General features: G+C 43.4%; 2 protein-coding genes across 6 annotated transcripts; both read right to left on the bottom strand.

The window, feature by feature from the left end:
* Window positions 1-45,104: 45,104 nt before the first annotated feature.
* On the bottom strand, window positions 45,105-159,076 carry TRIM44 (tripartite motif containing 44). Of its 5 annotated transcripts, XM_070804042.1 has the most exons (7): window positions 158,146-159,074; window positions 139,559-139,636; window positions 114,184-114,423; window positions 102,930-102,949; window positions 92,456-92,540; window positions 77,591-77,657; window positions 45,105-50,054 (listed from the first exon to the last, which is right to left on the bottom strand). In XM_070804042.1, the coding sequence occupies exons 1-7, from the start codon at window positions 158,803-158,805 to the stop codon at window positions 49,741-49,743; spliced, it is 1,464 nt and encodes a 487-aa protein (XP_070660143.1). In that variant the 5' UTR covers window positions 158,806-159,074; the 3' UTR covers window positions 45,105-49,740. The 5 variants fall into 5 exon arrangements, with proteins under 5 accessions (XP_070660143.1, XP_070660144.1, XP_070660146.1 ...); XM_070804043.1 differs by lacking the exon at window positions 114,184-114,423 and having other exon boundaries at window positions 158,146-159,076; XM_070804044.1 differs by lacking the exon at window positions 92,456-92,540 and having other exon boundaries at window positions 49,931-50,054; window positions 158,146-159,069.
* Window positions 159,077-209,735: 50,659 nt separating this feature from the next.
* Window positions 209,736-216,897, bottom strand: FJX1 (four-jointed box kinase 1). The gene has a single exon (XM_070804041.1). It carries the CDS (start codon window positions 216,626-216,628, stop codon window positions 215,315-215,317), a length of 1,314 nt encoding a protein of 437 aa, XP_070660142.1. The 5' UTR covers window positions 216,629-216,897; the 3' UTR covers window positions 209,736-215,314.
* Window positions 216,898-265,039: the final 48,142 nt, after the last annotated feature.

The following is a 265,039-nucleotide window of genomic DNA, read 5'->3' as shown; positions in this document are numbered from 1 at the left end:
ATGTTATCTTTTAACAACCACTGGAAGTAGGGACTTTCCTGAGTCCCATTTTATAACTTAGAAATGGTGGCAAACACAGGGGTGAAGCGATTTCTCCAAAGCCCCAAGAAATGGAGTAATCAGGACAAGAGTAGTGGCGACAGAGACCATATGAGCCGCAAAGCCTTAAACATTTACCATCTGGTGCTTTAGAGACAAAGCGGGTGGACACTGCTACAGACCAGAGCTACTGACCCTCTGATCCTCTCTCTCCCCTCACCGTGTTCTATTTCTCGTCAAAGCGCTCATGCTTACCTCATGTTATCTATGTACTGTACACACATGTAGATGAGTATAGCATGCATGCATTTTATGTATGCACACAAAAACACATAAAGTATATACAGAAAGTCCCACACATATGAAGCTGCAAGTTACAGACTTTCAGAGATGTGAACGAGCCTGCCGGTGCCTGTGTGCTAGCTGTTGTACTGCACTACTGTGCTTTTCAAGGTACTGTACTGTTAGACTAAAAGTGTTTACTTTTTGTGCTTGTTTTTATGTATGTTTATTAGTGTGAAAGTATTATAAACCTATTACAGTACAGCACTATATAGCAGGGGCTTCCCTGGTGGCCCAGTGGAAAAGAATCCATCTGCCAAGCAGAAAACATGGGTTCAATCGCTGGGTCAGGAAGATCCCTTGGAGAAGGAAATGGCAACCCACTTCAGTATTATTGCCTGGAAAATCCCATGGACAGAGGAGTCTGGTGGGCTAGAGTCCATGGGGTCAATAAGAGTCAGACACAACTTAGTGACTAGATAACAATAGCACTTATATAGCTGATTGTGTTGGCTGGGTACCTAGGCTAACTTTGCTGGACTTAAACAAATTGGACTTAGGAACATGCTCTCAGAAGAGAACTTGCTCATATGTAGGGGACTTATATACAGCACATATGTGTGTGTGTGTGTATATACATGTACCTATTATGGTTTATTACTTGATGTCTACCCTGCCACCTCAATTGTCATTCCACCCCTTATACCCCAAAATATCAATCTGCTCACACCAAGCACTCAAAACGTACTGGTTGACTGAAATAATTTTAGTTGCTTTTAATCATTTCTTTTGCTTTCACCTGTTATGGACTGACTGTTGACCTCCTAATACCCAGTGTGATGGTCTTAGGCAGTGGGGTTTTTAGGGAGTCTTCATGAACGGGATAAGGGCCCCTTTTTCTAAAAGAGGCTCTAGAAAATTCTCTCACCCTCTCTGCCATGTGAAAACCCAGAAGAGGGCTCTCACCGGAGCCTGACCCTGCTGGCACACTGATCTCCATCTTGCATCCTCCAGAACTCTGATAAATAAACTTCCGCTGTTTATAGGCCACCCAGTCTCTGGCGTTCTGTTTTAGTAGCCCAAAGTAGGGCCCCTTCCTGCCAGCCAGTAAGCACTCAGATTGTACCAGGTTGCTCTGATGAACGTAGGAGTTTTGGATACACATTTGCAAGCATATCAAGGATTGAGAATCCACTGGCTCCAGGGGCCCCACGCTCACACCTAAATCCCCGATGCCCTTTGGCTCCACCCCTCACCCTGGGCCCTGGCTTCCTTCCCTTTCGGATGAGCTCACCCTCCTCATTTCCTTTCCCTGTGGCCTCAGGAGGCAGGTGAATGGGGGCAAACAGCTGCATGGCCGGCAGCACCAAAGGCAGGGAAATATGTGCCATTTCCTCAGGAACACACAGGAGAGTGCGGTTCATAAAGGGGAGGAGGGTGGGGCTGGGAGACTGGCTGGCCATGGGCTGGCTTCATTTCCCAGGGCCCCTGGGCCAGCAGGGCACAGTGAAGTCACGGTGAAGGGGCTTCCTCGCAGACCTCTGACTGGAAGCGTTTGGTGAAGGCTGAGGACTGTCTCGGGGGTGGGTAGCAAGCCAGCTCTGTACCTCTCAGGGAGGCTTACCCTGGCTGCTGTGGTCCCTGGGTTTTCCCAGGAGATGCACCCCTGTATCTGAGTTACCTGGGAGTCCATTTCAGCCTGTGAACCTCAGTCTCCTTTTTCTTGCTGGAGCTGACAGGCCTATTACAGTTGGAGCCAGTCCCCAAATTACCCACTCGTCTCTTGGGGCTGCAGAGAAAATGTAGTTTCTCTAGTTGTCCATATCTACTCGGATTTTTTCTTTTTTTATAGGCTCCTAGCTGCTGGATAAAATATTTTCTATCCAGTCCTATAAACTTAGTTTAACGCAAGTTTTTAGAAGTCATGGTTCGCCTCTTTAAGAAAAACAAACAAGTGAGCAAACAAAAACCCTCTCAGCCTCTCCGACTGTCCCACGCCTCTCTGAGACGGTGCTTGGGTGTGGAGAATGACTGTGGCCACACGCATGCAGCCGGGGGAGGTGGCGGCCTCTGCGTCCTTGCGCTGGGCCTACTGAGGGATGGCTGTCCATGCTGGGCCCCAGGCACTGGCCAGGGATGCCTGTGGCTGCTGGCCTGTCCCCAGCCCATTTCTTGGCTTGGTCAGGCCCTCGGCCTGCTCTCTGCCTGCACTGGCCCTATCTTGGTTCTCATCTTGAGTGCCTGCCAGGTTCTCCATCCAGCCTCTGCTCTACAGAGCCAAGAGCCAAGTCACATTGATCTTGCTTTCCAGTGACTTCCCTCGTGGTCCAGTGGCTAAGACTCCATGCTCCCAATGTAGGGGGCTGGGGTTTGATTCCTGGTTAGAGAATGAGATCCCCTATGCCACAACTAAAGATCCCTCATGCTACGATGGAGACCCAGTGCAGCTAAATAAATAATTTTTAAAATGTTTGCTTTTCATCTGTTGTTTTCACTCATTATGATTCTTCTATGGGGAATTTCAAACCTGTGTTATTTCAGTGAGTGTCCTCACCAGAAATGAATGTTATACTCAAAAAGCATTTAGTTGAAGAGATCTGGATGAAGGGGCTGAGGAAAGTGTGATCAGGTTCATGGAACCAGAGAGGGGAAGCGTGGCCCCCAGGGAGCAGGAATAGTGGGGACTGTTACCACCCCGTGGCTTGAAGGGCAGAGACCATTGAGAACTGAACATAGGAGAAGGGCGCTGACTGATGGGAGCTGCATCAGATGCAGGGTTCAGTGGACTACAGCCAAGGGCCAAATTTGACCTGCCACCTGTTTCTGTAAGTAAAGTTTTAGGGGAACACAGGCATGCTTATTCATTTACATAATATCCGTAGCTGCTTTAGATTGCAATGGCAGGGTTGTGGTGATCAAGACCATATTGCCCACAAAGACTAAAATACTTACTCTCTGGCTCAAATATATTGACCCCACCTCCCCAGAATTTCACACATTGAAGTCGTAAATCCCACTACCTCAGAATGTAACTGTATCCAGAGAGAGTGCTTTTAAAGAAATAAGTTAAAATGGTCATTCGGTTAGGTCATTAGATTAGGTCTAATCTAGTATCGGACAAAGGTCCATCTAATCAAAGCTATGGTTTTCCAGCATCATGTATGGATATGAAAGTTGGACTATAAAGAAGGCTGAGTGCCAAAGAATTGATGCTTTTGAACTGCGGTGTTGGAGAAGACTCTTGAGAGTCCCTTGGACTGCAAGGAGATCCAACCAGTCCATTCTGAAGGAGATCAACCCTGGGATTTCTTTGGAAGGAATGATGCTAAAGCTGAAACTCCAGTACTTTGGCCACCTCATGAGAAGAGTTGATTCATTGGAAAAGACTCTGATGCTGGGAGGGATTGGGGGCAGGAGGAGAAGGGGACGGCAGAGGATGAGATGGCTGGATGGCATCACTGACTCGATGGACGTGAGTCTGAGTGAACTCCGGGAGTTTGTGATGGACAGGGAGGCCTGGCGTGCTGTGATTCATGGGGTCTCAAAGAGTCGGACACGACTGAGTGACTGACCTGATCTGATCTGATACTACATATACTACATCGAACAAAAGAACACATTTCATAATACCACCAAAGCAGGTGTGACCCACTGGCCTCAAATCAAAGATGCAGTCTTCATGTCCCTCATCACCAAGGGATGACCAGCCTGATAAAAACAGTGGAATGGCTTAGAATGTCAGCTAAAATGCCAGATCAAGCTGGTTAGGACACTGGCATATGGACTGTAGTCTTTTTCCTTCCAAGTCCCTGACCAATAAGTTGGGCCATTCACTACTGATGAGGAGGAGTTAACGTCTGCACACACATTAAGTCAACTGCTGGTGGCTCTGGCCATCTGGAGGGTTTCTTTCACCATGATTTCTGGGGGCATCTTTAACTGGTGCTTTAATGTGGCAGCAGCCCCTTTTTGGCTGGAATTGACATTCTACTCATGCTTCTAGAGCCAAGTCAAGTCCTACTGTATGACTCAGAGGAATGAGAATTTCCTATGAGGTTTGAAGCCAAAAAGCCATAAAGGGCTCTCCTGCTTGTCCAGGCAGTAGCATAAACTTCCCTGACACTTAGGCTATATGACCCAGCAGTACTTAACCATGGCAGATAATGATGCCATGGAGTTTTAAATAGACTTCAGTAAGAGAGATGCAGTACAGACTCCCAGGGTTCTGCAACGAGGCCATATCTTGATTCTTGGCTCTACCCATGACTAATGCCTGACCATGGGACACCAAGTGACTAGGCAACCACAAATGTTCCCCATGATCTGAGTATTATTGGAGCCAATGAGTCATAAGGTTGGGCGGATACAGAAGTAATCCGCTGTATGGTAAAAATGATACATTCAGGATTCAGCCTGACCACATCCAGATGGCTCGAGTGAATGACATGAACAGGTGGTCTAGACTCCCACAGCATCTACCACTTTTGCTCTAATACATCTCTCAACAGAGGAACAATAGGGGAAGTTTATTGCTTTCCTAGCCATGTAAAAGAGAAATGATTTTCACCTTCCTATTATTAAGAATGAAGGGAAAAATAATTCACCCTATCAACAGCCACATATCAAATATCGGAGATATCACAACTGCCAAGGCAGCTGGGCTGCAGTTGCGGCCACCTGATTAAGCTCACGGTCATTTCCCACCATCATTCTCCAAGAAGAGTCTGGCTCCTGCAAAGCCTGGAAAAGTGAATTGAATAGCGGTGTGATGGGAGCTACTGCCCCTGCATCTTTTAAGTCTTTCGACAGTAGCACTCACTTCAGTAATTCCTCTCAAAATGTCCTTTTGCTTCTGATTCACTGTCTTGACCAGGACAAAAGATAATTTCCACATGGCCCTTCCTATGAAAATGACTTTTACCGCCCCACCCTCCCCATCAGCCAGGGAGCCAATGTGAAGGACCTCTTAAAGATATTCATCCCATCTATGCATTCTAACCAAAGCTATCATTGGGAACCAGAGAAATAAACAAGGGGTAGATCCAGAGACATTCAACCCAAGGTACTATATTACCCTGACAAAAAGCAATGGGTCTCTTTGGGGAAAGATTGGAAAACTACTTCCCATATATACTCAAATTGGTATTACAGGATCTTTCTTTAAGGGGACCCAGTGTCTCATCTATGGCCTAAGGGTTTGTGAGTCTGACTTATATCCACAAGGGGATGAAGGACAGGTATCAGCCTTTTGCTCTCCAGCTATGGGTACTTTTCATTATGAGCAACACTCTTGCCATCTTCCTAGCCACTATGAAGTATACTAGCCAATGCCACAGATCCCTGCAGGTCAAGGTGCCTTAAATGCCATTCTGGTCTTCTGCCAATTTTAATAATCAGGCCTCTTGCCCTGCTGTTAGGTGCTGCCACATGCGTTTGTTTTGCCATTCCAGAATCCCACCTTTCCTACTGATATTAGCAAGTCTAGTTCCATGGTGACATCCTTATTGTCAACCTGGCCTTCAAAGATACCAGTGCCCCTCTCACCAGTGAAATCTCTGTTGCCTTAGTGAATGAGCCATTGTCTGTGTCCTCCAGGAGCACATAGTCTGGCAATGAGTTTTCAGTCGTCCTACATCATAAGTCCATTCTACAACTCATGTTTTCCTGAATCTTTTGGCTTCTTCAATATTCTGCCAAGGCAGTTCTGACTTCTGACATTATTACCTCATTTATTGAATGCTATTGTCATGTCCAGATTTCAAGGAACCATTCTAGGTAACAAGACTGGTCTCAAATACTTTGGGTCCCACGTCACAGGTATGTGCTCTCATACATTAGCTCCATATTCTGTCCCTTTCCCTAGTCTAATATCCTAAAGATCCACTCCCATATATATTTTCTGAGTTCTGTTCGTACAACTGAGCCAGTTCCTAAGATTTCTTTTGGAAATCTCTTTAGGTGTAGGCAATTTCCTCCTGCAGTAGGGATTATAGTTCTCCACTCAGGCTATTCTGGGATCTGACCACTAGCACCACCAAGGAAGGCCAATACTCCACTGGATGCAGTTTAAGATTTCTTCACAGTTCTTTTTAGTCCTCAGGATCTACACATTTAAGGACATACTGTCAACATCCTGTTTTATAGACTCATTTGCAACAACTCTTCTTTGGGTGGCTAAACCACCTATCTAATATGCCATGGTTATTATGAATTTCCATTTTCCCAACTTTTATGAATCTCTTCTTCATCTATAATTTTATTTTTATTTACAGCATTTACATGGCTTCGAAGTTAAAACTATACAACAAATTACATGCAATTAAGTCTCCATTAGGCTCCATCTTTGCCCTTCTATCCTGTTCCTTCTCTCTCCTGAAAGGTCCCCCATTTTTACTGGCTTATTCTTCCATTATTACCTTTTGATAAGAATATATGTTTCTATATTCATATTCCCCCTTTCTTAAATAAAATATACTATAAACCCTATTCTCTAATTTTCTCATCTTAACACTACATCCTGGAGACTATTTCATGTAAGTATGTAGAGAGCCTTCTTACTTAGTTCTTTAGTTGTGTGATCCTCCATCATATGGTTGCACCACAATTTATTCAACCAGTGCCCTCGTGATGGACATCTGGATTGTTTCCATCCTCTTACTAATGTAATTACTGGCAGCGGATAACCTCTACTATGTCACTTTATATTTTTACCAGTTTACTTTTTGAGATAGATTCCTGGAAGTGGGATTGGTGTGTTAAAGGTTATGTGAATTTGTAATTTTGCTGGATGGTCCAAATTCCCCACCATGGAGTTGTACCCTTTGCACTTCCACCAGCAATTTATGAGAGGACCTGTTTCCTGAAAGTTGTGTTAACAGAATATGTTGTTGGAATATGGATTGTTGCCAACCTGATAGCTGAGAGATGATATCTCAGTAGAGTGTTACCTTGCATTTTTCATACTCAGAGGAAGTTGAGTTCTTATCATATATTTGCACTGGGGTCATTGCATTTCCCCTCTGTAAAACCATTCATAAACTCTGCCCATTTTTCTGTATGGTTTTTGGTGTTTTTCTCCTCAATTTTTAGAAGTTCTTTATGTGTTAGGAATATTCCCTTTAAGCTACTGCAATCAGTTTTTAAATTTTTCTTGTCACCTGAAGATGCTTTCCTACTCGAATACAACCATCTTTTTCTACACATCAGGCTATTATAAACATTTATTGAAATGTTTTTCTCTTCCACTTGGCAGGTCAAGAACACCGATTCTTTCACCCCAACCACTATCTGTCACCTCTCTCATTTCTCTCATAGTTTTTCATTTCCCTCCTCCATGGTAGGCTCCTTATCCAGTGATGCAGCTATAAAGATGTAGGATCTGATGCAGAGTCTAATATGCATCCCTCCAGGGCACAAGAGTTTCCAGAGGAGCAGAAAGAGGATAAGTAGCTCCATTTCTTTTTTCCTTCCTTTCTTTGGAATGAGCACTCTGAGACTGGGTGTAGCATGGTCGCTACAACTCTGTGTGCCCAGGAGATACCCAAGGAAACTGTGAACTGACTGGGGTGTGTCCAGAGGCTGGGCCCTGAGCTGGCCTCCTCTGCTGCCTTGAGGGCGTGTCTTCCTGGGCTCCCATCCCCTTGGCCATAGAAATGGTATGTCTTCTCTCCTGACCTCGGGGCAGCTCATGTATTTCAAGAGCTGGGTGCGTTGGCTCAGCTCACAGCTGTGCTTACCATTTCATATGGAGGATGCCAGATTTAGAACCAACACCCATAGACTCTATCCTGTCAAAATGAAAGTACCAGCACCAGCGGATTTAAATTATAGGATATTTACTGCTATATCATTTGTAGTGGCAAAAAAAAAAAAGGGGGGAGGGGGCAGAAACACCATCAATCCCTGTCAATAGAGCCAATGAATGATGGTACCTTCAAGCAATGGGGCATCGTTTTGCTCCTAAAAAATTAGTTAGAGCTGGCCCTGTTGACCTAGAGAGAGCAGTGATATCCTCTACTGGAAAAGCTCCCGCAGTGAAACGTGTCCTGTGTGTTCCAATTTTTTGGTTTATTTTAAATGACCGAGAAACCTCCTTTGTTTGTGTCTAGGTATTTGTTTATATGTTTGAATATTTTGTATATCTTGGACCTCAGTTGCTTCATGTGTAAACTGAGGATAACAGTAGTATTTCCTTTAAAAAAAAGTCTTTATTGAATTTGTTACAATATTGCTTCTGTTTTCTTTTAATATTTGTTTGTTTGTTTGTTGGCCCCAAGGCACATGGGATCTTGGCTCCCTGACCAGAGGTCAAACCTGCAACTTCTGCATGAAAGTTGGAGTTTTCTGGACTTTCTGGACTGACAGAGAGGACCCTAGTACTTCCTTTAAGGTTGTTGTGAGGATTAAACAAGCTAGTGTAGATCGTATGGTAAAAAACAAAAACAAAAAGCAATGCCTGCTTTGTAATAAGCATTGAGTAAGGATTTTGCTATTATTATTTGCTGTTATTTTAAATGAACATAGAGAGAGATGCAGACGGATGCCCCAGGCCGTTAACACAGGTCACAGTGTGGGGGGAGAGAAAGTTGGAAGAAAGAGAGATAAACTGTGATTTTCACAAAATGTAAATATTATTTATGGTAAAAATTAAAGTAAAAGTGAAGAAATTAATATCTATAATGTTATGAGGAATACGAAAGAACTATATATGCATGTGGAAAAAATAAAAATAGCAACTTAATTAGGTGACTGAAGCATAGGCAGTTTTTATCTTAGATCCTGTCGCTATGTCAACATTGTTTTTCCTATCAACTATTTAAAAAAAGAAAAAGGCCTCATATAGCTCCTGGTTTCCCTGGTGGCTCAAACAGTAAAGAATCTACCTGCAACGCAGGAGACCTGGGTTCAATCCCTGGGTTGGGAAGATCCCCTGGAGAAGAGAATGGCAACCCATTCCAGTATTCTTGCTTGGAGAATCCCATGGATGGGGGAGCCTGGTGGGCTATAGTCTATGGGGTTGCAAAGAGTTGGACACAACTGAGCGTCTAACACACACACATAGCTCCTGACATACAGATGCTCAATAGATGGTAGCTACTGCTAAAATAATTTCATTATAAGAACCACTTCTCTAGCAGCTTCCCTTCCAAAACCTTATGGAAGCCCTTAATGAACTCCCCTCTCCCTAATGGCATATCTGCTGATGATTTCTGTTTGCAGGGTTGTTTCAGTCCTGTGCCACTAAGCCAGCAGAGAACCATGATCAACATGGTTGCCAATGATGTAGCTGCAAAAGGCAGCAGGGCCTGACCCGGAGGCCCTCCACCTACTCCAGCCTCATCTACACAAGGGACATGAGAGGGAAAGCCTAAGTTACTGTGTGATATAAGACAGAGCCAATTTTCACATGGGAGCTCCACCCCTTGGGAAGTCACTTTGGAAAGAATAAAATCTCAGAGTCCAATCATCTTCTCCCAATTTACCAGAGAGGGCACAGCAAGTTCTAGTAATGCAGATCCACAGAAAAGCAGCCCAAGGAGGAACAGAGAGGCCTAGCATGGGTGGTAGAAGAGGGAGCGATGAATATTGGTCAAGGCCTTGGGACCAGCGGGGAATGCTGCTTGCTCTGTTCATCTTCTTGCCTTCAGTTCTACTGGAAATTTAGACTGGCTGTAACCACGAGGGCACTTTGTGACTGACTGGGGTTTTACTTCACTTCTCAGGGAGAAGCCAGGGCATCTTGTTCTCAAAAAATAACCTCATGCCTCATATTATGATCTGGAAGAGGATATAATGGGAGGGTCTGGTGGATCTGAGACATTCAGAGGTGAAATGTCTTAGATACATCTCAGGGACATCCTCAGATTCTCCTGACTTCACTGTCTTTCTTGGATTATTTTGGCTCTACCTGCAACTTGGCCCCTCAGCTGATCACACTGTCTCAGCCATCACTTCCCCGTAGGCCTGCTGAGGCTGACCAAACGTTCATGGAGTGTCAGGTTCCTCCCATCACTTCCAGACTCAGGCACAGCACCACACTGAAGGGCCTTCCAAAAATCTCTCAAAGGATCCCAAATGATGCAACCCAAATATGTGTAGGGATTCACTCCGTGTGGGGCAACTGTTGATCAATGAGAAATAAGAATTGGGAGGGGACCTGGCAGATAAATTCCCTTTCATTCCTTCCTTCAACTGACTGCTCCAGAGACAGTGTCTCCAAATAGCCTGCTTGGAGACTTCCACAGGGCTGGACCATTCACCTGCAGAGCAAGCTGCTGTGCCTTTTCTCAGCACATCCTGGTCTGCTCAATTATCATCATCTTACATTGCTTTGCATTCTTGTTGCTTGGTAACTCAGACTGTAAAGAACCTATCTGCAGTGCAGGAGACCCAGGTTTGATCTCCTGGTCAGGAAAATCTCTTGGAGTAGGGCACAGCAACCTACTCCAGGATACTTGCCTGGAGAATTCCATGGACAGAGGAGCCTGGTGGGGTACAGTCCGTGGAGTCACAAAGAGTAAGATATTAATGAGCAACTAATACTTTCACTTGCTTTACTTCCCTTTTCCCTCACTCCTACTGCCCTAGGCTTATACATAAGGATAAAATGAGCAGCATATAATCCTTACCTTATGCTCTATTTTCTAGGGTACATTGGTAGAGAGAATAGTGGCCCCTGAAAGATGCCTACATACTAATCCCAGGAACTTGTGACTATGTTACCTTAAAAAAGTAAAATAGACCTTGTGAATATGATTAAATGAAGCATCTTCAGGTGAGGAAATTATCCTGGATTATCCAGTGAGCCCAATGGAGCCACAAGGGTCCCTATCAGAGAGAGAGAGAGAGGAGAGTTAAATTAAGGAGGTGATGTGGTTATGGAAGCAGAGATCAGAGTGATGTAGCCATGAGCCAAGGCATGCAGGTGCTTGTAGAGGCTGGAAGAGCAAAGAAACTGCCTCCCTTGAAGTCTACAGAGGTAACCCTAGTAACACCTTGTGCCCAGAAGACTCCTTTCAGACTTCTGACTGCCAGAACTGTCAGAGAACTGATTTGTTTCATTTACCACTAAGCTTGTGGTAATCGTTATAGCAGCCATAGGAAAGTAATGTAGGAACCTTGGCTAAACCCTCTGGTTTTCTGCAAAATCCTATTTTGCATGACTAAGGCTTGGTGTCACATTGTACTTTGCCTTTGAATTCCTTCTGTGAACATATCCTAATCTCTTCTCAGGTAGATACTTGCCCTGGGTGAACTCGGCACAGATTTAATTCTCTGGAAAGCAACTGTTTACCTATATGTTTATATATCCATAAAGAACAAAAACAGGAAGACCGGAAGGAGATATTAAATAACAGCAGCAGGTGACTTATTTCCTGCTTTCAGCTGTTATGGATTTTCCAATTATCTTTAACAAACAGGCATTTCTTTTTACAACAAAAACCATCCTTTTAAGTGATCAGATATGAGAGTCTAAGTATTTACATCATTCTCTGGTACTTGAGCAGTTAACCCAAAGAATAGACCACCATGAGCTAGAAGGATCTGGGAGGGTTTTGTGGAGGAGGGAAGAATCTGAGCAAGGCCTGGAAGGATGGATATTTGAGAGGTAGAGCAGTAAGGGGAAGAGGCATGATGTGAGCCAAGAAAAGAGTGAATCTTCCTAGGTTAATAAATAAACCCATTTGACTTCAGAGGAACGTCTTCAGAGACTATAATAACAACACAAAGAAAAAAATGATTTATCCGGCATATACTTTTTGCCCGATACTGTACTAAGTGCTTTGGTAGATTATCTAATTTAATTCTCCCAACAGTCTCATGAGGAAGGTTCTATAAATATCCTAAATGTATAGACATGGAGTAGATGTCATTAACTCACCAGCAAGTGATAGAGTTCAGATTCGAATCCCACAGTCACACCAGAGCTTAAGTTTAAGAGGTAGATTGGAGATGTAGGATGACTAAGAACTCTTAAGGTCTTGAAATATCAAGTGTATTTACTTCCTGCTGCTGCATGCTAGGAACTGAGTATTTGCATCTTCCCCAAAATTCATAGACTGAAGCCCTAACCCTGAATGTAACGGTATTGGGAGGCGGGGACTTTGGGAGATAATTAGGTGATGAGAGGAGGAGCCCTGGTGAATGCCCTTACAAGATCAGAGGCCAGAGAGATGAACTCTGTCTCTATCACATAATTCACAGCAAGATGAGAGCCATGTGTAAACCAGGAAGATGATTCTCACCAGGACCTGACCACGCTGGCAACCTGATCTTAGACTTTCCACTTTCCAGAACTGTGAGAAATAATGTTCTGTGGTTTAAGCCACCTAGTATGGTATTTGGTTAAAGCAGCTTGAACGAACATATTGCATAACAAATTGCTGAAAACTTAGCAGATTGAAAGCGCACTGCTTATTATATCATAGTTGCGTAGGTCGGAGATCCTGGTAGGTTCACCTGGGGTTTCTGTTTAAAAGTCACAAGGCTGAACTCAGGGCCTTGGCCAGATTGGGCTGTTATCCAGATGGTCTGGGGAAAAACCAGCATCCGTGCTCCTTCAGCGGGTGGGATTCATTTCCTTGTGAATGAATCCCGCAACTTCAGTTGTGGGACTGAAGTTCTTACTTCCTTGCTGGTTATTGTTGAATCCTCCCCAGGCTTCCGATCTCTGAATTCTCTTCTGCTACTAGCTGAAAGAAAACTCTCTGCTTTTAACAGGCTTATATAATTAAATTGGGTCCATCTGGGTAATTTCCCTTTTGCTTTATGACATAATTATGGGAAGTGTTAGCTCATCCTATTAACAGGTTCCACCCACACTCAAAGGAGAATGAATTATACAAGGTGAGTGTCACTGGCTCATTTTTAGAACTCTGCCTACCACCACTAGGCTAAGAATTTGGGCTTTTGTTTTGGTCAGAAAGAATTTTTGTTGAGGGATGCACTTTGCTGAGCAGTGGGGTTTAGAAAGACCATGGGGCGTTAGTGTACAGGTGGGGCTGAGGTGAGGAAAGAGTAAAGACAGGGAGACCAAAAGAAGCAGAGATGGGATGATGATGGCCTATACTGGGGTAGGCTTGGGGGAAGCTGAGAGAAGCCAGATAGGAAAGAAATGGAGAAGAGAGGCCTGATGATTCATTCTCTAGGACTTTGACCTTTTGGAACACTTCTGCATCCATTACTTCATCTGCTCCTCAGAGGCAGAGGAGCAGCTGCCACCTGTGTGGCAGAGACACCTGTCAAAAATTCTCTCCTTTTGACAAATGAAGAAACTGGCAAATCCCCGAATACCCTTGTGCTTCAAAGGTCATCCTGTGGCTCTTTGGTCCTGGTCAGTTGTCTCAGCCCTCTTTCTCCTGGAGCTCAGGAGAAGGAAATTGCACAGGATGGATTTATGGCCTTATTGTCATGTGTCAACCCTGTTCCTGCCATCTACCCTGCTGGAGCCCATGGCAGTTCCTTCCTAAGTGAAACATCTGTGGGGATCTGATGGACAGGCATGTGGCTGAGGGTAGGAGTAATTCCTTTTACATCCTGGAACCCCCAGCAATCTCAGCAAGGCTGGGGGGAGGAAGGGAGGGGAGAGAAAGGAAAGGTGAGCATATCATCATTGTTCAGTTGCTCAGTCATGTCCACCTCTTTGTGACCCCAAGAATTGCAGCATGCCAGGCTTCCCTGTCCTTCACCATTTCCCGGAATTTGCTCAAACTCATGTCCATTGAGTCGGAGATGCCATCCAACCATCTTGTCTCTGTCACCCACTTATCCTCTTGCCTTCAATCTTGCCCAGAATCAGATAGCTAGGGTATTGGAGCTTCAGCATCAGTCCTTCCAATGAATATTAAGGGTTGATTTCCTTTAGGGTTGACTGGTTTGATCTCCTTGCAGTCCGAGGGACTCTCAAGAGTCTTCTCCAACACCACAGTTCAAAAGCATCAATTCTTAGGCATAGTGAGGATTTTCTCAGCCCTGTTAGGTACAGAGGAGATGGGGGAGAGAGAATGTTTTATTTTTTAAAGACATCACTTTGAAAAGGGAATGAAAGTGGGAATGAAAAGAGTAAAAGTGGGTGGAGAGTTGCCCGATGATATCTATGCTAGCCCATGACACCTATTGACTTTAGGGGATAAAAGACTATAGAAGAAACATGAGAAATTTTCTCAAATGGAACAAGAAGGGGAAAAAAAGTCACTCATAAGCGCACCAAGTAGAAATAACCCCTTTTAAGATTTTAGAGCCAAAGTTTTCAAGTTTGGTATGTGAATATGTGTGTCCTACATCAGGTACCTACTGTTCTAGAAATCTGCATCTGTGATTGATCAATACTTATGACAGCTGACAGGAACAGGTCCCTGGGGCCAGTGGGAGTCGATGCCTGTCCACGCAGGTTCATGCAGGGGCTGTTCCCCCTCCCTTACCACATCCCTCCTGACCAGCAGACAGGAAGCAAGTAAGCCCTGTCTTCCTCTCGCTCCAGGAAAGCAGTCCACTTAGCCGGCCCCAGACAGCCTATTCTTCAGAAACAAATCACTCCAACAACAACAAAAATCACTCCATTAAGAAATTCAGCTCAGTAATCTCAGCCCTTAAATGCTTGCTTTTTCTCCAGCCTGCCTGAATAGGAGAAAAGCAGAAAGGAGAATTTTAACTGGCACATATTGATTGGCTTGGCTCACTGAAAGAAGGCACTTTTATCAGCTTTTCAAATTACAATTTATTCAATACTGAGAAAGTAACTCAATCTGAGAAAGAGCTCTGACACCTTTAGGAGTTGCTTTCTCACCACCTGAATTTTGTCATTATCACTGTTCACTCATCATCCTCTGGGAGCCACTGGGCAAAGCACAGTTCTTGGCACCCAGGAAGCAATTGATAAAGGCCATTGAATTAATGAGACTATAACTGGCAGGGAAATTCAAATTCCAGGGACTTGGGAAATTTGATGTGGACTGAAATGAGATAAGCTTGTGAAGTTTATCCCCTTTGACAAGTACTGGGAGAATCTCAAAGTTTAGAATCAGCTACCTTAGGTTCAAGTCCTTCCCCCTTTACCTCTGTGAATGTCATATCTCTGAGTGTTGGCTTTCTTGGGACAGATATCTTTCCTGCATGCTTCTTGTGAGAATTCAGCCAGATACTCCTTATCAAATGCATCTATCAGATCAGATCAGATCAGATCAGTCGCTCAGTCGTGTCCGACTCTTTGAGATCCCATGAATCACAGCACGCCAGGCCTCCCTGTCCATCACCAACTCCCGGAGTTCACTCAGATTCACGTCCATCGAGTCAGTGATGCCATCCAGCCATCTCATCCTCTGTCATCCCCTTCTCCTCCTGCCCCCAATCCCTCCCAGCATCAGAGTCTTTTCCAATGAGTCAACTCTTCACATGAGGTGGCCAAAGTACTGAAGTTTCAGCTTTAGCATCATTCCTTCCAAAGAAATCCCAGGGCTGATCTCCTTCAGAATGGACTGGTTGGATCTCCTTGCAGTCCAAGGGACTCTTAAGAGTCTTCTCCAACACCACAGTTCAAAAACATCAATTCTTCGGCGCTCAGCCTTCTTCACAGTCCAACTCTCACATCCATACATGACCACTGGAAAAACCATAGCCTTGACTAGACAGATCTTTGTTGGCAAAGTAATGTCTCTGCTTTTGAATATGCTATCTAGATTGGTCATAACTTTCCTTCCAAGGAGTAAGCGTCTTTTAATTTCATGGCTGCAGTCACCATCTGCAGTGATTTTGGAGCCCAGAAAAATAAAGTCTGACACTGTTTCCACTGTTTCCCCATCTATTTCCCATGAAGTGATGGGACCGGATGCCATGATCTTCGTTTTCTGAATGTTGAGCTTTAAACCAAATTTTTCACTCTCCACTTTCACTTTCATCAAGAGGCTTTTTAGTTCCTCTTCACTTTCTGCCATAAGGGTGGTGTCATCTGCATATCTGAGGTTATTGATATTTCTCCCAGCAATCTTGATTCCAGCTTGTGTTTCTTCCAGTCCAGCGTTTCTCATGATGTACTCTGCATAGAAGTTAAATAAGCAGGGTGACAATATACAGCCTTGATGTACTCCTTTTCCTATTTGGAACCAGTCTGTTGCTCCATGTCCAGTTCTAACTGTTGCTTCCTGACCTGCATACAAATTTCTCAAGAGGCAGGTTAGGTGGTCTGGTATTCCCATCTCTTGAAGAATTTTCCACAGTATAGGACAGAACAAAGATGTCAAATGGTTCTGACATCTGCACCTTGCAGAGTGGTGCTTCTAGATCCTGTTTTAACTGGAGACTGGGGTTTGGTTTTCCATGGAGGAGGCAACTCTATCATGTGTGTGCTGTGAGCTAAGTCGTGTCTGACTCTGTGTGACACTATGGACTGTAGCCTGCCAGGTTCCTCTGTCCATGAAATTCTCCAGGTAAGAATGCTGGAGTGGGTTGCAATGTCCTCCTCCAGGGGATTTTCCCAACCCAGGGATCAAACCCATGTCTCTCTTACGTCTCCTCCGTTGGCAGGTGAGTTCTTTACCACTAGCACCACCAAGGGAAGCTGTCTCATGATCCCCTTAAAATAGTTGTTAAATTTTTAAAATAAGTGTTAATTCTCTTTGCGTCCCACTTCTTCCTTGCCTGCAATTCCATAAGCTGCCACTAGGGCTACAGCCAAGGGTCCACTCAAAGTTGCAGTGAAACACTGGATTGTTGACTTGCTGCTGCTGCTGCTAAGTCACTTCAGTCATGTCCGATTCTGTGTGATCCCATAGATGGCAGCCCACCAGGCTTCCCCATCCCTGGGATTCTCCAGGCAAGAACACTGGAGTGGGTTGCCATTTCTCCAATGCATGAAAGTGAAAAGTGAAAGGGAAGTCACTCAGTCATGTCCGACTCTTCGGGACCCCATGGACTGCAGCCTACCAGGCTCCTCCGTCCATGGGATTTGCCAGGCAAGAGTATTGGAGTGGGTGTTGACTTGAGGAATGCATAATTTTTGTATATATTCCCTCTCCCATTTTTCTGTCCTCAAATGATCTTATTTACCCAAAATAGAAGAATCTGTTTGTACATTAGTTTCTCAATTATTTCATTGTCAAAGTTATGGGGTGCATCTTTGCTTGGGACTGTCAGTTGTAGTTGAGCAAAAGGATAAAGGAGAAAATCTTTGCAAATTTCTGAATTCTTGCGTTGGGATCAGTTGATGACAGCTTAGGAGAGATTTACTACTAAGTGTTCTGGGATGATTAATGAGGTTCCAGAAGATAAGTGGTTAACTCAATTCAAATATTGAAATTAAGAACAAAGATCATAGTGGCATGAAAAAGAATTTTTTTTTTAAATTTCACGGGATTTTCTTTCATTTTAATTTTCATCCATTCAATTAATTTTGTTTCATTCTATTTCATTTCTTTCATTTATTCATTCTCTTCATTGCATTTTTTTCTTTCACACATTTATTGGGTATTACATTTTGTTCAGCACTATTCTATTTAGGCCCTGGACATATACCATATGCTGCTGCTGCTGCTGCTGCTAAGTCGCTTTAGTCGTGTCCGACCCTGTGCAACCCCATAGACAGCAGCCCATCAGGCTCCACCGTCCCTGGGATTCTCCAGGCAAGAACACTGGAGCGGGTTGCCATTTCCTTCTCCAATGCATGAAAGTGAAAAGTGAAAGTGAAGTTGCTCAGTCTTGTCCGACTCTTAGCGACCCCATGGGCTGCAGCCTACCAGGCTCCTCCGTCCATGGAATTTTCCAGGCAAGAGTACTGGAGTAGGGTGCCATTGCCTTCTCCGGATATACCATATACCTGGGAACAAAGCAAAGGAGTCTTTGTCTCATGGAGTTCCAGTGGAGGAGACAGACAATTGAACAACAAACAAATATAAAATAATGGCAGGTGGTAATAAATGTTTCAAAGAAAAATGAAGCAAAGTAAGAAGTTAGACCATCATGAAGGTAGTATTAGGACAAAACAACAGAGGACCAAGTCAGAACAAACCTTTGAAGAGATATGGGGGTGAAGGAATGTTATTGGAAATAGAAAGTGAAAGGCCCTACCGACAGGAGCACACTTTGTTGAGCACACTTTGATGCGAGGAGCTGGGAGGCCAGTGTGACCAGAGAACATGGAGCAAAGCAGGGGGTAAAGGGAGATATAGCTGGAGCTGTGGCAGGGCTCTGAGCATGCAGAACCTTAGAGGATGTGGAAGTGACTTGGGATTCTAGTTGAAGTTAGTTGGGAAATCATAAAAAGGTGTAAAAGGGCTGCATTGTATCCCCCACAAATTAATATGTTGAAGTCCTAACTCTCAGTACCTCAGAATGTGATTGGATTTGAAGACAGTGCCTTGATAGAGATGCCTAAGCTGAAGTGAGGGTATTAGGGTGGGCCCTAACCCAATATATCTGCTCCTTGTAAGAAAAGGAAATTTGGATACATAGAGGGATGTCATTTATGGACACACATTTATGGACAAAAGACCACATGAAGACACAATGAGAAGGCAGCCATCCACAAACCCAGGAGAGAGACCAAAGAACAAATTACACCTTCTAACATCTTGGTCTTAGACTTTCAGCCTCCAAAACAATGAGAATATGAACTTCTGTTGTTTAAACCACCCATTCTGTGGCATTTTATTATGGCAGCCCTTACAAACACAAAGGATATCAGCTTCCCTAGTGGCTCATTGGTAAAGAATTTGCCTGACAATGTAGAAGACATGGGTTCTATCCCTGATCTGGGAAGATCCCACATGTTGCAAAGTAACTAAGCCTGTGCACCACACAGCTCTCTGCTCTAGAGCCCGGGAGCCACAACAACTGAGCCCACATGCTGCAGCTGCTGAAGCCCACGTGCCCTCGGGCTTGTGCTTCACAATAGGAGAAACCACCGCAGTGAGAAGCCTGCCCCCACAACCAGAGCAGCCCCCACTTGCTGCAACCAGAGGGAAGACCACACAGCAGTGAAGACCAAGCACAACCCAAACTGAATATATAGAATTATGTAAAAAATACAAAGGACATCAAAGTGTAGATTGCTACAATCTGACTTTAATTTTCAAATGATGTCATTCCAGCTGATATGAGAAGAAGACCATAGTCGGGAAGTGTAGAGTCAAGGAGACTAGTCAAGAGGCTACTGCAGTGATGCGGGTAAAAGGAGTCGGCGGGTTGGACCATGTTCGTAGTAAAAGAAGTGAAGAGAAGTGACCAGAGTAAGGTAGACTTTTCAGGCAGAGGCAACAGGATTTGTGGGAAAGAGGAATTAGGACTGCTGGCAAGGTCAGGCTTGTTCAGAATGTCCACCCATGCACTGGCTAAAAGTATCCACAGCCTGGCCCCCTCCAGGGTCTGGGTACTGAGACAAGCTCTTTTAAAAAGAGTAAAACAAGGAAGGTCTTAAGACTTTGAAAAGAATAAAACGACCCCCTGAGACTTCAGAGCCAAACCAGTTTCAGAAGGACCAAAAGGCAGAGAGAGGCTACTGAAACAAAGGAAATCCTATAGGGCAAGTTATTTAAATTTTCTAAATCTCAGAAATTTTATCCGCAAAATGAGTATGGCAATATCTACTTCATGGGCCAGAGTGAGAATTAAATGAACTATTTATATAAACCTCTCAACATAGATTTGGCTTACAGTAAATGGTCCATGGTCTTCCCAGGTGGCGCTAATGTAAAGAACCCACATGCCAATGCAGGAGACATAAGAGATGCGAGTTCAATCCCTGGTCTTTGTGTCAGGAAGATCCCCTGGAGGAGGGCATGGCAACCCATTCCAATATTCTTGCCTGGAGAATCCCAAAGACAGAGGAGCTTGGCGGGCTGCAGTCCATGGGGTTGCAAAGAGTTGGACATGACTGAAGCAACTTAGCATGCTTATTTACGGTCCCTAAATATGATGTTAGACAAGACCACAGCCTTGTCTAACTCAAAGAAACTAAGCCATGCCGTGTGGGGCCACTCAAGATGGACACGTCATGGTGGAGAGGTCTCACAGAATGTGGCCCACTGGAGAAGGCACTGGCAAACCACTTCAGTATTCTTGCCTTGAGAACCCCATGAACAGTATGAAAAGGCAAAATGATAGGATGCTGAAAGAGGAACTCCCCAGGTCAGCAGGTGCCAAATATGCTACTGGAGATCAGTGGAGAAATAACTCCAGAAAGAATGAAGGGATGGAGCCAGAGCAAAAACAATACTCAGTTGTGGATGTGACTGGTGATAGAAGCAAGGTCCAATGCTGTAAAGAGCAATATTGCATAGGAACTTGGATGTCAGGTCCATGAATCAAGGCAAATTGGAAGTGGTCAAACAGGAGATGGCAAGAGTGAACATTGACATTCTAGGAATCAGTGAACTAAGATGGACTGGAATGGGTGAATTTAACGCAGATGACCATTATATCTACTACTGTGGATCATTATGGTCAACAAAAGAGTCCAAAATGCAGTACTTGGATGCAATCTCAAAAACGACAGAATGATCTCTGCTCATTTCCAAGGCAAACCATTCAGTATCATGGTAATCCAAGCCTATGCCCCAACCAGTAACGCTGAAGAAGCTGAAGTTGAACGGTTCTATGAAGACCTACAAGACCATTTAGAACTAACACCCAAAAAAGATGTCCTTTTCATTATAGGGGACTGGAATGCAAAAGTAGGAAGTCAAGAAACACCTGGAGTAACAGGCAAATTTGGCCTTGGAATACGGAATGAAGCTGGGCAAAGACTAATAGAGTTTTGCCAAGAAAATGCACTGGTCATAGCAAACACCCTCTTCCAACAACACAAGAGAAGACTCTACACAGGGACATCACCAGATGGTCAACACCGAAATCAGATTGATTATATTCTTTGCAGCCAAAGATGGAGAAGCTCTATACAGTCAACAAAAACAAGACCAGGAGCTGACTGTGGTTCAGATCATGAACTCCTTATTGCCAAATTCAGACTTAAATTGAAGAAAGTAGGGAAAACCACTAGACCATTCAGGTATGACCTAAATCAAATCCCTTATGATTATACAGTGGAAGTGAGAAATAGATTTAAGGGCCTAGATCTGATAGATAGAGTGCCTGATGAGCTATGGAATGAGGTTCGTGACATTGTACAGGAGACAGGGATCAAGACCATCCCCAAGAAAGAGAAATGCAAAAAATAAAATGGCTGTCTGAGGAGGCCTTACAAATAGCTGTGAAAAGAAGAGAAGTGAAAAGCAAAGGAGAAAAGGAAAGATATAAGCATCTGAATGCAGAGTTCCAAAGAATAGCAAGACGAGATAAGAAAGCCTTCCTCAGCTATCAGTGCAAAGACATAGAGGAGAACAACAGAATGGGAAAGACTAGAGATCTCTTCAAGAAAATTAGAGATACCAAGGGAATATTTCATGCAAAGACCGGCTCGATAAAGGACAGAAATGGTATAGACCTAATAGAAGCAGAAGATATTAAGAAGAGGTGGCAAGAATACACAGAAGAACTGTACAAAAAAGAGCTTCATGACCCAGATAATTACGATGGTGTGATCACTCACCTAGAGCCAGACATCCTGGAATGTGAAGTCAAGTGGGCCTTAGAAAGCATCACTACAAACAAAGCTAGTGGAAGTCATGGAATTCCAGTTGAGCTATTTCAAATCCTAGAAGATGATGCTGTGAAAGTGCTGCACTCAATATGCCAGCAAATTTGGAAAACTCAGCAGTGGCCACAGGACTGGAAAGGGTCAGTTTTCATTCTAATCCCAAAGAAAGGCAATGCCAAAGAATGTTTAAATTACCACACAATTGCACTCATCTCACATGCTAGTAAAGTAATGCTCAAAATTCTCCAAGCCAGGCTTCAGCAATATGTGAACCGTGAACATCCAGATGTTCAAGCTGGTTTTAGAAAAGGCAGAGGAACCAGAGATCAAATTGCCAACATCTGCTGGATCATGGAAAAAGCAAGAGAGTTCCAGAAAAACATCAATTTCTGTTTTATTGACTATGCCAAAGCCTTTGACTGTGTGGATCACAATAAACTGTTGAAAATTCTGGAAGAGATGGGAATACCAGACCACCTGACCTGCCTCTTGAGAAACCTATATGGAGGTCAGGAAGCAACAGTTAGAACTGGACATGGAACAACAGACTGGTTCCAAATAGGAAAAGGAGTTTGTCAAGGCTGTATATTGTCACCCTACTTATTTAACTTATATGCAGAGTACATCATGAGAAACTCTGGACTGGAAGAAGCACAAACTGGAATCAAGATTGCCAGGAGAAATATCAATCACCTCAGATATGCAGATGACACCACCTTTATGGCAGAAAGTGAAGAGGAACTAAAAAGCCTATTGATGAAAGTGAAAAAAGGAGAGGGAAAAAGTGGGCTTAAAGCTCAACATTCAGAAAACGAAGATCACGGCATCTGGTCCCATCATTTCATGGGAAATAGATGGGTAAACAGTGGAAACAGTGTCAGACTTTATTTTTCTGGGCTCCAAAATCACTTCAGATGGTGACTGCAGCCATAAAATTAAAAGATGCTTACTCCTTGGAAGGAAAGTTATGACCAATCTAGATAGCATATTCAAAAGCAGAGACATTGCTTTGCCAACAAAGGTCCATCTAGTCAAGGTTGTGGTTTTTCCAGTGGTCATGTATGGATGTGAGAGTTGGACTGTGAAGGAAGCTGAGCTCCAAAGAATTAATGCTTTTGAACTGTGGTGTTGGAGAAGACTCTTAAGAGTCCCTTGGACTGCAAGGAGATCCAACCGGTCCATTCTAAAGGAGATCAGTCCTGGGTGTTCATTGGAAGGAATGATGCTTAAGCTGAAACTCCAATACTTTGGCCACCTTTTGTGAAGAGCTGACTCATTTGAAAATACCCTGATGCTGGGAGGGATTGGGGACAGGAGGAGAAGGGGACGACAGAGGATGAGATGGCTGGATGGCATCACCAACTCGATGGACATGAGTTTGGGTAAACTGTGGGAGTTTGTGATGGACAGGGAAGCCTGGTGTGCTGCGATTCATGGTGTCACAAAGAGTCGGACATGACTGATGGACTGAACGGGACTGAAATATGATGTACTGGTTAGCTCTTGCTCTGTAACAACTCCCTCCCCCAAACTCAATGGCTTAAAGTATGAAGCGTGTATTGTTGCTCATGAATCTTTCAGGTTCTTGTTAAGGAGGCCAGGCAGGACTGAAAGAGATGAGCTCTGTTTTCAAGGAGCGTGTAAACTAGGGAAACAGTGGAGATACACCATAAGTTCACAAATCTTTGCACAGGTTGTAGGAGCTTGTGAGTGTTGACTAGGACGAGCTGGGGAACCTGACTGTTAGTCGGACTGTGTCATTTGGGGCATGTTTCACCTCTCACTGTGCCTCAGTTTCCTCATATATAAGGGGAGGAGTTGGATCAGACAATTCTTGAGGCTTCCTCCAGATATGAACTCTCTTGAATACATGTAATATGCCTACCTACCTGTGTCTTAAACAAACAGGGAGTTATCTGTCTTTTACAAATCCAGAGTTAAGCAGTCTGAACTGAGGTGGCAGCTGAATGACATCATACGATTAAGTTCTTTCAGTCTCTTTGCTCTGCTGCCCTTAGAGGGTAAGCTGGTTGTCTCATGGTGCCAAGGTGGTCACTGCACCTCCAAACATCACATCTTTGTTCTAAGCTGGCAAAGAGAAAACGCAAAAAGAGAAAAAATATTTATACCAGTGGAGTCTGTTCCTTTTTATAAGGGAAGTGAGTTCTTCCTCGGGAGCCTCTGGATGGTTTGTACTTATGTCCTATTAGCCAGAACTGAGCTGGATGGTGACTAAGATTCTGAATGGGAATTGGATCAGGCAACTCATGGTGTCGGCTGCCAATACTTACTACAAATTCATATAGTGCGGAGAGGGCATTATTGGGTCAGCCACAAGGAGCTCTGGCCAGTCAGCTGGTATCATGGTAGCCTGTCAGCTGGTATCATGGTAGCCTGCAGAAAGGTTGTTCTCCTGGTAACAGTTCTCACGTAATGGCATGGGACTAGAAATTCCAAAAGACAAGGACATTGTTTGCGTGATCTCACTTAGAGCTTCAGGACCTAATCCAAGGCCTGGTACTTGGTAGCTGCCTGACAAACATTTGTGAATGAATGAATTGTCCATCAGTGAGGATGGATTTCAGTGGGCTGGGGCACTCAGGGAATGAGGGATCAGGATAATTGGATTTTCTGGCAGCCTGAGGGTGAAGCAGAAAAGCTTATGATTTCAAATTAATTCCAGCAACACTAAGTGCATTCTACATCCAAGGCTCCAAGGTAAAAAAAAAAAAAAAAAAGAAGAAGAAGAATATCCCATGTGCTATGTATGTGTAACGGTCAGGATCTTGGCAGAAAAGATGGCATGAGCAGGGTAGTTCAGGAGAGCGTAATAAGAGGCCTCTTACAAAGGTGTGGGCCAGGGTATAGGAAGCCAGCTGTGGCTGGTCAACTCCACTGGGGCTGGTGATGCCAGAGAGCTGTTACCACCCTGCTGACAGAGGAAGGGGAGGAAGTGGAAGAAGTGGATTCCGAAAGAAGAGAGATATGGCTGTAGCTGGAGCAGTCAGCCTGGACTGTCTGGGAGGAGCTGCAGCCTACCATAGGGGAACAGCTCCACTGTCTACGGCTGTAGACTGGGGCCCTGGCTCAGGGAGCTGGGGACACACACACCCTGCCTCTCTCTCCTTCCATCTACTGCTCACCTGTTGGTGTATCCCATCCCTGAACCCTCCTGGGGACCAGACTGGGGAGGAGAAGGGTGGAGACAGGATAGGGGTGAGCTAGGTGGAGAAAATCCAGCACAATGTATTAATGTTACATTTGCATGATGACTCTTTGAGGTTCAATATTATTGTGTCCACTTCTAAATGGTAGAACAGAGGCTCAGAGTAGCTCAGTCTGTCTAAGTACACACAGCTTGTCGGTGGCCAAGCCAGGACTAGAGCTCAGGTCCTGTGACTCTCATTCTAGTGCGTATGACTGGTTCCATGCTGCCTCCCACTCCAGCCTGCTGGGGAGAAAGACTGCTCATTTTTGCCCTCTGGATTCTTCTTGGGAACAAAGGGAGCAGAGTGGGAAAGAACTGCCTTTCTGAACAGGAGAATAAATTCTGCCAAGTGTAGGATTGGAATTTGGATGCCAGGGAGGGGGTGTTCTAGTTAAGCCTCTCTAGAGCGGCAGGAGAACTGGGTCAGTGGCCAGCAGGGCTGAGATCTAGGAGGCCCCACTAATGACTGGAGGCACAAGCCACTGAGCCTGTGTTATGTGCCAGGCACACAAGTGCTTCACACACATCCTCGCAAACCCTCAAATAATAAAAATAAATTGTTATTCCCCCTTACTGGCCCCCAAACAAAACCACAGTGTGTTTAAATTACCTGTTAACTGTAGAATCAAGACTGGCTGCAAAGGCCATGCTCATCCCTTTACTCCAGTGGTTGACCTTTGGAGGACTACAACCTGATTTTTGACCCACTTGCATTCCAAGATTTTTGTAAAAAAATAAAACCAGTATCTAATATCTTAAAATTGTGTAATTTCACATAAAACCCTGACTTTTTGACTTCTACTGAAATATTGGAAGGTTGGACACCCTGGGTCCACATATAGCAACTTGACTGAAACTGAGGGACAGCTGACTCCTTCAAATGAAGAATTTGTTCTCATTGCTGCCACAGTCCCCACCACTCCCTATTGGCCCAACACTGAGGCTGAGAATCAGTTTCCATTTCTCAACTGTCTATACCATTGATTCTCTTACATTCAGTCCACTTTACTTACTTATGTTGCCTGCCTGGCTCTGATAGGCATCTGGGCTTATGTCTCCAAAGTGCCCACTTCAGCAATGGTACACATCACCTACTGGGGTGAGAGAAGCAAATATTGGACCTTCTGTTAATAAATATGATCTCATTCATTTTACCATTTATTTTCATATTTTATAATGTAATTAATAGAACAGTAGTCATGGCTATACTTTATAAATAAATTATGCGTATACATTGGGGGTATTTGCTCAGAACTAATTTTCTTGTTATGGCTCTGAGATACAAAAAGTTTGAACATCACTGCTTTTTTTTTAATAAAAAATTATTTATTTTTGGCTGCACTGAGCCTTCGTTGTATCACACGGGCTCACTGGTTATGGAGCATGGGCCTCATTGCCTCATGGCATGCGGAATCTTCTCTGACCAGGGATCAAACCCATGTCTGCAGCACTGGCAGGCAAATTCCCAACCACTGGACCACCAAGTAAGTCCCAAAGAAGACCACCGCTCTTCATCACTACCTTTGTACTAGCTGTGCAACACTGTTAAAAGTCCTTTGACTTCCTAGTCCTAGATTATATTTTTCCACTGGAAAATGGAGATGTTGATACTGTCTACCTTGAAGAGTTGTTTCAAAATTCTAAGCCCCGAGCAACCAATAAAGTGCTGAGCAATAGAAACAGAAAGCCGCCCTGGGAGCAGGCACTTGGCACAGCCAGCCTCGTGGTGGCTGCTCCTCCTATGTTAACGTCAACCTGGAAGAGGAACTGAGTTCCCTGTAGGGAGTCCAGTTGTAAAGCCTGGGCTGCAGGCTAACCCGGTCCAACCCCCTGCACAGCAACAAGGATTGATTTCCAAGTTTATTAGTGCTGTTGATGTGTTCCTGGGGCACACAGTGGCTCTGCTCTCATTAACGAGAAGCAGCTGCCCCATTTCTGTTCACCTTCCCCTCACCTCTAACCTACAGCTGGCATCCTGGGGAGAAATCCTCCCATTTCCTTCAACCCCACTGGCCTCCTTTGTCCTCGGGTTCATTTTGGCTTGGGGAGAGTCAAGATTTCAAAGGGGGACTCAGAAACACGGGGGAGGGTGTCACTGGAGCACTCAGCCTAATGTGGTCATGTCAAAGCTCCCTCACCCCAGAAGGAAAGAGGTGACCCTGAGATCATAGATTCTCAAGAGCCGCTCTGCCTTTGTGTGAGCTCAGGGTTAGAGGGACCCTGAGAGCTGATTGAGTTTCTGGGACATGATGCTCCAGGAACTCACTTTCTGCTGTCCAATCACCAAGGACGGTTGCAGAAAGGAGGTATGGAGAGGCACGGTTAGTCAGAACCAGTGCCCACTAAGGAGTCGAGTGAGGATGACCAAATGTCATGCTTCGCCTGGGCTTGAAAGGTTCCCTGGGATGTGGCACTTTCAGTGCTAAAACTGGGACAGTTTAGGGCAAGCTGGAAAGATTGGATATCGCAGATGGAGCCGGAACTCAAATCCTCACCATCTGTCTCCAAAGAACACATGCCTCTGCAGGGCCCCGAGTGAATGAGAGCCACTGGGGCGTGTGCAGTGTGGCTGGCAGTGAACACCTGGAGAAGGAAAAGAAATAGCCTCAAATGCATGGACCAGTTCTCTGTGTTGCTTTTTTGTTTTAGAGAGGGGCAGGAGAGAGGCGAGAGGGTGGCTCCATACCCAGTCTGTTGGCAACATGAGATTCCAGTAGGAAGATGGCCTGAGTCTGTGCAGATCCTAAGAGCTACTGTTTATGAAGCATCTTTCCATTTAAATTTCAGTCGGGCCCTTGGGAGGTAGGTTTTCACAGATGAGGAAGCTAGGGCTTCGAGAGGCTCAGGAGTCTGCTCACTGCCCACTGTAGGCCCCTGCAAGCTGCTATAGCGAAATACCATAGAGTGGGAAGCTTATAACCAGCAGATGTTGGTTACAATTCTGGAGGCTGGACATCAGAGGTCAGGGTGCCAGCAGGATGGGAGGAGGGCCCTCTTCTGGGTCACAGGCATCTCATGATATTCTCACATGATGGAAGGGGCAAGGGAGATATGTGGGACCTCTTTCATATGAGTACTAACCCAAATCACAAGGGCTCTAGTCCCATGATCAGATCACTTCCTAAAGCCCCTACCTGCCATTGCTATCACCTTCAGGGGTTAGGATTTTGCAGGGAGGACACAATCAGATCATAGCAGGACCGTCCCCCTTACCCCCGCCCCTGTTGAAAGTGCACTTGACCTCAAGTCTGCTTGCTCCCAGTGTCTGCACGTTTACCATCAGGCAACACGATTTCTCCAGGAGGACTTTCTTAAGACAGCAAATCATTTCTGAAGATTATTATGAGTCAGGAGCTGGCAGTGGTGGAAAGTAGGTGGTGAGGAGCTTTTGTTAAATCTTCCTGTGCCTTTTGAGTATTCTTGAGTTTCCATTATTGGTTGGCTGGAGTTAAGGCAGAAGAGAGTGAGCCAAACTTCAGTATCTTCTATTTCCTACTTATTAACACCTGGTCAGGAGAGAAGGTCAACACTGTTAAGTGCAACAAGGTCTTGGAGGTGTCTGTGGATTTCAATTAACCACCAGAAGCTCCCCCATTCCCAACAAACCCAGACAGTCTTCGGCTGAATTTTGCTCAGAAGGTGCAGGAGGTGGAGGCTGCCTGAGCCTTGTCTGAACATTTTGGAGATCAGCGAATGGTGTTAGCACACATGTGCATGCTCTGGGTTTAATTTTTTCAGTGTTACTGATTGTAAAAAAGAAAGCTAGACTTTACAGCATTGCCTATGGGCAAGCACCAAAATTAGTGTTATTTAAAATGCAGTAGAGAAACCAATAGTTATTTAAATAGCTTTAAAAAGAAGAAGACATTTTTCCTAGGTCCTGAAAATATATGTTTAGTTGCAGCCTTCTCGTATCTGAGTAAAAGCCATTCATTTAGTCATTTTACAAACATTTATTGAATGTTTCCTATGAACCAGGACTTGTGCTCGGTGCTGTGAGGATATAAAGAAAGATGAAATTGACTAGGATCTTTCCTTGAAATTGACTAGAATCTTTCCTTCATCAAATCCCCAGGTAATTAAAGGAGATAAGACACAAAAATTAATTTACTACTGAGTAGAAATGAAGAAAGGGAGAGCATTCCAAGTAGGGGGCAGTGTCCTGAGCAAAGATCCCAGAGGATGGAAAACAATATGGTAAAGAATTCACCTGCAATGCAGGAGACCCAGGTTCAATCCCTGGGTCAGAAAGATCCCCTGGAGAAGGGAATGGCAGCCCACTCTTGTATTCTTGCCTGGAAAATTGCATAGACAGAGGAGCCTGGTGGGCTACAGTCCATGGGGTTGCAAAGAGTGGGATATGACTGAGCGACTAACACTTTACTTCACTTTCACTTTCTTGGAAAGCCAGAAAACTGTTCTGGCTCACAGAGCACACGAGAAGAGATGAGAGAACACAGCAGGAAAGAAGTATCCCATGATGTCATCAAGAGTTAAATGTTGATAAATCAGAACCCAAAGAATGATACAAACTTGGGGAACTGCCAAACAGGGGTCCCAGAGGACAAGGTCAGAAGTTCAGCTGAGAGAGAGCTTGGTAGGGGCTGGAGGAGATGTAATCTCTTTTAAGGTCAGGACAGGAATTCAACCTAGAGGTGGGCTTTGAAGGATGGGAAGAATTTCTTTGGTGGGAGAGAAGGACTAAGGTCATTTTGAGCAGAGAAGTTGCCCTAAAAGGGTGGGGAGGAAGGAAGGAGGGAGGCCTGGACTGGGGGAGTCCCTGGTTTGGCAAGCGCAGAAAGGCGCTGATATAGCTTCCTCCCCTTCTGGATGAGCGGCAGACTGTGTGATGAAGGGCAGCCCAGGTTTTGGAGGCAGGGAGATCCAGGTTGGGTGCAACTCCAGCTCTGTCATTCACTCATTTTAGGGCACCTCTGTGTATCTCCCTGGCTTTGGTTTTCTTATTTTCAGAAAGGCCTTAACCAGGTTTCCCTAGTGGGGCTGCTGTGAGAGTTAGAACCTTAAGTCATTTAAAGCATCTTAGGCACAGGTCCTAACAAGTTTGTTCCAAGTTGCCTTGCCTTCTGCTTTGCCTTCCCAGGTTGGCTCCCTCCTCGGGAGCCCGGGTCACATCCAGGCACCTCTTTCCCTAAAACTATTAAAATAGCAAGTTATTTTACCATCAAAATTTTGCAAAGAATTGCAATTCAGGACATGCAATCTATGGTGAAACATAGGCGTTTCTGGAGAACAAAGGGAGGGAGCCTGCTCTTATAGGAAAAAGCAGGGGACTAGGAGGGGCTGATGCGAAGGGAAAGTTCATTGGAAAAAAGTAGAAGTTCAGGAAAAGTAGAAGTTCAATGTTGCATTTCTCATTGGCTGGGTTGTTGGCTGAGCAAAGTCCAGTAGTTGCACTTCCTGTTTGGGAGTGCAAGGTTATGCTTCTTCCTATGGGTCATGCAGTTGACCTTGAGTAGCAGAGCATGAGAGCACCCTCTCTGGGCTCCTGACTCAATTTTTAAAACTTTGGCTGTGCTGCTTTGCTGCACGTGGGATCTTAGTTCCCCAACCAGAGATCGAACCCACACCCTCTGCAGCGAAAAAGTGGAGTCTTAACCAGGGACTGCTAGAGATGTCCCCTGACTCCATTTTAAAGGAAGTTCCTGTTTATTAATTAATGTTAATTTAATGATATTAATTCATAATGACAATTACAAGTAAAAATATTAATAAGTCAATTCACACACCAAATGGGGAAAGAGGAGAGGTAATGCCTTGGAACCTTCTAATGGCCCTCTCCCAACTCTGAGGAAATCTCCCAGAAGCCCCAGCAGGTCACATCTCATTCTGAACCACTCACTGACAAAGGGACTTCCTTTAGACCAATCAGGCCCTATTCCTGGAGCTAGGAGGCGGGGCATATTCCCAACCCCGGGAAGGGGCAGGTGGCTGCTACGGCACTCTTTGTTAGATAGACTATCTGAAACACCCATTTCAGAGACACTGCAAAATCCTCCACACACTAGGTTCTCAGGTTGTGGAGGTCACAGATAACTGAGCTTCAGGAGTCTTTCCTGAACTGTGCGTGGGGTCATTAATCCTCTAATTAAAAGGGAGGGAGAAAGTGAAGTGAGATGCTAAGAGAACCTGAACAGCTCAGAATGTTTAGCATCAAAATCATGTAAACTTCCTTTAAATCTGTATTTCCTGATTTTAAAAAAAAAATCTGTTAACATATCTCTCATCCAAGGCATAGCCGTATACCCCTTTTCACTTTGCACTGAGAAGCTCCCGGTGTCTCATGGGACATTCTAGAGTCCTTCCTGTTACCCCCTTGTGCCACCTGGAGGTTTCTGCGTTGGGCCCACAGGGTCCAGCTCCCTGAGTACAAATCTTAGCTCCAGCACATAAAGGTCTCTCTCTGCCTTTTTCCTCATCTGGAAAAATAACAGTACCTAACTCTTCATATTGTTTTGAGGGTTAAAAACCGATTTGGTCTTCTCTCGCTGGCAGAGGCAGCCTGTTGAAGATAGAATTTGTGAATCCTGGGAGGCTGGATTCTTCCCACTTCCTGCCATCTCATCCAAGAACAGAACGTAGAATAGGGCCATGGGAAGGCAAGGAATGTGCAACTTAATGAAAAGCATGCATTCCATAATTTAAGGAAATTAGAGTATTATTACTCTCCAGCATAGCAACAAGATATAAATAGATACTAATAAGTAAAAATAGGTTAAGTGATGCAAAAAAGCATTGATATAGTTCATAATAGGGTTGCATTATAGAATTGTTTGCACCTGGTAAAGTCTGTTACTATACATGGACTTTCATTGCTGTATTGGCATGGAAAATTGTCCACTCTGACACTACGAGCTGTGTGATTTCAGGCAACTCTCTTTATCTTTCTGAGCCTCAATTTCATTGGCTATGAAATGAGACTAACAATTTCTTTCTTTCAATAAAGGACCAGATGAGATAATGTGTGAAAGGGCTTTGAAAACTGGAAGGCACAATACTTTCCTTAGGTAATTAATAATTATTGTACCTAATAATCATCCACAATAAAAATGCATTCAAAGCCAATATAGCCAATATTCTTTTTTTCTTTTTTTTTGCCAATATTTTATAATAACTGTAAATGGAGTATAACCTTAAAAATTGTGAATCACTCCTATATACCTGAAACTTATATAATATTGTAGATCGACTATACCTCAATTTAAAAAAACAGAATCACTTTCCTGGAGAATTTAGAAAAAAAAAAATGCATTCAAGGAAAATGTAAAGACCCACTGTTTGAAACTCCAATCTTAAAAAAGATCCGTAAGTGCTAAACTCATGCTCTTCTTTACCATAGCACCTATAAGACATTTATTTTGCTTTTTTAGACACCGACTTTTTTTTAAATTAACATTGCTTTTGGATCTCCTGGCATCTTCTTTAGGGACAGAAGGGTAATTGACAAACTGTTTCAGACAGAAATCTGGAAGATCCAAGCTCCTGGATTAAGGTAACTCCCTTACAGAATGTATTTTCTGCATAAACATGAAAACAGGATTAAGCCAAGGACTTCATTGTAGATAAGGAAAACCGATGCCATGTGGGCTGAAGTGTTTATAGTCTTACTCCAGAAATGGATTTATACCTATGAGTTCTGCTATCTCAAACCATGGCTCCTTAGCTCCTCACTTCACGTTCACATAGCCATAGTGATAGAGTCGGTCATTGTGGGTTAAAAGCAACCAATGTCAGACGACCCCTGCTGGCCTAGTCTGGCACTGCATGGGGAAACACAACCTCCAGTTCACATTAATGAGGAAATTGGCTACAGGGGGCAAGAGACTCGAGATGCCAAGGATTCAGTCTTGTCTCACTTCACATGTAGGTGTCGACATTCATCAAAAACTGTGTCAAAATGGGAGCTAGAGGAAAGGTCAGACTTGACTTACAATAGCTCTTAAGAGGCAGCCGGAGATAATCTGCATTCAGGGCAGTTTGAGGCTGGAATCTGCCTGTCCCTCCAGCTTGTGCGCATCTTTGCTAACGGCACTCAGTATCGCGGTTGTTTTTTCAATATGCTTTCAAGCTCATTGTTTGTTGCATGCTCTTAACTTCTAAAGGGGGCAGAGGTCTTCTCTCCAGCTTTTTCACTTTGCCTCTAAAAGGGAAGGAGGAAGAACTCTGAAGGGTCAAGGTCAAAATGGAGTGCTCAAGGATATATTTAATGGGGCCATGATAATAGGAGGTAGAGTTTACAGGTATAGATTGCCCCAAAGGGGCTTCTCTGCTCTCTCCTCTTCTTCATGAAATTGAGATTAAATGGAGCCTGCCTGCAAGGAAAATGGGGTCCGGGGAGAAGATGTACAGAGTAACCCAGGGATAGAGAAAAAATACAAACAAAAACCTCGGATGAAGAGTGATGGCTCTTGTTTTGAGGAAGAGGCTGCTGATTAGTGCTCCTGGCTGGTAGAAACGAGACACAGCAGGAATGAGGATTTACTTTGGAGGAGCAAAGGCTGGAAAGTGGCCAGGTGGCTGAATCGTGTCGGGCTCAAGTCACAGGCTAGTGTTTCTAAACCCCAGGGAGAAGACCAAGGGGTTGGGATTGCAGAGCCACAAGGGATGGGGAACGTCATTTCACTTCCTCTGTTTTAATGGCCAAAGAGATGAATTTTTCTTCCTCTCATGGTAGGGAGCTCTGAGGAGCATTTCCAGTGACCAGAAGTCAGGTCCTTAACTCATTTCCTTCGCCCTAGCGACCCCAGTGACTTGAAGGTCACAGGAAGAAGATGGGATTGCACTAGGAACCTGGGCATCCTTCAGCCAAGCCCATTAATCCCTTCCTCTTCAGGGTTTGTGCTTCTTCAGTTTGGCTTGAGTGATGCAAATCCATTCTTCCCAGTAAAACAAATTCATCTCATTAGCATCTCAGAGAATATCCTGTGATTGCAGGAAGGAAATCTATGATTGCCAGTCTAAATACAGAGGTCTCGGTGATTTTCAAAACAATTGTTGGCTGAGCTGAGCAGGCGGTGAGAAACCCACCTCGATTTTCTGTAGAGTAGTCCTCTACGTCAGTGGCCCCCACTAGGGACTGGTTTTGTGGAAGACAGTTTTTCCACAAACCAGGGGTGGGAGGATAGCTTGGGGACGATTCCAGTGCATTATATTTTTTTGGCACTCTACATCAGCTCCACCTCAGATCATCAGGCATTAGATCCTGGAGGTTGGGGACCCCTGTTCTACATGGAAGAATTCTAAGATAGTTAGCTAGTCTTCTGTTGATGGATACTTAGGTCATTGCCAGACATTTGCCATTAAATACAATGCTACTTGGACACTCTCATGCAAAAACAAAAAACAAAAAAACTTAACATGTGTCGTATTTCTTTCAGTTAGATTTCTAGACATAAGATTGAATATAGCCAAATTTCCTTTCCAAGCCCTTTTCCTCCCCAAGTCTTTGTTATCCTTCATCAATCAATTATAATAATGCTAATATTAATCACAACTACCTTATTTCTTGAGGAGTTACTATGTGCCAGGCACTATAGTAAGCACTTGCCATGCGTATTCTTATTGGTCATCTCGTCAACCCAGAAAGGTAGGTTCTATTATTACCCCCATTTTAGAGGTGAGGAAATAGAGGCACAAGGTCTGTAAGTTACTTGTTTAAAGTGACTTATAAATGTGAGACCCAGCCCAGGCATTCCGATCTATTAATTCACTCAAAAAAGAACCTGTCTTTATTTTAGAAAGAGAGAGTTTGGGTAAAAGGTAGAGTGAACTTGGCCACCACTGCAGGGAAAGGAATCCAACTGGAAGCATATTATTGGACGTGTCAGCATCTTGAGTCTTCATTAGCAAATCTTTGGATTTGGTGTTAGTACAAGGACACTAAGCTCAAGGTCACACGAGGATTTCATTCCAGCTGTGCCTACAAAACCTCTTTTTTAAAATGCATAATCCAGTTGACCTGAGTAGTTGTTTCATTAATCTCTGCAAAACAATTGAAGTGATTTTTCCCCCCTCAGTACCTGGCTGTCTTGTTGTTCTGTTCTATCAGGCTAACAGTCCCTGAAATGAGATGGTGGTAAATCTGGTTCAAGGCCATAGGTGATGTGCATTCCTAGGAACGAAATCCTTGAAAGACGTGCAACATCATAATTAGAATTGGGGACCACTCAGGCAATTGCGTTTTCCAGGCATGTTTGTGTCCATGAGCTCCTCTGGTGATGTACCTTTGTCCCCGGGAGAGAAAGGGTCAGAAACAGCTAAGGAAAGGGGTGAGAAGGAGGAGGCAGAGGAAAGACAGCTGCTCCAGCAAGTGGAGATATTTATTCCTTATTGTTGAGCAGTGCTCTCGTTACATTCCACTGGATCTAATAATCGCCTAAGAAAACACCACCCTGTGTCTCTTCCTTACTTGGAAGGGCATGAACCCTACTAGGAGACAGCCTGTGACCACATGGGGAGTATCCCGCATGCTTTCTATCTAAGGAACAGCGTCATCACTAAACCATCAGCCTGACGACACACACACGTGTACTCATGTCCAGTCGGTTAGGGGTGAGTGCTGGTGTCAAAGTGTCACTAAAATTGTAATGAGGTAGAGAACCATACTTTCAAGAAGTCCGTTCAGGGAGATACTTGTGTGGAACTGCAAGGGATGCTCTAACAGCCATTTGGAAGTGGGTGGGACGAGACCCCAAAAGAATAATTTGGAATAACAACAGATGGTCTTTTCTAAAAAGGGGAGTCAGGGCTTTTGTCTCTGTGAGTGTGTGGAATGCAAGTGGGAACTGCCTAGACTGCCTGTGCACCACACTCAGAGAAAGGTGCCTCGCACCCTTTCCTCAAGTAAATGTTGACCTCATCCTTGAAGAACGGCAGTTTGGACGGGTGCCAAGTGTGCGTTCTTCCCAGTGTGCCCACATTTTCCTCCAGTGTTTCATGCATGCACACGCATGCACACACACACACACACACACACAACACACACACACATTCACTGACATCTCCCATTCCTGTTCTGCTGCCTGCCACACTGATGCCCCCACAAGTGCATCTGAAGGTTCAAGGCTAAAGCACCAAGGACGGCGTTTGAGAATGGTCCATAGTCAACTCTGTTAGAGGCCAAACACAAATGCCTTTCTTTAGTGACCTTAATTTCCCAGTGCTGGAAATGGATGTAACTGTTAAGCTGGGAACAAAAGGGCTGACCTATCTACAAGGCTTACTGAGCACCTTCACCCCGATGCGTGCTGTGCTGTTACGGTAGGGGTCTCCATAGTGGCCAGTGCAGCTTTTACTTGTCCCAACAGTAACCCCAGAACGCAGCCTGGAAAAGAGAGCCCACATGTTGGGGGGAGAGAGAACCAGAGAGAGAGAGAACTATAAATATGTAGGGAGAGCGAGAGAGAACCATAGCTTGGTTCCAGCTGGTGCCACTCTGACAAGAAAGCTTGCAGAAGGCTCAATGCTAATGTCTGCTCTGGACCGAGAGTAAGAACCCCAGCCTATGCAGTGCTTCTCTTCGGTATCAAAGAAGGACTCTTGGGGTGTCCCCTACAATGTTCTAATGTGGACTCTTGGGCCAATAAACAGACTTTCTGTTCTGGGAGAGAGTAGCTAAAGCAAGGCAGAAGCTTAGGTTTCCCAACAGCCGTATGACCTTAGGCAATCATTTCATCTCTTTAGGCCTCAGTTTTTTCACCAGTTAAATGAGGTCAGCTGGGCTCAGCCCTAAATCCGTGCTTCCTAAAACTGTTAGAGGGAATGCCTTAAAAGAATGGCCTACTCTTTCTTGAGGTTCCACAGTGCAACTGAATGTATGAAAAGGTTTGGGAGGTCCCACAAGAAAGAAACCCGCTCAGCGTCGTCTAGCCCACTCTTCCGCTCGCCCGTCTACTCAACTACTGCAGTTTGCCACGGCTTATGCACTTCTGGTGTCGGTCTGCTCGGCCTGCAGTAACACCGCACCATGAACCGGATGGCTTTTCAAGAGGAATTCCTTCATTTCTCACAGCCCAGCAGGCTGAAGTCTGAGGTCCCAGCCAGGTCCTGGTGAGGGCCCTCTAGTGGGCTGCAGAATGCTGACTTCTTGAACACTCACGTGAGAGCTCACACTCATGACCTAATTACTCCATAAAGGAGTAACACCATTACACTGGGAGTTAAGATTTCAACATAGGAACCTGGGGGTAACTGGGATATTACGCCCAAAGTATATTTGGGCAAATGTCACTCTCATGAAGTCTACATGAGTCTAATTCTCCTGGGCAGCCCCAGTTCGGGTGCTCCTCCCCACCCCATGCTCACACATCTGCATGGACACGTCCACACACACACACAGGAAGAAGGGCTGGGATTCTCAGAGGAAGCATCTTTCCATTCCCGCTGTCACTTGCAGCTTTGTTAAGACCTTACAATGTTAGAGCCAGGGAGACAGAGAGATCCTCCAGTCCAGCTGACTCTAGCCCTCATTTTACGAGTATTGAGAGACGGAAGCTGACCTGCCACGTGCTGCACAGCTTGTTAGTGGCAGAGCAGGGATGACCCTTAGGTTTCATAACTCTCTTCCCTCTTCTGAAGGAAGGTACCTTTTGATGACACCATGCGCGTGGGCACTCATGCTGGGGTGCTGCTGCTGCTGCTGCTAAGTCGCTTCAGTCGTGTCCGACCCTGTGCGACCCCACAGATGGCAGCTCACGAGGTTCCCCCGTCCCTGGGATTCTCCAGGCAAGAACACTGGAGTGGGTTGCCATTTCCTTCTCCAATGCATGAAAGTGAAAAGTGAAAGTGAAGTCTTTCAGTCGTGTCCGACTCTTAGCGACCCCATGGACTGCAGCCCACCAGGCTCCTCGGTCCACGGGATTTTCCAGGCAAGAGTACTGGAGTGGGGTGCCATTGCCTTTTCCGCATGCTGGGGTAGATGTCGCTAAAGGTGTTGCCCAGTTTTCTGCGTCAAGATGTAATATCTGGAGTAACTATGGATACGAATGCTATCAAGATGTCAGTCCACAAATATTTCTGAACGTCTATTTTGTGTCAGGCAATCAGTAGTACAGTGGTGAACAAACAATACAAACTTTAAAGAAGTACAGATATGAAAGTGTAGTTGGGCAGGTGTGTAGAGAGGGCTGCGAAAGTAGCCCTCAGGGGAGCTAGAGGCTGAAGAGACAAGCCAGTGTGGGGCAAGATGAGGACAGGCTCCATCCACAGCCCCGGGCGGGCTCCATTTTGACGAGGGGTGGTCATCACTACACAGTGGTGAGCTGCCACTTATGAAGCCCCTCCCATGTGTCGGGGACTAAGCCCCACAGGTGGATCCAGCTGCTGATTTAATTCCTCAGACTTACTTAAGAACAGAGCCAGTACTAGAACCCAGTCTGTCCGCTTCTAAAAGTAAGTCTCAGGAGGAAGCTCATTCCATTTCCTGAGGACAGAGGACCACACACTGTTCTTTGTCCTGGAGCTGTAACACTGGGGTTAAGTGGCTCTTAATGTTATAGTTTCTCCCTAACAGTTTAGGCTACGTTTTACTTTTCACTTCATTCCGTCACTCTTAGGTCCACCCTCCACAGACCCTCCTCTTCCTCAACAGATGCCACACACAAAATCAATTACATCCTATTATCTAATGCCAGTGTTGTTTATACCCCAGGAGGGAGAAAAATATGCTTTTATGAGTGCAGACTTTATTTTTTCCATTCTGTCCCCTCCCAGGAGGGAATTTCAATATTTCTTCTGAAATCAGACATTGTATGGGGGTTTGGAGTGGCGAGGGGATGGATACGTACCCCACCTTATTCATTTTCTCTTCTGAGGAAGGGTCTCAGCTGTTTTTCCTCCCAAATTGAATTCTCTTACTCTTGAAGAATGACCCAAGCAAAGAAATTTCGCAAACATCTGAAATCTGAGAATTGGTGCCTGGAATCCATGAGGCTCATAGTTTCCAGATGGGGAGGCCGGAAGAGGAGGTGGAGGGGCAGAGGAAGGAGGGCGGGAGGATGAAAGGCAGGGGGAGCCTGAACTCTGGCTCACTCTGCCTGCCCCGTGAGCCAGGCCAGCCTCTCATATGTTCCGCAGGTCTGCCATCTGATGGCGTGCCAGGCCCGAAGAAACGCCACAGTCGTGCACGACCTCGTGAGACCATTCCAGTGATTACTGGGAAGTAAGTCATCATAAAATTGTCTCTTCTGAGGGCGGAGACTGGCTTCTGGAGCACAATATGAAAGAAAGCCCATTGCCTGGCTATCAAGAAGGGCATAAACACTCCAGATGGATTTTCTCACCATCTCAGAAACGGCAAAAGACCAGACGCTTCTAGAAATCTTGGCTTCTCTACACCACTTAACCAGATGCAAGAGTGGACCCCCAGGTGACCTAATTCTTCCTCCACATGTCTTGTCCTCATGCCAGAGGCGGGGAGAGAGGTTTAAAAGGCAACCTAGCTTTGAGTAAATCAACAGGCAAGTATAGTTTGGCCATAAGTGGGCTAGGTACGGCCTCAGAAGGAATACCCTTTTTTGATCAGATAGGCCAGTATCTCAGGCCACACAGGCCAGAGGGAAAAAAAGGAGTTTGGGGAAAATAGATCACACCCACCTGTTAGCAAATGGGAAAGTGGGTTAAGTGCTGAGGAAAAATACCCATTTTTATTGTTATCAGTGATTTCTTTACCATCATCTCCACCCACAGTCACCACGCTAACTCTCACCACCACCACCATCACCCCTGCCCCCCCCCCCCCCCCCCCCACCAAACCAAGGAGCAATCTTACTTGTCTGTCATGGTTCTTCCCACTTGGAACAGGCTCAGTGTGACACTGGGATAGTCATACAACTGGGTCAAAAGGTCCTAGAAGCCTGGACGTGTGGAGAGAAACCAAACACAGAAAAGTTCCTTCCAATTAACACCTGCAGTTTCCCGATGTCCTCATACAAATGGCGAGGCAGCAAACAGCCACCCTTAAGCCAGAGGACTACACCTGGACCCCGTGTTTTCAAGAGCCAAGCACTCAGGCTCCTCGTAACCTGAACTCCTGGCCTGGGACATGTACGTGTTGAACTACTCTCTGGCTTGGGGAGAGAGAGCAGGCAGGGGTGAACGTACCCTGTAATGGCATGACTTCAGCAGACCATTCATCTCACACTGAGGCATGCAGGGAAACTGCCTGCCTCCTCACACTGAGCAGTGCCCAGAATTTATGAACTTCTTCAGAGTATGATGTGAGTCTGGGTCTGAGCCAGGCATTATCATCAGGAAAAGGTGGACAATTTCCCTCTCCCTCCCCTCTCCTTTTCCTATTGCTGACTGTATTGTTCAGACACGAGCTGCGATTTAATCCCTTCTGCTGCTAAGGGTGTTGGAGAAGGCAATGGCACCCCACTCCAGTACTCTTGCCTGGAAAATCCCATGGACAGAGGAGCCTGGTAGCCTGTAGTCCATGGGGTTGCTAAGAGTCGGACACGACTGAGCGACTTCACTTTCACTTTTCACTTCCATGCATTGGAGAAGGAAATGGCAACCCACTCCAGTGTTCTTGCCTGGAGAATCCCAGGGACGGGGGAGCCTGGTTGGGCTGCCGTCTGTGGGGTCACACAGAGTCGGACACGACTGAAGCAACTTAGCAGCAGCAGCAGCTGCTGCTAAGGGTGTTACAGAATACTAGTTGTCATGTAGTCATAAAAAGTACTTAAGTAAAAGAAAGAATGCATGAAAGAAAAGAAAGTAGGAAAAAAAAACAGTAGCAAATGACAAAACTCATCATTATTACAAGCAAAAATTAGATAGGCAGGGGAAAATCCTTGCCTGTATAACCAGGTGGAATGCAGTTGGTTAACTTAGATCATTTCTATCTATAATCAACAGGGCATGTGCTTTTACAATCATGCAGTGTTCAAAGCAGTGCATCTTGGAAGAAGGGATAGTTCCAGTCCCATGCTTATAAATTTCTTTTATCTTAGGGTCATCAGATGAGGGCTGAGTTGCCACAAAGTGCTCAATGACCCATGGGAAATGAATCATGTTTCCATTCCAGGGCTTAATATATGCATTACATCACTATTAGAAGCAAGCGACTCTGTGGTGGGTGGCTCTGACGTGGATTAAGGTCAAAAGTGGCCCTGGAGACCAAATTCCCTGATGAGAGTTTGCCGCACAGCTCCATGTGTTCTTTGCTTCTGAATTCTTTCTTTTCCTAGCAACAACTACTAAATACCAGCTTCCCAGGCTGGTTTTATGAGGTTTATTCTTCTTGCAGCAAAGAACTGGAGAAATACAAGGGAGACTCTGTTACTACAGGTTAAATTGTGTTATACTCAACTTGTGGAGAGGGTCCAGTTTCCTTTTATTATACCCCAATTTTGCTGTAATGACTGTTGCTTGAAATAAATGAGCAATTGACGGGGGGTTAGAGATAACAGCGATGCTTAAGTGATTTTTATGGTAGTAGTATTTGTTGTAACAGAATTTGACCTGTATTCTGGTTATTAGTTTTACTCATCACATTGGAAACGTGGCACTTCCATTGTTCATGCCGTTATATGCAAAGCGCTGGAGCATGAAAGTCACTTACAAAGCTGTGAAAAGAAACTCTATTCACAAAAGGCTCCTGGAACAGTAAAACCTCGGGCAGGGGGATGTTCTGTTTTGTTAAGCTAAAGGTTCTGGATAGTCCCAGGTTTATTCCTTTAACCCCTAAAAAGGAAATTTGTTTCATTCTTTTGTACCATTTGTGATAGACATATTTCTAAAATTTGATATGGAAATTCTTGCTTTCTTCTGAGCATAATTAATTTCAGGTCATCATTTTGAGTATAATTATATGGTCCTATTAAATGGCAACCCACTCCAGTGTTCTTGCCTGGAGAATCCCAGGGACAGGGGAGCCTGGTGGGCTGCTGTCTATGGGGTCACACAGAGTCGGACACAACTGAGTAAATTCACTTTCATTTTTCACTTGCATGCATTGGAGAAGGAAATGGCAACCCACTCCAGTGTTCTTGCCTGGAGAATCCCAGGGACGGGAAGCCTGGTGGGCTGATGTCTATGGGTCGCACAGAGTCGGACACAACTGAAGCGACTTAGCAGCAGCATATGGTTCTATGATATGAGCGTTTAGAAATTGAGATGTAAAGAGCTATTTTGGGCACTAAATACCACCCTAAAACAGTGGTTTTTGAGCTCTTCAGTCTATTTAAACTTTTTTTTTTTTTGGTCTTCTGTGTTGCTGTCAGCTCTTTTTCCTTCTTGATTTAAGTTTCCTTCTTGATTTAAGTCTCCGCTAGATATCTGTTTCTCGCCCTTAATCTGTGGTAGTCTTGGAAACCAGACAGCAAACATTTACAATTATGTGTGAAACAGGAATAAATAGGTTCTGAGTAGGTGCTTTATGGGGAGACAGATGGCCCTTCTCTTACGTGTTTGCTTCATACTATTTATTTCAACTCATCAGAAGCCTTCTTTACTCGCTTCTTAGTTCTCAGTCATTTTTAAATGGGTCCAGCCAAGGTTTCAGATCTTTCCAGTTCTGCCTCAATTACTCATTGTCAAACCACTTGTGTTGTGTGGGTTTTGTTCAAGAAGTAGGGATAGGTGAAGCTAGCTGAGCCCTAGGAAAAGAGCTGTGACTGACTCCCGAAACTGGTGTGAAGCTTGTGGACCCTTTTGGTAAGGCAAATCGTATGCTATGGCCACGATGGCTCAACTCAGTAAATGAACTATAAAACAGACAAGCTCCCTTTACGGTCCCTTGCTAAGAATATGAAGCTGGCCTGATGTCAAGCTGTTGGAGACGCCTTCAAGATGTTTAATTAAATGACAGACTCGGTGTCAGAGATGGCTGACTTTGGGGATTCTAAGGCTAAAGCCCAAGAAGCCAAGGCTTTGCCTCCGCTGGTGATTTAATGATTTATGGCCTTGGAAGAAAGGAGATAAAGCAAGTTTAGTAATTCCTTCCTTCCTGAAGTGCAGTTTCAGGCCAGAGAGGATTTCACTCTTCTCCTTAGCCTTCCTTTTCTCACTGTACCTCTGTATTTCACAAACTGTATAAAACAAGGCCTAAAAGGACAAATCCCTTCGCCCCAAGGCCACACTGCATGTGTTTGTGGGGAGGATGTGCGTGGGTGATGTTGTTCACTAGCATAAGGTAGAATCAGTGCAGCTAGGAGAGGAGCTATTGGGAGCTGGGGTTTTATGTCAATTGCTGCTATGCTCTGCTTAGTGGCTCAGTCATGTCTGATTCTTTGCGACTCCACGGACTGTAGCCCACCAAGCTCCTCTGTCCATGGGATTCTCCAGGCAAAAATGCTGGAGTGGGTTGCCATGCCGTCCTCCAGGGGATCTTCCCAAGCCAGGGATTGAACCCGGGTCTCCCATACTGCAGGCAGATTCGTTACCATCTGAGCCACCAGGGAAGCCCAAGTCAGCTAGATCTGGGTTTAAATCCCACCTTTTCATTTATCGGGGTGTGACCTTGGACATAGCTTTTAACTCTCTGATGCCTGAGCAATAAAATAGAGAATAATATCAGTGCGATGAGAATTAAATAAGATAATGTAAAAAGCAATGAGGACAGTGCCTGGTCCGGAAAAAGAGCTCACTAAATGGTAGCTGTTATTTAACAAAATGAATGATTTAGCCTGAAGACTGTCACATTGAACAAGGAATTAGCACAGACACTCTGCTCAGCCAGTTATTGACCTTGTTTCCTTTTCTGTGACGTCTTCTTTTCTTGCTAATACCGGCAGCCTGACTTTCGGCCGGGTGTACCCACCTCTGGTGTCTTGTTAAGGCCAGGAGATAGTTCAAACCAGCTGCAATTTCACTCTTTTATGAGTGTGAAGGAAATGGGGCCACCTGTAAGTTGGACCAAGCAAAGATCAATGAGACAAAATAAAGAGTTGTAGCTTTCAGAGGGAAAGACGATAAAATGAGAAAAGGCTGGGGCAGTGGGATGTGGTATTGAGTTGCTGGCACCAGGAAGCAGGGAAGAAAACCTCCAAACACACTGTGGTTTGTTAAAACACCGAGACTCCCAAGTACCACAGTGCTTGGCAGCCCCATCTCACCGGGCAGAAGTGTCCTCAGCAGCTGGGGAGGTTATGAGACGGGAGGAAGTGGGCCTAATGGTTACTCCAGGAGACAGGGAGTCTGCTGGCCTGGCTCACTGGGTGACCTTGGGTGACTGACTTGCTCTAGAACCCTTACTGGAACAACTTCTCCAAAGTTCATACAGCCCCCAGCTAACTAAAGGGGTCTGATGGAGACAAATTTGTTAAAAAAATTGTTTTAGAGCAGGGCTCATAAACTGCAGCTCCTCCAGACACTCTTGCTGGTAGGTTTTTAAAAACTGAATTTTAATACCTTTAGGTAGGACTTGTACTTTCTAATTCATACAGTATCTACTATCTTGAGTTTTCACATTTCGCCTCTTGGTTTTAATGCATCCTTGGCTCCTAGTATTACAAACCGGATGCGAACTGCTTCATTTATAACTTAATTCTATCTCTTCATCAGTTGTATCAAATGTGTACTTCTAAGATTCGCCAAAGATGATTTTGCTGGCCTAACTGTAATTTGCTCTATGAAAACATTTTCTTTTTCCCTAGAAAATATGGTAAAGATTAAAGTTTGATCACCCCCTTGGGCTAATCCAAATTGTAAAGCTTTAACATTATTTGAAAACATCATTCAGGACCAAGCATTCTTTACTTTATAAACTACTTTGCTCAGAAAATTTAATGTAGGCATGGATCGTTTCACTTTGAGGAGAAAACGTCTCTTTAAATAACTATGAATTTTCAATCTGTCCTTCTGCAACTCCCAGAGACCTCCTAAGTCACTCCAGAGAAGTCAGGGCGAAGAAGCATCCCATCTCTCATAACCAAACCACCATCATGTGCGGCATAATCATGGTTAAGAGTGCAGATCCCCGTGAATATTTACACCTAGCATGGTCCTTTGTGCAAAACTCTGAGAGACAAATGGTATTTCCAGGAATAGTTTATTGATTTCCAAATGCACAGGGGCACCGAGTCCAAACATCCTGGGATAGTGGTAAATCTCTCTTACAAAATAATTTACAGCAAGAAAATGATATACTGCAACATTAACTCAAACGTGTAATTCCCTTGAAAGATTGAGTGTTCCCTTGTTTAATGTAAAGGGTGAAAGGGGAAGATGACGGAGGAGGGAATGTGACAGTGTGCAGGTAAACAGGCAGAGGACGATGGATTCGTTGGTTCTCCCCATCCATGTAGTCACTGTAGAAAGACTGGTTGCTAATACTCCCATGGAGTATAAATCCGCTGTCCCCTCAAGGTCATACCAAGCCCAGCATGGTATGACCTGGCCCTGTGGCATTTCTGTACCAGTATACCACAAGTGTTGTAATTAATTTATTTTTATTTTCCTGCTCCGGCACCTGTTCTGCTGTTTCTGGTGTGTTCTCGGGCCTTATAGCTCTTGGCATGAGATGGAGTGGGACTTGGAATGAGCTGGAGTGGGACTTCCAACACACTGTTGGGAAAGGCAGTATTAATGAGATCTAAAGTCTCCTCTGTAGGCCCTTTTTTGGTTTGTTTTTCTCAGGGCTAGGCTGAGTCCACTCATAATGAGATCGATTTGTTTTTTAAACAAGAGATTTTAGATGTGCTAGGCACATAGTAAACATGCAACTGATTTTCTTATGGAAAAGCATGTGTCGAACAGCTATTATGTGAGTGTGCCAATTTCAGGTATGGGCAAGAGAATATTGTCTAGGTGGAGGAAAGAGCTCCCTAAGCCCTACCACTCTCACCAGTTATGAATTCTTCAGCCATGCCCTCAGGCCTGACTGGAGTGTTCAGACTCTCAGGTCACCGAAATGGCTGGGTATCCAAATTTCCCATATCATTAGACATCCTGGAGTAGGGCTGGAGTGTAAATTCCTTCAGGGCTGTCACCTTGGCTCAGCTTTAGGAGCTGACAAGCTTTGCTGAGGCACTGCCCTTCCTATAAGCATCTCTTGAGCAAGCACCACAGCTCCATTACCTGGTGGCGCTTGTGATCAGAGCCGGCAGCAACCTCTGCGTGGTATGTAAGATAATGAGGGGACTGCTCTGCAGTTCCCTTGGTTGTTAAACTGAGAGTGCGTGTATGTGGACATATACACATCAGGTATTTGCAGGGACGTCTATATTCACTGGACTTTGAATTGCCACATCCTCACAGGGCACAGACTAGCTAGGCTTACTAGAATATGAAGATTTCCTTTGCAGCAGCAGGCATTTTCAAATAGAGAGCAGAACACTGCTCACTTTCACTATTTCTGAGAAGTTCCACATTCCTAATGGCCTAGAAACACTTTATTTATGGGCTGCGTGCATGCTCAGTAGTGTCTGACTCTTTGAGCCTGGTCTGTAGCCTGCCAGACTCTTCTGTCCATGGGATTCTCCAGGCAAGAATACTAGAGTGGGTTGCCATTTCCTTCTCCAGATCTTTTCCTCCCAGGGATCGAAGCTGCGTCTCTTGTATCTACTGCATTGGCAGGCAGGTGTTTTACCAGTTGAGCCATTGGGGAAGCCCAGTGACTGGCCTAGATGGCTTCAACTCCCCCTTATTTATGAGGGATGGCACCAAAAAGGAAAGGCCTCCTCCCATTCCTGGGGGCAGGCTCAAGTTAGCCACATGTACTTAATGTATCTGCTAAACTGGAAGAATAAGGCTACCCTGATGCCATTTCTGGGCCCAAACTACTGCCATGAAATGTCACTGTGAAAAAGAATCCTTAGAGTGGAATGGTCAGACTGTAGCAGGGGAACCCACAGCTTTTTCTGTGTTTTAGAGATACATATAAGTTAAGAAGGGAGAAGGAAATGGCAACCCACTCCAGTGTTCTTGCCTGGAGAATCCCAGGGACAGCGGAGCCTGGTGGGCTGCCGTCTATGGGGTCACCCAGAGTCGGACATGGCTGAAGCGACTTAGCAGCAGCAGCAGAGTTAGGAAGAGCCGGGTACAAAAATCTGGCTCCCGTACTTCCTAGTTGTGTAACTCAAGACAAATAACTCTTACCTACAAATCCGTATTATCATCTGAGAAAAGGGGCCTTGGTGCAGGGTCCTCAATATTTAAAATCATTTCCCTTTTTGGGGTGTCAGAGCAGAGACTCCAGGCACTTTTTGGAATTGCCCTGGATTTAATGACACCAAATCAAAGATCAGACCTCCTCTTAGCCTCGGATACCCAACCTTTTTGGAAGGCATCCAGGGATTGCTGTGAGGACCCAATTCATTCTGAAGACAGTCATTACCTGTCTCCCTTGCTGACTTCTCCGTAGGGATGTCTGCAAACCCTGCAGCCAGGCAGGACACAATTTGGAGCAACTCTACTGACCTGGTAGGAGGGAGGCCTCCTCGTGCTGGGGCTTAAGGCCAAGCAGCCTGCTCCAGCTTTGGGGAAGCTGGTACCACTGCAGGAAGCATCCTAGCTCTTGTGTTGATAGATGCTGCCAGCAGGAACTCAGGAGCCTGGGCAGAAGCTGCTGTGCCATGTTTAATGCGTCCCTGGTTAAAGTTTTATCAGGTACTGAAGACAGCGGGAGCCCATAAAGCAGATCTGAAATCCTTTCTAGGTAAAAGCCAAAGTGCTTTCCTCAAGGATTATAGAGATATAATAATTTATTGAGACAGGCTGGTATGTATTTTTATATTTCCATTCATATCCATTGCATAAATGCCTGGGTTTCCCAAATACTGATTTAAAGTAACAGCTTATGATCAGTTATGGAGGAGCCAATAAGCTGTCCATTGCTAAGATAAGGCTGCCTCTTGGAGATTAAACAATGATTACTGGTAAAGACAACACAAGCTTCCAAATCCTAGAGTCTTCTTAATCTTCTGATTTTTTAAACCCTTTTTGAGAATGGCCACTGGTCTTCCTTTAAAGGTAGTTGCATTGGATGTGGCTGGGGGATGTAATTAGTGGTATGCCAAAATCTCCAGTTTTTTGTGGGCAGAAAGGTAAAGCACCGAACATGTCTCAGCCATTTGTTGGCCACCAGTTTAAGAGAAAAAAAAAAACAAAAAAAAAAACCAGCCCAAACCACTCTCAGCCCCCAGTGTCCCTCATGATTTAGTGAGCTGGGGTACTCTTAACTGAGAAGCGTATACGCCTGGTAGCTTCCTGGAGTCAAAGAAACAGTCATTTCATAGCATGCACAGGATTGAACAGTGATATAAACAGGATTCCGACAGTAAGCGCTATTTCTACCTCATAACCACTCTGCACACACACATCAGTTGGCCCTAAAGCTTTGTTGACAGGTGTACAGGTCACAGGCAGGCAGGCAGGAAAAGAGGAAGATCCCCCGATGCAGGCTCCTTTGGTTCTGCCTCAGAAGCACTAGGAGTCTGGGTCCTGAGTCAGCAGAAGCCCCAAGGCTCTTGGATGTATGCAGTTCCAATTGTACTTCTCAGAAGTGAACACCCAAATACCACTAACGGCAGAGGAGGGGGAACACACAGCCCACTTGCAAATAAAAGTCCTCTGCGAAGTCTCCCGTTTTATCTTTAGAGTTTATGTATATGAACATTCTATTTCATAATGTAACTGTGTTTGTTTTATCCGAAAATAACATCATTCCCTGACTCCAAAACATTTGTTAAGTCAAAACTGCTGCTGCAGAAGATGCATGCTCTTCAGTTTACAGTTCTGTGTTCCCTAGTACATCACTGCTTACTTGGGAGTAAAAAGCTTGGCTGTAAGGAAATGTGATTCAGGAGTGGGGAGAGGCCAGAGTCCAACCACGGTGAGTCTCCGCTCACAGCGTGTAAGAGGGGAGAGGCAGGGGGTGGGAGATGATCTAGAGGTGGGGAGTGCCGGGCCGGAGGAGTCCTCCCCTGGAGTGAAAGGAAGGTCTGTCTGCCATTGGGTGGAGCTCAATTCACACACCACAGAGGGCCAAGTATCCTCCCCACTCTGCACTGAAGCCAAATCAGGCTCAGCTAGGGGGAGAGGAGCAAAACCTACAGAGCAAATTCCCATTTGTGACACACATTCCAGACTTTCATGATGTGGCGAGACCCCTAAAACCTCAGAATCCACTCAAATAATTCAGGTTCCATCAGATCCTTTACTGACTATTTTGGAAACCTAGGCAATTTGAGTTCAGAAATATTTATTTCGATTTCAACTTTTAATCAGACCTTTTTGGTCTCCCCTCTTTTTTTTTTTTTTTTTTTTAGAAAAAGTCATTTCCTTTCTACCTCTTCAATCTTTTTTTTTTTTCACTTCCACAGGATTGAATTATGAATCTGAAGTCCAGGATAACCTCACGTACTAAAAATATCTTTATATATTTCTAACTTTTAACTCTGTCGGTTTTCAAGCCATCCGTCTTATTTCATGAAACCACATTTTCACAGATGTATAATTGGACTTGTAGAGACTAATTACATGGGTTGATTCAGCCCTACTTTCCCCCTCATTTATTCCATGCTTCGATATGAATAAAGTGGGGGGGCGGCATTAGCACAGAGGGAAACAAATCCTGACTGCCCTTCAAGATGATTTCAGCTCCTTCTTAACGAAGTGATACTGTTTGGGTATACACCGTTACAGGGACTGGCTTTCCTGAGGAAGTTCAAAGCAGCTGTTGAGGGAATGACCTGAGGACCCTGTAATTGCTCCTGGTGGAGCACGGGGGCACTTTTCCTTTTCCTACCACGACAAGAGAATGGGAAGCACGGTCAGTAACAGTAAAGCTGGCCATTCCTTGGAGAGCTCTGTGCCTGCTGCAGGTCTGGGAACGCATCTGGCGGAAGCATGTTGCTTGCCGGGCAGCCTCCACCGGGGTCAGAAGCCGCTGCTCACACGCCGTCACATACACGCAAGGGGAAGGGGGGTGTTCCACCGGGGAGGGCGGGCCTTCATGTGCCCTAGTCTTCATCGGTGCCACTACAAAGGAAAGGAGAACCAGTGAGTTGAGACGTCACAAGACGGGAGGCCTGCCTGGCTACTGACAGCAGGCACAGGCTCTGCAGGCACAGGCTCTGCTGTCAGAGCCCCCTGGATGCCAGCGCTACCACTTCGGGCACTGTGGCCAGCGGCATGCTTTTGCACCTCTCCCTGTTCTGATTTCTTTATTTGACTGCAGAGATAATGATGATAATGAAATCTACTTTCTCAGGTTACTGGAGGAATAAATAAGATAATACAGGTAAAATCCCTGTGCCTAGTACACAATAGGTGAATAGCTATTTAAAGGAACAAGTGATTTGTCATAGTATTGTTTTTAGCTTGACAAAATAAATAGCTGGTAAAAATTGGGAGTCTGACTTCCCCTCAGCCTTAAAGCCAGGGCTTCCTAGGTGGCTCAGTGATAAAGAATCTGCCTGCCAATATAGGCAACCCAGGAGACGTGGGTTCAATCCCTTGGCTGGGAAGATCCCCTGGAGGAGGAAATGGGAACCCACTCCTGTGTTCTTGGTTGGATAATCCCATGGACAGAGGAGCCTGGCCGGCTACAGTCATAGGATCACAAAGAGTCGGACGCGACTGAGCACACACACAAACCTTAAAGCCACCTATTGTTAGAAGAGAAAAGCAAAGAGAAGCTATCACTCTGTACACCCAGTGGCACTTCTCACTTGGAATAAAACCAAGGTTTCAATTCATGCCACAGGCACAGTCACTGGATTCAGGTGTCACCACCTCAGAGAAGGTCCTCTATCTCAGTCAGCTCCTTGGTCACTGTCCATCTCCATCTTATTTCTTTCATAGCCCTTATCACGTCCTATAAATCATTTGTTTGCTATTTACGCTTCCCTCTACCCCCGCTAGAGCATAAAAAGAGGAGCAGTGCTGTCTATTTTATCGATGACTGTTTATCTGGCACTAGTACTGTGCTACGCATACAGAAGTGTTCAATAAATAGCTGTTTCTAAAAGGGAGTGAGAAATAAAAATGGGAAGGGAGGGAAGGAAGGTGCTGAAAGGAACAGTCATTCAAAGCTGCCTTGATCAGGGCATCTTGGGTGTTGGTGGTATGTCAGGGGCCAAAAAATGAGTTGTAAGTCTTAGAAGCACAGCTAGAAGCTTAGCTGCTCAGGGTTAGAGCCTTGCTGGCTTGGTCCTTGGAGAGAACACTGTTGATACAGATACTAGCACAAGAAAAAGGCAGGGTCAGTAAAAAGTAGCAAACTTGCCTGGTTTATCCTCCTCCACCACTTCTAGGGGTCACTATCCTGAAAATAAAGAAGGCTGAGCACCGACGAATTGATGTGTTTGAACTGGGGTGCTGGAGAAGACTCTTGAGAGTCCCTTGGACAGCAGGAGATCAAACTAGTCAATCCTAAAGGAAAGCAACCCTGAATACTGGGAGAAGTGGAAGAACTGATGCTGAAGCTGAAGCTTTAATACTGTGGCCACTGGATGTGAAGAGCTGACCCACTGGAAAAGATCCTGATGCTGGGAAAGATTGAGGGCAAGAGGAGAAGGGGGCGACACAGTATGAAAGGGTTGGATGGCATCGTCGTCTCAATGGACATGACTCTGAGCAAACTCCGGGAAATAGTGAAAGACAGGGAAGCCTGGTGTGCAGCAGTTCATGGGGTCACGAGAGTCAGACACGACTCAGTGACTGACAACAGCAACATCCTGAAAATAATAAGAGTCAGCTTGATCAAGTGTGCTGGGACACCAAGCTAAGCGCTCCTCGCCCATTCTTACTATTACTCCTCACAACAATCGTAGGATGCAGGGACTACTATTAATATCATTATGTTCCCCATTTGGCAAATGAGGAAAGCAAAGCTCTGAGAGATGTAAAATCCTCAGCCACAGATAAGATCTGTGTCCTTGAAACTTAGGGATTCATTTTGGCTGGAGAAAGTCTCACAGAGTCAGGCTAGGATACTTGGAAGGGAGGGAAAATCTCCTTCCTCTGGTCAAGACAGGAGTTAGGAAGAAGAAAGGCCTGGGGTGCCTTAGCTCCCAGCTATGACCTAGAAATTTGTTTTTTTAACCTCACGACGGATTATCTATGTCTATATAAAATTAGGGCTGTTTTGCATCCACTTGGGAAAGACTGTAAGGGAAAAATACTCTTGACAACAGACCTGTAGAACTGCTGCTAAGGGTGAAAGCATTTTAAGACACGGAACCTGAAATTAAGGCAAGTGTACTCTAGGAGCCGAAAGAGCCAACCCAGCAGCCTTCACTATCCAAACTCTGCCCTATTCCACTGGCCTATTGTATTCCCTCTTTCTGCCTGTTGTCCAGTCTTGGGAGGAAGGGTGCACGCTTGGAGGGGCTGGTCAGTGAACTGTCATTAAGGAGCAGTGTTTGGTGGCATCCGTCCCAAAGGGAACAAAAGGTCTTTCATGAGAGTGCCTTGGCAGAATCAAGGCACAGTTGGAACTGGCGCCATAGTCTCCCCTCTGGTATTATATCCAAAGCAAGCTCAATGTTCTTTTGTCCATTTTCCTTCAAATCTGAGAGGTCTAGCATCAGCATGTGCCCTTCTCTTAAACTGCGGCTCACTTTTTAGCATTCTTAACTTGAGATACATAGTTTAGAGGGTTCATGAACCTACTGAAATTGTATACAAGATTTTGTCTGTGTGTTCCTTGTCGGACAGAGGCCATAATTTTCATTATACTCAAAAAGGGGTCAACAACCTCCCAAAGCTAAAGTATAATGAAATTATAAATAAGTTTAAGTTCCTTTCACGTGGCCAGGTCCCTTACTATAAGACATGCGGAGTTGACTTGGGGAAAAGATCAGAAGCCCTGACAGATAAAATCTTTTCTCATTATCCTGAAAGAAATCTGTTATGGGGCCTGAATGGTCACACTCACATCACAGTTTAAAAGCATAAGACCTTGGGATTCTGGCACCAACTCTTTTGTGACCCCATGGACTGTAGCCTTTCAGCCTCCTCTTTCCATGGGATCTCCCAGGCAAGAATTCTGGAATGGGTTGCCATGCCCTTTTCCAGAGGATTTTCCTGATCCAGGGATTGAACCCACGTCTCCTGAATTGGCGGGCAGATTTTTTACCACTGAGCCACCAGGGAAGTCCACGTGACTGGTTAATTTCACTGTACACTCTGTATTAGTCATGGCACTAGGCACAAGAGTGAGTAAGATGAAATCACAGGATGGCCCTCATGGACTTTACAGTCCAGTAGGTGAGGGAGGATGGGGCGGGATGAGGGGAAAGAGAGAGAAAAAGAGAGAGAGAGATGGGGGGTAGAAGGAGAGAAATATTTTTGTCCAGAATAGCATCTTCACATAAAGCTTCACATAATTTTCACAATTAATATCCTGGCTTTTATACGACAACAAAGAAGAAAAAAATATAACTGAATCTATAGCACAGAGCTCTGTTCACCTTGTGTGTGATCTCTCCTGGAGGGTCACACAGTATAACTGGCATGAGATATCATTTGAATGCTCCTTCTTTACTCTGCATATGAGCTGATCTGTGTTCACAGGATTTTATCTTAGTCTGTAGGAGCCTTTACTTTCTCCAAGGGAAGAAACATTGTCTTCCATCTTAGCCACTTATCATCCTCTACCCCTCACACTGGATTTATAATTAGAGGGATACTCAGAAATCTTTAAAGTGTTTGTTTAGTTACTGCTGTTTTGAGAATAAACTAAGGGTATTAGATAGCCCGTTCTGTAGTAGATACTAACCACGAGAGAAGCAGTGCTATATAATGGCTTTGAAGTCATCAAACTAAACTAGATTCAAAATCCCACTCACTCTGGCACTAACGGGCTGTGGGACTTGGGGTGAGCCGATCAACCTCTCTGGGTCTCAGTTTCCTTGAGGTAATGCTGTGTATCTTTTGGGGTTAGTGTGAGAGTTCTGTATTTTATGCAGTATAAACACAATGCTGGCTTCCTTCTTCACCCTGCCTTTCTGCTCCGGAAGCAGCACCTGCCTAACTTTCCTTCCACACTGCTCTTCTAGCGTCTGAGATGCTACGCTGCAGAGCACGTGTGCTCCTGTCCCCACATGTCCTTAAAAAATCCTTAAAGTTCTGGAGTGCGACAGTCTAACCAGAGACAGACCTATGGATACTGAATAGAAAGAAGGACTGAGCTCCCTGCTTCTGACCCTTCCGCTTGACTCGGTCATGTCTGACTCTTTGTGACCCCATGGACTGTAGTCTGCCAGGCTCCTCTGTCCACGGGGATTCTCCAGGCAAGACAGGAGTGGGTTGCCAGGCCCTCCTCCAGGTTCTATTTGACAGATCTCTAGAAAAGTCAGTCCCTGAAAAACACTGGTGAGGACAGACACTGTGAATCCAGTTCACTGGCCTCAGTCTCAGACTGACCCAGTTAGAGTGTGCTGGTGTATCCAAAAGCGGAGGTTCTGAGACTAGGGCACACACGCCTCTGTGGTACCCAGTGATCTCCCAGGAGGTTATCTGCTCATGGCTAATTCAAAGGAAATCAATGTCCAGATCTGTACCTTCCATATACACTCTTTCTTAAAACCGACCTCTCCCAGAACATGCTTGTGATCTACAGGTTCTGTCTTCAGTCACTCTCACTTTTTACAATCACCTTACTTCCACCTCAGAAAAGAAATGCATATCCCTCATCCTACTGAATCTCACCATAGGACAATTTTAGAAAGCCTTGCTTCTATGAGAGCAGGGTAAGAAATAGTGAAGGATATAATCCCTTATTTTATCTGGGTAGTAAACTCCTGGCAAAGCTGTGTACCTTTATCTGTCTATCCACGGATCTAAGAATTCATATTCAGAAGTCAGACGCTTGTCATGAAATGTGTACTAATATGTTCATTTTAATTGAAAAAAAAAAAGAAACCAGACTTGGATCTGACAGAAAGCAAAACTGATTTGGCTGGATGGTTTGACCATATAAATCATCTTTGCCCATGAGATTATACAGTGGATCTTGCCTATAAATTTAAAAAGCTGTATCTGTAGTGTCAAAGTTTTGACAAAAATGTATATAAAGCAACACACTATGTCAGAAATCACATCCTTTTCAACCATCTAAACTTGATGTATAATTTTAGGAGTTAAATGAGCAAGAAGACACATGATTTTTTTCTAAATTATTTTTGGGGGTGTAAGAACAAAAAGAATAGCTAAAGGAACGGAGAATTTCTACATCGTGACTGGGTGAGTGATTTGACATTGAACACCTGCTGGGGGTAGGGGTCCAGGTGACAGAGGGCGACTAAGCAGCCCCGCCAGCAGACCGCTGTGTCTGCTCTGCCAGCGGGGTGCACCTCCCCGAGAACAGTCCCTTCGGTCTTGTGCCTGTGAAGCTGAAGGCATTGTTAGAAGCAGGCCACAAGCGCCTGTCCTACTGAGCCCCTCAACACCCGCTGATAAAGTGATTATGATGGAAGAGTGTTTCCCTGCCTGACAAGCTTTTAGATAGTCCATATAGAAAGGCAGCTCAGGTTTCCAGCTTCCGTCCCCATGGATGCTTATACGAGGAAGTTAATAAATGAGGTGGGTAAGTACTCTGATCTCGCAAGTTACTTTCTTTTCCTGAGAATATAATACAACTTAATTCGATTTGGCATCACTTACACTGCTGAGTCCTTGGCTATTTATTATTATTGCTGTGAAAGGATTTTTCACTCATGAAGATGGAGAAATTAAGAGGTTATCAACAAGAGAGGAAAGCTAGACTCAGCTGGGATTCCAAACGATAGATGTGGGGTTCTTCACAAATGAAGCCACACAGGTACTGTATGAGGAACTAATGGGAAGTCTCCATTCACCATCTAAGGCTGCAGTGGCTCACTTTCAGTGAGTGCCTGTTCAGCCCAGCTGGGGGATGGGCCAAACACCCAGATCAGAAACACTCCTCCACCAGCCAGAGGAGAGATGCCACGCCTGTCTCCCAACACACCAGTCCCAACAGCCTGGGATGCAGGTGAGGGGGTTACTGTGCTAGAAGGAATCAGAACTCATAATTAGCTGCAGCTGTGGTTTTTCCAGTAGTCATGTATGGATGTGAGAGTTGGACTATAAAGAAAGCTGAGTGCTGAAGAATTGATGCTTTTGAACTGTGGTGTTGGAGAAGACTCTTCAGAGTCCCTTGGACTGCAGGGAGATCCAACCAGTCCATCCTAAAGGAAATCAGTCCTGAATATTCACTGGAAGGACTGATGCTGAAGCTGAAACTCCAATACTTTGGCCACCTGATGCAAAGAGCTGACTCATTGGAAAAGACCCTGATGCTGGGAAAGATTGAAGGCAGGAGGAGAAGGGGACGACAGAGGATCAGATGGTTGGATGGCATCACCGATTCAATGGACATGAGTTTGAGTAAGCTCTGGGAGTTGGTGATGGACAGGGAGGCCTGGTGTGCTGCGGTCCATGGGGTTGCAAAGAGCTAGACATGACTGAGTGACTGAACTGACTGACTGACTGTAGGACTAATACAAATTAGTTTTAAGAGATATAAATATAAATTTAAAAGATATACAAATATAAAGCAAAATGTCCTCAGTTTATCCTGGGATGACTGAGAAATACATGAGAGGACCCCATAGTTCTAGTCCTGGCTTTGCTGTGTCACCTCATTTCCTCATCTGGTGAATTTCACCTTAATGAAATTTACAAAATTTCAAACCAGACAAAAGTGAAGCTCCTTCCTGGCTTACACACTCGCTGGGCTAATTAGCTCTCACTTGTACGTTTTTTCTCTTCCTTCCTGTGCACTACCCTCTTGCTCCATGCTTCTCCAACTCAAGCTGAAGGCTGACCTCAAGTGTTCAAGTTCTTTTACCTCTTTTTCTGGCTGGGCCCAAATGCCAGGTTGATGAACGGTAGCGCTTGCTCAAGACCTAGGGCAGACCCTAGTTCAGTAAGCTCTGGTAATCTAATTCATCGTGGTTCTTGAAGTCTAAAGTGGCACCAGCCTTGTTGCATCTTTCTTCGCAAATTACAGGAAACAGGGAGAAGGGCACTTTTCTCTCTAGATCCCTTTACACTTTATCCCATTAATCTTCTCTCCTTCAGTAATAACCACTGTTCGCAGATGGGTGACTTCATGTTCTAGGCACTGAGCTAAGCAATTTATATATACAATCTCACTAAACCCTGATAGTGACTTTTTCCATCCTACAGATGAAAACACTGAGGCTAAGAGCAGCTACGTGACTTGCTTGAAGTACACAGCTTGTAAATGGTAGATCTAGCCTATAAAGATTCTAGGACCCTCAGATATGAAACTGCACTAGTGTAAAAGGAGAGACATAAACCTGATCCTCTGACCCTTGGTAACCCAGATGGTAAGAGATAGCCATTTAAGAGCTCTAGGTTCCATTTTTAACTGAAAAATGAGATAGTAATTATCTACCTCTAAGGGTTGTTGTTGGAGAAGGCGATGGCACCCCACTCCAGTACTCTTGCCTGGAAAATCCCATGGATGGAGGAGCCCAGTAGGCTGCAGTCCATGGGGTTGCTCAGAGTCAGACAGGACTGAGCTACTTCACTTTCACTTTTCACCTTCATGCATTGGAGAAGGAAATGGCAACCCACTCCAGTATTCTTGCCTGGAGAATCCCAGGGACAGGGGAGCCTGGTGGGCTGCTGTCTATGGGGTCGCACAGAGTCGGACACGACTGAAGCGACTTAGCAGCAGCAGCAGCAAGGGTTGTTGTAATGAATTGGAAGGTACATGCAAGTTCTTTTTTAAGATGAAAAATTTCTAGTTAAGGGTAGGATGACTATGGAAGGAGAAGGAAATAGACACTGGGTTTGTCTCTCAGCCCTCCCAGCTGCCTCTGCCCCTATAGACTGGGGTAGGCACCTCTGAGAGAGGCTTGGAGTTCCAGTGGCCACAGATTCACACACTGACCACAGTGCTAAGTTTGATCTCTATGTACCGTGCAACCTGTTTATCGTTTGACAGGTGGCTGCCTTTCTCACACTCCACAGAGGCTGTGTGGGTGGCGGCCCTTTTCTATGGAGGACGGACAGGCACCAGCAGGCCTGTTCAGGCAGTGCCCTTTGATAAGGAAATCCCTGAACAGAAGTACCGGGCAGGCTTCTTAGCCTGCCAGTGTTCCATCTGTTCCCAGAACTCCCTTCTGTAGGACTGAGACTTCTGCTACTGCTGCTGCTGGATTTATAATGGAATTAACCCCAACCATTTTTCTTTTAATTAAAAAGTAACTTTTTGTTTTTTGTTGATCTGTACTTTCTGGAGCAAACAAGTACTGCTTTTGTAAAAAGGAAAAAAAAAAAAAACCCATGGTGTTATTCACTGATGATTAACACATAGAAATATATTCATTTATACCCTTCCTGTGCATGTTAAATTGCTTCAGTCATGTCCTACTCTTTGCGGACCCCCTGGACTTTAGCCCGCCAGGCTCCTCTGTGCATGGGGTTCTCCAGGCAAGAATATGGGAATGGGTTGCCATGCCCTCCTCCAGGGCATCTTCCCGACCCAGGGATCCAACCCATATCTCTTCTGTCTCCTGCATTGGCAGGTGGGTTCTTTACCACTAGCACCATCTGGGAAGCCCCTATACACCTCCTATGCATATGTAAAATTATATATTTCAATAGGTTCTTTCATAGTCTACTTTTCTGTTTCAACTATCAATCACGAATACTGTTCCTTATCAAGAAATATAGTTCTATAAGGTTATGATTCATGATTAAGTTGTACAGGTTTATCATACCTAATATTGGACACCAATTATTTCTACCTTTTCACTATTACCTACATACTCTGTGATCCATATTCATATTGGTGAATCTTTAGGTTCACCCTTAATTATTTCCAAAGGAAAAACTGCCTGAAGGGAAACTCCTGGGTCAAAGGGAAAATTACAAGGATGGTACAGAGGGTTCCAAAATCTAGTTTCCTTTAATATTATTATCTTACATTAGTGCATTTGTTAGAATGAATCAACAAATTTGGTATACTAGTATTAATAATTATATAAACTAGTATTAATACTTCTGTAAGTATTATATAATACTTATATAAATATATATACTTATATAATATTTAATATAATATTAAAGTATTGATATAAGTATTAATACTTATATAAACATATATCATGTCTATAGTTGATTCAGATCCCCTTAGCTTTTTCCCTAATGTCCTTTTTCCTGTTCCGAATTCCACTCGAGATACTACATTATATTTAGTCCTCAGGTCTCCTAAGTCTTGTTTTGGCTTTGACAGTTTCTTAGACTTTCTTGTTTTTGATGACCTTGACAGTGTTGAGAAGTGCTGAAGTGCTGGTCAGATATTTGGGAGAATGTCTCTCGTTTGGGATTTGTCTCAAGTTCTTCTCATGGTTATGGGTCTTAAGAAGGAAAATCACAGAAGTGCAGTGCTGTTCTGATCCCATCGTATCAAGGGCACGTGCTATTGATACCACATGCTGTTGATGTTGACCTTGATCACCTGGCTGAGCTAGTACTTGTTAAAGGTTTTCCACTGGAAAGTTACTCTTTTTCCCCCTTCATCTACTGTACTCTTTGGAAAGAAGTCATGATGAGCAACTACACCTAAGGAGTGAGGACTTATGCTCCCCTTGGATGAAGGCAGAGTACTGAAAATCATTTGAAGTTTTCTGAACATGAGATCTGTCTATTCTTCATTTATTTATTTATGGATTATTTGTTTACATCAGTATGGACTCACAGATACTTATTTGTACATTTGGGTTATAATCCAATGCTACTTTATTTTGTTACTCAAATTGTTCAGCTTTGGCCTTTGGGAGCTCTTGTATTAGTAATAGTCCAATCTGGTCACCTCTGACACACCCTCATGAATGCGAGGTTTGCTTTGAGGTTTTGCGGAAACACTTCCTTACTTTCCGACACTACAAACACTACAGCCTCATTCTCTAGATTTCCTGTCCCAGTCCAAGAATCAGGTATTACTCAACAAGCAAAGGATATGCGTTTGTAAAAGTATTGATCTACTATTGTCAAAATGCACTCCAGAAATCATTCTGTACTGATTTACAATCATTACTCAAATAGGAATGAGAATGCCCATCTTCCCCCCACCCTTGCCAACGTGGGGCAGTTCCAGTGTCTGTGGGAATGAGATGGTGTGTGTTTCTTCTCTCTGCAATAACTTCTAGGCTACTATTTGGTTTTCTGTTGAACTTCAAGAGGGAAATGCCATGCGGGCTGCAAGCTCTCCTTTTTCTCTGCCAATCTGTTGGTCTTCCCCAACCTCCCCTCCCTTCCACTACTGCTGGATTTCACATAACCGATGACCTCCTATCGTGAAGGCTGAAAGGAACTCTTCCCAGAGCCTCCATTAGGCCCTGGGCAACTCCAGGGGGTGGGGTTTAGAAGCAGAAAATAGCTCAAGGGTTTACCTTCCCTGCTTCCTGCACCTTCAGGAAATCCACCTGACCCAGTTTCCTCATCTTTTCTTGGCAAGTGCATAACAGAAACCAAATCTCTCTCAAGCAGTTTCCTTCCACAGAAATCTTAAACATAAGATTTAATAAAATGCTGGACTTCAAATTTCCTGTTGCCTCAGCTGCTGTATCTTACAAGTTACCAAAGGGAGAGGAGAAAGGATCAGTAAATAAATACACTCTTGACATAAATCTCTAATCTCTGTATGAATAGTAGGCTTTTTCCCCCAAATGTCCCATATTAGTTCTCAGTAGTTTTGAGTCCCAAGATGACCTTAAATTGAGGTCCGGAAGTTGTAGAAAGTTGGAAATTGGAAGCACACCAACTCTCAGAATCTACTTCTCATGTCACAGAGGGTTATGAATGTGGATTTAAGAGTTAGGAACACCTAGGTTTGAGTCACAGCTTTGCCATTTACTAGTTGTTGGATTTTGAGTTTAGTGTTCCTACCTGGAAATGGAAGACAACTTAGTACCTACCTAGAAGAGTTACTGGAAGGATCAGCTGAGGATTAATGTAGAGAGAGACTGCTGGACCTATGTAGAGAGAGCTGGGCATGGAACCTGGCACCTGGAAAGTGCCCAGGACATTGTATAGTTATAGATGAAGAAATCAAAGCTAAGAGAGGCCACAAGTTAAATAAGGCCTCTATTGAATATGAGATGAATTGAACATGAGTTTCTGGTTCCTGAACATATCATCATATTTGCAAGCCTCATTTTCTCTAAGAATGCCATTTATTAACAAGAGAGAAGAGCCAACGCCGCTCTCACACATGCATGACAGGCATCATTCTGCCACTTGAATGGGTTCAAGATTGCTTCCCAAGCTTGTTCTCTTGGTGTTTGATAACAGGCTGTTGGCTAATAACAACAGTCAACAACTATAACTTATTGAGCGCTTTATGTGCACCAGCCACTGTGCTCAAAATCTCCCTATCCCACTGAGTCCACCAGCGAGTTCTGTCCTCTCCCACTGCACTTCTATCCTGTGGCTGTCCATTCCTCTTCTCCGACGCCACCACCATCTCCTGCTTGAACTGCTGCAGTTGACTTTGGACTGGTTTTCCTATTTCTATTCTTACTTCACTACTGTTTGGTTTTCAAACTGCACTCAGAGTAATAGTTTGTAAATGCACAACAGGTCATGTCAGTGCCCACTAAAATCCATCAGCGGCTTCCTAGAGCCTGAGAATAAAGGCCCTGGTCTACATGGTTTGGCCCCTGACTACCTCTCTGACCTATTTCATGCCACTTGCCAGCCACACTAGCTCTCTCTTTGCCTCCTCAGATAGGCAGAGCTTGGTCCTGTCTAAGGCTGTGCATTTGCTGTTAGGTCTCAAAAGCTTTTCCTCTCACAGCTTGGAATGACTGGATCCTTAACACTTAGGCCTCAGCTCCAATGTCACCTGTTCTGAGACTTTCCCTGACCAAGCAATCTAGAGTAGCAACCCCACCCCTGTGCTATTACATTAGATTCTTGTGTTGTCTTCACAGCACTGATCACTACCTAAAATTGTTTTGAGATGTAAAGGTCCTTAACTATTTTGTTCCCTGCTATGTCACTGGTACCTGATAATGTGCCTGGCACCAGTGGAACTTCAACACAGTTATTCTGAGCGAATGATCAAAACAACCCCATAAAGAATTACTGTTCTAGAAACATTCCAAGTCTGCCCAGGCAAGGTGTGGGCAACTTGCTGGTCCTAGAGATACTGCCCAGGAATCTCATGGACAGCTTACTCACAGGTGAGCCCGGGATCCATTTCTTTCCTAACTCTCACTGCGATCACCAGGCACAGATAACCACCGGGGCACCAGGTGTGGACTAAAATGCTGTGTCATAAGTGATGATTACGTTTACAAATGGCTAAGTCTTACTGGTAAAAAATGGGCATGTCTGATGGACAAGGAATGCTGTGTCACTGAGGATAAAGCAGAAGCAAGTTCATGTTCAGTCCTTCCCAAGCAAAGGTTTCTGTTCAGTTCAGTTCAGTTGCTCAGTCGTGTCCGACTCTTTGTGACCCCATGAACTGCAGCACGCCAGGCCTCCCTGTCCATCACCAACTCCCAGAGTCCACCCAAACCCATGTCCATTGAGTCAGTGATACCATCCAACCATCTCATCCTCTGTTGTACCCTTCTCCTCCTGCCCTCAATCTTTCCCAGCATCAGAGTCTTTTCAAATGAGTCAGCTCTTCGCATCAGGTGGCCAAAGTATTGGAGTTTCAGCTTCAGCATCAGTCCTTCCAATGAACACCCAGGACTGATCTCCTTTAGGATGGACTGGTTGAATCCCCTTGCAGTCCAAGGGACTCTCAAGAGTCTTCTCCAACACCACAGTTCAAAAGCATCAATTCTTCGGCTCTCAGCTTTCTTTATAGTCCAACTCTCACATCCATACATGACCACTGGAAAAACCATAGCCTTGACTAGACGAACCTTTGTTGGCGAAGTGATGTCTCTGCTTTTTAATAGGCTGTCTAGGTTGGTCATAACTTTCCTTCCAAGGAGTAAGCGTCTTTTAATTTCATGGCTGCAGTCACCATCTGCAGTGATTTTGGAGCCCAGAAAAATAAAGTCTGACACTGTTTCCACTGTTTCCCCATCTATTTCCCATGAAGTGATGGGGCCGGATACCATGATTTTAGTTTTCTGAATGTTGAGCTTTAAGCCAACTTTTTCACTCTCCTTTTTCACTTTCATCAAGAGGTTCTTTAGTTCTTCTTCACTTTCTGCCATAAGGGTGGTGTCATCTGCATATCTGAGGTTATTGATATTTCTCATCTTCCTTATAAAATAGCTGCATGTTTGGCAACTTCCAGCCCTCTACAATCCAGCTGTGAGCTGACTCAAGGCAGGTCAGGATTCTAAGACTTCAACTGTTTGCCCCTCACCCTAATGGTCTATGGAGGGAGAGTCGTCCAGGCCGAGATGGAAGTAAAGGCGAGTTTATTCACTGCCCTTCTCCTTCCTGTGGATGAAATGCCAGCTGAGGTGTAGATCCAGGAGTGGGAAAGCTGGATGGTTACTGTGGTCGTAGTAACAGTATAAAAGCACACAACTAAGAATCAGAGACACGGCTTCAAACCTCATTCCAGTACGCATCAAAAGTATGACCTTGAGCAGTGGGGGAGAATGCATACATGTATATGTATGGCTCAGTCCCTTTGCTGTCCACCTGAAACTATCACAATATTGTTAACTGGCCATATCCCAAAATAAAAAGTTTAATAAAAAAATTCAATTAAGCCCTGTGATATGCCATGAAATCAGATGCAAACTTCATATTGAAATCATTTACTAATTCAATTATACTAAAATTATCAGAATTATTACATGTTTTGCTACTTTTAATAGTTTTCTTCCTATCTACATTTCAAAATTTACATAGAACATTTTAAAGACTTTTATAAACTCTGATATCAACATTTGAAAATTTTTTGTTTTAAATTTTTATTATATATTAAAAATGTTCTTGATGCTTGAAACAAATTATTTTATTAAAATATCATTTCTGAAGGAAAAGTCTTTTGAATTGTGAAAAAAAAAAGAAAAGCAGTATGACCCCGAGTGAAAGGCCTCTTTAAAGTTTCTTTGTTTGTAAAATGAGGATAATGATACCTGTAAGTACTCACTAAATGGATGCTACCATTATTTACTAATGGGCTTCTCTGGTGGCTCAGATAGTAAAGAATCCACCTGCAGTGCAGGAGACCTGGGTTCAATCCCTGGGTTAGGAAGATGCCTTGGAGAAGAGAATGGCTATCCACTTCAGTATTCTTGCCTGGGGAATTCCATGGACAGAGGAGACCGGAGGGCTACAGTCTATGGGGTCACAAAGAGTGGGATATGACTGAGTGACTAACACTTTCACTTTTCACATTATTTACTAATACCCTAACCCTAACTGTAACCCTCTGTAACAACACCACCACTCCATTTTACAGATGAAAAAAGTGAGAAGTAGAGAAATGAATGACATCCCAAGGGCAGAGCTGGAATATAACCAGGGTCTGGCCCTTGCTTTCAACCATGGACAGGGGACTCAGTGCTGAGTGAAGGCAGCTATGAGTGGGCATGTGAAGTCAGCTTGGCCACATGTATTCAGCCAGGTTACTGGTAATGCCTCAATACCAGCAGCATAGGTGGTAACCTTTGCTGACTGCTAAAGATTTTGCCAAGGCTTTGGCAGACTCAAATCCAAACCAGGTACTAGAAAACCACCCCCTGCCTCGAGGATCCCAAGAGTCTCTTTTTTAAAAAAGAAACAGCTAGACGTTTTCAGTTTTTTCAACCACTGCCAGTCTGTGACTTCCTTGTAGCAAGCCAGCTGCAAGTCAGCCATTTCCCTCTGATTCTCACCTTGGTTCTTGTGAGCTTCAGCAAACAGTCATACAAAAGGGCCCGCCCCTAAGATACCATCTCCTGGACAGAGTCTCTCTGGGTCAGACATCAGTTTCAATTTCAATTCCACTTGTCTTGAGGTGACAGGCACCCAGGTCCTATTTAATTAGGCTGCATAGAAAATATCCTTCAAGGCTTCAGCTGATTTTCACTCCACCCCACTAGAGAAGAAAATCAGTGTTAAGTCGAGATAATGCCCCACTGTCTGCCTTCAGGGAACTGGTGATAAAGGTAGTCTGAGGGATGTCTGCTCGGCCTGTGCAGCCTGCAGGGGTTCAGGGATCCAGCATGCCTTTACGTGGCTGTATTGTAAATGTCAGTCTTTGTTACTTGGATTCCTTGGAGGCCGGATCTGTTTCTCATTCACTGTTTACCCCGAGTGTTCACCAACATGCCTGGCACTTACGACGAATCTGGTGATGGGTACATAGTCTCTCTCACAACCTGCCTCGGCCGAGGAGAAGGGAGTCAGCTGGTGAAGGGAGCGGTGGGGAAGGCTGACCTTCAAGCAGAAGCTAGGTGCAGCAGGAAAGCCGATTTTCCTCCTAGGATTGCTAAGATCCACCTGCTAGGAGAACGCCTACAGGAGGTGGTGTGACATGTTAGGATCGCCCACTCTGGAGGAAGACCAGAATTTCCACCCAAGCCCTTCTGAGCTGTGCAACTCTGGCAAAACAACCTCTAAGTCTTCATCTCCTTATCTGCAAAATAGGGAGCCATTCATCCATTCACTCTCTCAGGGAACAAATGTTTACTGAGTATTCACAATATATTAGGTTCTGTAACACATGATATCATGATAGTAGTGAGCGAGACTGACAAAGTCTGGTTTTCATGAAGCTTAACTTCTAGTAAAGAAAGGCAAGTAATAAGGGAGTTACACAAATTAATACTTTCGGATGGTGCAAAGTACTATGAGGACAACAGAGCAGGATTCTAAGATAGCGAATGATGGGTGCATGTGTGTTGAGGGGGCAAAAGTATCGGGGTCTACTGCTCGGAGTCGATGAGTATTAAGTGAGATAACAGATGTAAACGATCTAGCATCCTCACTAACAAGAAATGAGCACTCAACTGAAAGTCAACTGTTTTATGTTACTTTATCCTGAGGTCAGCTGCTTTTCTCTCAGCTCACAGAGGCTGAGCCCCTGATATAGGCAGGTGATGGGAAGGCAGGGTGGAATCAGATATGAGCTCAGAGTCGGGAAAAGAATGTAGCCTGTGTGTTATGAGAGAAGGAAAAAGTGGTAAATTCCACCTATAGAGTCAGCAAAGGCTATCATGTAATGTTGACAGATGGACTGGTATGATCCAGGAAGACTATGGGGCCAGAAGAAGGGCATGCCAGGTGGAGAGAACAGCTGGAAAAAACTCTTGAAGATGCAACACAGCTTGGCATGTTCAGGGAGCTGTGAGAAACTCAGAATGGCTAGAGATCAAGTGCACAAGGGCACGCCGAGAGGAGAAGCATCTCATCAGCAGCTCCTAATGCTTATCTTCATGGGTCTGAAGTCTCTCCTAAGGAGATGTGGCGGGGGCTGTGGACGGGAAAGAACAGGGGATGAGAAGTGTGGCAGAGCTCCATATGGCGTCTACCACACTGCTGGCACTCCACTCCAAAACGTGAATAAGGGCTATGTTGAAAATGTGCAGCCTGGGTTCTGTGTGACGCTCCCTCTGGCAGCACAAACAGATGTTTCGAGGAGGGAGAAAACCAAACACCCAGTGGTAACTCAATATAAACCCCGTGTCGGTGGAAGGCAGGCATCGGGCTGCTCAAATAGGACTGTATCATCAGTGCAAGCCTGAGACTCAGCCTAGATGAGGAATGCAGGTGCCAGTGCATGATGCTGGGGGTCTGGAGTGAATGGACTCTTGTTCCCAAGAAGAACCAAGGACTCCCTCTTTGCCAAAGCCAGATTCACTTGTCCAAGGGTCTAAGGCCCATGGCGGGGGGCGGTGGGGGGGTACTTTCTTTAAGAGGGCTGTGTAACAGGGAAACAGGAAACTACAAGGAGGTTGTTTGTGCCAAGTTAGTAACTCAGGCACCTCTGCCAGCACGTCTTCTCTGAGATGAGCGCAGAGGAGATGTTTGTGTAAGGGCACCATTCAGACAGAGGCCTGGTTCCCTGCCTGTTTATTACTGCGTCCTATCCCTGCCCCTGCAATACACACTCTTTAGTCAGGAGTCTCCCCAGGAAATGGAGAAGAAATTAAGAACATCTCATCTCCATTCCCAATATTCCAAAAGCTTATGATACAGTCAACAGGTCTGGCCTGTAGGAATCTGCCCTTACTGGGAGGAAGGCTGCTCGAAGCTGACAGCCAAGGAAGGAGATGAACATCACGTCCAATATGCATTCAGCATCTTACCTGAGGCTCTCCCCGGACTCCAGGTCAGTGCTGTCAGAGACAGAGCATTAGTCTGGCCAGAAGAGAGGGAGGTGACCCCACACACGTGAACACACCAAGCAGGAGAGCTGAAGCACAGTGAGAAAAGAGGAATTGAACACTACACGCCTATCATCCTTTTGCCTGCCACTGCCCAGAAGGTGATGGCACCCCACTCCAGTCTTCTTGCCTGGAAAATCCCAGGGACGGAGGAGCCTGGTGGGTTGCCGTCTATGGGGTTGCACAGAGTCGGACACGACTGAAGTGACTTAGCAGCAGCAGCCCAGTCATAAGACTGAACAAAGACCACTGCTCTGACTCAAAGGGCTGCCCTAGGCATTGGAAAAATGAATAGATACCCAACATGACATTATGCAGAAAGCAGCCATTGCCTTTGTTACATGCAAAAGATCTCCACATAAGCCATTAAATCTAAAGACCTTATCAAAGTCATTTACCTTAAATCTAAGGTACTCACTCGAGCTGAGCTCCCAGAGTTAAAAATCAGTAGATATTACAAGACAAGAGTAGGCCACAGGATTACCATAAGCACTTGAGCACGGATAAGTTTTTGGGTGAGTCAGCCAGAAGCTGATGGGTTGAGATGGATGGTTAAGTTTCACTGGGGAAAAAGAAGTAATACTCCTTAAAGGGCCAGGACTAGGGTATAAGTACAGGATGCTGAAGGAAGCAGATAAAGATTTTCAAATACATGTTCTGTCTTCCTCCCAGGTTTTCCTGAAGCCAGCTCTGCTGTGACACTCAAATGACATAACCCTACCACTTCAGACCTGGTTCATCCATTTTCAGAAGAACCTGTCTATGGCTCAGTCTCAACATATATCAGGTATTTTGAGACTGATTGCTGATACCTAGAAGGCAACTGTCCTCCACTGGCCCAGTCACAGCACTCAGCTAGCCAGAGCAGACAACACTCTGACCACCTGATGCAGAGAGCCAACTCACTGGAAAAGACCGTGATGCTGGGAAAGACTGAGGGCATGAGGAGAAGGGGGCGAGAGAAGATGAGATGGTTGGACGGCATCACCAATACAATGAACATGAGTTTGAGCAAACTCCAAGAGATGGTGAAGGGCAATGAAGCCTGGTGTGCTGCAGTCCATGAAGTGAAAGCCACTCAGTCAGGTCCAACTCTTTGCGACCCCATGGACTATACAGTTCATGCAATTCTCCAGGCCAGAATACTGGAGTAGATAGCCTTTCTCCTGCATTGTGGGCGGATTCTTTACCGAGTCACAAGGGAAGTCCATGAATACTGGAGTGGGTGGCCTATCCCTTCTCCAGCGGATCTTCCCAACCCAGAAATTGAACCGGGGTCTCCTGCATTGTAGGTGGATTCTTTACCAACTGAGGTACCAGGGAAGCCCAGTCCACGGGGTCTCCACTTACCACCTGGTTCCCCGGGCTCAGTTTCCTCACCTGTACAACAAGTCTGTACAACAGGCTCACATGTTCTTCATGAATCTAAGGAGCATATGGCACATGGCAAATGCTCATTAAGCAGCTGTTCTTGTCAGGAAATGGTGTGCAAGACAGTACCTGCAACTTTCCCCACTCAGCTCTGCTCCCTCCTCCTGCCTGGATCAGATGCTCTCTCAGACTCCACATTCGGAGTCCCAGTCGGAATTAAAGTTTACACAGGACAGTAAGCATATCGGTAAGCATGAGAAACTAACAAAAGTACACAGATCTCCTGCTTTCCCTACCCGCTCACCCGCTCACTACTTAGAACATGCCACACAGTCCTCACCCAGCCCTGCCCAGACGGGTCGGAGGGCCAACAAAATAAATATTTCAGCTCATCACTTTGGGGAAAAGATGAGAGAATCCCTTTAGGGGTGGTTTCTAAATTAAAAATAAATTTTGCTGTGAGACAATAAGGCCACTCTTCCCTAAAAACTATTTTTATGGCTCTGGGCTAAAATATATACAAAAAAGAAAGAAAAGAATAAAAAGATGAGAATTCTGTATATAAGAGTTTAAGAAAAGTCTATGGAACTACTTGATCTATGAAAAGAGAAAGCTCTATTCCGTCTCACATGGCTTCTCCCACCTCTCTGAAGTCTGATTTCATTCCACCAGCTTTCCTGATCTCTATTACAGACATCACGGACACAAGCTATTGTGTCATTTAAGGTATACAATGTGACGATTTGATACATGTGTATCTTGTGGAATGTTTCCCATAGTAAGGTTAGGTAACACATCCTTTGCCTCGCATAATTAGACTTTGCTATTGTTGTTATGATCTAAGTCTGATTTCTGACAGTGCTCGGAGCCCGGTGGGACAAAGGACTCTGGTGGCTACTCAGATGCCTCCTCTGGCCCATGGAGGAGGATGCGAAGACCAGTCTCTGGAAATGGCACTAGATTAACTGCAGGAACCCAGCAACAAAGGCCGGAACCACTAGTCTACAAGGAGGACAACATGATCACCCACTTAGCTCTGATTTATTTTAAATGGCATGAATAGTCGCAGGGTAACTGTAAAGGGCACTCTTGCTAGGAGTCAAAATGAGACTCTCTGATGAGCCTCTAGCACAGGAATGTGAAACACGTCTAGAGGAGGAGAGTAGAATGACTCCACGAATCTGACATAACTCCATACTAGAGGCTTTATTTTCTCGCTTTCATTCCAACTCTCCCTTCCCTCCCCTCTGGTAAAGAACAGTAATAGCATTGAAATCCACAGATAATCCTTAAATCTCTGTGGCAGCTCCAGTTCTAAACTCCTCCTTCACACTGACGGTTTTAACAGCTGTTAACGAGTCATAACAAGGCCTTCTCTTGCTCCAGCCTGGAGTATCGATATCCTTTCTCTTGCCCTACTCAAATCATACCAGCTTTCAAGTCCACGTGTTTCACGAGGCTGTGCTGACCCTCCAGCCTACATGTGTGTGTGCTCATCATATCCAGCTTTTTGCGACCCCATGGACTGCAGCCTGCCAGACTCCTGTGTCCATGGGATTGTCCAAGCAAGTATACTGGAGCAGGTTGCCATTTCCCCCTCTGGGGGATCTTCCTGACCCAGGCATCAAACACACATCTTGAGCGGCTCCCACACTGCAGGTGGATTCTTTACCACAGCGCTACCTGGGAAGCCCTACAGAGACTCCAGCCTACAGAGACTACTCATCATTCCCCCTCAGACTCTCAGGGTCTGGGTCCTGTCTGTAGGGCCCTGGGGACCTTAGCAGTTCCACAGCTCATGGTGGAGTGGTAGAAATACAGGATCCTGAGGGTGGGTAGATAAGACCAGGCAAGCTAGAAGCAGCCTAGTTAAGAGAATATGCATGAAAATTGCCATGGAGGCAAGGCACTGAAGGGGCAGAGTGGCAGCTGGAGCAGTGAACCATGTCTATAAACAGGATCATTCATTATAAAGCGCAAACTTCAGAAGGCCCATGAGGGCTAGGAAGTAGAGTACAAGGTGAAGTGTTCAGGAGGGGGCTGTGAACATGGCGGGCACTGGAAGCCTCTTTAGGCCATCTAGGCTGTATGATTTGGGGCAAAGTGCCTGAAAAGTTCAAGAGTCACAAAGATGGGGATGAAGCACTTAATGTGAAATCCACTTCCCTGGCATTGACCCCCTCCACTACAGGTATCTCTTGTGGTGCTATTAACCTGGTAGGATGCTAGCCAGTTCCTCCTCTGGACAGCTTGCAGCCTCTCAAAGGCATATATTGTGACTTATCAGAAATCTGATGAGCAGTTTTGTGTCTAAGAGTTGTGAAATGGAGGTAAGGGCTTTGCATTTTCCCCCCATTTCCTATACCTCAATCACCTTTCCCTTGGTGAAGAGAATGGGAATTAGAAGATTAAGAAAAGTAGGAGGCAGTCTAGACCCCCAGCCAGGCGTGGGGGGAAGACCATGGGATGATGGCTGGTGGGCTATAGTGATGGCAGGAGGCTCCTAAGGGCGCTGCACGCCTCTCACAGGGGTAACACGCACACTGCGGAAACGTGCTTCCAGCCGCACTGTGCTCCGTATCTCTGATTTCATTTTGTTTGGGGTTGGTGTTGTTTAAGAACAATGGGACCTCACCCATCCCACAATTCTCTCCTGATTATACCTCCAGACACACTGGACAGGGGGAGCCAAGGTGGGAAGGCATGAGGAGCCATGCCTCCCGCTGCCTCCCAGGTGCTCTGGGACTCATCGTCTTGCTTTGGCGGAGCAGAGTCTGGCTGCCTCCTCCAGTCCCCACTGCTTTCTCAGAGGTCAACCACAAGGTCACGTCAGCAACAAGCAGCGATTACAGGTTGCATGCCTGCTGAGAATATCCTTCCAGTGTCAAGCGACTGTTAAAAGCACTTAAGGAAATCACAAGTGGGAGGTGAGAGAATACTTTGGGGAGGGATGGGATAAGGAGGGCAGAAAGGAAAGCAGCAGCCCACCTCCTGTCTTGGAGGGAAAAACAGGCCAGAAAAAGCAAAACTGGTTCTAAAGAAGGGGCCCTCCTTTGGGAAACGCAGAACACTGCATTTTTCAACCATTTAACTGCTAAGGCCAAAACATTTCAGGGTGTCTGGGAAACCTTTTGCTGATAGAATAAAATGAAATTTTAAGCAACTTTGTATTTCTTAAAAATTACTCAACGGCATGTATTATAATAGGTATTTATATAGTCTCTCATCCAATTTAGACTGCATCTTTGTGAAGAAGACATTTTGATTCCCCATTTTACAGATGTGTAAACTGACATTCAGAGAAGTCAGTGACTCGATCATGTTTGGAGTTCAAGTTTGTCTGACTGCAAAGCCAATGTTCTTCCTACCAAAAAAAAAAAAAAGAAATGTGAGCTGTGACTCCTTGCCAGGGCTGCCTCATTCTGACCTACCTGCTCTGAGTTACTCCTGGGTTAATCAGCTATCAGCGTGTGGTGTGGGGTCTGTAGAGCACAGTGGCCCTTCCTGGGATCCATTTAAAAGAAAAGGAAACCTATCTATCGTAAGTGGGCTAACTGAGTGTCTGATAGAAGCTTTCTTCCATCTTCTAGGTGTCAATAACCACCTAGAAGAGAAGGACTGGGTTCTGAGACAAGCAGACAATGTAACCCAGGTCACTTTCCTCTTTGAGTTTAGTATCCTCATCTGTAAAACAGGTTCAATAAAACCTTTATAATTGAGTAGCTGTGAAATCTAAATAAGACACCTTATTAGAATCCTTAATATAATATCTGGCACAAGGTAAATATTTAATGACAGCTATTATTGCAATTTGTTTTTATTTTAGATAGTTTGGGAAAAATACATAGGTTTAGCTTCAACTAGTTCCCATTCAGTAGATACTATTTATTATTGAAAAATTTTTTTTAAATCTTGAGTTTGTTTCATACCCAAGAACTATTACAAAAGAATGGCAGTGGAAGCACAGACAATTTGAGTTCAGGAAACAGAGTCATATTCTCTTGGGTGCTGGTCTTCTCCCTATCTGTTCAGTTATCTTTGTTGTTCAGTCGCTAAGTCCTGTCCGACTCTTCTGCGACCCCATGGACAGTAGTCTGCCAGTCTCCTCTATCTGTGGGATTTTTCAGGCAAGAATACTGGAGTGGGTTGTCATTTCCTTCTCCAGGGGATCTTCCAGTCCCAGGGCTCCAACCTGCACCTCCTGCACTGGCAGGTGGGTTCTTTACCACTAAGCCACCAGGGAAGCCCATCAATCATCTTAGAGCAGACTGTAAGTACAGGTACTTAGAGACTAGAAACTTATGCTATATATATACGTATACATACATATATATATATGTATGGCAGGAGCCTTGAGCACTTTAGGAGGCAAAAGAATGAATTAATGCAAATGGCTCTGCTTTTAGTTATACAGTCCCCTGAAGGCACATTTACCTGAGGAACTCTCGTAAGATGGGCAGCTCCTCGGGAGGGCAGTTTAGGCTGCTTCCCTGGCTTGCCAGCCAGCTTAGTCGAGCAGGGAGCAGTGAACTGAAGGAGAATCGGGCTGATACTGTGTCCTAGGTCCTGCTCCTCACTCTGACCCCAACAGGGGCACAAAGACCTAGATTTCTCTGTGGGTTTTACTCTCTGGTACTTCTGACTCAAGCTGGTGGTAAACTGCATCTTGCTCGAAGTCCATGGAAACCTGAAGCCACTGGTGCAGGACGCAGCTTCTATCTGCATCCTCATTCCTGCACCCCTTTCAGAAAGGCTTTCTAGGTTGACGCAAGACTAAACCCTGCCGCAGGGCAAAAGTAAACTGTGCTTTATATCACTGTCCCTGAGGAAATGGTGAACAATCTTTCTCTTACTGTTCGACTCCTTTTCTTTTCGAGGATACAGCAAGCCTTTCCAGTATTTGAATTTGCAAGAATGGAGACTTTGAGACGCAAGAGATTCAGCTCAGAGCTAGATTCATTTGTGTTTTAACTAAACCCCCAAACAGTATATTTGGTTCTACAGAACTTCCTGTAAAATAGACTTTTCAGTGTAGGACAAGTTCAAGTAGCTTTGTGGCATGAAGGGAAGAGCAATAACTTCTTTGAGTACTGCACTGGTCTTAACTGGGTTTATACTTGTAGGTAGATTTGGGGAAACCAGTTCTCTCAAGTTTGTCTTTCAGGTATTGACAGAAGAGTCAGGTGACTAATTGTATAAAAATTAAGGCTCCAGAGACTCAGAGGGAAAAGTACACCCTATGAAACAGAAAAGGATAGATATTGAAATTCCACAGCCTCATTTTTTGATAGATTTTCAGCAATAAAAATCTAGTGAGATTTCAGATTACTTAGAGACTAGAAAGAAATTTTGCCCCCCAAGCCAAATTTTAGAGTCATGCTTGCCCCTTTTTTATTAAAGGCAAAACCAAACATTTCCAGACCCCTCCCAATATTTGCATTTTGCATATGTGTATACAAACACGCACGCCCAAACCCATTACCCATTCTAAATTCAGTTTGCAACCTCTATTTCTTCTTTAATTTGCCTTGCAATCACTGAGTGGCCAATTTTTATTAACAGGCAAGTCCCGAATATCTAAAAGATTTCGCTGAAATAGGTGCGGTATAAAAACATAGGATTTTATAGAAATGTAGGATACTCGTACATTCTGTAAACCACCACATCACCTCCTTTAAAATTCCTAGAACCTCTGAATGGGGATTCACAATATTGGGCCTGACAGGTTATCTTCCAGGTACCCTTTAACTGCTGAGATCCCAAGCCTTGGAAAGGATATGTTTGGTATCAGTTCAGTTCAGTTCAGTCACTCAGTTGTGTCCGACTCTTTGCAACCCCATGAATCGCAGCACGCCAGGCCTCCCTGTTCATCACCAACTCCCGGAGTTCACTCAGACTCACGTCCATCGAGTCAGTGATGCCATCCAGCCATCTCATCCTCTGTCGTCCCTTTCTCCTCCTGCCCCCACTCCCTCTCAGCATCAGAGTCTTTTCCAATGAGTCAACTCTTCGCATGAGGTGTCCAAAGTATTGGAGTTTCAGCTTTAGCATCATTCAGATATACCTAAAAACATCACCCTAAGAACCCCCTGCAGACAGCAGGCTAAATGTCTAGCACTTCTTGGTCCACAAATTGTTTCAAATATAGGGGAGGCCTGCCCCAGCCTCTCTCCATAAAGGCAACGTTCTACTACTATTGGGCATTTCAGACTCTGTGACTATTATCATCCCTCTATTTCATAGACAGACTCTCACCATAAAGATCAGGTCATATAATTAATTCCAAACTGAGCACATTCTGGTCCTTGGTGGGCCTGTCTCACTATTTACCCTCAATGTCAAAAGTCTGTGATGGTGTGTGCTGACTGATGAGATTGGCTGGTACCAAGCACATCAACCTTGCTGGCTATACACACAAGGTCAAGAAGATCTTGGGGGTACCCCCAAACTTGGACCCCTCAATCAGCGAGGCTCTCTCTCTGCCTTTCTAACAATGTCTGACTATAATTTATGCTCCCTGGGTAGGCCCTTCTATCCCTTAGGAAACCTGCCTGCATAGGTTTGCTGATGTTCACAGCACATTACTTCCAATGTGCCCTTCCAGGAAAGAGCCAGACTCCTACTTCAGGTACACAATTCATTCTGACCCAAACATCCTATCTGCTGCATGAATGCAAAAACATATGCACACACACAGGGCAGCCCTCATTTGCTCTGGAGTAATGGGAGCCTGGGCAATACTTTAACTATTCATTTCCCAACATAAATTAGAACAGAGCATTGAAAACACCAGTGACATCTGCACGGATCCAGAATGTATTCATTATGGTTGGTGCTATTACAATGAAAGGAAATGCATTCATAACGGCAGGACATTTGACATAATGTGTTGCTGGATTCCATGTCCATAAAGCAATAATGAAGAAACAGGAGTGGGTCAAATAAATTAGGAGTAAGAGGGGCTTGGGATGAGGTGGCTTCAAGGGCTCTGGGCAATGTCAGTGAGCTGGCACATTCACTGGGTTCATAGGGAGAAAGTTATGAGAGTTTCAAGGTAGCAGAGGCAAGAAGGGCATCAGGCTGACACTGTGTAGAACTAAGGTCTGAATCCTGGCTCTGTTGTATGCTAGCTTTGTGATCCTGGGCAAGTCACGTCAATATGCCCTTCGTTATGTCCATACCTGGACTACTCATTTCTAACAAGAGGAGACAGACCTCAAGGACTGCATGAGGAGGAAAGGAGAGACCATATGTTAAGTGCTCAGCTAGAGTCTGGTGTGTAATAAGCATATGTCAACATTAGCTCTCCGTTTTCTTTTTTGTTATCACTAAATAAATGTTCAACTCTGTGATTTCAGGCACCATCTAGCTCTCCAAATCTCAGTTTCTTCTGCAAAGTGGAGCTAATAACACTGGCTCTTCCTACTGTGTGAGCTTATTACAAAGAGCAAGTGAAATGGAAAGTTTGGCAAGATACTATTGATTGGCTGAATTTAGTCATTCTCAACTCGCTCTCCCTGATGCTTTCTACTCTGGGGTGAGGAAGGGTTAAATATCTGCATACTAAGCCTGTACTGCAGTGGGGGATGGGGACACGGAGCCCAGTTCAAGCCTCTGACATAGAAGGATAAGTCGGGGGGGGGGGGGTGCTGTTTGCTGGAAAAAAGCGTTCACTTTTCTGATTAATGCAGACATGGCCCTTCTTCATGCTTGAACATGGATATGACACCCAGAGCTGCTGCCCTTTTTCAATCTTAAGGCAATGAGCATGAAGGAAAAGCCCAGGGAGTTTCAGAGGAACATGGCAGAACGGTCATCATTAGCCACTGAACCAAAGCCAGCACTCACCTCCCTCCAGACTTATTATGTGAAACAAATAAACCTCTGTTTGCTTAAGCTACTGATACCAGAGTTTTCTCTTACTCAAAGCTGAACACAATTCTGATACAATGCATTAAGTACTCTGGAGAATTAAAAGCCCTATATATAAGTACATGATCCTTCCTCTGCCAAGAACTTCATTCCCTTGGACCCATCTGGCTAATTTATCTATGTCCTTTAAACTTAGGTTTAGTAATGTCTCCTCTAGGAAGCTCTCCAAGGCCTTATGGCTTGCCTTTCTCCTGCCCTCTGGGCTTCTCAAAGCACTCCATAGCACCCGGACCAGCACACGTTCCGCTGCTTTGTAATGAGCCATCTCCTCGTCTCTTTGCTCCACCAGATGTTTTAAATGTCTCAACAACAAGGATCCCTATTTTACCCACTTAAAAAATTTCGTAGCATTTGTCATTAATACTTGGCACACAGAAATAACTCATTAAGGATTTACTGAAATACTGAACAAACCAACGAAAGAATGACCTGAAAGGACATGAGAAGTAAATGAGAGCCTGTGTAGTCTCACTGTCCATCCAGATTTTTGAGATACTGCAAATAGCTTTCTAATTCCTGTTATTACTTTTGGGGTATCTGGGTTGGGACAGCCTATGTTAGGTCTAGGCAGTGATTTATTGCTTTAAGTCACTCCACTTGATCCTAGTTTGAGTTCATGACAGTCCCCTATTCCTATCTCCTAAACTATTTTTTGCTGTGTATTGACTGAGTCCATACTTACCTACAAAAAGAATTTTATTTCCTTCCTTGTGGTAACCAGGCTATCCTGGTTATCTTGTGATAACCAAAGGTATCCTGGGAATAATGCTATATAGCACCAAAATAAATGTTTACCACCACCCCCCCCCACCCCCCCACCCCCCCCGCGGCCCAGCAGCTCGCTTCCTAGGTATCTGAGTTCTCCCTGTGTGTGACTGGGTTTCTGGGAACACCTGTCTGACTCTGCCATACCTGGGTCCTTGCCATCCTCGAACATACAACGTGAGGTCCTCAGGCTCAGTCTGCGGTATGTGGTTCTCTAGAAGGAAATACATGTAAACTCACATGTCCTCTCTTTGTGGATAAAGCCAGCTTGTCTCCATGACTTGTAGAGATCATAGCCTTCTTGAAGCCACATTACTAACCCATTGCAGAATACCAAGAAAAAGAGTAATGCCGAATAATGTAATATTATGATTCAGATTATAAATCAGAAACGTGTTCCATTATGAGGCATGTTATATTTTCAAAAAGTCTAAAAGGTGAAGTGGCCTGCTGTGACGGTCACCAGCGGCCAGCCTCGAGTCTGAACTCCCGATCCCTTTGCCTCTAATGCTCACATGCCCATTTTTGCTTGGCTGGCCCCTTTGTTCAGTCAGGTTTCAGCTCAAAAGTGACCTCCTTAGCCCCTCTTTGAACACCTTATCTTTAGCAGCTTCGTCTCCCCAACCCCCTTCTATCAAGTCACCCTTTTTCATTTCCTTTCTAACACTGCTATCTGAAATTATTTTCTTCATTTAATGGTTTACTAGTTTTTTTTTGTCTATCTCTTCTCACCAGAATTATATTCCAACAGGGAAGGGATCGCACCTGTCTTGTTCATCATGTATCTTTAGTCATAAGAGCTGTGCCTGGCATAATAGAGGTGTTTAATAAACATGCGTTGAAAATGAGTAAGGAGAGAGTGGGCGTGTATTTATCCAGGAAATCCACTTTGGTGCCCTTTACTTGAGTTTCCCTTTGGGAGTGAGGATGAGGATGGGGTTGAGGGCCAAGAGGAATCCTTAGGAGGGAGAGGTCGGCTGTGGGACGCTCTGTGGAGATATGGAAAGAGCCAGAGTTCTGGTTCTGCTACTGCCCTAATTGGAACATGTTCCTTGATCTCGCTGAGCTTCAGTTTTGTCATCTGAATGGTAAACCGTTTCAGTGGATCAGTGTAACAATTAAATGAGACAGCAGTGGCAGGCAGTGAGTAAGTCTGTTCCCCTCTGCCTGGCCTTTGAGGCTGAAAAAGGAGGAAGCAGTCCAGGAGCCCTGGGAAAATTGGGAAAGTCGGCTAATGCATTCCCCCTTCTAGCAGTCACCTTAGCAACCGCAACAATCCTTCAAGGAGATAATGTCACCTTGCTGCATCACAGAGGCCAGCCCACGGGCCAGCTGTGAAGTCCTGAGGATGTTCTGAAAACACTGAGCATGAGTCTACTTCACAAGTTTATTAGAAATGCATTCCTCTCTTCTCAGCCTTACATCAACCTGCGTTAAACAGAGGCCGATGTTATTCCACAGAGGTAAGCTTATCCATCTGCTTAAAGAGCTATGGGTGCTGACTCTGCCACAGCATGTGCTTACTGTAGTCTCATCAAAATCAGACATTCAAAGCCATGAAAAATTTGTGGTCTCCAGGCCTGCTAGGCACACTTCTGGTGACCTCTTCTTTGATAGATATTTACTGGTTTAAACACATTTAAATCCTTACACTCAATTTTTTCTACCTGTTCATTTGTTAATTCAACAAGCATTAACTTAGTGCCAATTGCATGTTTAACCCTAAGAGTTACCATATTCTCACAGTTATTAAATGGTAAGCACTATGCCTAACCTTTATGAGCATCAGATCATTCGATCTTCATTTCACCCCACAGGCATTAAAATTATACCCATTTTACGGACAAGAGAGTTGAAATCCAGGAGTTTACGTAAATTGCTTACATGGACAATTAATAGTGACAAGAACTTTAACCTAGGTCTTTCTGACACCAACACCAACCCCATTCTGTTTCACAATACTCTAGCAAGTAGGTCTTGAAAAGGCACTTGGTACTTCTCAGGGTCCTAGCTACTTTCATGAATTAAAAAGAAACAATGCTAGACTACTTGACCTTTCTCAGGAACTCTGTCTTACTCTTCTTTGCATTCCCAACCCCTTAAACAATAATGAGAATGTGACTACTGTTCTCAAAGATACAGTACAGCCAAATAGACAAGTGTGCATGAAACACCTTAAGAAGCAGCCCAAGACACAAACTCTATAGGGTACAAAATGTGTGTGTGACTACCACTAGGGGATGGGTTTAACTTTATAACTAAGCAACAAAATAAGGAGACTGGATGAGCCTGGGCATCAGAGATTCCAGTGCTTATAGGGGCCCCATCAATTCAGTTCAGTCGCTCAGTCATGTCCAACTCTCTGCGACCGCATGAATCGCAGCATGCCAGGCCTCCCTGTCCACCACCAACTCCCGGAGTTCACTCAGACTCACGTCCATCGAGTCGGTGATGCCATCCAGCCATTTCATCCTCTGTCGTCCCCTTCTCCTCCTGCCCCCAATTGCTCCCAGCATCAGAGTCTTTCCCAATGAGTCAACTCCCCATAGGTAACATGAATGAATGAGGCAAACAAACTGGGCCAGGCGGAGTCTGGTAAACTGCAAAGTACATACCCCTTCTAAGGAGCCAGCTGGTCAATGTCATGGGTAAATACAGACTCAGTACTGCTAAAAATTCTGGATTTTCAAAAGAAGCTGGAAAAAAACCTGCTTTTTGATGTGAAATCTTTCAACTTTTAAATGCTGGTCAGTTGGAAAAAATACTTTATGAGGCAAACAGAACGCCTTTGGGCTAGATTTGGCTGGCTGATGACCCATGAGTTTGCAGTTTGGGGATTAGGCTGCATTTCATAATCTTTTCACCATCAAGGGCCCCCATGTACCTTCCAAAGGCTTCAGAATTTGAAACTCTTTGTCTAACATACAACATTTTTGAATATTTAATTAGTTTTCTTGTGTGAATAACTGACAAATTAGGTCACCATGGGGTGAAAAAAGTTAACATAATTCTGCTCTGTTGCAGTTAAATGTAAGATTTCTCACTACAATTTTTGAAATACTGAAAATAGTTCATAGACTTTTATTTCTATCTTCATAGATCCTTTTGGGGTCTGAAGAGCCCAGGTAGAAATTAAACATGTAGACTCTTAAGATCTGGAGGCAGTAAGGCATAGTGGGGAAAATGTGGGAACTAGAGTCAAACAGAACTGGGCTGAATCCTAGCTCTTCAACTTACTAGCTGAGTGAACTTCAATAAATAATTCAGCATCTTTTACATATTTGCAAAAGGGAATAATTTGTGATCCTTGTTTTTCTCTTACCATCATCTAATTAAAAGAAGCACCCAGATAACAGCCCACTTAATACCATTACGATGATTAAAATAGTTCCAGCTCACAAATGAGCAAAGCAGAAGGCTCCCTGTCGTGAACAGGAGTCACGATGACGTGCACGCTGATGGAGGAGCAGTGCACCTGTGAGCTTCCATTATCCCTTTCATCCGAGGAACTCCAAGTGTGCGACAACAGCCCAGAGAGGTGGAAAAGCAGAAACCTGGTGTGTTTACAAGTCCTGCCGAAAACCACGCATGCCCTGCCTTAGATGAGCAGATGCCAGAGGGTCTAATCCCTCAGTAACTCATGCTGAATATCAACCAAAAAAACTATCTTTGTTGCCCCCACAAACATAATCGATTAATAACTGAACTCATCAGTATAGTGTTTTACTATTCACAAAATCATTCAACACGCGTTTATCATATGTTTCTCACAAGTGTCTAGAGTGGCTGGGGAGGTTCAAGTCAGCCTCATTTTGTGAATCAGAAAACAGATTCTAAGAGGTTGGAACTACTTTATGGCCACTAAATTAGCAAGAAATGGAAGTAACTCCATGTGACTTAAAATTCATGGTTTTTCTCATACACCCTGACCTTTAAGAGGCAACAGCAAATGAGAAACAGGGGTGCTGTTAGGAGTCACATGTTGGTTGAGTGTGCACCTTCTGTCTATCTGTGAAATGCTAAGTGTATAAGAAATGAAATTGTTCTGCAATAGATACTAGGTACAGGCACTTAAGGGCACTCTGCTGTCTAACTATAAAAAAAACTGTTAAGAAAAATTAAATTGTCATCTTTGATTACACACCAGTTTGCTTCTCTAGGGGCGCACAGCAGAATATTGTTCAATTTTTGCTTACCTTTTTCAATTCACCCTTCTGTCCTGTCCCTACCTGGGGGAAGAAAAGCCCTACAAGCCACATGACTCCTCACCCCCCAACCCTCACCCGCCTTCTACAGTAACTGACGAGACAGGCAGGACCACCTAACTCAAGGGTAGCTAATTAATAGACATGAACTGGCTAGACTTTCTCTCAAGACTGTGGTGAAGCAATGTTGAATTCTGCATCAGAAAGCTGCTATATAGCAGGGACCAGAGTGCTGCCAGGACAAGCTGAGATTATAGGGAAAGAGGAGAGACAAAGCAGACAGAAAGTCTGCTCTGTGGGGTGGAGGGTGAAGCAGGAAGGAAGAAGAAAGAGAGAAAGAAAGAGCAGAGACTGCGAGAGCAACTTTTGGTCTTAACTGTTTTCCATGCTTACGCCCACCAGGTACAGAAACACTTCCTTTGATTGGGTCCTGTGAGAAATGTACCATATCTTTTCCATATCCCACTGTGTTATCTGAACTAGTTGGGGTAGATTTCTGTTCCTTACAATCAAAGAGTCTCTGGTTAATACAATGAGAAACAGGAGCCATAGTTATAACAGAGAACAATTTTAAAAAATTGGAAACAGTTAAAAAGAAATTAAATCTCTTTCTTTTAGATGGCAGAGAAAGAGAAGAAGAGAATGAACTATTGAAACTTCAAAACTCTAAATCATGGCTCCTCAAAATATGCCAAGTTTATTTCCATATGCCTATGCTCTTTCTAAAACCAGAAGGATAAATGTTGGCAAAGCTCTCTTCTTATGAAATAGAGCACGGTGCTGACAAAGGACTTAAATAGTGATATAGTACATACTTTCCCCTCGTGCGCCACAGTTCAAAATTCCTTGTCACTACCAGCACATGAACGCACAATTACGATGCCCGTTCTCTAGTCTCTGTCAATCAACCTACTGTTGAATAGCTCAGTTCAGGCCACTGGTTCAAATGGGTCAACACCTGGGAAATCTTCCCTGATTCCCCAGGAAGAATTAGCCACCTTTTATTCCGCTTCCCACAGCACTTAGCACATCTCGCTATGTGGGTTCTTGTACCAGCGTATTATAATTCTTTGCCCATGAGCTTCATTTCTCAGTCGAACTACACGTGCTTTAAGAGTAGTGCCCGTGGCTCATTCTCTAACCCTGTTGCGCCTCACACAGTGTCTGACATACACACTGATGGAGTAATTCAAGGCTCATTAGCTTTGCCTCCTGGGAGACTTCCTAGAAACAATAATTAAGATTTTAAAAATTTTGTAAAGAATCAAGTGGGGTTACAACTATGCACGCAAATTGCGTTTAACCATTTCAACTTAATTGGCCTGTAATTTTAGTTTTTAAAAAGGTACCAAAATCATGCCAGAATTTAAACACCTGCTTGTTAAAAAGTTGTATTTCAAAACACTGGCTGTAGCGGAAGATAGGAAGGAGGTTAAAAACCTCAAACAATTAAGTACAACTCTCATCTTTGGGAACTTAGACTGCACCATTAATTTAATACTGACATTTCAAAGTAGTCATTTAACTAAAATGACCATATGAAAAGAGCACTGAATCCAGCATTTTGGGTGAAGTGGCTAAAAATATCAGGATATAAGAGGGAACCCAGTTTCCTGGAAACAAAGTTTATAGGGCAGGCAGACACTGGTTGATGGCAAGTCAGCTTTGATGCAATTCTTACGATGCACAGTAAGCCAGCACCCTCTTTCACAGCTGCATTTTCCTATGTGCAAAGCTGAGGGAGGGGACAAGAAGCCGCTACCAAGTGTGAGGTGATGCTGAAAGGGTTCTGCTGAAGACCACGCTGTCACGTGTTCACGGTATTCTCCACTTTCAAACAAGGAGAGCAGAGGCTTCAGGAGCTAAACTGTGATCAAGGTATTAGTTTTGTTAGTGGAGACCCAATTAATACAGTGCCGAGATTTCTAAAGCTACAGTAGGTGCCTCCTGCCACCTCTCCCACTAAATTAGTGAAAGTGAAAGTCGCTCAGTCATGTCCAACTCTTTGCAACCCCATGGACTATACAGTCCATGGAATTCTCTAGGCCAGAATACTGGAGTGGGTAGCCTATCCCTTCTCCAGGGGATCTTCCCAATTCAGGGATCGAACCCAGGTCTCCCACTTTACAGGCAGATTCTTTACCAACTGAGCTACCAGGGAAGACACCCCCCACCCCCCCCTGCCCCACTAAATTATTAAAGACATCTGAATTCCAGGGAAGGAGTGACTTAATTTACTTAATTAGTCATTGATGTGGAAGTTGGAACAAAGACCTATCTGCATCCAGAAGAGACAATTTCCTCCTAGTCTGCTTATTTCAATGGAGAGCAAAGAGCAAGGAAGGTCCATCCTGCCTGAACCCAGTGATTGAAGAAAGCAAAAGAGAAGAGAGAAAGACATGGCCATGCTGTCTTCTCAGGGCAGTGATTGTTAACACATTAACCCTGTGCAACTGAGAGGAGAGGTCAAATAACTGCCAGACTCTCACCAATCAGACAAGTTACTCCTCTTCCCAAGGGAGAGAGTGAGTACAGGATAAGAGAGGCTGAAGCATGCCCTTGAGAAGGAGAAGAGTGGCAGAAATGTCTGATTCTGTGGCTGTGTGGTATGTGACAGGCTGGGGCAGGGGGGATAAGGATCCTCTCAAACAGACTCCCAGGCTGACCCTGTGAAGGTGCTATCATAACATGAAATATGCTGAAGGACAGAAAGAAGCCAGGATACCAAAAGATGCTGGAGCAACACTGTCCATAAGGCTACATTAGTCCCATGGCCTCAAGGTGCTATGTGTTTCCAAGGACCCCGCTTTGGAGATGAAAAAGAAATTCTATTTCCTTTTTGGATTCAAAATGAAGCCAAGAAGAAAGAGGGCTCTAAGCAAAATCAAAGAGGAAAGGCACACAACCCAGTGGGCTGAGACAGATGCAAACTGGAGTCACTATAACACCTTCTAAGCCAACCTTCCTTCCCATGAGCACCACTCCCAGTGGTCTGTGATCTCCTAAGACAGAGACTTCAGAGTCTTAGAGCCAGAAAGGGACAGAGCTAGAGGGAACCTCAGGGGCCACATCAAACTCAGGCCTTTCATTTTATAAATGTTGAACTCAAAGCCCAGAATGGTTCAATGACCTGCCTGAGTTTACATAACTGGGTAGCGGCAGAGCAAACCTTGGAAGCCAGTGCTCCCGACTGAGCTCCGTCTTCCTCCTTTATTCTCAAATGCGGCCACTCACTAAGTTCTCGCCAGTCCCCATCCCATGTTTCCCCCACCTATTCGTTTCTCTGCATGGCCACTCTTCTAATCCAAGCCTAGAACTTCAAGCTCTTTCATCTGAATCACCGCAAAAACATTCTCATCTTGCAAGCCTTCCGGACTCTTCTCTCCCTCTGTCGCTTGACTCAAAAGTGAGCCCCTGCTTTCCTGGGGTGAGCTGCACCATTTTGCCACCGCTCTTTCCCCTTTGCCAGCCAGCCTGTCCTACACGGGGTCTGCTCTTTAGCCTTGGTCTTGGAATGAAGGAGAAGTGGGCAGAGAGCTAAAGTTGATCCACAGGGGACATGCAGTATGTCAGAGAAGTAAAGGCTTGTTGTTGCCACTGAGACTTCAGGGGCCTTTTCCATATCCCATGCACTCAGAACAGTGCCTAGCTCAGATTTGGCACTCAAAAGATTTTTTTTTTTAACTGAATGATCTCACTGATCCTCTCATTAATCTTAACTTTAGATACTGTTATCATCTCTATTTGGCAGATGAGAAAACCAAGGCCTAAGGAATGAAATAGTGGGGCTAAGGTTATATAGCTAGTAGTGATGAGGTTGGAATTCTGACCAGAACCTCTGACCCCAAAGCCTGTATTCTTTACCCAGTGCATCACATTGATTCTTTGAGCTCTTAAAGTGATAGAGTATAAAACACGCACTCAGTTTTTAATGAATGTTTTATCTTAAAGCTGTCTGATTATTTCATATATTACATCATTCCTCCGTATCCACAGGGGAATTGATTCCAGGATCTCCCTCAGATACCAAAGTCCACGATGTGCAAGTCCCTTATTTATATATAATAGTGGAGTACACACATATATCCTCCTCTGCCATTTCCGCTTAGTTGCCGGCAGAGTCCGTCCTAAAGATGTCTTTACTGACTGATGCTGGTTGATTCAGGACAAGAGTTCACTCTTTACTTCCAGTTCTCATGGAGTCAGAAGGCTGACTTGAGTACTCCTCACCTTGACTCAAGAGCTCCACAGGCAAAGACTGAATTTTAAACAACTTTCAGGCTGATGGAGATGTAACTTGTAAAGAAGTAGATCACTTCTCCTTTTTCCCAGATGTCAGCCCTGTCACTCAAAGGCAGGTAGGAAGGGAAACGCCTTCTAGAAAGATTGTTTTAAGAGAAGAAAGAGGAAACAGCCAGGCTTCAGCTGGAAAAGCAAGAGTCAGCACAAAACCCCCCTATTTAGGGAACTATCTCACAATGATACATGTGAGTTCACACCCTGCTTTTCCAGACAGCAGCCTGTGCTACTGCTGGCTCAGACAGCCACTGTTCTCCAACTTCACCATCACAAGGCACACAAGTCCGCAGCTCAAAGGGCAGCCACGGACATGAAGGCACCTCTGCAGCCCATCACTCGCCAAGGACAGGCAAAGAGCACCACCCGAGTCTCTCCACGGTCCTGACAGCACAGTTCACTCCATGCAAAGCTCTCACTGCTGCATCCCTACCCTTCTCAGAAGGCTCACACAGAGCGGACGGGGCACACGTGCAGCTTTAAATGAAAAGAGCCAAGAAACTAGCCTTGAATACTTAGATTAGAAGCCTTCTTTAGCGCAGATGCACCCAGCTGAACTTTTTTTTAAATATTTATTTACTAAATAATCTATTTATCTATCTATCTATCTTGCTGTAAGCCTACGCTGAGGATTTGCAAAGGCAGAAGAAAGAGCTGGTTAAGAATACAGACTCCACAGCCAGATGGCTTTGGTTCAAACCCTGGCTCTGAATCATTCACTGGCTATCTGACCTTGGGCAAACTATGTACTCTTTCTGTGCTTAATTGTCCTCATCTGGAAAATGGGGCCAGGAGCAGCCTCTACCCCTGTGGGGCTATCAAAAGGATTAAATGAAATCATGACACGTAACACTCTTAGAACAGCGCCTGGCCCGTGGTAAGGCCTTATATCAGTGTTTGCTATTATGGCCATGATCATTATCATCTAAGGAATAGCCAAGGGTTCACGAGTCCAAGTCAGTCATTTTCCAAGCCTGGAACGTGGCTAAGTATTGCTCGTGTATACAGTTAGCGAATAGTGTAACAGACCTGCTATGGCTTCTACTGAGATGAAGAAAAACCAAGTTCAGCTGCCACTGTTCAGAAACTCACAGGCTGTTGGAGGATAACAAAAGCAGATTTGCAAACCACGGCTGAAGGTAAATGACCTGCACGAGGTGACAGACTGACAGTATAAGCCAGTGCATCTAAGGTTTTCCTATTCCAAACCAGAGTTCTCTCCACAACTTCGAAAACAGGTTTTGCATAGCTATTTATTCAGATTAATTGTGTGCCTATCACTTTCCAGACACTGAGAGAACAGTGGTGAAAAAGACAAAGCTTTTGCCCTCATGACATTTACTTCCAGTGGGGGGAAAAATAAGTTACATATATATAATCCATTTTAACATAGTGACAAGGATAGCAGAAAGCCAAAGCAGGGAAGGAAGGTCCGAAGAGACAACATTTCATCAGAGGCTTAGAGAACGAGAGGGAATGAGCCGTGTGAAGATCTGAGGAGGAACACCCAGGCAGAAGGGAACCCAAGCATGAAGGCCCTGAAGTGAAGGACCGTCCCCTCCGTCTGAAGGACAGTGAGAGAGCTGTGTGGCTGCAGTGAGCACGGGGGGGAACAGCAGGCGTGAGGATGGTAGAACCCCCTCCTGTGTGACTTTATAGGTCCTCTTCCTCCAGGGGATTCTGAAGCAAACTCCAGACATGATATATTTCATCTTGGGGCATTCTAAATAATTAGATGACCTCCTTTGTATCCTAAGAGAACATTTCAGTATCTATGTGCAGAATGGATTGGGCGGGAGCGGGTGGGGGTGGTTACAGTGAGGGGAAAGATGAGTAAGAGTAGCCATAAGGGAATGCCAGTAGAATGCCTGCAGAGAAATTATGTGGCCTGGACCAGTATGGAGAGTGGGTGGTGGAGAGAAGTTCTTGGATGTGATGTATAGAGGAGGGTAAATCTGACAAAATTTACTGATTACTTGGATGTGGAATGTGAAGAAAAGAGAGATACTGAGTATTACTCTTAGGTTACTGGCTTGAGACATGATGATGCCATTTACTGAGAAGGAGAAGTCAAGGGTAGAACACGCTGCAGAGGGAGGAGAAAAGCAAGAGCGATGTTTTGAACAAAAGCAGCTGTGAGGGCAAAGGCACAGGACAGAGAACAAGAAGACCTCACTGCAAGTTCTGACTCCAGGCGCCTCTAGTTCTAGCTGGGCGACCCTGAGCAGATCACTTACTGTCACTGAACTTTCTCATCTGTGTAACATGGGGGTAAGCAAAACTACATCTCAGGTTTGTTTGAATAAGGAAATAAGATGTCTATGTTGTTGTTTAGTCACCAAGTCGAGTCCAACTCTTTTGTGACCCTGTGGACTGTATCCCACAAGGCTCCTTGTCTATGGAGTTTTCTGGGGCAAGAGTACTGGAGTGGGTTGCCATTTCCTTCTGCAGGGGATCTTCCCAAGCCAGGAAGCAAACCCACGTCTCCTGTTCAGCAGGCAGATTCTTTATTGCTGAGCCACCTGTGTATATCATGTAAATTGTAAAGGTGCTGAATCAAAGGTAACCTACCTGTTTCTTTTGTTACTTCTGATAAATGTCTGTTTAAATAATTCAGATATGAACCTCAGGTTATGTCTTAAATAGTATTATGAAAAGGCTTATCCTTATATCCTTTTGCTTGTTTCATGCTTATACTTCGAAGGGCATGGAGCTTCATTGACATTTCTTATTTGCATTTATTATATACTATTATTCACATATGTTGTCTCAATCATTAATACAGACAGAATGGGTGCTCTATGGCCCCTAAACGACTGATGACAAAATGAAGGACAGAGAAGTTCTATCAAAGACCTGACATCCTAGTCTCACGGCCTTCCTCTCTTTAAGTCAGGATACTGCAATCCTGGTATATAATCCACTTGGCACTAGGGCCGGGTCATACTGGGGCAATTTCTAACACACAGAATACTGAGCACCTCCATGATCACTGGTTAAAAAAAAAACAAAACACCAAACAGGACAACTCCTTAGACCTAGCATGTAACAGCTTGAAAGATACTTCTATACATATAAATTTTCTTGGTTCCCTCAACTTGTGATTAAGCCTGGCACTATCATATGACAAAGGGATGCACTCACTTTATACACTGACCTAAAACTGGAAAATGGCACTTTTCCGTATTGCACTGTATTTAGTAACGTTCCGTGTCACTGTCTGTTTCAGTCATTCGCTCAACCAGTATGTGAGAGTCTGCTCTGTACTACATGATATGCTGGGTGCTTGGGATATGTAGGAATTACAACTTTTTTATTGCTAAGAGTGAAATGAATTATGTTATTAAGACCAGAAGAACAAAAAACTGATTTATGATAGATAAGTTATTTTTGAAAGGAATCACGGACATCCAAGTCTCATTTTCATGTCAATTAAAAAAATTCCCAGTGGCCCTCTTCAGACTTTCTTTTCCCAGGAAGGTGTATCTGTTTCCATTATTTGAACCTCTGATAGCCACACTCCCATTTGTATTGGACATAAATTAATAATAGTAGAGAAATGGTTCAGAAGACCTAGTTTTTTAAAAATACAACAAGATTTCAACCTAAGAGATGTGGATTCCTACTACAACTGTCTTTCGTCTCTTATACTCTCTTTCGAGATGGCGATTCATCAGCAACAGTTCTTAACATCTAGTGGACGATGAGCCACATTCCTCCAGCTGAGGAACACTGGTGCTAAAGGGTATTTATGTGATAGGGGATAAAAGATCCTTATGGTCAAGAAGTTTGGGAATGCTGGGTGAAACAAAGTCAGTCAGTCTTACTATTCATAGGAGTGCTCAAAGCCTTTACTATGCCATGGTACTTGGGGAACTTCAAGAGCTGGGTAAACAAGTGGCATTTGCCAGACTTACTGGACCCTAGAACCCTAGTTTAAAAGACTAAGTCAACAACTCAGACAATCAGTGTTCAGTCTAATATACTTGGAAGCCCAGGATTGGGGGATTTCCATTTATAACTGCACGTGACAAGCATCTTTTTAGTAAGGTGCTGATTCTTTAAGACTGGGGAGAGTTGAACAGAGAACAGATGTATGGCTCTGAAATGGGGAGGAGAGACCAACTACTATAAGGTAAGCACCAAGCAAAAAGGGACTGTTTTGGCTTTTGATTTCCATGACAGTTTCAACATCTAGCACTGCCTGGCACATAACAGACATAGGATATAATTTATTTTAATAAATGGTAAGTGGAATGAAACCTACAGAAATAAAAAAAAAGGTTATATAAATTTCAGAATGAGTGACTATGTTGTTTTTCTGTCTTCAGTGATTTCCATTTCTATATCTAGACTCCTAGACAGTGCTTAATTTATTTTCTTAGAACAAAAGACTGAGAATTATTCCAACTGCCTTTTGCATCATGACCCTGCAATAATCTAATAAGAAAGGTTACACTGCTTTTTGTAGGTGAACGCACATTAATGAGATCTCCTTGAAGTAATCCTGCTTCCATTATGCAGACAAAATTACATTTTCCAGCAAAATTATTGTGTCAGTCGAGCTCCCAAATTTTGATATTGTTTCATTTGCAAAGGCAACATCAACTTACTAGTTTGTCAAACCTCTGACAAACTGAAGGGAAGCTCATTGTTTTAAGTAGTGATTATCAATCTAAGTCTCTCTTGTATTCTATCTTTTACACATTTGCCTACTAGCCAGAAGGACTGGGCAAGTTTTAGTTCTTGTAATAGGATTTAAGAGAAGAATTAACGGCTTTCTTTAAGATGTGTTTTTAAATTACATACCATTTACATTCTTCAGTCTTTACTTGAGATTTCAGACTATAAGCTCTTTGAGGGCTATGTGGACCATGAATGCTTTGCTGAAAACTATATTCTGCACACCAAAGAACAACACCTGGAATAATGCGCTGTAGGTACTGCATGAACGTCATGTTTCTCCTTTCAGAGACTCACTGTTTTAAAGTAAAATCTTTCTCTCTCCCTTCCCCACATTTTCTCCCTCTCCCCTCCCCCCTGCCAACTCTTTATTTATTTCTCTCTCATGTCATGTATGTGCATTATACACTCTCTCTCTCCTCTCCCCTCCCCCCTGCCAACTCTTTATTTATCTCTCTCTCACGTCATGTATGTGCATTATACACATGTACTCTGGGATGTCATGTATGTGCATTATACACACGTACTCTGGGATACAGGGAGGTCTTGCTATATGCGCTACGGCGTTTTTCCCATGAAAAATACATAAAGCATGGAAGTTTGGTGAAAATCTATCTTTAGAGGAGTTTTGGACAGTTACTTTGCATTGGGCAATGTCAGCTCCTCATCCAAGCCTTAACCTGCCCTGAGCCACAGAACAAGTCTGGAAGAAATCCTGACTCACACTTAGGTCATCTGATCAGAGCCGATCTGTGACACAGGGCTAATCTGTGAACCATGAGTCTGACAGATCTCAAACCCACGACAGGACATTCTCCAGCACTGCTTATCTAGTAATTTTTATTTTGTAGCTTATCTTTATTCTACTAGAAAAAAAAATATTGTCCGTTTTATTGTAAACTGTTTGTATCTACTTAAGCCTGATTTTACTCTAGATTGGGACCATGACATCCCCACAGAGTACTATAGGTTTTACTTTAAAAACACAAATCAATAGGATAATAGGATTCAGTACATTGCTTTACTAGCTCTGTGACCTTGGGTAAAGCACTGAACATGTGTAAGTCTGATACGAGAATAAGAACAGCACCATTGTCCCAGGCTGCTGTAAGGATTACATGAGACAGATGATCCATGTGGAATGCTTAGCTCACGTTCATTATTGTGGTCTCTGGGGAGTTGACAGATGAATAGCCAGGATGATCAATGACCTTAACAAGTCCATCACCTCTGTAAAAATAAGCTACTCTCCTAGATTCCATCCACGGAAGTAGACGCTCACAGTGGGTACACCTTGTGGGTCTTGTTTTATCTCCAGGCATGAATTCCTCCTGCAGAGTTTAGATAACATTTCTGGATTGCTGCTGGTTGGGTGATGTCATTTAGGGTAGTCATTTATCTGGCCCCCTGCATTTCTTTCTTACAGCCTATATCACTTCCTTTTTCCTTATTTGGTACTTAAAGAGTCTTGATTGGCTGGGGACTCAACCCTTCATTTTCATTTATCAAAAATTCCTAACCAGAAGGGATGAGTGCTGAGTTCCAGGAGCATGCTGGGCTGGGACGTCTGTGCCTGGCCTTTTTATCTGTGCAGCTTGCTGGTAATTGCTAAGTTTTCCCTCCTGAAACAATTATCCCCCCATTTCTCTCCCCACCTCCACCCCACCCCCCAGTTAATTATCAGTTCTGGAATTAAACTGCTTGCCTCTCCTGCTGTTGTCATGGCAACAGTTGGCCTGCACCTGCCACCGGGTGAACAGTGGCTCTTTCAGAAGAGGCGATGGCAGTTGCTGGCTCCACAAAAGCCAGGGAGTAAACTAATGTTTACCTGTCTGGGGAGAGAAGTTTCTGTCCATTCCACCTTAGGCAGTTTCCTGGCAAGTTCCACCTCGACTTCGGCCTCATACAAACTGCTGTTGGCATTCAATAAAGAAAATGAAAACAACATTTTCTGATAAAAATGCCAAATCCCTGTTGGCTTGTCACCATTCCATCCATTAACTTTACTTATTGCCAGCCAAGATGTTGGAAGATACGGATCTTCCATCTCCTGAGAATGAGAGTATGTAGTCTGCAGGTTAAAAGCACAGAATTTTAAGCCTGACAGATTTGGGTTCTAATCCTTTCTAACTGTGTGACCACTGCCTAAGAACTTCTTGTAATATCAATTTCTTCATCTGTAAAAAGGGGATGGGAATAACTAAACTTAACAGAGGTTTTTTTTTTTAAAGCTTTGAAATAATATATGTAGGTCTGACTCCTATTTTAGGTACAACACATAAGCAGGTATCACTATGACAGCTGCTTAGGTGCTAATCCTGAATAGCCCTGAAAGTCAGGGCAAAGTTGGCAGCTAGGTCGGTTTTAACCGGTCCTTGTCTGAGTGGCAGTATCTTCGAAGTAGGATAATATGGTACACTGCCCCACAGCATCTGAACCGATGCATCTAGCAGCCACGGACAGCTGAGAAATGCTTCTTTGCCTACCTTCTCTGTAATTCTGTCAGCTCCTCCCTCTCTGCACTGTTCTTCTCACGCTCAGTCTCACTTTCCTTTAAATAGAATTGATAGAACCAGGGGGGGAAGGAGGCATGTACTCGCCAAGGAAACAAAACACTTTCCTGTTTTACAACCACATTACAACCTACAGGGAACAATTGGTAGTGGTACTAAGAAGTGGGGGAATGAGGCATTTATGTAAGGAAGTCTTTTTCTTTCCTAATACCCCTGCTTCTGGCTAAAGAAGTCTTTTTATTTTTATTTTTTTTTAATGAACCTACCACCACTCACAGTTAGGTCCCAGGCCCAAATAGGACAGGCACAAGAGTACTGTTCCTTGGCAAAGACGTCACCATTTAGGGTGTCCCAGTCTTAGCTCAGCCTTTGGCCACCTTCTGCATGTTCTGAAGCTCCCTCCTTGTAGTTCTAGTTTTAAAGAAACCTGCACGCAGTGACTCCAAAACTTCATACCATCTTGAAAAGAAAAAGCCCCAAACAAAAAACACACCAGCTTCTGCTCCCAGCATCTGGTACAGACACCTGCTGTGGGTTTCTGGGTAAAGAGGTGAATGCAGTTCAGCCATGCAGAGCTTACAGAAAAAGGAAGGCTCCTTGGAAGTTATTGGGGAAAGAGAATTATTCACCTCTTGCCTGCCTCTCACTGAGAGGTAGTAAGAAGATGCTAGAGACCAGCAGGTTTCTCCTAAAATGAAAAAGACACCACCAACGACATCTGGCTGCGGCTGCCAGGGGTGAGGAGGGGGCAGAACCAAGGACATCAAATTTACTTATTCTTAAAATACAGACTGGAGTTTTGTGACTCCGTAACACCTATCACTGGCATAGTGCCAGTCCAAAATGTTTATGAAGATTAAACAAGGAAGAAGATAATTAGGCTCCAACCAGACTATTCAGCACTGGATCTAACTCAGGGATACCTGTGACATCAATTTAGGTCTTTGACTAGCTTCTAAGAAACATCTAGAGCCTTAAATCTGTTCGGAAAATGCTGGTGCTTTAGTATTCCTTATCTCCATTAATTTAGAAGGAACCAGGTATCTAGTCTCCAAATTTGGCTTTAAGTTAGAGGAAGGTGGGAGCTGTCAAAACAGGTATAAATAAGATAAAAACAAACAATTTCCTTTTACAACTATATCTCAGTTGCTTTTCTATATAAAGAAGAAACCCAAAAGGAGAATACTTTTAATGCTTCATAAACTACATGTCCTTTCAGTATAGCTTAAGATGTGCAATTTGATGGAAAAACTGAGGCACAAAAAAAGCAAACAATTTACACATAACAACTCATGAGCTATGACTAGAGGAGGAGACCCCTACGATTCAAAAGTCCATCCATTTCTTCTATGAATAGGGAGGGCATTGCTGTACTCAAGAGGCAAAGCCAACAGGAAGCGGTATAAATCATCTGGTGCCTCAAATGGCACACAAGACCCTGGACAAGGGAGACTCAGCCACCCGTTAGTCCCACCTCCTGCCTCAGGCCAGTCATGCAGTTACTCACCCTTTACCACACAGCACAAGAGTTTACATCCCTCTGAGCCTTCAGAAAGGCTGATCTCTGTGCTTGCATGGTCTTCCCACCCTGTCTGTCTAGAAAAGCTAATCCCTACACCCATCCTTCAAAGCCAGCACAAACGCTATTTTTTCTGATTCTCTATTTTGAGTTAGTTGTACCTGATTCTACATCCAACATCTTTATTGTAGAGAATCATTGTACTGTAGTGGTCAAGAGCCCGCAGTCTTAAATCAGAGTACTTGAATTTGAATACTGGCTCTTCCACTTTTCAGCTGAGTGACCTTGTTAGTGTACATACAACCTTTCTGCAACTCGGTTTTCTCATTCAGATGAGAAGTGAAGATAATGTATTAACCACTTATTAGGACTGTTGTGAGAAATTTAAAAAAAATGTTTAAAGTACTTTCTGATACATTGGAAAAGACCCTGATGCTGGGAAAGATCTCAGGCAAAAGGAGAGGGGCAGCAGAGGATGAGACGGTTGGATGGCGTCACTGATGTTACTGTTGCTCAGCTGCTAAGTCGTGTCTGACTCTCTGCAACCCCTTGGATGCAGCGCTGCAGTCAGAGTCCTCTGTCCCCCACCAAGTCCCAGAGTTGGCTCAAATTCACGTTCATTTAGTTAGTGATGCCATTCAACCATCTCATCTTCCGTCGTCCCCTTTCTCCTCCAGTCCTCAGTCTTTCCCAGCATCAACAATGTGGTTGGCATTCAATAAATGCTTTTTTATAATATAATTAATATAATATAATATTATAATTACTATATTGCCCTTACATGTGAAATTAAAATTGTTTACTTAGTTCTCTCTTTTGAACCAGACTTTGAGATCTTCAAATACAGAGCCAAAGTCTGTCTTCATCTTCATATCTCTGAGGCCTAGCATGGGGCCTGGCAACAGAGTAGACAATTGAAAATGTTTCTGAACAAACGAATGAAAAAACTCCTCTGCAATTTTACTTGCTAAAGAGATAAGGGAACAGAGCTCCTAAAAGTGACTGTTATTCTGATGAGCTCTGAGGTCAAGCATATAAACAAGGTAAGCCTGCCAAGCATCATAAGTACGCACTGGATGGGAAACCAAAGTTGATTTAGCACAAAACCACACTATGAAAAGTGACATCCAGGTCTCTTCCTCCTGGGCCTTTTTTTCTTAGCATTATGAAGCCAAAAAAAGGCAGGCTGCTCCTAGCTAGCATTCCCACTGTAAAGTAGGTAGAATAAGCTAGAGTCACCTTGGCTGAATTTTCCAGCTGTGAATGGATTCTCTGGTTATTGGCAAATACGCACAAAATAAAATAGAGCTGTGGCTCTCACAGGCAAATATATGAAAATCAATTACTTTAGGAAGAAGGCCTGCTTTTATTAAAGATAGACAGTACAATGCCTTGCATGGCTTCATCCTTCATCCGGGTGAGGAGAGGATGAACAAGTCACATCAGCAGAGGAAAACTAAGTCAGCTCAGGCTCCATAAGAGGGAAATGTGACAGCAAAGACACTCTCTGTGCTGAAGACCAACTTAGATGTTAGAGCCCCACGTGAGGATAAGAGGCAATCCTGACAGTTCCACTCAATGTCCCAAGTATCAGAGCCATTTTCTTTGGCTTCCACCTAGGTCTTCTTAAATGAAGACAATGTAAATACCAAACCACAAATTTACCATCAGAGGATAAAAGATACCTAAGTCTATCACTGACTTAGTGCCCTCTTATCTCTACAAACTAAGTAATTAGGAAGAGAAATGCCAGATCTGAGGACATGCATATAGTTGTTATTTTAGGGCGTGGGGGGAAAGAGTACCTAGTATATAGAACCAAGAAAATTTTTAAAGAAACAAAATTGAGAAATGTAGAGGAAAAAACCGTACCAAATTATAGAATCTATAATCTGCTATAAGCAATTATTTTCATTTCATATTTGATATATGACTGTATTCCTACACACACTATATTCCCAAAAACTGGGGGCAGAGTAGGGCAAAGAAGGGCTAGTATTTACAGGACAATAAAACCCAGCTACACAGAGACAAAGAGGTTAGATGACTTGCCCACGGTCACTCAGTCTGTCCCCTACCAAGAACAGAAGGTGGGTCTGCTGACTCTCCCTGAGCTCCTGCTTCCTCAGAACTACTGTTTGTCGGATCACAGAATCAGCATGGTCAGATTCACACTGATCTCAGCGGGAGCTCTTTGCCTGAATAAGAGCCAGCTCTGGAGATGAAAAATTCTACAGAAATCCTCAGTATGGCTGTTACCATTTAAAATGCCATTTTCCTTTTAGTTAAAAGAAAAAAAAAATCAGAGAAAATCTCGATAGCAAATGAAAATTTAATATTGATCTTGCTACTTTATCCTCAGAACACACGGGTTTAAGGGTCCTTCCCTCTCTGACTTCCTCCCACTACACAACAGCTTTCAAGGCAGCAGAACCTATTGCCGCCTCCTCTCCTTGAATATATATTACTTCTCAGCAGGCTCCAGCAGGAGTAGAGAAGGAGCCAATCTGTGAGGGAGCAAACACAAGATCTCCCATAATAGCATAGAGAAGACAGAAAATTGCTGCCAAAAGTGTAAATTGCTTTTTTTTCCCCTTTGGCTTGGAAAAAAAAAAAAATCACTATGGGCTTTAAAGATACCCTCTTAAAAGGTGATTCCACAGTGGTTAATATCCATGTTCTACATATCAGGACTTCTGTTCCTCCACTCCCTCCAAGAATCCTTGTCATCTGTATAACTGTATCATGGATTTGAAGAGGGACTACTGAGAAGTGAGAGGCAGCTGATTCTGCAAGGTCAAAGGAAGGCTTGGTTGCTTGCTCCCAAGGGAGTCTAAAAGCACTCCTTTTACTGCTGACCCTCAGGGGGCATTGTGTGAGGATGAGATGAAGAAATAGCCCTTTACGGTCACAGAGGCTAAGGAGAGGAAAAGTAGCCTGCAGAACACAGAGGCCGTAACATTTGAACGTCAACGCAAGTAAGAACTCCCAGGTTAGAGGAATGTGATCAAAGTGATGCTCTGACAAGTGAGTGTGAATCCTCATGCCTTTCATTCAGGGTCACAGAGAGAAATGGGCTGGCCCCTGGGAGATAGTACGCATCATGGCTGAGGGCATGAGCTCTGAAACCAGACTAGATTTAAATCCTAGCTCTGCTTCTACTAGCTGTGTGATCCAGGGCAAGTTAATCTTTCTGAGTGTTCATTTCTTCTCTTTTACAAGTAGGATAGTAGCTCCATCATAAGCTTTACATGAGGATTAAAAGGGAATATATAAAAAACACTTGTGCACAGTAAAACTTTAAAAAATGGTATCTTTGATTATCATTGTTGTTAACTAGTAGGAAAAGTACACAGCAGAATTCAGAACAAGGAACAGACATGGCCAAAAGCACAAATTCTTGGCCACCTCAAATCTCACTGGCTGGAAAAGTGAAAAGAGAGAAGAAGGCAAGGAGACTCTAGCGGGAAGGAATGGAGGAAAATATAGATCTATTTCAGACAAATATGCTTCAAAAGGACAGGATATTTCCTTTGTTCCAACCACCATAGAGAGTGGTTGGAATCCATTTCTCCCTGGACTTTTGTGCAGAAAGGGGAAGGAGCTGTGTGGTAAGAATACTAGCAAAGGAGACAGGTGTGAAACTCCGAGCAGACCTGGAACACAGCGTCTCCAGATTCATGTCTCTTCCGTCCCCCATGCGGGGAGACCCACACTTCCGTCTGTCTTCCTTACACATCAAACTCTCATTTAACACCGTCAGCAATACAGAAACCTTTGGAACAAAACTCTGGCTTACTGAGATGGTAAAGTGTATATCATAAAGGTGAGAAATTTCAGATCAAAGGCAATCTGCCCTGAGGTGTTAATTGGAACAAACTGAGCCAAATGGTAGTTCAACGCAAACTGAATGGAACCAGGTAGGAATTTAAAAGGTAAAAGGAAAATTTGACTCTTTCTGCCGTACTGGAACACGCTTTTTTCAAGTGCTCATTTTACCAAATAAGTTCCAGTCCAACAGATCCCTACTGACATCCATGGCAGCTTGGCTTGAGGGAGAAAGCTTGATATCTCGGTTGCTAGTAAAGAAACTATTTGTTGTTGTTATTTAGTTGGTGTCTGACTCTTTTGCGACCCCCCATGGACTGCTGCCTGCCAGGCTCCTCTGTCCTGGAATTCTCCAGGCAAGAATTCTGGAATGGGTTGCCATTTCCTCCTTCAAGGATCTTCCAGACCCAGGGATCACACTCACATCTCCTGCATTGGCAGGTGGATTCTTTACCACTGAGCCACCAGGGAAGCCCAAAGAAACTCTAAACACTTCACCACTATCTTGTCAAAATGACAGGAAGGAATCTGCAATTAAATTCTGAAGCCAGTATCTCATACTGAACAGTATCTCTGAAGGCAGTTAATCTCTTCATAAGGTCCCTTCATAAGGTCAACATGACTCTGGCAAGTGGTCATAAAGACAAGATGAACGTGTCCATCCTAACCAGACACTCACAGAAATGCCATTTCTATATGCAGAACATGTACACTACATCGGCTGAAGGGTTTTCTTTATATTGGTCTTGCTTGAATCCTCTCTCTGGGGAAGAAAATGTCTAGGACTCTCCTTTGTCTGGATTTTAAAGAGCTAGAGCTAGTTTTGAGAGAAGAGGCGGAGTTTTTCTAAACCAAAGGTTTACAGATAATCTGATGAGTTTGTCTAAACCAAAGGTCTGTGTAAAATGGTGAAAAATTGGTCAATAACTAGAGAAGATGTTCATATAGGCTCCCATCATCATGAGCCTGGTCTAACTAGTCTCCCAGGCTCTGAAACACCTCCCATTCATTTCCCTTTCTGCATGCAGACGAGCATGCAGACGAGACTTCCAAAATGCAAATCTACTCAGGTTTAATTCATGTTTTAAATTATTTAATGCCCTCCCATTTCAAGAGGCCTGTGAGGGCCCTCGGTGAGCTGGACTCTGCTTTCTTTCCTCCACTCTTCTCTTGTCTAGAGCTATTCCCCGAGTTGCTCCCGTCCCTGGAACAGCCCTGTCTCTGCCTCTCCTCTGACTGCCTCCTCATCCTTCAGACCTCCATTTACACAAAATCTTTTCTGGCTCAGTTCAGTTCAGTTAAGTCGCTCAGTCATGTCTGACTCTCTGCCATCCCATGAATTGCAGCACACCAGGCCTCCCTGTCCATCACCAACTCCCTGAGTTCACCCAAACTCATGTCCATCGAGTTGGTGATGCCATCCAGCCATCTCATCCTCTGTCGTCCCCTTCTCCTCCTGCCCCCAATCCCTCCCAGCATCAGAGTCTTTTCCAATGAGTCAACTCTTCGCATGAGGTGGCCAAAGTACGGGAGTTTCGGCCTCAACATCAGTCCCTCCAATGAACACCCAGGACTGGTCTCCTTTAGGATGGACTGGTTGGATCTCCTTGCAGTCCAAGGGACTCTCAAGAGTCTTCTCTAACACCACAGTTCAAAAGCATCAATTCTTTGGCGCTCACCTTTCTTCACAGTCCAACTCTCACATCCATACCTGACCACTGGAAAAACCATAGCCTTGACTAGACGGACCTTTGTTGGCAAAGTAATGTCTCTGCTTTTGAATATGCTATCTAGGTTAGTCATAACTTTCCTTCCAGGGAGTAAGCGTCTTTTAATTTCATGGCTACAATCAGCATCTGCAGTGATTTTGGAGCCCCCCAAATAAAGTCTGACACTGTTTCCACTGTTTCCCCATCTATTTCCCATGAAGTGATGGGACCAGATGCCATGATCTTCATTTTCTGAATGTTGAGCTTTAAGCCAACTTTTTCCCTCTCCTCTTTCACTTTCATCAAGAGGCTCTTTAGTTCCTCTTCACTTTCTGCCATAAGGGTGGTGTCATCTGCATATCTGAGGTGACTGATATTTCTCCCGGCAATCTTGATTCCAGCTTGTGCTTCTTCCAGCCCAGCGTTTCTCATGAGGTACTCTGCATATAAGTTAAATAAGCAGGGTGACAATATACAGCCTTGATGTACTCCTTTTCCTATTTGGAACCAGTCTATTGTTCCATGTCCAGTTCTAACTGTTGCTTCCTGATCTGCATACAGATTTCTCAAGAGGCAGGTCAGGTGGTCTGGTATTCCCATCTCTTCCAGAATTTTCCACAGTTTATTGTGATACACACAGTCATAGGCTTTGGCATTGTCAATAAAGCAGAAATAGATGTTTTTCTGGAACTCTCTTGCTTTTTCGATGATCCAGTGGATGTTGGCAATTTGATCTCTGGTTCCTCTGCCTTTTCTAAAACCAGCTTGAACATCTGGAAGTTCACAGTTCACATATTGCTGAAGCCTGGCTTGGAAAATTTTGAGCATTACTTTACTAGCGTGTGAGACGAGTGCAATTGTGGCCAGTTTGAGCATTCTTTGGCATTGCCTTTCTTTGGGATTGGAATGAATACTGACCTTTTCCAGTCCTGTGGCCACTGCTGAGTTTTCCAAATTTGCTGGCATATTGAGTGCAGCACTTCCACAGCGTCGTCTTTCAGGATTTGAAATAGCTCAACTGGAATTCCATCACTCCACTAGCTTTGTTCGTAGTGATGCTTTCTAAGACCCACCTGACTTCACATTCCAGGATGTCTGGCTCTAGGTGAGTGATCACACCATCGTGATTATCTTGGTCGTGAAGATCTTTTTTGTATAGTGAGCCGCCCCTTATTCTCCAAGACTGTCTCAGGAGCCCTTCCTAAAGCAGCCTAAACTTCACTTAATCATAGCACTTCCTCCAGACTATAAGTGCCCAGTCATGTGCTTGTCTCTCCTACTAGACTCAGGACGCACAAGGCCAGGGACCATGTCTGTCTTAGTTTTCACATATGCTCAGTGTATAGCACAGTGCCTGACACACAGTAGGGTCATGAGAAAAAGAGAGTGGGAGAGAGGGCGAGAGGAAGGAAGGGAAGAAATGAACCGCAATATAAAGGGAGCCTGTTCCTGAGGATGGCTGGAGGATGGGCCTGAAGGGACCCCCTGAAGCTCTCTGGGCTTAGAGTGGGGGCTCCACTGGCCACAGAGGACAAGGAACGAGATTGAGGCTGAGAACTACAATCCCAAGGAAGGAAGCAGCAGGGAATACAGATGTGGGATAACATTTGGCACTAAGACAGGGGCTCAGGATGGGTGGAGGGAGAAAGGAAAAAGAAGGAATTGTATTTGTAAATAAGAACAAAGAAGGACCAAATCCTGGCTCCAGAAGCTCATTTAGCTTCCTTCAATGAGAGGCTTGCATTAGATGAGTGACTTTCAAACTGAGTTCTCAGGAACCCTAGGTTTGTGCACCAGCCCCTCAGGGTCTACTGTAAGGAATAGAGAAGTTTCACAAGTAGATGTGGCCCCAACTTTAACCAGACAAAAAATGCTTTGTATACACTCTACCCAAGGCCCATCTGAAAAAAAAGCTGTTTCTACTAAAACTAAAGTTTGAATAGCAGTGGCCTGGATGATCTTTCTGACAACTCCCAGCCTTAACCGTCCTGGATCCTATGTGACTGAGGGGGCCATCTGGACATTGCATTTTACTTTGTACAAATGCCCCTTGATTGTGTTCACAGCAGAGGTAGAGCATTGCCTAGAGCCTGTGCTCACTGCTGAGCAGAAAGAAGCAAAGGTAAGTAAACTAAAGTCCAGGTTCACTGAGAGGCAGAGGCAATGAAAAAATGCACTTTTAAATCTCATGTGGTGAAACAACAGCACAAAGAAGCATTTTTTTCTTCCTAAACAAAGTGTTGTACACCTATGACCTTGGGTTCACTGTATTGGTGTCTTGAGTCAGACACAAGGCTGTTATGGGTCAGAAATAAAGAATATTGGATCCAGAGTCCATTAAAAAAAAAAAAAAAAAAAGGCAATCCAATTCCAATCAAGAAAGAACAATGCAAAAGTTTATCTATTCAGTCCACCTGATACCTAATTACCATTTAAATATAGTACCTACTGGTCTTAACAAGGTATTCGGAATGTGCTACAGAATAAAGCAGAGTTACTATCATTGTATACTTTAAAGCTTATCTTTATCTGAAGGTTACAGACAGGAAATAGCATAGATGGGGAGGGAGATGGGAATCTTACAAAATAAGATCTTCAAAGCCCCTGGCTTAAGATGGAGATCCCTTATCTGTGCTGTTCCTTGGCTGGTCATATTTCACGGGCCTTCAAAGGCCACAAATGTCACTCTACTTCAATTCTGAGAACACACAAACCACAGTAATGTGATCTTACCCGGGTTCTTCCTCGTCGCCCTGAAAGAAACAGAAAGAAACAACATAAGAAATCAGGATCAGTAGAGACTGATGGAGATTTTTTTGTTTTCCCTCTTCTCTCCCAATCTGAAAGCAAAGCTTATACATTTATTGCAACAGAGACAAGCTAGTCGACATCTAAGTGCTAAGACATGGGCTAATATAATCCTATGTTCAAACTGCCCAGCAGAGATGAACTAATAATTTGCCCTTGCAAGCAGAGAAGTGAATGCACAGACCTAGGAGGCCTAACTAATAGCCTTGCCTTTTATTTGTATGGCTGGCAGTATTTAGTTTTGAGCAAACTGAGAGCCCAAAATAGCAGCAGGTCTCAGGCAAAAGCTGACCAGCTCCAAAAGCATCAAGCTGTTCCCCTCAAAGGCACACTTCAGCCTCAGCCTGGCATCCTTTCCCTCCAAACATGAACACAGAAGCTCTAATAGGGAGCACACTATGTGCTCAAGGCTCTAAACTGGGGCTCGGGAAACTGGAATTCTAGTCCAAGCTCTGTTATTTATTAGGTGTGAGCCCTTGGGCAAGCCAGCTAATTACTCAGGACCTTGATCTTCTTTGTAAAAGGACAGTTCTGGCATTTGATGAGCCACACCATTCTCCAGCCAAACAATGACATTTCTCTACTTCTCATCCACTCTTTACAAAAGCAATGTGTGATGGTGATTTTTCCAGGTACTGTATTCTGTGAGCCTAACTTTATTAGTGATCACAGCAGATTTCTTTGAGCCTCTTTTTGTGACCAAACAAGATTTTTCAAATGACACTCAAGCCTTCTCCAAGGGACCTCATTTATCCTTCTGGTGACAGAGTATCTTTGATGTCCTCCTCTTTAGTCATACAGTCAATAGAGACTGTATCTCTTGGTTGGAGATAACTCCCCAGGAACTTTTTTGATTAATGGATAGATTGACTGATTGATCTTATAGGTATAAAGGAGAATGAGCTCTGGAGTCAGACACTTGGTCCAAATCTTCACTCCATTACTTGCTTGCTGTCCTACCCTGGTCAAATTATTTTGCCTTTCTTAACTTCAATTTTCTAATTAGTAACATAGGGGTAAAAATTGTCTTTATAATATAGGGTAAGCATGAAATTAAATGAAATAATGTGTACAAATGTCAAACACAGTGCCTAACACACAGAATGCATGTAATAAAGGTTATTATCAACATCACTAAGGATTCAGTGTGATTCATTAGGAAGCTCGTACCTCAGGGCACTGAAGAAAACAGACAAAAAACCCATCCTGATCGATCCTTCTAGGAGCTCCCATTCCGGAGCAGGGGAACTAGATAGAAAGTGAACTACGCCTAAATGTCTTAACGGGTGCTACCAAAGACATACACGGAATGTTCGAAGAGTCAGAAGAGAAGTGATAAACACAGCCTCTCCCAGAGAAGGGGGAGAAGGCTCCACGGAGAACGTGGCATTTATACCGCCCCTTGGGGAATAAGAAGGTCTTCCCCAGGTTGAGAACAGAAGATAAACAGGGAGGGCACTGGAATAGCAAGAGCAAAGCCACCGCGGTTTATAAAATGCAGGTTTAAGGAACTTTGAGTTCTGTGAAACTAGAGAACGGGGCTGTGTATGTGCGAGTCTTGGGCAGGAGACTCGGGGGTGGCAGTGGTGTGGGTGGGCTGGGGGGCTGGGAATGCATCAGAGGTGACGGGACACTGCCAGCGCGCAAGCCTCTCAAGGACACCTGCGGTCAGAAAGGTGATTCTGAACAGATTGTGCATGGAGGTTGGATACAAAAAGGCATTTTTAGAAGACTGTTAAGAATCTGCACTCTTGCTGAGGGTGCTAATCATCTAATGAGAACTGGGGCAAGTGGCGGAAGGAGGGTACAGGGGTGGTGGAAACCTTCGCTTGTGGTTTGTTTGACTGGCATGTCTTATGGGAACTGTAATCTAGTGAAAAAAATCCATATAATTTAAATTTAATATGAGCTACATAACTATCAATGACATACTTAAACCTCAACACAATTTTCCAACTATCTTCGGGTGTTAAAACATAATTATCTAGGAGAACTGTAAGGAAAAAAGTATCCAGACTTCCTTCCATGATTCAGAGGAAGTCTTCACAATCACCCATCTTGATATAATGGTCAAGAGATAGGCTTTCTAAGTTAGAGAAACGTGGCTTTGAATTCTGGTTCGTCAACTCCAACAGTGAAGCTTTTGACAGTTTACTTAACTTTTCCAAGGTTCAGTTTCCTCATCTGCACATGGAAATCCTAATTCTTACCTCAAGGGGTGGCTACATGGATTCATTAAATGAGAAAATGTGTATAAAACATTAAGCAAGTGTCTAGTGTAAGTGCTCAACAAATGGTGGTCATTATTGTACTTCTCCGAAATGTTATTGGATAACATTTCTAGGGATAGTGGGAAAGAACAGAGAAGATGGGCTTTGCTTTCATTCATCCATTTCTGCTGCCTATAGCTAGGTGATTGTTTTTAACAAAACAAAAATCACTATCACAAAGCACAGGAAAAACAGGGTGAGAGTCTCACTTTTGAAGAAATGAATAGATGAACGCAAGAACAAATGCACACACATATAAGGCAATTCTGAACAGGTCAGCAGACGTTCAGAGGATTAGTAATCTTGCTAGTAAAAGGTGAGCCCACTCTCTTCCCACTACCTGAAATGCCCACTCTAGTGTTCTTGCCTGGAGAATCCCAGGGACAGGGGAGCCTGGTGGGCTGCAGTCCATGGGGTCGCTAAGAGTTGGACACGACTGAGCGACTTCACTTTCACTTTTCACTTCCATGCATTGGAGAAGGAAATAGCAACCCACTCCAGTGTTCTTGCCTGGAGAATCCCAGGGATGGGGGAGCCTGGTGGGCTGCCGTCTATGGGGTCGCACAGAGTCAGACATGACTGAAGGGCCTTAGCAGCAGCAGCAGTGTTCTGAGAGTTAGTTCCCATCCTTAAAGGTCAAGCCTCACTCGGAAAGTTTTCTTCAATAGTGGTACAAATGAACTTATTTACAGAACAGAAAAAGACTCACAGACATAGAAAACAAACTTACGGTTGCCAAATGGTAAAGGGGTGGGGAGGCATAAATTAGAAGTTTGGAATTAACAGATGCATACTTGCATACATGCTAAGTGGCTTCAGTAGTGTCTGAGTCTTTGCGACCTATGGACCACAGCCTGCCCAGGCTTCGCTTTCCAAGGGATTTGCCAGGCAAGAATACCGGAGTGGGTTGTCATTTCCTACTCTAGGAACAGATATATACTATTATATATAAAATAGATAAAAAATAAGGATTGACTGTATAGCACAGGAAACTGTATTGAATATCTTATAATAATGTATAATGGAAAAGAATCTGGAAAAGAATATATATATATAAACATATATGTGTGTATATATATCAAAGTGATTCAGTTATATAAATATATCATACTTATATATATAAATTTGATATATTTATATAACTGAATCACTTTGACATACACCTGAAACATAACATTGTAAACTACACTTCAGTTTAAAAATGGTATAAAAAAAGGATTCTACATTCAACTTTCTTCAAATGTTATCCTCCTCACTTAAAAAGAGACTGAAACTGGACCTTGTAAGTGAAACAGTATGAGTATGGTTTGGAAATAGCACATTCCACTCCAAAGAGCAAACTCAAACTCTCAAAGAAAAGGCCTTAAGTTGGAATCAAATAAAATATACTGGCTATATATTTTGCTGGCTATATATTATACTGGCAAATAATTTTCTGGCTTTAGAATAATCTTTATGAAAAAAAGCAAATAGCACTTGGGCAGGTAGGACACCTAGACATTGTTTTTATCAGCTTTATTGAGGTATAATTTTTAATACTATAAAATTAACTGCTTTAAGTTTATATTAATAACTTTAAATTTAGAGTTAAGCAACTATTACTACAAAATTGCTTAAAAACTCTACATACATACACACAAGCACACACGACATGAAATTATCTTTTTCCTTCTTAACTTCCTTAAAAGCACAGTTTTAAGCTAAAATTATAGGTCTTGCAGTGTTTATTACATACATAAATTATATACATATGACAACTATAAAATAAAGGATATGGAAAGAGGGTCAGTTGACCTATATAGTTTCAAGCTCTCTACACTTTATGTGAAGCGGTTTAAAATTAATTTTAAGTAAACTGAAAATTTAAGGATACATACTATAATCCTTACAGAAACCACTAAAAAACAATGCAAAATAATAGAGCTAGAAGGCCAATGGATATATTATAATGGGATTCAAGGAAATGTTTCAAAATCCAAAAGAAAGCAAGGAAAGACAATGAGAAGAACAAAAACAGAAAACAAATCGTACAATGCAGACCTAAATTTAACCATATTAATAATAACATCAAATGTTAATGGACATTACACTTCAGCTAAAACATAGAGATTACCAGAATGGATAAATGACTAAGACCCAGCTACATGTTGTCTATGAGAGACATTAAGTTAACAATATAGACAGATTGAAAGCAAATGAATGGAAAGAGATAAACCACAAAAACAGTAAGCATAACACTAAACTGGTTTTACTAACATTAGATAAAATAGATATCAAGACAGAGCATTAACAGAGAAAAAGGGAATGTTCATAACGATTAAAGGACTGGTTCATCAGGAAGATACAACGATCATAAATATGTGTTTGCTTAGTGACAGAGCTTCAAAATATCTGAAGAACAGTTGACAGAATTAAAGAAATAGATAATCCCTCATCATACTTGAAATGTAACATCCCTCTCTCAGCAATAGATTGAGTTTGACATAAAAATCAGTAAAAACATAAATTTTCTGAACTCCTAATTGCTATTTAAAGAACACCACACTTCAAACTACAGAATATATATTCTTTTTAGGTGTGCATATGCATTCAACAAGAAAGACCATATGACTGGTCATAAAACAAGCCTCAATAAGTGTTAGATGATTGAAATCATTCAGAATAGGTTCTCTGTTGACAATGAAACTAAACTAGAAATAACAAGGTATGTAGGAAAATACCCTATATTTAGAAACTAAACAATATCCTCCCAAATAATCAATGAACAAAAAGAAGAAAGCACATGGTAAATGAAAAAATATTTCAAACTGAATGATAAAGAAACCACAACATAACCAAGTTGTATGATTCAACAGTGATGAGAGGAAAATGTATTGCTCTAAAAATTTACATAAAAGAAGAAAGTAGTAAAATCCACAATCTACTTAGACAGAAAAAAGAATAAGGTAAACTCAAAATAAGTAGGAAAAAAGCAGATGCAAGTAAAATAGAAAACAAAGAGTAAAATTAGCAAATCCAAAAGTCAGTTCTTTAAAAAGACTAAAAAAATAATAAAATATAAGTTAGACTGATTAAGGATAAAAGGAAAATCACAAATTATCAGTATCAGAAATGAAAGATGGATTACTATTCTAGAGACTGCTGCTGCTGCTGCTGCTGCTAAGTCACTTCAGGTGTGTCCGACTCTGTTCGACCCCAAAGACGGCAGCCCACTAGGCTCCTCTGTCCCTAGAGACTATAGACAATTAAAAAATATAAGAAAATATATGAACAACTTTATACTAAAAGCTAAAACAACTTAGGTGAAAATGACAAATTTCTTGAAAATTACAACCAATTTTAACATTTCAAATCAATGTAAGATGAAAAATTTTGACTAGGTCTACATCAAAGAAATTGAATTGGCTATCAGAAACCTTCACATAAAGAAACTCTACGACAGATGGTTTTGCTTATAAATTCTACCAAATATTTAAGGAAGAAATAACACCAATCTTACAAAAACTCTTCCAGAAAATAGATGAGGAGGAAATAACTTCTCAGGTTGTTTTCTGAGGCCAGCACTATCCTAATACCAAAGCCTGACAATGACATTATAAAAATATAAACTTACAAATGAATATCCATCTCTGAAGGGGGCTTCCCTGGTGGCTCAGACAGTAAAGAATCTGCCTGCAATGCAGGAGATCCAGGTCCAATCCTTGGGTCAGGAAGATCCCATGGAGAAAGGAATGGCTACCCACTCCAGTATTCTTGCCTAGAGAATTCCATGGGCAGAGGAGCCTGGTGGGCTACAGTCCATGGGTTTACAAAGAGTTGGACATGACTGAGAGACTAACACTTTCACCTCACATCTCTCTCTGAACACAGACATAAAACTCTTTAACAAAATATTAATGAATTGAACTCAGATAATACATAATGAGCAGGTGGGAGTTTATCTCAGGAATGCAAGGTTTAGTATTGCAATGCAAGATTCAACATTGTAAAATTAACCAAAGTAATCAGCCATCACACCAGAATGGAAGAGATTCACTTAATAATTTCAGTGGATATAAAAAAAATATCTTACTTCTAATCATGTTCATCTGAATTATTGTTTCCATGTCTAATGTCATTTCTCTTTGATTTCAACATGTTTTCTTTGTCCTAAGTTTTTGGAAGTTTGATTTTGATGAGTCTAGGTATGGATTTCTTAGGTTTATCTCACTTGGGTTCATCTGGTTTCTTAAATATCTGGGTTTATATTTTTTCAACCAAATTTTAGAAATTCCTTTTCCTCCTCTTGCTGGACAAGTGACATATATGTCAGAGCTTTCTTTATTGTCCCACAGATCTCTGAGATTCAATTCAATTATTTTTCAATCTTTTTTCTTGTTTGTTCAGATTGAGTGCCCATTGATGTGTCTTAAATTCACTGATTCTTTCCTGTCATTTCCTATTTGCCATTGAGCCAGTCTAGTGAATTTTTCATGTCTGTCATTGTATTTTTCAGCTTTAAACTTTCATTTGGTCCTTCTTTATATCTTGTATTAATATTTCTTTCCTGAGATTTTAAAATATTTTTCATTTGTTTCCAGCATTTGTTACTGCTTATTGAGACTTTTTTTTTTTTTTTTTTTTATCTTGGCCTTGGCGCGGGCCTTGCCGCCTTGCTTGCCACGACCAGACATGACAGCGACACCCACTAACAATTGCTCCCGCCAAACGCCCGACAAACTCCTTATTGAGACATTTTTATAATAGTGACTTTAAAATTCTAGTCTGATAATCCCTAGTACTGTGTCTTCCTGGTGTGGCCATCTCCTGATTTTTTTCTCATTAGAATTGAGATTTCTTTGGTTCTTGGTATAATGAGTACTATGGACTATATCCTAAACATTATAAGATCCGGTTACTAATTATATCTTCTATTCTAGAAGACTGTCAACCTGTTTAGGTTCAGAACACATTTCCTAGATCACTTTTATGGCTTATAGTTCACATGTCATTTGAGTTTATTAAACTTCTGCAGTGCCATTCTGGTCGCTTCTTTCAGATGACAGAGCTCCAGTCTAGTCTCTGTCAGTGCTAGCTCAGGAGGAGGAGGGGAACCAGTTCATCACTACCAAGTAAAAGGGGAAGGTATGATTCCACCCTCTGAGTCAGCTGGGGAGGGGCATTGCCTAGTTAATGCAGGGTGAGAGGGAGACGTTAAATCTCCAACTACAGTCCCCACATGGAAGGGACGATATGAAAATGAAAGTGTTAGTCACTCAATTGAGACCCCATGGAGTATAGCCTGCCAGGCTTCTCTGTCCATGGAATTCTCCAGGCAAGAACACTGGAGTGGGTAGCCATTCCTTTCTCCAGAGGATCTTCCCGACCTAGGGATTGAACCCAGGTCTCCTGCATTGCAGGTGGATTCTTTACCATTTGAGCCACCAGAGAACCCCACAGGGGATAGTTTGCTATTTCCTTCCTATTATTGCAAAGGAGTGGTAGAAGTCAGAGTTCTACCTTCAGGCTCCATAGGAGGTAGGCATTACTTAATTACTGTGAGGGATAGATACAAACTTTTACCTAAAGACTCCATGGAGAAAAAATGACACCCCGTTACTTTGGGTGAGGGTGTAAAATAGGGTGTCCCTCACTGGCTCCACTACTGTGGTATCAGTTGGGGCTGGGAAAGGATGCAGCTTTTTTCATGGTGCCTTCCACAACAGGAAGACACAGTATTAGGGATTATCAGATCAGAATTTTAAAGTCACTATTATAAACACCATGCCCATTCATCCAGAATAGGCAGAAATGATTAAAGGGTTTCTCTTCAGTTGAACTGCCCTTTACCAAGTCCTTTGGCTAGAGAGCAGGTTTTCTCTTGCAGATGTTCTTTTTGTCTGTGCTCACTAGTATTTCTAGCTTGCAGAACACCCAGGCCAGGATACATAGGAAGCAAGAACCCTGCCTCTGTTCCCCTCAAGGAAATCATTGTGGTGTGGCTCCTCATATCCCAAGATCCCTGGTCAGTCTGCCATCTTTTCTCCACTTTTGAGAATCTTCTGGTAGGTGACTCAGAATTTTGTCTAGGAATTTCTGCTGTGATTGGTGGGAATGAGTGCAATGAAAATGCATTTACTCCATCTTGTTCGGAACCAGACGTGCAATTTGTTTTTAAATGCGAACAAGAACTGAGGATAGAAGGTTGGAAAGATGGCTATATACATAAAATGAATCGAGTGCAGTAAACTGTTAATGGCAGAATCCTGGTGCAAGTATATGGGTGTTATCTATAAAATTCTTTCAACTTTGCTATGTATAGCAAATGTTATGAAATTTTTCATAATAAAGGGTTGGGTAAGATTTTCTGATCAAAATAAAAATTCAGGAAAATTTTAAAAACCTATACAATGCAAAGAGAAGAAATAATTCCTCTGTTGAGTGAAAGAGAGGTACTGGAAATCTGCTCTGATCAGTAAGTTACCACATTAGCTGGAATGAGCGGCTATTAGAGAATAACAGCTTTGTGTAAATGCTTTAGCCAGATGTATGCTACTTCTCATTTTTAATAGCTTACTATGTCCATTGCCTGGTCCTTAGGGCTTGTCATCTTTGCACCCCTAAGAGCCATTCCATCGGAGTTAACAAGCATAGTGAAACTGAGCTACTCAAGTAGTTAAAGGACAATTAATGTTGGCGAGGGGCTAAATTCTTTATTTGAAATGAAAATAAAAGAGAGGGCGATTTCTTCAAAATTGAATCTTTATTTCTGAAAAAAAAAAAAATAATCTACACACAGAATAAATGTGAAGGGTCCAATCTGAGCTGCAACTGGGGACAGAGTTATGTCAATGATCTCTTAAGGCTGAACCTTTTGTTTGTTTGGACTTTGGACACAAAGTCCACTCCATTATTAAAGAAAAATTTTAAATAAATTTACTTAAAAATAAATTTATTATTATTTATAATTAATTTTTAAAAAGACACACAGTGAGCATTTCCACAGAGTAAAGGGTCTTAGGAATGCAAAGCGGTCCAGGACACTGATTCTCCTTATTCTTCCCACAGATATAAACAGGACATTTGGCAGCTGGTAGGAAAAAGCACAGCACGGGAACAGGATGGACTGAATCCTGGCTCTTTTCTGCTAACTAAATGACACCCGGTCAGTGTCTACAGTTCTTGGCATCTCAACAGCCCATCTGTAAAATGGATACAATGAACACTGAAATAAGGATTAAATGAAATGATAAATATAACATGCTCTCTCACCTATCTAGAATTGTATTTAGGTACACACTTTGTTAATTCTGGGGAGGATGAAATGAAAAGAACAAGTGCTCCTCTCTTCTGTTCACACACTGATGAAAATTAATCAAGAACTCTAGATGAGTGAAACAATGGTCTCTTACGTTTCCCGTCAGGACGACACCAGCAGTACCCGCCTCCTAGATGTACCCTGGCTGCTTTAATGGCTGCATTATTCTGTGGCTGGGCTCTCCTGGGCCAAGGCAAAAATTATACGTTAAGGCTGAGCTCACTGAGTTAGCAGGTATACTAGAAAGTTCACGGGACTCTCCTAGGTGTTCTTCTAGAAAGGCCTGCCCTAAACCTACTTGGCATAAGCTTAACCAGAATTTTCAACATAATGGTATGAAACCTCATCAACAGTGGCCTCTCTCCAGTGGCTGAAATATAAGTTTTACACGTGGGCTTCCCCAGCTGGCGCTAGTGGTAAAGAATCCACATGCCAATGCAGGGGTTGCAAGAGATGTGGGTTCAGTCCCTGGGTCTGGAAGATCCCCTGGAGTAGGAAATGGCAGCCCACTCTAGTATTCTTGCCTGGAAAGTTCCATGGACAGAGGAGCCTGGCAGGATATAGTCCACAAGGTCGCAAAGAGTCAGATGCAACTGAGCACATGCATTTAAAAGAGTGGCCACCTTAATTTTTTTTTTTTTTAACAATAGATTCTAAATGCCTGAATATGTTGTTTGGTAAAATGTCTTAAGATTCTTTCATTATTGTTACAAAATAACAATGAATGTAGTGACTAAAACTGTCACTTAACATTTACCTTGAGTCTTTCACTGCTATCTTTGATCCTCACAATGCCTGAGCCCACATGCCCCTCAATCCAACAGTCACGCCCCCAATTTATGCAATTAGCTTCATAAAAAGACCAGCTGGAGACACCTTTCACTATTCACAAAATGAGTCCAGTCTTTTATTTTGGCCTGCTTTATGCTCACTTCCTGACATTCTCATTCAGCCCAGTTCTCATCCCCATGGTGACTTTATCTATAGGCTCATTTAATCACTGGGAATCTGTCAATTGTCCTCTTCTCTGGCTCTGATTTCTGGCTTCCCTCATTACCTGGGAACAGTATCTGCCCCATTGACTACACTCCTTTAAGGCACAGTGGACACATATTTTGCTAGGCCTAGTTTTGGAGTGCGCCGGAGAAGGCAATGGCACCCCACTCCGGTACTCTTGCCTGGAGAATCCCATGGATGGAGGAGCCTGATGGGCTGCAGTCCATTGGGTCGCTAAGAGTCGGACACGACGGAGCGACTTCACTTTCACTTTTCACTTCCATGCATTGGAGAAGGAAATGGCAACCCACTCCAGTGTTCTTGCCTGGAGAATCCCAGGGACAGGGGAGCCTGGTGTGCTGCCGTCCATGGGGTCGCACAGAGTCGGACACGACTGAAGTGACTTAGCAGCAGCAGTAGTTTTTGAGTGCAGGCCCGAGCAGCCAACATCTCCAAACTGGTTTATACACCAGTCTAAACACTTATGTCCTATTGAAGCTTTCAATCCATTCATGTTTAGGGACTAAAATGGGGGAATTTCCATAATTAACAAATAGGGCAGTCAGTTTCTGCCTATTTTTCATGCTACTGGTTTATTATAGGCATTCTCCTTTACCTCCGCCTTTGGCTCAGCTGATTCATTAGAGGTATCAAGTTGTTCCTTGGCTTGGGCCATCTGAGTCATCAATCTATCCATATGGGACTGGATGTCAGCCAGTATCTCAGTCACATGAGCTGTGGCCATTGCTTCCTGGATGTCCACTAAATGAAGGGCCTTCTGCTCCTCATCCGCAATCACTTTTTGAACTTTCTTAAATTCTTGCTGTATAAACATCTTCATCTGGTCCCGGGTTACCTACAGAACAGAGACAAGTCAGAATGCGTTGGACATGCAAAGAAATGGGAGAGTAGGGCTATTATTCTAAATGCTAGGTAGCCCTGGCCAAAACACAAACCGTGGGTCCTATCCGATCCCGAAGTTTTGGGAATATCCTCTGAACTATGTTTCTCAGATATTGTTGATGAATTTCCTGCTACTCTTTCTGCTTTTTTCATTCTTTAGGAAGTGACTCCTTGTCCTTCCTTTTTACTTTTTTGTTTTCATATCATTAATACATAATTACTTCTTAAAAATTTAATAGGTACTGTTCTTGTTGTTTAGTTGCTCAGTCGTGTCTGACTCTTTGTGACTCCGTGGACTGCAGCCATTCCAGCTCCTCTGTCCATGGGATTTTCCAGCAGGAATACTGGAGTGGGATGCCATTTCCTTCTCTAGGGCATCTTCCCCACCCCAGGCCTGAATCCATGTCTCCTATATTGCAGACAGATTCTTTGTGTATATTAAAAGAGAGAGAGAGAAATTCTTCTCTCTCTTTCCCAATACCATTTTCCTCCTCAGTGGGTAATTACTGTTAACAGTCTGCTGCTACTGCTAAGTCACTTCAGTCGTGTCCAACTCGGTGCGACCCCATAGACGGCGGCCCACCAGGCTCTCCCGTCTCTGGGATTCTCCAAGCAAGAACACTGGAGTGGGTTGCCATTTCCTTCTCCAATGCATGAAAGTGAAAAGTGAAAGTGAAGTCACTGAGTTGTGTCCAACTCTCAGCGACCCCATGGACTGCAGCTCACCAGGCTCCTCCGTCCATGGGATCTTCCAGGCAAGAGTACTGGAGTGGGGTGCCATTTCCTTCTCCAGTTAACAGTCTATACATGCCTTTCTGGTCATTATGTGTGTGTGTGTGTGTATATACATACACACACATATACAGGCATACCTTGGAGACACACAGGTTCTGCTCTAGACCACCACAGTAAAGTGAATATTACAATAAAAAGTCACACATATTTTTTGGTTTCCCAGTACATATAAAAGTTATATTTATACTACACTGTAGTCTATTAAGTATGCAAGAGCATTATGTTTACAAAAATAATATATATATACTTTAATTTAAAAATACTTCATTGCTAAAAAATGCTAACCATCATTTGAGCCTTCAGCAAGTCATAAACTTTTTATAATGGTAACATCAAGATCACTGATCAAAGATCACAACATAATAGACACAATAATGAAAAAGTTTGATATGCTACAAGAATTACCACAACGTGAACACAGGGACAGAAAGTGAGCATATGCTGTTGGGAAAAGAGTACTGCTCAACGCAGGGCTGCTACAAGCCTTCAACTTGTAAGACACGGTGTCTGCAAAGCACAATGAAGTGAACCGCAGTAAAACAAAGTATACTGTACACATACAGACAATTACGTTGCTTTTATGTAAATGGATCATGGTGAACATATGGTTCTGTGTCTTGATTTCCTACTTAAAAAGTTAGTATATACAGAACAACTTCATTCATTGTATTATTTTTAATGTCTGTATGATATGGGTATATATAGATATGGACATCTATATAGAGAGAGATAAAAGAATAAATATATCCATTAAATATTTCCCTTCTTAATAGAAATACAAGATATTTCCAAACTTTTGCTTTTATGAACAGGAGAGCAATGAACATCAATGGCCATACCTCTTAATATTTGCATATGAATTTCTTTAGAAACCTTTGGAAACACTGAATCAATTTAGATATATATTCTAAAACTATTGACTGATACTACCAAAATGTCCTCCAAAAATATGCACCAATTACATTCCCACAGTGTGTGAAGTATGCATTTTCCTACACTTCCCCCAAGAGTGGATAATATCAAGTCTCTAAATTTTTACTCTCTGATGAGTGAAATATATTATTGTTTTAGTTTGCAACAACTGTGTAGAATAAATAAAATATAACTCCGCTGCATTTGGCTAGGGCATAAGGCAAAGAAAATGAGAAACTACCAAATCTGAACTTCTAAATACCATATCTTGCCAGCAACTACACCTATTGATGTGTCTTCATAACCATGTTTATTTTATGAGTATTTTTAAACAACTATGCATATTGAGTAGCTGAGGTAGGAAACAGGGAAGAGGCAGAACAGTAGACAAAAGTACAAAAACCAATAGAGAATTTTAAAGCTGAAAGAGAAAGTAGCGTCATCTAAGTGAACCCCTGTCTTTCACAGATAAGGAAACAGACCCAGCTGTAATCTTGTAGGAGCCACTGAGTTCTCCAATCTTCTCGCTCCCAGTCTGGTGCTCTGTTCACTATAACAGTCTGTCAGAAGGGAAGTCAAACTGGGAAAACCTAAAAAGGAGACTGGGAGAGAAAAAGACTAAAGGAGAGGAAGATGAGGCCATTTTCTATTAGCCTCTTAAAAACTGAAATAGGCTTGATATTTTAAGCAGCTTTTGTAACACTGCCATAAAAACGTCAATGCAAAATAAGGCCTGCAGGACACATATCCATATCCACGGCAAGTGACGTAAGCCCTCATGAATTCACATACTCTTTGCAGGTACTCTCCCAGTGCTAAAGAAAAGGGGAGAAGGAGTGTTAAATGTTATTAATGTCCCTCCAAGTTCTTTATCAGATTGAGAACTGTGATGTGTTTATTTATATAATTCCTTTTTATTTTTAGTGTATATATTTCAAGGGTGTTATGCTTTATGGTAATCATTTATCAGTGAATCTGGATCCCTACCCTTGAAATAAATTTAGTCTTATAAGACCTCTCTTTAGAGACTAAATCTTTAACTAAGGCATAAACTTTTTAAATTCCTAAGAAAAGCTCTTCCAAGTGACTAAAAATGGAGAGCATAATAAAAACTGACTTGTAACCTACAGAGAAGGCTCTTGAGAGTCCCTTGGACTGCAAAGAGATTCAACCAGTCCATCCTAAAGGAGACCAGTCCTGGGTGTTCATTGGAGGGACTGATGTTGAGGCTGAAACTCCAATACTTTGGCTACCTCATGCGAAGAGTTGACTCATTGGAAAAGACCCTGATGCTGGGAAGGATTGGGGGCAGGAGGAGAAGGGGACGACAGAGGGTGAGATGGCTGGATGGCATCACTGACTCGATGCACATGAGTTTGGGTGAACTCCAGGAGTTGGTGATGGACAGGGAGGCCTGGCGTGCTGTGATTCATGAGGTCGCAAAGAGTCGGACACGACTGAGCGACTGAACCGAAATGAACTGAGCGACTCGACTGAACTGAACTGAACTGAACCTACCTCACTAGACATCACATACACATGTGATATGAAGTTAAGAAGCTGACATCACAGTCAGGAAAGGTGGGGACTACATTGCAGTAGGTGAATAAATCATGGTTTTTAAAATTTAAATTATCTCTTTTCCTTTACTTTACATAGGTTTTTCAACCTTTATTTTATGCAATTAATTTTTATAGAGATTAGGCCAAATATTTGAAGGCAGAATACTTTATCAAACCTTTATGCCTTCTTCTCACTCTGATTCTCTACTAATCAACAATAGGTATTCTCCAGCCTAGTTGAAAATGGCAAGAACAAACTTCTGGGTCATGGCATGCGTTTAAATCTAGAGCCCAAAGGAGAGACTCCCTGGGGGATTAGGCCACTGGTAGGTTAACAGGTTGAGTACTCTGGAGAAAGGACCCCTATCAATGGCAGAAACGAAACAGCTTTCAAAACGTCCTTTCAGGTTTCATCACCCCATCATCAAAACCATCCTGCTATAAACTTCACAATTCTCCAGGAGCAACCTGCCCTTCACGTCAGCACTGATAGCTGGGGGCCACTGACATCATTTCTAGTAGGCTTCCTAGAATTTAGGTAGCCTCTATCCTACAGCTTCCCAAAGATGACAGTGATGGTCTCATACTCTTGACTATACTACACGCAAGTTATGTCAAAAGAGAAAGTTCTTCATAAGCAAAGAAGAGAGAAGGCCGGATGTATCACAGAATGATAAGACTGGTGATGCAGAAGTTTCCTTCTTATAGAATCTACTAGTAATGGTCACACCTTTTTAAAGCCACAGAACTTCCCTTGCCCCAAACAAAGTCTTAATGTAGAACCCCAAAGTGTAATAGAGCCCAAAGTAAAACCACTCTGGTTAAAAGAAAAACCTCCCCTTCCTCCCTGAAGTGCTTCCGGGGGCACTGCAGGTGCTCTCCAGGAAAATCGCACCTGAGTAACTTGGGTCCCCTGCACAAATGAAACCATAAGAAGAGTTTGCTCTCTTTGGTCAACTGATTGGTCCCTAAGTTGTTAAAACTTTAAAGCTCTAGGTTATACGCAAGTTGATATATCTTTCTTATCGGTGTATTCGGTGAAAAAAAAAATAGCATTTTCTAAAATTACTTGAACACAGCATTGTAATATCAAAGAATAAGTGGCTTATTTGTGAATGGTCAGAACTAACTAGTAAACATCTGATTGCTCTTACTAGAGCTGAGTCCAACTTTCTGGTGAGGGAAAAAAAAAGCCCCAGAGAGGTACAGTCACAAAGTATGGTTTAGAAACCAACTTTCCTCTGGTCTAGCTCTGGGGTACCTTCTGCTGTAACATGTTGCCTCCAAGGATCCCTTTCTGCCTGCTTCAAGTTCTTCATATTTATTTCCTCTTAATTGAGATATTTCTGCTGTTAACAGGTTGCTTCTGTTATTATCCCCACTAGGACATTATTTCCCCAAAGTGAATCTTGGGATGAAAGATGTACATTTGAAGAGTTAAGTCTCATCCCATGGTACTTTCTATATGCTCTTATAGTTAACATTTCTAAGCCAGACCAGACCCAAGAGGTATGCAGACTGGCATTTTATATATACATAATGAAACACATAAAACCCTGAATTAAGAGCTTGTACTTGGAAACACTACCATTGAATGGGTTTGACATGAACTGGAAGTCATTAACTCCTCATTAGCTATAAAACCAAGGTTTTATTTACTTTTTATTATAGGAGATTATAAAAACAACAAGCATACTAGCTAGAAAGCATGATGGCTTAAGAAAGATTTGTTCCAGAAAAGTGTTGCTGAGATGAACTGAGAAAGATGGAACAGGGTCAGGAACAGGAAGCTACACAAAAGCAACACATCTGAGTCTATCCTGATTGAAGCTTCCAGAAATACTTGCTCTATTAGTCAAATCTCCTGCAAATAACTTTAAAGCAGCCCATTCCAAAAAGAAAAAAAGGTTTCAGTGGAACTTTTTCAATGCTGTAATCTGTCCTCACTCCCAAAACACAGTACCCTCTCAGTATGCCAGTGTCCACGGAAAGTACCAGGTAGGGAATCTCAAAATTAAGGCTGCCAGTATAGCCTGTGGATTATTCTGGCATTTTTGCCTCAAGAGAGCTCCTTGCAAACCTCTGCCAAGCTCCAGTGAGGGCAGACAAGGGAAGAGCTTCATCAGCAGGCAGGACAGAGTCCTTTTCAGTGGATGCCTGGATCTCCCATCTCCTGTGTCTTTTGTGTATGAGGGGAATAACCAATATTTATGAAAAAAAACAACTGTCCATTCCTAAGGCTTGGAAAGTTATCTAACAGAAGCTTCCCTTGTGGCTCAGACAGTAAAGAATCTGCCTGCAATGTAGGAGACCCGTGTTCAATCTCTGGGTTGGGAAGATTCCCTGCAGAAGGGAATGGCTACCCACTCTAGTACTCATGCCTGGAGAATTTCATGGACAGAGGGGCCTGGCAGGCTACAGTCCATGATGTGGCAAAGAGCTGGACACGACTGAGTGACTAACACTTTCACTACACTTTTAGAAGCATAGCAGATAAGAACTATGAAAAAAAAAAAAAAAACTCAAAACTATGAACCACATTCTACTACCAACGTTCTGAGAGATGACAGAAATTTTCCTGACAATGGTTAGAAGCCTGGATTGCTTGGATTTCACAATGGGTTATTGAGAAGAATAGTGAAAAGGTTATTAAAATGAACATTTAATCTCCTCCCAAACCATTTTTCTCATCATTGGAAGCCTCTAGACAAAAGTAGTCGTTAGTGTCTTCTTTACCTTCTTTCCTCACTTTGTTAAGAGTACCATGTGATCGCTACCTCAGCTAGCACTTAGTTATTTCAAGTATCCACTCAATGAAGTAATAATGATATTTACTGTTCCAGTTATTATTTGTATTATAAAGACTAGAATAAACATGGCTTCCCTGGTGGCTCAGCGGTAAAGAATCTGCCTGCCAATGTAGGAGATGCAGGTTCGATTCCTGGGTTGAGACCATCTCCTGGAGAAGGAAATTGCAACCCACTCCAGGACTGGGTGGGTTGCAATCCTTGAAAATTCTGTGGATAGAGGAGACTGGCAGGCTACAGTTTGCAGGGTTGCAGAGTCGGATATAACTGAGTGACTAACACACACCAGGATTCTTGCTTGGGAAATTCCATGCACAGAAGAGCTTGGCGGGCATGAGGTCACAGTCAGATGCAACTTGGCAACTAACCAACAACAGCAAAACAAACACATCAAAATGTCGGAGAGTGGTTACGTCTGAACGTGAACGTGAACATGAAGTCACTCAGTCGTGTCCGACTCTTTGCGACCCCGTGGACTGTAGCCTACCAGGCTCCTCTGTCCATGGGATTTTCCAGGCAATAGTACTGGAGTGGATTGCCATTTCCTTCTCCAAGGGATCTTCCCAACCCAGGGATCGAACCCGGGTCTCCCGCATCGTAGACAGACGCTTTACCATCTGAGCCACCAGGTTATGTCTGAGTGCTGGAATAAAGAGTTCTTTTCTTTTCTTTTTTTTTACTTTTAAGTTCAAATTTTCTACAATAATGTGTAATAATTTTTCTTTAAGAGTAATTTTTAAAAAGAAATAAGGCTCAAAGAAAGTTAAGTCTTCAATAAGACATTAACAAATCAAACCCAAAAATGTATAAAAGGAATTATATACCATGACTTAGAGGGATTTACCCAGGTATGCAAGGCTGGTTCAACATCTGAAAATCAGTTCATCTAATCTATAGTCAACAGGCTAAAGAAGAAAAATCACATGACCATATCAATAGATACAAAAAAAGCACTTGAAAAGATCTAATATCCATGTATGATAAAAACTCTCAGCAGACTAGAAATAGGGAAGAACTTTCTCAACTTCATAAAAAAGTGTACCAAAAAAATCTACAGTTAATGTCATACTGTGTGGTAAGAAATGGATTTTTCCAGCTAAGATCAAGAACAAGACAAGGACGTTTTATCTTACTTCTCCTTTTCAAAAGACAAAAGGAAATAAAAGGTTTACAGGTTGAGAAGGCAGAAATAAAGCAGCCTCTGTTCACAACTGACATGATTATTTATGCAGAAAATCTGAAAGAATCATCAAAAAAAAGTTCCCCAACTAATAGGCAGTTATAACAACGCTGCCAGACATAAAGCTAATATATAAAAGTCAATTAATTTCCTATCTATACCACCAATGAACATGGAATTTGAATTTAAAAACACAATACCATTTAAATTAGCACCCCAAAAATGAAAGACTTAGGTATAAATCTAACAAAACATGTACAAAATCTGTATAAGGAAATCTATAATGAAAGAAATTAAAAGAGAAAATAATAAATGTAAAGACAGTCCGTGTTCATAGACAGGAAGACTAAAAATTGTCAGGGCCTAATTAGCTGATTCAGAGAAGGCAATGGCACCCCACTCCAGTACTCTCGCCTGGAAAATCCCATGGAAAGAGGAGCCTGGTGGGCTGCCGTCCATGGGGTCGCTAAGAGTCGGACACGACTGAGCGACTTCACTTTCACTTTTTACTTTCATGCATTGGAGAAGGAAATGGCAACCCACTCCAGTGTTCTTGCCTGGAGAATCCCAGGGACAGAGGAGCCTGTTGGGCTGCCATCTAAGGGGTTGCACAGAGTCGGACACGACTGACACGACTTAGCAGCAGCAGCAGCAATTAGCTGATTCAGTGAGTGATCTGAAGTGTGAAGTCACTGACTTTTGAGAAATACCAGGCACATCAATGACATATAGACATCACCACAATACAGTGGAAAGATATCTGCTTTAAGACCTTGTGTAACTACAGCAACACAAACCCTCACTACACTGCTCTTATGGCAGAGTAGGAGACGGAGTTAGGAGCAAGGCCGGGTGACTCAGACGGCATGTCTAATGTTGGCCTGCTTTCTGTCACTGGACATTCTCTTGCCCCTTAATCTGTGACAAAGACAGGGTCTTATGAATCATAATAATGAAGATGTTAAGAGGGACCACGTGCAAGCAGTGTTCCAAGTGCCATCTCAGACGTGTTTCTGATTTAATCCTCAGGGAGGCGATAATACTTTCATTTTACGGGCAGGGGACATTGAAGCCCCACTGACGAAGTCACTGGTCTGGTGTTACACAGCAGGTAAGCTATGGAGCAAAGATTCCCCACAGGTCAGCCTGATCTAGGTCATCACACTGAAAACCACTCTATCTAGTAACCTCCTTCCTCTGAGAACTAGGATGAGACTACTGGAAAGCAACGTGACACAGAAGACAGCACTTGCGATGGGAAATCAGCGGCCGGGATGGCATTCAGGTCTGTCTTTAAGAACTAACCAGCTGCGTGACTTTGGATAAGTCAGGGAATCTCTCAGGGCCTCAGGCTCCTGAGCTATTAAAAGTGAAAAGCTAAACTCAGTCTCCCTTTTATCTCTAAAATGATAGAGCTGCACAAATGTTACACTCTTGGAACTAATTCACTAATCCAGATTTGCCTCTAATCACATTTGTTGCTAAAACAAGAGGGGGCATCAGAGGAGTAGGAATCTGACCTAGACGTTGTTAGCCTGATACAGTCAAATTGAGAAGTAAAGAGGAATGCAGAATAACCCTTTTCCTATGGCAAAGCTGCCCTCTCAAGAGATCATCCTCTCTCCTACCTTTAATCACCAAGCTTATTTAGAAAGTCACATAAAACTTGCTTCCGGGTCTCCTCCAGCAGTGACGACTCTACTGGTTGCTGACTCCCTCTGCTCTCACGACTGACCTCTCTGTACCATATGCCACTGCTGATAGCCCTCAGTGTTTAATTTCTCTTCTCCCATGGTTTCTGCGACCTGGACTTCCCTGGCTTTATGTTTATCAGCTTCATCCCCACAAACTACACATACTCTCCAGACGACTGTGACTGAGGAAACTACAAGGGTTCTTCAACCTTGGCACAACTTACATCTCTTGTTGGTATTCGCTGTGGGGGGAAATGAACTGTGCGTTGTAAAATATGAAGCAGCACCCTTGGCCTCTGTGCAGTAGATGATACATTGCTCCCTATCCCCAATTAATGCAAACAAGAGTCTTCAGACGTTGTGAAATGTCCTCTGGAGGCAATACTGCTTTCTCTCCATCACTTCCTCCTTATCAGTTTCATCTCATCTTTGCAGTTTAACTACCACCTCAATGGAGATGGCTCCAAAGCCTGGGTTTTCTCTCTACATCTTCAGTCTCACAATTCCTTTTGATGTGTATCTCTACCTGGATACTTTCCTATTACTTAAAGCATCAAGCATCAAACGGAATCCTTGTCCTCCTCATCGTCACTGCTACCCTTTTGAGCACTTACATATTAGGCACTAATCTAAGCACTTTACATGCTGTTTCAATTAATCATCACAGTGATATCATGAGGTAGCAATTCTTATTATTCAGTTTTACAGATGAAGAAACTGAGGTTGAGTAGGGGTAAGAAAGTGCCCAAATTCACACACGGAGCAGGTGGCAAATCTGGAGCTTGAACTCACATAGTTTGATTGCGTCTATCTTCTAAACACAGCATTATTCTTTCATATCTTCCATTCAAACCCTGTCTGTTCCCTTCTCCCCATTAACAATATCAAAGTTTAGGCAGTCACCCAGGCTTTCAACTCTGGAGTCAGGTTTTATTTTTTCCACTAGATAACAGGTGGACTTAATATCTGGAGAAAAAATTTATGACATCTTTGCTTAGGGTCTGGCACATAATGGCAGTCACTATCTTCTGACCAAGTGTCAGAAGCCATCCCACACCTGTCTCTCCACCACAGGCTGGCTGAAGAAGCCTGCCACTACACAAAGGAATCCCCTTTCTTGCACCCTCTCCCATTACTCCCCACTAAATAACTATACCCACTCTCTAGACTCAAACACTCCATTTAAGCTCCACCTACCCCCATCCCCACCTAGACTCACCTACATTAAACTAGCCCCACTCTCACTTGCACCACTGATTCTCTGAAACAAAATTCTAAGTCACAAAGGGCTTCTGAGTGATTTGAAGAAACTCTTTAGGATTCCAATCCTACCTCCAACCTGTTTTCAGCCAGCTTTTTCTCCTTTCTCATTTCCACTTGGCCCAGAATCCTTGGCTTTCTAAGTGAAAGAAAGTGAAAGTGAAGTCGCTCAGTCATGTCTGACTCTTTGCGACCCCATGGACTGTAGCCTACCAGGCTCCTCCCTCCATGGGATTCTCCAGGCAAGAGTCCTGGAGTGGGGTGCCATTGCCTTCTCCAGGGGATCTTCCTGACCCAGAGATCGAACCCGGGTCTCCTGCATTCCAGGCAGACACTTCAACCTCTGAGCCAGCAGGGAAGCCCAATCTTGACTTCAAATCCCACCTTAACCCTTTCAGACTTGGTAACTACATATGTCCTTCAAGCTCTCCTTCTTGGGTGTCTAGACCTTAGATTTGCCTTACATAGTCTTCAGCTAGGCTTGTGTCTTTGACTTGCAGAATCACATTCTCGTGGACAGGAGCCCCATATTTCAGCTAGAATACTCCAGCCTTCCTCTATTTCTGCTAGAGTGCTTCTTCCTGAGATTATAAATTTGGGTACTTGAGCCTAAGTACTCTATTGTTCTTTATCAGCTTCACGTATAAGACCCAGCAATAGGCTTCTTCTGAATATCCTCCCTTTCGTGGTTTTTCCTGAACATACATAAACACACATGTACATGAGCGCACACATACACAGAATGTTAGAGACTCAGGACTATGTTTTCTAGAGGCTTGGTGCTGGAAAGATCCTAATAAACACCCGAATCTGCTAATCAGCTGTGACAGGGACAGCAACTGTGAGCTCTAGTCACCTGTGAGACACAGTTACCGCAGCCGGACAAGCAGCCTGACATGAGAGACAGAGAGCTAACCACTGCGGTTACGGCGTCAGTGCAAGTACTCTCTCCTCCCAGGACTGCTTGCTCATGCTGTCGGCTGCTGTGAATTTCGTGCCACGAGAACTTGACATGGAACCTGGTGTCATGGCACTGAACTGGATGCACCAGAGAACAATTCAAGAGGGATGCCGGGCTCTCTCTCAATGGTACTGCTGCTTGCTCTTAAGATGCTTCTCTCTGCCTGACTCCAGGGTGGCAACAGAGAAAGCAATCATGAGCTTCTGAGCAATGCTTGGCTTGAGTGGACAGAAAAAAATTCTGGGTGCCCCCTGTAGAAATGTGAAAGTAGAAGAATGGGTCCCCAGAGACCTGTAACAAACATGAATATGAGTGAGAGCATCTACTCCGCCTTGTTTTTAGCTTTATTTCTACCTTAACATATACAGAAACCAGACAGACGGCTTCTGCCTCAGGAGTCATTGTTTAGGAAGTGGGAGGTAGGAACTGACCCTGAAAGTTTCAGGAGCAACTAAACAGAAATTATACTATTTTTAAACCTCTTAGACTTAAATATACAAAGAAAGTCTATTTTATCTGTTGAAGATGAAAGCAATTTCAAAACAAGACCCACCCATCACCTCCATTCTGGTTCTCTACCCAAACATCTTTCCTGCAAAGACATGCATGGCTATCTGCATACCATAGAGACCACCAAACCAACACAACCCGAGCTACCAGGAATCCTCAGGAAAGGACACTGAGATGCAGGGCTCATGTTTTCTGGGCCTTCTTTGCTACAGAGGGTCAGAATGGTAAAGCTGGTGGAGTCTGTGGGGATAGAGACAGCTTTTAGTGTTGACCCTGCTAACTCTGTGCTTCTGAAGCTCAGAAAGGGGTAAGTTTTTTCATTTGTAAAATAGGGCTAGTAATATGGCTCTCATAGACATTTCTGTGACGTTTATACAAAATAATACATGGGAAGAACTTAGTACTTTCTGGGAACCCAGACGTATCAGCAGAACTGTTCTGCTGGCCCCGGTAACAGTAACTGTGATCATTTAGGGGCTTCCTGCATAGCTCAAATGGTAAAGAATCCCCTTGCAATGTCAGAGACCTGCGTTCAATCCCTGGGTTGGGAAGATCCCCTGGAAAAGGGCATGGAACCCACTCCTGTATTCTTACCTGGAGAATCCCATGGACAGAGGAGCCTGGTGGCAACATTTATCGTGGGTTTTTCCTTTGGTACCCACTGAGCTCTCACAGATACACACCTCCAGTCAGTTCTCCCAGAGAAAGAGAGCCCATACCCTCGGGAGTAGATTCTAATTTCCCAAAGGAACCCGGGAAGGACTTCCTCACAGACCCTAAGCACTGAAGAGGACGGAGTCAAGCCAGAGGTTCCTTGCCTCAGTTTCAGGAGATGGTCAAATTGTCACGGAGCCTTTTCTAGTTTGTTAAGATTAGATACAATCTACTTCCATGACATAGACGCAAAGCACAGAAAGCGCAGGAAGGACAGGTCATACTCCGCTCCTCAGCACCTACACAGAGTCTGAAGGAAGAGTCAGCTCCTCAACGTCACAGCTTGCCTCTATCATATTTGCTCTCTTTGGCTGACTGAAACCCTACTACACCTCCTCAAGGAGCTAACAATCTGCTAACCTAAGAACCACAGGCCCTGTTAAATAACTACAGTTTCGAAAATTCTTTTCAGGCCGCCAAAAGCCATGAAACAAATCTTCCTCCATTATTTCTTATCTGCCTCTCAAAAGTTTCTGTTTTCAGGGTACTCATTAATAAAAAGATAGTTATGATTAGTCTCAGTTCAGTTCAGTCAGTCAGTCGTGTCCAGCTCTTTGGACCCTATGGACTGTAGCATGCCAGGCCTCCCTGTTCATCACCAACTGAGTTTACTCAAGCATCACCAACGGAGTTTACTCAAACTCATGTCCATTGAGTCGGTGATGTCATCCAACCATCTCATCCTCTGTCGTCCCCTTCTCCTCCTTCCCTCAATCTTTCCCAACATCAGGGTCTTTTCAAATGAGTCAGCTCTTTGCATCAGGTGGCCAAAGTATTGGAGTTTCAGCTTCAGCATCAGTCCTTCCAATGAACATTCAGGATTAATTTCCTTTAGGATGGACTGGTTGGATCTCTTTACAGTCCAAGGGACTCTGAATAGTCTTCTCCAACACCACAGTTCAAAAGCATCAACTGTTTGGCACTCAGCTTTCTTCACAGTCCAACTCTCACATCCATACATGACCACAGGAAAAACCATAGCCTTGACTAGAAGAAACTTTGTTGGCAAAGCAATGTCTCTGCTTTTGAATATGCTATCTAGGTTGGTCATAACTTTCCTTCTAAGGAGTAAGCATCTTTTTATTTCATGGCTGCAGTCACCATCTGCAGTGATTTTGGAGCCCCCAAAAATAAAGTCTGCCACTGTTTCCACTGTTTCTCCAACTATTTGCCAAAAAACGATGGGACCGCATGCCATAATCTTTGTTTTCTGAATGTTGAGCTTTAAGCCAACTTTTTCCCTCTCCTCTTTCACTTTGATAAAGAGGCTCTTTAGTTCTTCTTTGCTTTCTGCCATAAGGGTGGTGTCATCTGCATATCTGAGGTTATCGATATTTCTCCCAGCAATCTTGATTCCAGCTTGTGCTTCTTCCAGCCCAGTGTTTCTCATGATGTACTCTGCATGTAAGTTAAATAAACATGGTGACAATATACAGCCTTGATGTACTCCTTTTCCTATTTGGAACCAGTCTGTTGTCCCATGTCCCATTCTAACTGCTGCTTCTTGACCTGCATACAGATTTCTCAAGAAGCAGGTCAGGTGGTCTGGTATTCCCTTCTCTTTCAGAGTTTTCCACAGTTTATTGTGATCCACACAGTCAAGGGCTTTGGCATAGTCAATAAAGCAGAAATAAATGTTTTCCTGGAACTTGGTTTTTCGATGTTCCAGTACATGCTGGCAATTTGATTTCTGGTTGCTCTGCCTTTTCTAAAACCAGCTTGAACATCTGGAAGTTCATGGTTCACATATTGCTGAAGCCTGGCTTGGAGAATTTTGAGCATTACTTTACTAGCGTGTGAGATGAGTGCAATTGTGCGGTAGTTTGAGCATTCTTTGGCATTGCCTTTCTTTGGGATTGGAATGAAAACTGACCTTTTCCAGTCCTTTGGGCACTGCCGAGTTTTCCAAATTTGCTGGCATATTGAGTGCAGCACTTTCACAGCATCATATTTTAGGATTCGAAAGAGCTCAACTGGAATTCCATCACCTCCACTAGCTTTGTTCTTAGTGATGCTTTTTAAGGTCCACTTGACTTCACATTCCAGGATGTCTGGCTCTAGGTCAGTGATCACACCATCGTGATTATCTGGGTCGTGAAGATCTTTTTTGTACAGTTCTTCTGTGTATTCTTGCCATCTCTTCTTAATATCCTCTGCTTCTGTTAGGTCCATATCATTTCTGTCCTTTATTGAGCCCATCTTTGCATGAAATATTCCCTTGGTATCTCTGATTTTCTTGAAGAGATCTCTAGTCTTTCCCATTCTATTGTTTTCCTCTATTTCTTTGCACTGATCACTGAGGAAGGCTTTCTTATCTCTCCTTGCTATTCTTTGGAACTCTGGATTCAAATGGGTGTATCTTTCCTTTTCTCCTTTGCTTTTTGTTTCTCTTCTTTTCACAGCTATTTGTAAGGCCTCCCCAGACAGCCATTTTGCTTTGTTGCATTTCTTTTTCTTGGGGATGGTTTTGCTCCCTGTCTCCTGTACAATGTCACAAACACCCTCTTCCAAAAACACAAGAGAAGACTCTACACATGGACATCACCAGATGGTCAACACCGAAATCAGACTGATTATATTCCTTGCAGCCAAAGATGGAAAAGCTCTATACAGTGCAAAAACAAGACCGGCAGCTAACTGTGGCTCAGATCCTGAACTCCTTATTGCCAAATTCAGAGTTAAATTGAAGAAAGTAGGGAAAACCACTAGACCATTCAGAAATGACCTAAATCGAATCCTTAATGATTATAGAGTAGAAGTGAGAAATAGATTTAAGGGACTAGATCTGATAGAGTTCCTGATGAACTATGATTAGTTTCACTTTATAATTAAACTGAAGGTCAGTCAAATCAAATGAGGGAGGTAATTAAGTTCCAGTGCTTGAATAAAATCATCCTGTTCCAATGTCTGTGCTCTTTTGCCATAAAAGTAAAGGAAAGCATGGCACAGTTGATTTAACTTTTCCCCTAAAAGTCTGAACAAACGCAGACTGTATTTGTATACTATTCCCAACCCATCTTCTATAAGTAAAAAGTTAATGCTGCTGCCGCCGCTGCTGCTAAGTCTCTTCAGTCGTGTCCGACTCTGTTTGACCCCAGAGACAGCAGCCCACCAGGCTCTGCCGTTCCTGGGATTCTCCAGGCAAGAACACTGGGGTGGGTTGCCATTTCCTTCTCCAATGCATGAAAGTGAAAACCTCCTATAATTAATACTAATTCTGTATAGCAATCACACAAAGGCAATTGATTGCCATCCCCAGCCCTTGGACAAGTCATTAAACCTCTTACATATTTGCTTCTTCAATTGTAAAATGGAGATTATAATGTGTATTTAATCTGATTGATTTGGGAATTAAGGTGATATCATAGAATCTGTTTCACCTACTAAAGAAGTAAAACAAAAGCCATTCAACCATGGGATGGTCATCAGCTACATCGTGGGGTTGAATGGCAGTTCTCCACATAACTACAGAGACTCAGAGACTTGATGGATTTTGCCCTTTGCCTAAATGCAAGTCTCAACCAGGGGAGAGGCCGGTTTTCAAATTTTACATTCAAGTATACATACAAGCATCTATGGGGCTTCCTCACTGGCTCAGCAGTAAAGAATCTGCCTGCAATGCCGGAGATGCAGGTTCGATCCCTGGGTGAACTAAAAGAAAAGGGGAGGGAGGGGGACAGGAAAGGAAGAGGCCCTTAAATAAAACTCTGGGTGGTTTTTTACCACTAGTATCACAGTAAAGTTTTATATCTAGATACCCAGGCTCCTAAATTAAATGTCAAATACAATCCTGCACTGGAAACGTGAAGTGTGGCTGCTGTGGGGGAGTCGTGACGGCTCCATTGCCTGCTTCTCGTTGGCCACGCGCCTTTTAAGTTCTGGCAGAGAGTATATTATCAAGGGTCCTGTCAGTGCAGAGGAGCTGGAGCAGTGGGGAGAAGGATATCACGAAGTGTTAATTTTATTAAGCCATTTAAAGCTCAATCCCTTTGATTTCCAACAATGCTCCAGCCCACCAGGCGGCTCAGAGACCACGTCCACCTAGTTTTAAAATACCTGGAGTCGATTTGTACGGTGCTTCAGTTAGGAGCTCGGGTGCTCCGTGAGAAAGAGAACAGTCAAAAGGTAAAGCAGAAGGGGAAGCGGAAGTAGGAAGGGAACCAGTATGTCAGTGGTATTTACTTTAAAGTGGGGTATATTTCCTAGTATGTCTCAAATGCCACACTTGATTTCTTTTGTGGCTCTTAATTTCCTTATTTTTATTTTAATTTGGCACCAGATAGTTATGCTAACTAGAGTTTGCTTCATAACAATAAACATAATTGCTTCTGTGCATTGATTTCTTATTTCTACTGGGAATCTATGGACAAACAGTCGCATACTCTCCAGGCAGATATGTTTGCCTCGACTTGAATGGGCAATAGACACGGAGTCAACAACCAGCAAGGTCGCCCTGCAAAGCCCAGAGTCAGCCAGCCAGGCAACAACACCTAGGGGTCTCAACTCAATTTATTTAACTCAATTTATTTGCATGTCATTATCACTCCAAGAGGTAGCAATGGCCCTTTGAAACCTGCAATGTGTAAGTGTCACTAATCCCGGGAAGTGTTAATTGCTATAAGTGCAGAATCCAGTTAGTTATAGAACAGGTGGCTTATTTTTCTCCACCAGTATCAGAAGGTCTCCTAAACTCTTGGAGGGGTTGAGGGAGGAATCTACACCCACCATGAACCCTTGCCTTTCTGCTGGAAACAGTCATGGTTCTCAGACTAGGAGACAGCTAACAGCAGCCACCATTTACAGGATGTTGTCCTGTGCGTTTTAAATGTATTACCTCATTTAATTTTCCTAACAACCCTATGAAGTATGTACTATTATCCTCTATTTTGCAGCTGAAAAAACAAAACAAAAAAAAACCCTGAGAAATGGGGAGGTTAAACACAGGATCTGCTCAAGACTGCAGTTATCAGGGCATCTGTCCCAGGGAGCTTTTAGTAACTATAAAGTGCTGCCTCCCATAACAGAGGCTAACGTTAGACCTCTGACCTTCACTCCTGCTGGAAGAGGAAAGGGGAAAGAAAAAGACTATTCACCGATGACATTTCAAGGGAAGGGCTGAAAAAAAAGTGACTCAGACAATAATCTCTCAACAGCTTTACTGAGATAGAATTCACATGTCATATAATTCAGTGCTTTTTAGTACATTCACAGAATTGTGTGATCATTACTACAATCAATTTTAGAACATTAGCAATCACTGTCTCCCCATTCCTCCATCTCCCTCAGCCCCAAGCAACAAGTCTATTTTTCTTCTCTAAAAATGTGCCTATTCTGGACATTTCATATAAATGGAATCATGCAATCGTGCAATATTTGGCCTTTTGTGAATGACTTTCACTCCACATGTTTCCAAGGATTATCCTTGTTGCAGCATATGTCAGGACTTGATTTCTTTTTACTGCCAAATAGTACTCCACTGTATGGATATACCACATTTCACTCACCCATGCATTGGTTGGGTTGTTTTCACATTCTGGACAGTGTGAATAATGTTGCTATGAACACTGGTGTGCAGTTTTGGTGTGGATGTATGTTTTCATCTCTCTGGGGTTTATATCCTAGAATGGAATTGCTGGATAACACAGCAACTCTTAAGTTTAAACTTTTGAGTAATTGCCAGATCATTTTCCAAAGTGACTATACCATTTTATATCCCCCTAGAAAGCTCAGTTGGTGAAGAATCCACCTGCAATGCAGGAGACTCTCGTTCGATTCCTGGGTCGGGAAGATCCACTGGAGAAGGGATAGGCTACCCACTCCAGTATTCTTGGGCTTCCTTTGTGGCTCAGCTGGTAAAGAATCTGCCTGCAATGCGGAAGGACCTGGGTTCCATCCCTGGGTTGGGAAGAGCCCCTGGAGAAGGGAAAGGCTACCCACTGCAGTATTCTGGCCTGGAGAATTCCATGGACTGTATAGTCCATGGGGTCGCAAAGAGTCGGACACAACTGAGCAACTTTCACTTTCAAGAAAGTTATGAGGATTCTAATTTTTCCACATCCTTGTCAAATGGACAAAACTTCTCTTTATTGGAAAACTACAGAGCTGTAGTCCTAAAAGCTGTCAACTTTCTCTCACTCTGCTGTAACTGCCTGGGTGACCTTGGACAAGAACCTTTATTCCCCTGGCATCTCAGTGTTCTCATCTACAGAGTGGAGGGACTGGAGCCAATGGCCTTGGACATCCCACTGTGCTCTGCATTTATTCATTCAGTCCCATGATGGGAGACATCCTGACAGTGGTGAGACAGATAATGCAAAACAGGTAGCTTGGAGCTGACTACACAACTGTGTATCTGACTTTGTACTAACTCAGTTTCCATTGTGCCTGAATAATCTTAGACTGTGACTATCATGCTTGCCTCAAAAAAACAAATAAACTCACAGAATCTGCTTACACTATTAGGGAGAAAACAGAAATGCCTTATTAGGTAAAGTTTCCATTTGGCAATAAAGGCAGACTGGCATTCAGGACTTGAGCTTTTGAAACTGGGGTTCAAAGACAGAAGTGAATTCAAACGATAAAATATATGTATTTATAAGGAATAATGTCAGGAGATAAAAGCAGGATACAAACTATGTATGTATGTGTGTGTGTATACAGTCATATAGTTTTACATATATATAAACACACACACACAAAGAATTCTAACAGGTATATATACCATTGTGTCTTGAACGGTGCTGTGGGCAACCCTCTGCTGAAGTTGGGCTGAAGGTCCCTGTCTGGTTCGGAGTCAGCCCTCCATATACGGGAGCCCTCCATACCCGCCGTTCTGGGTTCTGTGTGCACAAATCCAACCAACTGCAGACTGTGTAGAACTATAGTATTTACTACTGAAAAAAAAAATCCTTAAATAAGTGGAACCTCGCAGTTCGAATCATGTTGCTCAGAGGTCAATTGTATATAGAATAATAGGACTATTCTGTCTAAAAGGCCAAGCACCACAATATTAACCAGCTTTTTCACTGGTATGTTTCAAAGTTGACGGTATGCATCAGGCTGCATACTAGAAAAGCAGAACTGTGAACTACCAAATTAGATGTTCTGAGTGAGGCTCAAGAATCCTCAATTTTAGAAAAAAGTACTGAAAGCTTACAAACCACTGCAGGCAGCAGCAGATTGGCAGGCTTTTCCCCTTTTTCATTATAGTTGTCTGTACTTTCCATATTTTTCTACGAAGAACATGTATTACTTTTATAACTGGCGGATGAAAAAAGGGGAAACTGTTTTGTTTTTATAAAGGCAGGGAGTTGGTGAAAGATGGCAAAGAGCTTGCTTCTCTTTTTTTCATTGCCCCAGTGTCTACATGTGATGAAAAGAGGTCACATTTGCTTCTGGGTCATTTCTATGCCTCAGAGCCCAGACTGGACCTGAGAAAGCACTGGTATGTTTCCTAAAAGAAGGGTGAGAGGGAAAGAAGGTAAAAGAAGGGTGTGAGGGAAAAATAGTGAAGAGTCACATTGCTAGACAGGCTACGTGTATAAATATCAACTCATCCATGGGGTCAACAATAGTATGAGGTATGTAACATGAAACAGGATGAATCTGAAGTTAATTTTAAGCTCTATTCCCATCACTTACTAGCAAGCTACTTGACGCCTCTGAGTCTTAGATTGCATATCCATAAAACAGGGCAGATAATAATATTTCTTTTCATATGGTTGTTGTAATAGATAATGCATATCTATTATTATAGGGTTTCCCAGGTGGCTCAGTGGTAAAAGAATCCACCTACCAATGCAGGAGACATGGGTTCAATTCCTGGGTCTGGAAGCTCTTCTGGAGAAGGGAATGGCAACCCAGACCAGTATTCTTGCCTGGAAAATCCCACGGTTGTGGAGCCTGGTAGGCTATAGTTCATGGGGTCATAAAGAGCTGGGCATGACTGAGCATGCACAAGAAGAAGAAAATCTATTACTATGTGCCAGGTGCCATGCTCGTAGGGCTTGAGGATACAGAGATAAACACAATTCATGTCTTCCAAGATTACTATTTACAATTTTTTTATTTAAAGTGAAGAACTAGGTCAATAATTCTAATAACCCTCCAACCAAAGAAACACTTTTGAATGAACCAATTTAATAACTGGGGCATCTTAATTATTTGCTTCAGATGATTGATTAAATACTGCCTCATTGAATACTTCTATCTTGTGGCAGGACAAGAACTGGCATAAGGCCTGGCTTGACCCAGGTGATAACAAGACACTAAGAATTCAAGTTTGGTTTGGCTTCTATCCACTACCATTTGTACATGCAAAACCTATCATTTTAATAATAGTCTGATTAGCACTGGTGTGAAGGTCTGGGGTATGTTCTATGTCAATGACATCAGCTATTAAAAAGTACCATAAAGTCCTCTTTCAATTATAAAATGCTCTGTAAATGCTAAATAAAACAAGAAAACAATCCTCAGTTCTATTTAATTTCACGTTGCTAGATAATTCTTTGGTTTCACACTTCAGTAAGAATACCTTTAGAGATCAGAGAAAAAAGGAAAAGAACCTGATTGTATTCTAAACAGTTTTAGTATGATTAGATCCCATGTTTAATCCCACTCCAGTCAGAGAGAACAATGTGAGCCACTTGGCTCGAGTTTAAGATGCTTTTTTGAGGATAACTTCTTAACAAATTAGTATAAATTCTAGATACACAAACATGGTTTAACTGTTTAACTGTTTGTTTCAAGCACACCAGCTCTAGGAAGCAGTCAGTGGTGCATCTTCTATGGAAAGAAAAGTAATCAATGTATAATGGAGAAAATGGCTATCATTAACTGCATGATGAGAGGTTGGTTACACTGATCTTAGCATGTTATACTTTTGATTCAATGCTTTCTGGGAGACTGAGCAGAGGGAAGGAAAGGAAGGGAATCGATGTGTTTTTTAAGTCTCAGGTTTCCCCTGGGTAAACTATGAAAGATGATTACACAGTCACTACAAAGCAAAGCTGTGAAGAACTCATGTGCTTTAAATTTCCTAAAAATCCAGCCTGGACACACACACATACAAACCCCTAATTAACTACATCTTTTAGTTTCCCAAAAGTCTAGAATAAATATAAGAAATCTAGAGACCAAAATCCTGCTTTGTGCAACAGATGTTTCTGAAAAGTTTGGCTGCAAAAAAATGTTTGCAAACTGGATCATGTCAAATACATGAGGATTACTTAATAGACCACTTTCAATTAAACATAATAAAGATTGCTATTAAAAATAATTTCTTTCCACTGTACACAAGTTCTGGATCCCTGGAGGTCTGTCCCTTTAAAACTAGGCTCACCCCAGCAACACGCAGACACACAACCTCATGTAGACCTGTGCCTTATTTACCAGCCGGTGCTCTTTCCCATCCTCAGGCTCAATCCTAGTAGCTGGAATTTGATATCTCTTGCTGTTCCTCTGGTCTTGGAACTCAGCCCACTCCTAGACCATGACGCTTTGATCATCCTCCTCATTCCTGACCAGAACTCCTTTCCCTTTATTTGGCTTTGTTGCTTCCCTGTTGGACATAACTGTTTAAAGGAACCCTGTCCTCTCAGGGAGCCTGGGCTGATGACTCAGCTCACCTCCCTTCCCCTCGCTTACTCCTCTGCTGCCTCAGCTCAGTTTGTTTTCTAAGCCTGGACTTTTACGTATTTCATTTTTTTAAAGGTTGAAATCATTTGGACTTATTTACAAGGGCTCTTCTGGCTATTTGCAGAAAAGAATGAGAAAAACCAAAACACAAGAGGGCAGGAAAATAACAAAGATCCAACACAGTTTCTAGTCCCCCCAGACTCACTGAATCAGAAACTCTGGGATGGGTGCAGTATGCTATATTTTAATAAGTCCTCCAAGTGATTTTCATGCACACTAAAGTTTAAGAACCATTGCTCTGAAGAAAAGAGGGTATCTGACGAATATTTTGGACAAAATGAGGCATCTCATTTAGAAGTCTATATTACTGACACTGAAGAATGTTTTAGACATTCTGTGTCTTAAGCTACAGCTATGGTATAATTTTTGTAAAATATCCTAGAAACGTTTATTTCCATATGAAAAAAGGTCTAGAAGGTTACATAGCAAAATGTTAACAGTGGTTAACTTGAGGGAAATTCATTTTAATTTCCTTTATGAATATTTATATTTTTAATCTATAAGCATATATTATTTTATAATTTTTTTAAAAAAAAGGTTAATCTAGGCATCTTCCACTTCTCTCTGGCAAAACTGAGATGTAAAAATTAACTCAGTCCCCAGCAGACCTCAGTGTCTGGACTAATCAAGTTTTGTGAGGCTTTAGGGAATTCCTGAGGAAGTGAGGCAGAGAGAGTGCTCAGTGCTCCATGACTCAATCAGTGCTTCTATGTAAAGCTGCTACACCCGGAAATGACAGGTCCCAAAGCCTGAGAGATTTTGCCCTTCTTAAATAGGCCAACATAAGAAAGGGGTGGTAGGGTTAGGAAGGAAGACAGAACAGACTAAAAATGCACGAATTCTTTTGGAAGACACCAGTTTATTTCTGGGAAAATTTTCTTTGTTGCAGAAATTATGTATTTAAGTGTCCCATTTTTCATCCCCTCTTTGTAATCTGACAGTCATTCTGCAATGACATTGGTCCTTCTTCGAGCTGGCTCCAGGTAAAAAATGGCACACACATATGCTGGACAAGAAAGGGGCTTGACAATAAAACAGACTGGTGGAAAATCAGCCAGGATGAGACAAAGAGAAGATGAAAGAAAGGTGCGTGTGTATAAATATCCTCACGATCAAGCGAGGTCCTAACAGATATCCTTTAGCTTATGATGCACCGTGGGAAAATCCTGAGGCTTGCATGGGTTGCTCACAGGGGACTACTCAGTCCTTCCACGTCTGGCAAGTTTCCCGTCAGATGCACTATATGCATTCATAAAGCATCCCAAAGCACTTCACCTGTATTGTCCTCAGGCACAGGAGCCACTCAGTGCAATCGGTACACATCCTCCTGCTCTTCACTGCCTCTAAGCATGTGGGTGTGGCAGAAAGAGGAAATACATGTTTCCTTTAGGATAGCTGTTGTCCCAGAAATCAGAGAAACTTGGTAAAAAAAAAAAAAAAAAAAAAAAAGCTTTCTGCTATCTTTAATAATTAATTGGTTCACTTTCACTAAAGGAAAACTACTTTAATGTAAGTAGTTTTGAGGGGGTCTTTCTACTTTGAGCTACCAAAATCGACAAAAGTTACTCCTTTTTTTTTTTTGGTATCAAGATGCTCTGGAACCCTAGCTACACCAGAAGGCAAGAGGTGTTACTGATGTCCCAAGAACTTTCAATGCTGTATAAAACGAAAATTATTTTGTAGACGGGTAACTGCAGCCACCTTTTGAAGAGCCTGTCGTTGTCTGTGGCTCTGGCTCATACAGTGTTTCCCAATAGAAAATGGAAGCATAATGTGATTATATAGGAGAACAGAGATGAAACCCAGTGTTTGCAGCATAATAAAAAAGAAAACAAACACTGGAATCAGATTTTGAATCTCAGCTCTAAATTACACTCTACTTGGAGCTAATGGCCCTCTCTCTCTGAACCTCAGTGTTCTTATCAATAAAATGGGAATAAAAGCTAATGTACAAGGTTACTGCAATGATCACAAGTGTGTAAGAGGAGAGCGAGAATGAAGCGTTGGTGCTTCATGGCACAGTTGCAGTTTGGGATGATGGATAAAGTTCTGGAGATGGAGAGTAGTGATGCTGCATAGCAAAGTGAACGTACTTAAGGCCATGGAACTGAACACTCCAAAATGGTTAAAGTGGTCAATTTCATTTTGTATATTTTACCACAATTTTTAAAAAAGGTATGTAAAGATCCTAGCACAGTGCCTGGCTCTTAGCAGGTGCTCAGGAAATGCTAGTCTAATTCCTCTTATAAAATTTTTTAATTAAAAAAATGACAATACACAAAGTCAAATAAAATCATGCTCCTTTCTCTCTTAAATTGTGAGAGGCTCTGACTCTCAGGCAAAGCCAGCTGGCACCAGTACCGGGAGCACCACAGCGAGCGTCTGGGTAGGAGAAGGGAGGCTGCATGAATCATAATCCCTCAGGCATGTTCAGTTCCCCGTCCACCCCCAAACCCTGGTATGGCACCTCCCAGAACACCAATCCTAGAGCACCCCCAACATCTCGCAAAGAAAGCTGGGAAGCTTAAACCATTTCCCAGACCAGACTCCAGGTCATGAGGACAAAGGCATTCACTGTGGCAGCTGGCTCCTGTAAGCGGGAGGGTGACAAGACGCTAGTACTGAACACCAACTGCATAGGCCTGAGCTTATTCCAGTCCCCAGCATTAAGCTGATTGTATCTCTGATGCCTGTGGCTGGATTTAATGGACACAGGGACCAGTAGTCTCAAAGGCCCAGTAAAGGAAGATTAAAAATGCACTTGTCTGCAGTTCAGAGAAAACAATTAATGATTATGTGTTGTAAGTCATAAAATAGAGAAGGGGAAAAATAGATGACTTATCTCTAGGCACATTAGAACACTACTTTTGATGGGCAGGCTTAATTAATCTTGATGCAATGTTCAGACAGACTGTCATTAACATCCCTCGAATTTAGCCCAAGAAGAATGAAATACTTGGGGTACCAATATCCAATTAAATCCAAAACAATACTTACTTTAGGGTCTGAGCTCTTGAACTTTAACCTTTCCACCAACTCTATCATAGCCGCCTTCAGTCCGCCTGAGTCTTTGCTCTAGAAGAAAGGAAAGTCAGGGGTCATTAGACAGCACTTCGTTACTCTCTAGAACACAAACAGTATTTCCCGGGACAATGAAACGGAAGGCATTTTTCTCCCTTCCTATCAGCAAGAAGACTAAACAACTAAGGAAAGCTGTGTTGCCCCTTTTCTCTTCTCTATGGACAAAGACGGTTGGGACATAAATTGCCCAGTGACCTGAGAGAACAATTGGAATGAAAATTAAACACAATTTGTATAGGGTGACTCACTGCTTCATCTCAGGCTCAACTGTGCCATTATTCACTGAGGGCCAAAGCTTTGCAAGAGATTTCTATCCAAGATGTCTATTTTATGACCAAGTGATTTTGATTTTAAACTTCTAGATCACAAATATAGATGTATGCAATACTAATTATTCTTACAAAAATAAAAACAAACAAAAAAAATGCCCCAAGATTTAACTGGAAATGGCATTTCAGGGCGCTGGTTGAACACAGGTATTTGAGTCAGACATAAAACGTTTCAAATCTGGGGTCTACGTTAACTAGTTAACTAACCTCAGGCAGGTTACTGACTGTCAAAACCTCCTCCCTTTTCAACAAAATGAAGATTATAACAAGGGTTATTTTGAAGCTTAATTGAAATGGTGTTTGTAAAGGCATGAGCATAATATGTGGCACATTGAGGGCTCAATCAATGTCCCCTATTATTACTGTTGTTGTTACTGCATTATAATGATTTAGACTAGCACAGTCCAATAGAAATATAAGGCAAAAATGCAAGGCACATATATAAGTTTCCGAGTAGTCAAAAAAACAAAAGGAAATTACTTTGAATACATTTTACTTAACTCAGTATACCCACAATATTGTCACTGCAACATGCAGTTTCAACATGAGGTATTTTATACGTTTTTTTTCCATACCAGAGCTTTGGAATCTAGTGTGTATTTCCTACAGCCCAATGCAATTTGGACTTACCAAGTTTCAAGTCCTCTGAAGCCACGTACAGCTAGTGATCGCTGCACTGGTTAGCACAGAGCGAAAGCACAGACTAAAGCTACAGTGCCTGGATTCAAGTCCCAAATCTACCACTAGATCTGCGTGACCTCAGGCAAATCACACAGCCTCCCAGGGCCTCAATTTCTTTATCTATAATATGAAGCTAATAACAGTACCCACTTCAGAGGGCTATAGTAAGGTACAACAAGCTCACATACATCAAGGTACTTGGAACAGGGCCTGGCATGTGGCAAAGACAATAGATGTATAAGACATGTTTACTATTATTATCTGTCTCCCTCACAATATTTAAAACTCCTTAAAGGTAATAACTACATCTTTTCTCTGTATCTGCGTCCAGCATCAAGGCGTTTTAAAAAGTATGCTGAACAAATGAATGAATGAATGAATGAATATGCAATCTTAAGATACAAATGCCTTAATAATAATACGTGTGTGCAGCACTAGATGAAAAGTCACATGAATTAGTTTGTTTTCTTATCTCAGCTTCTCGGGGATAGGACAGGATCTTTACCCTCATTTCACCAGTGATGGAAAGGAGGTATGAGAAAAATCAAGTTATTTTTATGGGTAAGGGACAAAAACAAGTGTAATATAATCAAACATGACAAACATCTGTTCTTCAAAATTGGCCTCAGACTCAGTGATATTTTCCCAATTTGGGAGGAAAATTCCAGTTTCTCCAAAACAGGGCATACTTAGTAAGTCTCCATCATATAGATTAAAATAGACTAAAGCCTAAATCCTTTTCACTCCCTCTACCCTCCATTCTCTCCCAAGTCTACAGTAAAAATCTGATGTAACCTAAGATGGATGTCTGCTTTAGATGTGCTCTCCAGACACAGCTGACATTCCCACCCTAACTGTGGTTCTAAGTTTTAGTTTGTATTTTCAAGATGATGACATCACTTCCCAAGTTTCATCGCCAATTTAAATCTTTAATCTCTGGTCTCACAGCAGACAGGTGGGAAAGGGAATCTGGAGGTCACATACCAGGAAGTGCGTGAGACCCAAAGTACCTAAAGAAGGGTTAAATTGCCAGACACAATCCTGCTTTTATGAGACGATCAGACAATAACGCCTGTCTGGTGATATCATTCCTCTAACCTGCTTCTCATGGGCTGAACAAGCAGGTCACTTGTCCCTGGAAAGCTCTCTTCCCCCACATCCCAGCTGCCAGCACCCATTTTAAGCTCTTCAGCAAGAGCCCTGATATATTATGACTTCCCCACCGCCCTGCCTCCCCCCACAGCTCTAGAGAACAGAAAGGAATGCACTAAACTGTGTCTTAAAACATTCAGAAGAGAAACAGGATGACGACGGAATCCCTAAGAAGCAGACAGCCTGCTTGCCGGCAGATGTGCCTTGTGAGGGGAGATAAGGGAACCCTTAGCCTTCTTTCATAAAAATCCAGTGGGTCAGCAGAATCCTTCTTCCTAGCAACAGCAGCACTGCCTACCAGGCGAGTGACAGAGGAGAGGCAGAGACCCTTCCTTCAGGAAATTCACCCAGACCACTCCCCACCCCGCTTTCTTTGAGAATATTCTCAAAGATAATTGGGGTGTATATGGAGCCAGCCTCTAAGTGAGTGGTGGAAAAAAAACCGTCCCTAATGGCTTAAAAAAAAAAAAACTACCCTCCCCCCCAAATAAGCAGTTGGGAGACTCTCCTCTGACAGCTGCAGGGCTGTCAGAGTGAAAATGGACTACCCTGGCCCCAAAGCCACTGCCTTTCTTTTTTCACACACCCTGGTCCCTTCCTGCACCTCAACAAGCCTTGTACACAGACGCTCAGGCTAGTACACCCAAGTTCTGGGAACATCTCTTTCAGTCACCCTGGGCCACACCTGGAACATAAGAATGCATGTATCAGGGGTGGGGTCTAATGGTTTGATTCATCTTTTGGAAGATGGGCTCAGAAAAAGCCTCTGCAGGCCCTGAGAACAGGGTCAGGACATTTCATTAGATAATTCTTGGATTCTGGATACTTGGGAGAGTGGTCTAGAATGGGGCGGGGGGTGGTGGTGGTGGTGTAGTCACTAAGTCGTGTCCGACTCTTGCGACCCCATGGACTGTGGCCTGCCAGGCTCCTTTGTCCATGAGATTCTCCAGGCGAGAATACTAGACTGGGGTGCCATTTACTTCTCCTCTAGAAGGGGGCAGGCATGGGCAAAGGAAGGGCCCTCTAAAGCACAGGGCAGGGGCACAGGTTGTCTATGCCTAAGGTGGTATTTGAGTATGAGTGTCTCCAAAGCATTGATTGGGTGGTATTGTGTTTTAATAGTTTGCTGAGGGCACTCATCAGTCAAAAGATAACTGGAATAGGTCATACTTACATACTTCCCTACTGTGGTGGAATGGAAGAGGTACCTCTGAAACTTGTGTTCTGAGAAGTCAGAAGAATTCTAACTGTGGACACATGTGGATCCATAAATGGCCAGGTTCTACTACGTCAGTCCTTGGGGCAAGCACTGTGATGGTGATGAAGTGAGTGTCTCCTGATGGTGTTCTTCCTCACCTCCTTCCCACACGTGAGCCTATCCTTGTCTATGAACCTCTTTCCTCCCCCAAGAAGAGTGTAGATTAAAACAAGACAAGTGCTCTGTTGTGACACCCACCCCTCAAATTACAGAGCTGGTCAGTAGCAAAATCAGGATCAAAAAGATCCAAATGACAAAGATTTGTAACATATACAAGAGAAAAGGCTGGAACACATGGGAAAATACATAAGGGATTCCTATAAATAAGAAAAAGCCAAATAAGCACAAAAGAAATCCCAACACAGGATATGAACATAATAGAAATGTGAAATGGCTAATACACATATGAAAAGATGTTAAAAGATGCTCAAACTTACTTGTAATTTTGATATCATTTCTTATCCATCATACTTATCCAAATCAAAAAAAGTTTTGATTTGATAACACCAAGTGATGAGAGACTTTGGGGAGGTTGGGAATTTTCATATGTCGCTGACATAACAAAGCTACTTTGAAATCACATGCCAAGCAAGTCCATTTTTCACCTTCTTCCCTTGAGAAACACTAACATGTGTCAAGGAGGTATGCCCCAAAATAATTATTGCAGCACTGTTTTTAATAGTAAAAACCTGGAAATAGCCTAAGCATCCATCAATTGTGGGTGGCTAAATAAACTATGGAATTACAAATGAGGTCTGATATGGCAAATAAAAAGAATGAAGTAGACCGGTATGTACATGGCAATGCACAATGCTGAATTTTGAAAAGCTTGCCAAACAAGGCATACTATATCGCTTATTTAAAGAAATATAAACCTATTCTATGGGTTACATATGTATGTAAAAGATTAGAAAAGCAATGACTTGGGGCGACTGGTAGTGGGAATAGTGGTAGGAAGAGTCTTAGACTTACTTAAATGTATTCCTATTGTCTAATTAGGATTTAATACACAAAAGGCGGGGGGGAGCGGAAGACCGACCCAGAGTTTCTGCTTCTGGTGTCTCTCTCCTTAAATTTGCCTATGTATAAACACCAGGGCACTGTTCCCTTTGCAGCAAACATGAACCAAAGTATAAGAGAAGATTCTCCACCTAGGACTCATGTATCGATTTCAGGGAGTTTGAAACCCCCAACCTATACACAAGATTTAGAAAGTACATGCACTATTCTGTGAAAAGGGACTGGCACATTCCTCAAAGTTCCCCCAAAGTTTAATTTTCCTAGTGTAAAGGGCACTGCATAAAGAGAAGGGAGAACCAGGCTTCATTCCTACTAATTGCTATGTGAGCTTTTATATCTCAGAGTTTCTGTTTCTCAACTTGTAAATGAGGAAAAGGGGCCAAATCAGAACCTACAAATTCACAGGTCACAGCCTTTGTTTTGTTTTTAGTGTTGTCCCACACCAGCATGCTAGGAATTTTAAATTAATCGCCAACACTTAAAAACCAGGAGATATGCCATATGCTAGCTTCTTCGGAAAATCTGAAAGGTCTGACTGTACTGGGCTCCCCTTCCACCCAGCAGCAACTGGCGGAAGCTGAGTAGCAACTACCACTTCAGGCAAGGCAAGCTCCCTTCAGGACGCCACAGTTACTCTGGATGGCTTCTCATTTATATTACCTTCCTGTTCCCTGTAGACATCTGAAGTTGCCACCCTTAGCAGCAACTCAGAGCTTTTTACCTCTAAGGGTTTTTGTATTTGAACACCAAGAATGGTGGCATGTCTTTCCTCCAAGGGATTCAGAATACCTCATAAATACATGTACATCCAAAACAGAGAAATAATATAGTTCATTCTAATGTAAACATTCTTTGAAAAATGGGCAAGAGGTAGAAACAAAGGTGGAATATGGCAGGTAAAGGGGGCGTCAGAACAGGAAGTGTTTCTTGACAACCAGTCTCTATACTTTCAGAGGAGTCAGTCTAGTCTAACGCCTGTTACCACCTGGGGACCAAAAGAACAGTCACGTGTCAGCAGAAATGTAAAAACAACTTAGTATCTTAAATGAAAATGAAATGAAATCAAGTCGCTCAGTCATGTCCGACTCTTTGCGATCCCATGGACTGTAGCCCACCAGGCTCCTTGGTCCATGGGATTTTCCAGGCATGAATACTGGAGTGGGTTGCCATTTCCTGCCACTTCCTTCTCAGTATCTTAAACTGGCTCCTAAATACTGAATTCTGTATTACAAAGTATCAGAAGATGCTGGGTTGCAAAAGAATATTGGCTGCCTGTTTGTTGTTGTTGTTGTTTTTTCTTTTCTATCCCAGTGGCCTTGCATTGGTACCATGCTTTCAAAAAGGAAAAAAAAAAAATCAATCCAACTTTCTATCATTTTCACAAAAAGTTTTTTGGGGGAGAAATAATGGAAAAGGATTGGGAGATAGAATGTATAAGAAGTCCTCCTAAGGAATCCAACCATAAAGCAAAGTCCTGACAAAATGAAATTAAACCGATTTTAGTATCATCACACCATGTCCAAAAATTCTTTTCCAAGTTCTTCACATGACTTGATTTTCCAACTCCAAATCCACTCCTTTGTTAGCAACCTTTACACAGTTGCTCAGATGCAAAATCATTTTTTGGGTCTAAGAAAACCTATCACCAAGTCTTTTCAGACCTAACTCTAAAACCTAGGCCAAGTTCAATTACTCTTTACCATCTCTACTACTCCCTGCTTGTCTGAGGTCCGAGAAGCAATACCGCTCCCCTCACCTACCCTACAGTCCCTTCTCCGCACAGGCAACAGAGTGAAATTTAAAATATAAAAGGATATATATGACTTCCATTCCTCATACACATGAAGTCAGAGTCTATCATTCACAAGTTATACCCCACCAGGTTCACGCAGGCCCAAAGGATGGACAGGAGGACAGTGGGGGTGCCTATAATGGCTTTCCCCAACTTGTCCCCATTTCTTACTGGAAAGAAAACGGAGGCTATTTTCTAAGCAGAAAGAAAAGGGTGTACTGCCCCTGCCTCCTCTCTGCTTCTATAAAAATTTCCCACAGTTCAGAATGTAAAACAGAATTTAAAGAGGACAACCAGCAAGACTTGTGAACCTAAAATTAGACATACCAGCTGTGTTTTGGTTAGCTAGTGCATAAGGCACCAGCAGGACACTGCAATATACAGGAGCCTCTCCTCTGAAGACAGGTTTTTCACCAGCCTTTCTACCCACCAGAATAGAGCAGGCAGAAGGAGCAGAAGGAGAGGGGGCTGACCAGTTTCCACCCAAAGAAACTTGGTGTCCGAACTTCTGTCAGACTAACTGGTCTGGAATTGAACTCAGAATAGAACCATAGATGGCTCTGTAGGTGTAGCAAGAGTCACTAATGGCTGAGGGATTATTATATTCCAGGCACTGTGCTAAGATCTTTACGTGTATTATTTGGTTTTCAGTACAGCCCTAAAAGGAGAAATAATTATTGTGGCCATGTTACAAATGATGAAACCAAGATTCAGAAAGAGAGGATGAATTCTCCAGCATGACACAGGTAACAAGTAGCAGAGCCACGATTCAAATCCATGGAGGGCAAAGCCAATTAAGGCAAGACAGCCTGGTCCTTCATATTCATTCTCCCATTTCTCCTTAGTAAGACACTCCAGTTTTAGCTGGACACACCATGGCCTGAAAAAAAGACTGCTTCCTAGCACCCCCTCTTGCAACTAGATAATGCCATGGGGCTGAACTCTGACCACTGAAATATAAACAGCAATGTGTGCAACTTCTGGAAGGTTCTCTTAAAGGGTTCTCTTCCCTTCTTCACGTTCCTGTGCCTGCCATCCTGGAATTCAGATGTATTGGCTGGACCTCCAGTAGTCATCTCGGTCTGTGACAAGGACTATACCCTGCGGATGCCATAACAGAGGTAGAGACAGCCTAGATTCCTAGTAAGTTCATGATTCCTCCATACCAGCTTTAGACAGCCTGCTGCTGCTGCTAAGTCGCCTCAGTTGTGTCTAACTGTGTGTGACCCCATAGGCGGCAGCCCATCAGGCTCCCCCGTCCCTGGGATTCTCCAGGCAAGAACACTGGAGTGGGTTGCCATTTCCTTCTCCAATGCATGAAAGTGAAAAGTGAAAGTGAAGTCGCTCAGTCGTGTCCGACTCTTCGCGACCCCATGGACTGCAGCCTACCAGGCTCCTCTGTCCATAGGATTTTCCAGGCAAGAGTACTGGAGTGGGATGCCATCGCTTTCTCCGTTAGACAGCCTATTTCCTTACATACAAGAGATAAACATCCATCTTGTTTGAGCTGTCATTATTTTGGAGTTTTCCACATTACTTCACTATTTTAGATGCAGTTGAACTTACTATAAACATTGATGTGGTAAATCCCTATGCAATAGTCTCTTTCCTTGATGCCCTGTGATTATTAGAGATTATTATACTTCATATCATACATTTACAGAACATATCATGTATATCTACTCCCCAGCAGGCACTGTGCTAGGTGCAGGGAACAGAAAGATGACATACAGTCCTAATCCTAGAAGAATTCATAACATAGGACACAGACGTGTTGGGAAGAAATAATAGTGAAATAACAGGCTGTTGCTATGGGAACACCGAGGCCAACCGCCCAGCACTTGAGTGGTACCTACCCAGTACAAGCACATCAAATACCCAGCTCAAATACCGCATCCTCTAAGAAAGCCTTCCTGATTACGTCTCCAGCTGAAATTCACTTCTCTTTTCTCTGAGCCCCAGTGCGTGCATTCTAAGTTGTTCCAGTTGTGTCCGACCTTTGCGACCATGTGGACTGTGGTCTGTCGGGCTCCTCTGTCCACGGCATTCTCCAGGCGAGAATACTGAGCCCCCGTGACATACTATTTGTACCTCCTTTCTAATATTTACACACAAATAGGCGTGTGAAAAAGAATATGAGCTTTCCGATGTCAGGAATCTTTCTTTTTCTCGGTATCTGTCACGTGGTTCACCCTAAGTGCTCCAAAACTCACACAAATAAAATCAGCTTAAAAACACCAGGTTTTGACAATAAAGCTAACTATATGCTCTAGTCTGGATATATTTTCTCTAATATTCTATTGAAGTTAAAAGCAGATTACTCTATCTGATCAAAAACTAGCTAAATACATCTGAACTGAGCTTAATTTATAAATACATGTTCAACAGGAACAATTTAGCATAACACAATGCACATCAGGGTCATTGTCCATATAGTTATTTGCCATAAATTATGGATTTACCACAGTGTATTTGGAAGCTTTTGCTTGCTTGGTTTTATTTTTTTCATTCTTGATTAATTTCTGATATCTGTAAAGGGCATCAATATTGATTTTTTTTTATCCTGGTATCATGTTGGCTTGACCCCTAGCATAGTCACTCACACACACACACACACACACACAGGCAAGATTCTCATCTCTACCCCACATATCTGGACTAAAGTATTTGCTTCACCCCTTCTTTGTGCTGCCTCCTCTTCCGAGAGGTCATGAGCATCTGTGCTCCTTCCTGCCACATGACAGGTTTAGCCTCTGGCTCTGGATATTCAAACACACAACAGAAACAAGAGTGTGAAGCTGAGCCAATTATCCCAGACTGAACTGTAACTTCAAGCGGAAGACACACCAACACCAACAGATCTCTAGCTTCTCAACTGTGGGTCAGATGCATGGGAAGAGAAAAGGTGGATGTTATCAGTGGACAGACAGGGCAACCTCCATTTGTGGGCTGTGTCAAGAAAAGGTGACACCACAGGCACATAGTCCTTTATCCCCAGCGTGGCTTAAGAATTACATACCTACTACATCAGCAAACTTACCCTGAAAAGTAATCACCTGATAGCACAATATGTCTATTAATCCATTCTGCTGCTGCTGCTGCTGCTAAGTTGCTTCAGTCGTGTCTAACTCTGTGTGACCCCATAGACAGCAGCCCACCAGGCTCCCCCATCCATGGGATTTTCCAGGCAAGAACACTGGAGTGGGTTGCCACTTCCTTCTTCAATGCATGAAAGTGAAAAGTGAAAGTGAAGTCGCTCAGTTGTGTCTGACTCTTTGCCATCCCATGGACTGCAGCCCACCAGGCTCTTCCGTCCATGGGATTTTCCAGGCCAGAGTACTGGAGTGGGGTGCCATTGCCTTCTCCAAATCCATTCTATTCTGATTGAAAGATTGGGGCAGAGAAAAAGAGGGCACTTCCTGGGAGAGAGTGCGAACAAAGTCTGGACTGTTTCTCACAAGAGTCCCCTTGACACTATGTACCCTTAATTCCATGGTCTTCCTTCTACAAACCAGTAACTCCAGTCTAACTATGAGATGAAGAGGTGACAAATCCCCAAAGAAAGACATTCTACAAAATACCTAACCATTCCCAAAGATTTTTATTTTAGGCTGGGGTGAGGCCAATCATAGCTATTTTCTAAAGAATCCCACTCCACAGGTGATTCCAAAATGTGGCAACAAGGTGAGAAACACACTGTCTTGTTAACCTACTTCCTACTCCTCTTTCATTCCATAATGGCCTTTTCGCTGTCCTTCCAATACCCCAAGGTCACCTCTACCTTTTTTCTTCTTAGATTATAAGTGTAATTTTAATAATAAAGATTGGGGGAAGAGTCATACCCTTAACAAAATTTGATGGCTTTTCCCCTGCACTTAACCCTGCAGAAGCCCTCTAGGCTCCTCTAATGAAGTTCCACCCACCGTGAGTGCTGAATCCCCTTTCACCTTAGTCTTAGCTTTTGTCTTCTTGTGTCTTATTCTATACAAATAAATGGTTTCCCAGGTGGTGCAGTGGTAAAGAATCCACCTGCCAATGCAGAAGATGCAAGAAACGTTGGTTCTATCCCTGGGTCAGGAAGATCCCTGGAGAAGAAAATGGCAACCCACTCCAGTATTCTTGCCTGGAAATGCCATGGACAGAGGAGCCTGGCAGGCTACAGTTCATGGGGTTGCAAAGAGTCAGACACAACTTGAGCACACACATACAAACAAATGACACTGAGTGAAGGACTGTGTAGCCAGTGCTTTATGGTTTTATTAGAAGATACCCCAAATCCAGTCAGGAATAAAACTATAAATAGGGACATTACAGCAGAAATTCAACCCTTTGCCTCCCTACCAGAGCTGCTTCTTAGGAGCTGACCGCACGGGCAGAGCCACCGGCCGTCAGGAGACGCAGCAGTGGCACACCCCGCCTCCAGCCCCTCCAGCCCCAGCTGTTCTGAGCATGCACCCCAATCCTCCCAGCCACCTGCTACCAGTGTGCCCTCCCTGAGCTACCCCCTGCAGTTGTTCCCACTTAACCAAATATTCTGCCCTCCTAATATCCATCCAAGTTAAAGACACATCCAAGGACAAAGGGAGTGGCTTCAAAACCTTTGGATCTGTCCATAGCAAAGCAATGTTAAAAACCCCACAGATGCTTATAAGTACTTGCTGGAGTCTGTCAATCACTTCTCCCTTTGCCATTTTATAAGACTCCACCTTTTCTTCGGGTGATCTTAGAATGAACTAGACAAGTGCATTTCAAACCACAGAACTTAACCCACTAGTGTGCAATGAAATCAATTTATTGGGAGAATCTTCAGGTTTTTTTTTGGACAGAAAAGAAGAGAAACAGAGCAGAATATATCATATGCAGTAAGGTTAACAGTGTTCCATTTGTGTCAGTTAAATGTGTATGTGTGTGTGTGTGTGTGTAAACTAGACCACAATGTAAACTATATTTCCCCTACTGTAAGTTATGTTAAAAATAATTTTTTAACTTGCTGGTCTAGAGTTCTGAATATATGTAATTGCACTTACATTGTTCAACCAAAACAATTCATTAACTATAGCTATGAATGCAAATTCCCATGGCAACATAATTTTCATATGAAAATATCCATGAACCAGATCAAGCTCCTTTGTTAAGACTCCATGACCTATTTTCACAATAAGAAACTATGGTCACAGTAAGAGAAACCTGCGTATCTGAGATGAGATGTTCTGAGCCAGATGAGAGGTCATAATATGGACTGTGTAACTGTATTTCTATGATAAAGCTGGAGCACAGGCTCCATACAAGTTTGGGCCCATAGAATCCTTTGGAGACCAAATCCTCTGGAGCCAAACTGAAATACAGTACAGGAGGAAAGGCAGGACTTTAAAGGTCATTTCAGAGATTAAGGGTTAAACTCATCCCTTCGAGGTGTTTGCCTTAGTCCTTCTGGCTTAGCCTTCAGGTTGCCTCTGCCTAGATCCCCTCTTGCTCTACCATCTCCCTGGTTTTCTGGCCATTCTGGCGTGCCAACTCTTAAGTTTGCTTTACTCTAGCCCTTGGCAACAATTTGATCTTCTACTGCCAACATAAGCCACTCACGGTCCAGTCTGGCATTGAGATCTCAAAACATATATTGTTTAAATTCCTCTTAACTCTAAACTTATACATTTAGCAAGACTCCTCCTATAATAGTAACAAAGACAACAGCTAACATTTAAAGAGCACTTACAATGTGTTTGGAGAAGGCAACGCACTCCAGTACTCTTGCCTGGAAAATCCCATGGACGGAGGAGCCTGGAAGGCTGCAGTCCATGGGGTTGCTGAGGGTCGGACACGACTGAGCGTCTTCACTTACACTTTTCCCTTTCATGCATTGGAGAAGGAAATGGCAACCCACTCCGGTGTTCTTGCCTGGAGAATCCCAGGGACGGGGGAGCCTGGTGGGCTGCTGTCTCTGGGGTCGCACAGAGTCGGACATGACTGAAGCGACTTGGCAGCAACAATGTGTTAAGCATTGTTAAAGTTGTTAAGCATTGTTAAAGTTTTATCACAAACTAGATTATTTTACTCTCACAAAACACTATTTCTTAACTTTATACCCATTTTAGAGATATAAAAACACAGCCAACTGTTAAGTAACTTGTCCAGGGTCTAAAAGCCAATGGCAGAACTAGGATACTTCTGTCCCTCTCTAAACCCATAATGTTGTTTCATTTTTCCTTTGTATCACTTACTACATGCTTATGTGCCCATTTGTTCTATTTTCTTCCAATATAATGTATGCTCCAGCAGAAGTAGACTTTTTCCATCTTGCTATGTTTCCAACGCTTAGAAAGTACTCGCCCTTGGCTGATGCTCAGTAAATATTTGGTGAAAGAATAAGTGCAGTATAACAAAGATTCTCTTCTCTAGCCATTATCACGCCAAAACACTTTTACTATTCTAAGAGACCTACTCTCTTGTCAATAGGTAAATGTACACTGTCTTCAAAAGATATGAAACCAGACGTGAAATGAAACTAATTAATGCTGCAATCAAGCTCTGACCAAGTTCAAATTTTTACTAGGTAGAAATGATCAGCCCCTCTTCCTAGCTGCCTTTCAGAGCAAATGGTATGCCCTTTGTGAGGGGGGAAAATATGACTCTAGTATCTAGAGTTCTTTTAAACAGAGTGTCTAACATTGAATGAAAAATGATGAGAGATGAAGAATCATGAAAATATGGCAAATAATCAAGAATCAGACCCCAAAAGATAAAGAGAAATGGATCTTTTTTTAAAAAAAAAGAGCCAAATAGGTGCCCTAGAGTTGAAAAACAATACCATAAATTAAGAATTTAATGTCTGCATCTCCTTTCCTGCCCTGGATATAGAACCATCATACCATCTTTATAGATTCCAGGAGGTTTAAAAGGGAAGGAACATATGTATACCTATGGCTGATTCATGTTGACGTATGGCAGAAACCATCACAATATTATAAAGTGATTATCCTCCAATTAAAAATGATTTTTTTAAAAAAGCTAAAAAAAATTAATGACTGACACTCATTGGAATACTTTCAGCTGAAATAGTTAAGTAAATAAATAAATAGGGAGGTCTATGGAGTGATTTCCAAGACATACTACTAAGTTAAAGAAAGCAAAACATAAAAGAGAATTTCTATTGCTCCAGAACCCACAATTCAAGTTTCACCATGAGAAAAACATCAGACAAATCCAAACTGAGGGACAGTCTACCAAATACCTGACTGGCACTCCTCAAAACTATCATGATCAAAAACAAAAAACTACAATGTGGCCAGAGGACCCTGGCACTGAGGTCATCAGAGAAAAAACTGGTGAAATTCTAATAAGGTTTAGTAGTACTGTTCCAATGTTAACACAAGCAGAGTATAAGAAACAGTTCTATTGATCTGAGTACATTTACTGATCACAAGAAACTGGGATGTGCACTTGATTATAGGCAGAAAGTGATGTTGGGGGAGGGGGATGCCACTTCAAGAGCACATGAACCGAGAACTTTCAGAGGTTCAAGCTGGTTTAGGAAAGGCAGAGGAACCACAGATCAAATTGCAAACATCCGTTGGATCATAGATAAAGCAAAAGAGTTCCAGAAAAACATCTACTTCTGTTTCACTGACTACGCTAAAGCCTTTGACTATGTGGATCACAACAAACTGTGGAAAATTCTGAGAGATGGGAATACCAGACCACCTGACCTGCCTCCTGTGAAACCTGTATGCAGGTCAAGAAGCAACAGTTAGAACCAGACATGGGACAATAGACTGGTTCCAAATTGGGAAAGGAGTACGTCAAGGCTGTATATTGTCACCACGCTTAACTTACATGCAGGGTATATCATGCAAAATGCCAAGCTGAATGAAGCACAAGTTGGAAGCAAGATTGCCGGGAGAAATATCAGTAACCTCAGATATGCAGGAGACACTACCCTTATGGCAGAAAGGGAAGAGGAACTAAAGAGCCTCTTGATGAAGGCAAAAGAGGAGAGTTAAAAAGCTGGTTTAAAACTCAACATTCAAAACATGAAGATCATGGCATCTGGTCCCATCACTTCATGAGAGATAGATGGGGAAACAGTGATAGATTTTATTTTCTTGGGCACCAAAATCACTGCAGATAGTGACTGCAGTGAAGCCTTGCGTACTGCAGTCCATGGGGTCGCAGAGTCGGACAGAACTGAGTGACGGAAGGAAAACAATACAGGGGTCCTAAACAAGTGTACACTTAGGTCTTAGCAGAAGCAAACTCAAAGCCTCTTTTGAAGAATCCAGCTTCATGCCAACGCTTGGGAAATACCCCAAAATAATTTTTTAAAGGTAATGAAAAGTTACTCAAATATAACAAGCACAAAAGGAAATTATGAAACCTGAAAACCACCACCAAAAACAATAGCTAGCAGAGAGAGATCTACAAAGTCTTCACATACTGGAAATATCAGTGACAGACTATAAATCAACATGCTTACTATTCTTAAAGGAATAAAGCGGATAGCAACAGTATGAAAAAAAGATAACAAGAGGATATGATTCATAAATCTATACTAGCATATTTGAAAATGTAAACAAAATGGACCAACTTCTAGGAAAATGTAACTTATCGAAATTAACTCAAAGGAAAATAGACAACCTACATAGGCATATAACCATCAAATAAATTGAATCCATAGTCAAAAATACCATAAAAGAATAACAAAATAAATTCTTTCTCTCTCTCATTTCAGATGCAAATGGCTTTCCTGGTCAGTTTTATCAATCATTCTAGGAAGAAATATTCCAATCTTATACAAACACTTCCAGAGGATTAAAACAGGAAGAAAATATATGAGAAGCAATACATCCTGACTCATACTACGAAGCCAACATAACCTTGATAGCAAAATCTCAAGAGGACATTACAAGAAAGGAAATTTACAAGCCAATTTCTCTCATAAATATAAATGAAAACTCCTACATAAATTATTAATAAGTTAAATTCAAAAACATAAGGACACTTCATCAAAACCAAGTTGAGTTTACCTCAGAAACGGTAGATTGTTTTAACTGAAAAATATTATAATAAAAAGGATGAAAATAAGACTATATATATGTACACACCTGTATTTGCAAAAAGAAACACTTGAACAATAAGTGAAAAAACTAATAAAAGCAGTTACCAAAGGTGAAAAAGAGGTTTTTGAGACATATGAACATAATACTGATTTTCAAATCACTTAGTATATCAATTAATGCAATTCATCACATCAGCACAGCAGAAGAGTAAAATCACATGAACATGCGACAGATGCAGAAAAAGCATTTGATAAAATTCAATATCCATTCAGTACTAAGGAAAAGCCCTTAAACTTGGACTAGAAGGGAAATTTTCCTAATCTGATGCAATATATCTGTGGGAAAAAAGTTATACTACACTTGTGAAATGTTATGAATTATCCCTCAATTAAGAACAAGGCAAAAATACCTACCATCAGTTTTATTCAACATTATATTTGGCGGGCCTATCCACAGCATCAGGGCAAGGAGGAAAAAAAAAACAAGCATAAGGACTGAAAAGAAACAAAAACTGTCCCTCTTGAAAATAATATGATAATGTGTGTAGAATACATTTACAGGTTTACTATTAAAATCATAAGACACTTTAAATGAAAATCAGTATATAAAAGTTAATCATATTCCTATATACAATTAGGGGGAAAATTAAAAACATTTTTTACAATACTATAAAACTGTAAGTACCCATGAATAAACTTCCCAGTAATGTATAAGATCTCCAAGAAAAAAAAAATTATAAAACTTTATTGTGAGGCAATGTAAAAGACCTAAAAAAATGGATCAGATGACTTCATTTTGTAATGGCATTAATTCTCCTTGTATCAGTTTATAATTTCAATACAATACAAAAAAAAAGTCTTGCCGACTCTTTTTATTTTTAATATAGGACTTTGTGGTATGATTCTAAGAAATGCAAAAGGTCAAGACTGGTTAAGACACTCTTTGAGAAGAACCAAGTGGACAGACTTGCTCTACCAGATATTAAGACATGTTACTAACTTATGGTAACTAAGAAAACATGTTGCTCATGCAGGAATATACGAACAGATCAATGGTACAAAACAGAAGTGCCAAGAAACACACCGCACACATACAGGCATTTGATAGATGACTGGTGGCACAGCAGATCAGTACAGAAAGGAAAGGCTTTTCGATAAATGCTGCTAGAGCAACTGGCTATCTGTCCAGGGTGAAAAGTGAAGTTGAGCCGCCACCTCCACTACCCAAAGAATCAATACTAAGTGGAACAAGACACAAAAAGAACTAATGATAAAGGAAGTTACTGATAAAGTTTATCAACTTAAAATGAAGAACTTCTCTGTTCAAGGCACAATTTTTTAAAAAATGAAAAGAAAAAGAGAGTAGAAGATATTTGTAATCCATAAAACAAAGAAGTCAGTTATATATATGTGTGTGGGTGTGTATATAAATTCCTGTAAATTAATGAGAAAAAGACAACCCATATGAAAAATGAGCAAAACACCTGAATGAGTAGTTTGCAAAAAAAAGAAAAACACAAAGGACATTCAAAATAGCTTTAAATTTTAAACAAGAAGAAACCATGACATATCCATATGACCGACGAAAGTTAAAAATTCTGTAATAGCAAGTATTGGTGAAGATACTGAGAAAAAGGAACTCTCTTACACTCTTCATGGGAATGCAAATTGGTACAATTTTGGAAAACAGTTGGCAACATCTAATATTATTGAAGATATGCATAGTGTGTGACCCAACAATCACACTCCTAGGTTGATATTCCATTTAAATGTATGTAGATGTGCAGCAGGAGATATATACAAGAATGCTTGTATCAACACTATTTACAATAATCAGAAGCTCCAGAATTTGGAAATCAGATATTCATCCTTGACAGAACAGGTAACTTGTGCATTATTTATAAAATGGAATTCTACACAACAATGAATATGAACAGTCACCCACTGGATGAATCTCACAAACACAATGTTGAAAGAATGAAGCAAATTCCAAAAGAATGCATGATAACAATACAAGAGCAGTATCAACTGTGTCAAGTTCAAATAAGTTTAGAAATGCATAAATGTGGTAAAAGTATAAAGATAAGCAAGGAAATTACCACCACAAAAGTCAGGATAATGGCTACCTAAGGGAAAGGGAGATGGCTGTAACTGGAAAATTATAAAAAGGGCATTGGGCTTCAATAGTGCTACTAATAATCTATTTCTTCATCTAGGTGGAAGTTCCAACAGTATTTGCTTTACAGTTGTGAGACTGTGCATGTTTTTATACACTTGGTGCATTTTACAATTTTAAAAAAGAGGGAAAATCCTAATATAGCAGATATCCTTACCAAAGTATTTGCTATCCCAGTGGCAGCAACTGCAAGGTTGCTTAGAGAAACAAAAGATGTTACAATGACAATAAGCTAATGAACTAATCACCTAATGAACTGATCACTCACTTTCCTGCCTGGTTAACTCCAGATGTCTCTCTCACTGATTGTAAGCATCCACAGTATAAATAAAAGGCAAATCATCTTCAAATTCATTCATTCAACAAATATTTATTAATATTTATAATATTTCCATACACTGTTCCAGGACACCAGCACGGTTCAAGATAAATAAAGGCCCTGCCCTCCTGCAAAAGATACAGGACAGGGAAACCCCACTCCCAGACGAATTTTGCCTTCACTCTCTGATTCTCTTTTCCAAACAAGCATCAAAGATGAAGAATTAAACCGGACCTCAGGAACACACATAAAGTTATCATCAAAACCTAACCTTAGGGAGTCTCTTCACTACGGAGGAACCACATACGTCGGTTCTCTGGCTAAACTATGGTTTGCTACGTTTTCAAGTAGGCAAAATGACTGCCTTATCAAGAACCTTAAGTCAAGGCACTAGTCTCAACAATGGAGATGCTGTGGGAACTGGCTTAAATGGAGTCAAAATCCCAAGGAACGGCATCCAAAGACCAGAGGCTTGTCATTTTCCAGACACTGTACCCTAGACTTTGCGTATACATTTATTTTTCTCAGGTCAGAGTCCAGAACTTCCATCTGATTCTCAAAAGAGTTCAATCACAAAGGGGCCATTAAGCACTGCTCCCAGCAAGTTGAACAGGCCAGCTTTCTAGGAACATGGTGAATGTGAATATGGCTACAGGAAGGCCACGTGAGTTGAAACCCACGTGTCCTGACCTCTGAGGCTATGCTCCGAATGACTAATACTTACTCTTAGTTCCTCGAAGGCTTCATCGAGGGTGGAGAGGTGGTGGCCATGGTGAGCCCCAATGACTGGGCAGAGCACACAGATGAGCTGCTTGTCTTCCTGGCAATAGGTACTCAAATCAAGCCCATGGTCCGGACACTTCCTCTTGGCCACTCTCTCTGCTTCCATTTCTATTTCGGGGTCAAACTCGCTTTCTGCCTCCGTTTCTCCCTCGGCCTCAGATTCCCCTTCTTCCTGGTTGTCCTCCTCGGCTTCGCTCTCTTGCTCGTCCTCCATTTCTTCCTCACTGTCTTCCTCGCTCTCGTCCTCGCTCTCTTCCTCTGTCTCGCTCTCTTCCTCGGGCTCACTGTCTTCCTCGGACTCGATCCCTTCCCCCGCCTCGTTTTCTAGGGCTTTCTCATTCTCCACCGGGGCCTCGACTGCTTCCTCCCCGGCCCCATCCCCGCGGGCTCCCGGGGTCCAGGCCTGGGCAGCGCAGTGAACGTACTCGGCCAGATGGTGTCTGGGGAACTTCTGCCCGTGCGCCTCCGCGTGGTGGCGGCAGTAGCAGAAGCCGCATTCTCGGCACACTTCCTCGGCCCCCGGAGCCTCGTCGGGCTCGCACTCATCACACGTGCCGTCGTGCGGCAGCTCCTCGAAGGCCGCACCCCCTCCGGAGGCCATGTGGAGGCTCTGCCTCGGCCCGGGCTTCTGGGCTACCGATCTCGCCGTCTAGCCTCGGAGCGGCCTCCACCCCAGGCCGGGCCCGTCCCAGGGACTGGCCGCGCTGTGTCCCGCAGCCTCGGGGCCGCTGCTGCCTGCTCCCGGTAGCCCGCGTCCGGCGGAGGAGCGAAGGGCCTCCCCGCCGGCTCGGCAGCTCGGCGTCCGCTGCGCTTCCTCCCGCGGTTGGGGCACTTCCGGCGCGGCCTCCCCGCGCCCCCGTCGGCCCCCGCGCCGCGCCGCCCGCTCGGCCTCCCGCTGCCCCCGACGAGATCGCTGAGCCGCGGGACCTCCGCGCCGCCCCGGTTCCACTTTGCCTCCCGCCTCCCCCCAATCAGGCGGCCTCCTTTCACTTCCTGAGTCACTTAAAGTGGCGATGGTCCTTTTCTGCGTTTCCCGCGGGGGCTCAGCATCCCCGCAAGGAGGGGAAAGATGGAAGAGGTGTCCAGTTCACTCTGCTCACTCTGGAGGCGGGAATTGCGCCCCCCCCCCAACCCCATCCACCCCGGCCTCCTCCACTCGCTCTCTGGAGTTGTCAATCTGACTTTTCCAGGTCACTAGGCAGGTGTACAGGTGCATTTCAACCTCCTTCCTTCGAATTTGTTGCTGACCGTCTCAGCCCCCGCTGCTGCCTGTTCTGCAACGTGCCAGAACAGTGTTGTTTACCAGACTGAACCTGACCCCTTGGGATTTCCAGGGGGAAAGGTTGTGTTTGTTCCTCTAGGCTCAGGGAATCGGAGTCAGAATGAGCAAACAGACATTTTCGATCTAAAGCAATACTATGCTTTGTCTATTTGCAAAGTCTATTTGCATTCTTGCTCTCTTAGGGGCTCCGAAACTCTAGAATGGTAGCCTCTGTGCCTTTTTTTGAGAGCTTGCCTTGGGTTTGGCTGAGATGTCAGTGAAAATAGGTAGGGAGAGACAGTATTAGTCGAGTGAGAGTTCTAGTATGCAGTCATTATCCTTTATGTAAGGAGGCCATCTGGATTCAGACTGGTTCCTGGAGAAAGAACGAGGATTGTTATTTATTAACCAATACTAAAGAGCCAGGAATTGAACTGGATCTTTTTTGGCTCTTTAAAAGCCAAGTTGGGAAAAGCCACTGCCCAAGGACCCACAAATCCTGGTACTACAACTCACTAGCTTTGCAACTATGGAGAAGTTAATTGATCATTCTCTTTTCCACTTAAAATAAATAAATATATATATATATATGCAAAGTGGAAATAATAATAATACCTACTCTTAGGCCTATTTCGTGGATGAAATGTAAAGGTACCTGCCTTGTAGAAGTATTCACTATATTTTAACTGTTATTGGCACAAATTATAATTAGTGCACATAATGACCCTTAACACATTTTGGCTGGCTGCTGTTTTAAGCAACTCCCCACCTCTACCTCATACATATGTCTCTCCATTCATAGAAGAGCTTTTGGTTTGTTTATTTGGGAATGGAAATGGACACTTTGATCTAGTCCAGGGAGAAACTGAGATATAGTTGAGAAGAAGGAAGGGAACTGGGATCGTGTCTGTTTTTTATTGATTCACTTAGATACATTTGAGCTAGGATTTCTAGATGATCTTCACAAAAATGCCAGGGGATTGGGGGGGATATAAAAATCATTTAAAATAATTTTTAATACCTGTACCTATGCTGCTGCTACTGCTGCTAAGTCGCTTCAGTCATGTCTGACTCTGTGCGACCCCATAGACTGCAGCCCACCAGGCTCCCCAGTCCCTGGGATTCTCCAGGCAAGAACACTAGAGTGGGTTACCATTTCCTTCTCTAATGCGTGAAAGTGAAAAGTGAAAGTGAAGTCGCTCAGTCCTGTCCAACTGTTTATGACCCCATGGACTGCAGCCTACCAGGCTCCTCCACCCATGGGATTTTCTAGGCAAGAGTACTGGAGGGGGTTGCCATTGCCTTCTCCACCTGTATCTATGATGTATGCTTTATTTCTGTGCAGCTTTTGTCAGAGATTTTATTTTGAAAAAAATCTTTTGTTTTATTAACCTCAAAGCAATTCTAGGGAATTGCTTTGAGGAATCCAAAGGTTCGTTTTGTTCCAATTCCATACACATTTCTATTTTTTTTGCAGTTCATTTCTCTAGAAATTATGCCTTTTGTTGTCATTATTTGCCTTCCCAGGTGGCACAATGGTAAAGAATTCGCCTGCCAATGCAGGAGAGGTGGGTTTGATCCCTGGGTTGGGAAGATCTCCTGGAGAAGTGCATGGCAACCCACTCCAGTATTCTTGCCTGCAGAATTCCATGGACAGAGGAGCCTGGCAGGCTACAGACCATGGGGTCACAAAGAGCTGGACAGGACTGTGCACGCATGCTCACTGTTATTATTGTCATTATTGTTTGTTCTTAATTTTGTTTGACAGAAAGTTAAAGAATCATATAATTCAGTATCTGACACTTGACAAGCCTTTTTGGAGTCCTCTGTGGTGAGAGGGTCTTAGAGACAGAAGTTAATGGAAATGTTAAAAAGGGACTTTATAAAATTCTGGAGATGGAATATGGCAGACTCACAAGATGGACCATCTGTATCCCTCTGCACAGAAATCAGAATGGTCTGATTCCACAGGAACTGGAAACTTTGGGAGTATGTAGAGACAGAAACGTATAATAATCCACAAACTATAATCCATTACTGCATAAAAATACCTCAAAATGTAGCAGCTTAAAATAATGAACAATTATTACTTCACTTATTCCTGAGCCAGGATCATAGGAGTGGCTTAACTGAGTGGTTCAACTCAGGGTATCTCAAGAGATTTCAGCGAAATGTTGGCTGGGGCTGTAGTCATTTGAAGACTTGACTAGAAGTGTAGGATTTGCTTCCGAGTTGGCTCCTTCACATGGCTGTTGTCAGGAACCCTTGCCATTTTCTGTTGGGTTGCTTGAATGCCTTCATGATATGGCAGGTAAATTCTCCCAAAGCAAACAATCCAAGAGGGGACAAAGTGAAAGATACAGTGTCTTTTTTTTTTTTTTCTTTTCTTTTTTTGGCTCCACTACATGCTTGCAGGATATTAGTTCCCCAACCAGGGATGGAACCATGCCCGCTGCATTGGGAGCATAGTCTTAACCACTGGAACTCCAGGGAAGTGCCTGCAATGTCTTATATTGTCTAAATTCAGACATGAATTTAATGTCTAAAATCATTTCCAACATAGCCTATTAGTTATGGAGAGGACTATTTGTGCAGGTCATGAATATCAAGAGGTGGCAATCAGGGGCATCTTTAAGGCGGGATATCATATTCTGTCCTTTGTCGCCTACTGATTTATGTCTCTCTTAAATATGAACTGAACTGAACTAAATGCAAAATATGTTCACTTCCTCCCAAGTTGCCCCAAACTCTTAACTCATTATATCATCAGCTCAAAGTCCAGAATCTTACCATCTGAAACAGGCCCAGAAGTGGAAGAGGTTCCTAGGTGTGTGTGTGTGTGTGTGTGTGCTCTGAGCGACTAATACACACAAATACACACACACACACACACACACACACACACACACCCTGTAGGAACCTCATCCACTCCTGGACCTGTTTTAAATGATAAGATTCTGGACTATGGACCCTGAAGTTCTAACAACAGGAAGCAGACTGACAAACACACACATGCAAATATGAGTTTCTTTTCAAAGAAAGGGTAACTCAGAGAGTAGAATCAAGAGCCCAAGGGGTATAAAGTGAAAAGCCATGGAGAATCATTCCCAGGCAGAAGTAGGATTGAGCCCTAATCAGGGCACTTCTAACACGTGTCCAGAAGGATTTTTAGGACTGTTCTGGAACTCCAACTCTTCTGTGCCTCCTATCTTTTCTTCTTTTTGAACAGGAGTGTCTGTACCAATTATCTGAAGCTTGTCCGCCATTGTATGTTGGGAGGCATGGGGCTTCCTGGGTTCAAACAGAAAAGAAACTGCCTGAAATGTGGGATACCCTAGGTTGGGAAGATCCCTGTAGAAGGGCATGGCAACCCACCCCAGTAGTCTTGCCTGGAGATTCCATGGACAGAGGAGTCTGCCAGGGTGTAGTCCATGGGGTTGCAGAGAGTTGAACCCAACTGAGTGACTTAGCACTCACTCACTCATCCCGTGCTTAAGTCCTCAGTAAGTCTGCTGGTTAAAATATAATTCTCCACTTTTAGGCTGTGAGTCAGTCTCCAGCTGAAATTAACTTCTCTTTTCTCTGAGCCCCCGTGCGTGCGTTCTAAGTTGCTTCAGTCATGTCCAATTCTCTGAGACCCCATGGACTACCCCTGGCAGGCTCCTCTGTCCGTGAAATTCTCCAGGCAAGACTACTGGAGTGGGTTGCCATGCCCTTCTCCAGAGATCTTCCCAACCTAGGGTCTCCCACATTTCAGGCAGATTCTTTTCTGGTTGAACCCAGGAAGCCCCAGGGGTAGGGTCCTGTATACAACTCCTCCTTCTCACCTGAATGCCTCCCAACATACAATGGCGGACAAGCTTCAGATAGTTGGTACAGACACTCCTGTTCAAAAAGAAGAAAAGATAGGAGGCACAGAAGAGTTGGAGTTCCAGAACAGTCCTAAAAATCCTTCTAGACACGTGTTAGAAGTGCCCTGATTAGGGCTCAATCCTACTTCTGCCTGGGAATGATTCTCCATGGCTTTGACTTTACCCCTCGGGCTCTTGATTCTACTCTCTGAGTTACCCTTTCTCTTCTATGAAGAGATACTCATGTTTGCAGCTGTGTAGTTTGTCAGTCTGCTTCCTGTCGGTAGAACTTCATGGTCCAAAGTCTCCTTTTCATTTTGTAGTATCTCTGTCCCATTTACTCCATGTGGGCAGTGTTTTGGCCAGTATCATTCATTTAAAAAGTTTGTGAGTTTCCTGTGAATCTAACTCGGGGTCCATTCCATTGGACAAAAGTCATACTGCAGATCTCTGAGGTAAGCTCTTCTCTACTCTGGAGGCTCATTCTGCTGAAACTGCTGAGGTACAACACTCATAAGTTTCTTTAAAGCCCTATTGTTTGTCTGAATAATTCTCTGAATCACTGCTATAGATCTTTTTGAGGTCTGAACAAACGGTTTTACAGCCACACTCTCACCTTCATCATCTGATGATGTTTTCCTTGCAACACCCTAGAGTTTATTTTTAACTGGAAGTCATTTCTTCATTTTAGTATTATTTGCCATCCAAAGAAGACAGGAATTTTCAAATCTAGCAAGCCCTAGGTCCTTTTTTTAAATTAGTTTTTTCTTTTTTTTTTTAAATTAGTTTTTTATATTATCTTTTTCTTCCCACATTTTGCTATAATCGGGAAGAAGACTTCAGTCAACACCTTCAACACTTTACCTGGAAATGTACTTAACTAGAATACCCGATTAATTAGGCAAATTTTCCACGTTCCACATTATTGCAGGCGACAGTGTTGCTAAGTTCTTGCCACTACATAACAAAGACCCTCTTTCTCCAGTTTCCAGTAACATTTTCCTCATTTCCCCTTAAGCCTTTATCTACAGCTTTTTCAAAACCCATCAGGGGGACTTCCCTGGTGGTCCAGTGGTTAAGACTCTGTGCTTTCATTGTAGGGAGGTTGGAATTGATCCCTGATGGAAGAACTAAGATTTTGCATGCCTGTGGTGCGGCCAAAAAAAAAAAAAAAAGCAGGATTCTCATAACAGTTTCTTCAAGTTTCTTCAGGCTTTTACCATACTCTCCTCCAAGTCCTTCTGTTACAAAATCCTAGCTCACTTTGCTCACAAGATAACCAGTGAATCTGAGACAAGGTTTTGGGACTACCAAGCGACTTTATTTGGGAGCTGGCTGACAGAGAAGATGGCAGGGTAACACCTCAAAATAACCATCTTGTTGGGGCCTGATTGCCAGGTTCTTTTATGGATTAGAGATAGGGGGAGGTGAGGCAACAAAGTGAAAAGACTATTCAATCTTGGCAAACCTCCCCTAGCATGGCGAGCTTCAACCAGGGGAACGTGTTAGTTTTACTTCCTTACAGTCCTTCACAGGTAGGTGGCTCAGGTTATCTCCCTGGGGCAAGCCATTGTGTATGCCTACAGTCACAAAAGCAGCAAGATGAGGGTTAAAATCACAGAAGCAGATCCAGCATAAATTCAAAACTAACCCTTCTTGGTTATAATTCCAGCTTTCCCTCTATCTAATTCCAAACGCAGTCCAACATTTTAGTTTATGGTTTTGTTATGGAGTGAGCATGTGAGTGAGTCCCTCAGTCATGTCCAACTCTTTTTCGACTCCACAGACTGTAGCCCACCAGGCTCCTCTGTCCATGGAATTCTCTAGACTGAAATACTGGAGTGGGAAGCCATTCCTTTCTCCAGGGGATCTTTCTAACCAGGGATCAAACCCCGTCTCCCACATTGCAGGCAGATTCTTTACTGTCAAAGCTGTTGCAGGAAGAGGGACCCCTTCCAAGGCCTGAAATTGGGCTCTTGTCTAACATTTGGGAATGAATTGTCCAAGGAGACACATGTGCTGACAAAGCAAGAGGTTTTATTGGGAAAGGGCACCCGGGTGGAGAGCAGTAGGGTAAGGGAATCCAGGAGAACAGCTCTGCCACGTGGCTCGCAGTCTCGGGTTTTATGGTGATGGGATTAGTTTCCGGGTGGTCTTTGGCCAGTCATTCTAATTCAGAGTCTTTCCTGGTGGTGCACGCATCGCTCAGCCAAGATGGATGCTAGCAAGAGGGATTCTGGGAAGTGGACGGACACACGATGTCTCCTTTAGACCTTTCCTGAACTCTTATGGTTGGTGATGGCTTATTAGTTCTGTATTCCTTATCAGGATCTCCTGTCATAAAACAACTCATGCAAATAGTTACTATGGTGCCCGGCCAGGGTGAGCGGTTTCAATCAGTGTGCTTTCCCTAACAAAGCCACCAGGGAAGTCCAAGAATATTGGAGTGGGTAGCCTATCCCTTCTCCAGCCAATCTTGCAGACCCAGGAATCAAACTGGGGTCTCCTGCATGGCAGGTGGATTCTTTATTATTACTTATATAATAATAAAATATATATTAGTTGTCTATTGGCTCAGACCATAAAGACCCCCTGGAGAAAGAAATGGTAACTCATTCCAGTATTCTTGCCTGGAGAATCCCATGGACAGAGGAATCTGGTGGGCTACAGTCCGTGGAATCGCAAAGAGCCGGACAAAACTGACTGACTAACACTTTCACTTTCACTACATAATATACTATTCCAAAACTTTGGGTCATCCTGGGGGTACCACACTTGGCACTGGCATTGTCTTCTTGTTTCAATTAGCAACACCGATAAGGTACCTCCAAGATCCTCAGCAGGCAGTACATGTGGAGAGTGGAGAAAAGAACAGAACAGTTTGCATTTGAGACCATTCATGTGGGACTTTTAAAAATATATGATGTGTTCCTAAAATACACAAGAATCTCCTAATTATGTAGGTGATAGCTCTTAACTTATTAGACATTTGAACCTAAACACATAAGGAAGCCTAGGTTCAGAGAGGTGAAGAGGCTTGTTACATGTTACCCAGCCATAAGGTAGCTAAATTGGGATTCAAACTCAGATCTACCTGACTCCATCTTACGACATTCACTGGTGTTATGAATAGGTGATAACTCCACCCCCAATTGCCTAACCGCTTCCTAGTAAACTTACCTGTCTTTACCTTTCAACTCTGAAATCAATTTCTCTCTCTTTCATGTCTTCCAAAGAGACAATCTGGGTTTAGTAAGATTCATAGCATAGTACATTTAATTTCAGAAAAGCCTCTAGAAGTTGAAAAGAGAACAGGGTGGAATTTCTAAGTCCACTGCTTTAGGAAAGGTATTTGCACCCCTCAGCCTATCCCATTCTCATGTAATTACATTGTCACTTTAGTGACTGATTTCATTCCCCTTCCCCAAGCTCCTGAGAGGACCTAAATCTCATCTCATGCTGTTATCATATTCAGTTCAGTTCAGTTCAGTTGCTCAGTCCTGTCCGACTCTTTGCGATCCCATGAATCGCAGCACGCCAGGCCTCCCTGTCCATCACCAACTCCTGGAGTCCACCCAAACACATGTGCATTGAGTCAGTGATACCATCCAACCATCTCATCTTCTGTCGTCCCCTACTCCTCCTGCCCTCAATCTTTCCCAACATCAGGGTCTTTTCAAATGAGTCAGTTCTTCGCATCAGGTGGCCAAAGTATTGGAGTTTCAGCTTCAACATCAGTTCTTCCAATGAACACCCATGACTGATCTCCTTTTGGATAGACTGGTTGGATCTCCTTGCAAGCCAAGGGACTCTCAAGAGGCTTCTCCAACATCACAGTTCAAAAGCATCAATTCTTTGGCACTCAGCCTTCTTTATAGTCCAACTCTTACATCCATGCATGACCACTGGAAAAACCATAGCCTTGACTAGAAGGACCTTTGCTGACAAAGTGATGTCTCTGCTTTTTAATATGCTGTCTAGGTTGGTCATAACTTTCCTTCCAAGGAGTAAGTGTCTTTTATTTCATGGCTACAATCACCATCTGCAGTGATTTTGGAGCCCAGAAAAATAAATTCTGACACTGTTTTCACTATTTCCCCATCTATTTGCCATGAAGTGATGGCACCAGATGCCATAATCTTAGTTTTCTGAATGTTGAGCTTTAAGCCAACTTTTTCACTCTCCTCTTTCACTTTCATCAAGAGGCCCTTTAGTTCTTCTTCACTTTCTGCCATAAGGGTGGTATCATTTGCATACCTGAGGTTATTGATATTTCTCCCAGCAACTTGATTTCAGCTTGTGCTTCCTCCAGCCCAGCATTTTTCATGATGTACTCGGCATATAAGTTAAATAAGCAGGGTGACGATATACAGCCTTGACGTACTCCTTTTTCTATTTAGCCAACATCTTATTAAAGTGAGTGCAGTGAAATATGATATCCCAATCTTGCCAAAAGAGCAAGAATGAAGTCTGTACTGCTGGGCCTGACTCTCATAGGCCTCAGAAGCCTATGGAGATGGATACCAGAATGATTCCTTGGCCCAAAACTTTCCTGAACAAGTTCATTTTACCCAATTCTCATATATATACCCAAGTGGTTCCCTGCTTCTTAATATTGTAATTCTCCAAATACCTCCATCCCTTCAAAAATAAGTATTTGCAAAGATAGCCCCAGGTAAGCTCTGATTAAGATATTTTAATTATACTCCCATGTGGTCCACTGGAGAAGGGAATGGCAAACCACTTCAGTATTCTTGCCTTGAGAAGCCCATGAATAGTATGAAAAGGCAAAATGATAGGATACTGAAAGAGAAACTCCCCAGGTCATTAGATGCCAAATATGCTACTGGAGATCAGTGGAGAAATAACTCCAGAAAGAATGAAGGGATGGAGCCAAAGCAAAAACAATACCCAGCTGTGGATGTGACTGATGATAGAAGCAAGGTCCGATGCTGTAAAGAGCAGTACTGCATAGGAACCTGGGATGTCAGGTCCATGAATCAAGGTAAATTGGAAGTGGTCAAACAAGAGATGGCAAGAGTGAACGTCGACATTCTAGGAATCAGCAAACTAAAATGGACTGAAATGGGTGAATTTATCTCAGATGACCATTATATCTACTACTGCAGACAGGAATCCCTCAGAAGAAATGGAGTAGCCATCATGGTCAACAAAACAGTCTGAAATGCAGTACTTGGATGCAATCTCAAAAACGACAGAATGATCTCTGTTCGTTTCCAAGGCAAACCATTCAATATCACAGTAATCCAAGTCTATGCCCCAACCAGTAATGCTGAAGAAGCTGAAGTTGAACGGTTCTATGAAGACCTACAAGACCTTTTAGAACTAACACCCAATAAAGATGTCCTTTTCATTCTAGGGGACTGGAATGCAAAAGTAGGAAGTCAAGAAACACCTGGAGGAACAGGCAAATTTGGCCTTGGAATACAGAATGAAGCAGGGCAAAGACAAATAGAGTTTTGTCAAGAAAATGCACTGGTCATAGCAAACACCCTCTTCCAAAAACACAAGAGAAGACTCTAAACATGGACATCACCAGATGGTCAACACCGAAATCAGATTGATTATATTTTTTTGCAGCCAAAGATGGAGAAGTTCTATACAGTCAACAAAAACAAGACTGGGAGCTGACTGTGGCTCAGATCATGAAATCCTTATTACCAAATTCAGACTTAAATTGAAGAAAGTAGGGAAAACCACTAGACCATTCAGGTATGACCTAAATCAAATCCCTTATGATTATACAGTGGACATGAGAATAGATTTAAGGGCCAAGATCTGTTAGATAGAGTTCCTGATGAACTATGGAATGAGGTTCGTGACATTGTACAGGAAACAGGGATCAAGACCATCCCCATGGAAAAGAAATGCAAAAAAACCAAAATGGCTGTCTGGGGAGGCCTTACAATTAGCTGTGAAAAGAAGAGAAGTGAAAAGTAAAGGAGAAAAGGTAAATATAAGCATCTGAATGCAGAGTTCCAAAGAATAGCAAGACGAGATAAGAAAGCCTTCTTCAGCGATCAATGCAAAGAAATAGAGGAAAACAACAGAATGGGAAAGAGCTCTTCAAGAAAATTAGAGACACCAAGGGAACATTTCAGGCAAAGATGGGCTTGATAAAGGACAGAAATGGTATGGACCTAACAGAAGCAGAAGATATTAAGAAGAGGTGGCAAGAATACACAGAAGAACTGTACAAAAAAGATCTTCACAACCCCGATAATCATGATGGTGTGATCACTGATCTAGAACATCCTGGAATGTGAAGTCAAGTGGGCCTTAGGACGCATCACTACGAACAAAGCTAGTGGAGGTGATGGAATTCCAGTTGAGCTCTTTCGAATCCTGAAAGATGATGCTGTGAAAGTGCTGCATGCAATATGGCAGCAAATTTGGAAAACTCAGCAGTGGCCACAGGACTGGAAAAGGTCAGTTTTCATTCCAATCCCAGAGAAAGGCAATGCCAAAGAATGCTCAAACTACCGCACAATTGCACTCATCTCACATGCTAGTAAAGTAATGCTCAAAATTCTCCAAGCCAGGCTTCAGCAATATGTGAACCGTGAACGTCCAGATGTTCAAGCTGGTTTTAGAAAAGGCAGAGGAACCAGAGATCAAATTGCTAACATCCAGTGGATCATGGAAAAAGCAAGAGAGTTCCAGAAAAACATCTATTTCTGCTTTATTGACTATGCCAAAGCCTTTGACTGTGTGGATCACAATCAACTTTGGAAAATTCTTCAAGAGATGGGAATATCAGACCACTTGACCTGCCTCTTGAGAAACCTATATGCAGGTCAGGAAGCAACAGTTAGAATTGGACATGGAACAACAGACTGGTTCCAAATAGGAAAAGGAATACGTCAAGGCTGCATATTGTCATCCTGCTTATTTAACTTATATGCAGAGTACATCATGAGAAACGCTGGACCGGAAGAAACACAAGCTGGAATCAAGATTGCCAGGAGAAATTTCAGTAACCTCAGATATGCAGATGACACCACCCTTATGGCAGAAAGTGAAGAGGAACTCAAAAGCTTCTTGATGAAAGTGAAAGTGGGGAGTGAAAAAGTTGGCTTAAAGCTCAACATTCAGAAAATGAAGATCATGGTATCCAGTCCCATCACTTCATGGGAAGTAGATGGGGAAACAGTGGAAACAGTGTCAGACTTTATTTTTGGGGGCTCCAAAATCACTGCAGATGGTGATTACAGCCATGAAATTAAAAGATGCTTACTCCTTGGAAGGAAAGTTATGACCAACCTAGATAACATATTCAAAAGTAGAGACATTACTTTGCCAACAAAGGTCCATCTAGTCAAGGCTGTGGTTTTTCCTGTGGTCATGTATGGATGTGAGAGTTGGAGTGTGAGGAAAGCTGAGCGCCAAAGAATTGATGCTTTTGAACTGTGGTGTTGGAGAAGACTCTTGAGAGTCCCTTGGACTGCAAGGAGATCCAACCAGTCCATTCTGAAGGAGATCAGTCCTGGGATTTCTTTGGAAGGAATGATGCTAAAGCTGAAACTCCAGTACTTTGGCCAACTCATGTGAAGAGTTAACTCATTGGAAAAGACTCTGATGCTGGGAGGGATTGGGGGCAGGACGAGAAGGGGATGACAGAGGATGAGATGGCTGGATGGCATCACTGACTCAATGGACGTGAGTCTGAGTGACCTCCGGGAGTTGGTGATGGACAGGGAGGCCTGACGTGCTGGGATTCATGGGGTCGCAAAGAGTCGGACACGACTGAGCGACTGAACTGAACTGAACTGAGTATGTTACTTACTAAGTAGTGTTAAGTAATTCCTATAACCACAACAGATAATAGAAATACCTCATTTTCATAACCATTATTTCATTCACCCCAAGAATACAAAAAAAACAAAATCTCACTGATACTTCTTTCAGTTTTCTTCCGATACCTTCAACAAAGCCCTCGCTAGTGGAGCCCTTGCCTCGGGGTGAACAGTATGGAAACTAATCCCAAAAGAGTTATTAAAAAAAAAAAAATCCAGTCAATTGTGTGTTAATTTCTGACTTCCTTCATAGTCTCCAGGCCATCTCCCAGATCCCTGAGTAATACTAATTCTTTTTGGCAAAATTATGTTTTTCAAACTTTTGGAAATGCTTTCTTAGGGGTGGTCTTGGCGTTAATCTGAGTGGGCTGTAGGGAATGAGGGCAGAGACTTAATCATCTATAAAATGAGTACTCTTTGGGAGTAAGAAAAATCCCTAAATTTGCCTTCCATTATCCAGCTGGAAAAGCAGTCACCTGTGGACAGGAACTAATTAAATACCGTGTGTATTAGCAGGTAGAGCACTGCCCTTGTAAATCAGGAATTATAAGAGAGAATTGCCCTGAGGCTTGCTCTCTCCATTTACTTGTTTATTTTGGAGTGTAGATAGGCTAGTTAATCATGCTACTGAGATCATAACCTGTCTTTAGTTCTTGTAATACATCTTTGTTATTTTATTGCATTTGATTTAATTTTATTTTTCCTTTATCTCCATACCCCACTCCCATTACTTCAACTTTTTTTCCACAGAATCTCTAACATATTTAATAAAAGTTCATGAATACACATTTTTAAAGTATTTTATTGTTTTATTTGTATGTTAAACTTTACATGTATAATGCTCAAGAAAGTTTTCTGTTTCTTTCATTTTCTCACTGAATGTTGTGATTGGTAAAATCTTGGATATCTACTCCTTGATATTTGGTTATTCTCTTAATTTGTAATTTTTGTCAATCTTATGAAAGTGATAACTCATTGCAGCATTATATTTACATTTCTTGGGTTACTAATAAAGATAAATAGCTCTTTATAAGCTTGTTATGTAATGTCAAAATAAAACAATTCAGTAACAAGTTTGATATCCTTTATTCAAGGGAAAACAGTCCATAACCAGTGGACCACTCTTCTGAGAGATTTTGGGCAAGAGTGAGTTTTACAGAGTGTTAGAAGTGGCAATGTGGAAACGGCATGACTGACTGGTGTTGCATATCTGATCTTATATTTCAAAAGATCAAGGAACAAGGAAATAACTCTACAGTCCAGAATTGGCTTGGCGTCTGGAGTTGGCTGACTGGATACATTCTGTTTCTGGTCAAGTGGAACATTTTCAGGAACAGGAAATTTAGGTTTGCTGATGAGTGAGTGTTAGTCACTCAGTCGTGTCCAACTCTGTAATCCTATGGACTGTAGCCAACCAAGTTCCTCTGTCCATGGGATTCTCCAGGCAAGAATACTGGAGTGGGTTGCCATTCCCTTCTCCAGGGGATCTTCCCGACCCAGGGATCAAACCCTGGTCTCCTGCATTGCAGACAGATTCTTAACTATCTGAGCCACCAGGGAATATGACAACTCAAACAGGAGCAGCTCTATCTTGAGCCTAGAAACGTATTTCAATAGTGAATACCCCAATTTTACCGTTTGCCTATTTTTGAGTTCTTTGCCATTTTCCTACCATTTTGAAATCTTTTCTTGTGCTTTCTAGTTATTAACCCTGGTCAGTTTTAAAGTAAATATCTTCTCCCAGTCTGTTACATGTTCAAGAACATTGTATATAGTAATGTTGTTTTGAATGGAAATCTTATGTTTTGATGTAGTCAAATCCATCCTTCTTAAGTCCTGCTCCACTTCAAGATGATACTATCTTAACTCCAACATCTTCTTTTATCTTTATGATTTTACTTTTCACAAAAAGCTCCAACTGAAGATCACTTTTGTGTGCAGTTTGAGGTATAGATCCAAATTTATTTTTTTTTCTGTAGCATAAGAGAGTTTTCTCAATATCCTAAGTCAATTATAATCCTACTCATGAATGAAGAAATTTATATTATGGAAGATACCATGATGAAATGACTGGTGAAGTGACTTCCTTTCCTTAAGTAGGCTTCCTAAAATGGTACCTTTTCAAAGAAAAGTTTTAAGGTAGCACATTGCCATAGTCCTTATTCAGACTGTGATGATGAGACATTAGAGGAGTAGAATTGGTTGGAAGAAGAGGTTTGAGTTTAGTGGAAAAAAACAGATAAACCACAGGGCAACTGACGTCAAAAGTGGGAGGGCTATCCTGAAAAGTCTTCAGGAAGCTTCTTCTGATAAGGGTGAAAGGAGGGGTGAAACCAGGCAGTTTCAGACCGGGCCGTTCACTCATTCAATATGTTTTGATCGCTTTCCATGGTCAGGCACTCTTCTAGACTCTGTAGATGCAACCACAAGCAAGACTGATGGGATTGCTGCTGCCAGTGCACTTGTATTTCTAGCACAGGTTGACATTCCTACATTTCTGCTTTCCCCTCTACACCGCCACCAAATAATTCTTCCAACTATTTAAGATATAAATAAATTGAATAAGATATAAAGCAAATTAAATAAGATATACTGATCTCATGAACATCCATCAGTAGATTTCTACTGGCCACTGCAGTCCTGGCATGCGATACCCCAGGTCTTCCCTGATTAGACCACATACCTACATTTACAACTTCATCCCTTAGCTACTCCCCTACCTCTATAGGCTGATCCCCAATAAAACAAACCATTATGTGTGCTAAACCTCAGGTAATCCCAGACATTACGGCAATCCCACAGTTTTCTCATGAGAGGACCACTCAGAAAAGCTCTGATGGCCAACTTGAATGCACAAATGTTTGGGGATACAGCTGAAAAATTTGTAATGTCTACTTACTATGTTTAACATTAATGTAAATGTGTCAAATTAAATATTACTGAAATGTTAATAAAATAGAAATATTGATTCCTTTGTCTCTCAAATTTTGTGAAATATTTAATCCTAACTCTACATTGACAGCTCTGACAACAGTGTCTGTTTCACCATCACTACAGCCAATTTTGAGACACAGAATGCAGATTTTCAGAATATATCATCTTTTTAGCTCTGTATGTTGTTTGTACACAGAACTTTTTGAAGCCGAGTGATGTGCCACTGGAATCTTTATCACAAGCCACACACATTCATACTCCTTTGTCTCCAATGGGTGACATTTCAATAAGTCTCCAATAAACATTTCAAAAAGTCTCCAATGGGTGTATATATGTATTCTTCATTATGCAGCTATGTGCTGTTTTTAAAATGGTCTTTAAAAGGCCAATTCATGATGACATACCCAGACAATTTTGAAGACATATTCAAACTGTGATGCTGGAGAAGACTGATGAAACCAGTCAATCGTAAAAGAAATTAACTCTGAATATTCATTGGAAGGACTGGTGCTGAAGCTGAAGCCCCAATACTTTGGCCACCTGATGCTAAGAGCCGACTCATTGGAGAAGACCCTGATGCTGGGAAAGATTGAGGGCAGGAGGAGAAGGGGACGACAGAGGACGAGATGGTTGGAGGGCATTGTTGACTCAATGGACATGAGTTTGAGCAAGCTCCAGGAGATGGTGAAGGACAAGGAAGGTTGGTGTGCTATCGTCCATGGGGTCACAAAGAGTCAAACGTGACTGACCGATGGAACAACAACAACATCCCGGGCAAAAAAATAGTACTAAATATACTTTAAATCTTCCCTCCTTCTCTCTCTCCCCCAATGTCATCTTCCCCAAATGGTAATTCATTTTATTTAAAATAAAGTAACCATCAGGGATGTAATGTACAGCGTAAGGAATATAGTCAATAATATTGTAAGACCTTTGTATGGTGACAGATGGTAACTAGACTTATAGTGGTGATCATTTCATACTGTGTAAAAATATTGAATCACTATGTTGTGTACTTGAAACTAATGTAATATTACCAATTATACTTCAATAAAATAAAATGGTAAAATAAAGTAAACAGGCGATCACTTCATAAAACAATAGACTTTGGAATAAAGAAAATATGACACTTTTCTGAAAAATAAGTTTGGGGGAGATTTTTGCCTTACACTTGCCCGTAGGAAGGATTGGTTACTATGGTTCCCAAACCCTGCCATGCTCTCCATACTGCCATGGCTTTGCCGTTGCTTTCCCTCTGTAATGCACTGCCCCGTCTCTCACGTCAGCTTCTGCCTGCCCCTGTACCCAACAGTGCCTCTGTGACTGTGTTTCAGCATCAGAAAGCTGTTACCTATTTCTGCCAGCATGTAGTGGACTCTTTGAGGTCAGGGGCTGTGTCTGAGGACCCTGGGGTCCTTAGCACATTTTGTAGCATCCAGTGCCTTGTTCTCTTCCATGAAACAAACCTGAAGTGGTTGACTGGGAGTGAATGGTTGAGGAGGTCATCATACGATTTATCATCCCAACCGGAACACCTTGTTTGGATGTGAAGTGAAGCACTATTGACAATTATGCCAGGACACTAGGCGTGGACCAGAACTGTTCTTGGTAAACCGAGAGATAGTCATCCTAATAAGATGACTGGGGAGGTGACTTTGGGTTTCTAGTTTGAAAATAGTAGATCAGTATTTGACCCTTCATTTGTCCAACTTCCTTTCTGCTTATGCCTTCTTTCCCATTCCTCTTCCTTATTTTCTTTCTTCTGCTCAGCAAGACGCATACAAACTTGCTGAACCAACATGCTGCACTCTCATCCTTCACTTCACAAGGTTATTTAAGGATAAGAGCCCATGAATCCTGAGAGGAGTGTACAGTGTGTTGGGGTAGGGTGGGAAGTGCCTTAAATATAGTTCTTGTGAAGTTAACCCTCAAGATTTTTTTCTTTCTTTCCTTAAGTCCTAGTGACTCCGAGTATGCGCTCAACAAGGTTAAGGTCTTAAATGAGCCAAACCTGTCTTCTCTGCCTTCGTCCTGAAATCCCCAATGAACTGAAGGCACCTTTAAAATATGAAAGGCAGATTTGGGCTGAATGGAATCACTGCATCCTGCAAGATAGAAAAACTTGATTTGTTGGGAAAATGCCCTTGTGAGTCAGTGGAAGCTGTGTACCATGATGATTAAAAGAGCAAGAATTTTAGAATCAGACATATCTAGATTTGAATTCTGACTCCATCACTTACTTAGCTGGGTGACTGTGAGCACATTACTTAACCTCTTTAACCTCATTTATCTTATTTGTAAAATAAGGGGTTGCACCAGACCTACTTTAGAGGCTCACTGTGAGAATTAGATGAGATAATGCATTTAGCACTATGCCATGCACATAATAAATACTCAGTGCAAGCTATTACATTGTATACACATCAACTAAAGTTGCAAAAGCACTCATTATGTCTGTATATAAACAGTTATGTCAGATTTGATGATCAGAGCAGTAGGTTGAGAATGCAGAAATCTGAGTTCTTACCATACCTCTGTGCCTGTTGAGCTATGTGGCTCTGAGTAAATCATTTAACTTTAGTTTTTCAGACTTCTCTGTGAAATGAGTGAACTGAAGATGATTTCTGTTTTAATTACCTATTACTCTGTCAAGTGCGTGCGTGCGTGCATGCAAAGTGCATGCACAACTTCAGTCATGTCCAATTTTTTGCCACACTATGGACTCTAGTCCTCCAGGCTTCTGTGTCCATGGGATTCTCCAGGCAAGAATACTGAAGTGGGTTGTCATGCCCTTGTGCAGGAGATCTTCCCAACCCAGGGATGGAACCCATATCTCTTACCTCTCCTGCATTGGAAGGCAGGTTCTTTACCGCTAGCGTCACCTGGGAAGTCCTTGCTCTGTCTCACACCATCCCAAAACATAATGGCTTAAACCAATAATGATTCATGCCTTTCCTGGTGGCATCGATGGTAAAGAATCTTCCTGCAATGTGGGAGACCTGGGTTCAATCCCTGGATTGGGAAGATCCCTGGAGGAGGGCTTGACAGCCCACTCTACTGTTCTTGCCTGGAGAATCCCATGGACCGAGGAGCTTGGCGAGCTACAGTCCGTAGAGTCACAAAGAGTCAGACATGACTGAGCAACTAAGCACACAAATTGCTCAGGATCTTGGGAATTCTCTGGGCTCAGCTGGGTGGTTCTTCTGCTCTGTGCAATGTTAGCTGGAGTTGCCCATCCAGTTGCTTTCAGCCGGGTGCTCAGCTGGGGCCAAAATATTCCCGAATATTCTCATGTGGTTGGCAGCTGTATTTGTCAGCTTCAGTTCTCAAGTCAACTCATTCTCCAGTGCTGTTCTCTCTCTACAGGGCCCTTCCAGCAGGATCCCTATGTCCTATTTACTGGGCAACTGGCTTCTAAGAGGGAAAAAAATAAAAGCTTCAAACTTTCTTAGGTCAGAGGTCAGTGTTAGTGCCATTTTAGAACGTTTGTCAGAGAAACAGGCCAGCCAAAATTAAGGATAGGGGAAGAGACTTTACCTCCTGAAGATTTTCAAGTGAAAGTCACTCAGTCACGTCCAACTCTTTGCAACCCCATGAACTATACAGTTCACGGAATTCTCCAGGCCAGAATACTGGAGTGGGTAGCCGTTCCCTTCTCTAGAGGATCTTCCCAATCCAGGGATTGAAATCAGGTCTCCCACATTGCAGGCAGATTCTTTACTGTCTGAGCCACCAGAGAAGCCCAAGAATACTGGAATGAGTTGCCTATCCCTTCTCCAGAAGATCTTCCCAACCCGGGAATTGAACTGGGGTCTCCTGCATTGCAGGCAGGTTCTTTACCAACTGAGTTACCAGGGAAAATTTTCAAAGTCACATTATAAAAGAAGGAGCAGGATGAAAGGGATTATTGTGACTATTTTTCAAAGCAATCACTTCAATCCCCATGTTCCATGCTAATTTTGACTGTCCACATTGAAACCTAAAGCTCAGAGGCAATCCAGTTTCTTGGTTTGGTTTATGGACTCTCTGAATTTCCCAGTGAGTTCCTAGTATGCGCCAGAATTTAAAACCTACCCTGCTCTCAGTTTAGCCCCAGTACAAATCCAGTGTTTTTGCTATCCAATATCTTCTCAGCTTCCTTCTGATAATCGAATGCCCCAATTTCCCTCCAGGAAACTGGTGCAGACACAGTTGGTTACAACCCAGTGGCCACTCCCCATTCTTCCCTACCACTAGAACCCTTTTTCTAGTTATTTAGATGTTAGTGTCCTTAGTCCAAGAAGATGAGCTTTCTTAGAGATAAACACGTGACTCAGTGCTGGCTGATGAGACATCAAGGCGTCTCCTGAGGGGCCTTCCGGAAAAGATTTTCTTTCTTAAACAAAAGAAAGAGACTCATAAGAAGAAAGCCCTGTCCATTCCTTCCTACTTTAGGATTTTATTATGTGGAACCAGCTGTGGAAGCCACCTTGTGATCATGAAGGGCAAACGCCAAGGATCATAGAGAAGCACTCAGACCCTTGACATTATTAAACTTCAGATTTATCCAAGCTGGAACTCCCTACCCAGTATTTCTTGTAAAGACCCTATAAATAAGAGTCTGTTCGCTACAGTCAAAATTATCCCTCTCCGACTCTTGTGAATCTATATGGTCTAGTGATGCCCACACCACCGCTGAGTCCAGAAAGGAACACATAACCCATAACTAAGCAATCAGAATGTGCATTCATCTGACCACAGCAGTTGCTTCAGAGATGGGCCAGGGACTCTGGCATAACCCATGCAGTTTTCCCTGGGACTTTAGGAAAGAGGAATTCACTCTTTTCTTGTTGGACTTAAATGCAGACAGGAAATAGCAGCTAGAGTTACCGTAGCTGTTTTGTTACCATCTCACCGACTTGAAGCGTCAACTCAAGGAGGTAGATTCAAGAGAAAAAAGGGAAAATTGATTCTTGGTAAGATCATTCGAGTCCAGGATCCAGAAGCCCCAATCCTGCATTTTTCAGTTTATTTGACCCACTCTTTTTGGAATAAGCTGTCCTGATGAGACTTTTGTCATTTGCAAGAAGAAGACTCCCACCTGCGGACGTGCAGCTAATCATTATGAAACTACCCATCAAGCTACCACTTTGACTGGAGGGCACTATTTAGTCTTCAACTTCTGTTCTTTATCCAAGCTTATCCACTGCTATAGATATATTTTCAGCACATGCACTTATATTGTCTAGCCATTAAGAGTAAGACCTTGGGACTATGCTTGGCCTTGGATTCAAACCCAACTCTGCTATGGATTAGATCTTGACTTTGGGCAGATCTTTCGAACTTCTGTATTCTTTAGCTTTGGCATGTTTAAAATTAGAACTATAATGGTTCCTGCCTCCTAGGGTTATCGTGAGGACAAAAGCAGAAAAATGTATGCAAAATGCTTAGTCAGCATAATGCCTGGCCCATGCTGCTGCTGCTGCTGCTAAGTCACTTCAGTGCAACTTTTTTAATGAAAAACCTAACCTAGTAGGGTAGGGCAGAGTAATGACTCCATGAAGATAAAAATCTCCCAAACCTTCAGTTTACTTCAGTCACTCAGTCGTGTCCAACTCTTTGTGACCCCATGAATCGCAGCACGCCAGGCCTCCCTGTCCATCACCAACTCCCAGAATTCACTCAAACTCACGTCCATTGAGTCAGTGATGCCATCCAGCCATCTCATCCTCTGTCGTCTCCTTCTCCTCCTGCCCCCAATCCCTCCCAGCATCAGAGTCTTTTCCAATGAGTCAACCCTTTGCACAAGGTGGCCAAAGGACTGGAGTTTCAGCTTTAGCATCATTCCTTCCAAAGAACACCCAGGACTGATCTCCTTCAGGATGGACTGGTTGGATCTCCTTGCAGTCCAAGGGACTCTCGAGAGTCTTCTCCAACACCACAGTTCAAAAGCATCAATTCTTTGGCGCTCAGCTTTCTTCACACTCCAACTCTCACATCCATACATGACCACAGGAAAAACCACAGCCTTGACTAGATGACCCTCTGTTGGCAAAGTAATGTCTCTGCTTTTCAATATGCTATCTAGGTTGGTCATAACTTTTCTTCCAAGGAGTAAGCGTCTTTTAACTTCATGGCTGCAATCACCATCTGCAGTGATTTTGGAGCCCAAAAAGATAAAGTCTGACACTATTTCACTGTTTCCCCATCTATTTGCCATGGAGTGATGGGACCACACGCCATGATCTTCGTTTTCTGAATGTTGAGCTTTAAGACAACTTTTTCACTCTCCTCTTTCACTTTCATCAAGAGGCTTTTGAGTTCCTCTTCACTTTCTGCCATAAGGGTGGTGTCATCTGCATATCTGAGGTTATTGATATTTCTCCCAGCAATCTTGATTCCAGCTTGTGTTTCTTCCAGCCCAGCGTTTCTCATGATGTACTCTGCATATAAGTTAAATAAGCAAACGTTAGAACTTGTGAATATACTATGTTTCATGGTAAAGGGGAATTAAGATTGCATAAGGAACTGAGGTTGCTAATCAGCTGTCTTTACAATAGAAAGATTAACCTAGATTATCCAGGTGGGTCCAATGTCCAAGTGTTCTTATTTTTTTTTTTTAGTTTTTCACTTTTTTATTTTTTTTAATTATGAAAATATAACATATTCATAAGAGATTTGGAAAATACAGAACAAAGTTACATGAATTTCCACTATATATTATAATTATCTTTTAAGTAGATAAGATTTTAGACAGGAGTTTCAATATCAAACTCTCAAAAATTAATAGAATGAATATACAGAAATATAGAATGATACAGTAGACCTGAAAAGCACCACGAACCAAGTTAAACAAATTAAGATTTATACAATTTTCATACAACATTAGGACATAAATTCTATTCAAGTTCCCATAGACTGTAATCTTGAAGACATTGAAAAATATCCAGGGACATAAAACAAGGTGCAAACCTTTCATGGTCTAAATGCATTGAAATCATACAGAGTCTGTTCTCTTATCCCTTATCTCTTATTGAATTCTGCTAGAAATCAATATCAAAAGATATTTGAAAATAATCCATATATTTTCAGGTGCAATGTGACATTTACCAAGAGAGATCTTTGACTTAGCCATTGAAAGCCTCAATAAAGTTAGAAGACTGGAGAAACACAGAGGGCAATTACAGAGAAGATAATAAGTGAGAAATTAATGTCAAAATGAGAAATTAAGATCAAAGATACTCTAAAAGCCCCATATATTTGGAAATCAAATGACCACTTTTAAATGATGGGTGTGTCTAAGAAGTCATAACAAGGAAAACTAGAAAATATTTGTAAAAATGAAAAGAGAATTTACCAGAATTTGTTGCATGCAGATGAAGCTGCTCAATGCAACTAAATACAATATGGAACCTTGAATAAGGTATGAAAACAAATAATGGACACTGGCATAAAATTTTGTGAAATTTGAACAAAATCTGTACCACAAAGCTTCTTAAAAATAGAAGAGGGAGGCAGAGGAATTAGTCAAAGTGATGTGATGTGAGAAGGACTCAATCTGCCATTTCTGGCTTTGAAGATGGAGAAAAAAGGCTATGAGCCAAGGGATGTGGGCAGGCTCTAAAAGCTGGAAAAGGCAAGGAAGCAAGCCTTCTCCTGGAATCTTCAGAAAGAAATGTAGCTTCGTTGACACCTTGACTTTAGCCAGGAGACCTTCTACAAAGCTTTTCCTCTATATTGTCTTGTAATTGCTACCAGGGACTCAGCAATTAATGAGAAAGTCATGGCTCTACCCTTATGGAGCTTATGGGGGGTGGTGCATATTCTGTGGGGTAAATGGAAGTGTTTGTTGCTCAGTTCTGTCCAGCTCTTTGCCAACCCATGGACTGTATGCCAACCCACAGACTCCTATGTCCATGGGATTCTTTAGGCAAGAATACTGGAGTGGATAGCCATTCCCTTCTCCACGGATCCTCCTCACCAAGGGATTGAACCTGAGTCTCTTGCATTGCAGACAGATTCTCTACCATCTGAACCACCAGGGATGCCCATATTCTGTGGTATCCAGGGTTTTATTGAGATCCTGTTTGGTAACAAGCATGGGATTTACCACTAAGAATTAGGAGATGTGAGTCAAGGCAATTACCTGGAACAGAGACTTCTAGAGAGGGAAAGTAGCAGTGGAGCAGGGATTGTTAATTAGAATAAGGACTGAGACAGTAGATGTTTGGAAGTCCATCTAGGATGGAAGTCTTAATGTGAGACTGGTCTGGCTCCTCTGTGTGGGTGCTCAGGGAAGAGAGAAACATCAGTTTTGGTAGGAGGGAGCTATGAGAGAGGACGGGAGACAGGTAACCCATGCTTTCTATGCACCAAGCACCGATGACATCAAACCTCACCTCAACCTTCTAAGAGATGTTATTAGACCCCTTTCATAGAGGAGAAAATCAAGGCTCATAGAAATTAAGTATTAATTAAATTAAGAAATTTAATTACAGTAAGTTAAAGTGTAATTAAGAAATTTTACCAATAAGTAAATGGTGAAAAGGAATTTTTAAAAATTAATTAGCTTTATTTTTGTTGCCAATAAAGAACCACACAGCCTCTCTGTTTCTGCACAGTGTTCGCTTAGCTGTTTCAGTGTTCTCTGCACACTGTGTACTTCTCATTGTAAATTAGTCGGTAGCCAGAACTGTCTGGGCTTATTTACTCAGAACAGAGCACCAGAAAGCTTAATGCTTAGGACTCTATTTTATCAAATCTTAGATACCATCTATTGGAATATGCATCATCATTTCATAAAGCGTGAAGAAAGAAAACATGCTGGGAGTTGTTCAGATTCCCTGATGGAGAGATGTCAAAATATGGGAAAATGTGTATCTTGGGAGTCCCCGTAGAATGAAAAAAAAAATTTTTTATGATGATGTTGATGAAGTGTCAAATTCCAGTTTGCTAATCCACCTCCAGTCTTACCCATGATTTAGGTTTCTTATGTTTTAGCTCAGCTTGTTTTAAAATGTCTTTAGTAAATTCCCTTTGGATAATTCTTTTGCAAGACTTTCATTGTTCAAAATGTGGTACTATTAAGTAGTAGCTCCATAAACATTAATAATGAACTTGGGCTTCCCAGGTGGCTCAGTGGGTAAAGAATCTGCCTGCAATGCAGGAGATGTAGTTCTATCCCTGGGTTGGGAAGATCCCCTAGAGAAGGAAATGGCAACCTACTCTAGTACTCTTGCCTGGAGAATCCCATGGATGGAGGAGCCTGGTGGGCTACAGTCCATGGGGTCGCAAAGGGTAAGACACGAGTGAAGCGGCTTAGCATGGCACACGATTTATGTGCTAGACATTGTGCAAAGTGCATTTACACGCACTACCCTTTTTAATTTCACATAATCTTCTTACAAACAATTAGATTTTTATTATTGCCATTTTCAGACAAGACAGTCGAGGCTCATAGAAGTTTAGTACCTTGTCCAAGGACACCCAGCTAGCAAATGCCAGAGATGAGACTCGAGTCTCTGACTTCAGTGCTTGCTTTTTTAAGGGCTGTTTTTCATGTAAACAAAAAGGTTGGAGGGAGCCCCTCTTTTCCTTTATAAAAAACTCTTGAACCATAACCTGTTGCATCATATAATTAATGCCTGCTTCTCCTCAGTCTTTCTGAGTTTACCCAGTTAGACCTCCAAGAAGTGCTTTTACCTCCCAGTACTCATTTGTTCTTGTTCTCTCAGAAATCAGTCTCCAGAATTTTAATCATTCTTGGCTCACTTCTCTGACAACCTTACCAAAGACATGTGCTGGAACTGGCAGTCAGAAAAGTGCCCTGAAACTTAAACACACACACACACACACACACACAAACTTTTACAGTGTATCTGATCTACACAGGAAATTAGAAAACACCACATACTTAACTGGAAAAATACTTGAAATGAAATGAAAAGTGAGGTTTACTGTTATTTAAATTTTGATTAAAAAATGTTTATCCTTTATCTAAGGCTCGGGGACACTGGAAATGAAGAAGCTGGAAGCTTGCTTTATAGAACTTTAATGATCTTCTCTTATTATGTTTTATTACTGTTTCCTAAGCCTGTGGTCAAATACAATAGCTTTATTAAAGCTGTGATTCAGTTAGAAAGGGGAATGAATTTTTCTGCCACAGGAGCACTGGTGAAAGATGAGAGAAGAGGTTAGGGCCGTTGGGGGAAAGAAAACTTCACAAGGAAACTGCTTACCCCACCAGTCTATTCTTCCCTCTAGGAGACAGCCTTCCTGAATGCACAGCTTAGCAGCCTGGGGGTACTTAGCTTCTAGTCCATTAGAGGAAGGGAAACAAAACAAAACAGAAAGGAGGCTGGAGTTACTGTTTGGACAGGAGATAAGGCTGCTTGTGTTCTGTGTAAAGTTCTGACCAATGCTTCATGGCCTGTGATCAACACTCTCATATTTAACATTCACTATGGTCCAGGCACTCCACTATGTTCGTGTCTTTGTTAAATCATCTAATCACTTCAAACCTAGGCAGTATATTAAAAATCAGAGCTATCACTTTACTGACAAAGGTCCGTGTAGTTAAAGCTATGGTTTTTCCAGTAGTCATGTATGGATGTGAGAGTTGGACCATAAAGAAGACTGAGTGCTGAAAAATTGATGCTTTTGAATTGGGATGATGGAGAAGACTCTTGAGAGTCCCTTGGAAAACAAGGAGATCAAACAAGTCAATCCTAAAGGAAATCGGTCCAGAATATTCATTGGAAGGACTGATGCTGATGCTGAAACTCCAATACTTTGGCCACATGATACGAAGAGTCGACCTTTGGAAAAGACCCTGATACTGAGAAAGACTGAGGGCAGGAGGAGAAGAGGTGACAGAGGATGAGGTGGTTGGACGGCATCATGGACTCAATGGACATGAGTTTGAGCAAACTCTGGGAGATAGTGAAAGACAGCGAAACCTGGAGTGTTGCAGTCCATGGGGTCGCAAAGAGCTGGACACGACTTAGGGACTAAACAACAACTAATCTCAACAGCCTCATAAGGTGGATACTATTATCATTTGCATTTTATAAGGGAGAAAAGAGGCCAAGAGAGTAACGTACCTAAGTTCACATGATAAGGGGTGTAGCCAGGACCTGATCAGATATTTTAACTCAAGTCCAGACATGTACTAGGCCGTGATACAACAGGACAGTGTTAAATACCCACCTGCTTTTGCCAGAAGCCATGCACCCTGGCTAAGCGCAGCCGAGAGGAGCTACCCCACGTCCGAGGTCAGGGGCAGAAGCCAGGAGGACCCGAAGGGCGGTGGCCAAGAGTAGTTACCACACTTCCGAGGTCAGAGGCAGCGGTCAGAGGCAGCGGCCGAGAGTGCCAGACTGCGACGGCGCAGGAATGGCTGAGAGGAGCTAACCCACGTCCGAGGTCAGGGGGGGCGGCCTAGAGGAGATACCCAGCGTCCGAGGTCAGGGGCGGCGACGAGAGGAGTTACCCCGCGTCCGAGGTCAGGGGCGGCAGCCGGGAGGAGATACCCCATGCCCGATGCCAGGGGCGGTGGCTGGGAGGACCAACCCCACGCTGTGGCTGCACGGGCACAGGAGGGCCTAGAGGAGCTATCCCACGTTGAAGGTCAGGAGGGGCAGCGGTGAGGAGATACCCCTCGTCCAAGGTAAGGAGCATTGGCTGCACTTTGCTGGAGCAGCAGTGAAGAGATACTCCACGCCCAAGGTAAGAGAAACCCAAGTAAGACGGTAGGTGTTGCAAGAAGGCATCAGAAGGCAGACACACTGAAACCATACTCACAGAAAACTAGTCAATCTAATCACACTAGGACCACAGCCTTGTCTAACTCAATGAAACTAAGCCATGCCTGTCGGGCAACCCAAGATGGGCGGGTCATGGTGGAGAGATCTGACAGAATGTGGTCCACTGGAGAAGGGAATGGCAAACCACTTCAGTATTCTTGCCCTGAGAACCCCATGAACAGTATGAAAAGGCAAAATGATAGGACACTGAAAGAGAAACTCCCCAGGTCAGTAGGTGCCAAATATGCTACTGGAGATCAGTGGAGAAATAACTCCAGAAAGAATGAAGGGATGGAGCCAAAGCAAAAACAATACCCAGCTGTGGATGTGACTGGTGATAGAAGGTCTGATGCTGTAAAGAGCAATATTGCATAGGAACCTGGAATGTCAGGTCCATGAATCAAGGCAAATTGGAAGTGGTCAAACAAGAGATGGCAAGAGTGAATGTCGACATTCTAGGAATCAGTGAACTGAAATGGACTGGAATGGGTGAATTTAACTCAGATGACCATTATATCTACTACTGCGGGCAGGAATTCCTCAGAAAAAATGGAGTAGCCATTATGGTCAACAAAACAGTCCGAAATACAGTACTTAGATGCAATCTCAAAAATGACAGAATGATCTCTGTTCGTTTCCAAGGCAAGCCATTCAATATCACAGTAATCCAAGTCCATGCCCCAACCAGTAACGCTGAAGAAGCTGAAGTTGAACGGTTCTATGAAGACCTACAAGACCTTTTAGAACTAACACCCAAAAAAGATGTCCTTTTCATTCTAGGGGACTGGAATGCAAAAGTAGGAAGTCAAGAAACACCTGGAGTAACAGGCAAATTTGGCCTTGGAATACGGAATGAAGCAGGGCAAAGACTAATAGAGTTTTGCCAAGAAATGCACTGGTCATAGCAAACACTCTCTTCCAACAACACAAGAGAAGACTTTACATGGACATCACCAGATGTCAACACTGAAATCAGATTGATTATATTCTTTGCAGCCAAAGATGGAGAAGCTCTATACAGGCAGCAAAAACAAGACCAGGAGCTGACTGTGGCTCAGACCATGAACTGCTTATTGCCAAATTCAGACTGAAATTGAAGAAAGTAGGGAAAACCACTAGACCATTCGGGTATGACCTAAATCAAATCCCTTATGATTATACAGTGGAAGTGAGAAATAGATTTAAGGGCCTAGATCTGATAGATAGAGTGCCTGATGAGCTATGGAATGAGGTTCGTGACATTGTACAGGAGACAGGGTTCAAGACCATCTCCATGGAAAAGAAATGCAAAAAAGCAAAATGGCTGTCTGAGGAGGCCTTACAAATAGCTGTGAAAAGAAGAGAAGTGAAAAGCAAAGAAGAAAGATATAAACATCTGAATGCAGAGTTCCAAAGACTAGCAAGACGAGATAAGAAAGCCTTCTTCAGCGATCAATGCAAAGAAATAGAGGAAAACAACAGAATGGGAAAGACTAGAGATCTCTTCAAGAAAATCAGAGATACCAAAGGAACATTTCATGCAAAGATGGGCTCGATAAAGGACAGAAATGGTATGGACCTAACAGAAGCAGAAGATATTAAGAGGAGATGGCAAGAATACACAGAAGAACTGTACAAAAAAGATCTTCACAACCCAGATAATCACGATGGTGTGATCACTGACCTAGAGCCAGACATCCTGGAATGTGAAGTCAAGTGGGCCTTAGAAAGCATCACTATGAACAAAGCTAGTGGAGGTGATAGAATTCCAGTTGAGCTATTCCAAATCCTGAAAGATGATGCTGTGAAAGGGCTGCACTTAATATGGCAGCAAATTTGGAAAACTCAGCAGGGGCCACAGGACTGGAAAAGGTCAGTTTTCATTCCAATCCCAAAGAAAGGCAATGCCAAAGAATGCTCAAACTACTGCACAATTGCACTCATCTCACATGCTAGTAAAGTAATGCTCAAAATTCTCCAAGCCAGGCTTCAGCAATATGTCAACCGTGAACTTCCTGATGTTCAAGCTGCTTTAGAAAAGGCAGAGGAACCAGAGACCAAATTGCCAACATCCACTGGATCATGAAAAAGCAAGAGAGTTCCAGAAAAACATCTATTTCTGCTTTATTGACTATGCCAAAGCCTTTGACTGTGTGGATCACAATAAACTGTGGAAAATTCTTCAAGAGATGGGAATACCAGACCACCTGATCTGCCTCTTGAGAAATTTGTATGCAGGTTAGGAAGTAACAGTTAGAACTGGACATGGAACAACAGACTGGTTCCAAATAGGAAAAGGTGTACGTCAAGGCTGTATATTGTCACCCTGTTTATTTAACTTATATGCAGAGTACATCATGAGAAACGCTGGACTGGAAGAAACACAAGCTGGAATCAAGATTACCAGGAGAAATATCAATAACCTCAGATATGCAGATGACACCACCCTTATGGCAGAAAGTGAAGAGGAACTCAAAAGCCTCTTGATGAAGGTGAAAGTGGAGAGTGAAAAAGTTGGCTTAAAGCTCAACATTCAGACAACGAAGATCATGGCATCCGGTCCCGTCACTTCATGGGAAATAGATGGGGAAACAGTGGAAACAGTGTCAGACTTAATTTTTCTGGGCTCCAAAATCACTACAGATGGTGACTGCAGCCATGAAATTAAAAGACGCTTACTCCTTGGAAGGAAAGTTATGACCAACCTAGATAGCATATTCAAAAGTAGAGACATTACTTTGCCAACAAAGGTTCTTCTAGTCAAGGCTATGGTTTTTCCTGTGGTCATGTATGGATGTGAGAGTTGGACTGTGAAGAAGGCTGAGCACCAAATAATTGATGCTTTTGAACTGTGGTGTTGGAGAAGACTCTTGAGAGTCCCTTGGTCTGCAAGGAGATCCAACCAGTCCATTCTAAAGGAGATCAATCCTGGGATTTCTTTGGAAGGAATGATGCTAAAGCTGAAACTCCAGTACTTTGGCCACCTCATGTGAAGAGTTGACTCATTGGAAAAGACTCTGATGCTGGGAGGGATTGGGGGCAAGAGGAGAAGGGGATGACAGAGGATGAGATGGCTGGATGGCATCACTGACTCAATGGACATGAGTCTGAGTGAACTCCGGGAGTTGGTGATGGACAGGGAGGCCTGGCGTGCTGGGATTCATGGGGTCACAAAGAGTGGGACACGAGTGAGCGACTGATCTGATCTGATCTGATGCACCCTGGAGGCTAGTTAGGCATAGGGGTGGGGGAGCCTCTCATAGAACCAATAACCTCAACACAGACTGAGAAAAGAGGGATTTGGAAGGAAATTGTGATGGGGCCTCCTAACCGATGCCCCCATAGCTCCCTTTAAAGGGAGAGAAATAGAGCGATTTCAAAGAGTTGGCGGAGGTTAAAGGTCAAGACTAAGCCACCGTAGCTAAGCAATGGAGAAATACAAGCCTGTCATTGCCAAAGTGACAAAATAGAATATCAGGGCACATTCAAAACAACCTCCTGTAATTATTATGGAAATCAACTGTTGCTATTTCTGAGACATTTTTGCCAGCCATGTGAGGGACATATGACATCATGAACAGTTACTGATAAAAGAATGAGGAATTGAGACTTGGGGGCGACTGTATGACCTTGGCCAGGTTACTTAACTTCTGTGAACTCCAGTCCACTCGTTTGTAAAAGGGAGATATTAATAACCTGTACCTCTTAGCATTCTTGCAAGAGTTAAGAGGTGATAATATAGGCAAATCACTTGGCACCACGCACAGCGCACGGAAAGTGCCGAAAACATGTGAATTCTCCCTTGTGCTCTTCTGTCAATTCCACCTGCTGTAAAACTGAGGCCCATCTGTCTTGAGGGAGATGCATCATTTACCCATGAAGAGGGGAATTTGAATACTGACAAATATGTGTTGAGTGTCCTTCTGGTCCCAGAGTGGGTGCTGGGTGCTAGAGATACCATAGTACTCCCTTTGGGCCTGGTTTTTGCAAAAAATCAGTAAGCATTTTCTTTCTTTTTTCTTTTTTTTGGTTGTGCTGCACATCATGTGGGATCTTAGTTCCCTAACCAGGGATTGAACTCATTCCCCCAGCAGTGGAAGCACAGAGTCTTAACCACTGGACGGTCAGGGAAGTCCCAGAGAAGTATTTGATTCCCAGAATACATTAGGGCTCCTGCCACATACTCCCAGAACATCCTCTACTGCCTCCATTTTTGCTTATTTTATTTGCAATCCTACTTCCCACCATTCTGTCAAGCCTCCCTGAGAAAGGGACAATTCATGCCTTAAGGAGGAATGTTAGTTGATTAGGGGGAGGGAAGTAGAGGTCCCCAGGCAAGTGGAAGAGCTGGGGTGACATCTCAGAGCCAGTTAGAAGGAGGGATTCCAAGAGCTGACAGCCAGCAGGGTCCAGTTTGGTTGGAACTCAGAGAGCATAGAATGGTAGATGTTAGGTGAGGTCAGAGCCAGAGGGGGGATTACAGAGTTTATATAGTCCTGTTGTGGAAGCCAGCTCAGGTGAGGCCCAGAGATAGGCAGCAGCCTTCCCTGATAGCTCAGTTGGTAAAGAATCTGCCTGCAATGCAGGAGATCCCGGTTTGATTCCTGGGTTGGGAAGATCCCTTGGAGAAGGGATAGGCTACCCACTCCAGTATTCTTGGGCTTTCACTGAGGCTCAGCTGGTAAAGAATCCACTTGCAATGCGGGAGACCTGGATTCGATCCCTGGGTTGGGAAGATCCCCTGGAGATGGGAAAGGCTACCCACTCCAGTATCCTGGCCTGGAGAATTCCATGGACTGAACAGTCTATGGGGTCACAAAGAGTTGGAGACGACTGAGCAGCTTTCACTTTCACTTTCATCGCACTGTTAAAAGTCTAGACAGTAGACCCCAGTGGTAGACTTCTCCATGTGTGCATATGTGTGTGCCTGTTTGTATAATTCTACCCTGTCAGGGTTTGGTCAGGGAAAACAAAGGCTACTCAATATATTCCAAGATTCAAGAGTTATAATATAAGGAATCAGAGTTTCACAAAACTGAGGTGAAGGGAGAAGGGAGAGGGGAGCGAAGGTCAGAGAAACAACTGATGAGATTCCAGACACATCACTGCCAAAATATGGCAGCTTGGCGTATTGAAAATCTAAACTGAAGGAATTTGGGAAAACAGCAAAGCAGGAGAGGCATCTGACTTCCCCGACTCTTCTTCCTGGAAACAGATCCTAAAACTCCAGGTGGAAGCTACCTTCCCTGTACCAGGAGGTCTTATCTGCAAGGATGGGGAGTTGAGGGGCCAAGAAATCCTTACAAGCAAACCCTGATAAACTCACCTTATCTTCCTAGTTACTTCGTCACCATTTACCACCCCTATCCCAAACCCCTCTGCCTTATCAATTCTTCACCAGTGTATTATTTCTTTGTCTAAAAGATATAAAAACTTTCTGCTCTTGTCACTCCTTCAAGGCTCATTCTCTCATGAAGGCTCCATGTCCATGTAAAAATTCAATATGCTTTGTGTGCTTTTCTCCTGAGGATCTGTCTTTGTCAGTTTAATTTTCAGACCCAGCCAGGGACCCTAAGAGAGTTCAGGAAAACCTTTTCCTCCTCTGCACAGTCTCTGACCATCTGGTCCTGCTGCCTCAGAGCAGGGGATGTTCAAAGGTCTGCCCGCAGATACCAGTCTATCCACGATCTCGGGGGAAAAAAATGACTTCTCTTCTGCATTCCTAATACCTCCTTAAGGGCTTTTCCCTGGCCATCCTGAACCTGAAACCAAGCAGGAAAGGGGGTCTGGTTTCTCCTCTCTGAGGTGCAGAGAGCATCAGCAAAACATCTCATTGTAAGAGAGATGTACTGCGCTTGAGCAAATCTAAGATTTACGCACCACTGAAAAAGGAAAATAGCTGCCAATTACAAGGACCCTGTGCTGTCTTGTCATCAACAGTTTGGCACAGCCCGTTTCAAAGAGGTAAAAATGTGCTTGTGTGTTTGGGGCTGGGAAGTATCTTTTACAATTGATTTTTTTTTAATGATTTAAGGAAAAGGTAATAATCACTGACTGTTGTGGACTCTTAATTTCCTACTGTGAGCCTTAGGGACACTGAGGCAGTACTACAGCCGTCTCACCAACAGGACTGAAGATGCTGTCTGGGTGGCAGCAGAAAGGGTCGCCTGGTTCCTGCCATGTGCTGATCTCCTGGACTGCCTCTCAGTCTCCCTCAGAGTGACTGTGAGGAAACCATAGATGCCAACGGACCCAGACAGCTAACTGCCCTTTCTTGCTTCAAGGCCAAACTGAAGAGTTTTTTTAAAAAACTTTTTACTTTTTGTGAAATACATCACACAAACAAAAGTAGGCAAAACCACTACCTAGTCATAAAATGGACAGCTGCTAGCATCCCCAGAATCCCCGTGCTTTCCATGCCAGTCTAGACTTTCCTTTTCCCCTAAGTTGTTAGTCATTTAGTTGTGTCCCACTCTTTCCAGACCCAGGGACTGCAGCCCACAAGGCTCCTCTGTCCATGTAATTCTCCGGGCAAGAATACCAAAGTGGGTTGCCATGCCCTTCTCCAGAGCATCTTCCCAATCCAGGGACTGAACCCCCATCTCCTGCATTGCAGGCAGATTACCATCTAAGCCACCAGGGAAGCCTTTTCTCCCTAAAAGAAAGTTGAAAGTGAAAGTTGCTCAGATTCTTTGCGACCCAATGGACTAAACAGTCCATGGACTTCTCTAGGCCAGAATATTGGGGTGGGTAGCTGTTCCCTTCTCCAGGGGATCTTCCCAACCCAGGATCAAACTCAGGTCTCCTGCCTTGCAGGCAGATTCTTTACCAGCTGAACCACCAGGGAAGCCCAAGAATACTGGAGTAGGTAGCCTCTCCTTTCTCCAGTGGATCTTCCAACCCAAGGAATCAAACTGGGGTCTCCTACATTGCAGGCAAATTCTTTACCAGCTGAGCTACCAGGGAAGTCCTTTCCTGCCTAAAAGACAGCCACTATTCTGACTAGTAGCTATTATTCATCTATCTATATTCATCTATTATGAAGTTGTGTATAAACAGAGTCACACACAGTACATCCTCTTTTGGGTCTCACTCCTCTCCCCCAACGTCACTTGTGAGATTCATCTGTTGTGTGTAGCTATGGTCCAGTTGTCCTCATTGCTTTTTAGTGTTCCATTTTCTGGTATTTGGGCATTGGAATGTAACGTTGAGCACTGGGCAATTTCCATTTGGGGACTATTGTGACTCATGCTGCTGTCCTATTTCCAACAGTCAGGACATGGAAACAACCTAAATGTTCATCAGCAGAGGAATGGGTAAAGAAGATGTGGTGCATGCATACAATGGAATGTTACTCAGCCAGAAAAAGGAACAAAATTGGGTCATTTGTAGAGATGTGGATGGACCTAGAGACTGCCACATAAAGTAAAGTAAGGCGGAAAGAGAAAAACAGATATCATATATTAACGCATGTATGTGGAATCTGAAAAAAATGGTTTAGATGATCATGTTTGCAAAGCAGAAATAGAAACACAGATGTAGAGAACGAATGTATGGATACCATGCAGGAAAGGAGTGGTGAGGCGAACTGGAAGATTGGGATTGACATATATACGCTACTGATACTATGCATAAAATAGATAATTAATGAGAACTTACCGTAAGGCACAGGGAACTCTACTCAGTGCTCTGTGGTGCCCTCAGTGGGGAACCCATAAAAGAGGGGATGTATGTATATGTACAGTTGATTCACTTTGCTGTACAGTAGAAACTTTCACAAAATTGTAAAACAACCTTGCGTGCATGCTAAGTCGCTTCAGTTGTGTCCAACTCTGTGCAACCCTATGAACTGTAGCCCACCAGGCTCCTCTGCCCATGGGATTCTCCAGGCATGAATACTGGCATGGGTTACTGTGCCCTCCTTGAGGAATCTTCCCAACCCAGGGATCAAACCTGTGCCTTCTGCAACTCCTGCATTGCAGGCAGATTCTTTACCGCTGAGTCACTGGGGGAGCAACTGTACTCCAATTTTAAAAATATAGCATTACTGTCAACATGCTAGTGAGAGCCTTTTGTGAAGCTGTGTGTGCATTTCTCTTGGGTATGTACCTAGGTGTGGAATTGAAGGAGAATCCGGCTTCAGTAGAGTGGGCCCGGCTTTAAGTGTTGCGTGCAACTGAAGCTTCTTTGATTTCATCCCTCAAAGCTCACAACAGCCCTGCTTGAGAACTTTTTCAGAGAAGCTTCCAGCCAAGGACTTGAACCTTGGAAGCATTCTATGGAGAAGAAAGTGACTTTCTTGACAGCAGATGAGAAAAGGATGGAACAGGCACATTCTCTGCAGGCAAAAGAAAGAGTTTGGTGCTGGTGAATATACGAGTGCGCGGCTGCACCTGGAGAACTTTCTACAGGAAGTGTCTTTGAGGAGGGTCAGTTCTTCCTTTGCCTTAATTCAGCACCTTGTTACCTGGGCAGATCCAAGTTACCAGCTTCAGGGAACCTCTATATGCCTTGTTGGATTTTGCATCCATGGCAACGCATGCTTTACATACCATTTTATTTCAGACAACGGGAAATTAAACACTTGATGTGAATCAATGTCAGGTGGCAGGTTGGAGTGTGGGGGAGGGGGGAAGACTGTGTCTCCAAGTGGCAACTTGTCAGACAGAATGCCTAATACAATGCACTTAAAGAAAGGTGTGTATAGAAAGACTCCTTGCTTTGTGTCAGGCATACGAAATGCCTCTCACTGCCCAGTTCCCTCAGCCTTCCCTGCCCTTGCATGCTGATTGCATTACAGAATGCAAACTGTACACACACACACACACACACACAAACACACACACACTGTCAAACATCAATTCTTGGATGAAACAGAAAAATTAGAAAAAGAAAAGTCACTGATCTTCAGAACGTAGGACCTTTTGGTGGCTTACTGGCAGGGCAGTACAATGGGTACTCACTAAATATTTGGCTAATAAATAAATGAATGAATGCAGCCAGGAGCTCTTCAAATGAAGGGTGACATTGGTAGTCACATTTCACTTTGTATACTAGTTTCTCTATTATGACTCTTAATGACTTAAGTCTGTGATTATCTTTATGCCCTAATAAAAGCGCTTTTGAACAATTAGGGATTGTTGCTCTGAAGTTGTATTTTAAATTAATTAGGCAGTGTATTTAACAGCTTCCACTGTCTGTTAATGCCAACACAGGAGAGTGACAGGTGGGGAGGGGCAGTCCTGTTTACAGTGAGGAGGAGGCTTATCTCTTTGGTTTTGTTTTCTTTCTTTCTTTTGACTCTTTGTTCCCCCTACCCCCAACAACATCATAAGAGAAGGGTGGAACTGACTGGACAAGAAATCACTTTTGACGGTGAACATCATGTTGAAAGAGAGCTTCAGGTGCGTAAGCTTTACTGGCTCAACAGACAGGAAGCCTTTCTCCTCCCTCCGCACCATGTGAATCAGGAGTAGGCGGTCTCAAAGGCAATGTTGCATATGGGCGCAGGTTTTTGTGTTTCTAAACATACACACACCCACAAGTGTGTGAATGCCTAATATTTAGAAAGTCAAGCCTGGCAGGTGGAAATGAGCCTTTTTGACAAATCTCTATTTATTGTGTTATTTCACCGTCAGAGGCTCAAATGCTAACTAGCTTTGTGAATAATTTGTGGATGGCAATGTGATCATTTTTCTAAGTCAGCCGGTGGGTTCAGTTCATTGCACACCCCACCTAAAAATAAATTCTCTGGCTGACTGTGAACATACCGATACTTGCTGCAAGTGAAGCAAACTTATGGGGACCATTAAAGTGCCAGGGCATTGGAAAATAACAGTGAACTGAATGCTGATTTGCATTTATGTCATAAAATAACTTGTCACCTTCAATTTATCACAGTAATTGGTACCAGAGGAGACTGTATGATGCTTATACTTGGTTCAAAGCCACCTTTCCTCACCTCCCAGTCCCTGCCTCTCCCTCTCCTGAAATAGTCATGGGGCACTTCTGAAGATAAATGGTCTTATTCCTTTTCCTGTATCATTGGAATTTGGGAAAGGAGAGGCATCAATGTATTCAAAGAAATTAAACCTCAAAAGAATCAAATGCAGTATGTGCTGTTATTATCCCCATATTGCAGATGAAGAAACTGAGGAGGAAGAAACTTTTGCACAGAGAAGCAAAATAATTTTCCCAAGGTCAAGGTCTTACAACCAGTAAGTGGGAAAGCCAGGATTTGTACACTGACAGCGGGACCCCAGAGCCTATTGTCTTAATCACTGTGCTATGCTGTCTGGTTTAGACTATATGTTTCTAATATAAATATTTTGGGGGCATAAAGACCTGGAAAAAGTATTTTCAAAACTATAAGAGAATGAGATACTGAGAATGACAAAACATACTGAGAATGACACGTCATAACCATTTCAAACCAAGATAGAGACCTGGTCAGGCATAAGCGAGTTATTCCAACTGGGCTTAGAAAAATAACCAGTGGTTTGTAGTTATTACCAATGCAGTTCAGGCATGACTCTCTTGATTACAGGGGAATGCTTTGAATCCTGTGAAACTATTTCCTCAAGCCAACCAAAGCCACACGTGACAGATGGTTGCATCTTTATTAGGGACATTCTTCAGGTTCCTCTCCACCTAGCTATTATCAGAGTACCCGTATATTTCGGTTCTATGAATTATAAGTTAGACTTGTCCTACTGATGATTTCTAAAGTATTTCTTAGTTTGAGTGGCCCATGTTTCAGAGAGCAGGTGAGTTCAGCTTCATCTGGCTGGCATATGAGCACCCTGAAAGAGCAGGATTTTTTTTCAGGCATTTTGGAGTATGTAAATTGTGCTGCATTTGATGACAGGGAGATCAAGGTTTAAACCCTCCATCACTGTAGTGGAACCAGGGCAACTGAGTTTACCCCTCTGAACTTCAATTTCTTTCTCTGTCAAAAGAAGTTAATGATGCTTCCTTGAAGAAGACAGCAAGGCAAGTGTGCACATTTAGCTGGTATTTGTACGACACTTTATGGATTATGGAAATGAATTCCAAGCTCTGTACGTGCTTTAATTATGAGTGTGTTTCTTTAAAACTATGTGGTAAAATAGACGCAACATAAAATTTACCATGTTAACCATATTAAATGTATACCACAGAGGCATTAAGTACATTTACATTGTTGTACAATAAATACATAAATGTTTTCACCTTTTTTATCTTTCCCAACTGAAACTCCTTTACCCATGAAACAAAAACTCCCCATTTCTCTATTCTTCCAGCCCTCGGAAACCACCGTTCGACTTTCTGCCTCCGTGAATTTGATTATTTTAGGTACCTCATAGAAGAAGAATCACAAATAATTGCATTTTTGTGTCTGGCTTCTCTCACAGACTTAGCATAATGTCTTCAAGCTTCATCCATGTTGCAGCATGTGTCAGAACTTCCTGCCTTTTTAAGGCTAAAACATATTCTGTTGTATGTATATGTCACATTTAGTTTATCCAGTCATCCGTCAATAGGTGTACAAATATCTAAGACCCTGCTTCTAATTTGGGGGGTTGGGCTTCCCCGGTGGTGCTAGTGGTAAAAAACTTGCCTGTCTATGCAGGAGACCTAAGAGACACAGGTTTGATCCCTGGGTCGGGGAGATCCCCGGGAGAAAGGCATGGCCACCCACTCCAGTATTCTTGCCTGGAGAATTCCCTGAACAGAGGAGCCTGTCTGTAGTGTCTCACAGAGTTGGACATGACTGAAGGGACTTAGCACATGTACCCAGAAGTGCGATTGCTGGGTCACATGGTAATTTCATGTTTAATTTTTTGAGGTTGGGTGTCCTTTGTATTTATTATTTGGAGCAGAAGAGGTGTTGAGAGGTACCCTCGGGGGAGTTCTCAGGTGCTCCAGCATGACTGTCCCACCATCAGTCCCTAAATTAGTTCAAGGACCCACAAAGCAACTCCATAAAACCAAGGGCAGGCTGCTGGGTCATTTAGGCTCTCTGCTGCCTGCCTGCCCCCACCATTCCCTCTCTTCCCCGGGCCCCCACTTACAGGTGACAGGTTACCAGAGCAGGAGAGAGAGTAATACGAAAGACATTAGTATGCAAACCAGAACGGGGAACAATATGGTTTAAAACTGTTTCCCTACTGTTTTGCTATGGGTGCATGTGACACAGATCCCACCCCCACACCGCCCCCTCCTCCCTCTGCTGGAAGAGCTCCGACAAGCACACTGGGGTATGTTAACCCTTCCCGTGCCAGCATCAATGACTTCCTCAAAGCAGTGCACATTTCAGCAGCCCTGCCTCGGAGCAGTGAGCTAGCTGTGGAGCTGCCAGTCACTCGATGACTTCAATTGTTCCATAACTGACAGACACTGAAAAGTCTCATTATCACCCATAACGGGAGCACCTCATCCATACCCCACTGTCACGGCAGTCAGGGGCCCTCCACGTGTCCTGAAAAGCCAGCTCTGGCATCACACACAAGGAGAATCCTGCCCTCTGGCCATGCCCCACCCCCTCCAGTCCAGTCCAGTGCCCAAAGGCAGGTTCCAAGAGATCAGAAGTTGCCAGAAACCAAACTCATTATTCTTTTGATGTGGCTTTTTAACCTGTTACTGATCTTAGCAGAGAGATGAGCTTTTCAGAGGGAAAAACTTAGTGTAAATGGCAGGAGGCTGGGGGGCAGCTCTGGCAGAGCTGCCTTCCTAAGTCACCCGGACAGGGCTTTCTAGGAAAAATCACTTCTTGCTGCATTGTCAGGGGAGCTGCTCAATGGAAGAAGTCACTGGAATGGTGTGACAATCATAGGCTTTGGCAGCTATGGACTGGGGGTTGCATTTGGATGAATCATGTCACATGGAAAAAGTTACCTCACCTCCCTGTGCCTGTGTTCTCATCAATGAAATGAAGAGGATTTTTTTTAAATCCTCTTTGCTTTGGCCCCTTATTAGTGATATGGGCTTTGGTAGATCAGCTTTAATTGACCTTTAAGTTTCCTTATATGCAAAGTGGGTAGAATAACTCCTGTCTCCAAAAGAGTATTGTGAAGATGAGATAGAATATAGCATAAGTAAACGGTCTGTGGTAGGTCCTCATAACTGTTAGCTATAACTGTTAATGGGCTTTCCTGGTACCTCAGCAGGTAAAGAATCCACCTGCAATGCAGGAGGCCCCAGTTTGATTCCTGGGTCAGAAAGATCCCCTAGAGAAGGGATAGGCTATTCAGTCTAGTATTCTTGGGTATCCCTGGTGACTCAGTCTGTAAAGAATCTGCTTGCAATGCAGGAGACCTGGGTTTGATCCCTGGGCTGGGAAACCTGGATTGGATCCCTGGGTTTGAAAGATTCCCTGGAGGAGGGCACGGCAACCCACTCCAGTATTCTTGCCTGGAGAATCCCCTGAGGAACCTGGCAGCCTCAGTCCATGGGGTCGCAAAGTGTCAGACACGACTGAATGACTAAGCAGCGTAACTATTAATATTTCAAGATGCCGTCCATCTTTTTGATGGGTTGTTTTTGTTCAGTTGCTAAGTCATGTCTGTCTCTTTGCAACACCATGGACTGTAGCACTCCAGGCTCCCCTTTTCTTTACCACCTTCTGGAGCTTACTCAATCTCACATCCACCAAGTCAGTGATGACATTCAACCATCTCATTCTCTGTTGCCTGCTTCTCCTCCTGCCTTCAGTCTTTCCCAGCATCAGGATCTTTTCCAATAAGTCAGCTCGTCACATCAGATGGCCAAAGCATTGGAGATTCAGCTTCAGCATCAGTCCTCTCAAGGAATATTTAGGGTTGATTTCCTTTAAGATTGACTGATTTGATCTCTTTGCTGTCCAAGGATTCTCAAGAGTCTTCTCCAGCACCACAGTTTGAAAATTTTAATTCTTTGGTGCTCAGCCTTCATGGTCCAACTCTCACATTCATGCCATACTACTGGAAAAACTATAGCTTTGACTAGATGGACATTTGTTGGCAAAGTGATGTCTCTGCTTTTTAATATGCTGTCTAGGGAAATGGGGATAAATAATCAGAATGTACATACAGAAAGTAAAATCTGGATTCAAGGAGAAAAAAACTCTGTTGAGTTTGTTACTGCTATCTCTGCTGGGATATTGAGTCTGATGCAACCTCCCATACTCTAGAAGACAGAAGCTTTTCATAATCTGATTCCCTCTGTCAGCAGACAGTCTGGCTTAAGTGGGACACTTCTGGCTAAATTATCAAGGATCAAGCCATGGCACATCAACTTCTAAGCCTCATGATTTTGAATAATTTCTTATTCTCTTTGTATTTCCATTCCTAATCTGTATAGTGGGCATGAGACTTGCCTACCTTAGAGGTCATGATTAGAGTAAATGAGATAATACCTGTGAAATGCCTGGAGTGGTACCCTGTACAAGGTAAGTGTTTAATAAACTTTAGCCATTATTATTCGGAGAAGGCAATGGCACCCCACTCCAGTACTCTTGCCAAGAAAATCCCATGGATGGAGGAGCCTGGTGGGCTCCAGTCCATGGAGTCGCTAAGAGTCAGACACGACTGAGCGACTTCACTTTCACTTTTCACTTTCATGCATTGGAGAAGGAAATGGCAACCCACTCCAGTGTTTTTGCCTGGAGAATCCCAGGGACGGGGAGCCTGATGGGCTGCTGTCTATGGGGTCGCACAGAGTCGGACACGACTGAAGCGACTTAGCAGCAGCAGCAGCAGCCATTATTATTACCCAGAAGCCTTCCTATGCAGCTGCCGTAGTTAGAAGGTGGGTGGAGGTGGAGCTGGCCCACACTGGCTTACGAGAATTCATGGTACACATACATCTCTTCCCAACTCTGTTTTCAACGACAGTACACTGGTAGCTTGAATTTGGCAGCAGTGGGATTATTTACAGCACGGAAATTAACAAACATTACAAATCAACCTCTCTCCCCTTGCTCTACACCAACTCAAATGTTAAACATTTACCAATATGCTGCTGGTTAACAGGGAACCCAAGATGCCACTAAGTCTGCCTTTCCACAGCTCCAGGGCCAGGTGAGAACAAGGAGACCAAGCAGGTCAAAGGTTACTACCCATCAAGCTGGTGGGAAGAAGCAGATATTTTTCCTCCCCTGACCCTGCAGTCTTCACACCCATCTACCTCTGTGACAATGCTTTAGATGCAATATCTATTGTCAGAGAATCTTTCCAGGAATCATTTCTACTTCTCCTCCTTTTTGAATATTCTTGGGATCATTCATAGTAAGCAACAGAAACAAGCTCTGCTAAACCTAAGATAAAGAGGTGCACTGACAGGCTTGAAAGGAAGAATGAAGAAGTCATTGGCTTGGAACAGATGTGACTTAGGCAGCTGCAGAAAACTCTGGTAGCAGGAATCCCTCAACTATCCTACAAGTTTGAATAAATAGGCTTTAAGCTTTTTATTTTTTTCTTGCTTAAAGAGCAAAGTTTTAAGAGGGAGAATTCAGTGGACTGAGCTTAGATCACATATCCACTTGTTGGCTGAATGGGGGCATCTAACTTTAGGACTCAGCAAAATTATCCACAACTGGGTAATTTCCCAGAATAAACCAGATGCTCTTGAAGAAATGCATGCTGTGTGGCCACAACCTTGACCAATGTTCACTCTGTCTTTTTAGTCCTCCTGGTGGGATATGTTTTGCAGTCCCTTTTTGCAAAGGGGAGGGTCAGGCCCACTGAACTTCATGTGCAAGCTCTTTCACAGGATGTGGGGGCAGCAGAGATGAGTGAAAAAAAAAAAAAAACCCAGGCCAACTAGACTGCAGAAAATAATAACTTCAAGGGAAGCACTCCCTGCCTTTAGCTTGGATAATCCCAAAGTTTATTGAGTTCATAGGAGTGCAATTCACAGGGTGAGCTCCATGTGGCATTCTCTGGGGAAAGACTTAAGAATTTAATGGGTCCTTTTCACCTCCAATTTCTCCTGTTCCTGCCCAGGGTGACAAATGTGATGATGGCTTTGATGACAGCCCCACAGCATCCCCAGGGATCTGTAATCTTGTGATGGCATCCTGGGATGATTGGTTTTCTCCCAGGCCCCCGTGCATTTCTACAGGCACCAACTAAGCACCCAGGAAAGCTTTCAGTAAATCTGTCAGAAGTACTGCTGGGCCTTGCTGGGCCTATTCGAGTTTGAATTTCTCATGGTGATCGATTCCAGGTGGCTTTTATCCTCTTTGGTTCTTTCTTTAAAAACAACAGCAGCAGCAACAACACTAGATGATGACCTCATTTCTTTGACTCTGTTTGGATGATCTTCTATCACTAAGTTTCTGTGGCTTTTCTTTTGAGGAATACGCGGAGACATTTGTTCAGGAAAGAATGGAAATGAATCTCTAAAGACATATGGAACCTGCTTTTGATAGACTGGGTCATGGGAATGGGGTCAACAAGCAAGCTTCTTGTAATGATCGATGTGATAATAACACAGACAGCACTGGATATCTTTAGAGGGATTATTAAACACAGAGGAGTTAACCATGTAACAACCTTTGAATTGCATAGAAATGGATAGAAAAGGAGCCGCTTAATCTGTCTGTGCTTTACTTCTTTCTTGTGCCCTACTGGTCAGTCCTAACAGTTCCTGTTTCCTTACTATGTGCTAGGTATTTTTATAAGTGCTTTACGTATGTTAGCTCATGGAAGTGTAACTAAGCAGGACTTTATGGGGCCTTCTGGCAACAGAACCCATCACGTCCTTCATCTGCCTCCTATCGGTGGAAAAACGTTAGCCTCCTAGACTTTCCTTGAGTTCCAAAGAATACATTTAACCAGAGGTGTGAGGATATGAAAAAAGAAAGGAAAACATTCAAACAAGACAAAATAATAATAGTGTAGCCATTAAATGAAATCAAGGACATTTATTTCCTCCTCAAACGCTACAGGTAATATTCTGAGCCTTATCCTTTGAGCTGTTTTGCAGATACTGAAACCCCTACCAGGTAGAAGAAATTTTTAACTATATGATGCCCATGGGCATGTAGACCCCAGACTGGTGGGAACCAGAAGGTTGATGATATTGACTTCCAATTACCTCACTACCAACCAAGCAGAAAAATGTCCACGAGCTGACCACATACTTCCCTACCCTCCTCTCTCACCTTGTCTTTAAAAACCTTTCTCTGAAAGCCTCCAGGGAGTACCTTTTAAACACTAACTACCGGGACTCCTTGCTTGGTGCCCTGCAATAAACGCTGTACTAGCCTTTCCCGTGACCGTCTGTCAACAGATTGGCTTTACTGCATGCGGGAAAGTGGACTGAAGTTTGAGTCCACTATTATTTTGTCCATTATTATTTTGTCAGTAACAAAAGTTAGGCCTTATTATCCCAATTTTCAGATGAGGAAACTGAAGATAAGAGAGTATCAGTAACTCTGCCCAAGGTGATAGAGCAAAAACAAAGGGGGGCCCTGGATTGAAATGAGAGCATCTCCCTCTAGAATCCGGTCTTTTACCACCATACTAGAATATATGGCTAAGGAACAAGGGTCATGTTATGCATCTCCTGCCCTTAGTATCTGGCACTTAGCAGATACTTCTGCAGCCTCAAATCCTGCAATTCTCTTTCTGGGGCCACTCTCTTCAATCATGATCTTCTTATATTTCAAGCTCCTTTTCTCAGGGCCTCAAACATGCACTTCCTCCTGATTGAAATGCTCTCCATTCCTTCTTTTCCTCTCTAACACTGGCTGACTTCCACTCATTGCTCAGGGAGTGCTACATCCCTCAACCTCCAATATGAGGTTGTCTTCAATTAACACTCTCATAGGGTCATGTACTTTCCTGTCAGCCCATTTATTACAGTAATGATTTCCTAAATGTCTGTCTCTTCTACCAGTCTCTACACTCCAAAAGATTAGAAACCATGTCTCTCTAGTTACTGACCTGTCCCCACCATCTAATACTGCCTGACCCAAAGTAAGCAGCCAGGAAATATTTGTGGGCTAAGTAGATGCCCATTGTCTGTTTGCCAAATAGATGAAAGCTTTGAAGAAAGCAGGGGAACCATGGATAAGGCTTAGGATGACAACTCCACTGTTTCAGGAGTTTATACTGTTATACCTTATACGCAGGGGATGATATTCATATCACACAAGGAGCGATCAGAACTTACTGTTGGTCTTAGTGCTGGAACACTGGTCCAAGAGACCTCCTGCTGTTCTGGGTGTTAACCTATTAGTGACTGGTTCATAATGTAGTGTGGGGATTACTCAGAGAAGGCCTGGGGAGCTTGGGAAAGTGGGAGAGGCAGTCTGGGAACTCCTGGCAGTAATAAGCATTTATCAACCTTGCTAGAAGTATTTCAGTAGTCTAACAACCAACATAACTGTACTGATATAACTTCACATATCTGGGCCATGAGTAATCACTTGAAAATAACCCAACAGGGATTGCATATGAAGCACCAACTTCTGAGTTGCTATATCTAGAGGCATGACAATAATTTGTATGGTATGAGTCACGCACCCAGGATCACAGCATTGGAAAAGATACACATTTAATGTGGAGTTGGGTCATGACTGTTGTTTTATAAGGAGACTCTGGGTGGGGCTCAACTGTAAAGAGATGGATGAGAAACGAGCTGCACAGCAACTTTTTTTGAACATCTTATTTTACTAGCTTGATGCCTTAAGAAGTCAAAGATGCTTAACTTCTTCCTTCATCAGCGTTTTTTTGACTGTGCCCTGTGGCCTGCAGTAGGTTCCCCGACCGGAACCCATGCCCCCTGGCACTGGGAGCGTGGAGTCTTAACCACTGGACTACCAGGGAGTCCCTTCATTAGCGTTTGTGGTGTTGCAAATCGATCACTAGAAATGGGCTTACTAAATGGTGAAGCCAAATGCGCTGAGCCTGGAAATGCAAGGTTGAGAGTCATGTGTGATGGCAAAGGCTTTGTTTTCTTCACAAGGCTGGTAGAGTCTAATCTTCAGTGTCAAGGGGTCTGAGACCAAATGGCATGGCTGAATTTTGCATATTTGAGAGGTGTGGTGGAGGCAGGAAGCTGCCTGCAGATGGAAAGTAATTTTATCTGAAGATCCTGAGCTTTCTTTAACCCTAAGTGTAACCTGCAGAGGTACAAGCTCTTTTGCCTGCATTGTGGCATCACTTTTGCTGGCTCTGATGCAGATAGAAGGTTAGTCTGAGGGCTAGATGTTCCAGAGGCAAGGGCTGCCCCTTTGACACTCTACCACATGCGATTCTTTTAAACAACCCCTGCTGACTCATCTTTTCTTTTACTCCCCATCTTTTCCTTTCTTCTCCCCTTGTAATAATTTTCCTGCCTTACATCTCAAACTTGCTAGTGGCAAACAGAACAGAATTTGCTACTGACTCCTGGGTCACTTGTTTCATGGATTATTTCAGGTCAAATCCTATTAAAGTAAATGTCTCCACTGTAGGGAAATCTCTCTGAATAACCAAATAGGGCATCTAATCCTCAAGGAAGGGCCAGCTTATTGCAAGCAGGATTTGATAGCAGGGTTTACAAGGAGCTCAGGTGGACTTTGATTCCAGCAATAAGGCAAACTACATGACCTAAAAACCTCCCCTTGGTAAAACACCTATAAATGTTTTATAAAATATAACAAACATCTTTTTAAATGCATAGCTGAACTCATAAAAATGTAAGGAAAATTCCCAGCGGGTTCTAAAACAAAGAGAGAATAAAAATCAGAGTGATAGGTGTGAACTGAAATTGGGGCTGCTCGGATGTGTAGGAGTGTATGTGTGTGTGATCTTTGTAATCAGATGATCTGGGTTTAATGTGCCCTGTCTTGGGGATGATGGGGGTGGATTTGGATCTTTCCAAGGCCTTAACAAAGCTAAGTCCCTTAAAGGGTAAGTATATCCTTCCAGCAAAGGGAGATGTGAGACCGGACTGCTTGTTTTAGCCTGAACTCTGGTTGGGGAAAATAAAACTCTCTGGGAAGACTCTTCCTGTCATCATATATGTTTAGTACTTAAATTTACACTATCTTTTAGGACTTCAACTTCCAGGCAGAATAATTAATATAAAAGTGAGCCAGTTTTGCCTTTAACCCTGGAGTGCCTGACACAAGGGAATAAAAACATCTTGGGGAGGACACATCTTCAACCTGAACAAAATGGGAACAGATAAAAGCCTGGATGAACATAACCTTCGTGGGCTTCCCAGGTGGCACTAGTGGTAAAGAAGCTGCCTGCCAGTGCAAGAGACATATGAGATGAGGGTTTGATCCCCAGGTTTGGGAAGATCCCCTGGAGGCGGGCATGGTAACCCACTCCAGTACTCTTGTCTGGAGAATCCCATGAACAGAGGAATACAGCCTGGCGGACTGTATTCCCTACTGTCGCAGAGTCAGACATGACTTAGCATGCACACACAAACGTAAGCTTCAAATCCAGAATGACAAAACACAAAGCTTCTGTGACTCAGATTTCGGATTTAGGAAAAGAAAAGAAAACAAGAAATCTAAGTAACTTTGAATTTGAGAAAAACAAAGAAAAAATTTTATTTATTTGTTTATGCCTGTGCTTAAACAGATATAACTTAACTGTTGTGCACGGGCTTTCCCTAGTCGTGGGGAGAGGGGGCTATTCTTCGTTGTGGTGCCCGGGCTTCTCATTACAGTGGATTCTCTTGTTGCAGAGCATGGATTCCAGGCAGGCGGGCTTCAGTAGTTGTGGCTCATGGGCATAGTTGCCCTGCGGCGTGTGGGGCCTTCCAGGACCAGGGTTTGAACCCATGTCCCCTGCATTGGCAGGCAGATTTCCTGCCAATTCTTTACCACTGGACTACTATGGGAGCCCCACAAATAATTTTAATATAAGCATACCTCAAATATTGCATGCAACATACTAAAACTACAATATTAATCATTGTTTATCTAAAATTTAAAGTTAACTGGATGTCAAAATGAAAAGACTACATACTATATGATTTCAACTGTAAGATATTCTGGAATGGGCAAAACTATAGCAACAATAAAGTGGTCAGTAGTTGCCAGGGATTAGGAGGAAGACGGAATGAGTAGGAAAAATACAGAGAAGTTTTAGGATACTGCCCTAAATGATACTAATGATGATATTGGTACCACTCTGTATGATACCATAATAGTGGATATATTTCATTATACATTTGTCCAAATCTATAGAATGTATAACACCAAGAGTGAACCTTAATGTAAATATGGATTTTGTGTGATGATGATGTGTTAATGTAAGTTCATCAGTTATAACAAGTGAATCACTCTGGTTGGAAACTCTCACTTGGAAATGTCGATGATGGAGGAGGCTATGTATAGGTAGGGCAGGGGGTATATGGGAAATGTCTGTACCATTTCCTCAATTTTGCTACAAACTTAAAATTCCTCTAAAGAAGAAAGTTTTGGTTTGTTTTTTTTTTTTTAAAAAAAAAAACAAATAGAACTTTTGGAAATAAAAATAAACTCAAGACAAATACAACAAAACTCCAGGGATGAATAAAATAGTTGCTTAGAGACTATTGGAGAGAGAACTAGTGAACTGGAAGAGAGATCTGAGGGAATTACTTAGAGGGCAGCATAGAAAGATTAAGAGATAAAACATATGTAAGAGAACTTGGGCCATGGAAAAGGGTCCTACACATGCCCAATAATATTTCTAGAAGGAAGGAACAGAAAAAATAAAAAAGATAAAATATTTCAGAGTAAATATTGAGAGATAATGACTGAAAATTTTTTAAGATTGATAAAAAGGATTCATTAGACTTAAAAAAACACAGCATGCTCCTATCAGGAACAAAAAGGTCTATATCCAAGTACATCATAATCAAATTACAGGATATCAAGGACAAAGAGAAGATCTTAAAAGAAACCAGTTAGAAAAAACTAATATTTTAAAAAGAGGGGGAAAAAAGGAAGGAAGACAAAAGGAAAAAGTTTAACCTGCTCTTTGGAAGTTGACAGATCTAACTTCAAGCCACAGTTCCACCCCTTCAAGTCAAGTGGGAAATTTACTTTTTTGAGTCTTCGCTTCCACACCTGTAAATATTTAATCCATGGTTGTCATTGCTAATTCCATAACAACCTGGCAAAATGTATAACAGAAAGTCTTGCCTGTTAGCACTTGTTCAGCAAAAAGGAGTTATTAATACTGCTGACACAAGTATTAATAATTTCTCTATGATATGAATTTTTACAATATAAAATATGAATTTCTACCTTCCCATGGATCCAATCTCAGGATGACTAATATTTAAGCATACGTCATACTGCAGAAAAAAGATGGCATCTCTGCTGTAACAAAAGCTTAAACCACTATCATGGGACTCCCTCAACCCTCCAAGACAAACTATAAAGATCAAGCCTCCCTGAAGTATGGTCAGCAAGACATCTTTAGAAATACAATGAAAATCCCTCTTTTTGTAGCTTCCTTTTCTTCAAGACTTCCTTAAAATCAAAGACAAACACAAGGGCGACTTGTAAGACTTCTTTGGCTCCCCTACCCCAGACTAGTTTACCTGGTCCCACAGGACTTCTCTCTGGAAAGACCGAAGGCAGGAGGAGAAGGGGACAACAGAGGATGAGATGGTTGGATGGCATCACTGACTCAATGGACATGAGTCTGAGCAAGCTCCGGGAGATGGTGAAGGACAGGGAAACCTGGTGTGCTGCAGTCCATGGGGTCGCAAAGGGTTGGACGCGACTGAGCAAAACCATTGATCACATTGTTTCTGCTGGATTGTTTTCCATCCTCCCCACTAAACCCTACGCTCCTTAGAGGCAGGTACCTTACCTATCTTGCTCATCATTGATGCTACAGAACTTAGCACATGGCCTGAGACTTTTAAGGAGTCTTCAGGTAGAGAGAAGAAACTGGAAGTTAGGGGTCAAATTCACTAGTACATAAAAACAGCATTTTCTAGAATTGAAAGGGATGCTAGAGAACATCTAGCCTTCCCAATGTTTTTCAAGATGAGGAAAATGAGTTCATCAATTGGTGTGAAAATTATGGAAATCAGACCCCAGTGCCGTTCTGCCAGTTCCCAGTTGATACTGCTTACATTCTGTCATGCTGCCTTGAGGACCATGGCTGGGTAAGTGAAAGAGGCCAGACAAAAAGAACAAACATGTAGGATTCCAGTTACATGAAATACCAAGAATAAGCAAGTTTGCAGAAATAGAAAGTAGATTAGAAGTTACCAGAGGCTGGTAGAAAGGAGGAATGGGGATATATGGCTTAATGATGACAGAGCTTTTGTTTGTGCCGATAAAAAAGTTTTTGAAATAGATAGTGGTATGGTTGTACCACGTTGATGGTATATCACTGACTGTACACACTTAAAAATGGCAAATTTTATGATGTGTGTAATTTATCAAAACTAAAAAGAAAAAGAGAAAGAGGATCATGGCTACAGTCAGCCCCCACTCTCCCTGCTTCTCTAGGCCAGTTATAGGATGGCGACAAAGACTTTACCAAGCATTGAAAACAATTATTAAGGGGAAGGTGTAAACAGGCAGAGATAAATGTATGATGTAGCGCCATCAAATTAAAAGTGACACTTCTCTATTATTAACCCACAATTTTTCAGCAAAGTAAAATCTGTGAGCTGATACTGGAAAAAGACCAGTTTCATAAGCTATTTAATTTTTTCTGGATACAGTGTAAAATAACTGTTAAAGCCATAAAGGATACCATATGGCATCAAGGAAGGGAGAAAAAAAAACTTTTTTGTTGTCGCCGTTATTCAATGAACAATTAGTTCTCTAATCTCCCCCCAAATTAAGGTGCCATTAAGAGAAAAAAATCAAAAATATCAAGAAGACATAGCCAGAATGGAAAGAAAGTTGAAAAGATAAATAAAATGAGCATTCCTCTAGCTATATTTGGAGGAGTCCTGCAGAGAAAAAAATTCCAGCTAGGCAGCATTGAGACACAGTTTATTAATGCAGTTTCCCCCACAGCAGGACACAGAAAGAGAAATTGGTAAAACAGTCACATTAAAAAATTATGACTCTTACATCCGATCTTTATGAATACACAGAAAAGAAACCGTCCTCTTGAGTCGTCCTTGGGCCATGTTGAGGCAGAGATGCAAAGAATTTTTTTCCCTTCCAAAGCCTCACAACATTTGCACACATGGTAGGAACAAACTGAAAGCTATATTCCATCCACATTTAGGGGATTTTAAAGGTGTTTATGAAAAGACCCTAGGTGAGATTTTGAGCAGTTCTTCCAGTTATGTTTTGCAATATACTTCAGTCTTTTGTTTTTAGAAAATATACAAAATTGAAATCTGCCTGGATTCCCTTTGGGGAAAAATTATAGTAGGTGGTAAAGTGGTTATAAATGGAACTTCCCTAGAACCTTGGAGGTGGAAAGGAGCTTGAAAAGTGAAAAGTGTTAGTTGTTCAGTTGTGTCTGACTCCTTGTGACCCAATGGACTGTAGCCCGATAGGCTCCTCTGTCCAAGGGATTCTCCAGGCAAGAATACTGGAGTGGGTTGCCATTCCCTTATCCAGGGGATCTTCCTGACCCAGGGATTGAACCCAGGTCTCCTGCATTGCAGGAAGACTCTTTACTGTCTGAGCTACCAGGGAAGCTGGAAAGGAGCTTACCAACCACCTAATCCAGTGTTTTGCCTAGGGTAGACTATGCTGCACTGATGAGTTATTAAATCAGTTTAGAGGGTCAGGACTAGCATTGGGAGTAAAGGAAGAGGAGGAATAGAATAAAATGGAGTGGAATATAAAAGTGTGTTTTATAGACTGTTTTGTGAAAGTTCTGTTTCAATTGTGTATTTGTGTGCGTGTGCATGTGTGTGCATCCTGGGTTACAACATAAAGTGTGTCTTACTTGGCATGATCCATGGCAATTGAGTAGCTCAGAAGGTGCACAGTTCCACAGCTTACTGCTCCCTGGGGCTGACGAGCCATTTGAGAAACAGAATCACAGCCTCCCTGTGAAAAAGAGGGGGTTGCATGTGACAACACATACAAGGGCATGTTACGCTGTTAGTCGCTCAGTTGTGTCCGACTCTTTGTGACCCCTGGACTGTAGCCCGCCATGCTCCTCTGTCCATGGGATTTTCCAGGCAAGAATACTGGAGTGGGTTGCCACTTGGTTCTGGTGAAAAACATTGTGAAGTTGCCAATCTAATCTAACACCCCTTGTTCCAGGTAAGATACCTGGAGTCAGAGAGGGGAAATGACTTTCCCAAGTCCATGACTCATAAACAGCCCTCCTCTCTGGGCTTACAGTATCCTTTCCATTTGACTTTAATGATCAAAGCATGCTTGGAGGTGGGTGTCAATTCTTGCCCTGTGGTTTCCATGCCACTTTGGCAGCTGACATTCTATTCCTTCCTGGAGCAATTCCTGTGCTTTTGAATCAGCTGGACTCGCCTCTCCTTTCATACTCCTGCCAAGCTTGCACCACCCAGGATCAGTGGTTCTGTAGGATGGGGCAGGTGTGTGGAGGGATAAATAATCTGTGCCCAGGCTTGGATGATCCATGGCAATAGGGTAGCTCAGAAGGTGCACAGTTCCATAGCTTACTGTTCCCTGGGGCTGATGAGCCATTTGAGAAATAGAAGCACAGCCTCCCTGTGAAAAAGAGGGGGTTGCTTGCGATAACTCATACAAGGGCATTCTCAGAAAGAAGGCAACCAGCTGACAACTGTGGGCTTTAGGTAACTCCTGCCAGACTCTTGCACTCTGGCTGGTCTTCCTGAGCCAAAATAGAAGCCTGTAGAAAGTGTTCTGTGACTGCAGAGATACAGCGGGATTATGAAAGAGGATCCTGTCTGGGACTCAAAATGCCTATGGTTTTGACTTAGAGAAGAAAACGATCTACCCCATGAATGAGCAAACATTTATATTACATTTACTCTGTGCCAGGCACTGTTCTGAGAATATTACAAATATTTACTCATTTAATCCAAATAATCAACATCTAGACCTTAAGAGGACTCTCCTAGCTGCAGTCCTAGGCAGAAGGTGGAGAAGTGTTGAGAGGTGTTAAAATAATTTGTTTTTCTTCAGGATCCGAAGACAGGAGGGCAAGCACTTTTAATAGAGTTTAGAACTATGTCATTGACAAAGTGCATTAATCAACAGTCAAATCCAGAGAGTAAAGGTCAATTGCCTACTTTCTCTTGGCAGAAGGAATTGGGAGGAGGATTGTTCTTCTTGCAAAGATTCATCACTTTTTGATGCTTTCCAGAAGTGGTGATGGATTTTCAATGAGCCATCTACTCTTGAAAAAAAGCACCCTCATATATTTGCAGTGCGGCTGCCTTTGGTGCAGAGGGTCTGCTTGGGTCCTGAAACCACCCACTCAAGCTCATACAGAAATCTAACCTGTGCCCCTGGCCAAGGATCCAGTGCTTTGTTCAGGATTGTATGCTAGAAGAGGGTTCTCAATCATTTAAAAATTAGCTTATCATTAATTTCAAAAACTGGACCTGTATTCGGAAACTTCTAAATTTGACTTTGATAATGAAAATTAGTAGAAATTTACTGAACTGTAAGAAAGGCAAGAGTTTTTGTTTTTTTAAAGAGCAATAGGAAGTGAGTTGTTTTTTTTAAAAGTACCTCTATGTATCCTTATGTTTTCTATGTTAACATTTAAATCCCACAATACTCTGATTGAATCTCCATTTCATAGATGAGAGAACTAAATTAAATGACTTGCTGAAAGTAAATAGGTGAGGGAGAGAATTCAGAATATAGTCTGCCTGCAGAACTCATTACTCTTTTACATCATGCTACAGCCTGAAAGTTTTTCTTTTTTTTTTTCTTCATCTGAAAAATGATTTGGTCCTAGCAGCATTCACTGACCATGCCAAAATGTTAATTGATCTTTTCATGTCACAGCCTACGGATTATCCACAAGGAATAGCAACAGTTAAAACCTCTTCTCTGTAATTTTTTGGTTCCCTTAACAACTCCACCATGTAATTAAACTTATTTCTCAAACAGGCAGAAATGGTTCACTAAAGAATCTGAGAAGAACTGTTTAAATTACGCTTAGTTTCTTGCCCTGAGTTAACCATGGTCAAGTCTGGGCTTGGAACTGGAGTTCAGGAGGAATGTGGAGAATGCTGCTGGCCCAGAGTGTACCAGTACTGAAGTTAAATGGGAGTCAGGGTGTATTTCCTGTACCTCTGTGAAACTTCTAACTTCGCTCTGCCCATGGTTTTTCTCCTTGAACATGTCGGGTAAACATGTAGATTGCTGAATATTTATCCTTTTCTTGGAGCAGCCTCTATTGATTTGGGCAGCAAATCTCACATAGTTATTAATCATCAGAAATGGAAAATGTTTCTTTTTGAAAGATGTAACTATCAGAGGTTTCACATTAATGTCTTGAAAAAGATTTCCCATTATCACTACCGTCTGCGGCTGTATTATGAAAATATTTGGCTTACACCACAAAGTTTATGGACTCTTTTTTTTGAGTTGTCTTAGCAGAGGCACTGAAACATAAGGATGGCATTAAATGGTTAAATTACACACTGTGTTGTAATGCACAGTGAGATGGGAAACCCAGAGATTTAATACCATCATGAGTCTATAAAACCCCAGGTTTACAAATGCAAGTCAAATAAAAATCTATTAAAGTAGCCAAAAGTTGCTTTGAGTTAAGAGGTCGTTAAATAAAAAGAAGATAACAGGCAAGATTATTTGGACCCACATGTCAAATAAAATGCCAAGATAAAACACCAAAGGGCCATTGCAAAAATACATTAATAAACTGCCTCCCTCCCCTCTCTCCTATGGGTCAAAACGAAGCTTAAGAAAATACAAAGATGTTTTCTAAGTTTGAAATCTCCAAGAAGCTAAGGGTCCACATGCCATATACAAAGTACTACACCCTTTCCTGGTCTGACAATGGCTTCTCTGAGGGGACCATGCAGTTAGTACCTGGGGGGGCAGGACAGGGAGGAGGGCTGGTGGGGGGTATTGACCAGTACAATCTCTTAAGAGAGCTGGATGAGTCCAGATGTTGGAGAGTATGATCTCCTGGATGCAATGGAATTTATGCTGGGAGATTAACGAGAAGAATTAATTTATGACTCTCTCTACCTGTTTGCAACATGTGCTCAACTTATTATCGGTACACATTGAGTTGCACGGTAATTACACTGCTGAAAATCAGGTGCAACACAGGACCACGGTAGTTAAGCTTAAGGGGGACGGGCATTTGTCATATTTTAGTCTGCACATCTGGTTCTATCATATTTGCCAAATGATTAATATAGGACTTTATTACAGTGAAATCCTTTTATATCAAAGTTTTATTTGCCAGGAAATAGAATCCTTTCCTTCCATGTCTTTTTCCACCATCCCCCACATTCTCTGCTGAACTCTGAAATTTCTAGCACTAGGATTCATTTGAGTGAGCAGGACAGGGAATCTGTTCTTGCCTTTGTTCAGCTCTCTTAAGTTCTGTGGTCACAACTGGGATATACATGCGTCCTTTGTTGTTAAAGCACATCCACAAGGGAGAAATCCTAAAGCTTATTCAAAAACCAGGTAGGATGTCAGATACCTCCAATAGTTAAAACCACAGGAATTAAATTCTAAATTTTAAACTCCCTTTTATTGAAATATAAGTTTGTTTAGTATATTTACACCACACTTTATGCACATATATACATAGAAGGCAAATTCTGTCAAATAAAAAGTTTTTCTTAATAAAAAATTAAAATAAAAACAAAGTAAAGTGCATAAAACGGATTTCTTTTCCTTCCGGTGAACATCCTCATTGTCAAAATGTTGGCCGGTTGGGAAGGGGGAGGGATTAGAAATTCATTCTTTGACTCCGTGCACACAGGCAGTCCTGCATTTGTAGCCTTCAGGCCAAGGCGACAAGCTGTTAAGGAACAGGTCAGACAAACTGCCAGGGACTGCAGGACTCCCCCCATTCTGTAGGTCCTGCTCCCTTTGTCCTATCGGAGCGGTTCCCCAGCTCTTAACAGTGACCTCACCATCACGGAGCCGGAACAAAGGGAGAACACGGGAAGGGGGCTCCACCAGCCAGTATCAGAGCCCTGCTGCCGGGCCACCAGCGCGGCGATCGGTAGGAAATTGCAGAATTAGCTCAATGGCTCCAATAGAAGTTTTCCTTTTTCGGGAAGGGAAGGGGCGGGTGGAGGGGTTGCCAAGGAAGGGGCTGTATCTTCTACTGAGACTGCCACCCGGGGGCCAAACTCCGGCAGCAGCCAGTTTCTTTGGATGCAAACTCCGTGCTGGCACAGGGAAGAATCCTTTTATAGGCTGGGTGAGCTCATCCTCCCAGAACTTTGAAAGGAAACTGCTTGGGACTGCGAGAAAAGGGCAGGTGGGTGAAGCGGAAGTTTTTGGTCGCCTTCGCGCTCGGGTCTCCGGCTGGGCGTTGGCCGGCTGGTCCGCAGGAGGTGGCAAAGACGACGGCCCTTCCCCCCATCATCCATCCCCCAGCCAGGGGTCTCACACTCTCTCTTCCACCGGATAATGCTAAGTCCCGGGTCGGCGGCCGTACTTAGCCTTACAGTGCAAAATGTGCTTGGCAAGGAAGTCGAGGCGGCGCTGCAGCAGCTGAGCGTGGGGGTCGGCGAGCGCGGCCAGCTCCGGGAAGCGAGGCTCGTGGTGCTGGTAGAGGCGCAGTAGCCGGGCGGCCGCGTCCTGGCCTCGGTGTAGCTCCAGGACGCGCCGCGCTGTCCGCTCTCGGAACACGCACACAGACTGCAGCAGCGGCTCGTTATATTTGTCCCACATGCCCGCCACCCGGTAACCGTGCACCAAGCCCGCCTCGTTGTCCAGAAAGACCAACGCCCCGCCGGGGCCGCGGTGCAGGTTGCTGGTGGCTCGGTGCATGACCCGCGGGTCCCACTGCAGGCTGAAGAGGTTGCTGACTAGCCGGTCGAAGTTGGCCGTCAGGTAGTCGAAGAGGATTAAGTCGGTCCATTGCACCAGGTCCACCAGCTCCGCCCGGCTCCGGTTGGCCAGCTCACCCCCGGCGGCGCGCAGGGGCCGCAGACGGCCGTCCTCGGAGCGCCAGGGCGCGGGCACCACCACGTCGGTGAGGTTAGGCAGCCAGCGAGTCAGGCTTACCACGCTGCCTTCGGTCCAGTGAGCGGCACGAAGCTCCTCCCGCACCTGAGCCCACTGGGCGCCCCGAGCCTCCACCCGGGCCAGTGCCAGCGGCGGCACGTGGCGCTGGAGGCCCAGCAAGCGCGCCAGGTAGTAGGACAGGGCCTCGCCCTGGATCTGCTCCTGGTTGATGCCGTAGCGCACGCAGGCGCGGGTGCCGTCGGCGAAGCGGGCCAGCCGGTTGGAGCTGCGCCCGCAGCCCCCACGCTCCAGGGCCACCACCCGGGCGCGGCGCGCCGCCTCCAGCCACGCCGCCGCCTGGGCCTCCGAGAAGCCCCGGGGCACCTGCTCCTCCAGGCCGCGGCTCCAGAAGACGCCCCCGTGCACCGCGGCGCGTTCCTCCGGCCCGGGCCGCCCGGTTGGCACGTGCCGCCTGCGCTCACCCGGGGGCTGCCCGGGCGGGCCGTCCGCGCCTGCCGCCAAGGTGAGCAGCGCCCGGAAAGTTTTCAGGGAGCCGCCGCGGGCGTCCCGCGCCAGGGGCGGAGGCAGAGGAAAGCGAGGCGCGGGCTCCCGGACGCCGCTCCGGGCCAGGTGCCGCGGGAGTCCGTCTTCGGGCGGCCGGGAGGTGGGTAGCCCGGTCCTCGGCGGCAGGAGTCCGCCCCACAGCGTCAACAGCGAGCCCAGCGCCAGCAGCCAGAGCCCGGCGGTGGCGGCGGCGCCCCGCATCCTCCTGCCCATGCTCCGCGGCCGCGCCGGTGCCGCCGCTGCTTCAAGCCGAGCCCCGGCACCCGGGTCCCGGTGGCGAGGCGGGCCCGTCAGCTCGTTGGCTCCGGGGCTCCGGGCGCCTCAGCTCCATCGCGGCTGCGGGGCTCTGCCTAGCGCTCCGCTCGGCACTGAGAACTCGCCCGGCTGCCGCTTCCCAGCTGCTTTTGTATTTCGCTGTGAGACCCTCCGGCGGGCGCGATTCACAGGCGCCCGGACCACGTGGGAGCGAGGGCGGGGGGAATCCCCCTCCCCCTCCTCCGCCGCCGCTCCCCGCCCCCGACTCCTCCGCCCGCTTTCCCTCCTCTTCCCCTTAAAGCGGCGATGGCTCCTTCCAAGCGGGAGCAGCGGCCCCACACTCAGTCGGGGACTTAGGGGCTGGGAGCTGGAAGCCCGGCTGCAGGCTCCCGCGCGGGGGCGTGGGAGCAGGCTGCACGGAGCTGGAGTCGCGCGGGGTGGGAACGACGCGCCGCTGGCTCTCATGGGGGTTGCAGTGGGCGCGGAGTCCCTCCTGCAAAGTTCAGAGTAACCCCCAATCGAGCTCCGGGCGCCGCCCGGCGTGAACCGGGGCGGGTCTTCTTGCCTTGTCCGTTTCCAACGGTGTGATTCACCCTGCCTTATGTAAATCCCGGGAGCTCTCCGAGCCACGGAGGATGTGACTCCAGCCGGGTTAGAAGAACCATCTGTAGCAAACAACTTTGAACCGACACCGCCTTTCCCGAGCGCGCTCACTACCCTGGTCCTGTGTGATTTGAGATTGGTCGCTCGCCCTTTCCCGAGGGACTCTCTGGGAATTCGACCTCACTGTGCAAGAACACCTAGGCAGGTTTCATTCAACAAAGCGTCTGTCCTCGCTTCTGGACACGGAGCAGTAAAATCCACAGATGCGGTACCCTGCTCACCGAGCTCACAGTCTAGGGGGATGTTTAGGTTGCCATGACAGGCTTACAACTCAAGATCCGACCTAGTCCAGGGGACGGGGCCTTAGAGACGGTTTCTCTTAAGAATGACACGATTCGGCTCCTGGGGACACAGAAGGGATCGGGCTTGCACAGGACCACAGAGGTAGTAAGTGAAGAAACAAATTCAAACGGGGGTCTCCAAGTAGCCTGCCGCTTGATTTTCCCTCTATCAGGAAAGTTCACCATTTTTAGTCAAGTGGCCAGCATTATTTTTAAAGGCTCACTGTCATTTAGTTAGTCACTTTATGCCCCACGTGTGATTTTCAAAAAAAACAACAACCATACCGCATTTGACTTACTGGTTTAATGGTTTTAAGGGAAGAAGTGTTTAGGGAAGAGGGTGGAGGAGCAAAAAAAAATAATAATAATAAAATGAAAAACAAAACCAGCAAACCACATTGCCTTCCAGACACTTTTTGGGTTCAGTCCACTAGGAAAGTTATTGGATAAGAACTGGCTCTCCCTCTCAGCTCTGTGCATTAGACTCTGTCCCAGATCCAAACCAAGATTCTCAGGTAAGACACAAGATGAGGGGTGGGGCTGGATTCCACCTCGGAAAGCAAGGGTTTGATACCTGTTTCCTTTCACATGTTTCTCTTGCCTTTATCCCCCGCATCAGATGCACATGGGGGTTTTCAACTGAATCAGTGCATCACCTGGTACTGATTATACTGTATTTGCCAAAAAATGAACGTTCTAGTTATAGGGCAGGCACCCTAAGGTTTGTGACTAAGTAGAGGCATCTGAAGACCACATCTAAGAATTCCAGAGTTGCCCCAGTATACCTTCAAGTGTTTCCATATTGACTGAAATGCGGGGTTTTGGTTGAATCTCTATATCATGCCTTTATATAGATCTTATCTGATGATGAGATTACTATTGCTGTACTATCTTACTTCATTCAAAGGTACCATCTTCCTGTTCTGTGCAAGGTCCTTACCCTCATCTTTCCCTAGAAGGCAGAGGACTATATCTTAACAACTTTCTATTTGTCTTACCAAGTAGCATAGTATATTGCACTAAAAAGGTGCTCAGTAGCATTTAATTTTTTGTCTTTTGGTTTAACTTCTGAGAATTTTTTTTTGGAATGCCTTGCTTTCAGCTTGGTTGTAAACTATAAGCAAGATCTCCACCTTGTGGGCATAAGTAGAATATTATCTAATTAGAAAAGCATACATTTTCAACAGGCCGGTTAATGGCTTAAATCTGAGAATATTACTTGACTACCCTGGCCCATGCCATGTCCTGGGGGCTATGGGGATATCCAAAGCAGTTAGTGTCACTGTCTTTTTAGCTGTTAACAGAAACTATAACTATAAGGGATAGTTCACTATAAACTCTATGAGGAGTCTGTCTTATCTTTTATGGCTGTCTGGCACAATACTTGGCACTTAGTTGGTGTTCAGTAACGCTTAATAAATCATTGGAATGTTAATGAGATAAAGCTCTGCAAGTAGCATGTAACAAGTCATTAAAAAAAACTGCTTACCATTAAAAGATACAAAATAAGAGTTTTCATTCATAAAAGGGGAAAAAAATTGGTGAAGGATCCACTTCATGAAAAGAAGAAGCACATGATTTTCAGGCTAGGAGGGCTGACTTCAACCCAGTCCCAGAATCTTCCGATCACATTACTGGTATTGATAAAGAAACTGAAGACTTGAAGCAGTCAGCTAAGACCTTGCACCTCAAAACACGGACTGACCCTATCACAGCCAGTGGCTCAGAGACATCGGACTGAATGCACTGGGTTCCCGAACAGGAAGCACTAATAGAAACTTGAACAAATGCATTGAAATGCAGAATTACAGAAAGCTGTAGGAATAAAAGAGAAACAACAAACCCAAAGTAGAAGGCAGTTTAAGTGCATTATGTAAGTTATTGTTTTAGACAGTGTTTAAAAACACTTCTCTGCTTGTAAGAGGAAGACACTCCCATTCTCCTCTACTTTCTGGCATGAGGACACCCCTGACTGCCGTCCCCCTGGGTCTCCCTGGGACAGCACAAGGCACTGTCCACTACAATGTGTGACCGCAGGCTGGCCCTTCTGGCAGTTTCTTAGGGATGAGGGGAGGTGCTGTTCATCTGTTCCTACACAAAAACCTATTTTCACTTGGAGAACTTTCCTAACAATCCTCAGAGCTTCTCCCTGAGCCTCAGCTTCCAACTGCTTCACACTTGTCCACAGTCCTGTTAGAAGAATGATTTGTCTCATAAAAGAGTGCCTGCTGGAGAAGAGAGAAGAGGTGGAGTTGAGGGGTGGGTGCAGGGCAGCAGGCTGGGGGTTGGGAGGTTTTCTAAGTCCAGCGTTTCCTCTTAGTGGCTAATTATTTCCTATGTCCATGAGTACCAGTTTCCACATCTGAGAAATGAGGATGATAAACCCTACCTACCTCATATGGTTGTTGTGAAGTTCATGTGAGATGTTACTAATAACCATAACAACATTAACAGCAAATGCTTATCGAGCACTTATTATGGGCTAGGCACAGGTCTGAGCTCTGCACATGTGTTCTCCTTTCACCATCCCGACAACTAGTCTTGTTCCCACTGTACAGATGGGGAAACCAAAGCTTAGCCAGTAACTGGCCTGAAGTTACACAGCACGTAAAGTTGAAGTTAAATCGCTCAGTTGTGTCCAACTCTTTGCGACCCCATGGACTGTAGCCTACCAGGATCCTCTGTCCATGGGATTTTCCAGGCAAGAGTACTGGAATGGGTTGCCATTTCCTTCTCCAGGGGATCCTCCCAACCCAGGAATCGAACCTGGGTTTCCCACATTGTAGACAGACACTTTACCATCTGAGCCACCAGGGAAGTCCACATAGCAAGTAATGATGAGGCCAAACTCTTGGGAAATTATAAACTACTAAGAAAATGACAGATATAAAAAAATTTTTTAATTAAAGTAAACTCAACTGTATGCAGGTCAAGAAGCAACGGTTAGAACTGGACATGGAACAACAGACTGGTTCCAAATAGGAAAAGGAGTACGTCAAGGCTGTATGTTGTCACCCTGCTTATTTAACTTACATGCAGAGTACGTCATGAGAAATGCTGGACTGGATGAAGCACAAGCTGGAATCAAGATTGCCACGAGACATATCAATAACCTCAGATATGCAGATAATACCACCATTATGGCAGAAAGCGAAGAACTAAAGAGCCTCTTGATGAAAGTGAAAGAAGAGAGTGAAGAAGTTGACTTAAAGCTCAACATTCAGAAAACGAAGATCATGGCATCTGGTCCCATCACTTCATGGCAACTAGATGGGGAAACAGTGGTAACAGTGATAGACTTCGTTTTTTGGGGCTCCAAAATCACTGCAGATGGTGACTGCAGCCATGAAATTAACTATGTTTGCTCCTTGGAAGAACCTAAATAGCATATTGGAAAGCAGAGACATTACTTTGCCAACAAAGGTCCATCTAGTCAAAGCTACGGTTTTTCTAGTAGTAATGTATGGATGTGAGAGTTGGACTATAAAGAAAGCTGAGTGCCAAAGAATTGATGCTTTTGAACTGTGGTGTTGGAGAAGACTCTTGAGAGTCCCTTGGACTGCAAGGAGATGCAATCAGTCCATCCTAAAGGAAATCAGTTCTGAATAGGAAAGACTGATGCTGAACCTGAAACTCCAATACTTTGCCACCTAATGTGAAGAACTGACTCACTGGAAAAGACCCTGATGCTGGGAAAGATTGAAGGTGGGAGGAGAAGGGGACAACAGAGGATGAGATGGTTGGATGGCATCACCGACTCAATGGACGTGAGTTTGAGTAAACTCGGGGACTTGGTGATGGACAGGGAGGCCTGGCGTGCTGCAGTCCATGGGGTCAAAAAGAGTCAGACATGACTGAGTGACTGAACTGAACTGAAACTCAACTCAGATTTTGCTCTGAAATGTTCTCAGGGGTGGCTCTTAAGTAAAATGCTGAAAAGCATGAATCCTCAAACCAAACTGTTCAGATTTAAAACTTATCAACAGTGTGATTTTGAGTAAGTTACTTGACCTCTCTGTGCCTCTGTGTCCTCATCTTTAAAACACAGTAATACAAGTGTTATTGGTATTACTAGTTACAACAACAGTATACTATCTGATGAGTAATATGTGTGTATATTAGTCGCTCAGTCGTGTCTGACTGTGCGACCCCATGGACTGCAGCCCACCAGGCTCCTCTGTCCATGGAATTCTCCAGGTAAGAATTCTGGAGTGGGTTGCCATTACCTTCTACACAGGTGAGTAATAGGAATTAATTAATAGTGATAACCTTACAGTTTAAATTAGCACCTGTATGTAAAGCTCTTAGAAGACAAAGTCCAATATACATGTGTATACACACATATATAGTTTTTCCTTGATGGCTTAGCAGGTAAAGAATCTGCCTGCAATGCAGGAGACATAGGAGATGCAGTTTCCATCCCTGGGTTGGGAAGATCCCCTGGAGGAGGGCTTGGCAACCCACTCCAGTATTCTTGCCTGGAAAATCCCATGGACAGAGGAGCCTGGCGGGCTTCCTGGTGTCCAGAGGGTTGCAAAGAGTGGAGCACGAATGAATTGACTGAGCACACACACAGATCAGATCAGATCAAATCAGTCGCTCAGTCGTGTCCGACTCTTTGTGACCCCATGAATCGAAGCACACCAGGCCTCCCTGTCCATCACCAACTCCCGGAGTTCACTCAGACTCACGTCCATCGAGTCAGTGATGCCATCCAGCCATCTCACCCTCTGTTGTCCCCTTCTCCTCTTGCCCCCAATCCCTCCCAGCATCAGAGTCTTTTCCAATGAGTCAACTCTTTGCATGAGGTGGCCAAAGTACTGGAGTTTCAGCTTTAGCATCATTCCTTCCAAAGAAATCCCAGGGCTGATCTCCTTCAGAATGGACTGGTTGGATCTCCTTGCAGTCCAAGGGACTCTCAAGAGTCTTCTCCAACACCACAGTTCAAAAGCATCAATTCTTCAGCACTCAGCCTTCTTCACAGTCCAACTCTCACATCCATACATGACCACAGGAAAAACCATAGCCTTGACTAGACGGACCTTTGTTGGCAAAGCAATGTCTCTGCTTTTGAATATGCTATCTAGGTTGGTCATAACTTTCCTTCCAAGGAGTAAGCATCTTTTAATTTCATGGCTGCAGTCACCATCTGCAGTGATTTTGGAGCCCAGAAAAATTAAGTCTGACACGGTTTCCACTGTTTCCCCATCTATTTCCCGTGAAGTGGTGGGACCAGATGCCATGATCTTCATTTTCTGAATGTTGAGCTTTAAGCCAACTTTTTCACTCTCCACTTTCACTTTCATCAAGAGGCTTTTGAGTTCCTCTTCACTTTCTGCCATAAGGGTGGTATCATCTGCATATCTGAGGTTATTGATATTTCTCCTGGCAATCTTGATTCCAGCTTGTGTTTCTTCCAGTCCAGCGTTTCTCATGATGTACTCTGCGTGTAAGTTAAATAAACAGGGTGATAATATACAGCCTTGACGAACTCCTTTTCCTATTTGGAACCAGTCTGTTGTTCCATGCCCAGTTCTAACTGTTGCTTCCTGGCCTGCATACAAATTTCTCAAGAGGCAGATCAGGTGGTCTGGTATTCCCATCTCTTGAAGAATTTTCCACAGTTTATTGTGATCCACACAGTCAAAGGCTTTGGCATAGTCAATAAAGCAGAAATAGATGTTTTTCTGGAACTCTCTTGCTTTTTCATGATCCAGTGGATGTTGGCAATTTGGTCTCTGGTTCCTCTGCCTTTTCTAAAACCAGCTTGAACATCGGGAAGTTCACGGTTCACGTATTGCTGAAGCCTGGCTTGGAGAATTTTGAGCATTACTTTATTAGCGTGTGAGACGAGTGCAATTGTGCAGTAGTTTGAGCATTCTTTGGCATTGCCTTTCTTTGGGATTGGAATGAAAACTGACCTTTTCCAGTCCTGTGGCCCCTGCTGAGTTTTCCAAATTTGCTGGCATGTTGAGTGCAGCTCTTTCACAGCATCATCTTTCAGGATTTGGAATAGCTCAACTGGAATCCATCACCTCCACTAGCTTTGTTCATAGTGATGCTTTCTAAGGCCCACTTGACTTCACATTCCAGGATGTCTGGCTCTAGGTCAGTGATCACACCGTCGTGATTATCTGGGTCGTGAAGATCTTTTTTGTACAGTTCTTCTGTGTATTCTTGCCATCTCTTCTTAATATCTTCTGCTTCTGTTAGGTCCATACCATTTCTGTCCTTTATCGAGCCCATCTTTGCATGAAATGTTCCTTTGGTATCTCTGATTTTCTTGAAGAGATCCCTAGTCTCTCCCATTCTGTTGTTTTCCTCTATTTCTTTGCATTGATCGCTGAAGAAGGCTTTCACACAACTCATTGTTAATTTGCAATGTGTTAGTTTCAAGTGTACAACAAAGTGATTCTGTTATACATATATATATATGTATATATTTATTCTTTTTCAAATTTCTTTCCATTATAGGTTATTACAAGATATTTGATATAGTTCTCTGTGCTATACAATAGGTCCTTGTTGTTGACCTGTTTTATATATAGTGGTGTGTATCTGTTAATCCCAAACTCCTAGTTTTTATTATTCCCTTTTCTTTCTGTTTCTCTACTCTTCTCCTTTTCTTGTTGCTGTCCTGCACCAAGCCTCACTTGGGTCTTGAGAAACATAATGCAGATGGCAACCCTGCCCAATGCACCCTCTTTAAGCCCCAGATGAGCATCTTCCCTGAAGAAATTTACTCTCTTCCTTCCCTATAGAGTCAGTCCATTTGGTCCAAAGTTCCCAGTGTAACTCTTGTTGACATCCCAGAGCCTCCAACCAGCCTTGAACAGCTGGCTTTCTCGCACTGCTCTGCCTCATTCAGTCCTGATCTTTTCTGGGTGTTCTGAGTAGCAAGCCTTTCCGGGGGAAAGATGCCAACATGCACCCTTCTGGATGCTTCTTCAAAACAGAAGAGAGGGAAAGACCATGTCAGAGATAAGTACAATATTCCTTGAAACTGGGTATGACTCCTGTTTTAGCTGTTACCAGCTGTGTGACTGCAGGTAGCTTTCGAGTCTCGCTGGGCCACAGTTTCATTATTTGTGTTTCCTTCTCTACTCTGTCTCCCCCTAGGGTATATTATTTTTCTGCTTGGGGATCATTTTCCTTTTCTTGGTATCTATTTGACCTTGATCTGGATCTCCCAAGAAATGCTTAACTGATTTCATCTTTATATATCTGGCTGTTAGGGACAGGTATTATACACACCTGACTCTAGGTAAATCCTGCTGGATAGCTAGAAAGAGGTCTGGGAACATAGTCTTTACAATCAACCTGTCTACATGAGTGAGTCCCAGTTGTTGTTTTGGTAGTATCCTGGAGCATTTGGGATCTTAGTTCTCTGACCAGAGATCAAACCCATGATCTCTGTGATGGAAGTGCTGAGTCTTAACTGCTGGACCACCAGGCAAGTCTGAGTCCCAGATTTAAGAACACACTGTGTTTCTGGAAAGAAAGTCAAGGTTGACACGAACCCTTAATTTATGTTGAGACTAATAGTTATAGGATTCTCTTTATTTCATGTAGCTCTCTTTTTGACCTGCTTTTGGAAAAGGTTCCTGTAGCCACTGGTGTTAGAGACTAGAGTTGGAGCCTTGGTGAATTAATTTAGTAAATTTCAAAGCAATTGCTGATGCATATCTCAGTCATGTATCATCACACCCTAGTTATAGGGTATGATGGTAAAAATTCTGGACTGGGCATTTGGGGACATGAATTTCCTTCTCTACTATAACTTAGTTCAACTGACATTTCTTGCTCATGTGCTAAAGGCCAAGAACTGAGCAAAAAGTGATGGCATCGGGTTTTCTCTTGTCTTTAACACCTGCATCAGGAAACACTGGTTGTCTTCACCCTTCTCCCTTCCCTTCCTGCTTCTTGGCAGGTCTCCATCCTCCTCTCTGTGCCTGGTGCTGGAGGGGAGGCTGAATCCTGATTGGGCTAAATCAATCAAGTCCCTTCCATCGCCTTGCCAGTGTTGGATTTAGGCATAGACAAATGGCAGCCATTCTGGCCAGTGACCCCAGAAGGGAAGTCCACAGCAAGGTTTCTGGAAAAAGTGTCTGTGCCATGACAAAAAGACACAGAAAAGATACGGCATTTTCCTCCATGGCCCAGGTCTAGATTTGAGGCCTGGAATTGTGGCCATCATCATGTAACTGCAAGGGGAACTAAGTGGACACACTGAGGGGAGCAGAGCAGAAAGAGGGGAGGAAATCCCCGGTGATGTCCTCATGTCCTTGGTGATGTCACCAAGCTCCTGGATTAATCCACTCTGGAGCCATCCTGCCTCTGGAGTTCCCTGGAGGTTTAACCCACTCTGTGTTGGGAGTTTTGTTCTTCGCAGCCAAAAGATTCCTAAATGATATACCTCTCACATGGGACTTTGCAAACCAGAAAGAGGGCAGACATATAAACAGAACTCTTCCACCGCACTTGTGCTGCTGGGAAAGCAGTGTGCTGTGGTCTTGTGATGCATGTGCTTGCAGCCAGGCTGAGTCTTGCACTTACTAGCTGTGTTGTCTTGGGAAAGTCACTTAACCTATTAACTCATCTGATAAAGGGAGGTGAAAACCTCACCTGCTTCGTTATGTTATTGTGTGGATGAAATGCACAATAAGACTTACTAAGTGCTCAATAACTGTGATCAATTGCTCTAGCTATTATGGAAATATTAATAGAAACCACACAAGAGCCCAGAGGAGGGAGCAACTAATTCTACTAGAGAAGAATTAGGAGGAAGGCTTCACCAAGGAGACAGATGTGAATCTAGGTCTTGAAGGGTAACTGGGGATTTGCAGGTCAGGGTTTGGGGAGGAAGAACGTTGGGGGTGAGCAGAAGGAACTGTGCTTGAGTTCATTCCTACATTTCAGGAGCTCAGTGTCCTCATCCTTAAAAGCACTTGAGTGTATTGGATTAGCTTAATCCTCTTTTCATGAAAGAAACAAATCTCAGGTCCCTTCCCTAAACTGAGAAGCTACAGATGGGAGATTCTTCGTGGCCCCTTTATCACTCACCTATCATTTTTCAACCCACCCTGGGGAAATTCAACAAACATTTGCCACTGAAGAAGGTGACGCTCACTGGCTTTGTTGATTTCTTTGTTCATTGCAGCCCAGAGCCTTATCTGCTGTGCAATTAGCAATGCTGTGCTTCTTCAGCTTCCCCAGGCCCCATGCATCTCATCAGTCAGATAGATGCTGAAGCTTAATTAAGCTTGTAAAGCTTTCTGATTTCCTTAGATGAAAGGTGGCCCATAAGTACCAGGTTTTATTTTGGTGGCTCCTGCCAAAGGTTATTATAAATAGGACTGAGTGCCACGTGGCTGAGCTCTTAGGGTGATAATGTGTCAAGACCAATTGAGGCTGCCGAGAGCAGAGATATTATCATAATGGTTCCATCATAGGTGGTGGGTGTTAATGGAAGTGACTGAAAAAAAAAGTACTGGAGGCAGCGAAGCTGGACCAGAGGTGGCTGCGAGTGAAATATCGGCAGCTCCTGGGATCTCCATCATAATCATTAGCTATATTAGCCTCAGAGCCATTCTTCTGCCATCTCTTCTAGACCAGGCTCAAATTCAAGTAAAAAATGATGCTTTAACTCCAAATGAAAATATATTCCCTTGCTGCTTTTTAAAATCCATTTACATTAAAATGATGGCCAGTAGGTAAGTAATTTATAACTGGGGGCTCACTGCAGAGTGGCGGGTGTCGTTGGAATAGCGAGCAGCCTAAGTGGGAGACCGAGGGCTTTCCAGGCCTGGCCCGAGTCATCGCTGTTGGCCTGAAGAGGGGCTGGAGGAATATGCAAAAACAAGGGGTAACTTAGGGACACTCCCTGGTAGGGGATGGTGAATGGAGAGGTGGCATTGTATTTCAACAGGAAGGTGGGTGAGCAAACAGGTAGAAGTTCTGCAGTCATGCAGCCCTTGTTAAGAATGTGCGAGCTTCCTGGCCTCTGGGGTTTCATTTTCTGAAATCAGTTCTCGGCCTTCGATGGAAGACAGTCAACAATATCTGATGATGGTGATGTTGACGAGGATGACAATGATTTAACCCCTTTGCTAGTTGAACTTAACCTGTTCTTTTGAGGTCCAGTTAATCTTGACCCAAATTCCTATTCTATGGCCTGGGAGGGTCCAGAAACATTCCCTCCCTTTCTGAGAGCGCCTGGGCCTCTGTCCCTCAAGCTTGTCTCTCTGTGTCCGCCTCCTGCTTCTATGCTTGTTGCTTTGACTCCAACACACAGTAATGTGGATGTGAGGCTCACTACCTTATCCACAGACCCTACCCCAAATCCACTTGGGCCAAGAGATGAGTTTAGTAGCTTTGCTGAAGATCTATGGGGGCTTCTGGGGTGGGGCTGCGGTCCCCTCATTATGTAAAGCCTTCTTTCCTTCAGCTCTCCTTTCCCTTTCCTTCTCCCTTTGTGGAGAAACAGGCAAAATTTCCGTCTTCTCTCATGGCCTGCTCCCATTCAGGCCTCAGCAGGATCTCAGCTTCTTCCACCTCAGGTCCCTTACCTTGTGATCAGGTTGGGAACAGAATCTGAAAGATTCTGGGGGTCCTTTCTACAGGTGGTGTGATGGGTGAGAGCTTTTCATGAACTCAGTCTTTACGACTTTCCCCCTCTCCACCCCTTGGAGGTGTTCCTCCATTTCACTGATGGGAAAACCAGAGTATCATGAGAAGTAAGACTTCTAATTGGCCTGGGACACTTTTGCTAAGTAACAGAAGAATTTCAAATCTGGTCATCTCAAAGACAGAAGTTAGCTTTACTGCAGTGCCGTGTGACCTCCTGGAGCTGGGAAACACCCTGGCCAGTTAAGCAAGGGGCCTCCTACAAGGGACTCGTCTCTTCCTTGGTCCTGGCATGTTGTCTTACTCCAGGCATGTTGGAAATGGGTATTTACATCTCTCTTTCTCTCTGCTAGGTGATCGAGCCCAGCCCATCTCCTGAGAGGCCTGTTGTAGCACAGAGGGCTCCCCGTGGTTAATAGCATATGGGGGTGGATAAGGGGGATTGGAAAAGAAGTGGGCTGGACTGGCTGCCTGACCCAATGGTCCTGAGGACAGCACTCTCTCCATCTCAGGACAAGATTAAGATTAAGGTCAGCAGTGCAGGGATGGCCATCACCTGCTGTAATTTCTCCTCTGATTTCACCCCTCCTGAGAACCGACACTGAGACTGTCACGCAGAAGCAGCGAATTGCCTCCATGGGGCTGGGCATGTTTGTTATGCACCGGGCACTGAGACTCCCGGCTCCTGAATCTGTCTGGTTCCTTTTAATTTCCCCAGAAGAAAACAGGAAGGGAAAAAAAAGGCAGAGGCCGTTTCTTGCCTGCTTGAGTTTAAAGAACGAGAGCCTTTTAGGGACAATGTGGGCCTGAGGAATAGCAGGAGGAGGGCTGAGGAATAATGATGGTGATATATTTCTAGAGCTCCTTGCAATTTTGCTGAGTTCTTTCTTGTGACAGTCTTGTTGAATTTTTACAATAATCTGCTAGGGAGGGGGTTGGGGCTTCCCTTGTAGTTCAGCTGATAAAGAATCCGCCTACAATGCGGGAGACCTGGGTTCGATCCCTGGGTTGGGAAGATCCCCTGGAGGAGGGCATGGCAACCCACTCCAGTATTCTTGCCTGGAGAATCCACATGCACAGAGGAGCCGGGTGGGTTACTGTCCATGCAGTCACAAAGAGTCAGACAGGACTGAGGACTAAGCACAGAGATGGGTAGTAGGGCAGGTGTTAGTGACTGTTGCTATTTTATGATGGAGAAAACTGAGCCTTGGAGGTTTGTGTGATGAGTCCAAGGATGTACAGCTAGTTCCTGGCAGACCTGGAACTTGAACACGCTTTATCTGGCTTCCACGTCAGAGCTTTTCCATGGCATTTCATTCCCATGGCATTCATACTTTGTTCAGTTTAGTCCACATCTGCAGACTTTGTCACCACGTCTGGTTTTCCACAAGGTTGCAAATCCCTGTTGAATGTATGTTACAGTGACCACTAAAACTCCAGTAAGGATGGCAGGAAAAGGAGCCCAGGGACAGTTCCCCCAAACCTGTAATAGTTAAAAGCCCCTCTTCCCTTAAATGGTGCTTTCTGTTTCTCTCATTACCAAGTGTGACAGAAAGGAGGAGGGAAAGTAAAACCAGAGGGTTGTGGAAAAAAGACAGAGAGTATCTCGAAATCATTTTCTTTGCCAGCCTGATTCTGTTAAGAAATAGAGGATTTAATCAATGAAAGTCAGAGGCAGAAACAGGGGGTCATTACTGATCATTGGATTATGGGAGGGGGGATAGTTATCATAAAACACCTCTGAGATCGCAGAGAAGAAATGGTGAAAAACAAGAAGTTTTCTCTTACTTCTCTGCTCCTATACATGATACCCTTGCTCACACAGGGCAAAACCAAGCCAAGAGATCAAGGTAGGGTGCTTGACCTTGTTGCCTTTCTCCATTGAGAGGGTCACTTAGTTGGGGACGATGACAGATCTGTATGGCTGTTTAGGCTCAGAGAGGGTGGCTAGACTTCATAGAAGTCTTCCTGCCATGATTTTCTTTCTTTGAAGATGGGATGTTAGTGCTTGCCTCACAGGAGTATTATGAGAATTGAATAAGGGTATGGGATTTAATAAATATAGCAGGTGAGATATTCCAATACAGTTTCTGTCATATAGTAGGTATTCAATAAGTATTAAAAACCACACACTCAGCTGCATGGAAACATACCTGAGAGGACATACTGAGTGATTAATAGCATTGCTCTTTAAGAAAAAAATCTGTGTGTGGGCCACACTTTTACTTTTTATCATATACCTTTTTGTCTTTATCCTTCCTGATGCATTTGAGAAAGCATTCTGTATGTATTAATGGGTGTGTGTGGAGGCTCAAGTTAAAAGTTAAAATCAGATATAGAGTAATGAAGAACGTGATATTTTGATACCCCCATCTTTGTGTGATTGCAAAATTTGTACTCACTACTCTTGAGTCAGTTGCGGTGCCTTTGACGGCAAGTGATAGGAATGGACTGGCTAAGTCAAGAAGCAAAAATGGGATTTGATAGAAGGATGCTGAAGTAGTTCCCAGCATCAGTGAAGGACCTGAAAATTGGGTATTGGAAAGCACCAGAACTCCACAGCACCAGGTAGGCAAGCAGGAGGCCCTTCCCTCAAACGTGCAGGTATACCATGTCTCAGCTCCAGTCACCTCCCATTCAAGTGTTTATGTTCCAGGGAGAGGAAATCTAACTGGTCCATTTGAGGACAGCTGTTTCCACCATTTTGGTTCACCTGGCCTTTGCACTGTGACAGGGAAGGTAGTATATAAGAAAGCATAAAAGGTAGCAGCTGGGACTTCCCTGATGGTGCAATGGATAAGAATGCACCTGCCAGCATAGGGGACATGGGTTCGATCCTGGTGGGGGAAGATGCCACATGCCACAGAGCAACTAAGCCTATACGCACAACTACTGAAACGTCATACTCCAGGGCCAGCAAGCTGCAACTACCGAAGCCTGCGCCTTAGAGCCCGGGCTCAGCAACCAGAGAAACCACTGCCATGAGAAGCCCACGCACCGTAACTAGAGAGCAGGCCCCGCTTGCCACAACTGGAGAGAGTCCACACTCCGCAGCAAAGACCCAGCACAGCCAAAAATAAATACATAAATAAAATAAAAAAATAAATAAAGGGTCAGTTCTGAGCTGGACCATGAGGCTATAGATACCTACTCTAATAGTCTGTACTGTTTGATTTTTGAAAAATTATAATCTTGTGTTATTTTTAAAATAATATTGAGAAAACTCTTAACCATGCATAAAATAAGTAGAGCTGTACTGTAAGATCTTGACAATGTATTTTGTGCACCTCTTATAAGGAGCCAGTACAAATCACAACCAAGCAGCATTACATGCCTAGTGATACATCACAGAGCGACACATCAGCTCTGGGTCTGCATAAATGCTGATCATGATGGCAAACACACCCACACAACAGAAACAATGCCTGTCTTTTTGACTCCGACTGTTAGCAGATCCAAAATTTCCATAACTTTGTCTAGCACTGCCTCTCGAATTAGGAAGCGAGTTTGAGACCTTTATTAGGGTAAAGAAAAGTAATAGGGGATTTCTGAATTTTCTATCACTAGCTGTTATTTTATGGTGTTTAGGAGGCATGCAGCGTGGATACAAAGGTATGCAGGGTGTATTCCATGTGTGTGTGTATGTGAGAAAAGAGAGAGAGAAGGAGGGAGGCAGCATTTCATTGCTCTGGGGCACAATGATTTAGCCTGTTCTGTCTTGTATGAGGCAAGCTCCAATCCAGATTGCATTTTCAATGCTGACCTTCTGTGTTTCCCAGGAAAGAGGAGCCCAGTCCTGGGTCCCAAGGGGCTGAGGAAAAAGTGAGAAGCAGGGAGTGTGGCCAGTTCGGAAGGATCTGGGGGAATGCTTTGTATCCTTGCAGTGCCTCCTGGCAACACCAGCACCACAGTGGCTGGTTTGGCTCTCTCCCCTCCTGGCAGCCCCATAAGCATCCTTCCCAGTGTCAGTAAATCTTGTCTTTGGCCATCCATCCCTTCTTTCTGAGTTTTTTCTTTTCTCAGGGTGTTGCTGGGGGAGATCAGCAGAAACTACTTAACTGAAGGCAGAAACCTCATCTCTAACGGGGATGGATTGATAACGGATACCATTTACCAAGTCTTGCTAACAAGCCAGGCAGCTCACATATCCTCACTAACCCTTTCGGGTGGGTTTTTATAGACTCCTCTACAGATGACGAAACCACAGTTCAGAGGGTTTGAGTATGTTGCTCAGTTTGGCACAGCTCTTAAAAGAATTAATGCTTTCATATTGTGGTGCTGGAGAAGACTCTTAAGAGTCCCTTGGACAACAAGGTCAAACCAGTCAATCCTAAAGGAAATCAAACTTGAATATTCATTGGAAGGATAGTTGCTGAAGCTGAAACTCTAATACTTTGGCCACCTGATGCAAAGAGCCCACTCATTGGAAAAGACCCTGATGCTGGGAAAGATTGAAGGCAAAGGGAGAAGTGGGCAGCAGAGGATGAGATGGTTGGATAGCATCACCAACTCAATGGACATGAGTTTGAGCAAACTCCAGGAGATAGTGAAGGACAAGGAAGCCTGGTGTGCTGCATTTCATGGGATCACAAAGAGTCAGACACTACTTAGCACCTGAACAACAACAACGACAACTTAAATAGTAGAGCTAGATGCAAATCTGGCCAGTGTGTCTTCAAGGTCACCTGGTCCTGATGCCTCCTCTGTATGGGAAAGCCAGCTCAGGAGTGCCCAAGACCCGGTAGCTTTGTCAGCCATCACTGATGACTCTGGGACCAATCACAGAACTCTTGAGCAGTCACAGCTTTTTTAAAAAAAATTTTTATTAGTTTATTCTGTTGTATTTCACTTGTTTATTTATTTATTTATTTAATTTTTTTGGCTGCACTGCACGGAATGTGGGATGTTAGTTTCCTGATCAGGGATCAAATCCACACCCCCTACACTGGGAGTGAGGACTCTTAACTACTGGACCACGAGGGAAGTTCAGCAGTCTCAGTCTTAACTACAACGAATTTGGGAATTATGAGATAATATAACTCCCAAAGCCAGCAATGTAATGATGTAATTTTAAGCCAAGGCTCTGAGTCTGCTCTTTGGGGCATGGTTGGGAGACCAAGGCCCCATGACTTACCAGGACTTCATACGCAGCTGGAGAACCCTCTGAGGACTGCTCTTTCTGAGATGCCCAGGGAAAGCTTTTCTTCTCTCTTCTGCTTCAGACGCTGGGTATCCTAACCTCTAAAGTTCCTGGGAACAGAATCATTAGACTTCATAGTTTTATTGAAATTAAAAATATTGTGAATTTTGGGCTAACTGCAGCTGGCCATAACAGAAATAAAAATGGCATTGCTTTAGACAATACTGTGCACTAATTAAACCAGTGGAGAATGAAACAACAGAAATACATCAGCAACAAAAATGGGAGTTGTGGGCTTCAGAGTACTCCCCTAGCAGGCAGCTGAATTTAAATTTCCATTGTTTTGAATGAATGTGGCCCTGAGGAATCTTGTAGGGATGGTTTTTCATGTGGTTTCCGGGTATTCCATCTCTTGTATGGTAGTAACTTTGATAAAACAGTAGCGTGTTTTGTTGGGGGAAAAAAGTATAAAATATATCTATAACTAGGAAAGCATCCAGGAGATCACAGCTAACTGTTAGCAATATGTTAAAGGAAATTTGAAGAGAAAGGACTTTCTTCTTTTTCTTTAAAAAAGAAGTCTATATATTTCTGGTGTGTTTAAATTCATTATGAAAGTGAAAGTGAGAAGTATTAGTCGCTCAGTTGTGTCCAAGTCTTTGTGACTCCATGGACTGTAGCCCGCCAGGCTCCTCTGTCCATAGGATTCCCAGGCAAGAATACTGGAGGAAGTTGCCATTCCCTTCTCCAAGGGATCTTTCCAACCCAGGGATTGAACCTGGGTCTCCTGTATTGCAGGCAGAGTTTTTACCATCCGATACTCAGCACAAATATTTTGAACAGACTAGAATGATCAAAGAATTGCTTTACAGTGAATGATTCATGCTTCATGGCACCAGGTTACCAAAAGGCAGATAGGTGACCATTAAGAAATTGGTCCAAATGGGCCAGGAGTTAATATGGGAATGGGCTGGGATTGGATGGTAGCCATAGAGATGGAAAGGAAGGGAGAAGGACTTGAGAAGCCAGAAGGCAGGGTGTGATGGTTGGTTTTATGTGTTGATGAGACTGGGCTAAAGCATGCCCCAGATGGCTGGTGAAATATTATTTCCGGGTGTATCTATGAGGCTGTTTCTGGAAGGGATTAGCATTTTAATCGGTAGACTGAGTCAACAAGATCACCACCACCAAGGTAGGTGGGGGAACTTACTTGCTTGAGCTGGTGCATCCTTCTTCTCCTGCCCTGGGACATTGGTGCTCTTGGTTCTTGGGCCTTTGGACTCAGATGAGGACTTACATCATTACCCACCCTGAATCTCAGGCCTTTGGAGTCAGATTGAGTTACACCACTGGATTTCCTGCTTCTCCAGTTGGCAAAAGACAGATCACGAGGCCTCTTGACCTGCATAACTATGTGAACTAATTCCTATATTAATTATATATTCCTACAATAATTATATATATATATATATATACACATTTATATACACATATAAATTTTGTATTTATATAAAATTTAGAAATTTATATAAAAATTTACAAATTTAATATGTATTAGTTATATCCGTCTATGTGTTTCTCTGGAGAACCCTAATACACAAGGGTGCTACCTGAATTGGCTAAAAGCTTGCAAAGTGGTACTTTTTGGATGAGGGTGGAGCCTAGATATTGGTGCTGAGCTATGGAGGGACCTAAGGGTGCTAGAATTCTGAGTGCATGGGTGGATGGTTAGATGGCTGGACAAATGAATGTGTTCCCTCATAGGAACTCCTCACTTTCAGGTTTAGACCAAACATCTTTAAAAGCCTACTTAGATCCTGATGTTAGGTAGTAATTTCTCATACTCTTCCCCTGACCTCAGTTAGCCTTCCCCAAACCAGGGAGGCTGAAGGCTTTTCTGAGATCTGAACCATTTCTGGATGCCTCATGGAGTCATTTAGGTTTTTTATGTTCTAATTCCCTAGAGTAGGAAATGGAAACCCACTCCAGTATTCTTGCCTGGAGAATCCCATGGCCAGAGGAGCCAGGCAGATTACGGCCCATGGGATCTCAAAGAGTTGGACACGACTGAGTGACTAAGCAAGCATGTTCTAATTATGAGAACCTCCTTGTTGAACTCTCTCACCCTAGGGCTGGGGAGTGTGGTGGCTGGGATTCCTTCCAATCTGCTGTACAGGAGCATAAGCAGGATCTGATATGTCTGAGAAATAAAGACTTATGACATTACTTGTGTAGCATGAGCGTGAAGCTGTTCATACAGACAGAACTGTAAAAGCACATGCACACGTACTTCATGTACATGACCACATTTAAGCTCACAACATCCTGCAAGGCAGTCATTCTTATCACTGTCTGAGAGGGGAGGAAAGCCCAGCTTGGAGGTGGCTTTCAATACTTTGGCCACCTGATGTGACGAGCCAACTCACTGGAAAAGACCATGATGCTGGGAAAGATTGAAGACAGGAGGATGAGATGGTTGGATGGCACCATTGACTGAGTGGACATGAGTTTGAGCAAACTCTGGGAGATGGTGAAGGACAGGGAAGCCTGGCTTGCAGCAGCAGTCCGTGAGGTTGCAAAGAGTTGGACACGACTGAGCGACTGAACAACAGCAAGGCTTCTCACTTCTAGGGGAGAGCTACAGGAATGGCATCCCTCTTCTGCCTCCAGATATTAGTACATCTGGATGAGACATTTGGAAGTGCTGCATAGCCACGTGCTACCAGTCTGAGAACTAGGCCAGCACTGAAGATGGCAGAGTCAAGATGGAGAGAATCTGGGTCCCTGATGGTGGGGTGAGTCACTAAACAGCCCATCACAGAAACCTCCAGATACTTCTAGTTGACTTCCTGGTGTCTGTTCTGGTCTTCTTCCTTAGTCACATAAAAATCTATATTGATGGATGTAGCAGTGTACCTGATACAAAACACATTTTCCAGACTCCCCTGTCAATGCAAGTAGCTGATAAGATGTTAAGTGCCCCTTTGCCCTGCCCCTTTTTATCTTCCTGTTTTCTGGGATGTGAACACGATGGCTAGCGTATAGTAGCCATTATGTGATCATGAAGCTAACTTGAGGATGGAAGCCATGTGCTAAAGATGGCAGCAAAAAAGTGTGGGTCCCTGCTGACTGTGGAGCTGGGATGCCAGCTTTTGACTGTTTATATCCAGGCTTCTTGTATGTATACATAAAACTTCTGTTTTATAGAAGCCACTGTTTTTGGTGTTTTCTGTTATATGCAGCTGAGTCTAATCTCAGCTGCTCAGACTGTGTCTTTCTAAATTTCCTGCTGGGTGAGAATTAATTTACTTAAAGTGTAAGCTGTTTGGAGTGGGGGTTGCAATCAATAGCTTCGTAATTGTTTCCTCTTCAAAACCCATACTGTTAACATCTCTACTGTGTAGTCATGTAGTCACCTATAACACAGGGCTGTATTCATCAATTCTCCATTATTCTTGGGGTGAGAGGTCTTAATGTTAGGATATCCTCCACTTTCTACATATCTCTCCTGTCTCTGAGTCCCATCATTGGGCAGTAAATAACTTCCAGAAAGCCCAAACAAAAAGCAGATTTTCCAGTTAGCTGCTACAGGGGTGGTACAGCATTGGTGGGGAATTCACATGGTTTCTTTGGCACTGACCTCAGACTGTCAGAGTAATACCTCCCACCTGAGCAGGGTCTGGCTTTCAATAGCCTCCTGTCTATTCCTTCACCTTCTCCGCAGCTTGCTCCTCCTCGGTTCCTCCACCCGGACCATGTGGTCTGCCTCCCACACAAATCCTCAGGGAGAGGAGCTTTTAATAACTGGCGAGGCAACTATTGACTCAGGTTTTGTTTGTCTGCCATTAAGTTCGCATTTAATAAATGCAGGATTCTTGGTTTAATAGGCTGGTCATTGTGTATTATCAAAATGGTAAATTAATTATTCAGAGCTATGCTTGAGATAGACCAGAGATGGAACCGCGGTGGCCTCCCTCCTTCCTAATTCACAGTGAGTGTTGCATTTCTGGCCAGTCAGTATTTATTTAAAGCATAATAGCTATCTTGTTAAACTCAAGTCTGTTAAATCTAAATGAAAGTCAGGGATTTGTACCGGAGGGTGGGGAGCGGTTCAGTCAGCCTGTGTTGAGAGCATCCCAAACCACCCGCTTCGTTACTTGCATCTTGCTGTGAGGTTGCCAAAGCCAGCTCATAAAGCACGGCTGGAATAATAATCCTTCCTTATCCAGGGACAGAACCACCCACCACCCTTAGCCCAAGAAGTTTTCCCTGGGATGTAAAGCTGTAATGTAATGATAATGACGGCTACCACTTAGCAGGGCCTGTCGTATGCCAAGTGCTTTCGATCCATCATCTCCAGTTCGCACAGCAATCCCGATTTACGCATGAGGATATTGATGCCTGGAGGGGTTAAATAATCTGCCCAAGGTCACACGGTTGTTAACTGGAAGAGCTAATTAGCAGAGTTACTTTTGTTAATTAGCTCCAGAGTTTGGGGATTCAGACTCAGATATTTTGGGTTCTAATGCGCATCCTCTCTTGCTGCAGAGACTCTGAGGGGCTTGAACATGTGTTTTTGTGTCAGCAGAGGGTTTAGTCCCTTGCCTCTTGGCTCAGACCCTGATTGCTGGAGCAGTCAGTTTTGCATCCCACCTACTCTCTTTGACGATTTAAGTCCCTCAGACTTACACACCTTTGCATGGTCATGCACAATGGCCTTCCCCGCACTTGCAGTGATGTGATCGGAGGCTGTCTTGACCTGCCTTTGGTTCCATTCCTCCTGTTTCCATCCCTATGTGCAGGACTGCGGGGTTTGTCATCACATTCTGAGGAGAAGGAACAGAATTCTCTAGGAGAAAATAAGTTTTTTTTAAAAGTGCATCTGAGCCACTTTTCTAGATTCTCTATTAGAGTTTGCCCCTGCCCTACATCGTGAACCTATCCGAGCTCCTTCAGTGGTGGTCTTTGGCTTATAGCTGACACCCAGCAGCCCTAGTGGAGGGAACGTAAGACATGAACAGCCAACTTCTTGGGGACTTCAGTGCAGCTCACAGCTTAGGATCTGAGATGCCTGGTAGGACCCATGGCATGATGTTGCTGAGCAACCAAGCCACATGGTTCAAGCCAAGGACCTAATACAAGGACACTTTATTCAGCTTCAGTTGAAGGGAGCCATGCCATTTTATTCATGCATTCATTCCACATATACGTGTTGTGTGTCTCCCTTGCATCAGGCACTGATGTAAAGCATGGGGTCTTTGACTTAACGTAAGATAGTCCTGGAATCCCAAGTGTAGGACAGAGGAAGGAGCACTGACTGGACAGAGAATTGGTAGATCTGGGTTTGAGTTAGGATGACCAACTCTCCTGGTTTGCCTGGAACTTTCATAGTTTTAGCACTGAAAGTCCTGCATCCTAGAGACCCTTCAGTGTCTGCATATGGTTGTTTGCCCTAGTTAGAGTGCCAGTTCTGCCATCTCCTAGTCAGTTAGGGTATATTTTTGAAGGCCCATTACATGACCGACAGCATTCCATTGCTATGAGAACAACTGTGAGTAAAGTCAAGTTCGTGCTCAAGGTACACCCTTGCAGTGCCAGTAAATAATACAAGCAAGAGCAGATAAGATAATATAAGGCATGTCTATGGGCTTCCCTGGTGGCTCAGCAGTAAAGATTCTGCCTGCAGTGCAGGAGCCACAGGGGATACAGGTGCAATCCCTGGGCTGAGAAGATCCCCTGGAGGAGGGCATGGCCACCCGCCCCAGTATTCTTGCCTGGAGAATCCCCATGAGGAGCCTGGCAGGCTACAGTCCATAGTATCCCACAGAGTTGGATACAACTGACGTGACTTTGCACACACACACACATGCAAGGCATGTCTAAAGAGATAAGCCAGGTACTGTTACCTAGGTTGACTATATGGTGGGGGAGGGGGCTGTTCTAGGTGGGAAGGTCAGAGATGGCCTCAGTGACAATGAACAGACACAGGCCACTGTGCACAGCCCTTGAGGGGAAGATTTCCAAATAGAAGGATCGTGAGGGGCAAAGGCCCTAAGATGGGAACAGATACTGCCAGGTTTGAGATCAGAAGGAATGTCAGGGTGTATGGGTATAGGGGAGGTGGGCGAGGGAAGGAGGAGGGTGGGAGCAGGCCTGTGCCAGGTGACAAAGGGCCACGGGCTATGCATTAGGTATGTGCCCTGGGGGAATCACTTTCAGAGGAGGAGTCAAAATGTCAGCGAAGTCGGTGGAGCTAGAAAACACAGTCCAGAGAACTGAGTTTAGGCATCCTGGCTTCCCCCGCAAACCTGCTGCCTGTGTGGTGTTTTCCATCTTGGTAAGAACATCACCATTCACAGGACTGTCTGGGCTCAGAACCTCAGTGTCGTCTGGTTCCTGCTTTCCCATCCACCTCTGTCATTCAGTTAGTCTGAATGACATAAATCACTGCATTCCATGACCTTGCTTAAGATGATAGTACTCAGCATATTTGCTCAAGTTGCAAACTTTCCCAGAAGCAGACTCTGAGGTGAAGATTTGTGTACAGGAAGTTTTTTGAAGAGTTTTTATTGTGTGTTTTGATGTGGTGAATTAAATTAATCTTCTAGTGTTGAACTAACTTTGCATTCCTGAGGTAAAACCCGCTTGCTCATGATGTGTTAAATTGTATTTGTATTTTTATTATTATATATTATATTTATAATTATGCTGCTGCTGCTAAGTCACTTCAGTCATGTCCAACTCTGTGTGACCCCATAGATAGCAGCCCACCAGGCTCCTTCATCCCTGGGATTCTCCAGGCAAGAATACTGGAGTGGGTTGCCATTTCCTTCTCCAGTTTATAATTATATATATATATGTATATAAAATAGTCTCCTAAAATGAGGAGAGATTGACTTAAGAATGGAAGTGATAAAACAAGGAACTACTATTTTTCATTATAAAACTTTTAGCACTATCTGATTTTTAATTCTTTTCCCCTAGTGTATGAAACAGAGAAGGTAATGGCAACCCACTCCAGTACTCTTGCCTGGAAAATCCCATGGACAGAGGAGCCTGGTGGGCTGCCGTCTATGGGGTCGCACAGAGTCGGACACGACTGAAGCGACTTAGCAGCAGCAGCAGCAGTGTATGAAAGGGTTTCCCTGGTAGCTCAGCTGATAAAGAATCCACTTGCAATGCCAGAGACCCTTGTTCAATTCCTGGGTTAGGAAGATTCTTCTGGAGAAAGGGAATCTTCTCTACCCACTCCAGTGTTCATGGGCTTCCCTGGGTCAGACAGTAAAAAATCTGCCTCCAATGTGGGAGACTTGGGTACGATCCCTGGGTTGGGAAGTTCCCCTGGAGGGGGGCATGGCAACCCACTCCAATACTCTTGCCTGGAGAATCCCTGTGGATGGAAGAGCCTGGCAGGGTACAGTCCATGGGGTCACAAAGAGTCGGACATGACTCAGTAACTAAGCACAGGACAGAAGCACATTATGTGAAAATCAATTTTTTAAATACTAAAAAAACCCAAACTAAAATTCAAACCTGTAACTTTCCATGACTTGATGCTGGTGTGGGGTTTCTGTTTGTAATTTTTTGTTTTTGTTTTGGAGTGAGCGGCCTTTGAGAAAAGGCCTTAGGTCACTGCAGTTGGGCTGGGTAACAGTTGAAAGGAGATAGTAGGTAGGTCTAGACTTGAGCCAAGGTAATCGTCACCACATAGAAAGCCAGTTTCTATGTCAGGAACTGTGTTGGCACATGTCATTACCTGATTAAATCCTGACAAGAGCCTTTCTCAGTTAACTATTGTTAACACAACAAACCACCCCAAAACTTAGTGGTTTAAAACAATACTGTTTATTTTGCAATAAATAGTAATGCCATAGGCTCCCTTGCCAGAAGCCAGAGAAAGAGATGGAAGGATTAAAGAACACAAAACTTTTCTGCCTGCTTGGCCCTTTCCATCCTATAACTGAATCCTAAAAGGATGGTATAAGAGAGGACAATTTGCACCAACTAGGTGCATAAACTCATCTATCGGTGGTACAAGATACAAAGCATCATCTCTACAAATGTGATTGGCATTCTACATTTTGAGCTGGGCACTTATTCTTTGGTTTTGCTTGGGGTCATCTGTGTGACTGCCATCATCTGCCTGTGTGGCTCAACCAGGATAATGAAGTGAAAATGGTTCAGTCATGTCCGACTCTTTGTGACCCCATGGACTATGCAGTCCATGGAATTCTCTGGGCCAGAATACTGGAGTGGGTAGCCTTTCCCTTCTCCAGGGGATCTTCCCAACCCAGGGATCGAACCCAGGGCTGTCTCGTTGCCGGCTCATTCTTTACCAGCTGAGCCACAAGGGAAGCCCTCAATCAGGATAGAATGGTCTGAGATACTGATTGCCTTGTGGTGACAACATATATGAGTGATTAGCTGGGGCTGCTGACTGGGGTGTCTCCAGTCTCCTCCATGTGACCTTCCAGCAAGATATCTTAGATTTCTTCAATGGTTGTACCAGAACTACAAAAGGGCGAGCCTCAATGTGCAAATACTGAGGTTCCGTCGGTGACCCATTTGATGATGTCCAGTTGGTCAAAGCAAATTATACAGCAAAGTGGTTCAGATGGTAAAGAATCCACCTGCAATGTGGGAGACCAGGGTTCGATCCCTGGGTTGGGAAGTTCCTCTGGACGGGGGCATGGCAACCCACTCCAGTATTCTTGCCTGGAGAATCCCCATGGACAGAGGAGCCTGGTGGTCTCAAAGAGTTGGACACGACTGAGTGACCAGGCACAGTGTCAGTATGGAAGGAAGATATGCAGGGGCATGGATTCTGGGAGAAGAGATTCGTTGGGGACATTCAATGTAACAATCTGCCTCAGAGTGCTTTGAAGCTTACATTTATTATTATCCTTATTTTATAGATGAAGAAACCAAGCTAAATAACTTCCCCAAGGTCCTCTCTTATGTCTGGCAAGAAACTCTTTCTGACTCCAACGCCCACACCTTAACCATTGTAGTGTCTCCAGTTCCCTACCCTGACATTGACTTCTTTTGCATAGTCCATTGTCTGATTATCTGATTGTCATGATGGTAAGTCGTCTAGTCTCAGGTCTGCTGCTGGTCTCTTGTGTGTTTGCCCTTGATGGTCCTCCCAGAATACACACACACACCCCGACACATACAAACATATGTGTGCACTCAAAAGCACCGTATAAGTGTCATGTTCTCCCTTTGTATATTCCCTTCAAGGTACTACATTGTACTTCCCACTTTCACTTCCTTTGTTCGTGAGACCTGGGGAGAATGAATACCGCATCACATTTGCAGTGACAACCCTTTGCATCTCACACCTTTGAACAGATGAGAGGAGTCCATGTACCTACTTGACACAAATTGTTCTCTTTTTAATCAACCTTTTGGCAATCAATTACAAGCAGAATATGGCCAAGTGGGCAGAAAAGCCCTGCATTCTTTAATCCATCCATCTCCTTCTCTGGCTTCTGGAAAGGGAGCCTGCTATAATACTTCTTTCCCACCACTCAGCAGACTGGTAGAAACACGGGAAGTCACGTCCTCTTTTTGTCATTGCCACCAGAAATCCTGTAGCATCTGACAGACTGAGACAGATGGCCTCTTACTCAGGGAGGCCTGTTTTGTTGACACGGTCCAGCCTGAAGGCCCCAAGCACCATTTCAATGTTGTTATTGGCAACATGATTGAGAGGGAAGCGCGATGGCTTGTCAACTTGACCTTCACAGGAGTATTAAAGTGAAGCAGGAGATAAAATGTATTTTGTTTTCCACAAAGTTTCCTTTCTGTCCTACATGATCAACATGTCATAAAAATATGGCTTCTTCTTATCCCTCCTTTTAGGGTACTTTGAAACTGTTAGGAGAGATGCAGGCAAAGAGCTGAGTGTTGATTGTTGCTGATGAGTGTGATGCTGCTCTTTCTGACATCATTATCTGTGGTAGACAGAATAATGCCCTCTCTGCCCCACTGCGCACAAAAGTGTTCGTGTCCTAATTCCTGGAACTTGTAAATATGTTACATTTCATGGTAAAGGGAAGTTAAAGTTGCAGATAGAAGATTGCTAATCAGCTGATTTCAAAACAGGGAGAGTATCCCAGATTATCCAGGCGGGTCCAGTGTACTCAAAGGAGCCATTAAGTGTGGAGCTGCTGCTGCTGCTAAGTCACTTCAGTCATGTCTGACTCTGTGCAACCACATAGACGGCAGCCCACCACGAGGCACTAGTGGTAAAGAACCCAACTGCCAACACAGGAGACGTAAGAGATGTGGGGTTCAATCCCTGGGTCGGGAAGATCCTCCGAGGAGGGCATGGCAACCCACTCCAGTATTCTTGCCTGGAAAATTCCATGGACCGAGAAGCCTGGTGGGCTACAGTCCACGGGATCGCAGAGCCGGGCATGACTGAAGTGACTTAGCACACAAAGAAGCAGTGCATCGTGTTGAAATGAGCATGGGTTTTGATTCAAGATGAGCCTGGGTGTTCTTACTCTTGGATTTACATATCACTCACTCTGAAACTTTGGAGAGGTAATTTCACCTTCTTCCATCTCCATTTCTTCTATAAAAAGGGGCTCATGATACTCAAATTCACATGACTCTGGTAAGGATTAAATAAAATGCATTTATAATGTCTGTCCTTGTGCGTAGGGCATTGTAGGTGTGCCACAGTGATGGCCACTTGAGAACCAAATTTGCAAGATTGGTAGAAGGAGTCATGAGTCAAGCCCTGGCATGAATCTGTGCAGTAGCTAGTGGGAACAGGGATCGCTGAGGTGGTAGAGATGTGCTTGAAGAAAACTTAAAGGATTCCAGGTTTTATGAAATGCATTTTCATCGATAGCAACTACATAGCAAGAGACAATATTAGAACTAACATATCACTTTCAGAGGATTCTCAACTAATGGATCTGACCTGAAAAGCATGGACAAGAGTGACTGGGCTAAGCAGATAAAAGGCTGATGTGGAGTAAGACAACAGCAGACTGAACAGAGCCGAGCACTCTCAGATAGTCAGTTCTCTAGGCTGGTTTTGAGCTGTGCTTTGTCCATGGCAGAGGCACAGTTTTGGTTCCCACTGGCTATGCCCCCAATCTTTCTTCTCATTGACTTGGCAAGGCTGGTTCCTGTTCTGTAAACCTCAGCTCTAACAGCTCTTGGACTGTTCCAGAGTAACAGGTAAAAGGAAACTGGCAAACACTCTCCCAGTTGAGCCCCTCAGCTAATTTCTCAACAGCTGGGAAAAACCACTTCCTGGCTTAGCTGGTTCCCCCATAAACTGGATTCCTGGGGCCTTTCCCAGCTCTTCTTTGAGCAACCTGCTATAGAAGCAAAAGGAGGGAGAGATTCAAATGATCTTTCTAGAAATCAACCTTCATATTTCTGACTGCTTTGTTATATCATAGTGATGGCTCCTTGGGTCTAGTGACTTGTATGCTAAAAGTAATTGCAGTCTTTGGGACCGTCCCTGAATTTCTCTCTCCCAACAGGAAGGAAAGACCACCTCTCCTTCCAAGGCATGGAGGTTCTCTCCTCCTGTTCCTCTATTGCAGCAGTGGTGAGATCAGACTTTACAAGATCAGACTACACACTAGAGCTCAGGTGTGCTGAACCAGAAGGGAACTTCCTTGATTTTAGTAACTGATCTCTTTCCACTCTGAAGCCCCTGTAAGAGTTGGGAGAAAAACACAAAAACAGATGTGCCAGTGAAAGAGATCTCAGTCCCTTCCAGTTCAAAATCATCCCTGGTGGGTAAATATTCTGATGTTCTATTTCCTTTCAGGTCTGTTTTTCTCTTTTCGAGAAGTTGTTCTTTGCTCTTTCCCAAGAGGACGTGTGAGATGGAGGGAAGAGAAGCCATATCCATCCTCAGGGGAGAGGGGAGGAGCCCTTTGTCTGTGTGTGGTCCCCTGAGCCTCTGGTCTCACAACCTTAAGCTCCAAAGCCAAGCCTGGTGTATCTGGGGAATGTTCTCTTAGCCCTCAGGATGCAAGCTCAGCCATCTCCCCTCTGCTGTCCCCAACCCTCCTGGGATGTCACTGGATCTGCTGGTGCTATGACTGGGTCGCATCCACCATCAGGCCCCCAGACCTGGCCAGATCCGTCTGTGGCCACTGTTACAGGAGCTCCTCACTTGTGTCTTGGTGAGCTTTTGTGGGCAGGCTTCTCAGTTCTTAATTCTCAGCTCCCTTCACCATTCTTCTCACTGGCCCTGGAGAATGTTCCAGGTTTTTATGTGCCCTGGTGGAAGAGGAAAGAGTTGAGAGTTTCAACCTGAACATGGTAGATATTGCCCCAAATAATCTACTTCCCCTCTCTCAGTGGGTGAGGATTCCAGGGAGTGGAATATTGTATCCATGAGAACAGGGGTGGGGCTCCCTCTCTCTGGCACACTGCCCACCCTCCCTGTGAAGGATGCTGGCCTCTGTGACATTTCTCAGTAGCTGACGGTAGCAAAGAGGTCCTGTGGCAAACACCAGCCTCCCTCCTGCCTTTGAGGGCATATGAGGGCTTGAAGCTGCCAACAGCTGTGAGGTACTGAGGGTTATGCCACTGTGTTGCCTGAAATGGAATCTCATTCACAGTTCAGTTCATGGTCCAAGAAACAAAAATAATATTTAATGAGGAAAATCTTCTTTGTTTAATTATGGTAAATGTCAAGGTCAAATCCGAGCGCTTTGCTTAAGGTCAAATGCTCAGGGCTATCAAAAAGCATTTAAGCCAGAGCAGATGGGTTATTAAAGCCCAGACTAGTTAAAATGAGGCACCATCCTCTCTCGGTGATTTATTTCCCCATCGGAAGCAATAATGTTGGAGCTAGAACAATCTTCCTGTGTTTTGTTCTCTGATGTTCTCTTTAGGCTGTTGAGGGATTCCTAATGAAATCAATGCCCCTAGGCTCCCAGAGGGTTACCCCCACAGCTCAGGAATCCTGTTTCCATTTGACTAGTGTTTGAGGAAGGTGCTGATGCCCAGACCTCTCTCTTAGAGCTTCTGATTTAATTGGTCTGGAGGAGACCTGGGCACTGGTATTTTCTTTAGGGTTCCCAAGTGAAATGTTTCTAATATACGATGGGATTTAGAACAACTGGGTTAAATAGTCAACTTAGTCAAAATGCCAAAAGCTGATGCTCTGTGCGCCCTGAGCTTTCTGCAGTGTTGCACTGGCCTTTCTCATAATTTTCATTCAATCCAAATTTATCTTCTTCCCCACTGCCTCTTATCCTCACAGCCCAGAGCTGCCTCCTCAGAGACAGCACGTAATGTCAAGCTCCAAAAAGGGCAAAGTTGCGATGCCACGCTCCCCTTGTACTTGGCAGTGAATGGAATGGAAACCGTCTCTCAGACGTCCCTAGCTCTGCACCAAATGGGTTAGCCAGGATCAATTCTGAAGGCTCAGGAAAGAGATGAGAATTTAGACTCTGGTTTGGGTCTCTTTGAGTAGTCTGAAAAGACGGGACAGCAGAACTTTCCTGAGCAGAGAGGAAATCTATGTCCTGTTATTTATGCACAATGCTTCACTGTTCCTTCTTTCTTTCTTGTCATACAATAGAAATAATGATCTTGGTACTGGACCCTGTGCTGCACCAGGACGATTAATCACCCACTGAGTCATTTATTTCCTCATACTCTCATCCACCAGGACCATTATCCTGTAGGTAAACAGAGGTACCAGTAAATCATGGACAGAACACCAATTGGTAGGAGAATAGTTGATTAAGCGTCTCCATAACTTACAGTTATAGAGCACCTCTCATCCCAGAGGATCTCCAAGCACCAGATAGACTGATGAATGCGCCACTGCCCAGCCTCTACATACGTCATTTTCTGCTCCACTGCCTCAGGGGGGCAGGGGAGGTTTATTGCCCTTGTCATACAGTTACTCTCAAAACTGCAGTCATGGTTTAGATGGGAGGTAAAGAAAGGAACTTTTCACTTCCTTGTCCTTTCAGGGAGTAGAAACCAACTACTCACCAGGAACTCAGCAGCAGAGAGTAATGTATATACCTTCCCTTTGGGGCAACATTTTTTTGGTTCCTGAAGTGCTGCCAATATTTCTAAAGTTGCCAACTTTAGAAGAGCAGGCATTGAGATTGAGGGATGAACTGGGACAAGAGCTAAACTAAGCTGTATAGCACGGGGAGCTCAGCTCTGTATTCCGTGATGACCTCCAGGGGTGGGGTGGGAAGGAGGTCCAAGAAGGAGGCTATATATGTACACATATAGCTGATTCATCTGTTGTAAACAAGATTCATTCAGTTGTGTCCACCTCTTTGCGACCCCATGGACTGCAGCACGCCAGGCCTCCCTGTCTATCACCAACTCCTGGAGTTTACTCAGACTCATGTCCATTGAGTCAGTGATGCCTTCCAACCATTACTTAAAAACGTATATATATATGTGTGTGTGTGTTACCAGGGTAAAAATGTTTTAGGATCTGCTAGAATTTTAATCTTGGAGAGGGCAATGGCACCCCACTCCAGTGCTCTTGCCTGGAAAATCCCATGGATGGACGAGCCTGGTAGGCTGCAGTCCATGGGGTCGCTAAGAGTCGGACACGACTGAGCGACTTCCCTTTCACTTTTCACTTTCATGCATTGGAGAAGGAAATGGCAACCCACTCCAGTGTTCTTGCCTGGAGAATCCCAGGGATGGCAGAGCCTGGTGGGCTGCCGTCTATGGGGTTGCACAGAGGCGGACACGACTGAAGCGACTTAGCAGCAGCAGAATCTTAATCTAGGAGAGAATCACTCTCAGGGAGGATTATTTACTCACAAGACTTTAGAACTATTCATGATAACTCTGCTCTTTAAAACTTAGTAATATATGGGCCCCTTTGAAAGAAGAAAATTTCCACTTTCCTCCCAGGGCTTTCTACAATTATAATACTTTCAAGCATATTGTTATAGCTTTGATATATGTGGAAAGCAAAAAACCAAGTTATAGTCAAGTGAGTTAAATTCAGTTCAGTACAATTCAATTCAATACAAGCTAAAACCAAAAAGCCAATGTGATTCAATTTAACAACACTAATTTAATGGGAAGGATGATGTTGTTTTGCTGAAACCAAATTACCTCTCAAATGAGAACATGATATTGACTACTGCCTCATTAGTTCTTTCAAGTTTCATATAATTGTCCTACAGGGTGCCGTGCGATGACCCAGTTTTCCACCATTTCTCTCTATTTGAACTGCAATGGAAACTCCCTCTGTGCAGCACACTATTAATTTATTTGGCCTTAATTTGGGGTGAGCATAACATTTCTGTGCTAAGTCAACGTATGTGTCACTGGAACAAACAAACCCTTTAGGACCCTATGGCATGAGTGACTATGTCATGTCTTTAGAATGATGCAGAAAATGGTAACACTAAATTTTAATACTATGATCAAAAGGAAAGCCCCCAGTTTAAAAATCCTCATGCAACTTTTTCAAGACTCTCCTAGGGGTTTGTGTGAGCCATGGATCCTGGGTTAAAATGCGTATGTCCAAAGTCAATAGGTTTAGGCCAATATTGGGTTTAAAGCTAGAATCAACAAAAAAAATTCTGGGAAAAAAGCAAAAGGTGATCAAAAGACATCATGACAATAAAATTCATCCCTAATCAGAATCACGGACTTGAGTAAGGAATCTTGTCATAGTCATGACGGAGACTACTCAGTGTCCAAGTGTGCGTCTGTTGTCTTCTTTTCTCTTTATTTATTTAGAGGCTACTTTTATTTTATTTATTAATTTTTTTTTATTTGACTGCACCAGGTCCCAGTGGCAGCACACAGAGTCTTCGATCTTAGTTGTGGCGTGAGAACTCTTCAGTTGCAGCATGTGAACTCTTAGTTGCCGTATGTGGGCTCTAGTTCCCTGACCAGGGGTTGAATCCGGGTTCCCTGCATTAGGAGCACAGAGTCTTAGCCACTGGACCACCAGGGAAATCCCTCCTTTCCCCTTTTAGTAACAGGCTCTCCCTTGACCCCATTCCTCAGGTGGTCTCAGGGAACTTGGATAATCAGCTGGAGGCCACATGTCCCAGCCTTCCTTGAAGTTCCTCGTGGTCATGCGATCAGACTCTTGCTAACAGAAATGGGAACTGAGAGGTGCAACTTCCACATCACTCCTTTCCAAGGAAATTGCTTGCTTTCCACTCTACTTCTTCACTCTGGCAGGATGTGATGCTGCGGAATTAGCACCAACTATGCAGCATCACCCTAAGAGGATCCAGAAGAAGAAAGTAGAAGGAACTTGGGTCCCAGGATAACCTCCTAGAGCACAGTTGACAGTCCTTCCTGCTTACTACTATTCTGCCATATCAGAGAGACATAAGCATCTTTGTTGTTTATGCCACTGTATTTTGGAGTCTCTCTGCTATAGTCTCTGAATCTATACTCTGGCTGCTACAGAAAGTGATAGCTTAAGATCCTGTTTCATTCATTCAGCAATGTGTGTTATGTATTATTATGTGCCAGGAATTAGAGAGGAAGGGATTTATTTGAGATTGTGTATTTAGTTAGTGGTAGAGCTGGGGCAAAATGCAGGTCTTCTGCCTTTCAGCCCAGAAATCTTGCCATTTCATGCTTCCTCCTTGTCCAGTTCTGTGGCTAATGCTCCAGTCATTGTGATTAATTAGGGGAGGGCTTAGTGTTCCCAGAACTGTGTGTGACCTGGTAGGCTTTATTCTCATGTGGCTGGTTTGACTTTTGTTTGGGATTTATTTTTTTAAAGTGAAAAATAAGAATCGTCCAAAACAAATTAGCGGAGTTACTAACCCAGAAGAAATGTGTATTCATCACTGCAGGACCAACCCTGTCCCCTGTGTACAGAGGGATATACAGGGAAGCTCACAGTATTCCAGGGATGTGACTTTCCAGCAATAATATTGTTACGGGAAGGCAAAAGCTGGAGTGAATAGACCTAGTGGCTATTTATGCCGGGGAAGAAAACAAATGGCAGTCAGTTTCTATGAGTGTTTCAGAAAAGTCTGAGTGATGAGAAAAGGAGCAGAAAACTTGCTCAAACACAACAGCTTCTCTTCTCCCTCCCCTTAAAAATCCTTGTTTATTTCAACATCCTGCTTTGTTTTCCTTAAGGTATGACCATGATCAGAAACTTTCATCTTCACTTCCTTGTTCATACTTTTATGGTCCATCTTTTTTGAAACACGATATTTCCATGGCTGACTTATTTACCGTTGATTCTCTAGTAACCAGGACAGTTAGGCTCTCAAAAGTGTAGCTGAGTCAATGAAAGAAGTGAATGAATAAATGAATGAATGAATAGGAAATATGGCAACACAGAAAATGAGCTACGTAAATCATGAAACACACACAGGTCTGTTTCTTTGGTGACGGTATAGCGATCACAGTTTTTCAATAAAGACCAATCGAGTGTTACCTCTGAGAGAAGTGCTATTATTCCAGAGTAACCTTCCTGCCTTACTGACCTCAGAATTTTCATTGTTAAATGCCCCTGTGGTGATCATGAGAATGCTGCTTGCAGTCTTCTGCTACAGGGAGGTAGAGTGGCTAATGCCACACTTCCCACCACCAGCCAGCCACTGGCAGGGCAGGGATACTCAGGTAGACACGTTTCCAGGAGACCCAGGATTCCACTGACAACCAGCTTTGGCTTAGAGACCTCCTGACAGCTTTTATTTTATTTTTTTAGGCAGCTCCATCTGCATTCTTTTTTATATAATTTTTTTAATTTTAAAAATATTTTTTAAAAGTCTTTATTGAATTTGTTACAATATTGCTTCTATTTTATGTTTTAGTTTTCAGACCCCAAAGCATGTGGAGCTCCCTGACCAGAAATTGAATCCATACCCCTTGCTTTGGAAGTGTGCAGTCTTAACCACTGGACCACCAGGGAAGTCCCATCCCTGACAGCTTTGAAGAATCTTCTTTGGACTGCATGGTGGTCTAAGATGTTCTAACCCAACTTTCCTTCTCTCGTGTTCACTCAGGGCCAGACTCACATTGCAGCTGATGGCTCTCCCAGCCTTTTCTGACCCCTGTGTCCCCCAAAAAACCCCTGTGTATGTAATCTCATGTTGAGTCTGATTGTTACAGGCCTTGGGCTAACACAGGCTCTGAGAACAGTTCTGGGGCCTCAGGTGGTGGGAAGGCTGCCTAACCACCAGGCACCATCCAATTTTAAATTCGAAGCCCACTCTCATAGAGCCACTGTCCAATTTTGCCTGCCACAGCCAGATCCAGCTTAAATTTGGAAACACTAATGGAAAAGCAAAGCTATAAGGCAAACACTATTTATTAGTCCACACTCTAGATACAGGCACCAACATGAAGCGTAAATATCAGAAAAAGGCTGAGAAGTTTAACAGGGAAAACCAAAGACGTAAAAATCTCTCTTGAGTTCAGATCCTTCTTTACCATGGGGACGATGTCAACTCTGACAAGCAGTAGCATGTTTATTGAATTTCTGGAGGCAAAAGAAGAGACTGGACAGTTTAAATGAGAGTAGCAGCTCTTGGAATGAAGATACTTAAACATACATACCTGTTGACTTTGTGTAATTGCAGAAGTGGGAGGAAATTGGACAGGCATGTTAAACACTAAATTTCATAGCATGCCTTGGAGAAAGACAGTAAATGTGAACATTTGTTCCTGAGGAATGGATTTTCCAGTTCTGACCTGCCACATTCTCTGGAATACTCTTGGCCTGGAAAGGCACTGAATTTTTCTCTCTTTTGCTAAAGGTGAAGACAATTTTTATCAATTTGTAACATAACAAAGGATAGTACGTTTATTATTATCTATGGCTGCATAACAAATGATCCTCAAATCTAGTAATTTAACAACGGTTTTTATTTCCTAGTTTCTGTGGTCAGGAATCTGGCAAAACTTAGCCAGTACTTTGACTCAAGGCTGATTATAGTCTGTAATCAAGGTATCATCTAGGCTGGTTCAAAATTGTAAAACGAGAACATCAAGGCTGTATATTGTCACCCTACTTATTTAACTTATATGCAGAGTACATCATGCGAAATGCTGGGCTGCATGAATCACAATCTAGAATCAAGATTGCTGGGAGAGATATCAATAACCTCAGATACGCAGGTGACACAACCCTTTATGGCAGAAACCAAAGAGGAACTTAAGAGCCTCTTGATGAAAGTGAAAGAGGAGAGTGTAAAAGCTGGCTTAAAACTCAACATTCAGAAAACTAAGATCATGGCGTCTGGTGCCATCACTTCATGGCAAATAAATGGGAAGCAATGGAAACAGTGACAGACTTTATTTTCTTGGGCTCCAAAATCACTGTTGATGGTGACTACAACCATGAAATTAAAAGACACTTGCTCCTTGGAAGAAAAGCTGTGACAAACCTAGACTGTGTGTTAAAAAGCAGAGACATTACTTTGTAAACAAAGGTCTGTATAGTCAAAGGTATGTTTTTCCAGTAGTCGTGTATGGATATAGAGCTGGACCATTAAGAAGGCTGAGTGCCAAAGAATTGATGCTTTTGAACTGTGGTGTTGGAGAAGACTCTTGAGGTCCCTTTGACTGCAAGGAGATCAAACCACTCAATCCTAAAGGATATCAATCTCTAATATTCATTGGAAGGACTGATGCTGAAGCTGAAGCTCCAATACTTTGGCCAACTGATGGAAAGAGCCAACTCATTAGAAAAGACCCTGATGCTGGGAAAGATTGAAGGCAGGAGGAAAAGGAGATGACAGAGGATGAGATGGTTGGATGGCATCACCGACTCAATGGACTTGAGTCTGAACAAGCTCCAAGAGTTGGTGAAGGACAGGAAGCCTGGTGTGCTGCAATCCATGGGGTTGCAAAGATTCGGACATGACTTAGCAACTGAACAACAATTGGACTGCTACCATTTTGAAACTTGACTGGGGGAGGATCCACTTCTGTATGGTTGTTGCCAAGATTCAGTTCCTTGTGGGCTGCTGCTTTGAGAGTCTTGGTTTCTCAATGGCGGTTGGCTGGTGGACACCTGTCCTGAGTTCCTTGATGGGTGAGCCTCTCCATGGGCCCACTCACAATGTGTGCCATTGAAGCCCATCAGAGTGAGCAAGTGAGAAGTTCAGAGAAAGGGTATGAGCATTGCAGGTGTATTCTTTACCACTGAACCACTTGGGAAGCCCTCTTAATTTTTATGCTTTGTTGCAAAAGTTCACATGAATTGTGTGTTCTAGGCTATAATATAGGGCTTCCCTGGTAGCTCAGCTGGTAAAGAATCTGCCTGAAATGCAGGAGACCTGGGTTTGATCCCTGGGTTGGGAAGAACCCCTGGAGAAGGGAATGGCTACCCACTCCAGTATTCTGGCCTGGAGAATGCCATGGACTGTATATAGTCCATGGCGTTGCAAAGAGTTGGACATGACTGAGCCACTTTCACATATAGACTATAATATAGAGGTTTGTTTGAATATAAAAGTATAAAAGCTACGTAACATGGAGCACAATTGATTTTCCAAGGTGAGGCACCATGCGGATTTAGTTTGAAGAGCCTTATTAAGAGCTCATAGCACCAATTCCTTTTCCATGGGTCATCTCTGCTGAGTCATAGAGGTCCATGTCCTCCGTGACAGGAAGAAATTAATGACTATCATCTGCTGATAGGAAAAACATGAGCGATTTTGCAATGTCTGTTTATTTTCTGTTTTGTTAGGCATCCAGCCTTTTCTTGCTAATCCTTGTGTGGCCTACGCACCAGCCATGTTAATACCCACTTGCTCTTCCTTGCGCATAGCAGCTCTTTCTCACCTTGGGTTATGCGGACTTACAATTCTCTCAGCCTGAACTCTTTCCCTGCCTTGTCTCCCTTTGTGATTCCTCCTTATGCTTTTATATTCCCCTCAGGAGTCAGGGTTAGTCTTGGAGAAACAGTGACATTTCATCTGAGTTAAAGGCTATATCGACCCTGCATTTCTGGAGCCGTCTTTGTGCTCCCTCATTTGAGTATTCTGACAAATAAATCTACAGTGTCTATCTATTAATAATATTGGACATTTCCTCTTCTTGGTGTGAGCTGCTTAAGGACAGACTCTGACTTTTCTGCTTTACATCTCAGCTGTTGGTATAAAGTATCCATTGTTTGACATATGTTGTTGTTCAGTCACTAAGTCATGTCCAGCTCTTTGCAACCCCATGGACTGTGGCATGTCAGGGTCCTCTGTCCTTCGATATCTTCCAGAGTTTGCTCAAATTTATGCCCATTGAGTCACTAATGCTATCTGACCATCTCATTCTCTGCCACCTACTGCTACTTTTGCCTTCAATCTTTCCCAGCATCAGGGTCTTTCCCAATGGATTGGCTCCTCACATCAGGTGGCCAAAGTACTGGAGCTTCAGCTTCTTCAACAGTCCTTCCAATGAATGTTCAGGGTTGTTTTATTTAGGATTGACAGGTTTGACCTTCCTGCAGTCCAAGAGACTCACAAGAGTGTTCTTCAGCACCACAATTCAAATCAATTCTTTGGTGCCTAGCCTCCTTTATGGACCAACTCTCACATCTGTACATGACTACTGGAAAAACCAGAGCTTTGGCTATACAGACCTTTGTTGGCAGAGTGATTTCTCTACTTTTTCATACACTGTCTTAGTTTGTCATAGCTTTTATTCCAAGGAGCAAGTGTCTTTTAATTTCATGGCTGCAATTGCTGTCAGCAGTGATTTTGGAGCCCGAGAAGATAAAATCTGCCACTGTTTCCACTTTTTCCCTTCTCTTTGCCATGAAGTGATGGGAGTGGATGCCAGGATCTTAGTTTTTTGAATGTTGAGTTTTAAGCCAGCTTTTTCACTCTCCTCATTCACCTTCATCAAGAGACTCTTTAGTTCCTCTTCACTCTACCATTAGAGTGGTATCATCTGTATGTCTGAAGTTGTTGATATTTCTCCTGGCAATCTTGATTCCAGCTTGTGATTCATCCAGCTTGGTATTTCACATGATATACTCTGTATATCAGTTAAATAAGCAAGATAACAAAATACAGCCTAAAAATTTTATTAATTCACTTAAAAATAGCCACAGACCTATTACATGTTAACTAAATAGCATGTAATTTTCCTGGATCTTACATTTTAAAGGCCTGGATCTTTGGAGTAGCTTCAATATCTTAAAGCAGAGATAAATTCCTTTCCCAATTTGAACCAGTCAGTTCTTCCATGTCTGATTTTAACCATTGCTTCTTGACTCGCATACAGTTTTCTCAGGAAGCAGATAAAGTGGTCTGGTACTCCCATCTTTTTAAGAATGTTTGACATATAGTAAATGTTTTTAAAAAATGGCTGTAGACTAACTCAATGGTTCTCAAACTTTTTAGTCTTTTAACATCTCTTTCAGTTCAGTCACTCAGTCATGTCCGACTCTTTGTGACCCCATGAATCGCAGCACGCCAGGCCTCCCTGTTCATCACCAACTCCCGGAGTTTACTCAAACTCATGTCCATCGAGTCGGTGATGCCAACCAGCCATCTCATCCTCTGTCGTCCCCTTCTCCTCCTGCCCCCAATCCCTCCCAGCATCAGGGTCTTTTCCAATGAGTCAACTCTTCGCATGAGGTGGCCAAAGTATTGGAGTTTCAGCTTTAGCATTAGTCCTTCCAATGAACATCTTTTTATACTCTTAAAATTTATTGAGATCTCTGAAGAGCTTTTGTTTATATGGATTATATCTTTTGATACTTACCAAATTAGAAACTATAACTAAATAATTGTAAGTTGCTTCAGTTGTGTTCGACTCTTTGAGACTCTTTGGACTTCAGCCTGCCACCCTCCTTGTCCATGAGATTCTCCAGCCAAGGCTACTGGAGTGGGTTGCCATGCCCTCCTCTAGGGGATCTTCCCAACCCAGGGGTCCAACCTGCGTCTCCTGGCAGCTCCTGCATTGCAGGTGGATTCTTTATGCTGGGCCACTGGGGAAGCCCAGCTAAATAATAAAATCTACTAAAAATTTTATTAATTCACTTAAAAATAGCCACAGACCTATTACATGTTAACTAAATAGCATGTAATTTTCCTGGATCTTACATTTTAAAAGCCTGGATCTTTGAAGGAACTTCAATATCTTAAAGCAGAGGTAAAAGATTTGGGAGAAAATGTCATGAGTGCACAGCATCTTTTCTCCTTCAGGAGAAGTTCTTCTCCAGGAACTGTTGACCTAAGCTTAGGAAATGGAAAGATTGTTGGTGTTTGTGGAGCCTCCAGTACTTTGGCCACCTCATGCGAAGAGTTGACTCATTGGAAAAGACTCTGATGCTGGGAGGAATTGGGGGCTGAGGAGAAGGGGACAACAGAGGATGAGATGGCTGGATGGCATCACTGACTCAATGGACGTGAGTCTGAGTGAGCTCCGGGAGTTGGTGATGGACAAGGAGGCCTGGCGTGCTGCGATTCATGGGGTCGCAAAGAGTCGGACACGACTGAGCGACTGAACTGAACTGAACTGAACTGAGACAAGAGCTAAGCCCAGGGATGGGAAGGAGTGGTTGTACACACCAAAGGCACCAAGCTTCATTCTCTGGGACCGTTGAGAGAGTCCTCCAGACTCACTGAGAGAGAAAGAAGGAGAGGGAGGCTGTGTGTGATGTGTCTCAGCACATGGCACCTTAGATAGCCTTCCAGTTTTGTTTGCTCCAGTGGGTCTGGGAGCAGGAGGATGATTCCAGGCACCCAAATGTGTCAAGTAAGTTGTGGCAAGAGCCCCAGACAAGGGGCAAGGTCCTATTCAGTGGGGATCTGTGTTGCTGACAACTGTGACTACCGGCTTGGTCTATGAAAAAGATCAAAGATGGATATTTTTGTAGGCTTTGTGATGGTTAGATGATAGGGATGGATGAGCCCTCCACAGTTTAGCTCTTTTTAACCTTCTCAGAGCTAGGTCACAACCACTGGGAAAAGGGCAGAAGAGATGGGGACAATGGAGGTAAATATCTGCCATTCAGATCTAAACAGAGCTCAAGATAAAAATTAACCTGGGTGATAGAAAGTATAATTATATTTCTCCATTTTATGAATTTCTGGACAGATATTTGTCTTTGTTATCACCATTTTATTGATAAGGAAGCTGAAACTTTGAGACAGCAAGACATTCACCCAAGGATTAACAGCTGAGTGACTTGGCTGGGATTCAAACACCAGAGTCCTGGTTCCTAAACATGGATTGTTTTTTCTTCCAGAGGTCTCAGCTCAAGGCTGGAAGTATTTGGTGTCCAAGGCCACATGACCATTTGGGGCGGACATAGACTTGGGACCGTATCTGTTGAATTCCCAGCCTGTGCTCTTTTCTAAGACAATGAGATTCTGTATTTTGAAGGAATGTGGTGACTTCCTACAGTGAGTTCTGTTATATGTGAATTCCTGTTGACTTCTCCAAAGGCCATGAGAAAAATCTGTTGATCAGGCCTGGGTTTTTTAATCCTTTCTTTGCAGACTACTAATTTTGACATTTTAGGGAAGTGATTTAACCTTTCACCTACTTTTTTTTTTTTTCCTGTGAATGGGACTGAAGTATTTTTTTCCCACTGTTTCAATGTGTGCTGTGCATAGTCACTTGCATCCAAAGCTTCAGTATGAAAATGGGAAAAAGCGGAATTTTGTAGAAACTTTACACTGTCTCATCCAGGTGATCAAGGTCACCATCATTAGAGATAAGCCAGGTTGAGAAAGGAACTCTTTCAATGTTGTTCGAGAAAGGCCTTTGACCTCTGTGGTTTCTTTCTGCAAACCCATAACCCCAATTTAGTCATGATAAAAGTACCAGAAAAATCTCAATATTGATCTACAGAATACCAGATTAATTTTAAGGTCACCAAAAACAAGGAAACTATGAGAAACTTTCTCAGCCAAGAGGAGCCTAAGGAGAAACGATGGCTAAAAATAACATCCCTGGATGGGATCCTAGAATTTAAAGAAAAAAAAAAAAGGACATTAGGGGAAAATTCAGGAAGTCTGAATAAAGTATGGACTTTAATTAATAATAACATATCCATACTAAGTCATTAACTGTAACAAAGATACCATACTGATGTAAGCTGTTGATAATGAGAAATTGGGTGTGGGGCATATGGGAACTCTTTACATGCTCTTTGCAATTTCCTGCAAATCTGAAACTATTCTGAATTTTAAACAGTTTATGTAATAAAGGAAAAAAGAGAGGATATTGGTAAATGAGAAAATAACAATGGCAGTAACAAGGAGGTGTCCTTGAATATGCTTTACTTTATTATAAGGGAACTAATTCTCGAAGTTAATTTTTATTGTGGTTAAAATATCCATAACAAAATTTGTCATCTTATTCATTTTTAAGTGTACATTTCAATGGTATTAAATACATTCAGAATGTTGTGCAACCATCACCACCATCCATCTCCAGAACTCGTTTCCTCTTGTAAAACTGAAACTCTATGCCCATTAAAGAGTTACCCTCCATTTCTTCCTCCTTGAGCTCCTGGCAACCACCGTTCTTTCTGACTCTTGATTTTGACTCGTCTCAGTACCTCATTTAAGCGTATTCATGCTCATATTTGTCTTTTTGTTCTGGCTTATTTCACTTAGTATAACGTCCTCAAAGTTCATCCTTATTGTATCATATGTCAAAATTTCCTTTCTTTTTAAAAGCTGGATAATACTCCATTGTGTGTATAATTGACCTACTATATCCACAGATTTCACATTCATAGATTCAATTAATCATGGATCAAAAATATTCAAGAAAAATTCCAGACATTTCCAAAGCAAATCTTTAATTGCCACACTCTGACAACTATTTATGTAGCATTTACATTGTGTTAGGTATTATAAGTGACCTTAGGTATTCTTAGGTGTTCTTGAGGCAACCTAAAGTATTCAGGAGGATGGGTACAGGCTATATGCAAGTATACTTTTGTATATTCAAACTTACTTGTGATTATTTAGAAACAACGTACTAGTGACATACCTGGAGGTCCAGAAGCTCCAGTTTCAACAAACGGGGCAGATGATGTCTATAAAACGCTTTTTGGCAACTCAGGCTTCTTGATTCAGATTGTCAAATGGCGCCTGAGGTTCTTTCCTGAATTCAGTCTTTATCTAGTACTCCATGGGTCCCTGGTGGCTCAGATGGTAAAGAATCTGCCTGCAATGCTAGAGACCTGGGTTGGGAAGATCCCCTGGAGAAGGGACCGGCAACCCCCCTCCAGTATTCTTGCCTGGCAAATTCCATGGACAGAGGAGCCTGGCAGCTACAGTCCATGGGGTCGTAAAGAGTCAGACAGAGCTGAGTGACTAACACTGGCACTCAATGGGAGTTGTATCTGGACTTAGCAGATCATCAGTGCCATAGGAAAACATACAATTTTTTTAAACGTATTTTAATTAACTCCACATATCCAAACTTATAATTTCAACATATAATCAATAGAAAAATATTAATGTGATCCCTTACTTTTTAATATACTAAGTCTGAAATCAGTGTGCATTTTGTACTCATAGTACATCTCAGTTTGCAAAGGCCAAATTTCAAGTGCTCAGTAGCCACATGTGCAGTTCTATACTATTAATATCATTTAGTAAAAGAAAGGGCACCGACACACACAAAATCATTATCTCTGAATTTTTTTAATGAAATTTAAGTGAAGAAAGAATGAATTAGCTGCCCTTGTTTTCCTCTGCCTTCATTGTGAATGTCTTGGCAAACCTTGCCAGTTCATAGGTGCTGTTTCCCAATTAGACACTTAAGGTGGGTTGAGTTGCACAGTGGTGTCTGGGACAGCCATGCTCCAACCTGTGTTGACTCTTCTCTTTGCTGAGCAGATATCCTTGAGAATCTACATACTAAGCCCTGCTAGATGCATAACAAATGGTGACAGTCAAAGCCAACTGGGTTGCCTGTGGCTCCAGTCTACACAATTGACAGGTTAATTACAAGGGAGCTGAGTGCTTGGTGGCATGAGCTAAGGGTGGGACAGGCGCAGGCAATGAGGGAGTGTGCTGTCTGTAGAGAATTTAAGAACAGTAATAAAACAGATGGAAAGTTGGTCTGTTTTTCTTTGTTGTTTTGTTTTTGGCTCTACAGTATGTGGAATCTTAGTTCCCTGACCAGGGATCGAACTCGTGACTCCTGCCATGGACACACAGTGTCTTAAGCCCTGGACTTCCAGGGAAGTCCCCATGGTCTTCTTTATTATCACCATGAGCCTGCAATTCTAAACCATGTCAGTGATGAAAGATTCCTCACTGGAAGGCTTTTAAGTACCCAGATTCCCATGTCCCCATCTGGTCCTCTAAATCAGGATCTCTAGGTGGGTGGCTCAAGCCTTTGAATGTTTAAGGAGCTGCCCAGAGGCTGTGAAGTGAATTGCTATTGTTGTTTAGTCACTAACTTGTGTCTGACTCTTTTGCCACCTCGTGGATTGCAGTCTGCCAGTCTTCTCTGTCCATGGGATTTCCCAGGCAAGAATACTGGAGTTGGTTGCCATTTCCTTCTCCAGGAGATCTTCCTGACCCGAGGATCAAACCCACTTCTTCTGCATTGGCAGGCAGGTTCTTTACCCCCAAGTCACCAGGGAGCCCTTATGGAGTGAATTATATCTGCCCAACAATCCAACCTTCATCTGCCCCCCAGTGTGATAGTATATGGAGATGGGCCACTGGGTGGGAATGAGGTTTAGATGAGGGCATGAGGGTGAGGTCCTCATGATGTGATTAGTGCCCTTATAAGAAGGTACACCACAGAGCTTGCAAGATAACGACCCTCCAAGACCTAAATGGATAAGCTGCAGAATGAAACCCATCTTGCTGGCACTTTGACCTTGGACTTCCCAGCCTCCAGAATTGTGAAGAAATAAATATCTGTTGTTTAAGCCCATCAGTCTATGGTATTTTGTTGTGGCGGCCTGAGGCGATGAAGATTGCAGATCTAGACCAGGGATAATAGGGAGGGTTCTTCTGCCATGCTGGCTGGGAAGAACTTTGAACCCTCATCATCCATGATGTTCACCAAGGATGGCAAGGTGGTGGTGTGGAGTGAGGGGGCTGGGGAAAGTTTTTTTGCCACAAATGCCATGCATTTTGTTGTTGTTGTTTTTCAGTCACTAAGTCATGTCTGACTCTTTGTAACCCCATGGACTGTAGCATGCCAGGACTCCCTGTCCTTCACCATCTCCGAGAATTTGCTCAAGTTCATGTCCATTGAATCGGACATGCCATCTAATCGGTGATGCCATCCAACCATCTCATCCTCTGTTGCCCTCCTCTCCATGTATTTGCCATCCTCTAATTCTTTAAAGCTTTAACAGCATCTGTTATTTCCTTGAGTCCTCTTTTCTTCATTCCTGACATTGTAGTCTTGACAACAATGTTAGCAAACCCTCAAAGAACTTGACATCCTCCCCCTTGATTCACTTATGCTCCTTGGATTTCAAAAACCAATGCTGAAGAGCCAAGTGTCCTTATCTACATTTGCCCTTTGGGTTTATCTTGATATTTTTTCTGTTTCTTCTCTTCAGAGTTCTGGAACAAGCTTGGGAGTGATTCATTAGTCAAGTGTTCTAACTTTAAAACAAAAAAATCTCTGGCATTAGAAATAAAAGAAGACAAAGTGTAATATCATCGAATTCCTTATCTTTTTCATTCATTCAGCTGTTATTTTTGAGCATCTTCTAGGAGTGGGTCTCCATGCTACTGTGCCCAAGGGACGCTTCGAGTTAAACAGGACAGCTAGACTTCATACCCAGTAATTATATTATGTCAGGGTCATAATGGGAGGTCCAAGAGAGCACAAAAGAAAGTCCATTTCTGTCTCGAAGGAGGTGGTTGAGGGTTTCCTAGACTGCTAATCATGCTTCTTCCCCCGTGGATTCAGCAATTCATTGAACAAATAAATACTGAGCTCCTTCTATGCACCAAGCTCTGCTCTCAGGATTTGGGAAACATCAGTGAACAAAACAAAGATTCCTGTTTTTATCAAGCTTGTGTTGTAACAGAGGGATTGAATAGATTGGTGTATCAGATAGGCACCGGCATTTCAGATTTAGTAGCTGGTAAAACACTCTGGGAAATTGTGCTTTGGGCTTATGGCTGAGGTCAGTTGCTCCTTGTTTCTGCCTAAGTTCCCTTCCTTGCCACCATCTTCAGGGGAGACTAGACCTGCATCATCCTGCACAGCCTCGGTTACAGCCCTAAGAAAGGAGGCCATGGCCCTGAGCGTATGTGCTTTCTGCAGGGATGGAGGAAGATCAGCTTAGCCCGAAAGAGAGGATTTTTCCTCATCTCGGAATTCAAATGAGCTACTCCTTCTCACTAGGAGAGAGTGTAGGGCTTGGGGGTGGGGGTGTGGGATGGACAGATCAGATATTCCTGATTTAGGAAGGAAGGCAAGGAGGGAAGAGTGCCTCTTTTACTTTAGATCTGGAAAAAGTACAGGGATAAGGAATTTGATAAGAAATTGTTCACCAGGAAAATAGGAAAGAGGGGATTTTAGTTCAAGGAACGAATGCCATATGCTAAAACATAGGCTCTGTCAATAAAGCCCCTGTAATGTTGGTATTTTTGCCTCCATGGTATGGGTGAGGAACCTCCTCCGGGTATCTATTGTGCTCTCGGGCCCACTGTTTATTCCAGCCATTGCTGCAGCGACCAGCTTGGCATAAGGTATCACCTACCTGACCACATCTCATCTAGGTGCATTGCACGTCTCTCACTTTCTGCTATTGAGGAGGAAAAACTATTCCACTGTAGCCTTATGAAAGGTGTCTGGGGGCCTGCAAATTAAAGCAACAAAGGCAGATTAATAAGAGGACAAGTTTACTGGCCTGTGGAAGCTAACCAAAGAAGTAGTCGCTTGTTAAATGTTTAAAATTCAAGGCTTATAGACCTAACTTGGTAAGGGAGAGGGCGGGAGGAGAAAAGGGAAGAACAAATAGACTGCTTTAGGAAAGACACATGTGTTTTTAAGAGAAATGAATGGGACATAGGAAAGTTTGTGACAATGTTTGTTTATGCAGGTGTGGGTGGTCTTTTCATCTTTTTTTATGGCCATGAAACTCCCCAGAGAGGGAATTTATGGCAGCCTCAGTACTTGGGAATTGTGGACTGAAGTCACATGAGGGAAACTTTGAGAAGGCTTCTTCCTGCATTTGTTGATTCTCAGTTGCCTTTAACTCAAAATAATCCTTACACCAGAGTGGCCTATTTTAGGGTGGCAGATTCTAATCTCCTCCACTGTCTCAGGACCCTCTGACAGTGGCATGGGAAGTCAGAAACCATCTGGCACTCACGAGTGCATGATCTGGGTGTGAATGGAGCCCGTCGAGGACTGGCTCCTCTTTTGTCCCTTGGGCATTCCGCGCAGCCCTCAGAAGTTCCCTCTACCACTGGGCCTGGTTGCTCACAGTGCTGGCTAACTCTAGAAGACCCCCTTGGAATGGCTTTATTTCTTTTCCTGTTGTACTAATGTTACTTCCAAATCTTTTTCTTAGGTCGTTTCTCAAAAACCCTTGCATAAAAGCCCTCGGCCAGGCTCTGCTTTCTGGGGGAACCCAATTTAAGATAGAAAGTGCAGATCAAAAAGGGTAGTGATGTTGCCAAGATGTCACAGATAATATGTGGTAGAAAAGGAATTCAAACCTAGGCTTCACTAAAAAGCAAGTCCGGCCAGTCAGAATGGCTGCGATCCAAAAGTCTACAAATAATAAATGCTGGAGAGGGTGTGGAGAAAAGGGAAGCCTCTTACACTGTTGGTGGGAATGCAAACTAGTACAGCCACTATGGAGAACAGTGTGGAGATTCCTTAAAAAACTGGAAATAGAACTGCCTTATGATCCAGCAATCCCACTGCTGGGCATACACACTGAGGAAACCAGAAGGGAAAGAGACACGTGTACCCCAATGTTCATCGCAGCACTGTTTATAATAGCCAGGACATGGAAGCAACCTAGATGTCCATCAGCAGATGAATGGATAAGAAAGCTGGGGTACATATACACAATGGAGTATTACTCAGCCATTAAAAAGAATACATTTGAATCAGTTCTAATGAGGTGGATGAAACTGGAGCCTATTATACAGAGTGAAGTAAGCCAGAAGGAAAAACATAAATACAGTATACTAACGCATACATATGAAATTTAGGAAGATGGTAACAATAACCCGGTGTACGAGACAGCAAAAGAGACACTGATGTATAGAACAGTCTTATGGACTCTGTGGGAGAGGGAGAGGGTGGGAAGATTTGGGAGAATGACATTGAAACATGTAAAATATCATGTAAGAAACGAGTTGCCAGTCCAGGTTCGATACACGATACTAGATGCTTGGGGCTAGTGCACTGGGACGACCCAGAGGGATGGTATGGGGAGGGAGGAGGGAGGAGGGTTCAGGATGGGGAACACATGTATACCTGTGGCGGATTCATTTTGATATTTGGCAAAACTAATACAATTATGTAAAGTTTAAAAATAAAATAAAATTTAAAAAAATAAATAAATAAAAAATAAAAAGCAAGTCCTTTTTTCCTCCATCTCTGAATGTTTTCAGGTGTTAAACTATACTTGCATTCACTGCTTGAATCTCCTGGGCTAACAGCTAAAATAAAGTAGGAATGAAAGAGAATGACATTTTGTAAGGTTTGAAGCTATGAAATTTACATCTGGTTTCTTTGCAATTTCAAGAGAGTCTTTGC

Source organism: Bos indicus, chromosome 15 (assembly GCF_029378745.1).
Source record: "Bos indicus isolate NIAB-ARS_2022 breed Sahiwal x Tharparkar chromosome 15, NIAB-ARS_B.indTharparkar_mat_pri_1.0, whole genome shotgun sequence".
In the NCBI taxonomy this organism is placed as follows: Eukaryota; Metazoa; Chordata; class Mammalia; order Artiodactyla; family Bovidae; genus Bos; species Bos indicus.
The sequence above is the reverse complement of the archived record's forward strand: the minus strand, read 5'-3'. Positions and strand labels throughout refer to the sequence as shown.

Excerpts from the sequence above, each read along its gene's own strand:
- TRIM44 (XM_070804042.1), bottom strand. The coding sequence starts at position 158,805 with ATGGCCTCCGGAGGGGGTGCGGCCTTCGAGGAGCTGCCGCACGACGGC. Across the intron at positions 114,424-139,558 it reads TCAAGAGCTCAGACCCTAAA|GTAACCCGGGACCAGATGAA; the intron begins GTAAGTATTGTT and ends TCTGTTCTGTAG. Across the intron at positions 50,055-77,590 it reads CGAGGATGGCAAGGACCCAG|TGGCACCGATGAAGACTAGG; the intron begins GTATGGCAGAGT and ends TTTCCTTTGTAG.
- FJX1 (XM_070804041.1), bottom strand. The coding sequence starts at position 216,628 with ATGGGCAGGAGGATGCGGGGCGCCGCCGCCACCGCCGGGCTCTGGCTG.